Source organism: Engystomops pustulosus, chromosome 3, assembly GCF_040894005.1.
Source record: "Engystomops pustulosus chromosome 3, aEngPut4.maternal, whole genome shotgun sequence".
NCBI lineage: Eukaryota > Metazoa > Chordata > Amphibia > Anura > Leptodactylidae > Engystomops > Engystomops pustulosus.
In genome coordinates this window covers 186,627,302-186,915,659 of record NC_092413.1, presented here as the reverse complement: position 1 = coordinate 186,915,659, position 288,358 = coordinate 186,627,302, and the positions used below count along the sequence as shown (strand labels likewise).

At 41.9% G+C, this 288,358-nt stretch overlaps 3 protein-coding genes and 2 long non-coding RNA genes across 10 annotated transcripts; 4 read left to right on the top strand and 1 right to left on the bottom strand.

Moving 5' to 3' along the window:
* Nucleotides 1-98,725: 98,725 nt before the first annotated feature.
* On the bottom strand, nucleotides 98,726-105,156 carry LOC140120658 (uncharacterized). Its single transcript, XR_011853933.1, has 2 exons — nucleotides 104,866-105,156; nucleotides 98,726-98,950 (listed from the first exon to the last, which is right to left on the bottom strand). It is a non-coding gene; the product is annotated as an uncharacterized lncRNA (long non-coding RNA).
* A 242-nt stretch (nucleotides 105,157-105,398) lies between these two features.
* On the top strand, nucleotides 105,399-107,558 carry FOXL2 (forkhead box L2). Its single transcript, XM_072139616.1, has one exon. It carries the CDS (start codon nucleotides 105,639-105,641, stop codon nucleotides 106,608-106,610), a length of 972 nt encoding a protein of 323 aa, XP_071995717.1. The 5' UTR covers nucleotides 105,399-105,638; the 3' UTR covers nucleotides 106,611-107,558.
* Nucleotides 107,559-130,646: 23,088 nt separating this feature from the next.
* Nucleotides 130,647-134,601, top strand: LOC140120656 (uncharacterized). Its single transcript, XR_011853932.1, has 3 exons — nucleotides 130,647-130,758; nucleotides 130,849-130,875; nucleotides 134,395-134,601. It is a non-coding gene; the product is annotated as an uncharacterized lncRNA (long non-coding RNA).
* A 22,702-nt stretch (nucleotides 134,602-157,303) lies between these two features.
* On the top strand, nucleotides 157,304-255,661 carry PIK3CB (phosphatidylinositol-4,5-bisphosphate 3-kinase catalytic subunit beta). 6 transcript variants are annotated; one of them, XM_072143331.1, is made up of 24 exons: nucleotides 157,304-157,406; nucleotides 186,806-186,923; nucleotides 215,706-215,887; nucleotides 217,326-217,551; nucleotides 224,144-224,367; nucleotides 224,805-224,987; nucleotides 226,551-226,718; nucleotides 227,468-227,551; nucleotides 228,024-228,266; nucleotides 229,462-229,558; nucleotides 229,640-229,770; nucleotides 232,351-232,404; nucleotides 235,310-235,498; nucleotides 239,564-239,685; nucleotides 243,542-243,685; nucleotides 245,264-245,363; nucleotides 246,464-246,642; nucleotides 247,274-247,383; nucleotides 247,669-247,747; nucleotides 248,858-249,025; nucleotides 249,141-249,264; nucleotides 252,497-252,642; nucleotides 252,866-252,998; nucleotides 253,858-255,661. In XM_072143331.1, the coding sequence occupies exons 3-24, from the start codon at nucleotides 215,741-215,743 to the stop codon at nucleotides 253,993-253,995; spliced, it is 3,189 nt and encodes a 1,062-aa protein (XP_071999432.1). In that variant the 5' UTR covers nucleotides 157,304-157,406; nucleotides 186,806-186,923; nucleotides 215,706-215,740; the 3' UTR covers nucleotides 253,996-255,661. The 6 variants fall into 6 exon arrangements, with proteins under 6 accessions (XP_071999432.1, XP_071999437.1, XP_071999434.1 ...); XM_072143333.1 differs by lacking the exon at nucleotides 157,304-157,406 and adding an exon at nucleotides 157,425-157,480; XM_072143332.1 differs by lacking the exon at nucleotides 157,304-157,406 and adding an exon at nucleotides 165,664-165,911.
* A 10,587-nt stretch (nucleotides 255,662-266,248) lies between these two features.
* Nucleotides 266,249-283,774, top strand: LOC140120655 (vesicle-associated membrane protein 3-like). The gene is made up of 5 exons (XM_072139615.1): nucleotides 266,249-266,463; nucleotides 274,208-274,277; nucleotides 280,622-280,780; nucleotides 282,017-282,068; nucleotides 283,242-283,774. Exons 1-5 carry the CDS (start codon nucleotides 266,411-266,413, stop codon nucleotides 283,256-283,258), a joined length of 351 nt encoding a protein of 116 aa, XP_071995716.1. The 5' UTR covers nucleotides 266,249-266,410; the 3' UTR covers nucleotides 283,259-283,774.
* Nucleotides 283,775-288,358: the final 4,584 nt, after the last annotated feature.

The following is a 288,358-nucleotide window of genomic DNA, read 5'->3' as shown; positions in this document are numbered from 1 at the left end:
TCCATGACAGGGATCGCGGGAGCACCCGTGACAATATAATACTAATGGAAATCACAGAGCAGATAATAATGGAGACCACAGAGCATATAATACTAATGGAAATCACAAAGCAAATAATAATGGAGACCACAGAGCAGACAAATAATGCTGAAGAATTAAGAACAGATAATAATAGAGACACTCCCCCCAAAACAGACAATAATAATGCCCCCCTCCTTTCCGATCCCCAGAGCAGAGAGTAATAATGGAGACCGTAGAGCAGATAATAATGTAGGCACCAGTGCACCCCTGCTCTATAACAGAAGTATTCAAGTCAGGGAGGCCAAACTGTGAGTTCTCTTACCCACCCCTCTCCGATCGCCAGAGCAGAAAGTAATAATGGAGACCCCAGAGCAAATAATAATGGGGATCATAGAGCTGCTGATAATAATGAAAATCACAGATCAGATTATAATAAAGTAGACCACAGAGCCTATAATACTAATGGAAATCACAGAACAGATAATAATAATGGAGACCACAGAGAATATAATACTAATGGAAATCACAGAACAGATAATAATAATGGAGACCACAGAGAATATAATACTAATGGAAATCACAGAACAGATAATAATAATGGAGACCACAGAGCATATAATACAAAAGGAAATCACAGAGCAGATAATAATGGAGACCACAGAGCATATAATACTAATGGAAATCACAAAGCAGATAATAATGGAGACCACAGAGCAGACAAATAATGCTGAAGAATTAAGAACAGATAATAATAGAGACACTCCCCCCAAAACAGACAATAACAGCCCCCCTCCTTTCCGATCCCCAGAGCAGAGAGTAATAATGGAGACCGCAGAGCAGATAATAATAATGTAGGCACCAGTGCACCCCTGCTCTATAACAGAAGTATTCAAGTCAGGGAGGCCAAACTGTGAGTTCTCTATAACTGTGTGACAGTATCCTAATTATTTTTCGTGTCTGTGAGATGATGGTCTTCCTCGTGTGCATTAAAGTCTATCATACAAGAAATTCTGGTGTCTGTGATGAATGACACATCTGCATTGTGACAAGTAAGTGACACTGCTGCTAAGAAACCAGATTATATAAAGCTAGAAACAACCAGAAAAAAGAGCAAAGGAGAGACTGACACATGTAGTCCTGTAATGGAGCGCCGGGAGTCCCTAAACAGGTGTAAAGTAGCTCTAAAACTGAGCTTCATTTTGGGGCCATTTTTTGATTAGACTCAATGCTCAGAAACAATGTAACTCATCTATCACTTGTCATTCTATCACCTAATGATGTGGAGGAGGCTGACTCTTCCCATGTAGTTATATCTTGATACAGGATATACACGGTAAATCCTGTGATAATTAATGTCTAGTTTCATGTTATACAAACAGATCCGGAAGTGGAAGTGCGGGGAATAATATTTGCAGAGGTAGTGACAAGTCTTGTCAATATTGATGACAGCTCCCTCAAAACAATGGACTCTCACTTCACACCACATAGACGGCCGTCACTTTAAGAGGGTCACACTGATTTCAAGAACACTTCCAGGACAATGTGTAGTTGTGGCTGGATGTAGTCAGCATCCCTCAGTAAACACAGCATTAGGGGTCATTAGGCAACTCCGCAAAGAACACACATGACTATATTAGCTACTTCACATTGAGATCTGGGGGACAGGGGTAGACTAGCCCACCACAATGCAACAGTATCTTGCAGCTGTATTCATTAGAAAAAGTATATTTACACACAGCAGATTTCATTGCACAAATATATAATGACTACCAGCATGGTGGCTCAATGTTAGCACTACAGCCTTACAGCGCTGGGGTCCTGGGTTCAAGTCCCCTCCAGGTCAACATCTGCAAAGAGTTTGTATGTTCTCTCTGTGTTTGCATGGGTTTCCTCCGGGTCCTCCCGTTTCCACCCACACTCCAAAACTTACTGGTAGGTTGATTAGATTGTGAGCCCTATTGGGGACAGGGACTGATTTGGCAAGTTCTGTGCAGCGAATTATACGTCTACTTTATTCTTTTGGATCGGTACGATCTGCTGTCACGGTAATACCAAATTTATGCAGGTTTTATTGCTTTAATACATTCAAAATAAAACATAGTTAACATAAAAAATAAAATGTAACGCCATCTTCTGACACTTTTCATACTTCAGTATACAGAGCTGTGAAATGTCATTTTTTGCAAGATGATCTGACGTTTCATTGCTGCCATTTTGAGGACTGTGCGACCTTTTGCTCATTTTCATTACATTTTTAATTTGATGTGAAATGGCATAAATGCGCCGTTATGTGGCTCACCATCGGGTATAACCATTTTAAAATTTTGATAGATCGGGCATTTTGGGATGCGGCGATACCTAATATGTTTGTGTCACTGGCACATTGTAAGAAATCTGCAGAAGACATACAGCTTTGGGTCTGACAAAGACCCGAGGCTGTCATGGCAATAGATCCTCAATGACGTCACGGGGAGAGACTATCATAAACAAGATAGCGGCGCCCACATGATCAAAAGGTTAACACCCACGATCAGTGCAAAACGTGGCGTAGAAGCACTGATAATATAATAATAATATATAAAATGGGTACGGAAAGTATGAAAAATTTTAACTTGTTGTTTTATTGCAGTCAATTGGTAATTAACGTAGTACTACGTCACATGCTGGGTGCGGGTGCATGGAGAGGGCTCACGGGCTGAGCCCTCTCCATAGCCGGTAAGTCTTTGCTGCATATTGCAGAAAGGCTTACCGGTGTTTACCCGCTGATTGCCGAAGACCCGAGGCTACTTCGTGTTAACCCATGCATTACAATGGGTTTAAGTAGTCTAGGTAGTCTGAAAAATAGTAAAAATAAAATTTAAAAAAAGTTTTTTAAAAAATTATAATTAAAAGTCCTAAAAACTCAAATCGCCCCCAAATTACATGTCTACTCAAATTAAAGTAAAGTAAAGAAAACAACTAAAATGTAGATATTTTTGATAATGTATTAATGGTCTTAAGTATTCAGACCCTTTGCTGTGACACTCGTATTTAACTCACGTGCTGTCCATTTCCTTCTGATCCTCCTTGAGATTGTTCTACTCCTTTATTGGAGTCCAGTTGTGTTTGATTAAAACTAATTGGACTTGATTAGGAAAGGCACAAACCTGTCTTTAAAGAGCTCACAGTGCATGTCAGAGCTCATGAGAATCATGAGGTCTAGGGAACTGCTCAGAAACAGAATTGTGGTAAGGCACAGACAAGAATTTCTACAGAACTCAAGGTTCCAAAGAACACAGTGGCCTCCATAATCCTTAAGCGGAAGAGGTTTGGGATAACCACAACTATTTCTTGACCAGGCCATCCAGCCAAACGTGGGAGAAGAGCCTTGGTGAGAGAGGTAAAGAAGATCCTGAAGCCTTCACCAGCTGGGGCCTTATGGCAGAGTGTGGAAGCCTCTCCTCTGTGCAAGACATATGAAAGCTGCATACAGGCACTGCTCATCACCTGCCAAATACAATCCCAGCTGTGACACATGGTGGTGGCAGCATCATGCTAGGGGGGGAGGGACAGGACGACTGATTGTAATTGAAAGAAAGATTAATTTTTTGCCAAGTACAGAGATCTCCTGGATGAAGACCCCAGACTGGGCCAAAGGTTCATCTTCCAACAAGACAATGACCCTAAGTACACAGCTAAATTAAAGCAGAGGCTTCAGAACAACTCTGTGACCATTCCTGACTGGTCCAGCCAGAGCCCAGACCCAAACCCAATTAAGCATCTCTTGAGATACTAGAAAATGGCTTCCACCAACATTCACCATACAACCTGAGGGAACTGGAGAGGATCTGCAAGGAAGAGGCAGAGGATCCCCAAATCCAGGGGTGAGAAACTTGTTGCATCTTCCCAAGAAGACTCCTGGCTGCACCAGTTCTAAAGCTGCTTCTGCTCAATACTGAGCAAAGGGGCTGAATACTTATGACCATGTGATATTTCAGTTTTTCTTATTTCTAAATTAGCAAAAATATCTACATTTCTGTTTTTTCTGTCAAGATGGGGGCAGAGTGTAAAAAAAGAACTTTTTTGATCTTACCAATTGGCTACAATTAAACAAAGAGCGATAAATTAAAAGGAGTCAGAACATTTTCTGTACCCACTGTAGATCAGCATCATATAGACTGTACATGAAATCTCGCAGTACACCTAGGTGGAATTCCTTGTATGAAAGGATCTCGGACTCTACACAACACCCAAAACACATTGCTCATTGCCATCATCCGAAATCTTTGGATTACAAAAAAAAAAGCTCTGTAAAATACACATCGGAAGGCAGAATTATGTGGATCTTGTCGTCATTTACCTCAGTATTATATGAACATATGGAAATAGAAGCATTGAAATTATACAGATAAAAAGTGCTCAGGAAAACAACAAAGATAATAGAAGGGAAAAAACTCAGAGTGAAACTTACTGCCAAGGAAATGTCTAACAAAGTGAACACAAGAGCCAAGATTCCCAAGCCCAGGTACAGGATTGTTTCTTTTCATGGTCTTTCCTCTAGATTAGGAAATCCATCAGATATAGGGTGACATTTATCAAGATTGGTAGAAAGGGAAAGCATATGTTTGCTTTCATTTGTTCTGAGCAAATAATAGAATCTGACTGGATAATCCGGGCCAGACCAGCAATGAAGCTTTCCAACTGGAAGACAATAAATGTCCCAATTGCAATGGAAATGCTTATTAACAATGCATGGGCACCTCAGCTCAGTGATAGGACGTCCACTCCAATGAAGATAGTTTTTACTTTATTTCTGTGCACACAGATGTGCCAAAAGCAATCTTATGTCCTCTTGCTGCTCCCCTCTGCCCATTGATACCAATGCTTTCTTCTCTGCTTCTTGAAGGGCCTCTAAGGGTGCCCACTATTCTTCCTCCAGCCAACCCTGACCTGTACTGCAAATAAATTTAGCTTCTACACCAAGTCATATAGGTTCTGAGCATGCTTGTTCCTGCAAGGACTTCAACCTGATTCTTGATTTGTTATTCAGTTTAACCTAACTTGCCTCAAGGATCTGTTATGCCTGACCCAAACTTCAATGTCATCAAATCGGGTGAAGCTGTCACCTCCACCAGAACCATTTCAAGAGGTAGCAATAGGTCAAAACCTATTGATAAGCCGAGTGTGGGAAATGCATTGGTCACAGCCTCCCAGTATATAGTCACCCAGCATCCTTTAGTATATAGTCAGCCCCCTGTAGTATATAGGCAGCCAGCCCCCTGTAGTATATAGCCAACCCTGTGTAGTATATAGCCAGCCATCCCCCTTTAGTATATAGCCTGCCATCCCCCTTTAGAATATAGCTAGCCAGCCCCATGTAGTATATAGCCAGCCCCGAGTAGTATATAACCAGCCACCCCCCTTCAGTATATAGCTATTAAGCCCCATGTAGTATATAGCCAGCCCCATGTAGTATATAACCAGCCATCCCCTTTAGTATATAGCTAGCCAGCCCCGTGTAGTATATAGCCTGCCAGCCCCCAGTTTGCCCAGCACAAAAAAAGAATAAATGTAGTACTCACCTTTCCGTTGCACCAGGCAGGTCTTCTTACTTCAGCTCCAGGTCAGCGCACAAGGCCCGGCTGGCGCATGCTATAATGTCAGCGGCGGCTGATGTCATAGCTGTGCGGCTGCTGTGCACCGACCTGCCACTTCTGACGGAAGAAGAGAAGACCTGCGGGGGGCATCGGAAAGGTGAGTTTTGATTTATTTTTTTTATTGACTTAAGTATCAGCTGAGTTTGAGTTTTTCACCACATCTTTTGTGCTTATACTTGAGTATATACAATATCTATCCGGCGTCACCTACTGAGCAGAGTAGGTACCTAGTAGTACAAAGCAGCAGCAGTATATCTGTATGATATGCGGTTCTTGACCACATTGATCAGATGTGCAGCAGTCTAAAAGTAGGATTTGACAGTCTTATACTCACAATGATGAATCTGGGGCAGCACAAGACTAGTGGTCACCAGCTCTGCACTGTCAGAGCCTGAGGCACATTAATGAATTCCCCCCAATAATTGACTTTTATCCGCACTAGAGAAAGTTTTACCCACATTGAATAATCTCTACCTGTATCCACTATAAACACGTGACAATTCCCCAGTAATGACAATTTACTATCAAAGGTCCTATACAACACAGAGAAGCCTGGCAATGTCTCTGCTTGCCCCTCAATACATGAAGTCCGGGGGTCGTCCAGTGCTATGACAAGTAGCATAGACATTTTCATGCCGGCAGACACACTATAAAGGTGTGTAGCCCCTTTGAAGTTCTGCACTCTCTCTTCTTGCCTGTGTCCCACAGACCATGAAAGGTTTACATACCATTGGCTGGGTCATGGCAGGGACGGGTGCCCGCAGAGAGAGGAGATACCTCCACACAAGGCATGCATGAGATCTGCGAGTCCCAGCACCCTCCGTGTCACCGTCTGCATTTCCATGATTTACACTAATTTGTTTTCAGTTCCTTGTTCCATGTCTGAAGAAGGTGTTACTCTTGTGTTTGATGTGTCTATAAGGTTACAACACTTTAACTTCAATTTCCTAAATACTAAAAAACATCTCTATTGAATACACGTGACCTGGTTGTGTGTCCTTTGCATTGCCGATATACATAGTACATAGGAATATAACACTAATTTATAGTATTCTCTAATCCTAGTATCTACTCTGAGAACAATGGATCGGACATGTTGTAATCCATCAGCCTGATCCTTCTTTGATGTCAAGGAAGAGGCAACACAAATGACCATACACTTTAAATGCTTAGCCAGTACCTAATTAGGTTCAGATATTTTTCTTATGTGTAGGACATACTTAAAGCAAAGCGATCACCAAAAATCTATCATGATAAACCAGGGGCAGTTACTCATAGATCCAGGCACCGTGACTTTGGTAAACTTCTAACATTTGTTATCCATGGCCTGCTGACTTCGAAAACCAACTTTTAAAATTATGCTAATGAACCTGAAATGCTCCTGTGGTTGTTAGCGAAGCCCTCCTGTGCTGCAGCTTAACAGCTTTATTAGACTGACTCCCCCTTAAGACACATTGCCATAATTTTAAAAGTTGATTTTAGAATGAAAGAGGCTATGAACAACACATATAAGTAGATTACCAGAGTTGCAGTGCCTGGGTCTAGGAGTAAGGTTGATGTCAGACGTGGCGCTTTGTCTGCGCTTGCAAACGCAGACAAAGCGCCACGTCTGACATCACCCTTAGGGTCCCTGGTTTATCATGCTGGAATTTGATGGTAGATTTCCTTTAAAGCTTGGCTTCTTATTCTATTTCTTGGAAAACTGTAACGGAGAGAAAAAAAGGCTGCACTCCAAGATTCCATCCTAAATTGTGTACTGCAATGGTCACTTGAATAAAAATACACAATCTTGGATGGAATCTTGGAGTGCAGCCATTTTGCTTTTTGTTATTCATTGGATGGGTCCTAGTCATTGCACTTTTTTGCTATTTATATATATCATCTTTACATTATGGGCCAGCATGGTGGCTCAGTGGTTAGCACTACAACTCTGGGTTTAAGTCCCATCCAGGTCAAGGATGTAAGTAATGTAGCAGACACATTGATAATCGGGACTGTCATATCAATAGAATGTTACATTTCTGGTTTTATTTTAAAGGAGCCAGGAACTCTATCCCAGATTAAGATACATTTGATAATCACTGACAGTGGTACCTAAAGCAAAGATTTGGTAATTTGACCCCCACCCCCAGTTCATGAAGTATGACCCCCAAAAAACTGCAAATCGCAGAACTTATATATGTACAACCTGCACATTGAGATTATCGGGCAGCATGGTGGCTCAGTGGGTAGCACTGCAGCCTTGCAGCGGTGGGGTCCTGGGTTCAAGTCCCATCCAGGTCAACATCTGCAATGAGTTTGTATGTTCTCTCCGTGTTTGTGTGAGTTTCCTCCAGGTCCTCAGTTTTCCTCCCACAGTTCAAAACATACTGGTAGGTTGATTAGTTTGTGAGCCCACCGGGGACAGGGACTGATTTGGCAAGCTCTGTGCAGTGCTGCGTAATCTGTGTGCGCCATATAAATAATTATTGTCAATTGAGCCCTAGACAGCTGCCTAACACTTGCCATGATCTAAAGATTGTATAATATCATCAAGTAAGCGACAACCAAAAACCTGCAGAACTACCCCCTTTCAAAATAAACTTTTTTTTTTTTTTTTTTTTTTGTAATTGTATTTTTATTAAAATTTACTACATGGATCATCCACAAATTATGTACATGCATAATATATATATATATAGTGGGGGGGTTCAGCTCACTGGTGAGAGCCAAGACAATTCACAGAGACGCTGAGTCCGACTTTTAGTTCCAAACACTGGTTTGACTTCCAGTCTTTATTGTCAGTTGTATTCACAAGTCCAACTTGTACAGGCTCATAACTGACAAATAAAATACAAAAAAAAAAGACCTGCCCGTCTAGGCGCTAGCTAATACAGTAGCTTTTTCCCTCTCTAGCTAAGGATACAAAATAAACGCATTGGCAGTCTTTACCTCCAGGCTTGTATCACACACAGCAGCACCTCTAGCTCTGGTCAGAGAGACACCTCTCATGGTGCAGCTCGGGTTTCTAAAGCCCTGGACCAGGTGCGGGCTAACGAGCTCCATTAACAAAGCCCCAGAACCTGGATTAATTATCAATGGCCATCCCTTTACCAAGCATAGGAGAAAAACCTAGATGGAATATAGACGCCATTGATGACCTTTCCAGCCACTGCCTTACAATACATATATATATGGTCCCCTACTTAAGGACACCCGACTTACAGATAAACCATAGTTACAGACAGACCCCTCTGACCTCTGGTGAAGCTTTCTGAATGTTTTACTATAGTCCCAGACTGCAATGATCAGCTGTAAGGTGTCTGTAATGAAGATTTATTGATAATCCCTGGTCCCATTACAGCAAAACATGTTTAAACTCCAATTGTCACTTGGGCCAAAAAAATTTTTGTCTGGAGCTACGATTATAAAGTATACAGTTTTGACTTACATACAAATTCAGCTTAAGAACAAACCTCCGGACCCTATCTTGTACGTAACCCGGGGACTGCCTGTATATATATATATATATATATATATATATATATATATATGAGACAAAATATGCACAGATACAATGGAAGAACACATAACATCTAAAATGAACATTTTTTAACAGGGTTCCTTTGCTAATTTCACAGGATCCTAATCCAAAATCTTCCCTATTAGCAGCTGCTGGCAAGGTGACCAAGAATCCAGACAACCCTCTGGACTAGTCAAGAATAGAGATATTAATGTATGGACCTGTAATGATTTATCACTTGACAGCTGATCTTTGAGGAGGAAGATAAGTTAGCAGTCAGGCATAGGCAGGGGCGACACGGGGTGCAGAAATGTTACCAGCGATGCCTTTGAAATCACCAGCATGAGGGCCTATAGGAATGTACTTCATCATTTCTCTGCTGTGAGATGTACAGGAATGGTGCAGAGCACTGCTGGTATACACACCTCGGGGCACACAGAGTTTATGCCGTACATCTATCAGATACTAAATGATTGAGAATTATCAGCGGGCTCACCCAGCATGGGGAATAGCAGGTGCCCAGAAATGCCAGTCTACAAGTCATTGCCTCTAGTCTGCTGCCTCCATATCACAGGGGTCTCTTTATGATATTTTATATTGTGTATAATGTCACTACATGAAATGATGAATATAAATATAATTCTGTGTTGTGTCCTATTCTCTTTGGGGGACATGAATCTTTATTTCTGCTAGTTAAATTGTCCTATTTTTGCGACTTTTCACTGACTTGCGCTGTCGTTTTTCAAGTGCACCTTTTCCAGATGTTCCGTGCAAATTTCACTTATGTATCACTTTTTTTGCAACTTTTTAGGCACAAATCTGCACCTGATCCGGGTGCAGGTGCAAAGGCGGGAATTTTTTTGTGGACCCTGGTTTAACATTTTTGAATTTATAGATTTTTTTAAATCTATTGGGCACACATGGAATTTTGTACACAGTACAACAGCTGAGGAGAAGGGATTTGCCTAATTATAGTACTGTTAACATTTGTGTTTACAAAATGCAAGGTAAACGTGATGTTAACACTTGTATTACCACTGTGTTAATGTATGTGTTAACAATGTATTTACATGTGCGTTACAACAGCTGTTGTAATGTGTTTCAAAACGTAACCAAAACACAACCAAACATCTCAAAGTGACCTCACCCCTTTCAGCAAATATTTGAAATTGTATTGTAATGAAAAGTTATACAAATTTCCAATATACTATCTGTATCAATTCCTCACAGTTATCTAGATCTCTGCTTGCTGTCATTCTATAGAAGCTTCTCTATTTACAGAGGATATTATCTGTCCATGTGATGTGATGGACATGCAGGTGCACAAGCTATTATTATTATTACTCTCAGTTTTAATAACAGCTTCTGTACCTGCATGTCCATCACATCAGCATGGACAGCTTTCTATTCACTTAAGTAAACATAGAAGCTTCCTCTAGAAGGACAGCAAGCAGAGATCTGGAAAAACTTGAGGAATTGATGCAGAAAGTATATTGGCAAAATGAATAACTTTTTTTCCTTAAACAAACAATATCAATTATTTTCTAAAAGTGGATATAACCCCTTTTACACCACGTGTCATTGCAGCCTCATATGTTGTCATCTCCCTGGGGTGTAACTAGGGTGCTTAATGCCTCAAATCGCAAATTTACATCAGTGTTCACTGCATATATCCTCCTCACATGGCTTGTATCCTCTCCTGTATATATCCCCTCACATGGCTTGTATCCTCTCCTGTATATAACCCCCTCACATGGCTTGTATCCTCTCCTGTATATATCCCCTCACATGGCTTGTGTCCTCTCCTGTATATAACCCCCTCACATGGCTTGTATCCTCTCCTGTATATAACCCCTCACATGGCTTGTATCCTCTCCTGTATATAACCCCCTCACATGGCTTGTATCCTCTCCTGTATATAACTCCCTCACATGGCTTGTATCCTCTCCTGTATATAACTCCCTCACATGGCTTGTATCCTCTCCTGTATATAACCTTCTCACATGGCTTGTATCCTCTCCTGTATATAACCCCCTCACATGGCTTGTATCCTCTCCTGTATATAACTCCCTCACATGGCTTGTATCCTCTCCTGTATATAACTCCCTCACATGGCTTGTATCCTCTCCTGTATATAACCCTCTCACATGGCTTGTGTCCTCTCCTGTATATAACCCCCTCACATGACTTGTATCCTCTCCTGTATATAACCCCCTCACATGGCTTGTATCCTCTCCTGTATATAACCACTCACATGACTTGTATCCTCTCCTGTATATAACCCCCTCACATGGCTTGTGTCCTCTCCTGTATATAACCCCTCACATGGCTTGTGTCCTTTCCTGTATATAACCCCTCACATGACTTGTATCCTCTCCTGTATATAACCCCCTCACATGGCTTGTATCCTCTCCTGTATATAACCTCTCACATGACTTGTATCCTCTCCTGTATATAACCCCCTCACATGGCTTGTATCCTCTCCTGTATATAACCACTCACATGACTTGTATCCTCTCCTGTATATAACCCCCTCACATGGCTTGTGTCCTCTCCTGTATATAACCCCTCACATGGCTTGTGTCCTTTCCTGTATATAACCCCTCACATGACTTGTATCCTCTCCTGTATATAACCCCCTCACATGGCTTGTATCCTCTCCTGTATATAACCCCTCACATGACTTGTATCCTCTCCTGTATATAACCCCCTCACATGGCTTGTATCCTCTCCTGTATATAACCACTCACATGACTTGTATCCTCTCCTGTATATAACCCCCTCACATGGCTTGTGTCCTCTCCTGTATATAACCCCTCACATGGCTTGTGTCCTTTCCTGTATATAACCCCTCACATGACTTGTATCCTCTCCTGTATATAACCCCCTCACATAGCTTGTGTCCTCTCCTGTATATAACCCCTCACATGGCTTGTATCCACTCCTGTATATAACCCCCTCACATGGCTTGTATCCTCTCCTGTATATAACGCCCTCACATGGCTTGTATCCACTCCTGTATATAACCCCCTCACATGGCTTGGATCCTTTCCTGTATATAACCCCCTCACATGGCTTGTGTCCTCTCCTGTATATAACCCCTCACATGGCTTGTGTCCCCTCCTGTATATAACCCCCTAACATGGCTTGTATCCTCTCCTGTATATAACGCCCTCACATAGCTTGTGTCCTCTCCTGTATATAACCCCTCACATGGCTTGTATCCACTCCTGTATATAACCCCCTCACATGGCTTGGATCCTTTCCTGTATATAACCCCCTCACATGGCTTGTGTCCTCTCCTGTATATAACCCCTCACATGGCTTGTGTCCTCTCCTGTATATAACCCCTCACATGGCTTGTATCCCCTCCTGTATATAACCCCCTCACATGGCTTGTATCCTCTCCTGTATATAACCCCCTCACATGGCTTGGATCCACTCCTGTATATAACCCACTCACATGGCTTGGATCCTCTCCTGTATATAACCCCCTCACATGGCTTGGATCCTCTCCAGTATATAACCCCTCATATGGCTTGTATCCTCTCCTGCATAAAACCCCTTCACATAGCTTGTGTCCTCTCCTGTATATAACCCCTCAAATGGCTTGTGTCCACTCCTGTATATAACCCCCTCACATGGCTTGTGTCCTCTCCTGTATATAACCCCTCACATGGCTTGTGTGCTCTCCTGTATATAACCCCCTCACATGGCTTGTGTCCTCTCCTGTATATAATCCCCTCACATGGCTTGTGTCCTCTCCTGTATATAACCCCCTCACGTGGCCTGTGTCCACTCCTGCATATAATCCCCTCACGTGTCTTGTGTCCTCTCCTGCATATAACCCCCTCATGTGGCTTATGTCCTCTCCTGTATATAACCCCCTCACATGGCTTGTATCCTCTCCTGTGTATAACCCCTCACATGGCTTGTATCCTCTCCTGTATATAACCCCCTCACGTGGCTTGTGTCCACTCCTGTATATAACCCCCTCACATGGCTTGTATCCTCTCCTCTATATAACCCCCTCACATGGCTTGTATCCTCTCCTGTATATAACCCCTCACATGGCTTGTGTCCTCTCCTGTATATAACCACTCACATGACTTGTATCCTCTCCTGTATATAACCCCCTCACATGGCTTGTGTCCTCTCCTGTATATAACCCCTCACATGGCTTGTGTCCTTTCCTGTATATAACCCCTCACATGACTTGTATCCTCTCCTGTATATAACCCCCTCACATAGCTTGTGTCCTCTCCTGTATATAACCCCTCACATGGCTTGTATCCACTCCTGTATATAACCCCCTCACATGGCTTGTATCCTCTCCTGTATATAACGCCCTCACATGGCTTGTATCCACTCCTGTATATAACCCCCTCACATGGCTTGGATCCTTTCCTGTATATAACCCCCTCACATGGCTTGTGTCCTCTCCTGTATATAACCCCTCACATGGCTTGTGTCCCCTCCTGTATATAACCCCCTAATATGGCTTGTATCCTCTCCTGTATATAACGCCCTCACATAGCTTGTGTCCTCTCCTGTATATAACCCCTCACATGGCTTGTATCCACTCCTGTATATAACCCCCTCACATGGCTTGGATCCTTTCCTGTATATAACCCCCTCACATGGCTTGTGTCCTCTCCTGTATATAACCCCTCACATGGCTTGTGTCCTCTCCTGTATATAACCCCTCACATGGCTTGTATCCCCTCCTGTATATAACCCCCTCACATGGCTTGTGTGCTCTCCTGTATATAACCCCCTCACATGGCTTGGATCCACTCCTGTATATAACCCACTCACATGGCTTGGATCCTCTCCTGTATATAACCCCCTCACATGGCTTGGATCCTCTCCTGTATATAACCCCTCACATGGCTTGTGTCCTCTCCTGTATATAACCCCCTCACATGGCTTGTGTCCTCTCCTGTATATAACCCCTCACATGGCTTGTATCCTCTCCTGTATATAACCCCCTCACATGGCTTGTGTCCTCTCCTGTATATAACCCCCTCACATGGCTTGTATCCTCTCCTGTATATAACCCCCTCACATGGCTTGTATCCTCTCCTGTATATAACCCCCTCACGTGGCTTGTGTCCACTCCTGCATATAACCCCCTCACATGGCTTGTGTCCTCTCCTGTATATAACCCCCTCACATGGCTTGTATCCCCTCCTGTATATAACCCCCTCACATGGCTTGTATCCTCTCCTGTATATAACCCTCACATGGCTTGTATCCTCTCCTGTATATATCCCCCTCACATGGCTTGTATCCTCTCCTGTATATAAACCCCTCACATGGCTTGTATCCACTCCTGTATATAACCCACTCACATGGCTTGGATCCTCTCCTGTATATAACCCCCTCACATGGCTTGGATCCTCTCCTGTATATAACCCCTCATATGGCTTGTATCCTCTCCTGCATAAAACCCCTTCACATAGCTTGTGTCCTCTCCTGTATATAACCCCTCAAATGGCTTGTGTCCACTCCTGTATATAACCCCCTCACATGGCTTGTGTCCTCTCCTGTATATAACCCCTCACATGGCTTGTGTGCTCTCCTGTATATAACCCCCTCACATGGCTTGTGTCCTCTCCTGTATATAATCCCCTCACATGGCTTGTGTCCTCTCCTGTATATAACCCCCTCACGTGGCCTGTGTCCACTCCTGTATATAATCCCTTCACGTGTCTTGTGTCCTCTCCTGCATATAACCCCCTCATGTGGCTTATGTCCTCTCCTGTATATAACCCCCTCACATGGCTTGTATCCTCTCCTGTGTATAACCCCTCACATGGCTTGTATCCTCTCCTGTATATAACCCCTCACATGGCTTGTATCCTCTCCTGTATATAACCCCCTCACATGGCTTGTATCCTCTCCTGTATATAACCCCCTCACGTGGCTTGTGTCCACTCCTGCATATAACCCCCTCACATGGCTTGTGTCCTCTCCTGTATATAACCCCCTCACATGGCTTGTATCCTCTCCTCTATATAACCCCCTCACATGGCTTGTATCCTCTCCTGTATATAACCCCTCACATGGCTTGTGTCCTCTCCTGTATATAACCCCCTCACATGGCTTGTGTGCTCTCCTGTATATAACCCCTCACATGGCTTGTATCCTCTCCTGTATATAACCCCCTCACATGGCTTATGTCCACTCCTGTATATAACCCCCTCACATGGCTTGTGTCCTCTCCTGTATATAACCCCCTCACATGGCTTGTATCCTCTCCTGTATATAACCCCCTCACATGGCTTGTATCCTCTCCTGTATATAACCCCCTCACATGGCTTGTATCCTCTCCTGTATATAACCCCTCAAATGGCTTGTATCCCCTCCTGTATATAACCCCCTCACATGGCTGGTATCCCCTCCTGTATATAACCCTCACATGGCTTGTATCCTCTCCTGTATATATCCCCCTCACATGGCTTGTATCCTCTCCTGTATATAAACCCCTCACATGGCTTGTATCCACTCCTGTATATAACCCACTCACATGGCTTGTGTCCTCTCCTGTATATATCCCCCTCACATGGCTTGTATCCTCTCCTGTATATAAACCCCTCACATGGCTTGTATCCACTCCTGTATATAACCCACTCACATGGCTTGTATCCTCTCCTGTATATATCCCCCTCACATGGCTTGTGTCCACTCCTGTATATAAACCCCTCACATGGCTTGTGTCCTCTCCTGCATATAACCCCCTCACATGGCTTGTATCCTCTCCTGTATATAACCCCCTCACATGGCTTGTATCCACTCCTGCATATAACCCCCTCACATGGCTTGTGTCCTCTCCTGTATATAACCCCTCACATGGCTTGTATCCTCTTCTGTATATAACCCCCTCACGTGGCTTGAGTCCATGGAGATTTGAGACATTTGCAATAAACAGACTCAAAAAGAAGCCAAAATTTGCACCTGCCAGGACACGAAAAACTAAACATGTATCACAAGAAAAAAGACATGATCATACATATGGCGCAAAAAAGACCTTCCAGATGTCTCGATAATACACCAAAAGGAAAAACCTTTATACGGTGTACGGTGTTGAGACGGTAGAGTATCTTGAGAAATACACATGGGATTGAAAACCTAAAAATATACGTGTCAAATATTTTTAAAAAATCTATCCAATGATAACAAACTCGGGCCCTTGACGCCACCGCCTGAGGGTGGGGCAGGTGCAATATAAAAATTTTAAATGGGAACCATTACTGATTACCACCATTGCCGATGGTATATGTGTCCTACTAACCAGTTCCTGAGGAACAATGTTCCTGAGGACTTCTTTAATTATAACTTTTATTATATCTCTATACGCCATAATTTCAGCAATATTTATTTTTAAAAATTATGCTAATTTGAATAGTCATACGACACACCCCTAAATTGTGTTGCATGGAAGCCTGCACAGCAGCACCATAAAAGGGTTGCATGCGACACAATCCCAGCGCAGACACTTCCTAAATACCTGTGCAAGCCGTGTAATCCCCAAAAACGGTGCACAGTCCGAGAAAAGTGTGTGCGACCACAATACCTCAGGAACCAGTTAGTAGGACTACTCTACCATCAGTAAAACTGATGGTAGATGTCCTTTAGTGGGCGTCCTCGACCTCTCACACTTGGGAGAGTTTGATTAACTTAAAGGGGTTGCCCCACTCTTAGCAAATTGATATGGTTTGTGTAAGGAAAATTTCTACAATTTTCTAATATACTTTCTTTATTAATTCCTATAGAAGGGTATCGGAAAAGAAATGGGTTGGTGAAAAACGCGCTTCCCGAAGTTTCGGTTGGTACAACACAAGTTACATTTTGTTGAAAATGTATTCATAAATAGATAGTGGACAACGCGTTTTGGGGGGGGGGGGGTTAATGATTCCTCACAGTTTTCTAGATCTCTGCTTGCTGTCCTGCTATAGAAGTCTGACCATGGTCACACATGTGCAGGGCCTGTTATATCACAGAGACTAATCGAAGCTGGGATATAGCAAGCCTTTCACCTGTGGTCAGGTTTGACACATATTCCCTGTATATCTTAGATAAAATGCACATATCATGCGTGGTGGTGATGTTTTAGTCCTCTATGTTGCCGTCCAGGATTGCAGTGTTGATATTGGACTCTGTGAACTGCAGACAGAAACACCTGCTCCCTCCTACAAAAATAATAATACCAAGGCTTCCTGAGAAAGTTTTCCACCCGCAGTAAAAAAACACAAAAGTTGTGAAAAAGGAATCTTCTGGCATCAACAAACTCAGTAGAGTAATTTTTTATTATTTTTGTACCAGCTGTAGCAGCCAGCGTTACCCAGGATAGTAAATAACTGCTCTTAGCTATAACAAAATAGAATGGGTTAACAAAAAATATTTTATTTGTATCTATCTATCTTTCTGACTATCTCTCTCTGTGTCACTGACCATCTCTGTGTCTCTGTCTCCGACTGTCTCTGGCACTGACCATCTCTGGCAATGACTGTCTCTGTCTCCAAGTGTCTCTGACTGTGTCTGTTTCTGAGTGTCGCTGACTGTCTCTGACTATCTCTCTCTATGACTCTATGTTTCTATGACTGTCTCAGTCTCTGACTGTCTCTGATTGTCTTTGAATTTCTCAGCCTTTCTGTTTCTGACAGATACTGTCTGTCTCTGACATTGTCTGCGATTGTCTCTGACCATCTCTGTATTTGTGCCTGTCAACAACCAATCACGGCTCAGCTTCTAACTGCCACAGCAGCAGCAGACAATGGGGCAGATTTACTTACCCAGTCCATTCGCGATCCAGCGGCGTGTTCTCTGCGGTGGATTCAGGTCCGGCCGGGATTCACTAAGGCAGTTCCTCCGACGTCCACCAGGTGTCGCTGCTGCGCTGAAGAGCATCGGAACGCACTGGAGTTCACCGAGCCATCGTGGGTGAAGGTAAGCGCAAGTCCAGAAACCCTTTTTTTTAAATGCGGCGGTTTTTCCGAATCCGTCGGGTTTTCGTAAGTCCACGCCCCCGATTTCCATCGCGTGCATGCCAGCGCAAATGCGCAACAATCCGATCACGTGCGCCAAAATTCTGGGGCAATACAGGGAAAATCGTCACAAATCGGAAATATTCGGATAACACGTCGGGAAACCGCAAATCGGGCCCTTAGTAAATGACCCCCAGTGTCTTCTGTATATGGTGGTTAATAAGTGGATTTTGGAAAGCGTGGGGTTGACCTTGGCGTGTAAGGAGTTAAAGGGGTTGTCCACTTTCAGCAAATTTTTTTTATGGTTTGTGTAAGGAAAAGTTATGCAATTCTCCAATATACTTTCTGTATAAATTCCTCACTGTTTTCTAGTTCTCTGCTTGCTGTCATGCTATAGAAAGCTTCTTTGTTTACTTCCAGTGGATAGAAATCTGTCCATGGTCATGTGATGGACACGTAGGTGCATGAGCTGTTATTATCACAGAGCGTAATAGGAGTTGTGTGATAAAAACGGCTCATGCACCTGCTTGTGTTTTACATCACCTTGGCCAGATTTATCCACTGGAAGCAAACAAAGAAGCTTTCTCTAGCATGACAACAAGCAGAGATCTAGTAAACCATGAGAAATTAATACAGAAAGTATATTGGAAAATTGTATAACTTTTCCTTACACAAACCATATCAAATGTTTGCTGAAAGTGGACAACCCCTTTAACACTCACAACCGGAGTCGGCTCGGTTGGTGTTAACATACTACATGCTGACAACATTCTGCTCTGTATCAACATCATATCACCAAGTGACATCTAACACCTGAAGAATAGAGAAGTGTATAATTTTTATTGTAGGTACAATTCAGCTGGGAGAGAGAATTAAAGTATAATCCAGAAAATCACATTGTATGATGTTTAAATAATGAATTTGCATTTTATTCCATGAAATTTGTATTTTATAGAAAAATAGATAAACAGAACTTAATATTTGGTAGAGAAAACTTTGTTTGCAGATACGGAGGTCTGACATTTCCTGTAGTTCAAAGTTTGCACACACACAGCAGGGATTTTGGCGCACTCCGCCATACAGATCTTTCAGGTTTCAGGGCGGTGGCTTGGAGCAGAGTTTGACTAGACCGGTCATTGACAAGGTCCTCCCATGTAGTTCTGGGATGATTCCTCGCCTTACTCAGGATCATCCTTAGGGTGGTGTCATACGTGGCATTTTGAACCCATTGTTAGTAATGCGTTTTCAGTCCATTAACCCCTTCCCGACATTTGACGTAATAGTACTGCATCGCGAGAGGTGCGTTCCCGCAAAATGCAGTACTATTACGTCATGCTTCTGGCACCGGCTCCTGAACGGAGCCGGCGCCAGAAGCTGCAGGTGTCAGCTATATATTATAGCCGACACCTGCCTCTAACACCCGCGATCGGAGATTTCTCCGATCGCGGGTGTTAACCCCTGACACGCTGCGGTCGCGCTGACCACGGCGTGCAAGGGGCATTTCAGAAGAATCGGACCCCCCGCGGCGCTTACCGGGGGGGTCCGCTGCTCCGATCGCAGCCCCGGGACTGCCGGTGCCCGGGGCTGCGCGATCCTCCTTCCTGTAGCCGGGTCCCTGCCTTCTGACAGGACCCAGCTGTAACACACTGAGCATGCGCAGCATGCTCAGTGTGTTACATTACACAGTGTAATACATCTGTATTACACTGTGTAATGTGAAGAATAGCTTGAACAAGTGATCAGTAGATCACTTGTTCAAGCTAACCTGTAAAGGTTAATAAAAATGTTAAAAACATTACATAAAATAATTTTTTAATAAAAATAATTAATTAAATAAAGTTAGAGTCCCCTAAACACAAATATTCCCTATACACATGCAATAAAGTGAAAAAAACACAAAATCGCCAAAAAAACCCACATATTTGGTATCGCCGCGTCCGTAACAATCCTTACAATAACTCAGAAACATTATTGGACCCGCTCGGTGAACGCCGTAAAAACAAAACCCGAAAAACACGCCAAAAATGTACATTTTTCATAAAATCTCTACACAAAAATGTTCTAAACAGTGATCAAAAAAAGTTATGTGCACAAAAATGGTACCACTAAAAAGAACAACTCAACACGTAAAAAATAAGCACTAAACTAGCTCTGTCAACCAAAAAATATTAAAGTTACGTCTCCGAAAAGATGGCGATGCAAAAACAAATGAGATTTCCTCTATATTAGTTTTTATCCAGTAAAATTGTAAAAATAAATGAAAAACTATATAAATGAGGTATCACAGTAATCGTAGTGACCTATAGAATGAAGATAATATAATATTTTTAGTGTACGGTGTACGACCCCCAAAAAATACGAAAAGAAAGTAAACCAAAATTGACAATTTTCTTTTCACCCATACATTCAAGAGTTAATAAAATCTCATCAATAAACTAATGACCCACTAAAATGAAGTATTTGTAAAGTGCATCTCATGTCGCAGAAAATAAGCCCTTATATGTCCAAATTGCCAAAAAAATAAAGATTGTATAGCCAATAAAAATTGACAATGCATAATCTGCTCTGAATGGCGCAGCTCCCTTCGATGCCCTGGCGTGTGCCCATACAGCAGGTTACCACCACATATGGGGTATTGTTATGCACGGGAGAGATTGGGTATCAAATTTTGTGGAGCGTTTTGGTATTTTATCCACTGAGAATTTGTACACTTTTTGAAAAACATATTAATTTAGCCAAAAAAATTTTACTTTCAAAATTGCATCCGATTTTGTTTTAACCCCTGTAAAACAATTAAAGGGTTAACAAATTTCATAAAAGTTGTTTCACATACGTTGAGGGGCGTAGTTTCGATAATGGGGTAATTTATGGGGTTTACTTTTATTTAGGTCTCTCAAAGTGATTTGAAACCTGAGCAGGTCCTTCAATAGCAGGATTTTGCGTTTTTTATGAAAATGTGAAAAATCGCACCTAACGTTCAAAGGCCCATAACATCCTACAAAAATAAGAGTGTGCATAAAAAACCATGTCCACATAAATTAGACATTTAGTGAATGTTAGTTATTACGTTTTTTTGCGGTTATGACTATGTATGGAAAAAGTAGAACATTTTGAAGTTCAAAAATCTAAATTTTTTCCAAATTTTCACCAAATATCTGATTTTCTCATAAATAAATGCAAAACATACCACCAAAATTTTTCAAATAACCTGAAGTACGATGTGTCACAAGAAAACAATTTTAAAATCACTTGGATATGTTAAAGCGTTCCGAAGTTCTAACCACTTGTAGTGACACAGGGCAGATTTGAAAAAATGGGCCGTGTCAGGAAGGTGAAAAGTGGCTTCAGCGTTAAGGGGTTAAAAAACGAATGCATATTTTGAAAACGCATCCGTTTTTTACAGTTTTTGTCCGTTTTTCCCAATTATTTTAATTAGGATAATTAGGGAAAACAGACAAAACGGACTAAAACCACCCTTACCCCATGAGGTGAGATTGTGCATGGAGCCCCAAACCAAAGAAGATTGACGGTCATCTTGTATTTATCCATGGTAGACCTTGATAAAGACACTGTCGTGACGAAACGCGTGGGTCTGTGACGCAAAATAACAGTATAATACTGCACCATATGATCCCCTGTGAATGAGGCTGCTGTAATAATTGTGGTGTAATGATGAGATATATCTTGCTTTGATTTTGTGACCTTCTTAGCAGTAAATAAACATGAACAGGGGTATGAAATATTTCCTAAAACTTTGCTGTCCCCAAGTTGTACTGGTTGTGGTGGGGGGGGGAGCTGTGTAGAATGAATTATTACATGTTCCAGCAGTTATAAAAGAACATAATCTTAATTAACAAACACAAAACAAGCAGATTTTGTCCTTCCATCCTTCTATCCTGGGTAAACAGTGTAACCCTAGAACTGTCATATTCTTGGATCAGGATTTGCCACAGATCAGCAGAGATTAGAGGGGAGCTGTCTTCTGTAATCGGCGGCTCGCTGATGGACACGGGACCACATCTCTGTGGACTCGGCGCAGCTGTTAAAGTTACACTTGTCATTTTATTAACAAGACATGCCGCAGTGAAGCCCACCATAGACACAGAGGTGTTCCCCAGTGCTGAGGAGGTAGACATCTGCTATGATGGCAAAGAGCAGGTTTAGTTTTACAATATTATTGAAACTTTTTTTTTTTTTTAATTTCATTTCACTATTTTTTCACCCTGACCACTAAGGAGGCACTTGGGGGGGTCACTTTTCATCTAGTGCTGTGTACACTCGGGGAGTCAGCAATCCAACCATCTCTTTATCCAAAGTCCCACAGGTTTTTATGTAAATTAGCTCATATTATCCAAGAGGGGTGAAAAACATTTTTTTATACAGCACACAGAAAAAGAAAGCTGAGCTCTGATTGTTTGCCATGGGCAACTAGAACAGGTCTGCTCTCAGCACTTCTGATAAATCTCCCCATAGACCAGTGGTGGCGAACCTATGGCACGGGTGCCAGAGGCGGCACTCAGAGCTCTTTCTGTGGGCACCCGGGCCATCGCCCCAGCACACCAGACAGGACGCAAAGAATCTTCCTGCAGTTCCAGGCAACTTAAAAGATGCTGCTTTCAGTCATCTTTTGATACTTACTTCGCTACTTGGGACTGTAGGAAGAGGGAGAATAAGTAGACAGGGCCGAATTATCTTTGGAGGATCTTCTGCTGGCCCCACAATTTTCTCTGTACAGAGGAAAACTGGAAAGAAGCTAAAATGATGAACATTTTCCATCTTTCTACTGTGTTGCTGTCCTCAGGAGGCCAATCTGATTGAAAGTTGTTGAACAAGAAGCAATAAGCTACTGCATTAATTTTAGGTTGGCACCTCGCGATAAATAAGGGGGGTTTTGGGTTGCAGTTTGGGCACTCGGCCGCTAATAGGTTCGCCATCACTGCCCTAGACTACTGGGGGGCAATGAAGGAAATGTATCAATGTCTGATCATAAGAGCAGAGTAGAACTAGACCAGTCTTGTGCCAGATCCAGCCCTGTGTAAGACGCTGGAGGTTTATATGTTAAATGGCCTGCGTGCCAGTCACTTGAAGGAGCCAATAGTCAGTAGAGTCAATAATCTGGTAGAGTGTTAGACTAGTGAGTCACACTATGCGTCTCCTATTTGTTGGTCTAGTTTTAAGCGCAACAATAATGACATTTTTGGCACCTCAGCTAAATTTTTTGGTGCTCTGACTTTTTACCTGCAAGGCTAAGCCCCCTTTGTTCTTCAGTGCATTTAGGCATGTAGACATGGTCAAGACAATCTCCTGCAGTTCAAACCGAGCATCAGTATGGGGAAGAAAGGTGATTTGATGCCTTTGAACGTGGCATGGTTGTTGGTGCCAGAAGGGCTGGTCTGAGTTTTTCAGAAACTGCTGATCTACTGGGATTTTCACGCACAACCATCTCTAGGGTTTACAGAGAATGGTCCGAAAAAGAAAAAACATCCAGTGAGCGGCAGTTCTGTGGGCGGAAATGCCTTGTTGATGCCAGAGGTCAGAGGAGAATGGGCAGACTGGTTCGAGCTGATAGAAAGGCAACAGTGATTCAAATCGCCACCCGTTACAACCAAGGTAGGCAGAAGAGCATCTCTGAACGCACAGTACGTCGAACTTTGAGGCAGATGGGCTACAGCAGCAGAACACCACACCGGGTGCCACTCCTTTCAGCTAAGAACAGGAAACTGAGGCTATAATTTGCACAAGCTGATCGAAATTGGACAGTAGAAGATTGGAAAAACGTTGCCTGGTCTGATGAGTCTCGATTTCTGCTGCGACATGCGGATGGTAGGGTCAGAATTTGGCGTCAACAACATGAAAGCATAGATCCATCGGTTCAGGCTGGTGGTGGTGGTGTCATGGTGTGGGGAATATTTTCTTGGCACTCTTTGGGCCCCTTGGTACCAATTGAGCATCGTTGCTGACCATGTCCATCCCTTTATGACCACAATGTACCCAACATATGATGGCTACTTTCAGCAGGATAATGCGCCATGTCATAAAGCTGGAATCATCTCAGACTGGTTTGTTGAACATGACAATGAGTTCACTGGACTCAAATGGCCTCCACAGTCACCAGATCTCAATCCAATAGAGCATCTTTGGGATGTGGTGGAACAGAAGATTCGCATCATGGATGTGCAGCCGACAAATCTGCGGCAACTGTGTGATGCCATCATGTCAATATGGACCAAAATCTCTGAGGAATGCTTCCAGCACCTTGTTGAATCTATGCCACGAAGAATTGAGGCAGTTCTGAAGGCAAAAGGAGGTCCAACCCGTTACTACCATGGTGTACCTAATAAAGTGGCCGGTGAGTGTATGTGGCACAAGGCATTTGACACTGGTCTTTATTCCAGAATTTTGGCACAAATAGTTCCATCTCCCTCATTATCTTTTGAATGAATGGTCAAATTTTTCACTCCCCACCTTCAAAAATCTATAACTTTTTTATTTTTCCAAATAGAGAGCTCATTGATGCCTTATTTTCTGCGTAACAAATTAGACTTAATAGTGATGGTATTTAATATTCCATGCCGTGTACTGGGAAGTAGGAAAAAAATTCCAAATACAGTGGAAAAAACGCATTTTGCGCCATTTTCTTGTGGGCTTGGATATTACGTCTTTCACTGTGCACACCAAATGACATGTCTACTTTATTCTTTGGGTCGGTACGATTAAGGGGATACCAAATTTGTATAGGTTTTATAATGTTTTCATACATTTACAAAAATTAAAACCTCCTGTACAAAATTTTTTATTTTTTATTTTGCCACCAATAACTTTTCATACTTTGGTGCATGGAGCTGTGGGTGGTGTCATTTTTTGCGACTTTTGATGGCGTTTTCATTGCTATAATTTTTAGGACTGTGCTACCTTTTGATCACTTTGTATGGATTTTTGACTTTGGGCGCTATTTTTCGTTAAGGGGTTTAACACAGTGAAAAAACGTTATTATATTTTGATAGATCGGGCATTTTCAGATGCGGCAATACCTAATGTGTTTATGATTTTTACTGTTTATTAATATTTATATCAGTTCTAGGGAAAGGGGGGTCATTTGAATTTTTATGTTTTCTTATTATAATTTACTTTTACTATTTTTCAGACTACCTAAGGTACTTTAACCCTAGGTTGTCTGATCGATCCTATCATATACTGCCATACTAGTACGGCATGGGGAAGGGGTTAAATGCAGACCTGCATGGTGACAAATGGTGAGCGGCCATACATCAAGTGAGTACAATACACAGTACACAGCATCAACGGCACGTCCATAAAATGGCCGCAGATGGAGGGACATGTGATCTCTGTCCATGAACAGTCGCCCTCCCAGGACCTTATGATAGTATTCATGAATATAAGATCAAGGTCCTGACAGGTCCATTATTCAGGAATGGCTGGTGAGGTAAAAGAACAGGAGGCTTAACTTAACATATAAAAAAAAGCAGTGCAGAACTTTTAATCAATGTAAATTGGCAAATTACCTGATATCCTGCCCCCAACACATTACAAAAAAACATGTGGTAAAGTGGCCAATCCCTTTAAACCTTATCTCTGCATAGTAACTGGAAAGGCTTTCACTTGATCTGTGTTTGTTCAACCACTTCTGTCTGTATCCCCTCCCCCAGGAGCCCCTCCTCACTGCACTGTGTCTAGTTGTAAAACAACTGGTTGGAGCAGCAGTTGCCTCTCTCTTTTTAGAACACACCTCTTATTTAGGCCAAACCCATTTTCGGTTTTTCCATAAATTGCTTGTAATAAAACCTTACTCCAACTATCATTTGCAGACCACAATGCTAATAAAATGGCTGATAAGAGGCAAGTATTCAGAATCAGTGTTGGACAGCGTTGTCTTCTGCTGGGCTTCATCCTGATCCCTGTTACATCTGGCCTCATAATAAATAGATGATAACTGGATGATCCTCTGGCATTCTGGTCACAGATCTTCACAGTGAACTAAGTTTTAAAAAAAAACTTGGTATAAATTGATAGTATGAATAATACTAGGTGAATATGTGTTGCTTTATGATGCTTTGTGTCAGGTATGTGCTGCTTTCTCCACTTATTTTGGCTCATCTCATGCCCGCTCCAGTCCTGATAAGATGGTTCTCTCTTTGAAATCTTTGCTGAATTGATAAAAGAAGGACAGAAACTGATATAACAGAGTAGGTGACCACTAAATATCTATATTGTACAGTTTGGCTTAGTACACTGTAACCTAAAGTCATCCAAACTGCAGAAAAATCTGCCCTGACTGTTCTGGGTTATGTCTCCATTAACAGTTTTGACACTTTGTAAACCTGCAATATGAGGTGAAAAGTATCTATACAGTAGAGCGATTTCCAATGACAGACACTCACCATATATCTCCAGGCTGAAGTGCCGAGCCTAATCTGTTTAGGTATTTCTTAATCCAAAATAAAAGGACCTAAAACCAGTTCAGTGTCTGCAGCCTCAGCTATGTAATGTGTGGAAAGCGAGTGCAAGCTCAAAGATACGTCCAAGAAATATTGTAAAATTAAGCTACGTTACCAATTGGACTGAAGCAACAAATAAAAATACAAAAAAAGCCCAACAAAAACAGTTTTATTAAATAACATTTTAAAAATACACTGTCACCAGTTTTACGTCACAAACTAACAGCACATAATTCACCCAATAATCTATAAAAACATCTGCAAAGAGTTTGTATGTTCTCGCTGTGTTTGTGTGGGTTTCCTCCAGGTCCTCCGGTTTCCTCCCACACTCCAAAACAAACTGGTAGGTTGATTAGATTGTGAGCCCCATTGGGGACAGGGACTGATCTAACAAGCTCTGTGCAGCGCTACATAATCTGTGTGCGCTATATAAATAAAGAATTATTATTATAAAAAAATCTAATTATCTCCAAAGTCAGATGCAAGTGAGGTGAGAAGAGTCTCATTTTGCCTGAAATGAGGCTATAAGATGAGAGGTAAATTCGGACACCCATATTTTGGGACCTGTAGCACATAGAACCATGCTTTTAGTTTCATATTCAATGATAGGCTTTTGCTTCTGTGAGATACAGTCAGTTAACAGTTGGGATTATGATCTGCAGAAAATAAATTACTGCTTATATTATTTTTAATGTCTGTTTTACTGATTGTGTCTCTGATCTAACATCCTCCATGTATGACCCCAGATTACTCCTGTTTATTCTTCCGTGCTACCTACCTTGACTCTCTGCCTGTTTGCTGACCTTACTAGTTGCTGTCTGACCTTAGCCAGTACGTGATGGTTCATTGCCTGTTCCTTTGGTATCTCTCAGCAGTGTCTCCTGGTCAGATGTGCCGGCTGGACCACCACTAGAGGCAACCGCCTGCAATTCTTTGACAGCAAAAGCTCCCTTAGTGGTGGCACAGGTCATTTCATGTGGCTTACAGGGGTGTTCCCATTTCAGCAAATAATTGTTACTGTTTGTATAATGAAAAGTTATGAAATTTTCCAATATACTTTCTGTATCAATTCATCATGGTTTCCTGGATCTCAATCTGCTGTCCTTCTATATAAAGCTTTATTGTTCACTTCCTGTGGACAGAAATCTGACCATGGTCACACAGGTGCATGGCTCGTTATATCACACAGCTCTGATTACTCTCTGTGTGATATAACGAGCCGTGTCCCTGTGTGACCATGGTCAGATTTCTGTCCACTAGTAATAAACGTAGAAGCGTTCTATAGAAGGACAGCAAGCAGAGATCTAGAAAAACATTATGCTATTTTCCATTACACTTTCTGTGTCAAATCCTAACTTTCGATCGTACAAACAGTAATATTTATTTGCTGAAATTGTAATACCCCTTTAAGATGTGCTAATGTGCGCACCATAGTTTTGGTGCAAACTAAATCATCTAACAGGAAAGCCCTGATGGTGTAACACCGTTGTATATACCAAGGTATATGGCAAGGTAATTACAACAGCAGAAATAAAGGGTTATTCCGTATTGTATTCTTTTTTTTCTTTTTGGTGGCCCCCAAATGCCGGATGTCACTAGTCATGGTTTGCAGGAGAAAACCAAAGTAAGGGCTTATTCACATGGGCGTCTGCGTGGACGTACGTGTGGCCGCATGTACGTCCCCATAGACGGCAATCGCGGCACGGCAGGGATACGGTGCCACACATGTGTGGAACTGATCCGGGCCGCACACTGCAAAAAGATAGAGCATGCTTTCTATGGAGGGAGGAGGGGCCACCACCTCCTCCTCTCCAGCACACGGCGGTATGCCCACACGGCGGGCATACCGTGTGTGTATGTACCTTGAGTACGGCCTGATATGTTTGGTTTTTTAATGCATTTCCAAAATAAACTTGGACAACCTCTTTAACCTCTTAACGCTCAGCGTCCGATATATCGGACGCTGAGCTCAGTGAGTTAGCGCTCAGCGTCCGATATATCGGACGCTGAGCTGATGCCGGTTTGGCTCAAGATCTGAGCCGAACCGGCATCGGGAAACACGGGGTGCCGGCTGTAACTAATAGCCGGCACCCCAGTGTAACACCCGCGATCGGAGTTGACTCCGATCGCGGGTGCTTAACTCGTTAAATGCCGCGGTCAGCGCGACCGCGGCATCTAACATGCCTCTGGGGGGTCTTTCCCCCACGATCGGCCCCCCCGAACCGTTTTCGGGGGGCGCCGATCGTTGCTATAGTAACTCTGGGGTCCGATCTGGACCCCAGAGTTACCTGCAAGAATTGCCAGTAAGATGGCGTCTGTGACGTCATCTTACTGGCACAGTGCCAGCCTATGCAAGTGCATAGGCTGACACTGATAATACTCTGCAATACATGAGTATTGCAGAATATTATCATGAAGAAGCAATCAGAAGATTGCTTCTTCATGTCCCATGGTATAAAAGTGAAAAAGTAAAAAAAAAAATGTTATTCAATAAAAAAATAAAGTAATAAATCACTAAAAATGCCCAAAACCCCCAAAACATATAAAGAGACATAGAACTCAAAAAAAAGTCTAAATCATAACACAAACCCCACATATATAGTATCACCGCGTCCGTAACAACCCGTAGAATAAAAGTAAATCATTATTGAACCCCCACGATAAACGCCGTAAAAAAAAACTGCTATAAACCTTCCAAAAATTATGATTTTTAGCTATTCAATCCCACAAAAAATGCTATAAAATGCGATCAAAAAACCATGTGTACTCCGACATGATACTGGTGCAAAGTACAACATGTCCCGCAAAAAACAAGCCATCAACCAGCTCCGTAGCCAAAAAAGTAACAATGTTATGCCACTTGGAAGACGGCAATACATAAATGATAGATTTTTCCCCACATTAGGGTTTTGTTTGACAAATTTAGTAAAACGTAAGAAAATATATTCAAGTCTGGTATCCCCGTAATCGTATCAACCCATAGAATAAAGATAACATGATTATTAGTCTATACGGTGAACACCAAAAAAAAAAGAGTAAAAAATCCAGTACAGAATTGATGCTTTTCTACTCCTGTCCTCAAAAAAAGTTCCTAAATTTTCAACAATAGGTGATACCAACCCCAAAATGGTAACAATGGAAAAAGCATCTCATCCCGCAAAAAAAATGGCATCACATGGCCCCAATAACGCAAAAGCGAAAATTTTATAGCCTTCAAAAGGGGCCAATGAGGAAACTAAAATCCTGGCAGCTGCAGGGCGCTCCTTCCCTTCTGCGTCTCGCTGTGCGCCCATAAAACAAGTAACGGCCACATGTGGGGGGTCTTTGTACTCAGGAGAAATTGCAGAACAAATTGTATGGTGGGTTTTCTCTTTTTATATTTTGGAAATGTGTAAATTTTAGTGCTAAATGAACGTATAAGGGAACAATTTGACCATTCTAAATTTCACCTCCATTTTGATTCAATTACTATGAAGATCTCAAGGGGTTAACAATCTTCGTAAAAGCGGTTTCTGATAGCTTGAGGGGTGCAGATTTGAAAATGGGTTGGTTATATAGGGGGTTTTGATGCTAAATATGTAAAATTTCATTCCAAACTGTATTTATCCCCAAAATAGTCAATTCTGAAAATCCGGAAAAGCGATATTCTTTTTGTAAGCCGCGTGACATCAAAATAAATTATCCAGACATATCAAAAATTATGAAAATGTAAAGTAGACAAATGGGAAATGTTATTCAGCAACTTATTTAGGTGGTAAATCTATCTGCCTGGAAACGCAATGATTTTGAATTTCGAAAATGGCAAATTTTTCAAAAAATTTATCATATTTTCTTTTTTTTTGTAAATAAACGCAAAACTTATCAGCCAAAATTTACCACGAAAATGAAGTACAACATGTGGGGAAAAAACAATCTCAGAATCGTTTTGATAAGTAACAGTGTTCAAAAGTTATAACCATATAAAGCGACGCAGGTCAGAATCCAAAAAATCGGGCTGAGCCTTAACCTGCAAAATGGCTGTGTCCTTAAGGGGTTAACAAAACATTTTTTTTTTAATTTACATAAATATCTGTGGTCTATCTGTTTTTATGTCCAAAATCACATTTGTCAAATCAGGTTTATCCTTGCTATAGAATCTTGTATGACATTAAATTGTAGTATGACTTGAATGATGATAGCTGGTATTTCACAAAGTAGGAAAGTGAGAGTTTCCATCCTTCTGCAAACCAGGTGTGTAGTTTTACGAGTGATAAGATGCAGTTAGAGGCAGAACTAGTGACTTAGAGGTAACATCTTTTGTGAGAAGAAGCTTTTACTTTCCATTTTTTCTCCATTCAGTCCAGGCCCCTATGACGACTTCTTCTTTAATTTGTGACTCAGTTCTGAGTCTGAGTTTTCTTCCCTTATGACTAGGGCGTCTTAAATGCTGCCACACTCTCGGCTCATTACTAATAATAATTATTATTATTTATTTTATATAGCGCACATAGATTACGCAGCGCTGCACAAAGCATGTCAAATTGGTCCCTGTCCTCATGGGGCTCACAATCTAATCAACCTACCAGTATGTTTTGGAGTGTGGGAGGAAATCGGAGGACCCAGAGGAAACCCACACAAACACGGAGAGAACATACAAACTCTTTGCAGATGTTGACCTGGGTGGGATTCAAACCCGGGACCCCAGCGCTGCAAGGCAGAAATGCTACCTACTCAGCCACCATGCATTTACAGTTATTACCACATTCTGTGCCGTGAAATCTTCACCAAGGAAGCATCCAATGGTGGGTCATGGAGCCAAGGGCTACCACATACTGGCCAACAGCTGATTATTCAATGGTATCATTATCTCAAGGAATTCAGTTAAATCCAAAGACAATGGATCCAAGATCTTTCTCACTGGTAAATGAACCGGTTATTATCGCAGCCAGCGGATCTCTGTGTAATGTTCTCCAGTTTGTGGTGTGAAAGGCGTGACGCACCATGGCGCACACACCAGATTTTGCCTGGGTGAGGAAGGAAGCAAAGTGGGAAACCGGACAAATTTACTGTAGCTGAAATCTACACCTCCTGTCCTGGCATAGATTTTAATTCCAGTGCATGAGTATTAAACCGGAATTAGCAAGAGGTCCGAATTAGATATGAGTGGGGCCGATGTTTCCTGTCCGACTCAGTTATATTGGAGGATTGGTGGCCAAACAGTCAATTCGGCAAATTGACATCTGTAGTTACTAGCCATGACTAGTCCCCCTGGCTAATCATAGCCATGGCTACTCGCTAGGGGTATCATTTTGTCATGGCTAGTAATAATAATAATAATCCTTTATAGTCCCTGTCCCTAATGGGGCTCACAATATAAACAACCTAATAGTATGGTTTTGGAGTGTGGGAGGAAACCGGAGTACCCAGAGAAGACCCACGCAAACATGGAGAGAACATACAAACTCTTTGCAGATGTTGACCTGGGTGAGAATTGAACCCAGGACCCCAGCGCTGCAAGGTAGAAGCGCTACTCATGCTTTGCGTGGTATCTCTAGTTCTGACCTAATTCTGGTGTGTCGCACGTCTGATGCACAATGCGCCAGTCGTAATAAATCCGCCTGATTGTGCAGACCGTATTTAACTAAAAAGGTCCATTAGTCTTGTGCATGATAAAAGTGCATATATCTAAAGTAAGATCCTTTGACAATTGAAGGAGACTGGAATTTCCGTGTACATTTACACCAAAATCTCAGCTGGGAATTGTGAGGTTGAAAGGCTTATTCTCGTGTAACCTAGATAGGCCCCAGCTGCTCTGTGTTAGGGAAGAAAATCCTCCCTGTCAGAAGTACAGGTTGCATTAAGAGAGGCATTGAGGGATGCAGAGAGGGAGCACACTGTCATTTTTAGTGATGGACACATTAGAAAGCAATATGAATACTAGTGGGTGGCGTACCAGAGATTAACCCTTTTTACATTCATTGACTCAAATGCAGTATCCACTTTCATAATACAACAGGGGAAACTAATACATTAGGCTAAGTATAAAATATTATACTCAATGCAATCATTGAGGGGGCTGTAATCATCCATGGTCAAGCAGGAGATTTCATTAGACACCCGAATAATCAGCTGTTATATCAAAAGCAAACACCATTTAATGTCATAAATGGGGTCTTACCCACTATGACCCACTTGTAGGACCAGCAAGAATGAAAGAGGGGCTATAACATGCTCATGTCCTAATGGAGTATATGGCTTGAGGGTAAACAAACCATACAAACACTCCATTGACATCAATAGGCTCCTAATGAAATTGGAAATTGAAAGGAACCTGTCACTAGATTTTACCCCCTAAACTACTATCCCCCTCAGGTAGGTCATGAAATGTCCTTTCTAGTATTCCTTGTGCTAATAATGCCCCTCTTTCATATAGGCATTTACTGATCATGTCCCTCTTTCTTTAAGTTCCCCTTTAGTAGCCCCACACCTACTAATTATGCCCCTTCTATAGCCCTCCCGACTAGTAGCACTCACTTTTCTGTTGCTTTCTCCTTATAATGCCTCTCTTAGTAGTCTGCCCAACTTACTTTGACTTTCCTACCCCGCTTCCTCCTTTTTCAAATTTGTAAAAAGAAAGAAATGGATACTTACCTTTCCCTTTTATCTCTTGCAGCAGCCTGCTTTCTGTTTAGCCGCTGCCCTGTGTGGCTCTCAAACCAGCAGGCCCAATGATGAACAATCCCGCTGAATCCTTAATGATGGGAAGGTATTGTACAAATACTGGATTATGCTTCAGGGAGTTAATTCCCAACATAGGTCAAAATCAATTAGATTCACATTATTTTTAAAGAAATAAGTAGTAGGTGCTTTGCAGTGTAGCGCCAGAGCTCAAAATCCAGCATCCAAAATCACACACCCCCTACAGAACTTTTACCATGCCTTCTGCCTCCTGCAGCATTGCACCCTCTCAATGGCTTCATCTTGCGCTTGAGCATACACATGCGCACTGGGCTCTTCAATAAACTGTCCTCTACTACAGTGAGTAGCAGTCAGCAGGAGGGGGTGCTGGAGGAGGCAGAAGGTGTAGTACAAGTGCTGCTGGGGTTGTGATCCCAAAGCAGGAAGGTTTTCTAGCAACGCCATCCAAAGCACTTCTGCCACATTTACATAAATATAGAGTTCATTTTTTTATTGATAATAAAAGTATGTCTACAGTAAGGAACCCAACGGGTGATGCTTTGTAGGGAGCCCCTCCATGCTGTAACTTCACAGGCTGTTACATTGTCCTCCCTACCCTCTGTTCCCTCAGCACTTTCCCCTCCCTCTGCCTACTCCCACAGTGGGAGGGGGGAAGTGCTCCTTGCACACTGTAACAGCCTGTAAAGCTAGAGCATGGAGGAAGTCTCATTAATTTCCCCTAGAGCCCTTCCTGCTCTTTAGCATAATTTTAAACATTAATTTTAGAAGGAAGAGGACATGGATAACCACAGTAGCAGTGCCTGGATCTATGAGAGAGTGTCCATAGTTTATCATCATGCATTCTGATGGTAGATTTCCTTTCAAGCTTACAGGAAGGATGCAGATAGAATCCCACTGCTCCCTGAATCCTCTTACTATGCCTCTCTTGATATATCCCTTACATACATAAGTAGTTACAAAGTTAGTACAGTTGAAAAAAACTGAAGTTCATCGAAGGCACCCAGGGTGCAAAAGTCATAACTGGTGACTGAATCATTATTGTAATGTAGTGCAAACTTAATAGTTTTTTGGGGTCCTCCTATAGGGCTGCACTGAAATGTGTACAGTGAAGTAATAACATATTGGGGGTCATTTACTAAGGGCCCGATTCGCGTTTTCTCGACGTGTTACCCGAATATTTCCGATTTGCGCCGATTTTTCCTGAATTGCCCCGAGATTTTGGCGCACGCGATTGGATTGTGGGGCATCGGCGCTGGCATGTACGCAACGGAAATTGGGGGTCATGGCCGAACGAAAACCGCCGCATTTTTTTAAAAAAATTGAGCGCACGCGCCATACTTAAATGCGCCAGGAAGAGATCATTGAACTCCGACGCAACTCGGCGGACCTCGGTGCAGCAGTGACACCTGGTGGACATCTGGCGCAGGACCTTCATGAATCGCCGGAAGACCCGAACGCTCGTCGGAGAAGCCGCCGCTGGAACGCGAATGAACCGGGTAAGTAAATGTGCCCCATTGTTACAAATGTTGCCCATGTGACTACATTCTTCATAATTATTGTTTATTCTTTACATATACTGACTGATATAATGTGTATATGATAGTCACGACATAAGTATCGGGTATTAGCATAATTACATTTTTGGTCGGTGATATAATTATGATGGAATGTATGTTTTGCATGGAGCTCTAGTGCGGGTTCTAGGAGGTCTTGCTGCTCATTATCTGCAGGTATAGTGTTAATTGCAGCGCAGTGTGGTAGGTTCTCATTAGTGCTAGAGATTGATGCATGTTCTGCTGATAGGGATTAGTGCTGGGAGACTGGCTAGTGGCATTAGGGTAGTGTAACAATTAGCCTGGAGAGGTGCTACACTGACACATTCCAGCAGATCTCCCCCCGCTCTCCCTCCCTAGTGGCCCGTCAGATCTCAAGGCCTCGCCCGCCTGGTCACACAGCTAAGTGCTGCTGCTGAGTCCCACTTTCCATCTGGGTGGGGGGGTGATGGAGGCCAGGTGGCTGCGATTGGGAGCTGTCTGTCACTGACTCCTGTAATGGGATGGGGGTTGGGGGTGCAGCTGTGAGACCCCCTCATACAATAGCTCCGGACAGCTGTGAGGGGCAGCTAGGATTCTTCTCATACCGGCCAGCCGGCTCCTGTGACAGCTCAACAACACCTGGGGACAGCCAGTAACAGCCCTTTAGGCCTAGAGGGTGACACCAGCTCACTCCAGGGATTAGCATTCAGCAGACCAATAATATCACTTAACATGTCCTGGCCCGAGAGTCCAGAAATGATGTGCAAAGCAAACAAGAGCCCTGAGCGTCAGGCATATGCTCACAAGTGCCACTGAAATCATTACAGGTAGAAAGGGTCTAATGTCTGTAAAACAAACAGACATACGCAAGAAATGACCCAAACAGTGCTCCATTACCAACACAACCCCTCTGCACGTTACAACTGATAGGGGGTAAGTGCTGGAGACGGTCAGGTAGAGGCAGGACACCTTCAGACTATACATTAAAATTATAAAATTACATCAATTATAACATGTAATCATGTTAAGTATTTTTACTGTATTGTGCAATTATTGTACATTTTTTTTAGATTCTAGATTACCAAACCCATCCGTTGAGTCAGTCGTCGATCCATTATCCAGATATGACCTCTCTATGTATCTGTGTTACTGTGAATCTTCCATAAAACAATTGTGAATACTATTTACCTGCTCACTTTCACCCTGCAGGTTGAGGGCATGACCTCTTCTTGTAATACTTACTTCCTACTAGCACATACTGTATGTTTCAGTGGTTATTTGTTGTATTGGACGTGTCTTCTTGTCCACCATTGCTCCTAGTTGTAGGATACAAATATAAGGTGGTAATTTCACCTCTCTCCAAAACCCTTTGATCTCGAGCTGTGAAGAGTTGTCTGACACTTTAGTATAGTGAAGGTCATTGTGCACATCCTCTCTCAGACGAGACTCTTACCTAAACAATGAATGTATCTCTAAGTTCGGAGGCCATCAATAACCTGTGGGATAGTCTTCTGTCAGACAACAAGCTTCCAGTCAGACAGGATAGGGGTACATCTCCACTCCTTTCTTCTCTGACAGTGACGGATGACCTAGTCAAAAACTCGCCTCTAAGGAACTGTCAAGTGTCGCAAGGTCTTTTTTTTTGTCAGGAAGTGGACACTAAATATAACAAACGCTATAGGGGTAAGAAGGCGCTAAAGGCTGCATACACCTGCGTGCTACGGCGTGTGAACTTATCTCTCTGGATATTAGAAGACCAGAAAGTTATAGCAATTTGGTGCTAAAAGACATTTATTGGATGACACATTAAATATTAATTGAAAATGCAGCCAATTTTCTTCTGCAGATCACATCATTGAAATGAAGTGAATATTGTGCTCACAATTTGGAATATTTTAACACAGAAATTGACACAAGCTACAGATCTGCATCTGATTTATTGTCCGATATCCAAAAAAATGCAATGAGGCAGCACTCCAGTAAGTATAAAGGTGATCTTTATTCACCCATGGCAAAATAAGGTGCAACATTTCAGCTCATCCATAGAGCCATTATCAAGCATAATGGCAAAATAAGGTGCAATGTTTCAGCTCATCCATAGAGCCAATATCAAGCATAATGGCTCTATGGATGAGCTGAAACGTTGCACCTTATTTTGCCATGGGTGAATAAAGATCACCTTTATACTTACTGGAGTGCTGCCTCATTGCATTTTTTTGGATATGTGACCATACAAACCGGTGGATTGGGTTTGTTGGAGGCGCACACCCACCATTGGACTGCTCCACAATCGGACTGTTTGATTTATTGTCCATCACTGTAATAAATGTGGATTTACCACAATTTCCATTAAAATTTAGATACATTAGGATGCACCTACACCAAATCCTGGTACACCAAAATAGAGATATAACATCTGTGTACAGTAGATAGTCTGCTTGTTCATGGTTTCCCACCTGTATCAGGCATTTGGTCAACACACTAGGTGGAGCAGAGAACAGACAGACAACAAAAATGTAATAAAACATTGTAGTAAATTTGTTTTTAATGATTTTATTGAATTTTTTATTGTATAAATATTGTACAATATACATTATACACGTGATCATGAACTTTATTCTTTCTAGGTTACATTGTACCAAATTTGATGGTTATCCCTAATCCACAAGATAGGGGATAACACAAGATCTGTGGGTGTCCAACGACTAGACCTCCATTGATCACGTTAACAGGGTCCCTTTCTTACATATTGAATGTCTAGCATTTGTTCTGCCACCCTATTCAATACTATAAGTGTGTCAGAGGATGCAGAGCACAACGCTCGGCTATTTCAGGTACTCCTACAGACAGCGAATGTGATAGCCAGATATAGAGAAAGGGTCTTTTCTGCAATATCTGATGCACCCATAGTATTGAATGGAGCAGCAAGAGCCATGTCCAACCTGCTGCTTTATTCAGTTAGTGAGAACAGGATCCGATCTTGTGATCGTGAAGGTCTGATCTGGTGATCAGTGGTTTTCCCAGGTTCAGATCCCACTTATATTATTGTTATCCCTATCCTGTGGATAGGGTATAACAATCAAACTTGGTACAACCCCTTTAAGAGATGTTAGAACTTACAGTATCTGTTTTATAATCCATGTGACCCAATGGAATACATCTGGATTTTCCTGGACCAACAATGGGCTGATTTCCCAGAAGCTGTATATTTGATGAAAAAAACATTGAGAGGCAAAATTGTTAGAATTCATCTAATTGTAGAGCCACATATCTGTATGATGAGTATCCATCAGTATTAGCAAACTTATCTGTAACACTCCGCTCTATAGGACTGTCCTGGTGAAAGACTTATACAATAATTGCTGTTACAGATCACTCCTATTATACTCTGCATTACTCCTCATCTTTACTTACTTTACCTTTGATGTCATGGTTTTCTGTCATTTAGAGTTGTGTGGGCTTCCAGAAATATTTAAAGGGGTATTCCAGGAATAAGCATATTTCATATACAAATGGGTACTCAAAATATAAGCTAATATGTAATTAGTTGTTTGCTCCCCTTAGCAGAGAAATGCTGGTGACATACAATGTAATGAAGAATTAAAATGTTACTGGCCCTTTAATCAGTCCGTTAATTTCCTCCGCGTGGTCCGTTGCAGAGCAGACACAGGAGAGAAGATGGCCGCTGGTCACATGTCCACATCACATGTCCTGCTCCTGCCTGGGCAGGTCATGTGGTCACCACTGGCTGTAGTCGGTTGGTTGAACTGCATCCAGTATGGCCTGTGGTAACAGACCAAGAAAACCTGTTAGATCATCACTGGGAGCAGAGCATAAGAGAGAGGAGGAGTTACTGAGAACTTAAGGATTATGGGACTTGTGGTTTCCAGTGGCGGCCATCTTAGTGATAACTCCACCTACTTTAGAGAGGCCATAAATTTTGTAAATCATAAAATTAAACTATTTAAGCTCAGTTTTGTGACTAATGACCTAGAGTATTGTTGTATTCATTTATTTATATCATCATGGGTTTTTGTGTCAGACATTCATATTCCCGGAATACAAGGGGTTTCTTTACTTTTGTACCAATAAGTCCTGGAAAGTGACACCCTGACCAACTACTATCCACTTTTCCCAACAAAATTTGAAATCTTTATTAAAGGATATCCACCAGGATTAAATATTGTATGCAAATGAGCCTGAGGGGCTCCATTAACACCTAAGGAGCCTGGAGTCCCCAAGGCTCATTTGCCTACAGTCCTTCATCCTGGTGGTAGATGTCCTTTAAGTGCTGCTGAATGAAAGAGGTAGACTCTATAACCGATTGATCTGACCTTTATGACATTACATCTTCCGCCATGGATTTTGGCAGAGATTTGCCACTGCTGGGATATGCTGTGTATGGGCACACTTAGGCTGCAGACATGTATCAATGTGCATTCATCCTGTGAGGCCCAACCACAACTTTGCTATGGGGCCTATTCTTTCCTAGTTACACCCCTGAGTAAGGCCAACTAGCAAACTATAGAATAAATTGAATCTTCGCCCCGGGTGAAGGAAAGTCTAGCTAAAACTGATGAGATAATAGCCGCGATTCAGGGACCTCACTTGTATCTTTAGCCCACATCGTTTATGGTAGTTAACCCGTAACCGTATCAGTTCACTAATCCTCTTGTAGCTATTGCCGCCTCAGGGACTTGGCTTGTAAAACCTGTTTCTGCTGCTCTATCAGAAGCTGTTTCCTCCAGTCTCAGAATCTTTCAGGTATCTCAGTGTTTGGATGGTCATAGCCCCAGTGTCACCACTATCTCCATCTACATGTCTGAAGAATTGAGACAATGCAGTCAGGTTATAATCACAGTGTGAAGAATGCTGGAGGTAGACAGATATCGTAATGCCCTGAAATAATGGCAATGCGATTATTAGCCCATTTACGTCTCCTCCATGACAAGGGAGTGTGGCAGGCAGTGAAGTGGGCTGCTTGGTGGAGTCCCTGCCTGTAAAATGTTACCCCATCAGGGCCTGGCCTGTGTGGGGGCAGCTGGATTCCCAGGGACCAGAGTTGCTGGCTGTAGTATGACCTAGCGCCATAATGTGTCACGGTGGCTGGGTCCACAGGAACAGGCCTCATCCACGCCCATAAGGGCCAGCAAGGAGATGCAAGTAGAGGGGGAGTCCGCAATAAAATAAAGGATCCCCCTGGAGCACTCCTCGTGTGTACGTAGTAAAGGATCAATGGACAGATCGAGAAGGGGAAGCCCGGGATATTGGCAGCAGGCCAGGGATCACACCGGACAATGGAAATTGTGAAATTACTCACAAGAGGAGAATCCAATATGGCTTCTCCTCCAGTTCTCTGCCAGATAAACCCGATGAATCTTCCCATCCCCGCCAGTTTTGCTCATTTTATGACCTGCACGCCACTATGGTCATGTCAGTGTGAAGAGAGGGCAGGGAGTGGGGTGGGCCTGACTGGGAATGCCTGCCCTGCCACATGTACTATAGTCTTTGTATGGAGGACTGGGCCAAAATCCCTGCTGGAGTGCAAACTTGGTCATGAAATACAATTTGTTTATGTACCAAATATTAAGTTCTGCTTTTCTTTGCTATCAAATACTTATTTCATCCAATAAAATGCTATGCCATTATTTATTATTATTTTATTTTAGATTCTATCTATCACCTACAATACAACAACCATACAACCTCTCCATTGTAGGTGGCAAAATCGGCCTGGGGTCAAATACTATATTCCTCCTCTGTATAGGAAGGGTCTGCAGAGCCAACTAAACTAAACTAAACTGTAAAATTGTATTTATTGAAAAGCTGCTCAGTGTGAACAACCAGCCAATGACAACCCATAGATTGTCAGACGATTCATATTTGTTTTATTTACTAATATTATCTACATGTCAAATGCATACTTTGCATTGGCATTAACTTAATATGTGTGCACTTACCATGCCACAAAACTGGGGTGTCTTGGGGCTAATCACGGTGGGTTTGCCTTATTCTGTACTTACCCACTAACCCTTATACAGAGATGTGGACTTTGGTGCAAGGAACCACTAGGCTTATCTACACAGGCCAGGAGGCAATGGTATGTGCCATTACAAGAACAGAGGCATAGTCCAAAAACAAGTCATACTTCAATCACATACATGAAGCCAGGACTAGGTCAGGAAAGGTGAAACCAGTGTCTGTATGGTACAACAGGCTGAGAACTTCAATTGGCCTCATGGGCAAGCAAAATATAACTCCCAGCAGGAATGTTGGGTAACTAGGAACCTTGTGCTCAGAGAACTTCCCATGGAAGGAGAGCCTTAAAAACCCCTGAATACAATGGATTCTTAGGACAATGCCCATAGTGACAAGACCCAGCTGCAGCCAAGCAGTATTGGACTCTGAATCAGTGGCCGGCTGTAAATCGGCTTCAAATATTTCTTATAGTCAAGTATTCAAAGTATAAATTCATGATATCCATGTGTCCTAGCATTACCACCATTTTTCTTAATGAATTTATTTTGTGAATATGTATTTTGTAATAAGTATTACTATATATTTTACTATATTCATTGGTCACTAAGCAGTAAGAGATACACATGGTACTTATAGTATAAGTCGTGTCCCACTTATTGGCTCCTTTTCTGCCTAACTTCTTTAGCGCTGTTATCTGAGATATTTGCTAGGGACCTTTTATCTGACAAACTAACAGCCCATAATGTCAAACAGTGTGTCCGTAGCAATGAGATTGTCAAACATTATAAACAAGGAATCTGCCAGGATTAATGCTGTAGCTTCTTCATCCAGACATAGTGATCGGATTTTCTAAAAATAAATGAGTTGAAAAATAAACGATTTAAAAATAAGAGTTGGAAAACTTGTTAAAATATAAATACAAATAGAAGAAGTCATCTGCTACATAAAGAAAAGCAAAACGCTCATTTATATATTTATTAATACATCGATTTTTCACCGCTTGACCCGTTTGTTTATTTTCCATATACGTTAAGCCGCATTCTCTACGGTGCTGACATTCCCTTGTCTGTAATCTGCTATAACATACCATAAGATGATGTCACCACAAACCACAAGAAAAACATTACAACCTCCAGCAGGTGATAATGAGGCCGGTGTGACACGGTTTTCTTACCTCTGTTGTGGTTTGCGTCTATGGACTGGGTTGTACAATTAGCATTTTTTAATGTTGTACAGTTGCCATTTGGAGAATTATTACAAGAATACAAAACTGCGATTGTACAATCAATCACTCAGCGGCCATAAAAGAAGAAGCACAATTAACTATTTTCCACACGCTGCCGGATAATCCCCTTTTATCTTTATGAGCTTCTAAATTAAGACAGCTATTCCATATAACAGGAGGCAGTCTATGGAGGCGGCCGTGAGAGGACTCCAGGAAAGAATGATCCCTCTTCTGGAATATGAAGAGACTGGGCAAGGCCAATGTATACAGCCACATGGGATTATTGGTATGTTGCCAAGTGGATACATATTATGCAATCAGTCCATCATAAAGTGGTTATATTGATTTTTTGCACTCATTTGGCCATATTTATCAATAACAGTGCAAACTATGTGCAGTTTGCCTGTGTAGTGTGCAGGGGGCGCCAGATTCAGGATTTCTGGCGCCCGTTCCTTGAGCCCTCTGCACTGCAACTTTTATAACATAGGGCATGCAACACATTTCTGTAGGACTCTGCATATTAGAAATGATAAAAATACAGTAATAGTCACAAATGATTAATGTCTAAAACGTTTAATAAATATTCCCCATTATTTTTAGTATATATTTGTTAAGGGGGCAGAGCTTGTTCTGTTTTTTGTTTTTTAATAATCTCCCAAAATTTTCTTTACTCAGATTAATAGGTTGTAAGAAATGTAAAAAAAAAACTGTGGGGATGTTTATAATAATAATTAGGGTTAGACTTTTTGGGTAACATATACACTCACCAGCCACTTTATTAGGTACACCATGCTAGTAACGGGTTGGACCGCCTTTTGCCTTCAGAACTGCCTCAATTCTTCGTGGCATAGATTCAATAAGGTGCTGGGAGCATTCCTCAGAGATTTTGGTCCATATGGACATGATGGCATCACACAGTTGCCGCAGATTTGTCGGCTGCACATCCATGATGCGAATCTCCCGTTCCACCACATCCCAAAGATGCTCTATTGGATTGAGATCTGGTGACTGTGGAGGCCATTTGAGTACAGTGACCTCATTGTCATGTTCAAGAAACCAGTCTGAGATGATTCCAGCTTTATGACATGGTGCATTATCCTGCTGAAAGTAGCCATCAGATGTTGGGTACATTGTGGTCATAAAGGGATGGACATGGTCACCAACAATACTAAGGTAGGCTGTGGCGTTGCAACGATGCTCAATTGGTACCAGGGGGCCCAAAGAGTGCCAAGAAAATATTCCCCACACCATGACACCACCACCACCAGCCTGAACCGTTGATACAAGGCAGGATGGATCCATGCTTTCATGTTGTTGACGCCAAATTCTGACCCTACCATCCGAATGTCGCAGCAGAAATCGAGACTCATCAGACCAGGCAACGTTTTTCCAATCTTCTACTGTCCAATTTCGATGGGTTTGTGCAAATTGTAGCCTCAGTTTCCTGTTCTTAGCTGAAAGGAGTGGCACCCGGTGTGGTCTTCTGCTGCTGTAGCCCATCTGCCTCAAAGTTCGACGTACTGTGCGCTCAGAGATGCTCTTCTACCTACCTTGGTTGGCGATTTGAGTCACTGTTGCCTTTCTATCAGCTCGAACCAGTCTGCCCATTCTCCTCTGACCTCTGGCATCAACAAGGCATTTCCGCCCACAGAACTGCCGCTCACTGGATGTTTTTTCTTTTTCGGACCATTCTCTGTAAACCCTAGAGATGGTTGTGCATGAAAATCCCAGTAGATCAGCAGTTTCTGAAAAACTCAGACCAGCCCTTCTGGCACCAACAACCATGCCACGTTCAAAGGCATCAAATCACCTTTCTTCCCCATACTGATGCTCGGTTTGAACTGCAGGAGATTGTCTTGACCATGTCTACATGCCTAAATGCACTGAGTTGCCACCATGTGATTGGCTGATTAGAAATTAAGTGTTAACGAGCAGTTGGACAGGTGTACCTAATAAAGTGGCCGGTGAGTGTATATTCAACATATAAGATTGTAGGTAAAGTGTCCTGATTATAGATGAGTTGGTAATATATATATACAATTTGAATATATATAAAAGTCAAAAGAGGGTCCAAATGCAAGAATACATTTATCTTCTTCTTTTGCTACTAATGTATCAGAATTTACCATTTAGGGATAGTTTTATAAAAAGATCTATCCTAGAGATGAGTGGTCCCGAACTTCCCATTCGGGATCGGGGTTTGGGTGCACCGCCCCGTGACCTGGACATTTTGCCAAATTGGCTGCCAAATTACTAATCAGTCATATTAACTTCCCAGCAACTAGCCACGGCTTTGATTGGCCAGGGGTATATAGATATTTGTGTTTTTGAGTTGTTGGAAGATACAATTTTTGAATGACTTGTTCTGGTAGCGGCCATGGCCCCTCTCAATGTAAGGCTCCTATTAGAATTCCCTAAATGTAGTACGTACCCTACAGAATGTAAGAGTGAAATCACAGACATCTCTGACAGTTTACATACAGGCAAATCACTGTGTCACTAGTTGTATTGATCACAATAGGAAGCAATGGATTGACCTGTTCCCTCGGACAGGTGCTGTTGTTCTTTTGAAGCGTACATACTGTGAATTACGCCTTGATGTTTGGAGTGTTTGGGGCCAGTGAAATGAGGCGTGCAGGTTAATCCCCACGCAGGATGGGCTCCGGAAGAATCTGTCATGGCTGGATGTGTATAAAGGGGTTACAGGCTGGGGCAGGCCTGGCTTTCCTTGTAGGCGCAGCTATCCAGGTGCAGAGGCAATATGGTAACACTAATAGGACCATTATCAAAATGTAGATCCGACTAACTAGCTCTATAATGAGATGCACTCGGCTTCTCCTCTCTGCCGCCTGAGGCTTTCTTATATATATATAGACACATTAGTCATTTTCTATCAAAACACTTATTTTCTCGTAAACAATTATCCAATAAAGTCATGAAATTGAGTACAATTATAAAAGTGTCTAAAATTATAAAATAAAACTATAATATATGAAAAAGCTGTGAACTTACCCTGCTGGGGAGATGTAGTAGTAGCCATACTGATGGTCAACCTTTATTCTTTGATAGATAAACCAAAAAGTAACGTAATACATTTTATTTATAGCAAATGAAGAGATAAGTGCAGTATATATATATAAAAACATTTTAAAGGGGTTTTCCAACTCCACCTTTTGTTAACAGGTTGAGAACTAACTTATTAAGCGTTACTTAAGTTACTATTTACTCCATGTGTTATTTGATATTGTTATACACTGTCTGTCAAAATTTTCCATTTCATTCCGATGAATAATTGCTGTGAATAGGAAATCACTGGACTTTTGGACTCTGCAAAAAGGAGGTTTGACATGGATTGTGGATTGCATAGTTTAAAGGGGTTGGCCATTTTATAAGCAACATTTCAAAACGAGTTCCAAGTTTTTGTAATAAGGCCCCCTAATGTCCCAGTGCCATAAATAATAATTTTATGCTTACCATCATTGGTTCTATATCCCGCTGAAATCTAGCTATCAGCAATGCAGAATCTGGTGCTCTGTCCCTGCGCTGCCAAGAATATAAAGTCTGCAGGGGGAATCATGGACATGCACAGCGCCGGACAAGAGCGTCATGTGACTCCCCAGCAGACGCCATTTACGGACGGAGTACCAGATTTTGCAATGCTGACAGCTAGATTTCAGTTTGCATCTATATGCTATTATTAAGGCTGGCTACACACTAATGTGTGCAAACTGATCCATATGGTCGGAGTCCATGGTGTTAACACCTTACACATACAAGTCCATGTATTATGCATAAATATGATGCAAGGACTCCCTGTCTGCAGGCCAAACTGCAGCGCTGGTGCTGTAACTGTATTGTATTATGCAAGGTCCCGTCCTGTGCAATTTGTTCAGTCCATTAGATTGGACCACCACACGGGTCTGTTTCCAGGGGTTGCACACGTTAATTCACAGCCAGCTTTAGTCTGCGACCATATATTACATCTTACATTATGTTGTTACAAGGATTATTGGAGAAAAATGTTGTTCCATATGCGATTATTGGGTTTCTTGTCGTCTCTATCCCAAGGCTCCTCTCCTGCTGAGCCAACCAATTTTTTTCGGGCCTTGCTTTGGCAGCAGCCATGACAGACAGCGGACAGTCTTTATCAGCTTTGATAAGGAAACTTCTGTCTCAAAGCTTTGGGGTTCTTTGAAGTTCCTTTTTATTCCACTATCTTTTTATTTCCAACATATTTTCCAAAGATTTATGTTATTATTTAAATAAACAAACTTGTACTGAAATCTGAGTAAATTTGTAAAATGTTCTACATTTTTTTACTCCAATTATTAAACCAACTTAGGAATTGATAAAGCAATCAGTTATCTATGGCAGTGGAGCAGGATGTCTATAACCCCGCTGTACAGTATATCAATGACAGCTCTGCTAATTGCTCCGGTGCTCTAGGCGGCAGATCCTGGGTCTTCTCCGTAATGGTGCAGATTGTCGGGATAAGAGAGGGTTTAAGTGATTAGCCCAGGTGTAACATTACAGGGAAGTGCAAAGTCAACTTCAAACACCCATCAAGTGAAGGAAGAGCCCTCCACTCCCCCCTCCACTATACCTGACAGCCAGTGACAATACAGGTACGCACCTGTGTGCAGGTAACAGGCCAAGCTGGGTTACTTTAATGACCCCTGCCCTGTATACAGCCAGGGGGCAGACGTGTGAGCTGGAGAGAAAGAAGGGGTTGTGACACTTAACCCCTTACCACCCACGCATAGTTTTAGTTCTTGCTGATTATTGTAGCTAGCCAACAGGAGCTATCATGACTCTGATCCGTAGAATATGCAGAAGTTTTGGTACTTCCACTTTTTCTCTCCAAACTTTAGAATTAAGGGTAATATTTTAAAAGATTAAAAAAAACTCATTTATACTATTCCCTTTCCTTTGGTCCTACTAAGGCATATGATAAACATTATAGACAATTCCCCTGTATCAGCCTAAGCAGGGATCCCTCTAAGGAAATAGGTAACAAAGTATTTTACCTTCATAGAATTGAAGTATTAAAGTTCAGTTGTTAGGAATTCCAGGACACTTGTCTGACCCCTGTGAGATGTGTTATATAAATTTGTAAAATATAATGAATGTCCTGCCTCCTCCACATCTGATCTCCAGGGTTTTATAGACCAGAGCTCGGACCACCACGTAAAATGGCTTTATATGTAACCCATGTATGAAGTTTCCAGTACCATATGTATGGTGTAAGGAAAGCTTTCCCACTGGATCCAGCTCTATTTTAGGCTCTGTCCATAAGCCTTCTATTTAGAATCATAGGTTCCCATTTGGACACCAAGTCAGCGAACATCAAAACTATTTTTATATATTTTGTTTTAGAATGGTAAAATCAGTGTTAACCTTAACCCTATTGAGATGGTGTGGGGAACCTGAATAGGTCTGTGAACATCCCAAAATACTAATGAACTAAAATATTTGCATGGAGGAGTCCTAAATTCCTTCTCCCTGTTGTGTGAATCTTCCAGAGTAAGATTGTCACGGCCGTACCCACAATCCTCGGAACGGATTGGGGGCACACCCATGCCCCTCGGTGCCGGGGCGGCAACCCCCTGGCCCGGACTCACCTCTCCAAAGCTCCTGCCGCTCTCTAGGGTGCGCGAGCATCGGCTCTCCTAGCCTTAAAGGGCCAGCGTCCTTCTCATTGGAGCTCGTTAATCCGGCCTCACCCTTATAATCTGGCACCTCCCTTCCTGCCTTGCCGGGATCTTCAGTTCAGCATTGTTCCTGTAAGTAAAAGCCCTATCTCCTATGCCTAAAGGAACTTCCGTGGTTTCCGTAGAAAGCTTCCCTAAGCTGTTCCTGTCCTGGCGTGAGATAGTTTCTAGCGTTTCCATGCGCTCCTGAGTGTCTTCAGCATATCCAGACACCTCCGTGTCTTCAGTGTGTCTTCAGTGTTTCCAAGCGCTTCCCTGTTTTCAGTGTGTTTCTTCAAAGACGTGACCGCTGCTGTTCGCCTGGGTCCTGTGCCAGCTCCTGCCTGCTTGCCTGCCGTGAGTTCCAGCTCATCCTTCCAAGCCGTACTCCTGCTGTCACCCCAGGCTCGGACTGTGTTCTGCTAGCCCTGTTTCCCTGGCTGCCACCACCGGCCTAGTCGCACCCATGGGACAACCTGGTGGCCATCCTGCTTTGCCACTTAGACTTCTGTCCCGGGTGTCGGCTAGTACCATCTACATCCTCCGCGGTGGTCCACAGACTCCTCCTTCTCGACTCTTCCCATAGAGACTTTAGTTCTGTTGTCTGTGAACCATTACAAAGATTACATGTGGGACTCTTTCTCTGCATGTGCACATTTCTGGTGTTTGTAGCTTCTAGGACATCTTTGTGCAAACTTTTATGACTTTTTACATTTTTGCATCTCTAACTTCCCTTTTAAAAAGTAGAAGGGAGATTGTGCAAACTGATGAATACCAATCAAATGTCAATTTTAAAAACAAGTTAAATAATTTCTAACATTTACATTATTTCCCTATTTATAACATAAAAAGCACACATGACTTGTGACATCACATACTATACTATTTCCTAGATCACTGTGGTTGCCTCTTTACAGGTCGAGGATGTAACTTTTGTTTCTTAGAAAACTGCATAACCCCTAATTGCAAGGTTTTAAAAGGCTCTAGTAGAACGACAACAACTGTTAAAGGATTTTTTTTTTGTTTTATTTGGGGTTAAAGTTACAAAGAGAAGACTTTTTAGCAGAATAGTTTTAAATAAATGGGGCCACTATTGCAATGTTTTTCATAGTTTACTGTGGGATTTTTTACTAATTATTGAGAAATATGAATATGTGAATATGAATATTTCTCAATGTAATTCTCTATATATTTATATATTGTCCCACATTTACAAAGATGCTTGCGCCAGTTTCCTGTCGGACTTGGCACAATCTTTTCTAATGCAAACTGATTGCCCAGATATTTAAAAAAAGTGCGTACCACATTTGTGACTTTCAGACAGCTTGAAAAATCTGCCCCTCTGTGTTATGTAGTGAGAAAAGGAGAAGGTAGAAGCGGTAATACGCCATTTCTGTCTTCACCCCAGGGTCTCTAGGTGTCTCTGACAGCCGGAGACTCCTACCTGTTTCTGCAATCTATTCAATACAAAAAATCATTGCAAACTGAACTAAAAAAGATTAATTCCAATTCCCATTGTAATGACACTGTAGAAAATTGAACACTTATTATCAGATTGATTACCTGGGGTTCCAGCAGGGGGAAAAATTATGATTTGCTCATCTTTAGGTATCCCTTCTAACATGTAAAGATTGCCCATAGGAGAGACAATGCAGAATTGGTTGATTTTTGCTGCAGCTTCTCGGGCATTACCACATCTCCTAGAGCTTTCAAACTTAGGGAAGCTGCAGCCATTTTGTGCTGTCTTGTTTTTAAATTCTTTATGCCATCTGGAACAACCGTCCTTTAAAATGGTGTTCCCATGAAAGAAAACTCAGTTCATTTGCTATTTTAGCTCCTATCTCTTAGTGATGGTCAGTGTAAAATTCAACAGTGTGGGCGGGAACTCTCCAACCAGGCACTTCATGATCCCTCTGTGATATGAGATGCTGTGTGCTGACAATGTGCTTAGATTACATGGTACAGGGTTAAGCTACACTTTCATTTGGCTTCTGAAGATTCTACTAGTACTAGCAAAAGAGAGATGAGACAGATCAGGAGATGGATATAAGACACAATGTTGCGCTCAGCTCTGCTGCCCCACCTAATCAATAAAACACACAGTCAGTCCTGCTATGCTTCCCCCTCCCCTCGGATCCAGAGCTTATCTTGTCTGTAGATCTGCTGCAGGACAGAAAGAAGTGCTTCTGTCTGTAGTTCTCTCCGCCTCCTGTCCCTCCCCCTGCAGTACAAATGAAGCTATTAATTCCAGAGGAATCTGCCGACCAGGAGTTTATGGTCGTATCCAGGGACAACCACCCGGACTGATAGAGACAGGTAGGAATTAAAAAGTGAAATGCTGTATTTCGTAAAGAACCAGGGGCAGATTGAGAATGAGCCCTGGGCTATCTGGAATTTACTTCTTACATATGGTACTAATGCACCTTCCGTCTGCTTTCAATCTGAGGTTTCGGGACCTTAGGAGGCCCTTCAAAGGTTCTGAAATCACGCTTGTGTACATGTGTATTGAGAGCAGGAACAGATGTTTACGGATGTTATGGGTAAAGGCCCTTCTCAGTCAAAATGTTGGTGTGATTTGGGTGGCCATGGGACACCTAGAAGGGCTGGGCCCTGGGCTACTGCCCAAACAACCTATATTATAATTCACTACTATATGGGACACTTTTTGTTTCCTGGATTCCTAACAGAAGAGGGTCCCAGCAGTTGGAACCCTAGCAATCAGACATGTTTCTTACATATTATGGATAGGATATAGTTCTCATTTTGGGGAAGCCCCTAGTGATGCACCTGTAGATAGAATACAGTATTTGTACTGATTTATCTGTAGGGACTGTTGCTTACAGCAGCCTGCACTTGGACGATGAACTATACTTCGGTATGCAGCTCCAATATTATCACAGTTTTGCTTGTTGTGATGGAAGCATTGAAGGACTGATTTGTCTTTCTGAGGGTCTGGTAATGAAGGAGTGCTGTGCTGCCATACTAGACTGGCAGTCACGGAGTGCTGTGCTGCAGATTCCTCCCTAATCTCTCTAGAGATTCTTAGGATTTGAATGTTCTGCCTCAGTTCCATCTCTGAAATGTCATCTTGATTGCAGAGCAGCGCAGGGTCTGAGGATTAGCAAAACATCCCCTGGCCCAGCTTAGTGATGATCCCTGCAATATGCCGCTTGCCATACCTGACACCAGCACTGAATGCGGCTGGAGTGTTTACTAACACAGGGTGTTCCTTGAGTTTTACATCGCCAGCACTGATTGGACTATTTCACATGGGGCTGATAAATCTCTATTAAGAAATAGAATGGTTGTTCATTTATTTTTACATTTTGGCCCCAAAACACGGCCCATATGTCAGTCAAATTTCCCATATGAACACGGTTCAAAGAGAAGGAATCAGGACTCGCACCATCATTGTGATCACAAGAGTCTAATTAATCCTCTAATTATCTTATTCACTGCCTCCCTGCTGGACCATTGTCCTGTAATGTGAACACGATCACAAAACAGGACTCCAAGGTTAAACTGACTGTCCACGGGACATAGTGTAAGCATGTTTTCAGTAGAGGAGAGTGTGTATGTAGACAGTAACTTTCATCATTATAAAACAGTCCAATTGTGGAGCGAGTAATGTCAATGTCAGCCCACACTCTTACAATGCTGTGAGTATATTTCCCCAGCAAATAGAGTCAGAATACACTGATGTGAAGCCTGTTTAGTACAGAAAATACAGCTGTATATGTATGTGAAGCTGATCTAATGGAGACAAGTTCTCTTTTAAAAATCAGCCATTTACTCAAATATTAAAATGGAGTAAGGTCCCCACCTGCATTGGACACTAAAATGTGACCCTTCTTCTGATACGTGGTTGTATGCATGGACATTGGAACTTCACCATAAATCCAAGATGTGGGTATATTGCCATCACCTTTTCTTTTTGTCCATGTGTTGAGGGGGATGTCTTTGGGATAAGAACCCCTGATTTACCTACATGTACTGACAGGGGACTCCTCACAAGTCCTGAAAAACATGTCAGCACATTCCATGGCAGAACAGGATTGGGATGCATTAGAAGTGTTACAGTGAGGGCTTTAAAGTTCACAACCTCTTCAGACATTCAATGGAGAAACATATTAATATGTACTGAGAGACCAATACAATCTTGTAAAGGTTGTCATCAACAGGGAAGGTCTTGGAAAATATCAATGCTGGTCAACTAATGGTTAACTAATGTTAAAAGTTACTACAAATTGTAAAGTTGCTCAAACTTGGTAATTTTGGTATATTCACACTACATATAGCATTCTTTATGTATATGTATACACACCGGAGATCAAAATTAGAGAACAACACACAATTTCCTAAATGTCAAGGTCATTGGGGCACATTTACTAAGGCACGGTGCATTACAGTCGGACAATGCACTCTGTGAACTCTGGTGACCGGGTAAGTAAATGTGCCCCATTGGGTAGTCCTATGTAAATATATCCTAACATGAGTAAAATAACAGTATTTAAGCAGATTTCATAAATTATATACATTCTAAAGCACCGCATAAAAATGTTAATTAGATTTTTGTAAAAGACACCGTTAAAAATAATGTAATAATGAGTGCAAGCTATCAGTGTTAATCTAGCACCTGGTGCCAAAGCCTATTGGACTGGTGTCTAACTTTTCAGTTTTCACTGACTTACCAAAAATGTTGTTCCTTTCCAAAGTAACTGAAACTCCCCAGAACCAGATGAAGATACAAAGGGGTACAGATGAAGGCCAAAGGGGTGAACCCTCTCAGCCATAGAAGGAGAAGTTGGTCATTCCCAGTCTGCGATTTCTAGAATATTGTATCTTTACAACATAACAAGCTAATTCAAGTTTACCAAGAAAGATAGTGGTCCCCAAAAGACAAATGCAAAGGTTAAAGGTTAATGAAGAGAATCTACATGGGTAATCTTGTCACCACTTCAGTTGGAATCATTCACCAGTACAGCACTGAATTGAGTAAGGATCCTTTCATTAGCAGAAACAATCAAAAGGTTAGACTCTCCTTTACTGGGAGGTTGTTGAATGGACAGAGGAGAAGTGGTCCACAGTTAATTTTAGTCATGAAAACAAGTTTAAAGGGGTTATCCGGGTTTAAAAAATTTCTTATGGCCGGGCTGGGGAGGGCTAGTTAAACATAATAAACATGGACTTACCTCCTCCAGCGCCGCTGATGTCCCGCGCCGCGGTCACTTCGATCCGTGCCCCTGTTTGTTTACAGGGGCACGGAAACCGCGCACAGGGAGCTTCCGGTCCGCGATGTGGACGGCTCCTCCCATCCTTCCCTATCTCTCAGCGTTGTAAGTGCTGGGAGATGGTGCGCATGGGAGCTTCCGGCCGGCCGGAAGCTCCGTGTGCGCACTTGTAATGAAACCGGCGCACAGAGGAGACCGGCCGCGGTGCGGGAAATCAGCAGCACCGGAGGAGGTAAGTACATGTTTATTGTGTTTAAATAGCCCTCCCCAGCCCGGCCATAAGAACTTTTTTAAACCCGGATAACCCCTTTAATTTATTTGGACCTGATGGGAAACATTGCAGCACATTTACTTACCCGGTCCCTCGGAGTTCCCGAAAGTGCATTGTCTGTCAGGAATGCACTCTGCCGCGATTCACTTAGATTGTGCGCCCGATATCCTGCATGTGTCGCTTCCCCGCTCAGGTCTGCCGTTAAATCCCGCGGTTTGTCCGAATCCATCGGACCGTCCGATGGCCCGCCCCCCGATTTCTGTCGCATGAAAGCCGGCGCGTGTGCCAAAAACCCCTTTTAAACCCGGCAGCGCAAAATGGAAATCGTTGGGATGTCCGACAAAAGTGCGGTCCGCGGGGCCCTTGTTAAATGAGCCCCATTATGTCCTCTCATACAGCCACATAGCATAGTGAATGGAAGTGTGTATCAGAACCTTCTTCAACCACATTTTGTTCTTTTCTTGCGTTCTTCACACAATCGTGCAGCAAGTTGCATGGAGGACAATACCTGCACACAACAGTAAAACAGTTACTATAAACAGAGAACATTGAAACAATGTCATGACCACTCACAGTCCTGATCCAAACCCAACACAAAAACCTCTGAAAAATCCTAGGTTATGGCTAACAAACCCACAAGAGCCACAGGACTGTGGAAGAGACTAGAAGAAGAGTGGACTCAAATCATAGCAGAGGAATGTGAAAGACTACACTCCAAAATTTCATAGACAAATTTCTCTTCCATTTTTCCACTGTGTGTAACTACAAACTATGGCTACCTGTGCATGGATGTTGCCTTTCCACGGCCACAAACAATGGACACATGGTCCATTGTTTGTGGTCCGTACGCAAACTTTGTCCGCAAAAATTGTCCGCAAATTTATTAAGGAGCAGGACCTGCTCCAAAACGTGTGGCTTGGTCATTTGGCTCACACACGGGTCAGCAGTGTGCATGATCACATAGCGTTGAGTGCTAGCTGTAGAATCAGGGGTCAGAATGTGCCATTACTTTACTTTACATCCATTTCTTCAATGCCAAGTTAGTAAATGGGACAATCACAAATATTTCCTTGTAAATATTTCCTGTTATTTCAGTAAATGTAAGTAAGTCCATATAGTAACCATATCCTGGTCCATGTAGTGTCTGGCCCCAGCTGCTCCCCTCGGATACAGTGTGAGGGATTACCTGGCAGGGAAAGTTTCATGGGACTGCGGGCTGGCAGATCATCTTGAGAGCTGGGGCGGATTTCCAGAAAGCTGTTTAATTGCTTTGTGATACAGATAAACACGAAGAAGCTTGTGTTGCATACACTGGCAACAAGCTTCTAATTAAACAAATGGATGTTGGGAAACCTGACTCTGGTGAGCAAATAGAAAGTGATTAACCACAGGTTATTCCTAATACTGCATCCCACTTCCATGGTGCCGCGAAAATGGCTAATCTTCAGAGAATGGCTTATAGATATATAGTAGTCACCAGCTGAACTGCCTCTATCTGCCGTTCATCATCTAACGAGCAAAGTCTATTGCTTAGAAGTGTAATTACAGTACGGAAATTAATAGTCACTTATTCAGCAGACATCTTAAAATACTAAGATTTTCCCTGCATATATTATAGCTCAAAAGTATGTGAACCCTAATCAGAACATCTATATATTCCTGTCTTTTATCTCATCAGCCAAACATTCCTGTCCATAAAATGGCTGCGGATGGAGGGTCATGTGATCCGTACCTGTCCATTAACATTCGCCAGATAGAGATCACATGACCCTCCATCTGCAGCCATTTTATGGACAGGAATGTCCGGCTGATAAGGTGAAAGACAGGAGGATCCACTTTACATATCAAGAAAGCAGAGCAGAACAATTCATAGATGTATATTGGAAAATTACCAAATATCTTGCCCCCCCCACACACACACACACGCTCACTCATATATTACAAAACATAAGGAAAAGTGGCCAACCCCTTAAAATTATTAGACCCGTATGACTCATTCCACAAACTGAACACATTACACAGAATGGGAGTCCATGCATTTGACAGATAAATGATGCAAGGACTCCCTGACATCCAGCCTAACTACAGTATTGACACTGTAGTTGTTCTTACAGTACCGGCGCTGCAGTTCGGCAGACTGGGAGTCCTTGCATCATAATTCAATGTCTGTTTCCACAGGCTGAACACATTCGTCCAGCCTAAGGGCTCATTCCCATGAACGCAATGGTATCCCGATATTCGGCCACCATTTGTGGCCACATATCAGTTCCCATTGACATCTATAGCACACGTTGTCTCACCGCACTGTGATCATGCACGGCAAAACATAGGACATGTTCTATATTTTGCCATTTTATGGCTCTGGCCCTCCGTTGCTCTATGGAGAGGGGAGGGGTGAGCAGTGCTCCTCCATCCTCTTCTCCAGCGCGGTCACTTGTGCATGTACCCTAAGGATGGTGCCAATTATCCCATAGTGGGCCTGACTATAATAATTCCTTGATTTTTTCCTTAAAGAAAAATGTAAAAAATCTACCCTAATATTTGTGGAAGGGAATTTCATTCTAGTCTATGGCTACATCCCGGGACACGCATACAGATAAGTGCATTTTCTCCTCACAAATGCATAAAATGTGCAAAATTAGGGAATGATCAGATAAAAGGAGCACAAGCATAAATACTGAATACAAAGCCTTGAAAGTTGTGGTTTGTCATGGCAACCGGAATGAAAACACTGTCTGTTTACATTGCTTCCCTGCATTTAGTGAAGTGGAAGATGATAGGGTTCAGATTGCACAGGTATTTCTATTCTCAGATGCTAGTTCTTCTACCTGTATGACATATCCTTATTAACTTCTAATAGATCACAAAGACAGGAAGGAAGAGGACCTGCCATATCTATTTGCGGTGGGGTCCATCTGCACGTTCCTGGTGAGGTGAGGCCCGTATTAGTCGGGGTGCATGGACCACACCAAGACTGTGCCCAATAGAAGGTAGCCACAGTTTGTTCCAAAGCACAGTTCAATGCCCATGATGCCTATGTATGCTAATGTTACTTATAATAAATAACTGCATATCATTAGAGGTTTGATTTACTGTGCAGATTGTAGAAAGAATAAAGAGAAATGTTCCTAGGGAAGGACTTCAAAATTCCAGGCCGCATTGTTGCTGTTTTGACTAAGGTAAATTTTCTCCATGTTCCCTAATATGAATATCTATGACGCTATGTAATTACATCCTATAATAATTCCTATAAGAAGACCACATTGGAAGTATTTATAGGATCCTCATCTGAAGCCGCCCCTTAGATATATGTATATACAGCGGTGATCTGCCTCGGCGTGACACACACATACAATATAATCAGCCGCTCGCAGCCGTCTCCCCTCCCTGCTGCACTGCTCTGTGTATATCACATTTCATTTTAATAAAATCTATTTAGCCTTCCAAGTCACATCTGGAGTTCTAGGTTTGTGGGTTTATAGTGAGGTGAAAACTGCAGATAACCCTTCGGTGACACCACTTCAGGACATTAACCCTTTCTATATAAGGACTGGTTAAATCTTGGAAGGGGCCGGAGGAAGTTTGATGAGATAGAGTTGGATTGGGCATCACTTGTTCTGAATCGTAGCTGACATGGAAACACATTCCAATACATTATCTAATGTAAAGGAAAAACTCTTAAAGGGAACCTGTCAGCACGATTTCACCCCTGAAACCTATCATAGTGGTGTCTTTGTTCAATTTCATCTATGAGAATGAGGTGCAGAAAAGTAACACAGAGGGGCTGAGAGCTTTCCATGCCCTGATGTGTCCCCTCCACTATACTTCATATAGTCCCTTCCACTAGTTAAAGTGGCTCCTATTCCTTGTGATATCTATTGTAATCAAGTTCTGGCACATGCACAATGCAATTTAGAAACAGGTACCTGGCTTCAACAAAAGTTACCATCAAAATTCATCATTATAAACCAAACCAGTGACACTTACTTTTAGATCCAGGCACCATGATGGTAATCTTCTTATATTTCATATCCATGGCCGCCTACCTTATAAAATCAACATTTAAAATTATACTAATGAGCCAGAAGGGCTCTGGGGGATTGGTGTTACCATAGTTAGTCTGCGCAGGAGCACTTCCCCCTTCCTACTGTTCGCTTAAACTTTATTTGTTGCATATTCTAAAAGTTGATAATGAAAGGAAGGAGCCATGGATGACAAATATAAGAAGATTATCACAGTCACGGGGCCTGGATCTATGAGTAAGTGTCCCTGGTTTATCATGATGGATTTTGATAGTAGATTCCTTTAATTTCTATATTGTATGCTCTGTAACTTCATTGACAATGAAGTAATAAAGCTGGGGACTGTCTCTCAGCTACATTACGCATGCGCAGCTGCTTAAATACAACAGTACTGTGCCAGATTTGCTAGGAATGATACAGCATTGTAAAAAGGACCATAATGCTCTTCTTCCACTAAGAGATGGCTTAATACAATTTTCACATAATATTTGGGGGAATTTATTTAGATAAGCATATTGTACGCCAGTCTTTATACCCACTTATTCCACTGGATTAAACAATAGGCTCCGGCCTCTAAGTAAATCTGGAATTGTGCTCTGCCGCAGGAAGGGAACCTCCGCCAGGTCTATGGCAGAGACTATGAGGGGCATTTATGAATTTGGGTGCTGGGTGGTGCTGTCACCATACTATATTTTTCAGTGGGATGTAAGTTTGTGACGCAAGGGATTAATGAATTGGTGCATGGACTAAAAGGTTTAGAACTCCCTAGACTTACTTTTAGCTGCTCTCTGTTTTTGCGCCACAAAACTAGTTGTAGAAAAAGAAGCACCAAAAAATTTTGGATTCACATGCGGCACGATAATTTTGCTGCCAAAAATAGAAAAGTCGAGAGTGACGGAAAACACCAACATTGTGGTGCCGACCCAGTTTTCCATTTGAAAGGCCACAATAAATGAACATATATCCAGAACGTTGATGTCCCCACCCTTTCAGAAAAAGTGGCATGCTTGGTGGAAAACTGACAAAAATATTAAATGCCCCCCATTGAATCTGAACCTGCCCCTTGACTGCAACCTTGACCCAAAAGGATCTGTCACATCTCTTGAAATGTCTGTTTTGGTAAATAGTTGTCATATTTGTGAAATAACAATTCCAAGGTATCTTTTCCTAGAGTTCTGTGTTATACCGTTTTACCATAGTTCCTTATGGACATACATGAGTACATTAATAGCAGACATTACCACTCCAGCTGTCAATGGGGCAGCTTAAAGGGGTTATACAGGCGGTCCCCTACTTAAGAACACCCGACTTACAGATGACCCCTAGTTACAAAGGGACCTCTGGATGTTGGTAATTTACTGTACTTTAGCCTTAGGCTACAATCATCAGCTGTAAAAGTTATAAATGATGAAACTTCATTGTTAATCCTGGTTCTTATAACAACCCAACATTTTTTTTTTTAAACTTCTTTATTGTAAAACACAATAACATAAAACCAGAACATCAGACTTTCGAACAAATCATGCTTACAATATTATACGGTGTTACATAAGGTTTCATTGCCTGAGGTTCAAAATGACAAGAAAATCGTAATAAACATCAAGTATATACCATTGACCAGTTGAGTTGTCTTATCTTGGTGTGTCACACCAGTCCCCCCAAATTGTCTGTGTTAGTAAATTATTTTCTCATATGGTAAAATTTGGTTCACCTGTAGCTTCCACATACTTAGGGTAGGAGTATTGGGGGAGTACCACCTCAGTGCTATGCATTTCCAGGCCATAAACAATGTTTCTTGTAGGAATATTATTTGGTAATGAGTCCATTCTACTTCAGGAATTAGGCCCAATAAGCATATCTCTGGGGAATGTGATAGTGGCACAGGTAAAATAGTTGTAAGGAAATCTGTTACGTCCTTCCAAAATTTTTGGATTGGATCGCAGCTCCAGCTCATGTCCCAAAAGTCTGCGTTAAGATCTCCGCACCTGGGGCACGCTGTGGTTGGTACTCGACCCATATGCCTCAGTGGCACAGGAGTCAGGTATGCTTGGTGTATGAAGTATAGTTGGATAAGTCTATTGTTTATCGAAGGGGAGACTTTGAGGTGTGATGGGAGAATGTCTCGGATAGATTCTTCCTCTAACGAGGGAATACTTGTTTTCCATTTATCTATGGCGGGGATTGGAGATTTTAGGGTCTTTTCCCGGATTAGATGGGTGTAGAGTGCTGATACCAACCCTCTAGGTCCCTGTGTCCTAAAGATGCCGATTAATGGATAGGAGGATATGGGTGGGCGGGGAGATGGGAACTGAGCATCCAGTGCGTGTCTGAGCTGCAAATACTTGTAGAAGTTGGTTCTGTCTAACTCATATTTAGTTTGTATTTCTTGAAAGGAGCAAAGAATGTTTGTTGTGTAAATGTCTCCTAGTGTTACTATGTCTTTCTGTTCCCATTGTATCTGTCCCTCCAGTGTGTGCAGTTGGGAGAGTGTAGGGTTATGCCATTGTGGAGTCTCAGCTACAACCCAACATTTTTAAAATCCATTTGTCACAAAGACCAAAAAACATTTGTCTGGATTTACAATTATAAAATATACAGTTCCGACTTACATACAAATTCAACTTAAGAACAAACCTACAGAACCAATCTTGAATGTAACCCGGGGACTGCCTGTATACCTTTTGAAAGTGCAGTAAAACTTTATACACTAGGGTTTCAGAGTTATGTTTCTCTCTCTACTAGAAGCCACTCTGAAGTCCGGATCCATCATTGTATGAATACTGACAGGTTCTGTTTTCATGATGGATCCGCAGAAGGGATCAGAACATTACCAGGCCTTTTCTTCAGCCTCTTTTCAGACTCTGATGTGGATGAACTGTGTAGAAAGGTTCAGATTTGGGTGGATTTGCACATTATGAAGTGTGTAAGCTGCATTCCATGGAATGTGTCTCTGGAGACATGAGTTATGTACCTATGGCCTCATATCTGATCATATCACATTTGATATAGATCACTCATGACTGCTAGAATAGTCCTCTGCACCTTTTAGTATTCCCAGATAAAAAAGTATCTGTAGATGAGTAGATTTCTTCCACTAGAAAGTATTTAATGGAGCGCACACCAGTGCCTGAATCTTAAACATGCAGATGCATTAAGGCAGACAGAGATTGGTAAAAACACATCTAGATTATAATTAACATGACATTGTTGTAACAAGAGCTAGCACTCTTTGTGTGCAATGGCAAGTGAATGCCGGGGGTCTACATTACAGGGGAGCTCCCCAGTCACATGCTGATCTTGTTAGGAGCCCTGCCTTTCCCAACATGTGCAGGAATTCCTGGCTCTGCAAACAAACATTCCCAGGTCTTCCTGTCCTGCAGACCCCGTGTGATCAGACCCGGCTTCCTGCAGAGATCTTAGAACGGACCCTCACTTTAATCCAGCTCATACTGCCCTTCAAAGGTCCGCGCAAGGATGCACATACAATACTGCATCCTGCATCGCTGTGTAATGCATCTGCTCATATCAGATGCATCGCTTTAAAGGAAAAGGTAACATTTGAGAAGTGTGTTTTTATTTCCTATGGAAAATATATGGAATAATATCATAAAAAAATGTACACAGGGCAATGAAACCAAATCAAACACAAAGCTATAGCATAAACATGTCTGCCTCCAGTCTTCCCTCCAGTATCGGCAGCATGTCCAATCATTCACTGTTAGGACAGAGGTAGCTGAGCTCAGCAGTGAGGCCTACAGTGATCAGACGTCTATTGCTTATCCGATAAGCAGGGTCAAAATTCCTGATAATTCATCCCACTTGAAGCAAACCTGTTAACAAATTTTACCTGGTGACAGGTTCAAATAGCTCGTGCTATGCTGATTTTTAAAATACATTTGTCAGCATTTTGATACTGGCACTTCTTTATAAAACTTTATTTCACATTACCTGGCTGCCTGCCAGCAGCGCATGGTGAGTCCAGGGGAAGGGGGGGGGCAGCTATAGTAGCCATTGTGTCTTAGTCTCCTCCACACTCATCCAGCCCCCCTCCTCTTCCTGTCATGTGCATTGAGCAGGAAGGGGGAGAATGCATGAGGAGACGGAGACACAGGCACACAGGGTGTTGCAGCTGCTCCACGAAACTCACCACATGCTGCTGGCAGGGAGTGAGGTAATGTGAAATAAAGTTTAAAAAAGTAGTGGCAGTATTCAGAATTCTGCCAAAGTCATTTTAAAAATGTTAACAATAACATTCCTGGTGAAGACAGGGGGGCCTCGAAGGCGGGGGGCACACAATGGTGGCAGTGGCACTTTAGTTATAAGAGTAGAATGACGGCAGTTAGCAAAACCACACCATGGGGTAGTAACTTTGCTAAAAAATGCCAAATATACCAAACCTGTATGTAGGAGATATATGGAACTATAGGAGTATTAAGGGGTGGCAATAGGTGTACATAGTCCAGCCATTCTTATAGGGGTTGAGAATAAATAATTAAAAAAATCAATAAATAAGTAATGTTCTGTGACAGATCTTCTGTATAACACCGCTATGGACCTAAGGATGCTACCAATATGAACTTGGTATACTTACTCTCTGCTGGGTTGGGGGAGGGTCGAGGTAGGGCTGAGGGGGGGTTATGTGCACCTTTTATTCTGTTTGTTTTGAAGAGTAGCCTGTATCTGGTATCTTGTGCTTGCAGGATCACAGTGGGTTTCTAGACCACATTTTAAGCTTTGGTGGTTGGGTATTAGTATGAAAGCCCAGGGTAGGGCATTCCAGAGAACCGGTGTAGCTCAGGAGAAGTCCTGGAGACGTGAGAGGGAGGTTTGAATTAAAGAAGAAAATATTCTTAGATCACTGGCGGATTGAAGAGCACGGGTTAGGAGATAGACTGAGATAAGGGAGGAGAGGTAGGGAGCCGCATTGGTGAGAGCACTTGGTGGATGAGACAGATGGATACCCAAGTTCTTAGTTCATAGACTTTTCTTTGTGAAAAATATGTTCAAAATATACTAAACACCAAAAAACACGTTAAAAACAGTATTTAAAAATACTTACAAAGCACATTTTAAAATGCAGATATTAACTAGTGCATTACTACACTACAACAAAAATCTTCATGTGTGAATCCAACCTAATGGACTCTACATAGATTGTCCTGTATGGAGCTGAGGTACCAGCAGTGGTTCCACCAGGTGGATCCTGATTATACTTGTGTTATCTGCATTACCTTATCGTATGTGACGTATATATATACGTAGGTGCAGAGCACATTTATGCACTTGCTTAGGTTTCTACTAGACATAGAAGGCGCTGTATACATACACGCACATTTACTCATATCTCCTGCCCTCAGCTTCAGACTTTTGTTCATCTGCTATGTGACATGGTTGAATTACAAGATAGATACTAATGCTTACTTATCTTTTTATGTATACAAGCTGTGACTAGGATCTGTTCTGTAGCCCATATCATTTAACGCTGTTTAGTGTAAGATATGCATGTTCCCAAATTCAGAGGGTACATATAATACTGCTGTTTTAGAGATATCTGTCTGTACTAAACTTCATATGTGCTGCATGTAAAGAGATTGGTCCTCATCTTTAAAGACTAACTTATATTAACATCACATTTTGTGGGACATTTTAATCACAATTGTATGGTCAGGGACACTTATGAATTCTGAGAAATACTGTTATTAACATAAATTTAGTGTGGGAGTCACAAGACTCTGCCAGAAAGTGAATAAGTGGATAGATTTACTGTTGCTAAATATCAGGCACTTATATACAGGATTCCTCCTAAAGTCTGGGGTATAGCTAAAGTCCCTGGGGTTCAGCTAATACCCTCACTGACCACCTAACCAATGATCCCCTCACTATATACCCTATGTCTACCAAAATCACTAAACCAATCACAAAAATGCACCCACATGTTGATGCCCAAGGGACTATGAGGGCTTGCACCCCCTATTGGTGCCATCACGGAGGCTGCATGGGGCATATCATCACTGGGTGAGACTACATGGGGCATATAATAATAATAATTCCTTTATTTATTTAGTGCACACAGATTACACAGCGCTGCACAGAGCTTGCCAAATCGGTCCCTATCCCCAATGTGGCTGACAATCTGTCGGAGGAAACCGAAGGACCTGGAGGAAACCCATGCAAATGCGGAAAAAACTATTTGCAGATGTTTCCCATCCTAGGCTTGTACTCGATTCAATAGGTTTTTCCAGTATTGTGTGGTAAAATTACCAACACCATAGACAGGGGGCATCCTCTACACAAAGAGGAGAGGCAGTTCTATTATCGCCATAGACAGGGGGCATCCTCTACACCTAGAGCATAGGTGGTTCTACCATCACCATAGACAGGGGGCATCCTCTACACCTAGAGGAGAGGTGGTTCTACCATCACCATAGACAGGGGGCATCCTCTACACCTAGAGCATAGGTGGTTCTACCATCACCATAGACAGGGAGCTTCCTCTACACCTGGAGGAGAGGAGGTTCTACCATTGCCATAGACAGGGGGCATCCTCTACATCTAGAGCATAGGTGGTTCTACCATCACCATAGACAGGGGGCATCCTCTACACCTAGAGGAGAGGAGCTTCTACCATCCCCATAGACAGGGGGCATCCTCTACGCCTAGAGGAGTGGTGGTTCTACCATCACCATAGACAGGGGACATCCTCTACACCTAGAGGAGAGGTGGTTCTACCATCACCAAGGATAGGGGGCATCCTCTACACCTAGAGGAGAGGTGGTTCTACTATCGCCATAGACAGGGGGCATCCTCTACACCTAGAGGAGAGGTGGTTCTACCATCACCATAGACAGGGGGCATCCTTTACACTTAGAGGAGAGGTGGTTCTACCATCACCATAGACAGGGAGCATCCTCTACACCTAGAGGAGAGGTGGTTCTACTATCTCCATAGACAGGGGGCATCCTCTACACCTAGAAGAGAGGCTATTCTACCATCACCATAGACAGGGGGCATCCTCTACTCCTAGAGCAGAGGTAGTTCTACCATCACCATAGACAGGGGGCATCCTTTACACTTAGAGGAAAGGTGGTTCTACCATCACCATAGACAGGGAGCATCCTCTACACCTAGAGGAGAGGTGGTTCTACTATCTCCATAGACAGGGGGCATCCTCTACACCTAGAAGAGAGGCTATTCTACCATCACCATAGACAGGGGGCATCCTCTACTCCTAGAGCAGAGGTAGTTCTACCATCACTATAGACAGGGGGCATCCTCTACACCTAGAGGAGAGGTGGTTCTACCATCACTATAGGCAGGGGGCATCCTCTACACCTAGAGGAGAGGAGGTTCTACCATCACCATAGAAAGAGGGAATCCTCTACACCTAGAGGAGAGGTGGTTCTTCCATCCCCATAGACAGGACTAATCCTCTACACCTAGAAGAGAGGAGGTTCTACCATCACCATAGAAAGGGGGCATCCTCTACACCTAGAGGTGAGGCGGTTCTACCATCACCATAGACAGGGGCATCCTCTACACTTAGAGGTGAGGCGGTTCTACCATTACCATAGACAGGGGACATCCTCTACACCTAGAGGAGAGGTGGTTCTACCATCACCATAGAAAGGGGGCATCCTCTACACCTAGAGGTGAGGCGGTTCTACCATCACCATAGACAGGGGCATCCTCTACACCTAGAGGAGAGGAGGATCTACCATCACCATAGACAGGGGACATCCTCTACACCTAGAGGAGAGGTGGTTCTTCCATCCCCATAGACAGGGGGCATCCTCTACACCAGGGGTAGGGAACCTATGGCTCGGGAGCCAGATATGGCTCTTTTGTTGGCTGCATCTGGCTCTCAGACAGATCTTTAATAAATAGTGATGGCTGCTGTGTGTGTCTTAGACTGATCACTGGACACAGGCAGCGATGTCGCTGCCATCGTCTAAGACTGGGTCAAAGAGAAGAGAGGAGCGATGAGGAGCTGACTGCAGGGAGCGCTGATAAGTGAATACTTTTTTTTTTTGCTGTGGCTACCTATATACTGGGGGTATGTGCTGGGGCTACCTATCTTTTGGGAGGCATGTGCTGGGACTACCTATCTAAACCTACAACTGGGACCAGAATGTAAGTGGCACCCGGTCTTCACCAGGGCCCACCGCGTGGTACCAGGTACTACAGGGGTGACTTGTTCACGGTGGCAGCAAAGGTCGAGGTACAGGATCACTAGGCAGTCTCGTGGTAAGGAACAGGCAGACGGTCAAGGCAAGTGGCAATGATGCGAGGTCGGGGACGGAGCAAGAGGTCAGGGCTGGCAGCGAAGAAGCAGAACAGGTCCGTGGTCACAACGGGAGGTCAACACTTGGGAAGGAAACACTGTAGAAAGCTTCCTCATAGGCATGATGAACTAAGATCCAGCGGGGAATGCTGGGAGCTGCCGGTCTTTATAGGAACCCAGGAAGTGGGTAGCGCCAATCAGCGGCACGCTGGCCCTTTAAATCTGCGAGTGTCGGCGTGCGCTGGCCAGCCGGGACAGGAGCAGGAACATGGAGAGGTGAGTGAGCTCAGAAAGGGGCGCCGCCACGGAGAGGAGCACGGGTGTACCTCCAATCTGAGACGTAGATCGCAGGGGCACCCGTGACACTGGGACTACCTATCTACTGGGGGGCATGTGCATATTGTACGGCTCTTACTGAATAACATTTTAAAATATGTGGCGTTCATGGCTCTCCCAGCGAAAAAGGTTCCTGACCCCTGCTCTACACCTAGAGGAGATGAGGTTCTTCCATCTATATTCAGCACCCTCCCTCCTTCCTGAAAAGATTTTATATGCAATGGCTCCTATATTAATGTATAATCCACTGGTGCTGGTGCTCAGTTATGAATAAAGTACAAATATACGGATCCAGAAGAAAAAACCTGAAGCGGCACTCACCAGCAAGAAAATTCTTTTTTGGAAAATACAGCACATCGTGAAGTACAGAGCGAGGTGATGGGCCGTTTTCTCTGGTTTGAGAAAGCGTTGTTGGGCGTGAAGTGGCCCGTCACCTCACTCTGTACTTCACGATGTGCTGTATTTTCCAAAAAAGAAAATGCTTGCTATATATAGCGTCCCCATCCGCAAATTACAGGCAGTCCCCGAGTTACGTACAAATCTGTAGATTTGTTCTTAAGTTGAATGAATATGTTTGTAAGCTAGAACTGTATACAGGCGGTCCCCTACTTAAGGACACCCGACTTACAGACAACCCATAGTTACAGACGGACCCCTCTGCCCACTGTGACCTCTGGTGAAGCTCTCTGGATGCTTTACTATAGTCCCAGACTGCAATGATCAGCTATAAGGTGTCTGTAATGAAGCTTTATTGATAATTCTTGGTCCAATTACACCAAAAATTTTGAAACTCCAATTGTCACTGGGGCAAAAGAAAAAAATTGTCTAGAACTTCCATTATAAAATATACAGTTTCGACTTACATACAAATTCAACTTAAGAACAAACCTCCAGACCCTATCTTGTATGTAACCCGGGGACTGCCTGTATTTTATAATTGTAACTCCAGGCAAATTTTTTGGGTCTCTGTGACAATTGGATTTTAAAATTGTTGGATTGTCATAATAACCAGGAGTAACAATAAAGCTTCATTACAGACACCTTTAACCCCTTCCTGCACCTTGACGTAGTACCACGTCATGGCGATCGCCCGGGCCCAGAAGCTGAGCCCAGGCATTCGCCGCGGGATCCCAGCGGTACGCGGTAGCCGGGATCCCACAGTAACAGCCGGGATCGCAACTATCGCAATCCCGGCTGTTTAACCCTATAGACGCCGCGGTCATTGTGACCGCAGCGTCTATGGTGAATCGATCGTTGCCATGGCAACCCTGAAGCCCGATAAGGACCCCAGGGTTGCCTTCACTAGAAGCCTGTTAGGATCGTGCTGACTGTGTAATATACTGCAATACATTATTATTGCAGTATATTACAATGAACAAGTGATCAAATGATCACTTGTTCATGTCCCACCCTGGGACAAAATAAAACAGTAAAAAAACAGTTTTTAAAAAAGCAGCTATAAAGCAGCTCTGTAAACAAAAAAATATAAATGTTCCGCCCATTGTTACCTGGCGATACAAAAACAATCAAATTTCTCACAAAATGAGTTGTATATTCTGCAAAACAAGTTAACCATAAAAAAAGCCATATAAATGGGGTATCAACGTAATCGTGATGACCCATAGAATAAAGATAACACATAAATTTTTATGGTATGGTGAACAACCGGCGAAAAAAATGCTGAAAACCATAAACAAGAATTAATGATTTTTTAATCACCACCAAGAAAGAGTTAATAAAATCTGATTATTAGCTATTGAGACCCCCTGTAAATGATGTACCTGAAAAGTGGATCTCATCCACAGAAAAAATAATCTCCCATATGTCCAAATTACAAAAAAATAAACATTTTATAGCCTGTAAGATGTGACGTTGCAGATCTGCTCTGAATGACCCAGCTTCCCTTCTATGCCCGGCCGTGCGCCCATACAGCAGACACCACCACATATGGGGCATCCTTATACTCGGGAGAAATTAGGTATCAAACTTTGTGGAGTTTTTTGTCATTTAATACTTTGTAACGGTTTAATTTTTGGCCAAAATTAATATATTGTCTAAAAAAATTACAGCTTGTAAATTACACCTCCATATTGTTTTAACCCATGTGAAGCATCTGATTTTTTACACATTGAGGGGTGTAGTTTCTAAAATGGCATGATATATGGGGTTTTACTGTTGTTTAGGCCTCTCAAAGTCAGTTAAAGCTGAGCATGTGCCTCTAAATAAGGGTTTTGGCGATTTTCATAAAAATGAGAAAAATTGCACCCGAAATTCTGAACCTCCTAACAACCTAGAAAAGAGAGAAGATGCATAAAACCCTACGCCAATATAAAGCAGACATTCGGGAAATGTTAGTTATAAAGTTACTTGGGTGCTATGACTATCTGCCTGAAAAGTAGAAAATTTTGAACTTTGAAAATGAATAATTTTAAGAAATTTTTGCCAAATTTAAATTTTTTTCATAACTAAACACAAAAGATATCATCAAAATGTTTCTATTACTTTGAAGTACAATGTGTGACGGTAAAACAATCTCAAAATACCCTGTTTAAGTTAAAGCGCCATGAAGTTATAACCTCCTATAATGACACAGGGCAAATTTTAAAAATCAGGCCTGGTCCTAAAGGTCTAAAATGGCATAGACACGAAGGGGTTAATAACTGTTATAGCTGTTTATTTTAGCCTGGGCCTTAAGTACAGTAAATTACCAACATCCAGTGGTCCGTTTGTAACTAGGGGTCGTTTGTAAGTCGGGTGTTCTTAAGTAGGGGACAACCTGTATATTGTTTGCAGTTCCTTCTAGATGAATTCATAAGCAGCGCCGTGCACCCATTTATATTATTTGCGGTAGCCCCAATAATTTCTATAAGTTCCCCCATGACCTTTTATTACATGCAAAAGCCTTACTGACCTTACTGAGCCTTAAAATTGCTGACCTTAATGTTAATGCAGAAGTCAAACAGTCCAGATAGTAACAATAATTATATATATATATATATCTTTAATATATGCCAGTTCTTCTACCACCAGTTTATCGGTGGTAGATTGTCCTATAACTGTCCTATATTGTTTGCTCAATACCTTCAGGGGATGATGGACCCGTTTACAGCCATCGCCGGAGCCTTCATATTAGCCAGAAAAAAGCTTATAAAATATGCAAATGAGCTTGAGACCTCATGGCTCCTCCGCTAGTTAATTTATGCACGTCCGCGCATCATTGTTATTCACCCCTCCTGTCGTTCACTCTGACCACACAGTCATTGCCTTCATCCGGGTCCATCAATGGCCTTTAAGAGTCAATAAATTGTAATAATCTAATGAACTAAATCAAACTATTACCCGGCCGATGGAGTTCCCGCAATATGGGGTGTCCAACGAGGATGCAGTCTGGCACGATTCACTAAGATCGTGTGCCCGATTTCCTGCATGTGTCGCTTCCCTGCTGAGGTCCGACAGAGTTCACCATCTTCTTCCCGATGCATGTAAGTGCATGGCTTCTGACACAATTTTAAACTTAAATCCTGCGCTCTGTTCGAATCAGTTGGATTGTTTCCCCCCCCCCCCCCCGATTTCTTTCACACGAAAGCATGCACCGATGTGCCAAAGTCCAATCACGTGCAACACAATCCCCTTTTAAATCCCTGACCAGCGGCGCATTCCCCGAAAACGTCGGAAAACCCAACGGGAATGCGGCTGCGGGACCCTTAGTAGATAAGCACCAATGTATAAGAACTAAATGTACCAAAATGGAATGGAATTTTTTAATATATTGTTATGTTTAATAGCCATCTATGTTCTGTTTGTAACATATCAGTAGAGAGAACACGAGGGTTAATGTAGAGATCTGAAGAAGGGAACGGGTCCAGCTGGCAGGTGGCGGGCAGATCTCGCTATGTATAATCCATATCAGTTCTGAGCTTGAAGCAATCCTTACGTCAGCGCCAGGCTGAGAGAGGTTTTCAGCTCCTCAGATAAAAGAGTTTGTTGCTCAAGAAGCAGGGACTAGAAATCCTCCTTGTGACAGCTCTGCCTCGGAGTGCAAGGAAATGCTTTGACCTGGATGACAGGACCCTTCTTTTTTATTTTTATCAATGACCTTTTCCTGAGCTTTCAAAGGAACTGTCTTCACATTGGCCTCAACTGGCTGAAAATCCAGGCCCCTGAGAATTTGGGTGCTCTGGGCTATGAAACCCCAGAGATCAATACAGTATGGGGATAGATATGAGGTCATGATGGACTAAGCCAAGTCATATTCTTCTGATGGTGTTTTACACCAAGAGGATTCTGTTCTATTGTTCTATAACGCAAAAATCTAATAATGCCACATAAACATCAATAGGAACTTCCCTTTTGAAACAATTGCCCATATGAGATTAGAAAAAAATGACAAGACTCTTACCCACGGGCTTGGTATAGGATTGCAGCTGAAACCACAATCTGATACAGCTGTGAATCCTAAACCACCACCATGGTGGTGTTATACCCCTGGGGAGTGGCTTATAAAGACGTCCTTACTATATACACTCTCCATTTCAGTATGATGTTTGCAATGAACTTAATGTGGTCCCAAAATACATTAATTATGGATGAAGAGTCATGGAGGGGGTGTCTTATTTATAAAGAGTCATGCAGACTGGTCATGAAACACTACCTTCCAGCCTGATTGGCATTCCCCTAACTCCCTCAAGTCTCTTAGATGAGTAGTTACCTGAGCAAATCTGAGCAGACCTGAACTTTGCGTTTGTGTTCGGGGTTCAGGAGTCCCCATGCGATCCGGACATATTGCCGGACTGTCTGCCAAACAGCCAATCCACCATATTAACACCCTTATCAACTAGCCATGGCTTTGTTTGGCCAGAGGTGTCCTCTTGGCCAATCACAGCCATGTCTATTAGCTTGGGGTGTTAATTTGCCAGATAGGCTGCTCAGAAGCCAATCCAGGAATGTCCAGGGTGCACCCGGACCCTGAAGCCAAGCGGAAAGTTCAGGTCCACTCATCTTCACTATCAAGCTGAATTGTGGGCAGCTGAATTCAAAACAGCATGGTTCTTCATGAAAATCAAAGAAAAAAAGTTTGATACAGTTAGCTATGATTTCTCTCACTTCTGCATGACCCTGGAGGAAGATAACTTCTTACCTGACCTCTTAGAGAAAACCGGGCTAGAAGAGTCTATTGAACGTTTCATACAATTAGAAATATGGATACACATACAACCTTTTATTTATATGGTTTATTGACAGATAATTATTGGTAGATAATGGCAGCCATCCACCTCTAAATCAGTCAGATATCCTTCAGGATTATTCTTTTTCCATGTTTCATATTCTCCGACCAGTATTAGCAATTTGAATTATTGTTGCATTCTGGCAGTAAAAAAAAATGTATCTTAAAGGGATTTTCCATGTAGTACTGTTGACAGGACAAGCTAAGTTTTGCTGATGCTCCAAAAAAGAGCCCAAAATGCCAACTTTCAAGTAAATATTCTCATGCCCTGATCACTTTGGGAACTATGCCGCTGGATTATCAGTTAAAAAATGGAACATTATTAAAGAATACTTTTTTTTTTACCGCTTTTAGTGCTGTACTGGGCCGTCCTAACTAGTTTACAGGATTGTTTTGTGTTTTTTATTCATTAAAGACATTTATCCCCTATCCATAAGAGGATAAATATCAGAACATGGTCTAACTTCTGGGACCACAGGTTTTCTTTGCCATATACTACTTAGGGTACGGTCTCATGTACCAATTTGATTCCATTTAGAAGCGGAATCAAAGTTCACGGGGGAGGGCCACGGCTCAATCGCTTATGTTTTTCAATGGAAACGCATGTGATCAGTAACCAGCACCCGGTGTCTTGCGTTTAAACAATAAAAGACAGCGGGTGCTGGTTACCAATCCAATTCCATAAAAACACATATGCCATCAGGCGTTGGCGCGCCCCCGTGCACTTTGATTCCCCTTGTAAATGGAATCAAAGCGATACATGTGAACACACTCTAAGAGAAATATCATCTCAAATGAAATGAATGGAGCATTTATTTATATGGGATTACAGGATGAGCCAATCACTGAAGTTCTAAATGGTATAGGGGAACTCTAGGAAACTTGTGATCTCAGTAGTTGGTATATTTGCTATTAGACATTTACCCCCTATTTTCCAGAAGAGGCTAAAAGTTTTTAAAAGGGTTGTCCCTAACTATTCTACATCTACCTGCAATCTAACTAACTTTCTAATATACTTACCTTTTCAAAAGTGTCTTTTTTGTGTCTCCGGAGTGGATCAGGTGACGCCGCATCTTCTGCTTTCTCCACTTCCACTGACGTCACAGCCACGTTGCTCTCAATTCCTGCGGGGAAGAAAATAACTTTAATATCTGGTAGATCATACAGTTCTGTCAATATGGATGACCAATTGTATATTTTCACACCACTGAGACTTGACCTAAGACTTATTGATGATTATGCCCAACAAGAGAGATTATAGCTTTGTCCATGTCTCCATATTATCTAGAGACACATAAATCCATGTCCTTGTATGTCATGTAGGTTTTTCGGTTTGGGGCCCTCCTTTTGGCAGCTCTGCATAACCTGGACATGTTACTTTATAGGCTGCGGAGCAGCCAATCAGGCGCCTTTTCACTTCTAGCAACTAGGTATGTCTGTGATTGGCCAGGTGTATCCACCTGGTATCCACCTAGCCAATCACAGTTATGCATTTTTGCAAGGGGCATAAAGCTGCCTGATTGGTTGCTCTTCAGTTCATCAAGCAACATGTCCGAGTGAGGTGGAGCTGCTGAAAAGAGGAGCATCCTTCAGGTCCGCTCATCACTAGTAGTGATCAGTATAGACATGTTTCCAAATCTGTGTATAGATTTAGTTTGATTATGATTCATGTTTTCTGTTGTGTTGCTCCATTTGTATGGAACTCCAAATAAAATTATTTCTGGAAATGTAGTGTATGTCAGTAGGTCATGCACAATCCATGAACGATAGCAATAATCTGGCGTTACTCAAGGAGGATGAATTCCTTCATAATCGAGGAGTCAAGTCAAATTACAGAGATTCCCCTTGGCTTGAGAAAGTATGTTTTGGAGGAGTATACAGTTTAATAGACCATTCCTCATGGACCTGGATATAAATTGTATAACACAAAGGAAGACCATTTATAGTAGGAATAAAAATTAATAAAAAATGTTGAATACAAACTACAAAGAAATTTTTATCGTAAACAAATTCCCCCCAAAAAATAATTAATTTTCAAAAGTCCCAAAAACTTTTTTACACAAACAACAGTCACATTTGTCTGGTTATGTAATTATTTCTTGTGTCGTAAACTATTAACTTCTTATGCTTCTTATGTTTCCCAGTTTTTGAGGACATTAGTTAGGAATTTCTCCAGAATCTGGACTAATTGGCATCAACCTTGTTGTTTTTTTGGGGTTCCTCTGGATGAACACAAGGTTGAACTTGATGGATCAATGTCTTTTTTCAACCTTATCTATTATGAGATTGATCTCCAGAAGTGGTGGCTATTTCCCCTTATACCTCTTGGCCCCCCATATATATTGTTTCTTCTTTGTTTTGTCACTTTGTATTTCCTCTAAGTTCTCCTACCCATGAAGCTAATTAAAACCATTAATAGAATTAAAAGTCTTGGCCTAATCCCCTATCCTAGGATGAGTTACAGGAACTACTCAAGATGTCACAGAATAGAAAGGTCCTGCTGGGAATTCTGCACTGACAAAGGGAGGTCCAGGGGAAAGCATAACAGTCATGGAGCCAGGGTTAATTGGATGATGGCTTTAACGAGCAAGTATTCCTACATGGATAATGTGGCTGTTAGAATCCAGAATGTATTCCATAAGATTCCATAAGTAGACCAGACGAGGAGGATGAGCACGGAAAATTATCTAGAGACAAAAGGTTGTCCATCAGACGAGGAGAGTGATTGTTCAGGTGTGACGCAAAGAAGTCATAATGTGGCGGTGATGGAAGTAAAGATTTAGGATTTATTACTGTACAAGTTTCTACAGAAAAAAGTTCATGATAAAATAAAACTAAAAAAAAAAAAGTTTAACAGTAATAAAAGTTTTTTTATATTTAAAAACACATGGGAATCCAAAAACATGCAATTCTAAACTGGGCAGAGTTGCTCTGTCATGACCAAGCTATCATGCCTGGAGAGATAGGCATATTTCAACATCGTGCCCTTGAATTCCAGTGCGCTGTCTCACGAGTGATTAAATAAATTCCTTATTTAGCATTATAAAATATCCACTAGATTGTGGCATCGGCAAGAGTTATCCTAGAAAATATTTCAGCAGAAAGCTCAAGGCCCAAATGCTGTTTTACTTTACGGCACCTGCCGCGGTAAACATTGTCGGATGGTTGTGTAAGGTTCACGACGGATATTCTACAGCCGCAGAAGAAACAAAAAATTTGTTTTTTCTACATGTGGTGGATTTTTTTGCTGGCACTGTAAATTTCTACAAGTTAGTTGCCTGTGATCTTATACTGTGTGTGCTTGGCCATAAAGAGGTTTCCCAGGAGTTTGATATTGATGCCCTCTCTCATTGGTGCTGGTCAATCATAAGCCCTAAATATCATTAGGAGGTGCCATCAATCTGGAACTACACAGTGGCAGAAGCATATATGTAATGATTAAGGGGGGTAATTGCAGCTCTAATCCTTTTCACTTTACCGGAATATACGAGTGGCTGGTTGGCCTTACCACTACACATATACAATGTATGGGGCAATCTGCTTCTGTCTTCCTTCCAATGCATAGTTCTGGTACTGGCAAAGTCAAGAACAGTTGTTCATTTGGGGTTATAGGTCATCAAATCAGGCCCTGCACCAACCATAAATTGATGCTGTATTTAGTGAGTAATGAATGACCAATGTTTGGCAAAACCATCTGATTTTTTTGGCTGGTTCTCAACCAAAATACATGAAGTGATGACTTATTTCCCATAGGAAAGAAAAACTATTGGGTTTGATACAATCCAACATGCTGACAAGTCAATCAATTGGCCTTCAAAGACACTTGATTCTACATTTCTACTGATTTAGTATAATCCTGCATATGAACTCCTATGTTCCTATTTTTCAGTATAAGATTTTAAAAAGTTTCTGATGGATTTTAGTATACTGTATATACACGAGTATAAGCCAACCAAGTATAATCCAAGGCACCTAATTTTAACAATAAAACTTGGAAAACCTATTGACTCGAGTATAAGCTAAAGGTGAGAAATGCATTAGTCACATGGCCACCAGTAGATAGCCAGCCCTGCCCCCTAGTATATAGCCAGTGCCTGACCCCCGGTATATAGCCAGCACTTGTCCCCTAGTATATAGCCAGTGCCTGCCTCCTAGTATAAAGCCAGTAGCCCCTTGCCCCAGTATATAGCCAGCAGCCTATGTCCTCCATTATAAAGTCAGCAGCCCCCAAGTATATAGCCAGCTGCTCCATAGTATATAGCCAGCCGCCCCTTCTATATAGTCATTGCCTGCCCCCCGTATATAGCCAGCAGCCCCCTGACCCCAGTATGTAGCCAGCACCCCCCCTTGTATATAGTCAACCAGTGTCCCCTGGTATATAGCCAGTGCCTGCCCCCCAGTATATGGTCAGTGCCTGCCCTAGTATATTGCCAGCGCCTGCTCCCCAGGATATAGCCAGCAGCCCAATTTTATATAGCCAGTGCCTGCCCCCCACGTATATAGCCAGTGCCTGCCCCCCCTGTATATAGCCAGTGCTTGCAACCCCTGTATATAGCTAGCAGCCCCCTGCCAAGCCTAAAAAACAAAAATACTCTGTACTCACCTTTCTGCCGCCCCACACAGGTCTTCTGTCTTCAGCTCCATCTTCGACTCCCTGCACGGTCCCGTCACATACACCATGATGTCAGCTGCCTTCTGATATCATAGTGTGTGCCGATGGCGGCACACAAACTATGATGTTGGCAAGCGGCTGACGTCATGGTGTGTGCGACACAGCCGCGGGGACCTGAAGATGGAGCTGGAGCTGAAGACAGAAGAGAACCGGGGGGGGGGGGGGGGGGGGGGCGTTGAAAAGGTGAGTAAAGAGGTTTTTTTAATTGATAGCACTGGATCTGAACATTGGGTCACTCAAACTATGAGAAAACCCATTGCTGGTTGCAACCTCAGGTATGGAAGACACTGTAAAGTAGAAAAGAAGAATAAGGTTGGTTACTGAGTGGAAATGACTTAAACTAACTCATGAAAAAAACTAGCTACTTTGTTCTACTCTCAAAACTGAAGACCGTTGAGGTCCAACTTAGCTTGCACTGTAATGGAGAAGCACAGTGCAGCACATTGTTTGTTCTTCGGGAGGCAGCCGCCCAGCACCAGCTGCTGGCACCTATTAGCTGTTGCTGGGTGGCTGACCTATTCCCTAGAACAAATGCAGTTTGCAGCTCATAGATTCCTGTAAACTGAGCTTTATGATAATAAAATGAAGTTTGAAGTACAAAATTAACCCCTACGGGACTCAGCCTCTTTTGGCCTTAAGGACGCGGCCCCATTCTTCAAATCTGACCTGTGTCACTATAAGTGGTTATAGCTTTGGAACGCTATGCGATATCCAGGGGATTTTGAGATTGTTTTCTCGTGACACATTGTACTTCAAATTAGTTTAAAAATTTGGATGAAATCTTTTGCGTTTAGTTATGAAAAAAAACGAAATTTGGCAAACATTTGGAAAAATTCTTTATTTTCAACGTTCTAAATTCTCTACTTTTGATGCAGATAGTCATAGCTCCCAAATAAATTCATAACTTACATTTCCCAAATGTCTGCTTTATGCTGGCATGGTTTTTTAAAATTCCACATATTTTACTAGAATGTTATGAGGCTCAGAATTTAGGTATCATTTTTCACATTTTTTTGTAAAATCACCAAAACCCGTATTTAGATGGACCTGCTCAACTTCTAATTGACACTGAGAGGCCTAAATAATAGTGAGACTCGTAAATTACCCCATTATGGAAACTACACCCCTCAACGTATGAAAAACCACTTTTAAGAAGTTTGTTAACTCTTTAGGTGTTTTATAGGGGTTAAAACAAAATGGAGGTGCAGTCTGCAAATTGTAATATTTTTTCACAATACACTCAATTTGGGTGGAAAATTAAACATTTACAATGGATTAAATGAATAAAGGCTCCACAAAGTTTGTTACCCAATCTCTCCCGAGTACACGGATACTCTATGTGTGGTGGTGACCTGCTGTATGGGCGCACGGCCGGGCATAGAAGGGAAGGAGGCGCCATCCAGATCAGATTTGCTATGTCACATTGTACAGGCTATAATTTTTTTCTTTTTTTTTTATGTGGACCTATAGGGGCTTATTTCTTTTGCCACATGAGATGCACTTTTCTGGTACGTAATTTGGGGGAATCTATAGGCTAATTGGTGAGATTTTATTAACTCTTTGTTGGTGGAGGAAATGAAAATCATCACTTTTCAGGAAGATTTTTATGGGGTTTTTTTTGGCTGTTTACCATACCATAAAAATAGTATATTATTTTTATTCTATGGGTCGCCACGATTACGAAAAGACCTCATTTATATAGATTTTTTATTTTTTCCCATTTTTACTGAATAAAAAGTAATTTGGCAAAAATGTTGTTAATTTTAGCATCACCGTCTTTCATATACATAACTTTTTTATTTTTCGCCTCACAAATCTGTTTAAGGGCTTATTTTTTGCGAGAAGGATTGTTCTTTTTAGTGGTCTTATTTTAGAGTGCCTAACATTTTTTAAATCCCTTTTTAGAGCATTTTTATAGGGTATTAATTGAAAATGATCTTTTTTCTGGAGCTTTTTTTTGTTTTGTTTTTTACGGGGTTCACTTCTAATCTAATCTAATCTGATCTAATAACGATTCTGTTTTATTATGCAGATTGTTACGGACGCAGGGATACCAAATATGTGGGGGTTTTGTGTATTTTATTCAATTGTACTGAATAGAAACCAATTTGGAGAAAATCTTGTTCATTTTAGCATCACCATCTTTTCATATGCATAACTTTTTTATTTTTCGGCTGACAAATCTGTTTAGGGGCTTATTTTTTGCGAGAAGAGTTGTTCTTTTTAGTGGGCTTATTTTGGAGTGCATAACATTTTTTAAATTACTTTTTAGAGCATTTTTTTATAGGGTATTAATTAAAAATGATCTTTTTTCGGAACGTTTTTGCGTTTTTTTTCTACGGCGTGTACCGTGCGGGTCCAGTAACAATTCTGTTTTATTATACAGATTGTTACGGACGCGGCAATACCAAATATGCGGGGGGTCTTTGTGTTTTTGTGTTTTTTATACTTTATTAAGTGTTTTTATAGGAAAGTGACATTTTAGGGGCTTATATTTTAATGCATTTATTTTTTATTCTAATGTGTTAACTTTAGAGTTTTTGACTTTTTTTTAATTATACATACTTGAACTTGAACCAGTGATGCTCTGATCACTGGTTTAAGTTCAATACACTGCTCTACAATACTATTTTATTGTAGAGCAGTGTAAACTGTCTGAGCAAGCTTGCGCATGCTCAGACAGTTTACAGTCAGACCCGGAAGGGGTCTGACTGCCATGGAGACCGGGCAGCTCCGGGGCACATGCCAGTCCTCGGAGCTGCCCAGAAGTGGATCGGATCCCCCGGTAAGCGGCACGGGGGATCCGATCCACAGCGCAAACACCCTTACACGCCGTGGTCATGTTTGACCGCGGCGTGTAAGGGGTTAACACCCGCGATCGGAGCCGGCTCCAATCGCGGGTGTTAGCGCAGGCTGTCAGCTGTACTAGACAGCTGACAGCCGCTGCTTCTGGTACCGGCTCCGTTCGTGAGCCGGTGCCAGAAGCAGGACGTTATAGAACGTCCCCGTGCGCTAAGCATCTAGCCCCGGGGACGTACTATAACGTCCTGGTGCGCCTAGGGGTTAAAGGATTATAGATTAAAGGCAAGGGTACTGAATTTGGAGTACTGAACCCCACTGATCATGAGAATGAGATTCCCTCTAGCAATGAATAAAGTACAGGCGGTCCCCTACTTAAGAACACTCGACTTACATACGACCCCTTGTTACAAACGGACCTCTGGATATTGGTAATTTATTGTACTTTAGTCCTAGGCCACAATCATCAGCTATAACAGGTATCACAGGTGTCTGTAATGAAGCTTTATTGTTAATCCTTATTCTAATGAAAACCCAACATTTTTAAAATCAAATTGTCACAGAGACCAAAAAAGTTCTGTCTGGGATTACAATGATAAAATATACAGTTCCGACTTACATACAAATTCAACTTAAGAACAAACCTACAGACCCTATCTTGTATGTAACCCGGGGACTGCCTGTAGTAGCCTACCCCGATGGGGATTCAAGAACTGTTCTTGAGGGAGGCTCCAACTGTCGGACCCCATAGATTTACACATCAACTCCTATCCTTTACATAGATTATAAGTTGTTTTCATTAATGAAATAAGACAATTCCCCAAAACAGGGCTATACATCCAATTCTGAGGACATCCATTAAAGAACTGAGAACTGACTTAGGGGATTTATTTTATTTACATGTTTATTTTATGAGCTCTTTGGTTAAGGACTGATTATTCTTATTATCTGCCTAGGTTTGCTTTCATGGGTTGTGGTCAGCTCTTGTAGTAATAATCCCAGTAGACTGTAGGTGTAACTGACTGGTGTCTCTCCGGGCTGAATTCCAGTGCAGAGAGCTTCATTAGTTCCCTTTCGGTTTAGGGGGGATGTCTAAAATTTCAGCCCTGCTAATTAGCGTCTGTGTACGGCTCCTGTTGACAGAAGCTAATGATATCCCTTGGCCCTTTTTATCACTTTGATCCCAATTTGGGTTCTTATTAATTAACTATTTTGTTGCTGTGCAAAGTTTAGATGAGCCAAATGAAGTCATACATTTAAAATGTAAGATTAGATTGTAGCTCTTACACTTTATTATGATTTATTTTTGGTGTATATAAAAAAGCTCTATAATAAGCCAAACCAAAGAGAAAAATAAGTAATCTCTAGCACATTTCTAATAAAGCAGGGGTCACAGTTTTTGTGACTGCCTGATTTATAGTTGTGTTGTCTTTCAATTAGACAGCATTCGTTCATTTAAGTCATCCTTGTTATGACATACACAACATGAAAATGGTAACTATTGCTATAGTGGTATGAGACAGAAGTAATTGTGTACTTGACCCTGTTGAGTGCAATTAATTTACAATTCCAGCGTATGCTATATACTTGTATTGGGGGCTTTACTGTAGCAAAATAATGGAGGGAATTTATCTGTGCCGTAGGACAGGACCTTGGTGTTTCCAACTAGCTGTCGGCTTCTACATTGTAAAAGATTAATGTGGTGGAGAGCCGCTATATATTTGGTGCACAGTTGTACAATATGTGAACCAAAAATATGGCAGAATCAGGAAGATAAACCATGTTAAATTTCCCTAATTTGTCATTCAAATTGACACTCTGGGGCAGATTTACTTAACTGATCCATTCGCGATCCAGCAGCGCGTTCTCTGTGGAGGATTCGGGTCTTCCGGCGATTCACTAAGGCAGTGCGTCCGATGTCAACTAGGTGTCGCTGCTGCGCTGAATTCCGTCGGAGTTCACTGGAGTTCACCAAGCTATCGTGGGTGCAGGTAAGCACGTGTCAAGCGACACTTTTAAAAAAAAAAAAATACAGCGGTTTTTGTGAATCCGTCGTTTTTTTTAAAAGGCCACGCCCCCGATTTCCGTCGTGTGCATATCGATGCGCTACAATCCGATCGCGTGCGCCAAAATCCCGGAGGCAATTCAGGGAAAATCGTCACAAAATGGTTAAATTTGGGTAACCTGGTGGAAAAAAGCAATTTGGGCCCTTAGTAAATGACCCCCTCTGTGCGTTATCCCTATATTATCTCACTATTATTATCAAAATTACCCTATATACTGGAGCATAAGTCGAGATTTTTAGCACAATTTTTGTGCTGAAAAAGCCCCACTCGGCTTACACTTTAGTATATAAAAAATAAAGTTAGTACTCACCCTACAGCTCTGACTCCTGGTGTCTCCCCACAGCTGATCTGCCAGCACAGAAACTATGCCGAGCAGTGTCGCCGCCTGCTGACGTAATAGTTTCTTTGCCGGCAGATCGCATAAACGTGCATCTGCCGGCTTGGCTGGGAACCCGATGACGTGCTGTGGGGAAGAGGACGCCGGGAGTCAGAGCTGGAGTGTGAGATTATTTTTTTAAGGGGGCTCTCTGCTGGACATTATATTAAGTCTGCTGGAGATTTCATCAATGGGGGCACTCTGCTTTACATTTTATTAAATGGAGGGGCGACTGTGAACATTTTATTGATGAGGGGAGACTACTGGACATTTTATTGATAAGGGGAGACTACAAGACATTTTATTAGAGAGTAGCGGCTGCATATCATACCCTAGGCTTATACTCGCGCCAAAACGTTTTCCGAGTTTTTCGTGGTAAAATTAGGTCCCTCAGCTTATACTCAGGTTGGCTTATACTTGAGTATATACGGTAACTTGGTTCCCAAACTGTTAAGCAAATTATCTCTAGTGCTATAACATCAGTGTTTGCAGGCGTACAAGGCATGTAAAAAGCCCCATTGCTGACATTTTCGTAGGTTTTCCACCCCGCACGTCACTTTGGGTGTAACAGGGCGGAGAGCGGCAGGATGTTCCACCTTGCCATATTTGCTATATTCTACATTGGAAAAACAGTGGAGACTACTTCTGAGATTTAATTCCAGTGGTGGAGCACATCTCTGGACATACTAACAATCTGAGCCTCTTAGTATATCTAGCATGCAGTACACTGGCACGGGGAAAATTGAGACTGTCTTTCAATATGCCTATTTTAATAAAATCCCCACACTGGGGCTTATTTACTAAGGGTCCCGCGGCCGCATTTCCATCGGGTTTTCCGACTTTTCGGAGATCGCGCCGCTGGATTTAGAAGAGGATTGTGTGGAATGCAATCGAATTTTGGCGCAAACACATATCCTGCATGTGTCGCTTCCTCGCTCAGATCCGACAGAGTTCAACACCTTCTTACTGGTGAATGTAAGGCCCCTTCTACACTCGCAAGTGTGATGTGATAAACTCGCATCACACTCGCAAGGCGTGCTGCCCGGATCTCCCAGCCCGAATGCTGCAAACCGGAACTGAACTGACATGCTGAGTTCAGTTCCGTTTTGCAGCGTTCGGGCCGGGAGATCGGGGCAGCACTTGCTGCGAGTGTGATGCGAGTTCATAGAAGGGGCCTAAGTGCGACACAATTTGAAAGTTAAATCCTGCACTCAGTCTGAATCAGTCGGATAGTCCAACGGCCCGCCCACTAATTTGCATCGCATGGAAGCCAGCCCAGCTGCGACACAATCCGATCGCGTGCGATACAATCCCAGCGAAGACATCTTTTAAATACCTGCCCAAGCCTTGCAAACCCCTTAGTAAATGAGCCCCAATTAATTAAAACTGTGTTATTCCTCTTGCACACACACTGGACTGATTTCTACAAAAGTTTTTTTTTTTTCGTAAGGTGAGATAGACTTAGTTTTTGGGACCAGTGTGGATACAAGGATAATGAAACATGTCCTTTTGGTATGCCATTCTTTGTTTTTAGGTCTAGGAATATTCATTTGATGTCTATGATTGCTTAGTGATTGCAGATCCAACGGATGTTACTATATGGTTTTTATGTAGAGTAGTTTGTTTTAGTACAATTACAGCACTTACTCATAGATACAGGCACTGCAACAGTGGTAATCATTATATGTGTTATCCATGGCCTCTCTTCTTCTATAGTCAACTTTTGAAAATTATGCTAATGAGTCAGAAGTGCTCTGTGGGCATTACCATAGCACCTTCATGCTGTAGCTTCACAGGCTGTTGCCCTCTTCTCACTCCATCTCCCCTGGCAATTACCCTCTCCCTGCTGTAATCCTACAGTGGGGTGGTAACAGTGGTAACACCTCCAAAGCACTTCGGTCTCATTGGCATAATTATAAAAATTGATTTTAGAAAGAAGGCAGCCATGGATAACAAATATGAGATTACAACAGTTATGGTGCCTGGATTTATGATTAAGTGTCCCTGGTTTACCCTGCTTGATTTTGAGTAGTTGTCTTTTAAGACGCTTTGTGAAAATAGTTTACTAGAAGTTTATATTTTGCTCCTCTTAATAGTAGGCAGTGTATGTCACTGAGAAATGCAGCCCTCAAGTCAATGTTGTGACTAATAATAGTAACAATTCAGAGTCTGGCTAGAGCCCACTATCTGAAAACTATGATAATAATGCAAAAAATTATCAACATAAGTTGCTGACTTCAGACAAGTACACTCAAGATTTTCAGAATTTTCTCAAAATAGGAGAAGTTCTGACACATTTACCATGTAACAGAAATCTCAATGCCCATATAATGCCCCAAGAGCGGGATGATGGCCTCCTAGTTTAAACAAAACCTCTGCTTGTTGTGTTTATTTTAAAGGATATCTACAATTTGTTGCGTGCTGGATGAACCTGAGCTGGATACATAGCAGCTGGGGGATTAGTGCAGCGATTGTTTAGTTCTGCCTGTCAGGGACAACACTGAGGTTACATCATCTCTGGAGCAGTGCATAATTAGGGTAAGAGGAGAAACACCAGAGCAGCAACAGAAGCAATAGAGCCTCATTAGCATAATTTCATAATTGTTTTTTTCAGCATAACCACTCAATTCAGGGATCAAACAAGATATGTTTCTGCATCTTTGTAGCTACAGCATTCTCAAGGTTTGGTTCACAATGCATGAAAACAAATGGTAGGTTTCCTTTAAAGGAAATCTACAGTCTGATTCATACCTTATAAACCAATGTCACTGACTGAATCCTCTTTGCACCCCGATCCTGGATTTGCTGGATCTAGCCTTGCTAATGTTAATGTCTAATGTCTTATGGTCTCCTTTATAAAAAAAAAAAAAAAAATTAAAATATTCTAATAAGCTGTACGCTACGGGGTGTGTTATTGCCTGTGCAAGAGCAGTAAGGAGGGGCTCTGATGACGCTCCCTCGAGCACTTGCAGCTCATAAGCATATTTTTAAAACATTGATTTTTAGGAAAAGGAGACGATAAATAACTAATACAAGGCCAGATCCTGCATCAGGGTGCGAAGAGGATTTTTCTTTATAAGTTATGAATCAGATGGTAGATTTCCTTTAAAATATACACAATGGGGCAGATTTATCAAGTAGTCTGAAAGTCAGAATATTTCTAGTTGCCCACGGCAACCAATCACAGCTCAGCTTTCATTTTACCAGTGCTCATGAATATTTTAAAGGAGTGCTGTGATTGGTTGCAATCGGCAACTAGAAATATTCTGACTTTCAGACACCTTGATAAATCTGCCCCAAAGAGTAGAGGTTTTGCTTAGCTTCACCTTGCTCTGGGGGCATTTTTATGAGCATTGAGGTATATGTTACAGACAAATCTGATGAGTCGGATGGTAGAGATCCTTTAATATAATTGGTTACATCACCTTTATTAATAGAAAGTCTTAATAAAGCCTTAAGTCCTCCAAATCCCAAAAAATCCTGTATTAAGTAGAGGCCCCCGCCATGTACTCACTATAGTTCACAGTATTCTTAGAGGGTGGGCAAGCATCCAAGACACTTCTAATATTTACTTTTCTTGTATTGAAAGCTGATTTCCTCTATTCTATCGGTTCTCTTTCCTTGTTGTTGTCCCCTTATGACCCCGCAACAATCAGTCAGGTAAACACTTGTAATGGGCATGTAATTCTTCACACGTCTAAACTACACAAAAACGAATACATACTAATACATATTATACAGTCACTGGGGCCTTGTCTTGATGTTTGCTCGATTTTTAAGATTATTTTTATAATGGTTGTTTATTATTTTTATATTATTATTATTGTTACACTTTTAGAATGTTTTATAACATCCTTTTTCATTTTTGCCTTCCATTTTTACTTCCCATCTTTCCAAAGCCAGAACTTTTTATTTCTCTGATCACACAGATGTATGAGATTTCTACAAAACAAATTGTACTTTCTAGCGGCACCATTTAATATTCTGTGCATTGTACTGGAAAGTTAGAAAGAAATGCTGTGAAATCAATGAAAAAATTTAGTTTTGCCACTTTCATACGATCTTTATGGTTTTCATTTTGCGGTCCAAATAGTACATTTGTTTACAGTTAGTAAACAAATGTCAGTACAATTATAGAAATACCAAATTTATGTAGCTTTGCTATGTTTTGATTACTTAAAAATTCAATTGTTTTATAAACAAAATTCCCCATATCACAATATTCTAGTTCTTATTGTTGGCAAAATGGCAAAAAGTAGTTATTTACACCTTCTAATGTTTGCATGGGATAAACATTGTTATACAGTATTTTGATAGATTGGGCATTTTGGAATTCAGGGATATGTAACATCCTTCATAATTTTGCTTTGATTGCTCTCATTGCGCTCATACAGTAATATTAATGTAGTAACCTATGTGGGTGCTAGAAGAAGAGTTGAAATGAGGCTCACCACATTGAGTTGTGCTATATTAGGGACAACTTTATTTTGGTCGCATAGTCAAAGGTGCCTACAGGTGCAGCTTTTAAACAGAGGTCATCAAGACACGGTTGCCAAATCAGTCTTGATTAGGCTTGGATAGAAATAGTAGAACTGTCACGGCAGGCGCAGATGGGTATTAACGTAGTTTGCAGAAGTAAAATAGTTTATTTGATATCTCAGGGACACAACGCGTTTCAGAGACATCCACAACTTCTTTATAAATTGAGAAGAAACGGCAACGTGGGTGAAGAGGTGATAACCCAGTGCTGCTACAGTCTCTTTTTTTCTTGATAAAGGAGTCGTGGATGACTCCGAAACGTGTTGTATGCCAGAGATATCAATAAACGATTTTACTATTCCCTGACAGTTCTACTAAACATATATACCAAGAAGGTGGCCCGCACCATTGAAGAACTGCATTTGGACTTAAAAAGTTCATCAACCGCAGATAGTGTCAACTTGGATCACGGGGGTTAACAGCAGGTGCCTGCTGTATAAGGCTAAGTTCCTATAACCATTTAACCTCCGTAACTTATCTCAGTTAAATCAATGTAAATTTTATGTCATCCGTTATGGTCAGTTTGACAGGTATCCGTTATCATGCGTTTTGTTTTTTTAGAACAAAGAAAAAGTACTGCAGCCACCGTCATTTTTACAATCCAAAAAACTTTCATGCATAATGGATACTTGCCTAAATGGAACAAAGCGGATAACATAAAATTTACATCGATGTCAACAGCATTTTTAAATAATAGGTTAAACCTCCGTTCTTTACTTTTTTTAAATGGAGGTAAGAAACAGAGGTTTGAACAGAGGTAGCGTGAACTTAGCCTAATACAGCAGACACTCACCTTGGATCGAGAGTGGTCAGCCCTCTCCATAACAATGGTGTTCTGAAAGTTAATACTATGGACTATGAAAAAACAACAAACCTCAGCCTATACTCAGCTTAGTCACTTATTATTCCAATAATACAACATTTTAAAAAAAAAAACAATTTCATTGGCTCTTTATACTGATTAAGATTGAGAAAAAAAAGCCCAAAATTTACAGAAATAGATGAAGAAGAAAAATGGATGGTTTCAGCGGTGGAATTGTTACTGAAACCAACATGGTTGGATGCTTATCTATTATATGAGGATAATATATGTGTAAAAAGTGTAAAAAAGGAACGCAAATCCTACAGTCCGCCCTGGCTTTGTGGAATGAATGCACAGGGGTCTTATGTAAGAAGAATTTGACATAGAGGACCAACAAAAAATCAATTTCTGTATTGCCGTGTGCCCCCTCCCTCCCCCTCCACAGAGAAACCAAATCCTTGCACCATATCTAGATGTATCAGACTAATAATAGCCAAAAGCAGTTTGGCGGTCAGAGCCGTGTTACAAACATGAACGTGACATCCATAACAGCTCATGGTAATTGTATAGTATTGTCATTTCATAATATTTTAATAAGTTGTTAGAAAAACAAGATTCATCAGTAAATCTGACGACTACCTAGATGTGATGTGATGTAGCCGTATGTATGGAATTATACAGAGTGCCTGTAAAATGAGTCATTGGTCAGCCAATGAAGGGTTAATTGGTTAAACGGTCCCATTTTCTTCAAACAATGATCTGTGATGTTAGGGAATTGTGTACTGGGAGTGAGGAAGCCCCCGTGTGGATGGGCCACCCTTTGGCTTCCTGAGCCCCCCTTATGCTCCTTTGCATGTTTGTTTTTGCAGGGACAGGGGACACATCCTTCATGCGGGAGCATAGACATTCCTTTCCAAAATGTGCTATATATTGGGCTCAGCTGGACTCTCTGCACACTCGCTGTACGTACATTGTACCAATATATATATTGTCTACTGGCAGGTGAGAATTCAAGACCTATATACGTGGTCCCCACCATTTGATGGTGAAGGTGGCCTATCATACGTAGACATGGGCGTCATGTCAGAGCTGGTGGGAAGTTGTGACCTGGCAAAAAAAAAATCCTCAGCATCTTTTGTGATAACTTCAAGGTCAGTTTTTCTCCGAGATCACATCCCACTAAATTCTTAGAAGGAGAATGTTTTTCTGTCTGTAGAACAGACTGTGTTTCCTGATATCTGGGAAATGTACCTTATTCACTACCCAATATTCCACGCTGAGGAAAAACCAAGGTCTATCACACAGGGCCCATAGAAAGTCATTATATGTCAGGGATGTGGTATAACCACGTTTTATGAACAGGAGCCATGATTTGCAAAGGTGAACGTCTAGACAACTTACGTTTGGAGATATTGGCAATAACATTGTACATTGAGCAATAAATTGTCCTTGAACTGCATCCATTGGGGCACATTTACTGACCCCATCACCGGAGTCCACAGACTCCAATGCACTGTGCCGCGATTCACTAAGATCGTGCTCCCGCTATCCTGCATGTGTCGCTTCCCCGCTCAGGTCCGACAGAGTCCACCATCTTTTTAGTGGTGCATGTAAGTGCGTTGCTTGTGAGACAATTTGAAAGTTAAATCACATGCTCAGTCCAAGTAAGTCAGATCCTCCGACAGAACGCCCCCTAAATTGTGTCGAATGGAAGCCAACGCAGCTGCGCCATAAAAAGGGTTGCGTGCAAAACAATCGCAACATGCCCGCTACATAAATACCTGTGCAAGGCATTTTAACATTGGAGAATGGGCACAGTCAAAATGTGCCCCATTTTGTTTACTGAAAAGAGTGCCCATCTATGTTACCTCTTTACACTCAGTTTTCGGTTGGTGATATCATAAACCTGTATCAGGTGGTAGTCCCTATTTTTATGTTGCAATTAGATAAGACCAACTCTATTCTTGGGTATGAAAATTGTTCATCCCATATGGATTCTACATATGAATAGTATCAATGTTACAATGTACTTCTTATCCACGGATGAAGCTGGCCCACATTGCCCACATGGTCCTAGAGGCCAAAATAGCATCAAATGACAATTTCTGATCATATTGTATTTTATAATATGATCATATAAAAGGGAAACAGATCTAGTGCATGACTGCCATATGCCTGGTCGGATAGGATTAACTAATGATCAGAACTTGATCCAACTCTAAATAATGAGTCTTCACGCGAAGAACAGTGAAACATTTACACCGAGGTCAGACGGGTCAGGCCCAATGCTTAATGTTTGTTTTTTATGGTTGATCCAGACAATGTGAAGCTCCCCTCACCGGATCTAGTTTCCAATGTTTGTGAGGTCCTCTGCCCTGGTCTTGCTGTTTGCTCAGAGATTTCCCTGTGGTCTTTGAGTAGCTCATAACAATTTCCAATCTGTAGGAAGCTTCACACAGAGGACGTATTGTCACATATGGCATCAAGGTCTCTCGGAGCTGAATGAGTGACTGGTTAAAGAGCATCCATAGCTACTGCAATAGGAATCCACACTTTCCTACCAAAGAGTTAATGCGGAATTCATTCCCGTTGCATCGTTAGGTGTTGCAATAGACATTGAATTGTTTGATACTGTTCTGTGGTGTCTATTGCATTTACCCCATGGAGCTTACCCTGTGCTGTATCTTCTCCAGCTCATGACATCAGGGATGTGTTCCTGGATCCTGCAGGTGGAGATGTTAATGGGACCATTATTTGTTGGATGTTGTGTCACAGTTATAGGACATATCAAGTCTATAACTGCTTCTCCCTTAATTTCAACTTATAATGGACCCCCAATGGTTAAACTTCTTTTGACATGTGAGATGCAGAGATTTTAGCACGGAGTATAAACTACAGATACACAGTGCAGAGGTGATAGCTTAGATAATGCAGAGGTGATAGCTTAGATACACACTGCCGAGGTGATAGCTTAGATACACACTGCAGAGGTGATAGCTTAGATACAGAATGCAGAGGTGATAGCTTAGATACACACTGCAGAGGTGATAGCTTAGATAATGCAGAGGTGATAGCTTAGATACACACTGCAGAGGTGATAGCTTAGATAATGCAGAGGTGATAGCTTAGATACAGAATGCAGAGGTGATAGCTTAGATACACACTGCAGAGGTGATAGCTTAGATACACACTGCAGAGGTGATATCTTAGATAATGCAGAGGTGATAGCTTAGATAATGCAGAGGTGATAGCTTAGATACAGAATGCAGAGGTGATAGCTTGGATACACACTGCAGAGGTGATAGCTTAGATACACACTGCCGAGGTGATATCTTAGATACAGAATGCAGAGGTGATAGCTTACATACACACTGCACAGGTGATAGCTTAGATACACACTGCACAGGTGATAGCTTAGATACACACTGCACAGGTGATAGCTTAGATACACACTGCACAGGTGATAGCTTAGATACACACTGCACAGGTGATAGCTTAGATACACACTGCACAGGTGATAGCTTAGATACACACTGCAGAGGTGATAGCTTAGATACACACTGCAGAGGTGATAGCTTAGATACAGAATGCAGAGGTGATAGCTTACATACACACTGCACAGGTGATAGCTTAGATACACACTGCAGAGGTGATAGCTTAGATACACACTGCAGAGGTGATAGCTTAGCTACATAATGCAGAGGTGATAGCTTAGATACACACTGCACAGGTGATAGCTTAGATACACACTGCAGAGGTGATAGCTTAGCTACATAATGCAGAGGTGATAGCTTAGCTACATAATGCAGAGGTGATAGCTTAGATACACACTGCACAGGTGATAGCTTAGATACACACTGCAGAGGTGATAGCTTAGCTACATAATGCAGAGGTGATAGCTTAGCTACATAATGCAGAGGTGATAGCTTAGATACACACTGCACAGGTGATAGCTTAGATACACACTGCAGAGGTGATAGCTTAGCTACATAATGCAGAGGTGATAGCTTAGATACACACTGCACAGGTGATAGCTTAGATACACACTGCAGAGGTGATAGCTTAGCTACATAATGCAGAGGTGATAGCTTAGATACACACTGCACAGGTGATAGCTTAGATACACACTGCAGAGGTGATAGCTTAGGTACATAATGCAGAGGTGATAGCTTAGATACACACTGCAGAGGTGATAGCTTAGATACACACTGCAGAGGTGATAGCTTAGATACACACTGCAGAGGTGATAGCTTAGATACACACTGCAGAGGTGGTAGCTTAGAAGACACTTTATGCCATGTTCTGACTCTTGTTGTGAATGCCTTTGCTGTTGGTCAGCAAATATATTTTCAGTGTTTTTCTAGATCAACATATGGACATGTGCAATTTGTTGTATAAAGGCTAAGACCAATCTATATGGGAGAATTATTAAAGGGGTTCACCCACAAACACAACTAACTTGCTGATCAGTAGGGGTCTCACGAAAACAAGGGATCCTATGGTGTCCTACGTACCTCCGTCAGACCCCTCGTCGCTCCGTCAGAGTAATGGAGCAGACGGCCGAGCATGACTGTTCTGCTCCATTTATCTCTAGCTGACGGAGATCACCAAGCGCGCTCATGGGAAAACCCCTTTAAGACTGGTGTTGTGCACCTCCCCGCATGCTGAATCTACTACGTGGCTCTGGCCTCTCAGTAGATCCGGAAGCCTTCTCTGCCAGATCGGACCTGTTTAGAATAGGTCTGACTTGGCGGAGATTTTAGCTATAGTTTTCTGGCAGAGACTATAGTAAATGTGATGGACTGTGGTGTTCGTGGCCCCGCATGTCTTCTGCACCCCCTCTCCCCACCCCATCACGTCCAAAGTGTCATGTGGAGCAGAAAAGTTCAAAAACTGGCACTTTATGGGCTTAACATCACATGGCAAATAACAGACGCAGAAGGCATAGTAAAAGCGTCCAATAGAATCTTCTAGAATAGTAGCTCCATAATGTGCCATATTTGTGACAGTGATAAATGCTGTTCAATACATTTCTTGATTCTCAGTATTTTTATTGTTTTTATCTTTTACACCAAATGTATTCTGTAGCAGGACAACAACAGAACAGAACAGAAAATACAGCCAATGCAAATAAAGTCTATCATAAATAAGAACAAGAAGCCATGAAGGTGGATATGTCCCTCACAAGAGCCATCATCCAGTCTCTACAGAACAGAAGGATTTGTGCAAGGCAAGATGTGAGGAACAACCTCCCTGCTGAGTTTCTTCAGAAAATGTATGGAGCTGTAACTAGAAGTTATGATGCTGTTGTAAAGAGAAAACCTTGTTCCACTAAATATTTATATTGTTTAGATTTCTGTTTTGTTCATTTACTTTGCATTTTGTTCATTGATAAAACACTATTAACGCTTCTATTTTGACTCTATTCTTTAACTTTGCAGCGACTTTTACACAACTTTTGCACACTACATGATGGCAGCATCTTGGACCAGTAGTGAATTTGGTGCATTATACTGCTCCACTTACCCAGATATAGTAATACATATGGGGGGTTATTTATCTTAGTCTGATGCGCCTTTTTTGGTTGTATTTTAGTGATTTTTTGAGCGCATTGTGGTATTTGTGCAATATTTTGCGCCTTTTTCCAGCAGTTTGACACAGATGCTGTGTAGCAGTGATCCTGGTTTGCCCCTAATTTGTCTTTGTATTTCTCCCGCTTCCAGGTGTTTACGCCTTATTTAACATTGATTTGCACCTATATGGCCACAAACAATTTGCGCAACAAAATAATAAGGCGCAAAAAAAACTTTATTCGACAAAGACAAATCAGATGCAAAAAATAGACTCGCAAAAAGAGCTCAGAGAAGAGGGAAATAAGATAAATGACCTCCATGGTTTTGTGGTCCATGTGTTATCACTGAGTCATCCAAATATTGTGCTTATCATATAATTAGCAGCACAGACACTTTAATGATTACATAGACAGCTCTGCTGCATATCGGGGAGGAAGGAACACCGCACATAGGGGCACATTTACTAAGGGCTTTGCGTCGCACTTTAGTCGGACTGTGCACCTTATCCATGGATAAAATGGCTTGCAGAGATATTTAAGATGTGTCTGCGCTGCAATTTTGTTGCACGCGACCCTTTTGTGCTGCAGTTGCGCTGACTTGCATGCGACACAAATTATGGGGCGTGACGTGGGTTCGAATCAACCATGCGTTTATTTAACTTGCAAATTGTGTCGCACGCCGTATGTTAAAGGTGCACCACAACAAAGATGGTGAACCTTGTCGGGCCAGTGCAGAGAAGCGCCAAATTAATGATTAGTGAATTGCCGCATACAGCATTATACACAAATAATGCACTTTTAGTGAACTCTAGTGACTTTATAAGTAAATGTGCCCCATAATGTATCAATATAGCAGCTAGCAGCATATTGATGTAGTCTCGTCCCTAGTAATGGGTTCGGTCCTTGAAGCAGGGCCCTGCATGGTCCACGGTTCACGTACCTAACACGACAAGTGAGATGTTGTGCCTTTTGACTATGGTAAAATCTGAGTCATATAAATCTGGGAGCTGTCATCATTGGTAGACAGGAGCGTGTAACATGAGAGCGGGTACAGTCTGCTGTTTTTATATAGGAAGAAAGTAAAACTGCAATGGTTTGGGCTTAATGCTTTTGAAGGTGTGGTTACTATACACGCTGACATCCTGAGCAATGTGGTACTTTGATCTGAATATTATAAAGATCACTTGACAGCTGCCCCATGACTCACATCAACATCTTGAACAGATTTCCATTGGTGACAAAGAACTGGGTTCTCTGATTTTCCTGAGACTACTTGTTTTTTCATGGGACAGTTTCTTATTGTTTCCACTCCTTTTTTCTTTAATTATTCTTTAGAAACCTTACAAAGCATCACTCCTGTGTTACTACTGCTAGAGCAGGCACCATGTCCCTACTATGGGTATAGCCAACACATACACAGTCACTATAGGCTGTAAAATCCCAAGCCTTCTAATTTTGAATGGAACATGAAGGTATTATACATCCATAGTTACACACAGTGGGGCTCATTTACTTACCCTTCTATGACGCGATCCCTGTTCCGGAATGTCCGACGATCATGCATTGTGCCGCAATTCACTAAGATCGTGCGCCCAATATCCTACATGTGTCACTTCCCTGCTCAGGTCCACCGGAGTTCACAATCTGCTTCCCGGTGTATGTAAGTGCATTGTCTTGCAACAAAATTTTAAAGTTAAATCCCATGCTTAGTCCGAATCATTTGGATCGCCCAACGGCCCGCCCCAAAATTTGTGTTGCATGAAAATCCGATCACGTGTGACACAATTCGGAAAACGTCAGAATATCTGATGTTTGTGCTGTCCGCAGACCCTTAGTAAATGAGCCCCAGTGAGTACAGAAAGTATTCATACCCCTTTAAAATTTTTCACTCTTTGTTTCATTGCTGCCAAGATCAAAAACTTTCTTTTACTTGCTCATTAATGTACCCTCTGAGCCCATATAGATATTTTTGATAATTTATTAAACAAGAAAAACTGAAATATCACCTGGTCATAAGTATTCAGCCCCTTTGCTTTGAGTAGAAGCTTTGGCGCTGGTGCAGCCAGGAGTCTTTTTGGAAAAGAAGCAACAAGTTTTTCAGACCTGGATTTGGGGATCCTCTGCCTCTTCCATGCAGATCCTCTCCAGTTCTCTCAGGTTGGATGGTGAAAGTTGGTGGAAGCCATTTTCAAGTCTCTCCAGTGAGGCTCCATTGGGTTTAGGTCTGGGCTCTGGCCGGACTAGTCAGGAATGGTCACATAGATGTTCTGAAGCCTCTGCTTTGTTATTTTAGCTGTGTACTAAGGGTCATTGTCCTGTTGGAAGGTGAAGCTTCGTCCCAGTCCAGAGCTCTGTACTTGGCCGCATTTATCTTTCCTTCAATTACAACCAGTGGTCCTGTCTCTGCCCCCATAGTATGATGCTTCCCCCACCATGTGTTACTGTTGGGATTGTATTTGGCAGGTGATGAGCAGCGCCTAGTTTTTTATTTGCACACTTTATGCAGCTTTCACGTGTCTTGCACTGAGGAATGGCTTCCATTGGCAGACTCTGCCATGAATCCCGGACTGGTGGAGGGCTGCAGTGATAGGTGACTTTGTGGAACTTTTCCCCCATATCCCTATTGCATCTCTGGAGCTCAGCCACAGTGATCTTAGGGTTCTTATTTACCTCTCCCAACCAGGATTGTCACACACAATTGCTTAGTTGGTTGCTGCAAAAACTGTTTTGTAACCTTGGCCAGATCTGTGGCTTCACAAAATTTTGTCTCTGAGCTCCTTAGGCAGTTCCTAAGAACTCATGATTCTAATGTGCGTTGACATATACTGTAAGCTGTGAGGTCTTATATAGACAGGTGTGTTCCTTTCCTAATCAATTCCAATCAGTTTAAATAAACACATGTGGACACCAATAAAGAAGTAGAACAATCTCAAGGACGATCAGAAGGAAATGGACAGCATGTGAGTGTCACAGCAAAGGATCTGAATACGTTTTTCTTGTTTAATAAATTAGCAAAAATATCTACATTTCTGGTTTTCTTCTGTCAAGATTCTGAGCAGAGTGTACATTAATGAGGAAAGAAAGAACTTTGATCTTACAATTTAACAAAAAGTGAAAATTTAAAGGGGTCTGAATAATACCCACTGTAGAAAGGTTATAAAAAGTCCATCAAGTAGTGTGATTCCACAGTGGAAGGCAAAATCTCCTATAGGACAGTCAACAAATATCCTATATTTACGGATACATTCCTTCCTAATTCCAATGTAACAATATATATAATGTCATTTGACAAAATTGAGATTGTTGTCTAGTGATACGTGACTTTGCAAAGTGTCATTTAGGATGAATTCACACTGCAATATGTGCTGTGTGTACGTTGCACATCTGTTGTGTGTGTTTTTGGTGTTTTGTGTCTGCATCCGTTTTTTTCACGTCAGTAATGCTTCTGTTGTTTTTTTGTTTTTTTTTTACATCTGCTAAAAGACCTGATGGTTTAACATTGGTTAGAAAACATAACACCTAGTTCCCCAGTCTCATCAGTGAAAGAAAAAGGAAATTACCATCAGTTTTGCAAACCCATAGACTTTTTTTTGTGGTAATGCCCCCAAAGCCCTTTCGGTTCATTAACATAATTGTAAAAGTTAATTTTAGAAGGAAGGAGGCCATGGATAATATATATAAGAAGATTACCACAGTCACAGTGCCTGGATCTATGAGTAAGTGTCCCTGGTCCCCATGTAAGGGGTTTGGTTGGTTGGATCGGTAGGTAGGCATAGCATAAGAGGAGGTGTGGTGATGTTATGCCTGGATAATAGGTAATAATTTGCATATTTCTGATTTCTTTTAGACCATTAGGCAATTGGTTCACTGCTATTTGTCCTTATCAGGGAAGATTTCTTGTCGGGATCCCGGTGAATTGAGCAACATCAAAGATCACAGGAAAACAAAAAAATAGCAGCTGTAAAGGAAATCTGCATAGTAGTTGTACAAGGCTTGGTGTTACCTGCCATGAAATGCTTCCGGTTACATTTGGTTTCATGTTTTTTAAAGCTGAATAAAAATAAGTTCTGTGAGTTAAAGAGAATCTGTATACAGTCCATCAGCAATCTTCCAGAATCTTATAGTATGTCACCAATATGATTTCAGAATTGGACTTTCTTCACCATCAATGTGTTTTATCTTCACATAGAGACTATTATATTTAATATCATTTTACAGCTCATCCTCCCCCTGTCATTGTCACTGCTGACCATGCAATCTATGGTATTACATGTTACATGTATGATTGGAGTTATTGCCATCCCTGACAGCTGCAATAGGAGCAATGATGCTAAGTTCACCAACCTCTTTAAGGAGTAAATAGTGAATAGAATTATTTTTAAAATCCAGGCAGTCATGGTTATATGGAGAACAGGGGTTCCCTTTATACTGCGTGCTATCATATGTACTCACTCCCATCCACCTGCCTGAGAGATGGTGACATCACCCAGCTCCCGGGAAGTCTTGTGAGCATGAGCCGGCTGCTTAAAAGGAGATGTACAATTTGTTCAGCTCCTCCTGCTCTATAACATTCTGTCTGCAGATAGGGCACTATGTACAATCTGCTCAGCTCCTCCTTCTCTATAACATGCTACCTGCAGATAGGACACTGACCCACATTTACTACAGTCCTTGCACCAGTTTTCTGTCGGATTTTCTTTGCAATGCAAACCGCTTGCACATATATTTAAGAAGTGCACAAGACACATCTGTGTTGCACACGACTGTTTTGTGGTGCGGCTGCTCTATTCTTCATGCGACACAAATTTCTGCACTGAAAGGGGTGTTCCGATGCTCAGTCGGACAGTGCCCTACATTTGTCATGAGGTGTCTGACAGAATTGTGTCACGCGCCCCATGTTAAAGGTGCACCCACCAGAAAAAGATTGGTGCAGGGGGCGCCAGATTCATTAGGAACGTGCGACGGAATTCCTGAATCTGGCGCCCCCTACACACTACACAGGCAAACTGCACCTAGTACGGGCTGCACTGTTCTTAGTAAATGTTGGCCACTAAGTACAATCTGTTGAGCTCTGTCAGTTCTGTAACAGGCTGCATACAAATAGAACACTTTGTACAATCAGTTCAGCTCCTCCTGCTCTATAACATGCCGCTTGCTGATAGGAAACTGTACAATCTGTTCAGCTCCTTCAGCTCTGTGACAGGCTGCATACAGAAAGGACACTATGTACAACTAGTTCATCTCCACCTGCTCTGTAACATGCTACCTACAGATAGGACACTACCTACAACTTACTTTACCCCTTTAATAAACTGATAGGTTCTCAGCAGTTTAGTTTTCATCAAAGTTGTATGGTACATTTTGTTTGCTATGGCTGCTGGCTACCACGTACCAAATATTCCCTCTTAAATAATCCCAATTGACCTATTTCCTAGGGAGTCTTTTCAATTATGAACCAATTTGCTGCAGAGAAGTAATGGTTGTAAGGTATTTTCCGGTTCTCCCAGCAGTTGAGGAGGTAAATCTTGTGTTTATGGGCTAAGCACTTATTGTGGATCAGGAGGTGAATATACTAGAGAGAGAAAAATCCACCTGACAATCAATGTGTTATTTTCTTGTACCTGGAGTGGATGAGACAACTCTGTATCCTCCGCCTGGCTAAGATTAACCTTTAATATCCCTGACATAGCTGTAATTCTTCCTTGTCAAGACAGAGCTTTGAGAAGTTTCTGATTCTCATTGTCTACATGGTCTGAGAACTGTCCTGGGAACGTACAGCCCTTCTATTCTGAGGTTGTAGAATATAGTAAAGCGTCACCCATTCTTGTTATAGCTTGTACAGTATCCTATCTCCCATGTCGATCGACCCATCCATGTGTTAATAAAATGCTTTAAAAAAATTATTAAAATTTTCTACAAGTAAATTTTTAATAGCAGTGCAGAGTTTTCTGTTAGGCACCCTCATCTATTAGCCAGCACATCTATACAAAGATAGTCTATGGGATTGAATGAGGGCTGTAAAGTGCTTTGTTTCCCCTGTGGTGGCGCTCCGGGGGAATCGGATTCCACAAAGGATCTAAGTGTCAGAAAACCTGGAGTATTATAAGAGATCCTTTTAACGTGAAGGGGTTTCCTAAGTATATGACCTATAGGAGTTTCATAGGAACAATGGATATGCTCTATTTTTTGGTAGTATAATATTTGGCCCCTCAGACATGGATTTTGACGATAGCTGTTGTAGAGGGGGCAAATCTATGTGTCACACCTACAAATGCTTGTTATAGCAAACAGATATTCTTCCCTCCTCCTCACACTCCTATTGTTTCATATGTATAATAATATGTATATAATATAATTATATAGCGCACACAGATTACGCAGCGCTGCATAAAGCATGACAAATCAGTCCCTGTCCCCATGGGGCTCACAATCTAAAAAACCTACCAGTATGTTTTTTGGAGTGTGGGAGGAAACCGGAGGACCTGAAGGAAACCCACCCAAACATGGAGAGAACATACAAACTCTTTGCAGATGTTGACCTGGGTGGGATAAGAACCCAGGACTTCAGCGCTGCAAGGCAGAAGTGCTACTCACTCAGCCACTGTGCCACCCTAATGTATGTTATTACTCTGTTATGTTTCAATTTACTTATCTATGTACCCCATGATCTGTACAGTCATGTGAAATATGAAGGTGCTGTATAGATAAAGATTTGTAATCACTTTTAGAACCTGCATCAATTTACATTAACAACATAATGGAGGCAAGTTTTTACACATCTCATCTACATGCTGCAAAAAAATCGCTTACAATGAAATAGTCTGTGGATTTAAAATCTACAGAATGTTTATTACCACTGCCAACTCTTATTACAGAACTTCAACATTTGAAAAGCAAAGGATATAAAGTGTCAGCACCATAATATTGGTATTTTCCCAACACACTCGACTTGTTCTATTTTTGCACAAAAAAATTTGGCGCAGCTGTTGTGAATCCACCAGTTTCAGGGACTATTCTTCAGAATCCATTAATCCCTTGTGCCACAAACTGAAAAATACAGAAAAATATAAATTTAAAAAAAAAAGGAAAAAAATAAATAAATAAATAAATAAATAAATAAATATATATATATACAGGCAGTCCCCAGGTTACATACAAGATAGGGTCTGTAGGTTTGTTCTTAAGTTGAATTTGTATGTAAGTCGGAACTGTATATTTTATCATTGTAACCCCAGCCAGAACTTTTTTGGTCTCTGTGACAATTGGATTTAAAAAATGTTGGGATGTCATAAGAATCAGGATTAACAATAAATCTTCATTACAGACACCTGTGATAACTGTTATAGCTGATTATTGCAGCCTAAGGCTAAAGTACAATAAATTACCAGAGGTCCGTTTGTAACTAGGGGTCGTATGTAAGTCGAGTGTTCTTAAGTAGGGGACCGCCTGTATATATATAAATAAATAATATATATATATATATATATATATATATATATATATATATATATATATATATGTGTATGTATATATATATATATTTCCACTGAAAAATATAAAACGGGACTGTAGGGGGCTTGCAGCCAAAAACGAATCGGCAGAAACCAGCTTTACACTGTGATTACAAAATGTGTGTCCCCAGTTTTCCATCTACTAAAAAATATTTTTCACAAGGGTTAAAAGGGGTGTCCTATCCTAGTATCAAAATTGTGTTCCACCACTACTTGGATGCTGGGCTTCAATAACTGGTGCCTATTGATACACAATAAATTTGTGGTGATGTCTGCTGGGCACAACGGTGACGCAACTGGTATCCCTGGAAAAACGCTAGGTGTTCGGAGCGTGGACAAGAAATGAAAAAAAAATTAAGGTACTTCCCTTTTTCCCTGTTCCTATATATTGATTGTTTCCACCCCCTGGGCTGAGGGGTTGTCCGCAGTCACATGGCGGCTATGGCCAATGACCAAACATACGTCATTCCACCACCTGCAATTTTATTGTCCACAGCGGTCACTAAACTCATGAAACTTCTGGCCTATGTTGAAGTGTATACAACACAACGGAGGGCTCTGGTCACTGTTTGAATGTCCTTTTGATTTCGATTGGGGAGCATAAATTCTCCTTACGGAGACTTTATCAATTGAGGCCGCCTTGCAGGCATGTGGTGACTTACAGCCATTGATGCTCCACTGCGGGATTCTGGGAAATACATTTTCCAGGATGCATGACAGTATTCTGATTCTATAATCAACTTGTCCTGTTTCTGCCAAAGTAACAACTTGCAGTCTATTTCTGGCATGGTTTTAAAGGCTGTGTTGGAAATCTTTGTGGATCTGAACTTTATATGGCAGCAATTTTCAGCCAAACAGAAACAATCACACAAACATAATTTTTTTTTTTCTATTTCTTTTATTAGAGGAAGATTTTATTTTAAAAAATAACAAATATGATTAGTTAGAGGAAGATTTTAATTTAAAAAATAACAAATATGATTAATTTCTATCTCAAATAGTCCCTGGGGGTTGTTTATCTTAGTCTGACGTGCCTTTTGGTTGTATTTTAGTTACTTTATGAGCGCATTGGGGTATTTCCGGAATTTTTGCACCTTTTTCCAAAAATTCGCTGCAGTTCGCCATGTAGCAGTAATCCTGGTGTGTGCCTAATTTGTCTTTGTATTTCACCTGTATCCAGATCTTTGAGCCTTATTTAACATTGATTTGTGCCTATATGGCGACACTAATAAGGGGGAAAAAAACTTTATTTGACAAAGACAAATCAGGTACAAAAAATCGACTCACAAAAGGGGCAAAAAGAGCTCAGGGAAGGGGGAAATAAGATAAATGACCCCCTCCTGTTTCCTGAATCACGGTTTATATTTATATAGAGATGAATTATGATGTTTTACATAGATTGTGGCATAGGTAATAATACTTTCATAAAATACATAAGATAAATAAAATAAATACATATGAAAAAATAAATGCATACATTAACTATAGAGAGACATGAATTGATTTATAAAAATAGCCAATTCTGTAATGATGAAAATGAAGTAGCCTTTTGAGTTCCCTATCACAATCTTCATAATGTAAAAGAAATGTTAATGTGTTTTCCTTGCAGTGTAAACTGATCTTCAATTCTTAAATATCCATGTGGAGACACTGGGCATGGAAAATGTAGCATATACTCACTTTACAGTTCTCGAAATATAATTACAGACTATGCTATATCCTTCGAAATGTTACAGAAATGAAAAAATCTAGAATTGTTTCCTATCTATCAATTATTTATATATCTATTTTTCATCTACTATCTAGTGCATCTGTATATATCCCTATTTGGTACAAAAAAAATTGGAGTATTATAAACCCTCATCTCTCTACTCTCTTTAGTTCCTATAATATATATATAAATATATATATATAAGTAGAAATTACTCAAAATAGAAATGTACGCAAATATATATTCTTATAAATGTTATGCTTTCCCTTGAGTCGTAGAACTTTAGAAGTGTAGGTTGAACTTCTGTGAATATGTATGGTACTGCTCTTATGAGATTATATATATATATATATATATATATATATATATATATATATATATATAGTGGGAATAAGAGAGCTGTGTCCTAGACTATTATTTATTCTTTATTCTTTGTCCCTTTGAATTAAAGGGTGCAGCAGTAACTTGGAATAACATGGTTTACCAATGAATATGCAGTTATTTCAGGACAGTAAGGGGTCAAGACATCACCTATGCATACAATATACATACCATGGTGCATGGGACTGTCTTCTATTTCCAAGCGTAGGTCTGAGCCTAAGAAGCAGTAGTAATATAATGAGAGCTGTGCCAGGCAGGCCTCCTGCAGTTATTAGTAGCACAGGGTGGCAGCATATGGATGCAGCTGGACCTATGCTCAGCACCAGGCTGGGGTGTGTGTGTGGCACATGAGCTTCCTTATATTTGTATCCAGCGTGTTATCGTGCAGCAGCACTGCATTGCTCCACAGATCTAGGATAGCCCTGCTGACAGTTTCCAGGGAACTTCAGCTGTTCATAAGAATATAACAGCATGCTAACTAGTACATGACTACAAGCATCTGCTTTATTACCAGCTCATTACAGCTCAATTCACCAGGATTTTCTATTTCTTACATGGGACATCTAGAGACATTGCATAATGTATTTGTGTGTGTTCTGTACTATAAGTGTATTTACTATACCCTGTGTATGTACTGCACTGTATGTGTGTATGTATAGTCCTATATGTGTATGGACTGCATAATATGTGTATGTACTGTACTGTGTGCATGTGTGTAATCTACTATATGTGTATGCATTGTACTGTACGTATGTATGTAGTGTCCTATATGTGTATGGACTGTACAGTATGTGTGTGTGTAATCTACTGTATGTGTATGCACTGTACTGTATGTGGGTATGTAATGTCCTAAATGTGCATGTACTGTATAGTGTGTGTATGTAGTGTACTGTATGTATGTGTTTATGTAATGTATTATATGTGTAGGTACTGTACTGTATGTAATGTCCTATATGTCTATGTACTGTATAATATGTGTATGCATTTTACTATGTGTGTGTGTGTACTGTGTGTATTTACCGTACTGTTCCTATATGTACTGGGTTTTATGTGTGTATGTACTGTATGTATGTGCATTTACTGTACTGTATGTGTTTGCACTGTTTTATATTTGTAAGTACTGTACTGTATTGTGTTTATTACACTGTATTTTTTGTTGATGTTTGTAAGAAGTGGGTTTTGATATAAACATTTGAGTGTTAACACGATGGAATGATTGATATACAGATAGAATTGTATAAATGCGTAATAAATGTGTGTAAATACTTACAAAAGAGATTACAAGATAGACTTACAAAAATAGATGTATATATAGTTATTATTATTGTTTATTAATATAGATAGATTTTGTTAAAAAAAATAATTTTTAAAGAATTTCTAAAGGCTTCACAAAAACATCTGACATTACTATGTAACACCCCCATTTCAATTTACAATATAAACAAACAAACAATAAAAATATAACCATGATGTTAATATTTATTTTTGTAGTTCTTCATAAAATATATAAATTAAAAAATATTTTTTTCCTTAATTAATCTCTGGCTCACTGGCCATGTATCTACTTCTATGATTTGAATTCTTCTTATTTTTCTTCTTCATATTATTATATTTGTAATATTATATTATTGTCAATTTTATATTATTATTCACGGTATATTTCTCAATATATGTTTAGATTTTTCCCAAGTTATATATGTATATATAAATTATATTTGTTAAAACGAGTACTATGCTACAGCAATCTTTTCTGTTCTTTCATTTTTCAAATATCCATATGAACATTATTTGGTAGTTCAATATCTATTCTTTGCAGGTGATTGTACTAGGAAATATTATGATGACTTTTGTTAGGACTACATAAACTGGGGATCTGTCCATTACTATTCATTACTCTCCATACATCTCTGTATAGTATGAAATAAGCACCTCCGATGTAACAATAAGGGCTCTGATAGATCATATCTAAGGAACACTAGGGTAAGCAATGGAATCGGTGATACATGGGGAGGTCATATCATATGTACGCTATAACAGATTCAATAATCTGGACTGAGAATTTTTTAGTGCATATGATAGATAGATAGATAGATAGATAGGTATTTTACGTTAGATAACTGTACATATACACTGCGACTTGCAATGTCAGCTGCAAAAATATGACTTAAATGTAATTTATAGTTCTCTCCCCAAAATAAAGTGCTAAGGATAAAATCATTAAAGTCACCATCAATCATCATCACACAATCCATAAATACAGATACAGATGATAATCCTAATTTCTCAACTGATCCAGTCTCTGTATGTAGTGTAATAGAATTTGTGTGACTTGCCATTGGCTACAAAGATATTATCTCCAAACAGCAATAACAAATCTCCATTCATAATAAACACTACATGACTGCACTGCTACTTTTTTTTGTATGTAGCTTTCAATGAAGTAAATGGAGGTTTTAGCAAAACATGCAAATATTTTCTTGGATACTGAGAAAAAGTTTTCAAGGTGTCTTGTGTCTGCAACCAAGTGAATGTAAGCGAAAAACTTATTCTAAATATGACATGAAGCTACATACACAGAGATGGCTGGCTGCTAGGATCACTCAATTCTACATTGCTAGAGTAAGTCATAGCTAAACGACGTCAATAGCATAATACATTTACATAGATAGAGAAAGATTATATATATATATATATATATATATATATATATATATATATTATTATATTAATAGATAGAGATAGAGAAAGAGGCAGACAGAAAGATAGAGAGAAAGATAGATTGATTGTGAGAGATAGAATAGAGAGACTGAAAGATAGATAGATAGTTAGATAGATAGATAGATAGATAGATAGAGGCAGACAGACAGATAGAATGATAGGTAAATAGATATAGAGAGATTGAGATTGAAAGTAGATAGAGACCGACATTAAGATGGATAGATAGATAGATATAAAGACATAGACAAAGAGACTGAAAGATAGATGATAGATAGATGAAAGATAATAGATAGATAGATAGATAGATAGATAGATAGATAGATAGATGGATAGTTGTTGTAGAAAGGAGCAGCACAGTTATGACCGAATAATAGAAAGAGAAGTCGCAGCAAACTAGATGCAAATGTAAATTATGTTTTATGCGTATTCAATTTTTATTATTTAGTGCATATAAATACATACCTTAAATAAAAATGTTTTCTCTATCTAAATTAACTTATATATTGCTAGTTGGGTACGTAGGGGGAATAATTCAATTTATTTGCAATAAATCTAAATATATATATATATATATATATATATATGGCACTTACATCTATCTGTATGAATATGTATGAATGCTACAATGTGTAGATATTTACCGTATGATATGTGTAGAGATATGTGCAATATCAGGGATGCAGAGCAGATGCAGTGTAATGTCGGGGTAGATCTGATGATGTCTCTTGTACGAGCAGATCGTTTTGCAGTTGAGTTGGCCGATAAATGTAGCGTGCAGGCTCTATAAGCTGCACACTGTTGTCTCTTCTTCCTCTGGCAGATCCAGTCTACTGAGTGTGACAAGTCGTTTCTTCTGTATCCTGACCGAGCAAGTCAAGGCACATGCAGCACTGAGCTGCCAACACAAAACTCATGGGGGAAAAGAACCTTTTTTTTTAACTGTGTAAATTGCAGTCTATAAATGGTTAAAGGGAATGGGCTCTGCAATGGGTGAGAGGTCTCTGCTCCCCCAAGCTGTGTTGTGCCTGGCTGATAGGTGTCAGGTTGGGTGTCTGTGACTTGGAGGTGAACCCTTCCCTCTCTGGACTGGGGTGTAGAGGAGGGGGGTGCTGCTGACGGAAGCGGAACTTCTCTCAGCTCTAATACAATGAAAGCAGAGGAAGGATCCTCACAGGTCTCAGCCTCCTGCAGAGAGAGGGACAGGACAGGGGAGGGAACTCCACGCCAGAAACTTTGGCACAACTTGCCTGCCAGTGCCTGCTCTGCTCAGTGCATCTGCCACAGACACATGGTGGGAGCCTCTGCCCATGCCCAGCCTGCTATATAACTCCTGAGGACTGCTGACTGCTGGAGGACACATCACCTGCAAAGTCTGGACTATTGCAACACCTTATGGACCACCCTATCTGATCATATGAGTGCCACCTCCGACTACAGCAGCGCTAACAACTACCTGAGCCAGAACTGTGCCACCATGGCTACCTACCAAGCTCCTGATGAGAACACTGTGGCACTCATGGCTCACAACACCAACAGCGGCAAAGAAGTGGAGAGGGACAAGGAGGACCTGGGCCAGGAGAAGGGGCAGGATAAGCCTGATCCATCACAGAAGCCCCCTTATTCCTATGTGGCCCTCATTGCCATGGCCATCAGGGAGAGCCCGGAGAAGAGGCTGACCCTCTCTGCCATCTACCAGTATATCATCAGCAAGTTCCCATTTTATGAGAAGAACAAGAAGGGATGGCAGAACAGCATACGCCACAACCTGAGCCTAAACGAGTGCTTTATCAAGGTGCCCAGGGAGGGTGGAGGGGAAAGGAAGGGCAACTACTGGACCTTGGACCCTGCCTGTGAGGATATGTTCGAAAAGGGCAACTACAGGAGGAGAAGACGGATGAAGAGGCCATTCAGGCCTCCTCCTAGCCACTTCCAAGCAGGGAAGAGCCTATTCAGCAGTGACTCCTATGGCTACCTGTCTCCACCCAAGTACCTACAATCTACCTTCATGAACAACTCCTGGTCCCTAGGTCAAGCTCCAAACCCTATGTCCTACACCTCCTGCCAAATGGCTGGTGGCAATGTCAGCCCAGTTAATGTCAAGGGACTGTCTGCATCGTCCTCTTACAGTCCATATTCCAGGGTCCAGAGCATGACATTACCCAGTATGGTCAACTCCTATAATGGGATGAGCCACCACCACCACCATCCTCATGCCCATCACCCCCAGCAGCTGAGCCCCGCCAGCCCTGCTCCCCCACCTTCAGCCACCTCCAATGGAGTGCAGTTTACCTGTGCCAGGCAGCCCTCAGAGCTGTCCATGATGCACTGCTCATACTGGGACCATGACACCAAGCACAGTGCCTTGCACCCTAGAATAGACCTTTGAGAGAGGACCTTGCCTGGAGGACCTGCCAGTGGAGCTACATCCATGATACTACACCTGTGTGGCTATAAACATTGCTGCCTGAGAAGATGCACCCATAAACCCACAGTCTCTTGTTATAGTTGAGGATTATTGTAGGCATTGGTGCCATAGATACACTGGGGGCCCTCTGCTGAATGAAGGCAGTGTAAGTGTATCATTGTATATTAGTGTGTTTTACCTGTCTCACCTGTGACATGTTTACACTTATTACATACATGAAGTCATACCAAGTACATAGATCTATGGTACATGCAAAGCACACATAGATATGCAGTGATGCACTGAGCTTAGGTAGAAGATATTTATGGGGAACTACAAATCCCAGATTTATTGCAGGCTGCACAGCATAGCCATTGCTCCTGGAATATTTTAATATGTATTGGGGGGTCACCAGTGTGGTTTTCCCTCCCAATCCACTGCCCAGTGTTCTAGAGCTGTTTTATTGGGATCCTTCTGCTGCTGTCCACATGTAATTTCACTTGTACATTGTTGTCTCATATAGAGAATATACCCTTCATTTTGTATACATTATTTCATTGTAGGTCCATGTAGTCTGATATAGTCTGAACAGCAACTCTTAGTCCTGGTAACTTATAGACAGTACTGAACATTAATACAATGACCCCCACAGTAGAGATGAATCCAGTGAGCCATATCCACCTGTGATGAATAACCAAGTACTATGTATGAATGGGAATGAGGAGATTTAGTGTCCAGATCCTAAGTTAATTTGTCTAAGTGTTTTGTACTGTAAGGTTGAGGCATCACAACACAGGATACAGTGTATGGCCACAATACATGGGACCAACTTCCTCAGACTAAAGTCAATGAGCACTTTTTTTGGATTTGTTGTTTTGGTTGTATGTTTAGCCTTGTAAATTCCCCAATAAAAATATCCATTTCTTGTAACCTCGGCTCCCAGCATTGTATGTTCTTGTGGAAAGTGACAGTCAACTGCTTTAGATAGAGGATGGGGATACAAGTCTTATATACCTAAGGTTTATAACATTTTATATTGTGGTTTTGTATTTAAAGTTCGAATTTATTTTTATTTGAATATAATTATTTATTTCTTTGTAATATATATATATATATATATATATATATATATATATATATATATATATATATATATATATATTTAGAATACCAAAGAAAATACATTAATTGCAGATGAAGTGAGAAATGTCACAATGTCTTGTATTCAAGTAACCTAACCAAACTAACTATAAATAGACAGATATTATAAACACAAACACATAAAACCCCGATGAATTGTAAATTATACTGGTAAAATTGCTAATATCAGTATTCATAAAAAAAATTACTGTATTTTACTGATAATTATTTTGCTATTAATTTTAATATATAGTGTATACAATATATATATATATATATATATATATATATATATATATATATATATATACATATTACAAACATTGCAATTTATAATAAATAGATTATTACAATTCATACGGTTAATATTTATTTTCTAGTTTTCCATGCGATTGTATCATTAATTTACTTTAGGTATGTATTAATTTACTTTAGGTATGTATGCTATATTCTACCATAAGGAATTAATTAGTTTTCACTTTTCACAGTACATGTAACATAAAGCCTTATTTTGCGCATTGAATTCGGTCCGAAAATAATCTAAATACGTATTGTTCTGTGTATATGAATATGCCGCCTGTGATACATATTATATGGAGTAAGAAGGACTATACATACACATTATTATTTACATTCATTCTTAGGCCTGTTCCACGATAATGAATATTCTATCAATATGGTCTATTTCCTGGGATTACACTACACAAATTGTATTCTTTTATGTTCCTGTCTTGCCTTTTGTATGTTCAGTCTTGTAGAAAGGTATTTGCTGTAAATACAAGCGAGTGGGTGCGGGGGATACAGCTAGGAAAAGTAAATTATATTAATGGTGAGAGAAGGTGCAAAAAAGTCTTATAGATTGTGATGTGGGGTGCAGGTGAATCACAACACAGGATATGGCCCGTGTGAATTGTATAGATTAATGTATTAATTGTATTTATAGCTATATACATGTATATTCATTGTACCCATAGCTATATACATTTATATGCATTGCACACAGTTACATACACGTGTATTAATTGTTTACATAGTTATCATTCTCTAGATATATATTATCTGTACACGTAGTTATATGCATGTATATTCATTACATACATAGATACTGACAGGTATTTTAATTGTACACAGTATATGCATGTAATTTGTTGTACACTCATACATGTAAATTCACAGCAAAACAGATATTGTTATAGATACAGGTATATAAATTGCACATATACAGTAAAAGTGTATGTTCATTGTACACAGTTATACGTCTATATTAATTGCACACATTGTTCTATACATTTATACATAATTGTACATAAATATATATACATATATATATATATATATATATATATATATATATATATATATATATATATACATTGTACATAGAGCTATACATGTATATCTATTGCAAACATAGATACTTGGTATATGTATTGTAAGCATATCTATTCATGTTTATTCATTGTATATATAGGGCTCAGAGATGTATATTGTATACATAGATAAATAAATACAATGTAAATTACTAGTAAACATAGGAATTGAAATGTATATTTAACTCTGTAAATAGCTATAGACACGTATATTACATATATACATAGCTACTGTTTATACACGTTTATTAATTATAGACACATCAAGAGATTGTTACATTATTCTAACACATGGCTATAGATTTATACATAATTGTACACATGCCTACAGTTATTGTGCACATAGTGTAACCATAGACATGTACTGTATATGACTTGCACATATAGCTATAAACACCATGCTGAATTTACACATAATTAGATTCACTATAGCATGTATTGATAGACTCTCCTTACTCCTTGTAAACTTCACAGATTTAGGGGCACTTGTGGCAAGAAGTTTTACTTTTAACATCTTGTCACGAGTGCCTCCATTAAAGTCAGAGAAGTTTATACATAGCAAGACACATATCACTGTTATATATAGAACTACACAAAGATGTATTTATATCGATAAATATAAACTCCAATATTTATATGGTTAGAGACATGTATATTTATATTCATAAGACATGTAGCTACAGCAAATTCTACATACTATTATTGAAGCTTTAGTACATCTATATACACAATAGTAATCATCATATTATAGCCACACTACATTTATTGTACTTCTTTTCTATAGATACATTTATTTATTTTACAAATAGCTTTAGAAAGGTTCATTTATTCTATATAAAGCTTATTAATGGCACACCTATGTATATACATATATTTAAGAGATATTTCATAAATTTACAAAAATCTACATGCTATAAGCACAGACATTTATGCAATATCTATCTATCTATCTATCTATCTATCTATCTATCTATCTATCTAACTAGAACAGAATATGCATTGCATTGTAGACAAAATTATAATTATATATTATAGGCATAGCCTAGGCTACATTTATTTATAAATGTTGCCGATTATATACATAATTTATATCAAATAGCAAATACATCATTATACACAGAGTTCTAAACCACTACAATGTATTCTATATTCTAGTGTACCACTATCTGGCTTATATGCCTTGCACCTTTAGACATTCTTTTAATTACAGACACGTTCATTTTTAATGCACACACAGTCCTTTCATACTATATTGATGATTATTCACCTATAGCGTGCTATAAGTATATTTACTGCAGACCTATGCATTTACGGTTAAGCTAGTAAATGTATTACTTCTACATTCATTCTACACATCCTCCTCCTGTCTGGGCTCAGTGCATCAGTTTCCAGCAATTATTGCTATGTTACTGCAGGTGAATACAGGTGTAACTGCTTGTCAGGTGTGCTATAATATCCCTAGTAACTCAGAATATTGGTGAATTGATTGCTTCCATTCTAGATAGCTAGGATCCAATACCAGTGGAGGAATTCATGTACATCATATACTCCTGATACTGCACATAGACATGTAGATCCCATGTGTATATGGGGCCCCTGCCGCCTCCATACACCCAGGAGATAATGAGACATCATGTGCTGACATGTCCATCATCCTCACACTACTACTAGACAGCACGACATGAGTCTTCTAGGAATGGCCCTGTATATGGGGAGCACACAGCATGTACAGTACATGTCAGTCATATGGATAGTCCTGGCATGAATGACATTACTGGATGCAGGAAGGAAATCAGAAAAGTGTGCAGCCCATAATTCTTTACAGATCACTGCACACACAGGCGGATGGACCCTATAGAGATCCTGCCTATGATTAGGAGCAGATTACTTCATTGTAGGTTACTAGTTCATGGAGCTGAAGATATGTCTCCTCTGCTGGGTTCTGTGGTTCCACATCAACTGCTGCACAGGCCCTGTGTTACATAGTGTTACATAAGGAAATATACCCCCTCCCTCCTTACCACTTACAATGGATGCGGGGCAGGCAGGATATGCACAGAGCTAGCAATCATCTTAATGTGACATAGAATAGAGAAGGAGCAGCAATCAGGAAACAGCACATCCATCAGCACCTCAATTACTGCCCTGCTAATGTAGGGTGGACCATGCTACATATATACTACATGTATACTGAGTCCTATATGTCCTACTAAATAAGATGGACCATGCTACATACATACTACATGTATACAGAGTCCTATATGTCCTTCTAAAGTAGGGTAGACCATGCTATTTATATACTACATGTATACATAGTCCTATATGTCCTACAAAAGTAAGATGGACTATGTTACATATATTCTCCATGTATACAGAGGCCAATATGTCCTACTAAAGTAAGGATTATGCTACATATATACTACATGTATACAGAATCCTATATGTCCTACTAAATAAGATGCTCTACGCTACATATATACTACATGTATACAGAGTCCTATATGTGCTAATAAACTAAGATGGACTATGCTACATACGTACTAGATGTATACAGAGTCCTATATGTACTTATAAAGTAAGATGGATTCTGCTACATATGTCCTGCATGTGTGCACAGTCCTATATGTCCTGCTACGTAGGGTGGGTTCTGTATATATATATTCATGCATGCTCTAACAATTATTGAAACGTGGGGCTCAGCTACAAATATTTATATATATATACTTCTATTGTGGAATCTGCTTTATGTTCTTCTGTGCTGTACAAAGATTGGGGGATAAATTATTATAGGATTTTCAGCACTTTTTTGTGCTGCACCATGTTCCGGCACTTTTTTTTTGTCGCTCAATTTGGCAGCATCTTGTGAAACTGTCACTAGTGTTCTCCTACACTTTTTGTGGCGCAATTTGTGTCGCACACACGTAGACCGACAAAAAGCAAGTTTACCTAATTTTATTTCTCCTTCATGAATGTGGAGTCACTTCAGACACTTTCGGATGTCTGGAAATGTATTAAGCCGTTGCAACACAGTAAAAATCATAGTCTATTACAGCACATAGATCTTGTATATGTCCTGTAATGGAATATTCTATTATTTTGAGGAGAATATCTCTGCATGCCTCTGTATAGAAGGAGAGGTATACAGAGGTCAATCCCTGCACATTGTATACAGCATGGCAGGCTATGGCTACGAGTGTCTAAGGTTAAACTTACACACAAAGCACATTCGTTGGAGAATATCATTGCTGTTACCTCTGAATGGGGTTGTGTGAGTGGAAGAGATGAGCAAATCTATTTGTCAATGCGTAGATTTGTTACACGTCTGATTATTTCCAGGCACCAAATCAAATTGGATTATTTTTGGAAACACTGAGGATGAATCTTGCGTATATAGCACCATAATGATAAAAGATTAATAGATATTAATAGACATTTAATTGATGTTTTCCATTATTTTCCTTATGCACCACGTCCGTTAGGCCACTATCATTTTAGGGGCGATTGAAAATTTAACATTTGTAAAAAATTAACAAAACAGATTTTATACAGAACTTTTGTTTTAGAGAACTAGAGGAGAATCAAAGCAGTGAAGCGTCAGTGAATCAAATGTGGAAAGATTTGCTCCTCTCCTTGGTGGCAAATACGAAGACTTCTGTAGCCACTATTACTATCAGTGGTTTATTTGCAGAAATTCAGTGAAAAAAAATTTAGGCTCTGTGTGTGAATTCACCCTAGAAAGATACAGCAGTGCTAGAGCGGCTTCACGGACAGTTATGTTATTTATGTTGACATATTTTGTGGCGCAGACACCATTTCCATCCGACCAGAAGGGATCTGTTTTTTTAGCAGATCAATATAACTAAAAAAAACTGACACAGGAGAAAAACATACAGTAAATAAACACCAGTGTGAACACAGTGCAGTTTTGATGCATTGCTTCACACATTGTAAACTGTGGGATGAGATCCAAAAAAAAAAAATGGGGGTGGATGTTGTTTTAATAAACTTTTTCCTTCTGTCATTCTTTTATGACCGATATGTTATGGCATGAGAAGCGACAGGATTATTAAGAATCTCTTGCTTCTCAATAATTCAGGTATGTACCCCTGTGTCAGAATGGAAATCTGCACTAACCAGGGATTGACATAGGTTCCAGCTATAACCTGCACCAGGGACGTAAGTAGTAGAGACAGAGCCCCATAGCAGACTTCTGAATGGGGCCCCTTTCCCCATCACACATGCAAGTTACAATCACACACCATATACCGTATTTTTCGGACTATAAGGCGCACAAAAAATTCTTTGATTTTCTCTGAAATCAAAGGTGCGCCTTATAGTCCAGTGCGCCCTATGTATGAACCATACTTACAGACAACAGCTGCCTTGAACTGTGCACAGGTCTGCCACCTGCTGGTCATTCACCATTATAATCAGATGCGCCTTATATTACGGTGCGCCTTATATATAAACCTAGCAGGTATTTATTGAAGGTGCACCTTATAGTCCGGAAAAAAAAAACTGTATACACAACATATATACATACATACATACAGTATTATATACACCCATGTATTATATACACAGACATATATCACATACACATCACATATACACACACATATATATCATATACACCTCACAAGGTACAAGGGCCCCCTGACACTAGCAGGCCCCATAGCAGCTGCTATTGCTGCTACCGCTGTAGTTACGCCCCTGACTTGCACCAGTTTACAAGTGCTAGTTCTAGTAAATCTACTCCGGTTTTACCCTCCACTCCACCCACATCTAATGATAAGAAGTTGCAATTAAGTTGCACAATCATGGTGTTTGCCAATATGTTATTTGCTATTTTCATGTTTTATATGCCGGAGAACCACTAAATTGGTAAATTGGAGAGAGCAGAGCATGACAAATGGACTCGATTGGGGAAGGCAGTTATTATTTTTGGCTCTGGGTGTTTTTTGTTGTTGCCCAATTTTAGCATTGTGGAGGAGATTTATCTGAAATGTCTGAGGTAAAACTGGAAACCAATCAGAGCTCATCTTTACTTTTATAAACAGCTGTGGGAAAATGAAAGCTGAGCTCTGATTGGTTGCCCTGGGCAACTAGACCAGTTCTGCTCTCAGACTCAGTATTTGGTGCACTGTAAGATAATATAATGAGTGTCAGAAATGTCAAACACAGTCATGAAGGGTTTTAGAAGTTGGTAGACTAGTGTTTTGTTTAATTATACACCAAAAATTGCACCCAAAAATTGTCGGGAAACTAGAAGTGCAGGGGAAAGTGTAGAGATTGAAGAGCCACGTCCAAATTGAGAGACAAAGAAGGTTATCAGTGTCAGAACAGAAGCTAAACTGTGGCACCGACACATAATAAATATGGCGCACAAGGTGCAGCAACAAAAAGAAAAAAGTGTAGGCCAAAAAACTGGCACAAAGCCAATAATACATGCTTGTCCAAAATCAAGTGTTTCTTATTTTCATTCTACAGCTCAATATTTCTTTTTTTTTTTTTTCAACTTTCCTGTCAGCTTGAAGATTATGGAAGTTTTCTCTGAAGCCTGAGAACTGCAAACTTTATGGGTTTGGTTTATTTGGTTCTAGATTTTCATTTCTCGTACTGTATTAATGGAGCATTCCCAAAGTTCCCTGCAGTGAGATCTTTCCTCAGTGAGGAGTAATGACAGGTTAAATTTCCTCGCTTAAAATTAGTAAGGAATTGCAATGCTGAAGCTGTCCACAGGCCGCTCTACATCTTAAAGGGCTACTGCATGTTAGAAAGTTGTATCACATCACATAGGTTATGATCACTGGGGCCTTCGTCATTCCTGAGAATGAAGCAGCTGCAGGGACGACTGAGAACTATATCACCTTCTAAATTTTCTCTGCTTCAGGTTACTATCTGTATTAAAAGGAGCAAGTAAGGAAATACCATGGGGGGGAGGATTTATAAAACCAGAGTTTCATATTCTGGGCTTACTCCAGAGCACGATAATAAACTAAAATGTAGCACATTTATTAAGATTGTGTTTATTTTTTATATGTAAGTCAGAACTGTTTGACCAGTGACGATTGGATTTTCAAAACTTTTTGCTGTTATGGGAACAAGAATTAACAATAAAACTTTATTACAGACACCTTACAGCTGATCATTGCAGCCTGGGACTAAATTAAAGCATCCAGAGAGCTTCACCAGAGGTCACAGTGGGCAGATAGGTCCATCTGTAACTAGGGGTTGTCTGTAAGTTGGGTGTCCTTAAGTAGGGGACCGCCTGTTTAGTGAAAAATTTGGTTAACTTATAAAAATTAGTCATTTCTGCTGGGATTTGTAGCATATTATAGTAAATCTGTTGAGCCTACATGTACCGAATAGATGTTTGATGTATTATAGAGAAACCTATAGGAAATATATTGGGAACATAACCATCCCTGGTCCCTGTAGGACTTTGGAATAAACAAACTTTGTTCTTAAACAGTTTTCTGGGATGTGAGACAAGTAAAATAATTGCAATTTTTAGTTTACCCCGTGAAAATATGTAACTTTTTACTATTTTGTGCCCTCTAATAATGGTAGTTTGGTGGTAATCCGGAGAGTTGCTATAACTGGTACATGTTATTCCTAAACAGGGGAGGATACAGATTGCTGTTCTTTACATAGTGGGGGTTATATTATTATATTACTTGTAAATTAAGCTCTCAAGGTCATGAACTAAATGGCGAGTATAGCTAAAATCTCCACCAGTTCAGACCTGGTCTAAGCAGATCCAACCTAGCAAAGATCCCTCCTGGATCTACCAGAAGCACGGACCCTCTTAGTAGAACCATCACACTGTGCGCTGGCAGAGGGCTATTAAGGCTGGCAGGCAAAACACCAATAAATTCCCCCATTATCTCCTGTTTTCTGTGCATAAACTAACCTATGCAAGTCAAGGGGTTATTAGTCGTATAGAAAATCTTTACCAATAGAGTAAAATACCCAGACTATTCAATGATTTTGCAAGTAATGCTTTGCTTGTATTATCAGTATATAATAGGTGACATCGCATTGTGATATCTTAAGTTTTTTAACCTGTGAAGGGTTAAACCTAAGCAAACAAACAAAAACCTGCAGCTTTGTACGTATTTCCTCGGGAAAAGAGCAAAGGATTTTAAGTTCTACTACATGTCTACCCCATCTGAACCCAACCCACCTCCCCCTTTCATAGTAAAAACAGGAAACCCCCATGTTTAAACATTCTTACACCGCACAAGATTCATCCCAAATCCAATTACTAATTGTAGCAGTTGTGAATGAGTTCATAAAGTTATACGTAACAGGGTCGAGGTGTGGTACGCTATTAAAGTAAGAAATGTTGCCTATAAATAAATGTCAACTTTTGTCCTTAAATCCTCTGTGGAATAAGCAATAATGTTTCCATGGCTTGTAGAAAATTACATTTTTATCAAGTTATGCAACTTCCTAATACACTGTGTATATAAATTACAAATTGCCTTTAAGATCTCTACTTGCTGATACTGAATGGAAACATTCTTCCTTAAGAATGCAAAGAACCCAAATCATGCTACCAAATGCTGGTTATTCACCAACTTATTGGTTTGTAATACTGCATCCTCAAAAAGAGGAGAACAACAGTCTATATCAGAGCCAAGAAGACTTTTATAACTGCTGCTGAGGTTCTGTCAGGAGCCTCCCGCACAGATCTGGCAAAACTGCTTGATAAAAGCGGGCTCTAAGCTCCTGCATTACTAAAACCCAATGCACCCCAATACAGTCATTTAGAACTGGGGGAGCCTATGAGAGAGGAGAGAACAGGACTGGCCAATGTATCCTGCCTTGTGCGTCAGCTTTTTGGCTTACAAGGCATGAAAAGTCATGATACTACAAAATCCCCACTTAAAGGACATCTACCACTAGGATGAAGGATTGTCAACCAAGTACACTTACATGCCTGTGTGTGCCCACTCTGGTAGGATCTGCTCTTCTTTAAGCTTCTAATGTCATGGTTTTTACAAAAAAAGGCTTTTAAAATTATGCAAATGAGCACAAGGGGCTCCGGGTTCCATTAAGATCTATTTTCTTTTTTTCTTAAAAACAATGGCAAAGGAAGCTTAAAGAAGAGGCTAGAGGGGGCACACATCACCATGTTAGTGTGCTGGGTGTACAATTCTTCATCCTGGTGGTAAATGTCCTTTAAACCCACAAAACTTAATCCCCAATAGGGTCAGTAATATGGTACCTACACATATCTATGGGTCCATACACTTCATGCAGAGGTCTCTCTAGAGTAGACTGTGTACCTAACTCTACTGTGTGCATGATGGTCTTTGCTATATTTGTACATATGTTGTTAAAAAAGCCTATTATTATTAATAATCAACCTACCAGTATGTTTTGGAGTGTGGGAGGAAACTGGAGGAAATCCATGCAAACACGGAGAGAACATACAAACTCTTTGCAGATGTTGACCAGGATGGAATGTGAACCCAGGGCCCCAACGTTGCAAGGTTGTAGTGCTAACCACTGATCCATCGTGCTACCCCTACCCTAACAAGCCAATAATCTATTGTCTATGGTTGCCAAAGTTCCTCATCTATAGTTGTTTGACATCAGGCACAGGCAGCAGCAGCTAATCCACTGCATTGTACAGAAGCCTCCTGGTAGATAAGAAGTTACTAAATCTCTTTCATTTGCTGCAACTACAACTGGAAGCACAAAATGATAAAGTTGTAAACCTGCAGCATGTTGGTAACTACATAGAGGTAGCATTAGCAGCTTTCAACATCTGTAATACTGAAAGCCGCAGGAAACCCACAGCAATACCTGCAGCAAAAATACCCACTTTCAAGTTATTATCCACACTGAAATTCAGTGGTATTTTCACTACAACTGCAAGTAATATATCTGGGTGTATGAGCTATGTCAAGGAGAATAATATTTCTATATCAGGCTAAGAAAACACAAATAGGAGCATTTATTAATTTGGCAGGGAACCACACTATATTTGTCAGTGGGATGTAAGTTTCTGGCGCAAGGGATTAATGAATAGGCGCACAGACAAAAAAGTTTAGAACTATCTAGACTTACTTTTATCTGCTCTATTATTGAGCCACAAATTGCGCCACAAAACGAGTAAAAAAAATAGAAGTGCCATTAAACTGTTTTGTGAGGGTGTCTGAAAACACCAATATTGTGTCACCGACAATTCATAAATTAAGGCGCAGAAAGGAAGAAAAAAACATCACCAGTTTTCTGCTTGAAAGGCCATAATAAATGACCCCTAAAGAGAAGCAATGTTTGAAAGCGGATCTGTGGTCCGACCAGAGGAAATAATTGCAAGGGCCACCATTCTCTGTATACGGGATACGTGCATGTTATCATACAGCTAGTCACTGGCCATACAGCTACCTCTGCCAGTTATGGGCTAAGAGCTATTTCCTTTGTGTCTAGTGGGAATCAGAGATTGGGGGCAGGGGCGTAACTACGTAACTACAGCATTAGCAGCCATAGCAGCCGCTATGGGGCCCACAGTGTCAGGGGGCCCCGTCATCCGACCTGACACAATAAAGAATGGAGGATGTGCACCATTATATCTATATTGTACTGCACATTGTCCAGCATAATATGTATATAACATATACTGTGATGTATTTCTGCAGTATCTGTGATGTGTATATGGTGTCTGTATACACTGTATGTGAGTATGTTGCATATGGCACTGTATGTATGTGTATATGCACATGAGTGTATTTATATGTGTGAGTATACTAATATGTATATTTTTTAAGTGGGAAGGGGGCCCCATGCAGTAGCCTACTAGGGGGCCCCGTCTCTCCTAGTTATGCCACTGATTGGGGGAATTATGAGGCACCTGAATATTTGGTGAGGGATTGGTGGGATGTCTACTACTAACGTAAAAAAATGTCCCTCTTGGAAAACTTGACAAACAGGGACACAAACCAAAACAGGCATTTCTTATTAATGTATTGAAAATGAGAACTTATATAGTTCAGCCATTACTGTGACCCTTCTCAACCGGTAGCAGATCTCCCATGTGTGTACCAAATACAGTACCGCTCCTTATTACAAGGAATATGTGAATATAACTCATTGTAGATTCTGAAATTGAGGTATCCTGCATTCATGAAGCTTTTTGTTGGCTTTAGAGACCAGTAAGAGTAGTAAAGCGTGGATAACAGGACTCCTGGTTTGGGGACAACTCCACTGCGGAATAGTCTATATATGAGATTTTTGCAGCAATTTTCTTATAACATTAATAAGTTTAGACTTACAACGATCTGCAACCCTATAGCAAGACATTAAAGGGGTTTACCCATGAAGAGAAGTTAGGCCCTATCCACGGGATAGGGCCTAACTTGCTGATCAGTGGGGGTCTCAGTGCTGAGACCCCCATGGATCACAAAAACGAGGTGTCCGTCGTACCCCTTGTTGCTCCGTCAGATTAATGGAGCAGGCGGCCGTGCATGACCATTCTGCTCCATTAATCTCTATGGAGCTGATGGAGATCTCATTATTTGTGAACTCCTACAACAAGTTATCCCACTGTTAAAAAGGGTTGTATACACAAGGTGGATGTCTTGGTTGAACTTAATTTAAAATAACTTTTTTAGCTAGGAAACTATGTAAGGGAACTATCAAAAGAGGCATAGTAAGTGGAATCTGGGAGAAGTTGGATTCTATCTGCATCATTCCTGTAAGCTTTAAAGGGAACTTGTCATCAGATATTGGCCTAATAATCGATTACCAGTTTGTTGTCAAGCAGCTGAATACCTTCCAGATCATGTTTCTTTCATTGCCTAGCATAGTGACATCATCCAGAAAATAAACTCTTAAAATAGATGTAAGTTGGTAGTAAAAAAGTCTAGGAGGTGGAGAGTTAAACATTGAAGTCAAGCTCTCCCTGCATCAGAACACCTCCTACAGTTTGATTGCACTGGACTTCATTGGTTAGTGGTGTCTCTGGGTGCAAGACCATCAATTACAGTGAAGGGAATAGGGGGCATTCTAAGGCAGGGAGAGCTTGACTTCAGTGCTAAACTCTCCGCCTACATAACTTTATACAACAAATTTACCTCAAAATCTCACCTCAAAACTTATTTTCCTAGATGATGCCAAAACACTGCGCTATAAAAGAAACATGATCTGGAAGGTGTTCAGCTACTTGACAACATACTGGTAGTGGTTTATTAGGCCAACTTCTCCTGACAGGTTCCCATTAAAGGAAATCTACCATCAAAATCCAGCATGGTAAACCAGGGACACCTTACTTATAGATGCAGGCACTGTGACTGTGGTAATCGTCTGATATTTGTTATCCATGGCCTCCTTCCTTCTGAAATCAACTTGTAAAATTATGCTAATGAGCCTGAGGGGCTACCCTAGCTCCTCTGTGATCTTGCTTTACAGGCTGCTACACTGTCTCGCTCTCCCCTATGCTTCCTCAGCACTTGTGCAGTCAGCAGCAACTGCATTTTATGGGGAGTATGTCCTGCAGTGTTTCTAGGAAACTTTTAAGGCTACCATTGTGTAAAATCGGCATGACTGGAAGACTGAAGCCACACAGTCAGAAGATGATGCTTTTGTTTTACTGACTGTGCAGTTTGATTACAACACACTTTATTGAATGTAATTTTTTTTACAGTTTCCTAGTTATTACATGTCTGCTTGATTCTGTTTGAATGAAAATACCAAATACATTCTATGTCGTCGTCCCCCACCAAAAAAAAACATGTGTGTACTAATTTCAGCCTACTCCTGTTACCATCCCTGTCACTCTCCATTATCATAGGTTGAATTCACACCATACTTTACAAGCACAGTTGTATTTTAGTGCTGTTGACTATGCATTTCAATAAAGTTGAGGCTCCAGGATCTTGACATATTCCAGCCAAACGTATCGAGAGGGGAAGCCATTCTGATATCTTTACAACATCTGCTCTTTACTAACAACTCTGTGTGTAACATCTTGCTGAAATATTTACATATTTCAATGAATTACTATGGTAGAATAGCTTCTCCTGATTTATAGTATGAATATTAGCACATACAAGTTTTACTGTCCTTTGCTCATTTTGTATAAAAAACTACAGAAAAACACAAATATAAAAATGCATAGAAAATGCATCAAATCCTAAAGTAAACTTGCACCTACAAGTACAAACTGAATGTTCTAATTTGCGATTTGTTTACTTGTCCTTTTTTACTCTTTTAAAATATGAAATGTTCAGTTTTTTTTATAGAATGCATATATTTATTATTATTTTTATTATCTCAAAATGTAATATTTTACTTTGTTGGCTTTCTCCTCATATCCATCATGATCTACTATCCATACAATACATATCATGAGCACCAGTCTGCAGCCTAATTCAGGTGCATAGGAGTGGTCTGCAATACCAGACACAACCACAACACAGTTTATGATGCTTTACCTGGTGTACAATCAAAGTACTAAGTACAGCACTCCCTTTAACCAGGTGCCTGCACTGTCCATCATATACAATACTGATGACCTATGTCACCCTACCCTCTCAGCTAAAAAAATACTTTACAAAATAGTATTTTTCATTATTATTTTTTATTATCTACCATCAAAATCTAGCATGATAAACCAGGGACACTTACTCAAAGATCCCACCTGGCACCGTGACTGCGTTTAACATCTTATATTTATTAGCCAGGCCTCCTTTCTTCTAAAATAAACGTTTATAATTATACTAATGAGCCTTTGTTACCAGAGACCCTCCGTGCTGCAGCTTCACATACTGTTACAGCCTCCCCCTGCTCCCTTCAGCATTTCCCCTGCTGTAATCTCACACAGTGGGAGGAGTTACTACTCCTGAAAAGTGTAACAGCCTTTGAAATTGCAGCACGAAGGGACAACCCCTAACTTTTTGTTAATTTTAAAAAGTTGATTTTAGAAGGATCATAAGGAAACATAAGAATATTACCACAGTCCCTGTGCCTGCAGTACCAGGGGATGCACAGCTGGTAGTCACATGTGTGCCCCTGTGCCCGGGGGCCTTGAAAACTCAGAAGAAGACACTAATATTATAAGTGGTACTAGTATTAGAAATGGTAGATGGGAGGCCGTGGTTGGGTCAATTTGCACTTTCAGGTTTTCACATGCAGTAACCAAAACCAGGTGTGGATAATAAGAGAAGTATAAATAGGAGTAAGATAATAAGAGAAAGTATAAATGACAGGTGCTGATCCTTCTCTGTATTAAAAAAAATCAACTGCCCCCTTCCAGAGTTTACACTGGACCCCAGGACCTTCATCTTTTGTCTGTAAAATATGATTTTGCATGATAACAAGGCATATTGTATATAGAACATATTGAGCAGCCATGTGATAAGCATAAATTAACTTATAATAGGAAGAATGATCAAAATTAGTACAACAAAATACTAAAGTAAAATTAAAAAAATATATTGGTAAAAATAACCAACTGTGTTTCTTTTCATTCCCAAAAGCTCAGCATAAAAAAAGGAATTTAAAATCCAACTCCTCCATTTTCCCCTAGTTTTATGTGTGATAAATGCCCCTTATTATATACCATATATGCTCGAGTATAAGCCTAGTTTTTCAGCACAAAAAAATGTGCTGAAAACCCAAACTCGGCTTATACTCCAGTAAAAAAATATAGGTTTTACCAGATTTTTGTGGTAAAATTAGGGGCCTCGGCTTATACTTGGGTCAGCTTATACTCGAGTATATACGGGTACAATTTAAGGGGAGGGGGAGGTGTAAGAGAAAGTTGCAGCCTTCCCTCTATAGGCCCAAGCACATTTCTCCAGCTATGTATTTGCAGAACATTACATGGACTATTATCACTGTATATATCATCAGGATGAATACAATCATTTATTTCTATCACGTGTAATATGGCTGGGGAAGAAGAAAGTAAATGTGTAATAACACTGTGTAAAGATCTGGCTGACGTACAGAGAGCCGCCAGCTGTGCTTCTTATTAGCGTATCAGTTATGCTCCATCATCATTTCCTTCTGAATGTAGAAAAAAAAATGGGATATTAATGGTAACATAGCAAACCCAAGGCAAACATTTATCTACCATATTCTACGGGATCATCGGATGGAACTACAAAATAGCCAATCCTAGAAGTAGTACGGAGGGAGGGATACACAATCACAAGTCAGCATAGAGCAAATTTACTTAGGTTATGTTCACACATTGGGGATTATATCAAGTGTCCTGACAAAACCCTTTAGCGCTCCAATAGTAATGTATTTTTATAAGAGATAAAAACTTTGTAAAGGATCAAAAACTTAAATAAACAAAACACAAGCAAATCAAAATGCAAAGCTGACTTGCCCAAGGCAAGCACTGTGTGAGCATAGTCTATCTCTATCCAAACTTTACACACTATTTTTTAATTCATTGTTCTGTTTTATTATTATTACATACTTCATTATTTCCCCAAATTAGGTGTTTTACTATTAATAATCAAAATAATAATTTTTGATTTTTTTGCAACTACTATTAATCATATATTATTATTATTAATTATTATCATATAATATATTTTTGTAATTATTATAATTCATAATAATATAGAATATCGTCACTAGTGGTGGCAGTCTCATGTTATTTTTTTATATAATAATGTAATATTAGAATTATATTATTATCAGCAATCAGCTATTTAGTCATAGGAAAATCTAATCAGGCTTTACTAATATCACAATTTAATATTTATTTCTAACCAAAAGTTTTAATATTGCATTTATTTAGAATTTTGGTTTGTTAACTTATTTTTTTTAATAAGAAAATATTCTTCTTATTATAATCATTATTAATAATTATTTATTAGATTTGGAATTTCAATAATTTTGATAATTATTTATTAGATTTGGAATTTCAAAGCAAATAAATATATGGTAAAATGAAAATGACATTAATATCAAACTCCAAAAAAATATACCTATAAAGAAAAATACATGTGTACACAAAAGTTTCCAGAGATTGAAGTATCAGCTGGTAGTTGTGTTGTGGTAGTGAACCAGCGGAGTTAGAGACCACATGTTCTTGATACCTCACAGCCATTTATGATCTACAGTTGTCATAAGAGATAGACAACCTGTGGTTTTCCATCTGTTTGAACTACAAATCCCAGGCGTTCACCTCCACCAGCTATGGTGACAAATCTGTAATTCTGTTTGTCATTGCTTGGTCATACGGTGATCACCTACTTCTATTTTGTAAGAGGCTTTGGGGGATCAACCTTCCATTGGCAATGATTACACTATGGAGAAAACTGCAGAATAGGACAGGAAATAATTCAAAATGTAAGGTGTATTATAACGCAGATAGATTATAATGAATCTCAACTCATGGGGGGTTATTTATCTTATTTCCCCCTTCTCTGCCTCTTCTTTGCACCTTTTGTGAGTCTATTTTTTGCACCTCATTTGTCTTCTTTGTTTTGGCTCTTTGTCAAATTCAGAGATTTTTTTGCGCCTTATTTTAAAAAAGGTACAATTTGTTACGCACATCATATTATTGCCTTTTGCTAAGCATGGTCAACACTGGCGTGTTATTGCGCAAATTATTTGTGCCCATATAGGCGCATTAGTATAATAAATCGGGCGTAAACATCTGTATAGAGACGCAATATAATGAGAAATAAGGCGCAAAAGAACATGGCGAATTGAGGCATAACATTCCAAATAAACGTGAAATAAAGGGCGCAAAAACAAGGAAAAAAGAAAAGATAAATGACCCCCATAATCTATCTATCTTGATATCTATTCTATCTATCTTTCCTGATGTATCATCTATATTTCCACATATCCATCTATCTTTTATGATATCTGGCTATCTCTCATCTATATTTCCTCATATCTGTAAATTATCTATATATTCTGATATCTATCTACAGAATATATATATATACATACATATTATATCCATCTTGCTTAGGAAAGGCTGCCCAGGAAACATTGCGTGGAATAAAAAACATAAAAAACACAGTTTTTTCCACTCGATCCTTTGCTTGGAGCTATTTTTCTGCATATACCTATCTATATTCTATATGACACATGTAAATTAAGTTCAATACTACAAATGCTGAGTGCTGTGGCTGTAACTCCCTGAATGTGAGCATATCATGGCTGGATACAACTAGGTTCACATAATTTTTTGTACATTTTTTACACTGTATTTGATAAAATGTGATGAGTTACTGTAATACTGTATCAGTCCATTCAGGCTCTTGTCTACTCTACAGATCAGATAAGACACATAGAGCATTGCTAGATAAATCTATCTGTATATGACCCTGGCCTGTAGGATTCTGTGTAGCTTGTTGATCAGGATTTGGAGACTGCAAAGGGTTAAGAGAATTGCGTACTTTAGATTTCAGGGATTATTGGGGAATGAAAAGCAGCTTTTTACCAAAATCCTGTTAATGGTTTGGCAGTGCTGTGTGTTTGGACAAGGTGTTTACCTCCTGCTATACGCTTCTCTGAAAGTCCCAGTCATTAACCCTTATACTGCCCTATACTGAGAACAGTTTTGAAATATTTGATTGAAAGCTCTACAAGTAAGATAACTGCTAAAAATTCATGAATTCTCGTCTTGCAGTTGTAAAATTCTACTTTAAAGGTTCTGCAGTTTACACCATTACTGGTCACACAAACCCAAGGCCTCATTCAGACCATCTGATTTTAGTGAGCATGTGCCATCCTCATGTGGACATGTGCCATCCTTGTGTGGGCATGTGCCATATTTGGTGAGGACATGTGCCATCCTTATGTGGACATGTGCCATCCTTGTGTGGACATGTGCCATACTGGTGTGGACATGTTCCATCCTTGGTGAGGACATGTGCCATCCTTGGTGAGGACATGTGCCATCCTTATGTGGACATGTGCCATTCTTGTGTGGCCATGTGCCATCCTTGGTGAGGACATGTGTGGCCATGTGCCATCCTTGGTGAGGACATGTGTGGACATGTGCCATCCTTGGTGAGGACGTGTGCCATCTTTGGTGAGGACATGTGCCATCTTTGGTGAGGACATGTGTCGTCCTTGTGTGGACATGTGCCATCCTTGGTGAGGGCATGTGTCATCCTTGTGTGGACATGTGCCATCCTTGGTGAGGGCATGTGCCATCCTTGTGTGGACATGTGCCATCCTTGGCGAGGGCATGTGCCATCCTTGTGTGGACATGTGCCATTCTTAGTGAGGAAACGCATTTATTATCTTTATGGTCGTATTCAGTCTATTTAAGGCCTCATTCACACGCCCGTCTGTGGGGATGTATATGCGCCCGTACCCTTAGTCTGTTGTGTACTATAGATCACAAATTTCCTTAAAGGAAATTGGTCTGTGAAAATCATGGAAAAACATGTCCATAGTATCGGCATAATCATGTGCCGTCTGTGGATATGTAAGATCCCATTGCCTATTAGCTACTTACGATACACTGGAATGAATCAAATAAATCATCCAAAAATAGAAGTGTTACTGGATGGCCTAAAGGCCCCACATAGCCTATTACCTGTGGATTTGCCATATGGCATTTCCGCGAGCTAAATCCAACCGCAATATAGAAGTAGTGTACTTTATGGGATTTATCAAAATCCCATACATACATACATTTAAAAAAATTTCATGCTGTGGAATGGCTGCGTAAAATAACCGCTAGGATAAAATTCCACAGCCATGTGTGCCTCAGGGTGCATTCACACGTGGCGCTAACGCATGCGTTTTGAACCTCCTTACAACAACTGAGAAGAGGAGATTTGCCCAATTACATTGCTGTTAACATTTTGTAGACAAAATGGTTGCGTTCACATAAACTCAAAGTTAACAGCAATGTAATCAGACAAATCTCCTGTTATCAGCTTTTGTAATGTATTTAAAAACGCATGCGTTACTGCCACATGTAAAAGCACCCGCAACCTGCGCCAGGGGGGACAGACTTTAACTTTTACATTGCAAACACTGAAAGTCTGCAATACAATGGGGCAGATGCATTATCGTCTCTGCGCCTAAAAAATGCCGGGATCTTTTGTTTTTTGGGCGCAGAATTGTTGTGGATCATTATAATGAGTTTACACCAAAAAGAACAGATGTTTCCGACTATCTCCGCAATCTTCCGTCATTTTTTTGGCGCAAGTGGGTGTGGCCTAACTTTTCCACATTATCCGTCACATTTGTCTGCATTTTTAGGTGCAATTTTTGGCGCACAATAGACCAGGAAAAAAATGGTCACAGCACCAAGGGGGCAGTCCATGTAAGCTTTTGGCGCACATCTCATTGATGTCGGCATTTTTATGGCGCCATTTTATTACATTGGGCTGTGCTTTCAGGAGACTGATCTCCGATGCCGACAGTCGTGCTTGCACCAGAATTAGTAAATCCCCCTTATGATTCTAAACCTGAAACATAAGGGATCGTAACGGAAGGGATTTGTATAAATCCCATCCATTATGCTGTCACTGGAAAATGGTGCAAGTTAGGTGTCTGAGATCCCGCTGTGGCTCCCCTGAGATTATGCCAGGTGTGTCCCCGGTTTGAGACTTGCCTCGCACAGTGGGGGGCATTCATTGTATTTGGTGCTAGGTGTTGTTTTTTTGCACCCAATTTTAGTGGTGTTTTGCACATGTATTGTGGCACACGGCCTTAACGTATCTCTCACAATGTAATTTAAACATATCAGCGGAAGAAATAATAAACCACATTCATGAAATATGTTTAGAAGTTGGCAGACTTACTTTTTTTGGTGTAATTAAGCACCAAAAACGTGTAAGGGTGATGCCACACATGGTGTTTTGAACCCGTTTTTAAGCAAAATACATCCGTAGGAAACTAGAGGTGCAGGAGTAGTGTGAGAATTAAAGAGCTGACAAAATTGAAATCCAAAAAGTGAGTGAAAGAAAAGAAGCTACACTGTTGCGGCGACATATAATAAATTTGCCACACATGTTGCAGCAACAAAAATTTTTAAAAAAACCTGTCTGCGGAAAAACTGGTGCAATAAGCCAACAATAAATGCCTCCCAGAGTGTTTTAATACAAAAACCCACATCATTTTGAGTTTTGTTAAAGAACAATACAAAAAAAGGGTTTGTGGCATTTTGGGTGGGGTATTTGTTTTCTACTGAAACAGGCCTTCATTCTCTTGGGTTTTGATGAAGGACTTAAAAAATTGTAAACAAAATATTATTGTTTTTCGACTAGATGCTGAAAAAACGTAGGCCAGCTGTATACATTGGCATCAGACTAGCTGCCTGTCATCCCAATTTGTAACCTTCTGTGTTATACAGTATCTGCATAGTAAATGGGATTTTAGTAAATTATACTCATAGGCTACATATATAACTTGCAGATGCTACAGCTATCTCACAGCTCCAGGTATTGCTAGGAGCTCATGCTCACTGCTGTGGATTCCTCAGGAGGGCGCATTCACATGATGCGTTGCATTGCATTTTTTGATGCGTTTTTGACGCATTCCAAAGGATTCAGCCTTGATCACATGCTGAGGTTACACTGCTTTTTAGCAGATTCAGTAGAAACCCAATGTACCCTCAGCATGCGATCAAGGTTGAAGCCTTTGGAATGCGTCAAAAACGCATCAAAAATGCGATGCAATGTGTGAACCTGCCCTCATCCCCTGTGTCTGAGCCTTGTGCCCATGAGGAAAAACGCATGTCCATTTCTATCCCATGTTTGTGGCTCGGAGAGAGCCTTAGCAGTCAATGGGGCTGCAAAAAAACGGATTGCACAAAGTTAGGCCCGTTTCACACATGCTGCCGGGATCGCATGGCCCAAACGCTGCACACCGGGACTGAACTCATCATGTCAGTTCACTCCCGGTGTGCAGCTTTCGGGCCGTGTGATCCCGGCAGCATGCGTTGCGAGTGTGATGCGAGTTGAGTGTCAGCGCCACAATAAGCTTGGTTTGCTGGGCCTCAAGCCTTGTAATTTTTTGTCCTTAATGTGGCGGTGGCTTTTGGTTCCCACAGGTTCATTGCACTTATTTATATTATAGCCATGATTTTGGTGCTAATTTAGACCTGGCAAAAACAGGTCTAGAAATTGCCTGGATTTTTGACGGTCATTTGTTTTATTTGTGGTATGAATGGCCGAGCACCACAATATAAAATCACACTGGAAAACCACAACTGTGCACTAAAAACAGAAATTGCGCCAAACATTAATACATTCCCTTTATAGAGTCCAGGACTAGTGAGATATTTCAAAACTTTCCTCTTCATAGTTTCTAGGTAAGGGCGCAGCATGTCAGTAAGGAAAGATATTCACGGTTGCCTAGAGAAACCCTGAATTACAGCATTTATAACTTTGGAATAAATCGGTGTTTCCTATCTGATAAAAAGTAAAACAATAACATGCGAGTTACTTACACTATTGCCACTTGTTTGGACTTGAAGCACAACAATATAATTGTGAAATGCAAAACATCAATAAACTCTTAGTAACAATTGTATTGTGGCGAGACATTCCTGTGATGGAGAGCGCTGTGTGTAACTATACACAGGAAGACACAGTCCCCTAGTGGTGGAAACTGAGAACTACCGACAAGAACTTTTTTTTTTTTAACTTTTGTTATCATTCCATAAAATAACAAACACAAACAGATGATTGTGTCAAGATGAATGGTGAAATAAAAGCAAGCAGCCGACTAACCTCTCACTATCCTTCAATAGACTCTATAGGACTGTATAAAAGCATGCTATTATCTAAATGCAAACACATGCAGGGAATTTAAATAGCACCTATCATCATCATCTTAACATACAAAATGAATAAATATGTGTTAAAAAATAACAATAAGGCATGTATTCAGTATGCAAATTACTCAACTCCCTGCAGAAATATCCACTGTTTTCCCATAACGCCAAATCTAAGCAATTTCTAAAAATTTTGTGTCAGGCTATGGTGGCTGATGAATGAATCAATGATGATTGATCCTGATGAACATGGCATGATGGAATAGGCAGCAAAAAGGTTATCAATATCAGAGCACAACAAAACGCTGACCTTGATAAATTTTACTATTGTGTAGCTGTAGCTTGCAGGTGTCCATACTAAGATACCAAAACTTCCCCAAACAATCACCCTACAACCAGGACCGACGCCAGTACAAGGCATACCTGGGCAAGTAACGGGGCCCATTAGTACTGAGGGGCTCACACTAGGAAATATTTTAGGGAAGAGGAGACCGTTTTAGTTTCTGAATTTTTAATACCCCCATGTCAGTTCACAGCAAAGGGGCCCACTGAGGCTCTGTCGCCCAGGGGCCTACTGAAACCGCCCCTGCCTAAGACTATGCTTCCGGATTCCTCTATACAAAAGCATGCTCAACTGCCAAGCAGACGGCGTTGTCTGGGCAGATGTGCCTTGCCCCTTTAAACAAACAGGGGCACTGCTGTGACTGACGGCGACATGGAGTACTGAAGGAGGTAAGTATGCATATTTTTTTTCACAGCCCGCCCCCCAGCCCACCAGTAAAGCTTATACTAATGTCGGACATCCCCTTTCACAGCTACATCTAAAGTTCCTGAATTGTATTACATTGAAAACATCCTAAAAAGTGTTAAACATAAGCAAAAGGTAAGAGATATAAATTTATAAGAAATAGTAATGTGGGAATAGCGTTTCATAGCATTGCCTCATGTGAATGAAGTATGTTCTATCTTACAGAATGCACAGTATCTGGGTGGTCCACAGGTAAGTCATTAGCACAAGTATTGCCACTTAAAATGAATCCAGTGTGTGTATGACTAGTGTATGACGATTGGATCTTTGTTCGCCTGTCTTAAAGGGGTTGTCCAAAGTTAAGCTATCCCTTATCTACATGATAGAGAAGAAAAATGTGATTGGTGTGGTTAGGACTACTACGACTCCAATCTAATCACAAGACTGGGTGCCACGCAATCTGGAGAACAGGGGTCCTGTCCGAATTAATGGGTGGTGCAGCCAATCACCTTGATATCCCCTATGGTGGGGATAACTTCTAGACTTGGGACAACCAATTTAATAGCGCAGATGGTATTACATGCCAGAATTATTAAAATATTATGACTGTTTCTTGTGTTTTGTCGCTGTATGCATGCACCAGAATAGCAATCAGTGCCATTCCTGACTTGCCTAAATTTCCATTATAATCTGTGCCAGTTTCCTTTCTAGTAAATTTGCCACATTATAAATGACTAAGCCACTGCCATAGCAATATAAAACAAATACTAAAACCCAAGTTCGTTATTAGAATAAATTAGTAGAGGGGCAATGAGATAATCAATGTCTAAACATTTCTGTTCTGATTAAAATACATATGAAAGTCTAGTATATAAAAATGAAGAACTCCGAATTCCTACATATTCAGGAGAAGTTTTCACTAATCTGACCCCCTTTCTGGTTTATTTCCCCTCTCTACATGTATTTAGTTGTTAAAGCTTCTCTGTAATATTCCTCTTTAATTTTTGACCATGATTAGCAAATCTATTGGTGCAAACGCTTATAAACAAATGCTTATGTCACAGGTGTTCCTGCAATCATTACCTTGGATTCCAGGGACACCCCTGCCCCTCTCCGTGGCCCCGTCCTCTGGCCCGCACTCACCTCTCCACGCTCCCGCCCCGGCTAGGGCGCGTGCGTACCTGCTCCCTTAGGTTTAAAGGGTCAGCACAGCTCTGGCACTGGCACTTTCGGGTTTCCCATAAAAGCGGCTCCCATCAAGCCCCGCCGGATCTTGGAGCCTAAAACAATAGAGAAATGTTCCTTGCATTGGTCCTTGTTCCTTTCCTTGTCTCTTCGTTGAACTCCTGTTGTGACCCTGGGCCTGACCTCTGACTTCTGCATCTCTGCCACCTGTCCTGACTGCCTGCGTGTACCCGACTCTGAGACTGCCTGCTGAATCAGTACCTCAACCTTGCCACCGCGGACAAGTCGCACCTGTGGCCTGCTCTGCGGCGGGCTCTGGTGAATACCGGGTGCCATTTAGATTCTGGCCCCAGGTGTCAGCTAGTACCATTTCCCGCGTCCTGAAAGCTTACAGGAAACTCACTTGGTCAATAATAGTGTATGGGTAAATAAGAAATACACATCAGTGTAATTTTAAGGTGTGCCCCCCCCCCCTTGTAGTGTGACCCTTACCCCTAACCTTTGTTACCTCATTAACTTTTTCTGAATGTAAAAAAGTGTATCTGATTTCTGTTCTCTTCTCAATAACGCCAATCAATTTACAGTATAGATAAGGTGTCACAGAATGTTTTAGTGGGTTAACACATTCGGGAACATTTACTGATGACATATTTACATGATACTGGCAGGAAAAAGATTCTGGTTTTGACAAAGGTACAGGTTCTATATTTGGTGCATCATAAGAGGAACAAATGAGCATCAGAAATGACACACCACATTGATGAAGGGGTTTAGAAGTTAGTAGACATATGCACCAAATATCTCACAAAGCAGCATTTAAAAGCATACAAGCAAAGAGTGTATGACTTATTTTAGGACACTTCAGTCAACATCAGTGTCATTAATTGGCAATCAGCATCATGAGATTATTTTTACCTAGTTCACTTTGTGCCTCAGCATCACATAATCTAATGATAAGAAGTTAGATGGGATGGCGGTGATTGACCTTTAGGTACTCTGATGGCAATGGAAGAACTTTAGGGTTGGTACATGTTTGTTTGACGTAAAAGTTGCTGAGTGAAATTCAGGCCACATCTGATGAACTTTCCAAGAATCTTTTGTTCTTAGAAACTTGTGGAAGTTCCTTAAAATTAACTTCCTGCTTCCGGAAAGAACAGGAGTAAATGGACAAGAGAGAAAGAAGAGAGGATGTGGGGATGCAAAGGGGGGTGGAGAAAAGACAATGACGAAGAAAGAACACATGCAAAGATAACATTTTACAGCAAAGAGTAATTATTGCTAGCGGAGAGTCTAAAATAGAGTCTGACACAGTGTGGCTAATGCTCCGGCACCGAGTAATGCAATGAAGGCTGCGGTGTCCTCTCCACAAATATTTACATTTTACATCCCAGCTAAGAACCATAAATGGTTGTCAGTATAAGAATAGCTCCTGCCACAGAAAAGCACAAGACACATTGTTGTGGAGAGCTGTTCATAGTAAAGATTAAACATCTGAATATTGGGATCATGGAGAAAAGTGTCTAAAAAGCTAAAATTTAAAGCAGGTAAAAGAAGCAGAAGTCTCTTCACCATAGAACAAAGATCTCTCAACGGGGAAATAGCTGCACATTTTTAGGGAGATAAGATTTTTCCTTCTTTTAGAGCATAGGGCTAAGTCAGAGAAAACTGAATGTCAAAGAGCATTCGGCTAAAAATTGTGGCCAGATTAAGCCCCCCCTAACACAATAAGAAACATAGTGAAATATTCTAAGGGACCATGTTACAGAATTTGTATAGGGGATCAAGAGGTACAGATCAAGGCTATCTGCACACAAACAAGTGCTGTTTTGGGGATGCAAACAAGGGATTTGTGCTTGATTTTTTTCCCATGTGGTTTTCCCATGTCCATGTGGTTTAGGCTACATGCAAAAAATCATGTTTCTGTCCACGTGCCATATCAATGGACCCATGCACATAACCGTTTTTTTTCACGGATCCGTGAGGAATCTGTAGTAGACTTAGAGCAGCTCCTATTCCGGCACTTGTTTGCATCTCAAGCATCTATGACAGTGGTGGTGAATCTATGGCACGGTTGCCAGAGGTGGCACTCAGAGTCCTTTCTGTGGCCACTCAGGCCTTCACCCCTGCACAGAATTTTCTAGACATGACTCAAGGCTTCCTCCTGCAGTCCAAGACAGCCCTGGACATGCCAAGCTCAGTTCTATTTTAAAGCGAAACTTCCTTGGCCGCAAGGACTACAAGAGAAGCAAGAAGGTGTGGACAGAGATGGATTATTGTTTGAGCTCCTGCTCTGGGTCCCCTGATTCTTCCTCTTCTGGGGACCCTGGAAGGAAGCTACAATCGAAATTTCTCCATCTTATTTCTATTGTATTGGTGTCCTCAGGACACCAATACGATTGAAACTTATGATACAGCTGGGATAAATAGGTTACTGCTTAAATTGTCATGTTGGCACTTTGCGTCATAAAAGTAGGTTTTGGGCACTCTATAAAAGGTTCGCCATCGCTGATCTATGAGTGGTATCACGTCATGTTTAGTTTTATTTGTTTTATTACATTATAAGTTTTTTTGTGTTTATCTTTCTAGTGCACCTTCCCTCTCCCCACCTTGAATACCATAAAACTGAACTATAGCACCACAAGGAATCTGCCGCACTATGCCGCTAAATGTCCTGGATCTCGACTGGAAATTAGGATCCACATGGATTTTGCTGTAACTCTTTATGCAGAACGGTGTTAAACGGAATTTAACAAACGCCTTTTTTCTTCCTTTCCATTCCTTGCCCTTACCCCCTAGGTCTTTCGCCCTAATGTTTGCAGTGACCCTAATATGGGGTCCTATTTTTAATCTAAAATTTCAATAGACACAGTTTGAAAATCTATAGGCACCTCATTTGCCAGCCTTCCTTTTTTTGCACATCTGGAAAAACGGATGACATACAGACCGCTTGTTGTGGACATAGAGCACAGCAACTGATTACACACTGATGATACAATTCAAGATATTTTTGAAGCCGCCTTGCTGTGCCTGTGGCGCCTAATTTATGAAATGTCGGCATCACAATATTGTCATTTTCTGACACATCTTTTTTTTGGGCACACAATTTGGACGCAGCTTTGTCCTGACAAATCCTGTCAATTTTCCTGCACTTCTAGTTTCCCTTATCAGCTTGAAGGGTTCTGGGGGATGTTAACAGAGCCCCTCCAAGCTGCAGCTTCACAGGCTGTTACACTGTCTCACCCACTCCCCTGATCTCCCAGTACTCTCCCTCCCTCTGGCTGATGTAATCTCACTACAGCAGAGGAAGTTTGGAGAGGGGAAAGTGTAACAGTCTGTAAAGCTGCAGCACGGAGGGGCTCTGAAAACACCACTCAGAGCACTTCTGGCTCATTGGCATCATTTTAAAAGTTGATATTAGAATGAAGGAGACCATGGATAACAACTATAAGAAGATTACCACAGTCACCGTGCTTGCATCTATAAGTGAGAGTCTCTGGTTTATCATGATGGTTTGTTAATGGTATATTTGCTTTAAGCAAAAATTATATATACAGTAATGTTAATAGATTTCCTTGATGACACAAGAGAGGTAGCAATTTACTTTAGCTTAAAGTTACAAATCAGTACTGTTATATTATTGGTCACTAGATGGCAGCAGGCACCACACACTCCTTTAGACATACTTATCACTTAGGCAAGTGCCACCTTGTGGACCCAGATGGTAAAATACAGTACAGGGCAAGGTACCAGTAAGAAATAAACAAGACTCAATGAAGGAAAAAAATGTATATCTTCCAAATGATACAAAAACCAGAGCTGTGTGTATATGCTGTATGTGCAAACACTACAAACAATACACTTTCCAGTATAAAAACAGTATTGTGGTATGTCAGTGCACTTTTTGATAGTAATAATAATATAATAAATCTTTATATAGTGCAAAGATATTCTACAGTGCTTCACAGCATATACAGTATATATACAGAAAAAATCAGACATTACTGATACTGATTACATAAACATAAGGAATGATAGCGTTGCTCGCAAGAGCTCGCGATCTCTTAGATGCTTTTTTTTAATGAACATAATGAGCAAACATTGACATACAACTTTAAAAGAAACCTGTTAGCAGGTATTTACAGAACCTATTAAAGTAAATTTTATGGTAGATTGCCAACTACATTCTAAACCCTAATCTATGTTTAGGTAATACCAGACTACTATCTACACAAAACTGCAGCTTTTCTAACTGATTGTCACGGGTGCTCCTGCAATCCATCTCCCGGGTCGTAGGCGCACCCGTGCTCCGCTGCTCCGGGTCCCCGGCGATTCACTCAACTCCCCACGATCCAGCGATGACTCCAGCAGTGCAGTGTGGCAGCTTCAAGAAATTTAAAGGGCCAGCGCGCCGATAATTGGCGCTGGCCAGCCATTTTGCTTGGCCATATTCCAGCCCCTTCCTGTGTCCCCTGCCGGATCTTTGTGCCTCACAGCTCTAGAAAAAGCTCCCTAGCGATTATCCTGCGTTTCTGTGTGCCCTGCGTTCCTGTGTGTCCTGCGTTTCTGTGTCTTCCTGTGTCTCCTGTGTTCCTGCTCCCGTGTGTTTCTGCTCCTGAGTTCCTGTGCCCTGCGTTCCTGTGTGTTCCTGTGTATCCTGCGTTAGTGCTCCCGTGTGTTCCTGCTCTTGAGTTCCTGTGTCCTGTGTCCTGTGTGCCTGTGTTTCTGTTTCCGTTGCTGACCCCGGATTAGACTTGACGTTGCATCTCTGCCGCCTGCCCTGACCTGTTGCCTGAACCTGACCCCGAGACTGTCTCCTGCTAAGGTACCTCGACCTCGGCTGCCACCGCGGGATAGTCGCACCTGTGGAGCGACCTGGTGGTACCCTGCCGCAGCAAGTCCAACCCGCTTTGCGGTGGGCTCTGGTGTAGGTGCCACTTAGACTCCGGTCCCAGGTGTCGGCTAGTACCCCCTCCCGCGGTGGCCCAGTGGATTCACGCATCCCGAATCCTGACAGTAAGATCCGGCCATGGATCCCGCCGAGGTTCCGCTACCTGAAATGGCTGACCTTAGCACCTTCGTGGAACAGCAGTCGCAAAAGATTGTCGCGCAAGGACAGCAACTAGCACAACTCACCGCCACCTTGCAGCAGTTGGTGGCTACGCAGCACCTGCGTCCAGTACCTGCAGTAACTCCAGTTTCTACGGCTGCATCATCTACTGCTGAGCCCAGGCTGCGTCTAACCATGCCCTCCAAATATGACGGTGAGGCCAAGTCGTGCAGGGGCTTTGTTACTCAATGCTCCCTGCATATCGAGCTGATGCCTTCACAGTTTGCCACAGAACGGGCTAAGGTGGCGTTCGTGATCTGCCTTCTCTCCGGGAAAGCCCTGGCATGGGCTACTCCCCTCTGGGACAGAAAGGACCTGGTAACAGCTGACATCACCTTCTTCTTTGCTGAGTTCCACTATGTCTTTGAGGAACCTGCTCGAGCATCTTCAGCTGAGACTCCACTCCTAACCTATGTTAAGGAGACTCATCTGTGGAAGACTACGCAGTCCAGTTCGGTACCTTAGCCTTCGAGCTGGATTGGAATGAGGCGGCCTTGCTTGCGACTTTTATAAAGGGACTGTCGGGTCAGATCAAAGACACCCTGTCTGCACGAGATCTTCTGTCTAAACTGAGTGATCTAATCTCTCTGGCCACTCAGATTAACAACTAGTTTATTGAGCGCTCTGAGGAGCAACGTCTGGAACTACCGCAAGTCAGGACCCGTCGTCTGTCCAGTCTTCCAAAGACCCCTTCAGCCACCTGCCGTGACAGTTTCATAGGAACCGATGCAAGTGGACAGAGCTCGGCTGTCTCTCCAGGAATGTTCCAGGCGACTTCAGGAGAACTTCTGTCTCTATTGTGCCAGGCCGGAACACTTCCCTCAGTCCTGTCCACTCCGTTCTCAGCGTCCGGGAAAACGCACGCCCCTAGGGTTCTTGGGAGAAGCGTCCCTAGGTGAGAACAAAGCTTCTCCAAGTCTGAACATTCCTGTCTTACTCAGCTCCAGGATGGGTAAACCGTTTCCAGCCTCTGCCTTCCATGGTTGCAGCGCCATGCACCTGTGCTTGACTGGCAAACGGGTGAAGTTCTCCGCTGGGGACCAGAATGCCAGTCACATTGTCTGGAACTGCCTTGTCCCGTTTCTGCCATCTCGATTCCGATGTCGCCCAATCCTCTGGTGGGTCTCTCTGCTCAATATGTGGACTTTGCTGGACCTTGGCAGGGGCATATAACCTCAACCGCATACGAGAAGGTGATGAATGGAAGACTGCCTTCAATAGTCGAGATGGCCACTTCGAGTACCTTGTTATGCCCTTTGGACTCTGTAATGCACCGGCTGTGTTTCAGGAGTTTGTCAACAACATATTCAGGGATTTGCTTTATACCCGTGTCGTGGTCTATCTGGACGATATCCTGGTGTTCTCCACAGAATTTGAGTCCCATGGAGTCCATGTACAGCAAGTTTTCAGGCACCTCAGGGCCAATTGCTTGTGTGCCAAGCTCAAGAAGTGCCAGTTCCATCAGAGGAGTCTCCTATTCCTAGGCTATATTATCTCGGACATGGGACTACAGATGGATCCTGCAAAGTTGTCTGCAGTAGTTTAGTGGCCGCGTCCAGTGGGGCTTCAAGCTATCCAGAGATTCCTGGGCTTCGCCAATTACTACCGGTGGTTTGTTCCACATTTATCCTCTCTGGTGTCTCCCATTGTGGCGCTGACCAAGAAAAACGCCAATCCTAAGCTATGGCCTCCGGCGGCTGAAGAAACTTTCATTAAGCTGAAGTCTGCCTTTTCGTCTGTTCCCGTTTTCACCCGGCCTGATACTGAGAAACCGTTCCTGCTAGAGGTTGATGCCTCATCCATTGGTGTGGGAGCTGTTCTCACCCAGAAGGGGCCCAAAGGCCGAACTCTCAAGACCTTTTCTGCCGCTGAAAGGAACTACTCTATTGGTGATTGGGAGCTTCTGGGTATTAAACTTGCTTTGGAGGAATGGCATCACCTTCTGGAGGGAGCTTGTCATCCAGTCAGTATCTATACTGATCACAAAAACCTCCTATACCTGCAGATTGCCCAGCGTCTCAATCCAAGACAGGCTCGTTGGCTTCTCTTCTCCTGATTCGATTTCCTGATACATTTCCATCCTGCATAGAAGAATGTTAAGGCCAACGATCTCTCATGTGCCTCGGATGTTGTTGGGGAGGATCCTGTTCCTAGACATATCATTCCTCCTGAACGGCTGGTTCTTGCTGCTCCAGTGGACCTTTGGCAACTTCCTCATGGTAAGACATTGTTCTCGTGTTGCTGGGCATCCTGGGCTGTAACACTCTGTCGCCCTCATTTCCCGTTTCTACTGGTGGCCGGATCTGGTCAAGGATGTGTGGGATTTTGTGGGCTCCTACACTTCCTCCGCCGAAAACAAGCCATCTCATCTTAAACATGTTGGTCTTCTTCTGCCGTTACTGATACCCAGCTGCCTGCTGCCCACGGACTCATGTGGCAATGGACTTTATCACCGATCTCCCATCTTCCTCGGGTAATACTGTAATCTGGGTGGCGACCGACTGGTTCTCAAAGATGTCTCACTTTGTCTGCAAGGTCTACCATCAGCTCCATGCTTTGCCAGCCTTGTTCTTCCTGCACATCTTCCGGCTTCATGGAATCCCCTTGCACATTGTCTCAGGCCATGGGGTCCAGTTTGTTTCCTGTTTCTGGCAATCCTTGTGCAGTCAGCTACAAGTGAAGCTTGGCTTCTCATCTGCGTATCATCCACAGTCCAATGGACAAGTTGAGAGGGTTAATCAGACCCTGGGCTGCATCACCGCCATTTTGTCTCCGCCTGACAAGACGACTGGTCCACCCTTCTACCTTGGGCGGAATTCTCTTACAACTCGCTGGACTCCGCTGGCTCCGCTCCAATTTTTATTGTATATGGACTACATCGTTGTCCTCCTCTCCCACTTGAGAGGTCTGATGTTGTTGCCGTGGAGGAATTGGTCCAAGATCTCAGATCCATCTGGGACCAAACTCCTCCAGTCTCCTCCAGTCTTCTCTCCAGGGGACAAAGTATGGCTGTCTTCCATGTACGTCCTTTATTTCCTGGGTCCATTTGAGGTACTGAAGCGCCTCAATCCTGTGGCATATAAGCTGCACCTTCCTCCCTCCATGGGCCTCCCGAATTCCTTCCACGTCTCTCTCTTGAAACCAGTCATCCTGAACCGCTTCTCTCGGCAAGTGCCTCTTCCTGCTCCTGAGGCTGATTCCACCAATGTCTTCGAGGTAAAGGAGGTGCTGGATAGGAAGACAGTTAGAGGGAAACGGTTCTTCCTTGTCGACTGGAAGGGGCTCGGGCCAGAGGAAAGATCCTGGGAGCCAGAGGACTGTGGTCTTCTTAAAAATTCCCCCCAGTCCAAGAGGAGGGGGAGGCCGAAGGAGGGGGGGCACTGTCACAGGTGCTCCTGCGACCCATCTCCCGGGTCGCAGGCACACCCGTGCCCCTCTCCGCTGCTCCAGGTCCCGGGCGATCCACTCACCTCTCCACAATCCAGCGATGACTCCGACAGTGCGGTGCGCACGTCCCCGCCTCCTAGGGTGCGCGCGCGGCAGCTTCAAGAAATTTAAAGGGCCAGCTCTCCGATAATTGTCGCTTGCCGGCCAGCCATATTGCTTAAATTTCCAGCCCCTTCCTGTGTCCCCTGCCAGATCTTTGTGCCTCACAGCTTTAGAAAAAGCTCCCTAGCGATTATCCTGCGTTCCTGTGTCTTCCTGTGTATCCTGCGTTCCTGCTCCCGTGTGTTCCTGCTCCTGAGTTCCCATGTCCTGTGTGCCTGTGTACTTGCCTGCCCTGACTTTGTGCCTGGACCTGACCCCGAGACTGTCTCCTGCTAAGGTACCTCGACTACCTCGGCTAATTTCTGGAGAGGCTACAGGGGCGTGGGGTAGCCCTCCGTGGAGCAGAGCAAAGGCTACTCCATGCTACTGGAGCAATACGGTGCCACACACGTGTGCAATTCCATGTCCTATCTTTACCCATATTATCTCCTCTCACATGTGCTGATGTGTGCCCTCTGTGCTATGGAGTGACGGGCAAACGTTCATGTGAATTTAGCCTTAGGGAGGCAGCGGCTGGGGGACAAGCAGGTAGACATGGACAGATTCTACTAGGGCATGGAGTAGCTCCTGCTCCACAGAGGGGCTACTCCGCGCCCCAGTAGTCTCTCCACTAGATAAGCTGTGGTTTAGTGTAGATAGTAAATCTAAAGATAGATAAGGGTTTAGAATGCAGATGGCCACCTACCATGACCTACCCTACCTCAATAGGTATGAATAGAAAGTTCAAGCAGTACAACTTAATATGGAATATATACTCGGTATAAGCCAAGTTTTTCAGCACAAAAAAATGTGCTGAAAACCCCAAATTCGGCTTATACTCGAATCCAAAAAAAAATTCAAAACTCCACCCTTCTGGCGGCCATCTTGGGTCTTCTGTGCGTTCCACCTTCTGCCCTTCTTTCAGAGGCAGGTCCGTGTGACATCAGAGGCTCTGACGTCAGCTTCCGCCGCTGCAATTGTGTTATGTGTGCTGGCACTGTATAATGGGGCAGAGGGGACGGCGCATAACGGGGTGGGGGGGACGGCTGTATAACAGGGTGGGGGGGCGGCCACATAACGGGGTAGAGGGGCTGCTGGCTATTTACTCAGGCACAGTGGCTGGCAGGATATATACTCGGGAACAGGGGCTGGCAGACTATATACTAAGGGCAGGGGCTGGCAGGCTATATACTGGGGCAAGGGCTGGCAAGCTATTTACTGGGGCAGCGACTGGCTGGCTAGATACTGGGGATCAGGGGCTGGCTGGCTATAACAGGGTGGGGGGGCGGCCACATAACGGCTGGTATATATCCTGCCAGCCACTGTGCACGAGTATATATCCTGCCAGCCCCTGTGCCCGAGTATATAGCCTGCCAGCCCCCTGTAGTATATAGCCTGCCCCCTGTAGTATATAGCCTGCCAGCTCCCAGTGGTATATAGCCTGCCAGCTGCCAGTAGTATATAGCCTGCCAGCCCCTGTAGTATATAGCCAGCCCCTGATCCCCAGTATCTAGCCAGCCAGTCGCTGCCCCAGTAAATAGCCTGCCAGCCCTTGCCCCAGTATATAGCCTGCCAGCCCGTGCCCCAGTATATAGCCTGCCAGCCCCTGCCCTTAGTATATAGCCTGCCAGCCCCTGTGCCCAAGTATATATCCTGCCAGCCACTGTGCACGAGTATATATCCTTCCAGCCCCTGTGCCCGAGTATATAGCCTGCCAGCCCCCTCTAGTATATAGCCTGCAGGCTATATACTAGAGGGGGCTGGCAGGCTATATACTGGGGGGGGATCTGTGACCAATGCATTTCCCACCCTTGGCTTATATTCGAGTCAATAGGTTTTCCCAATTTTTGTGGTAAAATTAGGGGGTCGGCTTATACTCGAGTATATATGGTATATGGCTGTTTTACCATAGTCCTCCATAGACAGCAATGTAAAGAAAAAAGCAGCACACCAACGAAATATAGTGTCAAAAAAGTGGTGGTGGATTTATTCCAAATTGAAGAGCAACGTTTCCGCTCAACACAGTGAGCCTTTTTTGACACTATTTTTTGTTGGTGTGCTGCTTGTTTCTTTACATTGCTACGTTTCTAGGAAGATATCCGATGGTAGGTTTCCTTTAAGAATCTGTCTGTATAGAGAAACCAAGTGTTCTGTTTATACAGAGCAGCCTGCATGATATAGGAACAAGATTGCCAGGTTGTCTAAATGTCTCCTAAAATATCCCTGGCACACGCCAGGCAGAGCAGGCATGAGCTATTGGCACTTGCAGGCCGGAAGACTCTTTTTTGGATTCTTTGAGCCTGTTGGCAGTCTTTGTGCATGGGGTCACTATGTTCAGGGAAGGACTCTAGTTACTAAACAGAGGCCAGGGCCGGTTTTAGGCAATGTGGGGCAACTACCATTACCACCATTTAATTTGTGTATATATATATATATAATTTTTGCTTAACCGGTTAAGGACCGGGCCCTTTCCTGTTTTTTCATGTCCATTTTTCACTCCCCACCTTCAAAAATCTATAACTTTTTTATTTTTACACTTAAAGAGCTGTGTGACGGCTTGTTTTCTGCGTAACAAATTGCACTTCATAATGATGGTATTAAATATTCCATGCCATGTACTCGGAAGCAGGGAAAAAATTCCAAATGCAATGAAAATGGTGGGCTTGGATATTACGTCTTTCACTGAGCGCCCCAAATGACATGTCTACTTTATTCTTTGGGTCGGTACGATTAAGGGGATACCAAATTTGTATCGGTTTTATAATGTTTTCATACATTTACAAAAATTAAAACCTCCTGTACAAAAATAATTTTTTTGATTTTGCCAACTTCTGGCGCTAATAACTTTTTTATACTATGGTGTACGGAGCTGTGGGTGGTGTCATTTTTTGCGAAATTTGATAATATGTTCAATGATATCATTTTTAGGACTGTACGACCTTTTGATCACTTTTTATAGATTTTTTTAGATTTTTCAAAATGGCAAAAACGTGCCATTTTCGACTTTGGGCGCTATTTTCCGTTACGGGGTTAAACGCATTGAAAAACCGTTATCATATTTTAATAGATCGGGCATTTTTGGACGCGTTGATACCTGATGTGTTTATGATTTTTACTGTTTATTTATATTTATGTCAGTTCTAGGGAAAGGGGGGTGATTTGAAATTTTAGGTTTTTTAATTATAATTTTTTTTTTTTAAACTTTTTTTTTATTTTTATTTATACTATTTTTCAGACTCCCTAGGGTTTGCCGGCAGCCCATGCTGTGAATGGGCTGCAATATGCAGCAAAGACTTACCGGCTATGGAGAGGGCTCAGCCCGTGAGCCCTCTCCATGCAGCGCGACGCGACCGCCGCCGTGAAAACACGGCGGGCGGTCGCGAACCGGTTAAAGAGGACCTGTCACCTATAAAGTAAGCAGCTCCTAGCGCTAGCCAACTCTGGAATGAGAGTCGCTGGCATTCTCATTTCAGTGACTGTCTGTCGCTGGCATTCTCATTTCAGTGACTGTCTGTCGCTGGCATTCTCATTTCAGTGACTGTCTGTCGCTGGCATTCTCATTTCAGTGACTGTCTGTCGCTGGCATTCTCATTTCAGTGACTGTCTGTCGCTGGCATTCTCATTTCAGTGACTGTCTGTCGCTGGCATTCTCATTTCAGTGACTGTCTGTCGCTGGCATTCTCATTTCAGTGACTGTCTGTCGCTGGCATTCTCATTTCAGTGACTGTCTGTCGCTGGCATTCTCATTTCAGTGACTGTCTGTCGCTGGCATTCTCATTTCAGTGACTGTCTGTCGCTGGCATTCTCATTTCAGTGACTGTCTGTCGCTGGCATTCTCATTTCAGTGACTGTCTGTCGCTGGCATTCTCATTTCAGTGACTGTCTGTCGCTGGCATTCTCATTTCAGTGACTGTCTGTCGCTGGCATTCTCATTTCAGTGACTGTCTGTCGCTGGCATTCTCATTTCAGTGACTGTCTGTCGCTGGCATTCTCATTTCAGTGACTGTCTGTCGCTGGCATTCTCATTTCAGTGACTGTCTGTCGCTGGCATTCTCATTTCAGTGACTGTCTGTCGCTGGCATTCTCATTTCAGTGACTGTCTGTCGCTGGCATTCTCATTTCAGTGACTGTCTGTCGCTGGCATTCTCATTTCAGTGACTGTCTGTCGCTGGCATTCTCATTTCAGTGACTGTCTGTCGCTGGCATTCTCATTTCAGTGACTGTCTGTCGCTGGCATTCTCATTTCAGTGACTGTCTGTCGCTGGCATTCTCATTTCAGTGACTGTCTGTCGCTGGCATTCTCATTTCAGTGACTGTCTGTCGCTGGCATTCTCATTTCAGTGACTGTCTGTCGCTGGCATTCTCATTTCAGTGACTGTCTGTCGCTGGCATTCTCATTTCAGTGACTGTCTGTCGCTGGCATTCTCATTTCAGTGACTGTCTGTCGCTGGCATTCTCATTTCAGTGACTGTCTGTCGCTGGCATTCTCATTTCAGTGACTGTCTGTCGCTGGCATTCTCATTTCAGTGACTGTCTGTCGCTGGCATTCTCATTTCAGTGACTGTCTGTCGCTGGCATTCTCATTTCAGTGACTGTCTGTCGCTGGCATTCTCATTTCAGTGACTGTCTGTCGCTGGCATTCTCATTTCAGTGACTGTCTGTCGCTGGCATTCTCATTTCAGTGACTGTCTGTCGCTGGCATTCTCATTTCAGTGACTGTCTGTCGCTGGCATTCTCATTTCAGTGACTGTCTGTCGCTGGCATTCTCATTTCAGTGACTGTCTGTCGCTGGCATTCTCATTTCAGTGACTGTCTGTCGCTGGCATTCTCATTTCAGTGACTGTCTGTCGCTGGCATTCTCATTTCAGTGACTGTCTGTCGCTGGCATTCTCATTTCAGTGACTGTCTGTCGCTGGCATTCTCATTTCAGTGACTGTCTGTCGCTGGCATTCTCATTTCAGTGACTGTCTGTCGCTGGCATTCTCATTTCAGTGACTGTCTGTCGCTGGCATTCTCATTTCAGTGACTGTCTGTCGCTGGCATTCTCATTTCAGTGACTGTCTGTCGCTGGCATTCTCATTTCAGTGACTGTCTGTCGCTGGCATTCTCATTTCAGTGACTGTCTGTCGCTGGCATTCTCATTTCAGTGACTGTCTGTCGCTGGCATTCTCATTTCAGTGACTGTCTGTCGCTGGCATTCTCATTTCAGTGACTGTCTGTCGCTGGCATTCTCATTTCAGTGACTGTCTGTCGCTGGCATTCTCATTTCAGTGACTGTCTGTCGCTGGCATTCTCATTTCAGTGACTGTCTGTCGCTGGCATTCTCATTTCAGTGACTGTCTGTCGCTGGCATTCTCATTTCAGTGACTGTCTGTCGCTGGCATTCTCATTTCAGTGACTGTCTGTCGCTGGCATTCTCATTTCAGTGACTGTCTGTCGCTGGCATTCTCATTTCAGTGACTGTCTGTCGCTGGCATTCTCATTTCAGTGACTGTCTGTCGCTGGCATTCTCATTTCAGTGACTGTCTGTCGCTGGCATTCTCATTTCAGTGACTGTCTGTCGCTGGCATTCTCATTTCAGTGACTGTCTGTCGCTGGCATTCTCATTTCAGTGACTGTCTGTCGCTGGCATTCTCATTTCAGTGACTGTCTGTCGCTGGCATTCTCATTTCAGTGACTGTCTGTCGCTGGCATTCTCATTTCAGTGACTGTCTGTCGCTGGCATTCTCATTTCAGTGACTGTCTGTCGCTGGCATTCTCATTTCAGTGACTGTCTGTCGCTGGCATTCTCATTTCAGTGACTGTCTGTCGCTGGCATTCTCATTTCAGTGACTGTCTGTCGCTGGCATTCTCATTTCAGTGACTGTCTGTCGCTGGCATTCTCATTTCAGTGACTGTCTGTCGCTGGCATTCTCATTTCAGTGACTGTCTGTCGCTGGCATTCTCATTTCAGTGACTGTCTGTCGCTGGCATTCTCATTTCAGTGACTGTCTGTCGCTGCCAGTCTCTTTTAGTGACTGTCTGTCGCTGGCAGTCTCTTTCAGTGACTGTCGCTGGCAGTCTCTTTCAGTGACTGTCTGTCGCTGGAAGTCTCTTTCAGTGACTGTTTGTCGCTGGCAGTCTTTTTCAGTGACTGTCTGTCGCTGGAAGTCTCTTCCAGTGACTGTCTGTCGCTGGAAGACTCTTTCAGTGACTGTCTGTCGACGGCAGTCTCTTTCAGTGACTGTCTGTCGACGGCAGTCTCTTTCAGTGACTGTCTGTCGACGGCAGTCTCTTTCAGTAATTGTCTGTCGTCGGCAGTCTCTTTCAATGAATGTCTGTTGCCGGCAGTCTATTTCAGTGACTGTCTGTTCCTGGCACTCTCATTCCAGAGACTGTCACTGTTACTTTGTCTTTGGTGGGATTTATCAGAAGTGTCAGAGAGCAGAACTGGTCTAGTTGCCCATGGCAACCAATCAGAGCTCAAGTTTCCTTTTTGCACAGCTGTTACAGCTGATCTCTCATTGGTTTCCATGGGCAACTCTTACAGTTTTACCTCAGACATTTCTGATAAATCTCCCCTTATCTCTGTATCCCTATCCATCTTACCTCACACATAAGGGTGAAGACACACATGGCGTTTTTACTAAGTGCGTTTTCAGATCGTTAAAAACGCATGCGTTAAAAAACGCATCTGTTTTTTAAAAACGCATGCGTTTTTTGAAAACGCATGCGTTTTTGTCCGTTTTTCATTGCGCAATTTCAGAAAAACGGACAAAAACGGATGCGTTTTCAAAAAGTGCATGCGTTTTTAAAAAACGGATGCGTTTTTAACGATCTGAAAACGCACTTAGTAAAAACGGCCCCAAAACGGCCCAAAAACGCCATGTGTGTCTTCACCCTAAGTTGTCTTCTACTCAATGCCTGTAGTAGCCAATCACAGCTTAAAGGGGTATTCCCACCTTAGGTACTACAGTTAATTTAATCCCATACCCCCCAAAAAACATTTCTTTAATGCATTGTTATTTTGAAAAAATTACCTTTATTTCCATAGCAGTGTAAATGGGGCATATCCCTAGTAACGGCCCTCTGTTTTCACTAGATGCGACCACTGTCGCTCTTCAGCAGTGGTGGCTGTGCAGGCGCTTAGAATGAGGCTTCTCTGAACCTGCCGGGAGTGCGTTAACGCGCAAAGCTACGCGCAGTAGCTTCATAGCAGTCCTGGTCGATCAAGCCTTACCGTGGGACAGCTGTGTACTGCAGCAAACCAGCACTACTAGATGAAGAGGATACAGGGTGCAGTCACACGTTGAAGTTAAAACTGCATCGCATTTAGTTTTGAGGTGGTTTTAGGTGCAGTTTTGTCAATTTCCCAGGTGAAAGACATGAACTGAATGGGTGAATGTGATTTTGAAGGAGAAACCTGCTCCACAAATGTCATTCACCTGTTGATTTGATGTCTTTCACTTGTTAAAATAAGTAATACCACCTAAAACCAACCCAAAACTAATTGCGATGCAGTTTTAACTGCAACGTGTGACTGCACCCTGAGGGCGCGTTCACACGTTGCGTTTTGGTTGCGTTTTCATTGCGTTTGGAACGCATATACAACAGCTGATGTGAGGTAATTTGCCTAATTACATTACCGTTTACGTTTGTAAACGCAATGTTAACGCATGCGTTAACAAAACGCATGCGTTAACGCTTTGTTAACGCATGCGTTAACATCGCGTTTACGATGCGTTTTGATAACGCATGCGTTAACAGTGATGAAATTAGGCAAATCACCTCTCCTCAGCTGTTGTATATGCGTTTCAAACGCAATGAAAACGCGACCAAAACGCAACGTGTGAACGCGCCCTGAGGGTGCGGTCACACGTTGCGTTTACTGCATGCGTTTAAAAACGCATTGCTACAGCTGAAGGGAGATTTGCCTAATTAAACAGCTGTTAACACCTGCGTTTACAAAACGCATGCGTTAACCGCAATGTTAACGCATGCGTTAACACTTGCGTTTTGTAAACGCAAGCGTTAACAGCTGTTTAATTAGGCAAATCTCCCTTCAGCTGTAGCAATGCGTTTTTAAACGCATGCAGTAAAAGCGACGTGTGACCGCACTGTCACACGTTGCGTTTGCAAACGCAGATGCAGACCAAACCGCGCCCACCGGGGCGGTCCGCGGTCCAATCGCATCAGCGTTTCTCTATGTTTCTATGGAAATCGCCGATGCGATCGGACCGCGGACCGCCCCAGTGGGCGTGGTTTGGTCTGCGTCTGCGTCTGCAAACGCAACGTGGGACAGCGCCCTAAGGCTTGATCGACCAGGACTGCTGTGAAGCTACTGCGCATGCCCAGCAGCCGTCCTGATCTAGTGAGCGAGACATATGTGAACTGCGCCCGTGCTAGCTGTGAAGCTACTGCGCATGCCCGGCAGCCATCCTGATTGAGCGAGGTATATGTTAACTGCGCATACGCTAGCTTTAGTGATAACAGAGGGCCATTACTAGGGGGCAGGTAAGCCCCATTTACACTGTTAAAGGTAATTTTTTAAAATTTAATTACATTTTTTTATTAAATTACATTTTTTAAATAATTTTTTAAAATAACAATGCATTGAAGAAATGTTATTTGGGGGGTAGCTACACCTTGAAATTTATATAAGGCACCTTTCACACTGTTCAGGGTGCAATCAGGGTTTGGTCAGTGAAAAAAACTTACATTTTGCATCAGCGTTCAATCAGTTCTCAGTCAGAGTTTGTTCAGTGTCTCAGTTTTTCACATGCGTTTCCAATGCATTTTCAATGCGTTTTTCACATGCAGATAATGCACGTGAAATGGACTGAGGGCTGAGCTCTATCTTTTCTATGGCAATTGATGCGTGAAAAACGCATTGCACTTGCAAGTGTCTCAGACTGCGTTTTTGATGCGTCTCCATAGACTTGTATGGTGCGTTTTTCACGCGTGTGACTTGCAAAAGTAGAGCATGCTGAGATTTAAATGCGCGTGTGTGCGTGAAAAAGAATGCTTTTTCTGAAAAAAGCCATTGATTACAATGGGTCACGGCTCAGGGTGTAATGCAGATTCTGTGCATCAAAAGCAAACACAGAACATGCGCGTGAAAAACGCAAGCGTGAAAGGGTGAAGACACACATGGCGTTTTAAGGCCGTTTTTAGTGCGTTTTCAGATTGTAAAAAACGGTTTTTGAAAACGCATGCGTTTTTGACCAGTTTGAATTAAGATAATTGGTCAAACCTGTCAAAAACGCATGCGTTTTTTACGATCTGAAAACGCAGTAACTAAAAACGGCCCAAAAACGGCCTAAAAACGCCATGTGTGTCTTCACCCTAAGACTGTTTGACTTATAGACAGGATCATATAGAAAATCCTGCAGACGGACAAATGGTGGGGCGAAATTATTTCTTTTTGACTTTTATCGTGTATTTTTAGGTTTTGTGTTCCCTTAAGCTTTAGGTTTGATAAAAATCGGTGAATTAGATCTACAACCATGTTGCTTTTGTGAATGACCCCCGCCACCTTCTTTACTGGTAACTGATATATCTTCCTCCCTGACCACAGTCTTTATTCTGTGCTGCTGTATATTTGTGGAAGCAGCTTGGTTTGTTTATACTGGTGGATTTTTCCAGCCGGTAATCGCGATCATTTAGAAACCAAGTCAAAAAACAATCCCAAAATAAACACAACACTGTGTGACGTACTGTGTTTTTTTTGCACAAACAACCGCAATTTTTGGGTGAAAACACACAAAATATTGATGGATACATGTTTGCCATTTCTTCTTTCTTTAAACAGAAGTGACAGGAACAACTATTTCCTAGCCAAAGCAGACGAGGCCCCCAGGCTGAATGATGTCTGAATTACAGATGGATGGGTTGGATTCATATTAAAGGGATATTGCAACAAATTGGCCATTACAGTCATTCACACATATTCAGTGACACCGTGCAATGATGATCTGTATCAGAACATTCTGGGAACGTTATATCGAAAGTTCAATGATGAAGAAAGATCCAATGAATCTTATCAATGAAAATTAAAAAAAAAAAAACTCTCCAATTTGCCTCTTTTTTTCTTCAATGGGAGGCAGGGAAGGATGAGTCTTGTTTTAGCGCTCTGTTTGTCACAATTTCAGTGGTGGAATAATCACAAAAACAGTGGTAGGTGCCTACCCACATTGCATAGGGCTATGTGTAAACACATTTCAGAAAAGCTTAGCATTGGCTTTGTGGATCCATGTGGACATTTTAGGAACATTATTGAAGATTAAGGCCTGTTGCCCATGAACAGATTATCAAATCTGGTCAGATATCAGTCCTAGTGCTATGTTACTATCCATTTTTGTAGTCCTATTGGGGCACATTTACTTATCCCTGTGCGATCCCCCATCCGGAATGTCCGACGAGGATGAAGTCTGCGAGATACGAGTGTTCACTTTCTTCTTCCTGGTGCATGTAAGTGCTTGGCTTGCGACACAATTTTAAATGTTAAATCCCGCGCGTTGTCCGAATCCGTTGGATCGTCCGACGGCACACACCACCGGCACGATTGCAACACAATCCGATCGCGTACGACAAAGTCCCCGGCGTGATCCCCGAAAAGTAGGGAAACTCAACGAAAATGCGGCCGCGGGACCCTTAGTAAATAAGCCCCATTGTCTTCAGTTGGGGCAGAATTTCACAGCTCTGAGCTGCTTCCCTGAAACATGTCCATAGAAAAGTGACCAATAGACTATCCATGAGCCGGGCTCTATCCAACTGCTGTCTGATGAAGGCTTGTATGTTGCTCAAACAAGAAAATTGCTTGTTGGCAAGAGACCTAAGACTACCTCAAAACTTGCTACAGAAGTTGCATGAACAAAGCTTTAAAGGAAATCTACCATCAAAATCCAGGAACCAGGAACACCTACTCATAGATTCAGGCCCCGTGACTGTGCGAATCTTCGTATATTTGTTATCAGTGGCCTCCTTCCGTCTAAAATCAATGTTTACAATTGGGCTCTGGGGGGCATTACCAGAGCCCATCCGGGCTCTAGCTTCACAGGCTGTTACACTGTCTCACCGACCTTTCTGCTCCCACAGCACTTCTGCCCTCTTTGCAGTTTTGGGAGATCAATGCTTATAAAAGGTGTGGTTACGAAGATATGAAAAAAGCCAGAAGGTCTCGGGGGTACACTTCAGTTTCATCGGATGTTACACTGTTTCAACCTCCCCTCACAGTACTTCCCCTATCCTTCTTCCTGCTGTAGTCTCACAGCAACAGGGGAAGTTTCCGCACACATTGGGAGGGGAAAGAGCTCCTGCACAGTGTAACATCCTGTAAAACAAGGGCACAGGCCGGTGCCACACGCACCGCTTTGTCTGCGTTTAATTAACGCAAAACACCGGCGGCTTGTTCCCGGCCCGCCCCGGTAGACAAAGCGGTGCATGTGGCACCGGCCACAGAGGGGATATGGTAACACCATCATTAGCATAATTGTAAAGGAAGAAGGCTTTTAGAAGGAAGCAGGCCATGCATAACAAATATAAAATGATTACCACGGCCACGGTGGCTGAATTTATGATTATGTGCCCCTGGTTTATCACACTTGTTTTTGATGGTACATTTCCTTTAACTACTCAGTTAAAAAATGTTGTGAGGGAAGAATTCAAAACAGTAAAACAATTGTATCACCTTAAAATGTTCTATTCCATAATATTAGTAAATATTTGATAAGCAGAGCCGCTGGGCAGCCAACATTTAGTCTTGTAAGGGGCATTCCTGGTGAATACTGTCACTTTTCATTCCCCGCTCCTGTTTATACAGCTGTTACTACATTAAACTAGACTTGTGTCATCATCCTCAAGGAGACAAGCTCATGTCAGTGAGGGGCAGTACATGGTAAAATAATAGGAAATTAACTGTCCAGTGTCCAGTGTGTGAGCTCAGACCGACATAAATATACACTACACACATGTGGTGAAGGTTTTTACCTTTGTAGACTGCAGACCTATTCTGTTTTTTTACCTTCCAAAAGCCTTCATTTATTTACTTTTTGCAGGGCTCAATGAGGCTTCTTTTCTGCAGAAAAAAAATCTGCTTCTTAGAAGCACCATTGAATATATTGGGGGAGATTTATGAAGCTGCCTAAGAGTAAGAATGTGCTTAGCTGCCCATGGCAACCAATTACAGCTCGGCTTTAAAATATTCATGAGCACTGGTAAAATGAAAGCTGAGCCGTAATTGGTTGCCACGGGCAGCTTATCACATTCTTACTCTTAGGCAGCTTGATAAATCTGCCCTATTGTATGCCATGGGAATGTGCTGAAATGAAAAAAACCCAGTTGTGCCATATTCTTGTGGGCTCTGTTTTTATGGCCTTGTTCAGTCTTAAAGACACTTCTGCTTTATTATTTGGGTGAGTATGATCATGGAGATACCAAATTTATATAGGTTTTGGTATGTTTGAATACCTTTTAAAAAAAAAATGAAAATCATTTAGGACAAACAAAAAATCCTGAATTGCCATTTTTGTAACTTTTGTTTTATACTTTGATGTACAGAACCAGCTGACGCTCTCACTAAAGCCATTTGGCTGTATGACCTTTTTACGGTAAAAAAAAACAATTGGACATTTGCCTTTGTTTTCGATACAGCATCTACCTAATAGGATCATTTTTTAAATATTTTGATAGAAAAATATATTTTTGGAAGCAGGATAGCTAACATGTTAATGATCTTATTTGTTTATTGGTAGGTGTGTGCAAGGGAAAGGTGGGAACTATTGATTGATCTGAATTGTTAGGATTTATTTTACATGTTTTAGTTTTTTTGAGGTCCATTAGGATGCTTAAAGGGGTTGGCCACTTTTCAGGAAATGTATTTTATTAGAAATGTGTCTGCACGTATAGACTGGAGATCAATATTAGAGAACGGTGTATGATCACTTAATTTTGTTAGTATCTTCAACATTTTAAAGATTTTTTGTTAGAGGTTCACCATGCCGGTAGAACAGAGGCTGGGCCCCATAGCAGTTTCCTGAATTGGGCCCCCCTTCCGATTAAAAAAAAATACATATACTACACTCATACAGTATAAACAGACAGTTTATTAATATACTTATATATACAGTATATAGGCATACAGAATAACCATACATACAGTATACATACACCACATATACATACAGTACCATATACACCCATGCAGGCAGCATATACACATCACATATTACACACACATACAAATATACATACATACAAACAATACCAAAGCCACTTTATTGAATCTGATGAGCAGCAGAGATCCAAATACAGACATAGAAATGCCCCAAGGAGCCAGTTTAATGATAAAGCTCCCCCATTATATACACATCACACACACATACAGCATACACCCAATACCCCAGATGCCGGGGCCCTCTCACACTGCGGGCCCCATAGCAGCTGCTTTGGCTGCTACCAGTGTAATTTCACCTCTGTCTCTGGCGTCATCAGCAATTCCCCCTCCCTTATACAATATTATTATAGCAGAGAAAGTTTCAGCAAACAGTTGGAGGGAGAAATGCTCCTGTACTCTGTAACATCCTGTGAAACTACAGGATGGAGCGGCTCTGGTAAACCTCCCAAAGTAGCTTCTCTGGCTAATTAGCATAATTTTACAAAGAATGAGGCCATGGACACCAAATATAAGTTTACCACAGTCACGGTGCCTGGATCTATGAGTGCCTGGTTTATCATGATGGATTTTGATGGTAGATTTCCTGTCGGACCCCATATTATCTGATACTCATGGCCTTTCATGTTTTTTCTCACAAGACGCTGGGAAGCCACCAAGTTTTAAAAAAGTAAAGAACGGAGGTTTAACATATCAGTTAAAAATCCCATTGACATCAATGTAAATTTTATATAAACCGTTATAGTCAGTTTGTCAGGAATCTGTTATCCATACATTTTTTTAAAAACGGAGGAAAAGTACTGCAGCCGTCATTTTTTCTGTGCAAAAAAAACGCATGAATAACTGATCCCTGCCTAAAGGAAACATAACGGATGACATAATATTTCAAGATGGCACCGTGGTAGGCGGCTGCTTGTACTCCTGCTCTGGCTTTTTCCCCTTCTACCCCTGTTTCCCTCCTGTTTCCCCCCCTATGGCTCCACTGTTTTCCCTGTTTGCTTGCCTGCACCCATTCCATTAGAGTGAACACAAGGCAAGACAGGTCCACATCGCTCACAGCTCTGTCCTGAAACAGTGCTAAGCCTGCAGAGCCCTGCACCTCCACCCACAGGAGAGGCATTGTCCACAAGGACCAAAGGTACCTAGGGGCTCGGAGGCCCGGCTCGCGGCAGTGTCTGGTTCCCCTGCATGGACCCTGGATCACCCTCAGTCATGGCGTTCTCCCCCGATGTCCACCAACGGCGCACAGGAGACCAAGCCATAGCACATGGCCTGTCCCTCCACTCCACGGGATGAAGAAGCACCCACGCGGCCCCCGTTGCAGCAAGCATAGATCGTGTGCTGTGCTGCACACCTAGGCAGCACCTGTACTGGGAAGCTACTGCCCGGGGGACTCCCGTGCAGGCCGCAGCATACCGACCGACACCCTCCCTGCGTGTCACCACCCCTGCCGACTCTTCACTACCCACTAGGCCACTGCCATGGAAGGGACCGACCAGGCCTCATCACCATTAGCCAAGACAGCCTCAGCATGCCACTGCTTAGGTGGCAGTTCGGTGTTGTCCACTGCCTACCCTACTCAATCATAATCCACCACCCATGTGGCACAGCTACCCTGGTCACTGCCATTAAGAGGGCCACAATCAACTAAAGGCCTATACAGTCCCCCTGGACAGACAGCTGATGAGGAAATGGACGACAAGTGTCCATGTGGGCAACACCAGGTAATATCAGGGTGCCGGTCAGGTGCGATAGAGCGCCGGAACCTGGCAGCACACGACACGTCCAGTCACTGAGATGTAGGACCTCCTGCATTGCCCCTGGCCCCCCAACATGGCCCTGATTTGAATTGAGCCACGCACCAGTGCCAGCCCATGCGCTATGTCTCCACAAGTTACTTAAAATCAGCACCCCCCTTCCCTAGCCATGTCATTACTAGCCGGGTCACCAATACTAGGCGGCTCTAGGTCACCAGACTGAGCACAACAGAGCCCAGCCAAGAGTGCCACCTCAACTGGAGACTCCGAAATGATGAAGTGCGGGAGATCCAACTGTTGTCTTAGGCCCCTCCCACACTTGCGTTGCAGATCACGTCAGAGTTTGATCAGGGTGCGATCAGAGTTTGGTCAGTGAAAAACGTACATTTTGCATCAGAGTGCAATCAGTTTGTTCAGTGTCTCAGTTTTTCACGCGCGTTTTTGATGCAATTTCAATGCGTTTTACACGCGCAGAAAAGGTGTGTGAAATGGACTCAGGACTGAGCTCTATCTTTTCTATGGCAATTGATGCGTGAAAAACGCATTGCACTTGCATATGTGTCTCAGAGTGTGATGCTTTTTTGATGCATCTCCATAGACTTGTATGGTGCGTTTTTCACGCGCGTGACATGCAAAAGTAGAGCATGTCGAGATTTAAACGCGTTAAAAAAAACGTGCGTGTGGGGCGTGAAAAAAAAATGCAAGTCTGAAAAGACCCATTGATTACAATGGGTCAGAGTGCAATGCAAGTTCTGCACGTCAAAAGCACGCGCAGAAAAACGCAAATGTGAAAGGGGCCTTAGCCCTGTCGGTCTTATGTATCTCTCTGCAGGTAATCGCATGCATCCAAAGCAGCCGTGTTTGTAAACTGTGTCGTGTTAACCCGTTACACTAACCCCAGTAGTTGTCGTAATGTTAAGTATTACATGTGTTAAGTATCTATTTTTCGTATTTGTATGTATCAAGTAACTAGTAACATGTCAGTGAGCGCACAAGAGTAACCAAGTATAGTAACGCTAATTATGTTGATAAATATCTTTATGTTTTTTTGTAGAATATGTGTAATATATGTGTTGTAACCGTATGCTGGAGACTATGTACACAATCATTTCCCCTAGCGGATCAATAAAGTATTATCTTATCTCTTAATATTTACATTTACGTCAATGGGATTACATTTTTTTTCTAGACAATATTTATTTAGAGCCAATAGCATACATTGAAAATCCAGTGCACATACACATGTACAAAAATAGTACAATTCCAGGCTCTAAGTTTTTGGCTAAATTCACACTACCGTTAACACTCCATTAAAAAAGTAAAGATGGCGGATAAACGGTGGTTTAGCGTATCAGTTAAAAATCCCATTGACATCAATGTAAATTTTATATCATCCTTTATGGTAGGTTTAGGAAGGGATCCCGTTATTCGTGCGTTTTTTCAAACAGAGGAAAAGTACTGCATCCTGTGACGTTTTTTCCGTCTTAAAAAAACGCATAACTTAAACAGACCATAACGCATGATCTAAAATTTACATTCATGTCAATGGGATTTTTACATTAAACCTCCATTAATCCTCCGTTCCTTTTTAGTGGAGGGAAGGTAAGATGAGTGTGAATTGAGCCAAAGGCTGCAGGCGGTATCCCAGCTTCCCTAGACAGAATATCTATGCACTGAACTATGAGCAGGGGACAGGTGTCACGGAATAACTCCATTCAGGAACCTGGAAAAGCTGAGTGAGCCATGAGGAAGAAGTCATCGCTACTTTCCCTCAAAATGAAGTGATTTCTTTGGGCTTCGTGCGATTTTTTTGGGGTTAGCATTTATGCGACAAGCTATGTCGCGACTATAGGAGAGGAGGAGAAATGCTGTCACGACAGGAAGAGGAACAATGGTGGAGCAGGAAGAAGCCTGACGAGACCGGAGCGAAGGAGCAACAAGGCTCAGAGAGAGGCGGGAGGGGCGGGAGCGCGCACCTCCGAGTGTGGGCGGGGGCGCGCGCGGCGGGCGGGAGCGCGCGGGACAGGCACTTGAGCTCCGGTCTCCGCAGCTGCCGGTAAGTACACACAGCCGGGGACACCGCAGTCTGTATCACGTCCGTGGCTCGGGATTGTGTTGAAGCGTGTTGTGGTGTGTGTCATGTGGGTCAGTGCACGCCCGGCACCCTCGTCTATCAGCACCTCTGCCGGCGATTGTATTGGAAAGTGCTGTGCCCGGGCATTGGCATGGCTCCTGCGTGCCCTGCTGGGACTTGTAGTGCCTTGCCAATGCGGGTGATGGCATCTGTACACACTACCTGCCTTGTTATATGTAGTTTTCTCCTACCTGGAAGCTGTAGATGTGTTTCCACATGTCCTGTACATTCCTGATGGTGTCCGGGGATCACTCCCAACATTGTAGCAAGGGATGACAGGGAGAGTAGTACTCATTGATGACTTCAGGTTATGCCTGGAATTGTAGTTATACAACTCCAGGCGCCTCAAGCTTCATATGTGATTGTAGATTATGGATCCTGTTATTGGTTTTTGTGAACTGATCAAGTGATTGACTTGTTTACCATGCGAAGGGTTAATAATATACACAATATTTCAGGTCTCCCCCCATAGATTTTTAGCTTATTATGCCCTACATATAGGATGGGGTTCGCATATATCTGGAGATAACAAACCACCATCAGACTCAGCAGCGCCCTCCCCATAACCTGGTGAAATATGGGCACTGCACAGTTTATCCTAGCTGTCTCTTACACCTTGATTTATACTTGTTAAATGTATATTTTTACTGATGGGAAAACATATCTATATCTGCCTCTGTTCACATACTGTTTTATAACTCCCTCGCGGGTATTACTGCATATTCCACATCCTGTGCATCCAATATATAACATAAACTGCTCCATTTTTGGCATTGTATAGATAAGATTGGGCTACATGGTTGCTGGTTGCATTTTTCGGCCATCTGTTTCCAGCTCTGGGCTAGGGGATCAGTGGGGGGTCTTGGGTGTTGGACGCCCCCCACTGATCAGATACTGATTCTGTGAATAGGTCATTAGTATTAAAATCCCATCAGGGGTCAGAAAGCCCCTTTAATGTAAAGATTTCCACCTCTTTTGTGCTTTCTTGGTTTTGGCTTACAAAATAGTGATAGTGTATTGCTGTGTGAACATAGCCTAAGGCTAGATCCATGTGGGATGTGCTAACAGCTGATAATCATGTGCCCCAGGGGGTCAGGGGGTGGGGGTCATAAACAAGCCATATTCCTTGGATATTTCTATACAGGGTGAACCTAGATGAATGAAAGACTGTACAGAACTGTGGACTTCACAAACTTTGTTAAATTCTACTTAGTTTTGTTGTTTTGAGTAGCTCCTCCCTGAATAGTGTTTCTAAACACAGTTTGGCTCCAATGTGTGAACATCGCCGAAGAGACCTGAATGGCACAATAGTGTAGTTACAGAGTAGTAGTGGGCATTGAATGGGTTATATCTCTAGAGCCGAGGCAGAGGATTATCTGGATGTTTTTACCCAGAGAATAGTTTATTTCTAATTATTGTAGGTGGAAATAGTCTTTTAGTCTAGAAAGCGCAGGATTTTTGGGAGTTAAAGTGCCGGCTGTTCAATCTCGGCTCTCCCCCGCCTGCTGGGAGAAGAATGGTCAGTCATTGTTCTGTGCCTACCCCAGTCCTGGCAGTGTTGTTTGTCAGTAATAAATCCTGTGTCACACAGGATAAGGTGGTGTTACCCTGCGCTTATCATCTTCCTCTGCTCGCTCCTGCACTTATACTTCCTCTTCACACTTCTTCTTTTCAATAAACATAAGTCTTGGTGTAATCACCGGAAATATCACTGCATGGATCAGAACAAAAACTTCACATTCACTTCTCCCACTGCAAACTGCATCATTATTTCCAGAAATAAACCAAACATACCTGGATAAAGGTGGTGACCACAGCTAAAAAAAGCTTCATGGTTTCATCTCTGTTATAGGTCATTCATATAAGAATGGTGGGGTCTGACACCTGGCACCCCTCATTGATCAGTTGGTTTCACGGGAAGCAGACGGCTATTTTTTCTGTATAGTGGCCAGACCAGATCTGCATTCGATCTACTTGATAAATAAACCTACATGTTCCCCCCCTTTGTATCATATTGCGCTGTCCTCTGTACTGTGATTGGTCTATGAAATGTGTCCGGTGTTCTGTCCATTTCTCAGAGACTGACCAGTCACCTGCCCATGGCCATAGAGATAAACTTTATGAGCACCAGTATATTCTTCCATTCTCATGATACCACTAGTATCCAGCAACGTTGTAACTATTTTCTAAAGTGCAAGGTGATGGAATTGGTAGAGGTCTGTTAGATGAGATGGATATGTTTACTTCATTCATTTTTCAGTGAGTGGCAGATCAGAGACAATGTCCGTGCAGAGTGCTAATGTATACTCTCATTTTGTGGTTGGATCTTTTGCTCTGAGTCTCGGTTCACTCTACTGCTCCAACCTGTGTTACTTACCTCTGTTAAACAAAAATAGAAAAGAACAGAGGTGTAATCAATTGATGGATCTTTAATTGATACGTTAAACCTCTGTTCTTTACTATTTTTTTTACAGAGGGAAGGAACGCAGGTTTGAACAGTAGCGTGGACTGAGCCTTATTGGAATTAAAAGCATAATTGTTTGTAACAACAAACTAAAGTAACAAACTAAACACTTCAACAATGAAGGGCTATTCATGTATCACACTGCCATCCAAAGTCACTGAGAGTTCAAAACAGTCTTGTCTGCTCTTCTAACGTTACGGTATAATATTAAAGGAAAGCTACCATTTGTTTTTATGCATTGTGAACCAAACATTCCTTGAGAATGCTGTAGCTACTCTGATGCACAAACATCTTAAAATCTTTTGTTTAATCCCTGATCCCAGCAGTTTTGCTCAAAAAACAATTATAAAATTCAGGACCTTGGGAAAGCTGGGTGCCATACATAAACACAAAACACACAAAGCTTCCTGAATTGCCCAGACAGGACTAATCAACCTGAGATGGATGACTCATACACAGCAGCTGGGGGATGGTGCAGCGTTTGATTACTTCTGCCTATCAGGGACAACAACGTGAATACAGCATTCTCTGGAGCAGTGCATAATTGGGGTAAGAGGAGAAGCGCCAGAACAGCCACAGGAGCGACAGAGACATTATCATAATTTTATAATTGTTTTTTCAGCAAAACCTCTCAGTTTAGGGATTAAACAAGATATGTTTCTGCTTCGTTGTAGCTACAGCATTCTCAAGGTATGTTTGGCTCATAATGCATAAAAACAAATGGTAGATTTCCTTTAAGGAGAGATCTTGGGCAAAACAGTCTCAAAAAATGATCCCCTATCCACAGGATAAATGTTATGCTGCGGGTTTTGAATCTCCATGTTGAAATCTGCTGTGGATTTGGCTGTGGCCAGTCTTTGCACCACTGCACCCACAGATAATTTGTTGCTGAAAAATGGAGCAGCGTCCAAATTCCCACATGGATATTATGCAGCACCACATCCCTTGCGTTTCAAGTCTAAAACAGACCTGTCCCATTACAAGTCCTTCCCTTGCATTGGCTCCTTGTGACACTCTCTGGTGTTACTGTTACATAGTAGCGCTGCCACTGCTGTGGTTATACAACATGTTGCACTTGTATACACAGCATAGTAAATAATTGCTGGTGGCCCCGATACGTCTCAGCAGCGGGCACAAGTCCGGGCTGAGGAGATTAATGGCTGCTTATCTTTGCTCCACTTGTGCGGATGATTGTTTGCTTCCTAGACAATGGCAGAGTTTTGTGTAGAGTGCCAGGTTGTAATATAATTCGGGCAGGTGGTAGGTATCCGTCACGGCTTAAATTGGTTGTTTATTGTCCCCATTTTACATCCTATCTATTGTGTTTATCAGGCCTCTTCATAGCATGGGAAATGCCTACATAGAATCACCACGTGGGGTCCGTGACTTTTTCATACATAACTTTTTGGGTCTACTTATATGCATTCACCTGCTTTAGGTGGGTACCTCTGTATTAGGTGTAGCTGTATGACATCTGTGTACTGCTGTATAGGTGGGCACCTCTGTATTAGGTGTAGCTGTATGACATCTGTGTACTGCTGTATAGGTGGGCACCTCTGTATTAGGTGTAGCTGTATGACATCTGTGTACTGCTGTATAGGTGGGCACCTCTGTATTAGGTGTAGCTGTATGACATCTGTGTACTGCTGTATAGGTGGCCACCTCTGTATTAGGTGTAGCTGTATGACATCTGTGTACTGCTGTATAGGTGGCCACCTCTGTATTAGGTGTAGCTGTATGACATCTGTGTACTGCTGTATAGGTGGGCACCTCTGTATTAGGTGTAGCTGTATGACATCTGTGTACTGCTGTATAGGTGGGCACCTCTGTATTAGGTGTAGCTGTATGACATCTGTGTACTACTGTATAGGTGGCCACCTCTGTATTAGGTGTAGCTGTATGACATCTGTGTACTGCTGTATAGGTGGCCACCTCTGTATTAGGTGTAGCTGTATGACATCTGTGTACTGCTGTATGGTCCGTGTATGAACCCTAAGGAAACACAATTTTGTATTCTGCTGAATGCTTGAGGCTGGAGGACACATTTAATGACTCACATTCTCATATAATGCACAATAAATATCTGTTTAGGATGTTCCAGAATACAGATGTGGAGATTTCTGGATTATTTCGGTTACTTCCAGCAGATGATTGACAACTATGAAAATGAGCAAAAAGTCTTGCCTGAAGATAGAAAAAATCTTCATTTTTATTCACATGTAGATGTGGCTTTGCAGTATTTGTAGCTATACAAATGCATCAAGATGCTTTAGATGTGGAACTTTAGATCAGTTTTGCGGCATGATTTTTCCAACCACTGATAAACAATGTTTTTATAAAATCTGATAGTGAGATGTTTGGAAGCTGTAGAAGTACATTGATGAAATTTATGGATTTAGTAACCCGGAGCTTGTATTGCACTACTATCTACATGGCTGTCAGCTTACATTCCAACCACGACACAGAGGGGGAGAAAGCGTGTGTGAACAAGTCCTAACAGCATGCGCTGCTTCTTAAACGTCACACATATTCACTAGATATCTGGAGCTGACAAGGTGCAAAAAAATCGGACGAGATATTCTGGATCTACGTAGTGATGGGAATTCCGGCTCTTCTTAGTGAGCTGGGTCATAAGAAGAGTCGGCCCTTCTGGCTCCTGAATGGCTCCCTATTAAATATATAGGGAGCCGCAGGCAAGTCAGCCACCCCACAACACACCACTTTTAACCCAATTTTGTCGGCTTAAAGGGGGCGTGGTGAGTCGTTTAGGGGCGGGGTTTAGTGACCCATCACTAGTAGGACGATGTATCTAAACTGTGATACCTGGTTGAGGTTTCCCTTACAGTTTGTTAATATGACTTTATATTACACAAATGAAGGCTATTGGGTGCCCAGTGACGTCATTGGATGCCCAGTGATAAGATGTTGGATTCCCATCTATATTGGTGGCATAGCCGTGCTATGTCTGTGTATTCTTTAAGGCTAGGGTCATATAGGGCAAACACAATGGGGGGGAGCCACTGGCAAGGTTGACCTGCTATGTTGTACCATAAAATCTCATTGGCTGAGATTTTTACTAAAGGTCCTTCAGGGTGCGGTCACGCGCGGCGTTTAACACATACATTTCAAAACGCACTGCAACAGCTGAAAAGAGTTTTGCCTAATTAAAATTGACGTTATTGTTTGCGTTTAGCATAACGTTTTGTAAAAAAGTATTTAATACTTTTTTAAAAAAATGTAAAAATATTTAGTTACTGCATGCATTTGTTAATACATTACATTAATACATATGTCAACAAATGCGTTAACAGTTGCATTTTGTAAACGCCATTTAGTTGGGCACATCTCTCTTCAGCTGACCCATTGGGGCACATTTGCTGAGGGCCATGCGCCAGTTTTCTGTCGGACTTTTCACGTTCTTTTAGGTGCAATCTGCTTGCACATGTATTTAAGAATTGTCTGAGACCCAGAGTACTGGGGTATAAGAACCCACAGCTAAATTGAACACCCTGACCCTGAACTTGCTGGGTGAAAATTGTATGAATCAAATTATTTTGGGTGAATCACGTGTCCACTTTCTGTATAAAGTGGCCTCCAAATGCTACCCTGATACCAGCTATTGGGGGAGTTAAGGATGGAGCATGTGGAATTCACCATCCCAATCCCTTTTATTCCCTGGATACTAGCTGTTGGCATATGCCTTCTCCATTCATTACACATGCACCCTCAGCCGAGCATTCAGCTATATAATGCCTAGTGGTGGAGCTTCAGTATTTGCTGATATAATATTTCACACTTTTTCTGAATACTGATGCGTTTATATAAGCGCAATGTAAACGCAGCAATATTAAGACTTCCGTATAGAAGAGTAATGCTGAATACATCCGGACCTATTACTAGGATGGATAACCTGGCATTTACCTGGGCTTGGGTACTATTTAGGTGCATTCTGTGCATCTTTCTCAGGAATGAAGGATAGTCTACCTACTAGTTTAGCTGTCTGTGTTTCTGGTCAGCAGATCCGCGTAGGTGTGGAGACATCTTTGTACATAATTCATTCACTTTCGGATTAGATTTAACCCCTTTCTTTTCGAGATGATGAGCCCTAATGATTTCCGGCGTGAGTAACCTGTGTGTAACTGAAGCTTCCTGTGTGTGGCAATGCCCGCTGGTTTCATCGGCAGGAAGCTGGTAAAGGGATTTGGCAAACAATATCGATGACAACATGGAAACCGCGGGGGATATTTCTGGTTTCAGCTTCCCACCTTAGATCTGTTGGTAGCACTGCAGTCAGATTGTTATTTTACCTGGAGCAGCCTCCTACTTCGACATGATGTTATCTGGGAACATTGCGAAAAGCTGCAAATTCCCCACATTCCAGTGTCCTCTGCCAGGTCCTGTGGAAAGAAATCACAGCAAAGCGTCTTCTCCACCCAGTGCCCAGACCGGCATGGAGCTGACTGAAATAGCAAGATAATTGTTTCCCTGCAGACATGTGTCCTAGAGTGGGAATTGTCATTGTAAAGCTGCTGGACTTGTGTTCTGACATATACTGTAGTGCTGTACTGTTTTGGGGATGATTATTATAGTGGGGGTAACAACAGGGTCTGATCAGTTATGAGGATGGGGTGCAAATGGAGAAGCAGGTTGTGCTTGGATACTGCTACTCCATCCCTATGGTCTGAAGAGACTAGAGTGTATTCTATTCAGTCCCCAAAATATGGTCTGCGTTTCAGCCATATCGCTGGGACTAAAGATGGCTCTCTGATCCATGTGCACATTTTCGTTTTTGTGTTTTTCCATTTTTCACTACCCATCTTTAAAAATCCTTTTTTTTTTTTCATTTGTTTTAATTTACAGAGCTGTAGTAAGGCTTTTTTTTGCTGAACAGATTGTAGTGAAAGTGTTTCATATTTCATGCTGCTTTCTAGGAAGCTGGAATAAAATACCAAATGCGATGGAATTGTAGAAAATCCGCATTAATAATAATAATAATAAAAATTCTTTATTTATATAGCGCACACAGATTACGCAGCGCTGCACAGAAATTGCCAAATCAGTCCCTGTCCCCAATGGGGCTCACAATCTAATCATCTCACCAGTATTTTTTTTTTTTTTTGAGTGTGGAAGGAAACCGGAGGATCCGGAGGAAACCCCCGCAAACAGGGAGAGAACATACAAACTCTTTGCAGATGTTGACGCATTTGCACCTTGTGAACACAATTTTTACGTCTTTCACTGTGTGAAAACGGCACCTCTACTTTATTCTTTGGGTTGGTACGATCACAGGGATACCAAATTTATACAGGTTTAATTATATATTAATAGATTTAAAAATATCAAAACTATTTTTACCCCCAAAATTTCTTCATATTGCCCTATTCTATTGCTAATAATTTTTTGCATATTTCCGGCTGTGAAAATACCCTGAACCTATTAATCAAAAATGATATGTACGCGCCATTTTCTACTTTTAGATGGTGGATTTTTTCATTGACTCTGGGTAATTTCAAAACAGACTTGAGAATACTTAAGAATTCTGATGACTTAACATCAAATATTATTTTCCTGTAAATCCCAGAAGTTTGATTAGGGAAATACTTTAACACATCTCCATACATTATGATGCAGATGCCACCTCACTAAGGGGGGGGGGGGGTCCGATGGCTGCAGACCTGGGTATTGTTGCTGTTGTACAATTTTCTGTCTCAGCAGCTGAGAAGACGAGGACGGAGGATTTAAATAGCTTCTGCCTCCATTGACCTCTGTCAGTGCTGCCACCTGCTCCGCCGGCTGCTTCCAGCGCAGTCACACTGACCCAGTGACTTCTGTGCTACTGATCCGTCTGCCTGTCATACTGTATCTGCTGTAAAGATAAGCCCTGAACGCTGTCATAATACCACTAGATCAAAGGTGATCTCTCATAGGGCTGAGTGACAAAGTACAAGGCTGTGCCCATTCAGGTAAAGATGGCTGAGATGTTATATAAAATATATTTTTAGTATTTATCTCCCAATATACTGTAATCGTTACCAGAGTTGTACATTGTTTCCTGTTTTTAGCACATATTCTAGTAAAACCACATGTGCAGGACAATTAGCATTAAAAATTGGGCCTATAAAATAAAAACAAATAAAAAATCTAAATAGTCAGGCCAGAAAACGTCAGTCCATTGGTCTTAAGGGACATTAGTCAAGCCTGGATGTGGTTAGTCCAATGGTCCTTTGGGACATTATTCAAGTCAGGACAGGGTCAGCCCAGTGGTCCCATGGGACATTAGTCTAGCCTGGAGGGGTCAGGCCAGTGGTGCCATGGGACATTTGTCTAGCCATGAGGGGTTAGGCCAGTGGTCCTACGGGACATTAGTCTAACCCGGAGGGGTTAGGCCAGTGGTCCCATGGGACATTAGTCACACCTGGAGGGGTTAGGCCAGTGGTCCTATGGGACATTTGTCTAGCCTGGAGGGATCAGCCCAGTGGTCCCATGGGACGTTAGTCTAGCCTGGAGGGATCAGCCCAGTGGTCCCATGGGACGTTAGTCTAGCCTGGAGGGCTCAGCCCAGTGGTCCCATGGGACGTTAGTCTAGCCTGGAGGGATCAGGCCAGTGGTTCCATGGGACGTTAGTCTAGCCTGGAGGGGTCAGGCCAGTGGTCCCATGGGACATTAGTCACACCTGGAGGGGTTAGGCCAGTGGTCCTATGGGACATTTGTCTAGCCTGGAGGGATCAGCCCAGTGGTCCCATGGGACGTTAGTCTAGCCTGGAGGGATCAGGCCAGTGGTTCCATGGGACGTTAGTCTAGCCTGGAGGGATCAGCCCAGTGGTCCCATGGGACGTTAGTCTAGCCTGGAGGGATCAGCCCAGTGGTCCCATGGGACGTTAGTCTAGCCTGGAGGGATCAGCCCAGTGGTCCCATGGGACGTTAGTCTAGCCTGGAGGGATCAGGCCAGTGGTTCCATGGGACGTTAGTCTAGCCTGGAGGGGTCAGGCCAGTGGTCCCATGGGACATTAGTCACACCTGGAGGGGTTAGGCCAGTGGTCCTATGGGACATTTGTCTAGCCTGGAGGGATCAGCCCAGTGGTCCCATGGGACGTTAGTCTAGCCTGGAGGGATCAGGCCAGTGGTTCCATGGGACGTTAGTCTAGCCTGGAGGGATCAGCCCAGTGGTCCCATGGGACGTTAGTCTAGCCTGGAGGGATCAGGCCAGTGGTTCCATGGGACGTTAGTCTAGCCTGGAGGGGTCAGGCCAGTGGTCCCATGGGACGTTAGTCTAGCCTGGAGGGGTCAGGCCAGTGGTCCCATGGGACATTAGTCTAGCCTGGAGGGGTTAGGCCAGTGGTCCTATGGGAGATTAGTAAAGCCTGGAGGAGTCGGGCATTAGTCCCATGGGACATTAGTCAAGAATGGAAGGATCAAGCCAGTGGTCCTATGGGGCATTAGTCAAGCCAGAAGGGGTCAGGCCACATGTCGTAAGGGACAATAGTCAAGTAAGAAGGGGTCCGGCCAGTGTGACTCTTCTCACTAGTGTGAATCCAATTTCTTTTGTTCAGCTATAGGCTGTATCTCCCAGAAAATAGAAGGACATCATTGTGATCCTGTGTCTGTCCTGGATAACAGGTTGCGGAGGGCTTGGTGGGCCTAAATCCTCATGACCAATTGCTTTATAAATTGTCTGAAATGTAGGGTAGTGTTTCTGAGCTCTGGGACCACTACTGGCCTGACTTTTATGACACGGTAGATTGACAGATTATATGGAAGCCTCTTTGGAATCCATATGAATTGGTGTATATCCTCTGTATTGTGCGGATCAAGAGATGCCTAGTACTTGCCCACCACACTGAATATACTTGTCTTATTCACAAAATCCCTTACACGTTCCATACAGTGTTTGGGCCATTATCTATCCACCCATCCTTTTTTCGGATTTCACTTATCATTTTTATACATTTGGTCTTTTCTTATGTTTTGAGATGTGACAGTCCCGGGGGTAGGAGGGCAGGAAATTAAGATTTTGATTGTTTTATACTTTAGATTTTTAGTCTCGACTACATGCAATATATTTCACAATGGAATTCTAAGAAATTCAGGAATTTCCCTATTGGTTTCTAACCACATCATTTTTTCCGGTGACCTACTCCAGCTGCTGTATGTGGGAAAAGGATTTGTGTAGGTTGTATAAATGGATTCTCTCCACATTCTATATTACAGAATCCCGGAGCTGTGATTGGTTAATATCTTCACTTTTATAAATCCTATGAATATGAAGTCTAAAGTATTGATGGATATGTTCTGACTTCTAGCTGGTAATACAAGTCATGCTGCAGTTGTGATCAGTATGCTTGGTCTGTATAGGACTATACTGATAAGTGACTACTATATATTGGTGGCTCCTATAGTCAGCAGATGACCTTCCATTGTCAGAGGCTTTGTTTGCATATGAAAAGAGAGGAATGAAGTTATCTCAGAAGTGTCCTCAGGCCACACCATGTGAAATGTTCCATTGACATCACTCCTCTCCTCCACCTACTTCATAGATGATCCAGATGGAGGATGCAGAATAGGCTCACATGGATGCTTCCCTGGCTCCATATTGTTCACATTCCTTGAAAACAATGCAGATTACTGTGCCTTGGTTATATTATTCCTTATGTTATATAAATGGATAAAAAAATTGTACACGCAGAGGAGGGGGGGCTATGTACGTAGAGATCTTATTAGAGGATGTGAGCTCAATCAAGTTCTGGGACCAAGGCTTCAGATTGAGTCGCATGACAAATACCATGTCAACCAGCAGCCCAGGTTATAAATTATTGATATTTGTTGGGGGCTCTTCACCATTGTATTGGAAGGTAACCTTACAGTCATTGAAGTCTATGGGGAGCGGAAGGTGAAAATTGAAAGTCTAACTAAAAGCCACAACATAGGCCGAATCCTAATGTATCATCAAAATCAAGCATGGATAAATTAGAGGCACTTACTTATAGCTTCAGGCAACATGACCGTGGTAATCTTCTTATATTTGTTATTCATGGGCTCCTTCCTTCTAAAAGCAACTTTTATAATTATGTTAATGAGCCTGAAGGGCTCCTAGAGCCCCTTCTTACTGCACAGGGAGTTTCAGCAAAAGTGAAAGGGTTAAGTGCTCCTTGCACACTGTAACAGCCTGTTCATGGAGGGACTCTGGGAACTTCCCCAGTAGCCCATACCATAATGTTCAAAGTTGATTTTAGAAGGAATGAAGGCAATGGATAACAAGTATAAGAAGATAACCACAGTTACAGTGCCTGGATCTATGAGTAAGGGGGCATTTACATGGCCATGTGCTCGCCCATTCCATATCTTAGGCGAGCACAGGGCCGGGAGGAGGAGGGGTGAGTGCCCTTCACTTCTCCTCCCTCCAGAGGTAGACAATTGGCCCCGCCATGTCCTATATTTTGTGGTGCTTCTGCCCGATACGGTGACTGTGCATTGACCAGGAGCCATAGAAGTCCATGGGGGCCATGATCTGCCCCCAGATCACTGCCCCCATAATGGCCATGTGAATGAGCCCTAAGTGCCCCTGGTTTATCATGCTTGGTTTTCATGGTAGATTTCCTTTAAAGTCAATGGAGCTATTTACACACCGGTTATTTTCACAGACCAGTGGTCCCCCAGAATAAAAGGTTCGCAAGCGTTACTTTTCTATTCGCTATTTCACTTAAACCCTTTTATCAGCCATATCGGTCTATGAGCTGTAAAAACAATGGACTTCATAGTTATGACTGTAATAATTGATGGAAAATATGACAGCAGGAGATAACTCTATGGGGAACGGATGATCTTCCATATTTAGTTTTCATCATCCTCTTTAATAAAGCAAAAGTGTAACTGAAAAAATAGCAGAAGTGTGAAGTGTGAGCCCCTGAGGAACAAAACCTGGATTACAGGTTTCATGGTCCGCAGTACGGAGGATTCAGTGGGCGAATCCGCTCTAGGAGACCAGGCCTCCTGCCGGTCAGATCTTATCAGACTACTGACATTGTAGAAGAGCACTAGTGCGAATATCTGCTGACAGCTCCTGCTCTAACAGGCTGCCGTGACTTGATCATTTCCCCTTGACAGTCAGGGTGTAATCATCCCTTAAACTATGACAGGTTTTTGCTTTGTCTCTATTTCATGTCAACATAAACTTTATACCATTGAAGATACCAATAAATTGAGAATCTCACCTTGAGAGACAACTGTGTGTGTTCTGAGTGTGCCTAATAAAGAGTCCTTCATTGTTTCCTCCTGTTATGAAAATTAAGTTGTAAGGTCACGGAAATCTACTATTAAAATCCATGATAAACCAACACATACTCATAGGTCCAGGCACTGTGACTGTGGTAATCTTCTTATATGTGGACTATATATGGACTCCTTCCTTCTAAAATCAACTTTTAAAATTATGCTCATATGCTAGAAGGGCAATACCAGAGCCCCTCTGTGCTGTAGCTACATACGCTTTTAGACTGTCTCACTCCCGCCCCCCCCCCCCTGATCCCTCAGCAGTTTCCTCCTCCCTATGACATGATGTCATCTTACACAGTGGGAAGGATAAGTGCTCCTGCACAGTGTAACAGTGTAAAGCTGCAGCACAAAGAAGCTCTAGAGCTCTTCATGCTAATTAGCATAATTTTTAAAGTTGATTTTAAAAGGAAGGAGACCATGGATAACAAATATAAGAAGATTACCACAGTCACAGCATCTACGAGTAACTGGTTTATCATTCTTGATTTTGATGGTAAATTTTCTTTGAACTATTTGTTTTTGTTCTAAATACGTTTCCAAGTGATCTGTTCAGTCTAACACTAGACCTATCCTGCAGCGATTTATTTTTGATCCCCATGGGTCTACATCCCGACCTGCCTTACTGTTTCTCATGGTCGCTAACCGGAAACAACATTGTGGCCTTTCAATGTTAACATCTGTATTCCTTATTTTCGAGCTCAGTGTCTTGCAGCTGAATGCCCTGTGTTATTATTGTGGTCTTGGACAAACAACAACTTGGATTTGGTTTATTTAATTTCACATCAGTCTGTAGAAAATATTCTGCCATGTATTTTTATTTCCGGTTTTGCATTTTGGATGTAGCATTAGAAATTGTTGTGACCGTGATGGAACTTAATCTTTGCTACATCTGTATTTCTATGGGTCCGTTCACATGATGGGATTTTCCGTTGGAAAAAAAGTTTTTCCACTGAAATCAATGGGAGGCGGCGGTGCCTTATAGCTGCTTGCGACATTTCTTGCCAAAAAAGAAGCAACATTTTCAATACTCTAAGCAGGATCTGGGAAGAATCCGCTTGGAGTATAAGGAATGTCGGTCAAAATCCATTATGTTAAGCCCTACAGTGGGTTTTTATCTGGTATTTGATACCAAATTTCCAAATACCTCTATGTGAATGAACTCTTACAGATTGGGTTACTTTATGACAAGAGAACCGCAAGGGGCGATCATTTATCTCTGCTGACTCCCCAGACCCCCAGTACAAAGCTGTTATCACTAAGCAAATTGCATGGTCAGATGATGGGGGCGATTTTAATTCTGCTAATAAAATCTGCCAGACTTAAAGGGAACCTGTCAGCAGAAATTGACCTAATAAACCACTGCCAATATGTCGGCAAGCAGCTAAACCACTTCCAGATTGTTTCTCTTTCATGGCCCAGTGTGGAGGCATCATCCACAAAATCAACTTTGAAGTGTGATGTAAATTTGTATTATAAAGTCAAGGAGGCAGAGATTTTAACACTGAAGTTAAGCTCGCTCTTCCTCAGAAAGCCCCCTACACTGTGGTCTGTGGTCCAACGTCCAGAGACATCACCAAACTGATCTCCTGACGTCCGATGCATGATGTCAATCACAGAGGAGGAGGCGTTCAGAGTTTCCCCTCCTTGACTTCAGAGTTAAACTCTCCTCCTCCTTGACTTTACACAACCAATTTACAGCTTACTTCAAAGTTGATTTTCACATTGATGCCACCACACTGGGCCATGAAAGAAACCATAACTAGAAGGTGTTACGCTGCTTGACAATATTCTAGTAATGTTGATGACAGGTTCCCTTTAAATGCAAAATTTGGATGATTGTTTGTGAAAGACTTCTAGCATTATAGTCCCCTTCTTCCTGCCGAAAACGTACAGTAGAGTGATGCACGGGCTCATAGCATTGTAGCCCCTTTGCACTTGTTGAATACATAATCATCACACAGGACAGTGATGCAGGGACTCCTAGTATTATAGCCATCTTTCTCATGCTGAAAAAATGATCAATGTACAGGACAGAGACTCATTGCATTGTAGTCGTCTTTCTCATGCTAAAAACATGATCAACTTACAGAAGAGTGATGCAGGGACTCCTAGCATTATGGTCATATTTCTCCCTCTAAAAACTTGCTCACTGTAGAAGACAATGATGCAAGGACTCCTAGCATTCTAGATGAGTCTGAGTGCATGCACACTGTTCGGTTGAGGAAAAATGACTGACATGTGATCCAAACAAGAGGCCTTCAAGGTTCATCTTTTTAATGCAGTTATTGAAGACAAATCCAAGTATAAGCCACAATGGGAGAGTGGTTTATAACATATAATTGTTTCTCTTCCTTTTCTTCAACCTACTGGCTTTGGGTTCAAAATTTGTATGGGGAAAAAAACCCTAAATTTGTTCGTGATCTGTTGTATTTGAGGATATCCTGACTTTGTTTTTACTAAGCTAAGCAATGCCGCAGGTACCTATCCACTGCTAATCTTTCAAGTTCTACAGAGATCTCATGCCAATTGTCAAACGTTTTAAGTCTGCCAGCTCTCTGCCCACTAATAGTAGAGAAATTTGGGAGCAACGCTCAGACCTTCTTCAGGTCATTGTACATAGTCTATAGATATTTATAGCTGTAATGGGTCAGTGGGCCAGAACTAGGCATGTCACCTCTTTTTATGTACAGTAAAAAATAATTTCCATCTGACTGTACGGTTTTATTATCCCCAGCATTACACATGGCCCAGGAATCTCATCTATTCCTTGCAGGAATTCATGGGTCAGATACCCTGCACGAGAGAAGCATGTAAAGAGAAGTTATCTATTCACCGCATTGTCTATGACTGCAGCGTGCTGGCAGGAGGACAGGGTGGCACAGATTCAGCACCATGCAAAAAGCCTGGCACCTGCCATGAAATTTTGTTATAAACCCTTTCAACTCCAAGCAGATGTTTCATAATGATGTGTGATAAATGGTGCATATGTCTTGACACACGCTATATATCTATGTACTGTGTGTGTGTATATTATTAGATCTGTATAGTGTCAACATCTATCTATCTAATCTCCTGTAATCTCACATTGTTCAGAACCATTAATAAGTGCCTATATCCTGCTATGGACCTATACTATACCTTGCGGGGTCTCCAGTTTTGAAGCATATACAAAGATTTCAGCCCAATATTGAGCCATTTAGACCAATATTAAATTGATGTATTCAGTAGGACCTGACAGGAGCCTAAGGGTGGGGTGTTGCCTCGCCATACATCCTGAAGCAATGTGCACTTGTATTCTACACGGATGTTTACTCTTTGTATAGTATTAAGTGTTCTTGCCAGTGGGGGGAAATTCTTTCATTCTTTTCCTGCTATTTATTAATGAATACCTCCCAGAATTACCTGGCGTTGCCCATATATTGCTGTGTACAGCTCAGGGAAGAGCCGTCTTTCAGCATGGAGTATCTATATGGTTATAAATTATGGATCCAATTTCTATAGGTTGAAAGTGACGGAAACTAATAGTTTTCTATTTCAGGATCCATTAGCACTGATGTCCATGTACAGAGGCCACCCTCTCGCATGCCTCCTATAACAGAAAAGCTTCTGCCGCAGCCTGTAAATTACATTAAAGTACAGGCAGTCTAAGGTTTGTTCTTATGTTGAATTTGTATGAAAGTCGGAACTATATATATATTATTGTTCTAAATTATAGTTCCAGACAAAGAGGGAGACTTATCATTAGTCCTATGTAGCTTCTTGGCGTATAATTGTCGCAAATTTTTGCGCAAACATCGTTTTCGCGTTTATTTTAGCCAGAGAAAAACCAAACTCTAAAGTCACGCAATGGCGGAAAAAATACACCATAGAGTATGCAAAACCACATTTATCTGAGAATTTTCAAAAGAACGCAAATTTAATCGCAAAACTACACCAGGAGGTTGTGTATGTGGGTCCATTGCTACTACAGGGGGGAGATTTATCTCAAACTTGCACAATTTTGAAGTTTTTGCTCAATTTTATGTTTGAGGTATCTGAGAATTTCCTGTGCCAAAACATCGCAAAAAGGCAGAAATTGGGCAGATGTTATACGTGTGACTGGTGCAGTATATTTGCATAGAGCACACACTTCGGAAGGCATTTAACACTGCACATACACCGGGCTATAGATCCGACTGGTGAAAACCTGCCACACATAGACAACTGCACAAAATCCTGTCTAGGGAAAAATGTTTTTTTATGCCCCAATGACAATTGGAGTTTCAAGATTTTTAGCTGTAATTGGACCAAGGATTATCAATTAAACTTCATTACAGACACTTTACAGCTTGAGACTATAGTAACATCCAGAGAGCCTCACCAGAGGTCACAGAGGGAGAGGCGTCCCTCTTTATTTAGGGGTCGTCTGTAAGTTGGGTGTCCGTAAGTAGGGGACTGCCTGTAATATAACCATGCATAGACTATAAAACTAAATGGGGAATCCATTAAGTAAAAGTTCTCCATTTCTGTTTTCTCCTGTAATGGAGAATGACAGAAAGGAAATCAAAAGTGTAGGCCCAGCATTTTGATTCAAAGTTTTAGAAAACGGTGGGGTGGACTTCCAGTGTAGATTGCATAATAAAAATATGTCGTTCTTGCCCTGTAGCACATTGAAAGGAGGCCGTTTTGGCCATTCACAGTCTTGGGTATTGGACCTGGAGATATGTGTAACCATAGCTTTGTGTGTATTGTTAGTAGCAAAAGGACTGTGAAAAATGTATTTATATTCCAGGATTGCAGCTGGATTCAGTTCACTTTGGAACACCACCCCTCTCACTGGAGTCACTGCTGTAGTATACAAACAGAAGCAGCTAAAGGCATCTCATGCAGCATATATCACTGGCAAAGTTAGTGCATTTTTAGAAAGTCTTAAAATTGGGTAGAATGACGATGTGTTCCAATGCTTTTTCGGTTGGAAATTTTACCCAAATTTTGTCATTGGTGCCAGTATTTACTTTGCTAGTTTTCTTTCTACATGTTTTTTCAGCTACATTTATAGTAGGGTCCTTATTTCCTTGCTGTACATTATGATGTGATCTATGTATGATGTAACACATTCATGTCTGGACAGCATGAGATCACTTATCCCTTGCAGGCTTGTTTATGCGATAGAACAGACGGTAATGTACCGGCCATACACGATTACTCATACGTTGTCATACAAACCCTCATGATTTGTGAGTCTTGTTTTGAAGCAATGTTGTGCCAGCAGCTGGCACCGGGCCTGTGAATTGCTTGTAGTCAGCCCTCTAATATGCCACGGCTTATTTCTAATTAGAATGTCCATGACTTGTTTTCTCCTCAAAATGAAAATAGGGAAATGACAGATGAAAACATTGCAGAGATTGCTTCGTGCTTAGTGTTTTTCTGTGATGGCTGATAACACAATCTGTGCTTTCATTTCCTTGATGGTTTTTGCACATTACAGATGGCGGCCACTTGCTCATTCCCACCACCATTGCAAATAAAACCTTATGCACACAGGTGAATTTTGGCAAGGAAAGTGAATAAATATAGAAGCTGATGTTGTGCCTAATTCGCACCTAATCTGGCAAGAGAAAGCTTGAAGTGTGTTTTGCTTTCATCCTTAGTTTTTGGGGTTGTTTTGTATTAGATACTAGATCACTTTACGCTCAGTTTGTATATTTTTCCAGGTTTTGGTCTGAGTGTATGGTGTGAACTTGCACATTGTTTTCTGTCCCGTTTTGACCATTGTGGGGTGAAACATCTTGGCCGGTGCCCATAAATCCCTTACAAGGATGATTTCAAGTTCAGAGGAGTGGTGTGAACCTATGAAATGGTTGCCAGGGGTGGCACTCGGAGCCCTCTCTGTGGGCACCCAGGCCATCATTCCTGCAGAGAGTTCACCAGACAAGGAATCTACCTGCAACTTTGGCTCCCTGGGACTACAGGAGGAGGGAGAAGCTGTGGACAGAGCTGGACATCCTTGGCTGCCTGAGACTAAAGGAGGAGGGAGAAGCTATGAACAGAGCTGGACATCCTTGGCTGCCTGAGACTAAAGGAGGAGGGAGAAGCTGTGGACAGAGCTGGACGTCCTTGGCTGCCTGAGACTAAAGGAGGAGGGAGAAGCTGTGGACAGAGCTGGACATCCTTGGCTGCCTGAGACTACAGGAGGAGGGAGAAGCTGTGGACAGAGCTGGACATCCTTGTCTTCCTGGGACTACAGGAGGAGGGAGAAGCTGTGGACAGAGCTGGACATCCTTGTCTTCCTGGGACTACAGGAGGAGGGAGAAGCTGTGGACAGAGCTGGACATCCTTGGCTGCCTGAGACTACAGGAGGAGGGAGAAGCTGTGGACAGAGCTGGACATCCTTGCCTGCCTGAGACTACAGGAGGAGGGAGAAGCTGTGGACAGAGCTGGAGATCCTTGGCTCCCTGGGGCTACAGGAGGAGGGAGAAGCTGTGGACAGAACTGGAGATCCTTGGCTCCCTGGGACTACAGGAGGAGGGAGATGCTGTGGACAGAACTGGAGATCCTTGGCTCCCTGGGACTACAGGAGGAGGGAGATGCTGTGGACAGAGCTGGACATCCTTGGCTGGGGGGGGGGGGGCAAGAAATTGCGGACATTGTAGGATTATCAGTGGAGCTCCGGAGATTGTTCCTGTTCTAGAGAACCTGGTGTTCTGGAGAACGTGAATGGAAGCTACAATTATAATCAGAATTTTCCCAGCTTTTTTTTATCACCATTGCTGATATAGAGGTTAACGATTTGATTATCAACAATTAATTAACAGCCAATTCGAGCTTATTCCCTGCTGCTCCATTCATTACTGTGGGAGCATTGGTATTGTGATCTGTGGGAAGCCCCACCTATCGTGTGAATACACCCCCTCTTGTGGATAATGGATAACAATGAAACTTGGCACAACCCCTTTTACATCAAATTATGAATACAGGTGGTCCCCTACTTAAGAACACTCGACTTACATACGACCCCTAGTTACAAACAGACCTCTGGATATTGGTAATTTATTGTACTTTAGTCCTAGTCTACAATAAACAACTATAACAGTTATTAGTGGTGTCTGTAATGAAGCTTTATTGTTAATCCTGATTCTTATGACAACCCAACATTTTTAAAATCCAATTGTCACAGAGACCAAAAAAGTTCTGGCTGGGATTACAATGATAAAATATACAGTTCCGACTTACATACAAATTCAACTTAAGAACAAACCTACAGACCCTATCTTGTATGTAACCCGGGGACTGCCTGTATACATGTCGTTACATGGATGGTAACCTTTTCCGGTGGTTAGGAGACGACCCATTTAAACCCATATTTGGTGTAATTAGAAGCTGTGTCTGAGGTAATAAGAGTGCAGGGTGCCTCTATATTTTTCGCCATGACAGCCGGCAGCCTACTAAAGGCTATTAGAAGCGTTCAGGCCTAAGCGCAGTAGAGCCGTGCCTGTAGTTACATTGTCTAATGGCTTATCTAGAGGATAGGTCGTCAATCCCTGGACAACCCCAAAAGTGATGTAATCGGTATTCTGTATCATCTTCCATAAATGATATTGCCGGGGATTGTGAGGCGTGAAATTCTCCGCAGAATATCTCCATTAGCTTTCATGGATGATGGCTTGTTTACTGCTGAGTGACTATGTGGGGACGATGCATCCTCTACAGGACTATGACTAATAATATTGTCACTGTTTATGTCTGTCCTTGGAATATGACCAGAGCATAAGGTGCTGTATACTGATAAGTCGGCTCCTTTCTTTCTGCTCCTGTGTCATGTTGAGAATCATTTGAGCTCTAATGTGACATATTCTCAGCTGACAGAGGCGGGAGGGAGGTGCTGTGTTCAGTGAAGGGATCTCCCACAACAGTGCACCTCAGTAGACCGAGTCCAGCTACAATCCTGGTATATAAATGTATTTTTCCACAGTTCTTACCACTCTTAACAAACATGGCTCAGCCTCACAGCGTGTGCAGCTTTATGTGGTTAAATCTACTGACGGATTCCCTTTAACCTTTAGGCACTTCTTCCTTATCTGCTTACATCCTGCTTGGTTCACATAGTCAAAATAATCTTTATTTATATAAATTATATTTATTATAGGGAACATATACAAATATAATATTACATTGCAGAGTACAAACAGTCATATGAACCAATAGCAGTGAGGTCCGTGCTCACAGGAGCTTACAGTCTATGAGGATGAGGGGGTGACACAAGAGCTTACAGTCTATGAGGATGAGGGGGTGATACAAGAGCTTACAGTCTATGAGGATGAGGGGGACACAAGAGCTTACAGACTATGAGGATGAGGGGGACACAAGAGCTTACAGTCTATGAGGAGGTGACACAAGAGCTTACAGTCTATGAGGATGAGGGGGTGACACAAGAGCTTACAGTCTATGAGGATGAGGGGGTGATACAAGAGCTTACAGTCTTTGAGGATGAGGGGTGACACAAGCTTACAGTCTATGAGGATGAGGGGGTGACACAAGAGCTTACAGTCTATGAGGATGAGGGAAACACAAGAGCTTACAGTCTATGAGGATGAGGGGGTGACACAAGAGCTTACAGTCTATGAGGATGAGGGGGTGACACAAGAGCTTATAGTCTATGAGGATGAGGGGTGACACAAGCTTACAGTCTATGAGGATGAGGGGGGACACAAGAGCTTACAGTCTATGAGGATGAGGGGGTGACACAAGAGCTTACAGTCTATGAGGATGAGGTGGTGACACACGAGCTTACAGTCTATGAGGATGAGGGGGTGACACAAGAGCTTACAGTCTATGAGGATGATGGGTACACAAGAGCTTAAAGTCTATGAGCATGAGGGGGTGACACAAGAGCTTACAGTCTGTGAGGATGAGGGGTGACACAGGCTTACAGTCTATGACGATGAGGGGTGACACAAGCTTACAGTCTATGAGGATGAGGGGGTGACACAAGAGCTTACAGTCTATGAGGATGAGGGGTGACACAGGCTTACAGTCTATGACGATGAGGGGTGACACAAGCTTACAGTCTATGAGGATGAGGGGGGGACACAAGAGCTTACAGTCTATAAGGATGAGGGGGTGACACAAGCTTACAGTCTATGAGGATGAAATGTTACTTGTCTCTCTCTACATATGGTGCCTTGTCTTTGGTGTATTCCAGGATCTCTCACAACATTTTTCCTTCAGGACCACAAATGAACCACCCCTAGGCTCCACTCAGTGCCAGGGACTTCTCCTCTGCTATGTGGTTACACCACATTCTGCCTAATGTTTCATGTTGCAGCTGTGACTTCTAGCGTAACCAGAGACCACTAAAAAACACCAACACTTTACAGTCAAAGCAAGTCATCATATTCGTCAGTATACATGTATACAAGTCACCAAAATGGAAACGAATTTCTGGACCTGACAGATTTAAATTGGACCCAACCCATAGAGCAATGTTGAAGGGTGCTACTATTTTTATTTTAGTGCAGCTTCAACATCTCCTCATTCTTGGTGCTGATGGTGCTTCCTAAACTGTAAATGTGAGCACTGAGCCGTGTCCTCTGAGATTGCCGGATTTCCATGCCATTATAAGTACTTGACATTGTCTAGTGGCGGTACCTGCCCGATATTTCCATCTTCTATAATCTCAATGGCAGGAAGCGCTTTGCCTCTATTGTGTATTTTCCAGGACAATCATCATTTAGATTCCCTTCATTTAGATATTTTACATTACTCATTTAGCAGTTTTGTATCGAAATAGTATTTTTTTTTATTCCCTGCAATTATTGATGTATTCAGAGGTGGTGAAATCACTGAAGTCATTGAGGGGATGCAAATGACAAACGTGCTGTAGTGATGTGATTATTCATGATACTCAGCACTTGTTTTCCCTGTAAGACCTCAGAACAGGTGGTGATGTCATAGATGTAGCGATATTACATCACAAGAGGTGGAAACTGTATGTATTTATTGAACACCATTAACCGTAGTTGTCCGGACGGCTCCAGTGCATACATATAGGTTGCATATTGGGTCATCTCAGGGCATGACATTGCTTGACTTGTTCCCTGGCAATAATTTAGCATTTTCTTCCTGGCTATGTAATGATTAATGATGGCACTCAGGCCCATATCCATGTCATCACTGCTATTTCACATAGGCATCTATAAAAAGAGACCTGCTTTGTAAATCATACCTTTGTATCTTACAAATAACATAAAACATGATCACCTGTTGGTGAAAAGACCAGCTCACTCAAACTCCTTGTTCATGGAACCGACTAAGTAGCGCGGTGCATGAAAATTGTAATCCACAGCCAACGGACATATACTTGTAAGAGTAAAAGAACTCGGCACTCGCTGCACACTTCCGGATATCTTTAAATTTACCGGTAATGCTTTATTTCCAGTATAGAACATGTGCAAACAACACAGCATAAGAATGACCAACGCGTTTTGACGCTCCAGAATCCTGACTAAAACGAGGAGCGTTGAAACACATTGATCATTCTTATGCTGTGTTGTTTGGACGTGTTTTATACTGGAAATAAAGTATCCACATATACTTGTAAGAGAAAAAGAACTCGCCATTCTCTGGACACATCTTCAAATGCAATGGTTTATATCCAGACGCGTCAGGATTCTGGAGCGTCGAAACGCATTGATCATTCTTATTTTGTGTTGTTTGCACTTGTTTTCTGCTGGAACTAAAGCTTCGAATTTGAAGATATCCCAAAGTGTGCGACAAGTGTCAAGTTCTTTTACTCTTACATGTATCATGCAGGACTGCAACCTTATTGCAGTTCATAATAACCTGTTTGGTCTCTCTTAGCACTCACTTACCAGTCAACGATAGTCCCACTAATTTTGTAGGAAAGGATTGTAGCTGATCACCCAGGGCTGGTCTACCTCTAGCCTTGAATACCTAACACATTTATGTAAGTTTTTTAAGTATCTAATATTATAAAAATATTCTAGGAGTTCCTTTAAAGATTATACATTGTAATAGGAAATAGAAGCCTGTGTGTCACATTCCCCTGTCTGTGGATCTCTGTACAGAAATATATATTACACATATATGTTGTAAATATTACAATTCCAACCTTCCCCGACATACCATAATTATTAATAATTCCTTTATTTATATAGTGCACACAGATTATAGATGGTAAATATAGCAACAGCGTGAATATTTGGCTTGCTTGTTTTGAAGGTGGAACAAGACCTATTTCAATTGTGCTTCATATTAAGAATTGGACCAGCCACTTTATTTTCTTGCTGATCTTCTCCATCTTCATCGTGAGACTGGCCGAGGGGTCACTGAGTCAGTGAGCAGGGCTTCTAATAATCGTTTTGTCCTAGATATTACACCTATTTCCCTGCTTAGGCCTGTCCATGTCATGTGGATCTGCACAGGGTGTTCCCGTCCGGCGTCTACCTAAAAGCTGTAGCTTGCACCCGTTCAAGGCCAGACCTGCTGTAGAACTTGGCACTTAGCTCCAGCATATGATAAATGTGATGACCCATAAACTGTCGAGCTAGTAGCTCCTGCCAGTTGTCTTGCGAAGGAGGCACCGTTACTTGGGGCACAGCGTTTTCCCCCCTGGCCGAGGGGTCACTGAGTCAGTGAGCAGGGCTTCTAATAATCGTTTTGTCCTAGATATTACACCTATTTCCCTGCTTAGGCCTGTCCATGTCATGTGGATCTGCACAGGGTGTTCCCGTCCGGCGTCTACCTAAAAGCTGTAGCTTGCACCCGTTCAAGGCCAGACCTGCTGTAGAACTTGGCACTTAGCTCCAGCATATGATAAATGTGATGACCCATAAACTGTCGAGCTAGTAGCTCCTGCCAGTTGTCTTGCGAAGGAGGCACCGTTACTTGGGGCACAGCGTTTTCATAGCTTCAACAGTAAAGTAAAGGAGGTTCTGAAGGAAAGGAATATTTTGTTATTTTCTTTTGTGCTATATCTGTTCATTTAGAGAAAACATCCGCTGCATAACATGCATATCATTTTATGGCCTTTTTTATGTACATTTTATAGAAAGTCAAGTCTTTTCCATTACGTATGTACAGTACTGTGTAACAGACCGCGCGTCACTCCCTGAATGTAAAGAACAGGCCTATTTATTGACCATTGGTCACACTTTAACATTTTACAGCAATGTGTAGAATATTTGCACATGATAAACTTTCCTGGAATTCTATGTATCCGCACAGTTATGGTGTGTGTGTACGCACAGCTTATATATGGACGACTAGTAAATACTGAATAATGTACAGTGAAACCTCTGAAATACTGGCCCAGGTAGGGAAAGAGGTGGCCTTTTGCAGAAGGTTCTTTATTTTGGTGAATTGGTGCAGTAAATTCCCTTTAAAGTAATGTAAACTTCCCTTTAAAATAAAGTATGATGGAAGCCGCTCTTTCCTAAAGACACATTCTAATGGAAAAGATTCCATGGGCTGCTGTACTGACACATGGACATGACCGAATATTGATAATTTAGGGGGTGACACTAGAAAATGATGCATAAACCTCTTGAGTCTACTCCTTCTTCAGCCTATGTGTTTGCAGATTGTCTGCAGAGCAGATCAGCTCCTATAAAATGACGGCTTTATTATGCAGAATGTGACCATTTGTTTCTGGATCTTTACAGTAGAAAGTAGGTCAGCAAGACGAGTCCCGACAGCCAGTAGACTGTAAAGCTGCAGAGTCTTGGCCTGGTCACGACCATCCAAACAAGATTGGCCGCTCAATGCTAATTGAATGATCAGTACAAGCCGTGGATCGCTCAGAAAGCCGGAGCAGCTGGCAGCGCCGCACGACATGTGGGAAAATATGATAGGGACATAAGCTGCACTTTGTAAATATTTGCCTTAGAAAGCCGCCTAAAAAATATATACTGTTTACAAGGCTGGCACAGCGCACGGAAAAGGAGACAGCCGGGATTGTGACCTTAGGGTGATGCCACACGTGGCGTTTTCAGTCCGTTTTAAAACACATCCGTTTTTTGACCATTTCCCCAATTATCTTAATAGATAAACAGGTTCTAAGCAGCCAAACGCATGGTAAACTGTAAGGGTGCGGTCACATGTCGCGTTTAACTAATGCGTTTAAAAACGCATTGCAATAGCTGGAGAGTGATTTGCCTAATTAAACACCTCTTAACACTTGTGTTTACAAAATGCATGCGTTAACCGTGATGTTAACGCATGCGTTGCCAATGCGTTAACAACCGCATGCGTTAACCGCGGTGTTAACGTGTGCGTTAACAATGCGTTAACGGTTGCGTTTTGTAAACACAGGTGTTAGCAGCTGTTTAATTAGGCAAATCACTCTCCAGCTATTGCAATGCGTTTTTAAACGCATGCGTTAAACGCGACGTGTGACCGCACCCTAAAAAAACAGATGTGTTTTTTAAAAAAAGGACGTGTTTTTAAACGGACTGAAAACGCTATGTGTGGCATCACCGTTAGTAGAAACACTTGTCATTTTTGGGTCACAAGATTCAAGGATTATTTCCTCTCATTTGCTCCATTAAGAACGCTTCTTAGACCTTATTTTAGAGTTCACATTATTAGCTGAATGAAGGTAACTATTCTAGGGGCTTTTACTTAAAGGGGTTGGCCAATCTTTTACATAGGTTGCCCATGTGCTTAACTGCCTTTAATAATGATCTTGTCTGCTTTTTGTGTCTCTTATATACTTTTAGTATAGCTCAGACATCAGTCGCTATTAGAGACTGGGCTGGACGGTAGTTGAGTGTCTTTGCCCACTCGGGACGTAGATCCAGTTGAGCCGCACTTAGTATATTGATCATTTCACAAGTCTGTTGGGATCTGCGGGATGTACGAGATCCCAATCAATGTTGTATGTCCTAATAGGAAGTCATTCGAGCTCTTCAATAAAACAAGCCGCCGTGTTCACATTGCGAGTAATGGAGCGGAAACATTTCTACGAGGAGATATTCCGCAGATCAGCTGTTTATTAGACAGCGAGATGCTCTGCGGAGCCCCAGGAAAGATTTGCTCATTAGAGAAACCCTCTGCCTTGTCGATGTCGGAGTTACAGAGCCATTAAGAAACAATTAGGGATATTTCGGTTAATGCTGGGCCATAAACCTGCTTCGTGTTGACTCATTGAATGTCACATTGCGAATCATATGATCTGTGTGCGTTTTGCTTCTGGATTGTGCGCCATTGTATATACAGGTAAAGGGGTGAAAGTGGTGCAATTCCTAAACATTATGATCTACTTGTATGTGGACAGGCAAGATTCACACGCTGCAGATCTGCTGGCATTTGTTTTACACACAGTACATCTCAATGGGGATCTTTTGGTGGGAAACACATGGATTCAGATAAATTGTACCAAGGTTAAAATTCGGACAGATCTGCCATGTGTGAATACATCTTATTGGAAACATAAACCATGTGTGATACTCTGTATCACCTTGATAATTCTATATAGGACCCATCAGGGTCAATAGTAATCAGAGAATGATCAATGGGGTCTTTTCTCTCCAATTAGGCCTCAGGGGGATGTCAATCCATTCACACAGTGCAGTTAAAGTCCATGGTCTTTTTGTAATGCAATCTGATTTTAAACCAGCTAAATAGTGTTATTTTTACACTTTAAAGTCTTAAAGTATCTGTGATTGCGGTTTATCGTTTCCAAGAACTACTATTTTAACAAAAATACACACCTGACCATAGACAATCATGTGGTTAAATGTGTTGTATCACGGTAGTATTCCCCAAATGTAATAATATAATGATATTTTCTCGTTCACTTTCTTTGCATGTTTCCTTTCCTCCTCTTCTTTCTCCGTATAGATACATTTTCCTTTAGCTGTTTAAGGTGTAAAACCACAGCCATCTGGTCAGCTGCACAGCTTTATTACTATATGGAGTTTTTTTTTTTTTTTAGGAAATAAGGGAAAAGCATAGAAAAACTATTTCATGTCTTTAATTTAACGCAAACTTGTCATGAGGGATGTCACTTTTAGCTGGTGACAGGTTCCAATAGCTCAGGCTATGCTGATTTTAAAAATGCCTTTACCAGCATTCTGAAGTTTAATACACATTACCTGGCTCCCTGACAGCTGCCTGTGGTGAGTCCCAGGGGAGGGGCAGCTGCAGCCTGTGTGTTCTCATGCATTCTTCCTCTCCTCCACACCATCCCCCCCCCTTGACTGCTATATGCACATGACAGGAATTAGGGAAGGAGAGGAGACTGACACATGCCGCAGCAGATGCCCCCGGCCAGGACTCGTCACACACTGCTGTCAGGTAGACACGTAATGTGAATAAAACTTATATAAACTACTGAAATGATTCAGAATTATGACAAAGGCATTTTTTTTTAAATCCACATAACATAGGCCATTGGAACCTGCCACCAGCTAAAGAATGACATTCCTGGTAGTGGGTTTGCTATAAAGGGTTTAGACACTATAGAAAGGGTTGTTTCTGATAGGGATAACCCTTTTAATTGGCTAAAAAGTAGCTGATCACATAAAGTCACACTAAGGTGAAACAGTATGACAACCACACACAGCCAAAGTCCTGTCTACATGGGGCACCCAATAGCTGAATTATTTTACTAATAAGACAGAGTTACTCCTATTTGTTATCTTTCTTTACTACAACTTCACACGTGGACAGTCTCTAACTGCACAGACACACAACCCCAGTCAGTGTCTAGCTGCCATGTAGGTGAGTGGAGTCTTATAGCCATGGATGCTCCACTAGTTGGATGCTGGGAAAATATGCAAAGTTTTCCAGGATGGGATAAGGAAAACCACACCCCTTTTAGCAATTTCCCTATGATGTACTGAGGAGCCTATCACAGTCTCTAGCTGCACAGACATACTATTACAGTCTCTACCTCCAAAATCACACATCCACAGTCAGTGTATCACAGGTCACCCCTGATCCTAATTCCAAACTTATTGTACATTTTTAATTTTAGCGAGGACATGACTAATTCATGTTATGATTTTGTAAATTGATGTTTTATTATCCTGAAGGTGATTTATGTAGTGTTTATTGATATAAAGGTGACATATTGTATGTTCTCTATGGAACAGTCCAGGGTCTCAGACTACAACTGAGTTGTCTGTAATGAGGGAACCCATCAGTATTTCATTCTGCTTGCCTTACATTTACATTTTACAGGTTCCCTTTAAATCCTTCTCTATTCTCATGACTATTTGCCACTATTACTACTCCCTTTAATAGTCTTTTTTTTGGCTTGTGCTGATCCTGTTCCAGGGCAGATTATATCCGTTGCTCAGCGAATATTTTTTTTTTCTTATTATTGTTTCTTTGTTGCCACGAGATCGCTGGAATAATGAGCGGTCAGAAAAACAATAATTATTTTTGGACTTGTTCACCCTGTGCTGTTACGGGAAAGTAGAATGATGCCATTACCAGCTCCTGGAAAAAAGTCTGGATGCCTTATCAATTAATACTCTGGGAAATAGTGGAGGTGGCACAGATTTGACTATGTATATAAAACATACACCCTGTTGTGGGCATGACACTCAAGTATTTGCATGTATGTTTTCCTTCATTACAGAGCCCATTTATTTACCTGCCGAATCCCCGTATCTGGAGCAGGACTCGCTGCTATGCTCAGCTGACCTCAGGAATGGAGACCAGGAGCTATATGTCCTGAATAGAAGCCACAAACTAATGTAAGTCCTAATGCTTTTATGTGATATTTAGATGTTTAAAGGGAACCTGTCATCAGAAATTGGCCTAATAAACTACTACCGTTATGTTGTCAAGCAGTTGAACAGCTTCTAGAGCATGTTTCTTACATGACTCAGTGTGGTGGCATCACCCAGAAAATCATCTTGGAAGTTAGATGTAAGTTGGATGTATAAAGTCAGGGGGTGGAGAGTTTAACATTTAACTCCTGTCTCTGAACACCTCCTCCAATGTGATTGACATAATGCGCCTGACTTCAGGCGATCTGGTCAATAATGTCCCAGGATGCAGAACCGTCAATTACAGTGAAGGGGGTGTTTTGAGGCAGGGAAAGCATGACTTCAGTGTTAAACTCTCCGCCTCCTTGACTTCATAAAACCAATTTACATCTCACTTCAAAGTTGATTTTCTGGATGATGCCACAATACTGGGCCATTAGAGAAAGATCATCTAGAAGCTGCTCAGCTTGTGAACATATTGCTTGTGATTTATAAGGCCAGGTTCCCATTTAAACCCTCTTCTGTTAGCTAGTGCAATACGTCATGTTCTGTTCTCAACTTTTAAGAAGTGCGGGTGTAAATGACTTCTGTCCTTAAGAGGTGGTCAGCCGGCTATTTCTTGTAAATAGGGATTGTGTATTTTCAGGGTGCGAAACAAAGTTATATCTGGAGAGTGGTGCTCCTTGTACGTAGCTCCTTCCAAGATGGCAGTGGAGGGAGTCTATTGCTTTAAATTAAATTGTATTGGCATCCTCTGGATGCCAATACAGGCTAAAGTGTGAAGGTAAGATCTGGATAAGAAATTGCATTGAAAACAACAACATGGCTGGTGAGGGGGTGGAAAAAACTAAGAAAATGTATTTCCCCTGCTCTGGCTTTCAGATCCTGCTTCTCTCTGGTACTTCAGGGTTTTGGCATGTGTCTGACTAAAACTTCTGGGTGGGGGAATGAGTCATGGAACCCATTTCATCCTCATTGTAGCTGGAGAAAACAAAGAAAGTGACCTTCCATGGTCAATGGAAGTGATGAACTGTGGTCCAAGGGGGACATTTATTGGCAAAAATGGGTCCCATTAGTTATCCTTAGGACAGATCTTCAATATTTGGGTAGTGAGGTCTTAACACATACCGTATATATTTTTTAACATGAGTAAAAAAAGATGGATTTTATATGACATTGTCGCCTCACATTCACCAAGACAGTGCTGGAGCCCCTCCGGTTTTTCGGGCTGCAAACTAGCATCTCTGGAGCCGGAGCAGCTGAGCTGCACCAGCCTGGCCACTTCAATTAATGAACACAGAAGGTTTAACATAGAAGGTGAGCTGGATTACAAAGTTTAGTATTTTTGTCTCATGTTCATCACTCTCTACTGGTTGTGATTGTAGAGGAGCTGCCATGGCTTTAATTCGGACCACTTAATTTGGTTAAAGCCATTGTTAAGATTCGTCTGGGGCTTGATATACGTTTTACACCATTTGTGAACATTCATGGCAAGCGGCAGCAAAGACCTTTCCAGACCTTACCCACTCATCCATCCCAGGCTGCCTAGTGTTCCTTTATTGGAATGTGCTTAAGAGTAAAGAACATTTTGTTACAGGGTGCCAGGGTAAGTAATGTTCTAAAAAGCCATGTGATTCTTGGTTGTAGTCCCGGCGTATAAATTAGGTGTAAAGTTTCGATACCTGTTCTTGTTTTGTTGGTGATGATACTTGTTTTTAATGGCAAATAACAAAATAAGAAAAACATTTCTCAGCCGCACATTGTAGATACATGCAGCCCATTCAGAAGACATTGGCAGTCCAACGGAGTTCACTGAAAGTGCAATGTCCGACAATAATGCAGTGTGCCGCGATTCACTAAGATTGTTAGAATATTCGGCATGTGTCGCTTCCTCGCTCAGGTCCGATGGAGTTCACCTTCTTCTTCCTGGTGCATGTAAGTCTCTTGCGACACAATTTGAACATTGAATCCCGTGCTCAGTCCGAATCACCTGTTAAATACCTGTTTAGGCCATCCAAATCCCGAAAAAGACGAACAGCCCGACAAAAGTTCAATCCGCGACCCTAAGTAAATGAACCCCATTGATTAATTGAAAAAAAGAATGCAGAGACCACTTCCCTCCCAGTAGCCACAGAAACGTCTTCTCTAGCCTATTCTCTATGGCACTGGGGGTAGTTGCTGAATACTATTTATGGCTGTCCCTTTGCAGACAGATGCATGTGTGACCAGCTTTGCTATTTGGGGTACAAGGACCCCCATCCGCATGGTCTGTGGGAGTCACACCACTGAAGAGGAAGTTATCCCCTATTCTGTAGATTGGGGATAATTTGTTGTGACTGGACATCCCCTGTCACCACGTATTACCCTTTTAAACTTCCAGCACCCTCATGTAGGGGATGAAATGTCATTTTTAGAATTTATAATCTCTTTAATGTGAAATCTCACCCATTTACTTTTAAACCATCCTCCCCAACGTCAGGCAAATATGACTCTTCTCATCCCCCCAATCTTTAGTTCTATAGTATCTATATACATGCTGCTAGTGTCATATTAAAGATAAGAATCTCATCTTTCAGATCCCAAGCTTACGGTTCTGTGAGCTACAGAACTGGACCAAAAAATAGACGGGAACTGGATCTTTATCTGCAACTTGCATTTCCCACTCTGTATTTAGCTGACTGTTCTGCAGCTCACAAAGCCATAAGCCTGATGATCTAAAAGATGAGATATATATCTTTAATATGACACACATTTCACATTCTAGAAAGGACATTTCATACCTGACCTGAGTAGACTATTCGTTTAGTGGTGTAAAACTTGGTGACGGGTTCCCTTTTGCACAAGGCTACTCCACCAATTATCACATTATCACAGAGGAACCTCTTTATCCTTACTTCAGAATAGTCACCACTTTCCCCTCAGTGGTCACAATTCAGCACCATCTCTTTTATTTTAATAGTAAAAATTATTTTGACTTTACCGACATAAACAGTTGCCTAGTAATGTAGCTTCTTGCATCGATCTCTACTAAGGGACACTTCTGCAGAGCATCGCACAGTGCCATCATATTAAATACTGGATCGTCTCTGACCGCTGCTACAAGGTGATGGAAGTGGATGACGCTTTTAGTAACCACATCCTTTTTATGTATTTACCACCAGCCTCTTAATACACAAAGTACTGGGAGGAAATCACCATAGACCCAAGCATAGAATACTCTCACTGATACATTACATTCTCGGGTTTTCCATAGGGCTGAGGTAGTATCAGATCAGCTTGTGGGGGTCCAACTTCTCATGTCATAGAAGGAGACTCTATGTAATTACCTTTATTGTATTCACAGAAGCTACTGGGAAATTAAAGGGCTTCTCCACTTTCCAGTATATGAGCATTACATTATTAACGTTATGCTAAGTAAAGGAGCCCTCAGATCCAATCACTTCCATAGGCAGCAATAATTCTCGATGTTCTTCTTATAGTACGGTATTTTTGCTTTATTTCATTATATTCCATAAAGTATGTTTAACCAATGTGAACCTCTGCATTTAGTCAGTGGTATAATGGTTTACATTATCATGTTACTGTGTCCCGGTTTTATTACAGGCTCGCTCATGACTTGGTTAAAGATTTGCAGAAATTCACCTTTTTAGTTGAATCAGGCATTTTAAAATAGGTCATCCAGGGTCACGAAAAGGCAAAAATTGTATTATTTGGGATTTTTTTTAATAGAGTCATTATATGTGGGATTCATGTGCACAGCAGATATGTAACATGTGTTGAGGATTGTGTGTAGAGTTCATGCCCCACTCGGTCTCTGTTCACACTGCAATGTTTGTGTATTGACTTATGTATAAGGAAGAACCAAACAAAATGCTTACTTTTATTGGGGGTTCTTGTCCAAGATTATATACTATACATAATATAATAGGTATCTGTTGCAGGAATCTGTTAACTACCATAATCTTCTTCACAATGTAGCTCAAGTAGCTGCTGTAGGGGGGGGGGCTGGGGGTATTTTAGAGTACAACAGCAGGGGGCTTCATTTTGACTTCATAATCCAATTAAATACCCATTGATGTTTTATATGATGACGGTATAATTCTGCATCCGTGACTAAGTATATTGTCATGAAGTGACTAAGAAATGTCTGGCATGCTTGTCCCTGTTATATAAGATTATGGGGTATTCCACAGATATTATTTATGTCTGTTTGGTTCCTGGTTACTCTGTAAGGTCAGCCTCTCATTCCTGTTTGTCCTGTTACAGCATTACAGGTCGTAGGTATTTATGTTATAAGATTATATCTGTAGACTTGGTCTATGGAAATGGCCGTATGGCTTCTTGTTGTTTATGGCCTTCCCTATAAATGGTTAAAGGAAATCTGTCAATCAGTAACGGCAGAGAAAGTGAGTGAGACTGAATCTATATTCCTTCAGTGTGACCATTTAGAAGATCATAAAGCCACTTGTGCAGCTCGTAAAAGTGATGGCGAGGGAAGAGCGTGTAGCAAGCGCCGGACCACTGCCAAATCTGATAGCTATGGCTGGAAGCATGTTACCTCATGTCTTATCCGAGCACATCTAAAAAAAACTTTCTACAGTCTCCCTAATGCCTCCGGGAACCTACAAGCAAAACCTTTACATTCTAAAACTATACACTCTAAAACTATACATTCTTACACTGCTTAATTTCTATTGTTTCGTCATTTTCTGAAATCCTGTTCGCAAGAGCTTACAATCTATATGTAGCTTTATGGACATAGGGCTGAGCTTATTCTATGTACATTCTGTGATATCGTGTATTAGAGAAGTTTGTCCTTTAAAGCGGTAGTAAAGGCGCCTGTTTGGTATGGAGAATATACGTGGATATATATATTACTGACGAAGAGTAGAAGAAATCTAAAGGCTGATCGTAGATTTTTTTGGGAAAAAGAGCCAACTATTCTAAGGCCACATTCATTTGTAAAGTTACATTAATGGTATATTGCGTTGAGTTGACTTTTACGTAAATGCAGTGTTAACATACTGTTAATATAAAAATAATAATAATGTTTGCACAATGCTAGGCCCCTTGCTCACAAACATATGATCATGGGCAAGCATACAGCCAGGTGCTGGAGGGAAGGGGAAGTAAAGCCGGGCCCATTGCGTTACATTGAGACAGTACGTGTTTACTGTGCCATAGATGCCACCGTGACCTGTGACCATATAGTTGGCCCCCATACGTTCGTGTGCACGAGGCCTTAATGTAATGCGATTTATTTATTTTTTTCCTATAGGAGTTTTAGAAATACCTGAACATCCCTTTAAGGACATGAAGGTACCTGAATAGAGCAGCCCACTACATTAATAACTGCTATGTACAGCCAAGCTCACACCCCTGGGTTTTTATGACCATGCCAGATACCATTGTCTTATGATGAGTTATTTTTCAGTATTTGCGTACATGTGGTTTACTATTAACATTTTAATATTTTTATGTGTTTTGTAAATATTTCTTACCACTGTCCTCTCGCTTTCAGCCGGACCTATGTCATACCAGCGGGTGCAGTTCTGCTGGGACCGCATCTGTGTGTTATGTTACGTGACACACGTGGCTAGGAAATTAATCATTAGCTCAAGTGATTTCAACTTAAGATGTATACAGCTCTTCCCAGCTCCTTACTTGCAGTGTCAGAGCCATTATTGTATCCCAGGGAGGCACGTGCAACATCGGCTATTCATGGTCATATGCTGGAACATATTCAGACCATATAGATATCACTTAGAATTAGATAGAGAAAATTTAGGACCAGGTCTTGTAAAAATGTGATATTTGATATTTCTGAATAAATGTATGACTGGACAGATATGCTACAGTTTCAGGCCACATTCGCATAGACATACGATTTCTCCAGTCCCATATTTCCGTGCCATATGAGACCTTATACGTTGTATATATGTCCCTTATAGACGGCAAAGGGCGCACAGCGCCAAACGGGAGTGGTACATGAGTCGGAGGGGGTGTATCCTGCTTGGCTGAGTCCAGGGGTTCCGCAATATATTCCATGCCTCTTCACCATTCAGCATGCCTGCATGGAGCATGGGGAGGAGTAGAATTCCATGGAGGCATGCTCTGATTTCATGTGATCAGATGCATACATGAAGTAGATTTTTTTCAAATGTTAGTGGGTAAAGGACATTAGATGACATCACCCTGGTCACATGACATAAAGTGCTGAATGGTGAGAAGGAGGCTTGGAACATGGGAAGTAGCCACAGGACTCACACCCTCCGACTTGCTGTTTGGCTGACTGCCAGGTAAGATAAAAAAAAGTTAATTTTATGGGGATGTGAGGAAAACTATTTTAGCTAGTAGAACGGTGTCATTCAGTTATTAATGTTCTATGGATCATCCCACTAAAGCTTAATGTTCCTAAACAAAATTACTTCCTCACTAATGTTATTTCATAGTATTTAATTTCCCAGCACCCTGCTGATATATTTGGCTTCCTCTTGAAATACTTTCATATATTTTGACTTCTTAAGTCCTGGATTGACCATTGCACATTCGGTTTCATTGTTTTTATTGCAGTGAATCAGCAAAATCCTTCAGGAATAACATTCAGCCTCTCCCGAGCCTGGGATGGTATATAACAGGGAAGGGTAGATTGTATTCGACAGCACAGCACATGAGGATTAGGCCGGTTGTACACAAGCAAGTTTGTTCCAATGAACTCAGTCCTCATGTCTGTGGGATTCATTGTGGGACATAGAACTGCTGAACTAAGCGTGACGTGATGTTTGGGTCGGTAAGTCCTTTTGCGCGAGTTTGTCGGAACAAACTCACTCTTGCACAAACATGTGGCTGAGAACATCATACACAAGGCCGAACTACAGCCCCTCTCCACTGCTTGTCTGTGCTAGCCAATGTCTGCGTGCTGTCCCAGCGGGCTGTACTCAAGTAATGGCAGGGCTTTGAAGGTGGCGGCTGATGCATAACTTTCCATGTCTGCCTTGGAATAAAGCAGGACTAGCTCCAGAAAAATTTGGGCCATAGCCAATTAGACCACCTCTCATTTACAGGGTTTGTCCATAGATTGTAGCGTTCACCTTATCATAGTTTGTGCCATGCAACTCTGCTCCATTCATCTCTACGCAATACGGGCGCAAACCATGGTGACACTGTTTTGGGAGAAAGTAGCCATGTTTTTCAACCTCCAAACCCCTTTTAGATGCAGTGGGGCAGATTTATCAAGCTGTCTGAAAGTCTGAATATTTCTAGTTGCCCGCGGCAACCAATCACAGCTCCCCTTTAAAATATTCATGAGCACTGGTAAAATGAAAGCTGAGCTGTGATTGGTTTCCATGGGCAACTAGAAATATTCTGACTTTCAGACAGCTTGATAAATCTGCCCCAATGTGTTTACCACATTTCCATTAACTCTAAGGATCTTCATTGTTTGTTTGTTAGTGCCAATCATTTTTACAGAGAAAAAAAATATATAAACTGCTTCGGCCCCTTCCCTTTATTAAGAGCATATCCTGGATTTACTTGGGACTGACCGCAGGAGTGCTGTTTTGTTTTTCATGGTTTGACTATATTAAGAGTCAAAGTGAAATTTTATCCAAAGTGGTGCTGTACACTATTCCTGCCACTGCCTAGTCTCTTGGCGCTCTGCTCTTCCTAGACCAGTGGTTTTGTCCTAACCCTGCTTCAGCCAATCGCTGGTTGAGTTGTGCGTCATCCGTGATTGGGTGCATGCTATCATCATCAATGTAAATGTGCTGAGCAGAAGTATCCACATAATACAGAAGACGGGGATGAAGTGATGCAGAATTTCCCGCTGGAGAAGCACATCCTCATCTGCTGCCAGACCACATGTCATGAAACATTAATGCGGCTCTCATAGCCGTCTCCAGAAAAGCGTTTCCTCTGTTAGTCTCTGCACAGTGTCCTGCTGCTAATCCCTCCGCTGTGTTTGTGTGTACAGCAGGTCCCCGCGGAGGTCCTCACTCTGTACATTGTGCTGCGCTCATACATACCCCACAGCGGGGGCTGCAGCTCACACTGAGCCATATCTGTCATGTCTCTGTATAACTACACTGTTATGGAAGAAACACATTATTTCTAGGGTGTTTGTCTTAACCTCTTGACTGCCACGTGACCCCTCCACAGTAAGAAGAACACACTTGTAAGTTACACAACCCTTGAAGCGTCCATTCAGTTGTAGCCGGTGCACACACTGTCTCTTTGTTTCCGCTACTCTGTAATTGCCCGTAGATGTGCTGTTATTGTACGTTCAGCCGGTCGGGTCCTCTCCGACGCCGTCCACGCCACGCTGAGATAATTACCAATCTCATGGTACAAAACCGAGTTTCCAGTTAGGGAAATGGGGGGAAAACATCTGAGAAAGAAATTACAGCTTTCCACTAAGTGCTATGGAAACTGCTGGAGCAGAAGCCGCTGCGGCACCAGACACAGCCCAGAAATGGGCTATTGATCGGTTTTGAAGTCATTTTCCTCTTGTTTGTTTTCTGCTCTGTGGCTCACTGCATTAATAATAGATGAATAACTCGCACATCGCTCCTATGCCGGTTGTTACTCGGATTCCGATTTTTTTTTTTTTTTATCTTACCCTTTTTTTTAATAAGTAGTTTTATAACATTACCCAGAAGATGGGAAAATTTGACTATGGTTTAAACTAATTCAAAAACTTTCTTTTTTGTATATGTATTGTATTTTATAATAGAAGACGACTAAGCATAATTCTCACACGGATCTAAAAGTTGCCTCAGTGGGAAAGGACAATCACAACATAAATATGTACCGTATATACTCGAGTATAAGCCGAGACCCCTAATTTTGACACAAACTGGAAAAACCTATTGACTCAAGTATAACCCGAGGGTGGGAAATGCATTGGTCACAACCCCCCCCCCCTGGTATATAGCCTGCCAGTCCCCTGTAGTATATAGCCTGCCAGTCCCCTGTAGTATATTGCTAGCCAGCCCCCTAGAGCAGTGATGGCGAACCTTTAAGAGATCGAGTGCCCAAACTATAACCAAAATCCACTTATTTACCGCAAAGTGCCAACATAGCATCTTAAGCAGTAACTTATTGCTACCTGCTCTTCAACATCTATCAATCGTATCGGCCCCTTGAGGCCACCAATACAGTTGAAAGAAGGAGGGCACATTCAGACTATCATTGTAGCTACTCACCAGGGTCTCTCTTTACAGTAAGAATGAAGGGTCCAGTAGGATGTCCTACAAAGATACTGCAGATCTATCAACATTTTATCACTTTTACCGCAGTTCCAAACTGAAGTGTAGTTTTAAAACAGTGCTGATTGAAGCATCTCTTATATTGCCTGGGTCTGCGGGAAGATTTGGTGAATTTGGTCCTGTTTATGTGCTCTGTCTTGGGATTAATGGCCTGAGTGCCCACAGAAAGGGCTCCCGAGTGCCACCTCCAGTATATAGCCTGCCAGCCCCTCCCGGTCCATCGCAGGCACCATGAAATCAGCCGCAAGCTGACATCATAGTGTGTGCCGATGCGGCTGACGTCACGAAGACTGTGACAGACCAGGGCCCGATGTTGGAGCCGCAACGGATGCGGGGGAGCGTCAGAAGGTGAGTTCACTTTTTATTTTTCCCCTTGACTCGAGTATTAGCCGAGTTAGGGGTTTTCAGCACATTTTTTTTTGTGCTGAAAAACTAGGCTTATACTCGAGTACATATCTAATAATAAGTAAAGGAACAGTAAACACGGGAAAATCTCCATCGATTTATTCTGCAGTAAAAATAACTAAAGAATTAAAGGGGTTTTCCAGGAATCCTTGTGGTGTATTTACCCCAGTTCCTGCTTAGCACTTGCAGTCTGGGTTGACAGGAAGTGCCAGGAGTCACAGGACCATTTTCAGCCAATATGTGGCCTCCTCCGACCTCAAGGTGTCACTTGTGACGTCCCACGATACATGGATGCGGGCAACCCCCAGAACGTCTAGCCGAGCTTTCGGTGATGGGGGCCAGAAGACAGGAACAGGAACTGGAGCAGGATAGTTCTTTAGATAGGTTTTTATTAGCCCCCCCCCCCCCAACAGGGTTTTCAAGGATTCCTGGGTAACCCTTTTATTCCCCCCGCCTTAGGCTATTTCCAGGTTTTCCCATTAACCAGATAAGGAATACATCACATTGCAAAAAAGATCATCTTTTTCTCATTGCCAGATTAATCTGCTCCTACTTCCTCTACTGTTCAGTAATAATTTCTCATCTCTGACGATAGATTTTAACATCAATGGAGACCCAGTTGGAAAATGGAGGAAAATGTCGGTGCTCAGGAACGTCCTTGACAAGAGTAATCGAATTGTCATCCAGTGCCACTAGATATTTATTAAAACAATGGTTAAAATATTACAGAAACACGTTTTGGCCCAGTACTTGAGCCTTCATCAGGCGTAAAATTAATTACATGGTATCACATTTATATAAAATGCTAAACAAATGAAAAGCCTGGGAAATTTGAGTAGGATGATGTCATCCATCCGCTCTAAGATAGATATATAACATTAAGTCCAAAGGGCATAATAATATAATATGTTCTTAAGGTATTTACCGTATATACTCGAGTATAAGCCGACCCGAGTATAAGCCGAGACCCCTAATTTTACCACAAAAAAATGGGAAAACCTATTGACTCGAGTATAAGCCGAGGGTGTAGTATACAGCCAGCTAGCCCCCTGTAGTATACAACCAGCAAGCCCCTGTAGTATACAGCCTGTCCCAAGTAGTATACAATCAGCCTGCCCCCATGAAGTATACAGCCTGCCCCCATGAAGTATACAGCCTGCCCCCATGAAGTATACAGCCTGTCCCCAAAAAGTATACAGCCTGCCAGTATTCCTAGTGAATAATAAAAAAATAAACTTAATACTCACCCTCCGACGATACTCACCTTTGATGCTAAGTGGCGGCTCCCGGTCCTCGGCACGGGCTCCCGGTCCTCGGCGGCGGCTCCTGGTCCTCGGCGGCAGCTTCCGATCCATTGCGGCGGCTTCTCTCTTCTATCTTCACGTGCCGGCAGTCACGTCCATGCGACTTGCCGGCGGGCGCACAGTGCGATGCGGCGGTGTCGCCGCTGATGACGTCATCAGCGGCGACACCGCTACATCATATTGTGCGCCCGCCGGCAAGTCACATAGACGCGACTGCCGGCACGTGAAGATATAGGGGAGAAGCCGAGGACCAGGAGCCGCCGCCGAGGACTGGGAGCCGGAGGGTGAGTATTAATTTTTTTTTTATTAACTTGTGTATTTTTTTTTTTAATTAACACGTGTATAAGCCGAGATTAGGTTTTTCAGCACATTTTTTGTGCTGAAAAACTCGGCTTATACACGAGTATATACGGTAAGTAAAAAGAATCTTTAATACTTAACTATGGGACAGAGGCTGGAAATAGATTATTTGGCATTCCGTCACTTGGATATAGTTACTGAAGCCTGGAAGGAACAAAATAAGTTCTGTCATGACCGCACTTTTTTGTTCCTTCCAGGCTTCCGTAGCTATATCCAAGTTACGGAACGCCAAATTGTTGATGGTAAAAATTCTCACTGAAGTGAAGTGATTTTGTACCATGTCTTATAAACATCCAAGTTGACTCCTGTAAGGTCTTTTTGTTAAAATTAGTTGCAACGCTTTTAAACTCCCCACCCTTCTGGGTCCTGATAGTGTCGATATATTTCATTGTAGTCCCACCCATGATGCAAAAAAGGTAACTGCTGAAAAGTGATCAGGATAGTGATCAAGATATTGTGCGGAGCATGATTTACTTAAAAAAAAAGTCAATGGGAAACCCCTTTTGAGCTTTTTTTTTAATAGTTGAAGGTGACATCCCAGCCAATCATTGACTCTCTGTCCAGTGATTGAATGAACAAATATCTCTTAGTATTTCCTGTACTTTGGAATACACCAGGAAGTAGAAAGCAGTTTGGAGACTGGTGGCACATGGACTGGAGCAGGGGATTTCAGCATAAGTTTTATTGGGTCGCCATTTTTATTAGTATAATTTAACCTTACACACTCATTAAAATAAACAAAGTTTTGTTTTTTGGTTAATAAAATAGTTTCCATACATTTTTCTAATTTGTATTTTGTAACAGGTTTTTTTTTTTATATATATAATCCGGACTAGATCTTTTTGGTCGTATTATCTAGTTTGTTTTTTGCACTTAAGCTCCATTTTAGCCTTTGTTATGGAAGCGATAAATGTGTTTTCAGACTGTTGTCAGATTGAGAAGGTCACAAGTAGGCTCTGTGATAGCTGACTGAGCAGACAGAGGAGATTATATGTTCATGCTTTGCACATACCATTCCATTGGGAAACGGCATGACTTGCTGTGAGTACAGCGACCTGTTATCACTCGGGCTCCTGCTAGCATACAAAGGTATTTTCTTAGGCATGGGCAGAGACAGACAAAGGTTACTAACAGGCCTTGGTGTCTGCCTGCAACAGTTTAGTAAAAGGTTAACCCCTTCAGGTTTTCCACTGGTTTTTTCAAGACATGTTATATATACACTTTCCTGTTAAATATTTTAAGGGGTTGTCCACTTTCCACAAGTTTATCTTTATCTTTATCCACAGATAAAATCTTTCAATTTCCCCAGTCATTTCTGTGTTAATTCAGCATGTTTTCTAGATCTCTGCTTGCTGTCATTCTCTTTATGTGTGTGTAAATATAAATAAGCTTAATTGTTTAGTTCCTGCGGATAAACGCCGCCAAAGTTTAGAGGCTGTGCAACATTTCACGCCTCAAAGTGGGGTTAATATTTTCATGCATCTCAGTAATTAATTTTATACCTGTTATACATCCTATGAATTGTAGAATAGCAGCTCCCCCATCCTTATGGGGATAGAGCTCAGTATGGAGCGATGTGCTCTGCAGCATCCTCTAGTGGTGGACATGTAGCTGTGCTTTATTATAGTATTTATAATGTTTTTCTCTTATTAGCATGACATGATCTTGTTACTTCCCTTATTAATCAGAAGTGCTATCCCTAGTTACATAGGCCATAGTATAACTTCCCCATGTGTATCTATTTACATCCTAAGTTGATCGTTATATTTATTTTATTTTGTACAGAACACACCCATATGTTGGCTCAGCCCCAGCAATCTGTGGCCATATCTGTATTGTGTTGTGAGCAGTACTGCCGGGAAATGCAGGCACAGATTATAGCTGTAAGCCCCAGTCTATGGTTAAACACTTAGCAGTGGCTTCTTTCCAGAAATAGCATTATGCAAAGTCCGTTCTGCAGTTCTATGGAGATGTTCTGCAGATTTGTGGTTACATATAGTGATGTTGTAGGTGGATATAGTGATTACAGAATAGCTTTAGTTAATGTGAATCTACCACCTCTACCAAGCATTATAATCTGCTGGCAGCACTGTAATTCCCAATATACTTTTTATTATTTCTGTCGATTTCCAAGATATACCCAGTTTAATCCATATGCGAACGAGGCAGTTGGTGCACCCGGATGTGTCCTCAGCACCCAGGGCAATGCTATTCATACCTTATACCTGTTGCCCCATTCATCTCACAAGAAACATTTCCTTCATATCTGATCGAGTAGATAGTGGTTCAGGCAGGGATAGCAGTGCTCTAAGTACTGAGGACATGTCCCAGGTGCACCAACTGCCTCATTAGCATACTGATTACTTTGGGAATTTCTTAGAAAAGGCATACTGTACAGAAAATAATAAAGGTTATTGTAAAAACAAAGTGCATTTTTTCTACAAGAAGCTGCCAGCAGACTATCACTCTTGGTGGAGGTGGTAGACTCCCTCTTAAAGGGATTTTTTAAAATCAATATCTATTAATATCTTATTTACATACAAGGTGATAGGTGATCAGCGGTAAAGCACACAACAACACCACCAGCACCAATCAGCTATGTCACAGTATAACCAGATATGGAAGCATACAGCGCCGTCTGCAGTAAGCTAGGATGGCCACTAAACTACAGACAGCGCTGTTGTAGTATAGCAGGGAGCCATGTGTCGTACCCCTACCACTCACCTACCCTATGAACAGGTCTGTAACAGATTCTGGCCATAAAACCTTGCAGAATCTTTCTTAATAATTGTTTTGTGCTGCTCTTCTGTTATTCCTCCTGGAAATATTTATAAGCTTTTAGTTGGGATAACAGGAACCGCATGACCCACATCAGGAATAACAGCATTCACTAAGAGATATGTCCGCTCCTCTGCGCTGACCCCTAGCACACATGACCTCCTGCCCAGGCTGGCTGAGGTCTCCTGGCTTCCTCTCCTCCTGTGAGTCAGTTTCACACCCGCGGCTCGTGACTGCCCTCATTCTAAAAAAAGGTTAGAGCTGTGTCACTGGTGCGCGCCTGTGACTAGACCCTCTGTTATCCGCTTTCATATTCAGCTTTTCTTCTCCCTAAAAAACATCCCCCGTGAGTCACGTCTATTTTTGGTTCATGGAAATCTTATTCCACAAAATTAAATGACAGCTTTAGCGCTAAGGTCGCTGTGCACCCCCTTCACGCCCATAGGCTCTCATTATAGCACCGGTCTCATAATATGTATATAAAATGTATATTGTGTGTGAATTGAGTCCTATAAAGAGTTCGCTGCAGATTAACCCATTAGTTTCCCCTTCCGTGTACATATTGATTGCAGCCTAACCCTAGAGACTACACATTTTCTTTATCATGAAGTTTATTCAGTATTGATCGCAGTAGTACAGCTGCGGGGAAGACATTTGACAAGATGCCAAGCGTTGCTGGACTAAAGCTATCCCGTCAATGAGGACTTTGTGGCGTCTGTGTTTGCTTATCCTGTTTGATCATCATTTATCTCTTGTCTATAATAATAAAGTGCAAGATTTCTCTTCAAGGGGGAGTGGGAGGGTGTATAAAAGTCGTTTTCCTTCTATGTGTTACACATTACATGGACATCATTTTATTCTCTGTTAGGTTTAAAGCTGCGTTTACATTGCGCTAAGGTCTCACGGTGCGGTGAGAAATATGGTTATCCTATAAATCACAGTATTTCCCATTAAAGTTAATGGGGTCTTATTTTAGATGTAAAAAAAAATTAAAATTTTTGGTGGCCATCATTGTGTCTGATGAAAACGGTTGTGTGCAAGGACCCATGGCTTTTCCATGGAAAGGAAGCTTCATAAATGATCAAGGGCAGGTTCTCTTTAGTAGAAAGATGGACTATTCACACAGCGGACATGGGGGATTCCCAATCTTTGGCTGTCCAGTAATCAGACATAACAGGTGTGTTTATTCCCCTTTTAAATGAAATGTTTAAGACATCTTGCATTTAGTAGTTCTACCTACAAATTTATTAAAAGGATTGGCAAATAATTAGCCAATAATTGATATTGTTTGTGTAATGAAAAGTTAACAGTGTAGTTGAAAAGACATTTTCAAATATACTTTCTGTATCTATACTTACCATCACTCTATAACAGGGGTCGGGAACCTATGGCTCGCGAGCCAGATATGGCTCTTTTGATGGCCGCATCTGGCTCGCAGCCGGGGCTCCTATCCAGGGGCTTAACTACAGCCGCAGCAACTGCTACGCTGCCTGTCAAGACCAGGCTGTTGTGCCCCCAGCTGTAGTTATGCCCCTGGATGTATTCTGCAGAGCAGCGCAGGGTCCGCGGGGTTAATTTAGGGGCGGCGCCTCCCTCTCCTTCCCTGCAGCAGTCTCCTCCGTGTGTGAGAGAGGGAGGGGAGGAGACTGTCTGCCTGCAGCAGCCAATCCCGGGGCTGGATGTAGCAGCGCGGGAGATTCAGACAGAGGACCAGAGACCAGAGAGCTGCATACTCCGGAGACATGAAGGAGAAGGAGTCCAAGGAGAAGGAGTCAGCAGCCGGGGATCAGCCAGAGATAAGTGCTCCCTCCCCCCAGTGTCTCCTCACACTCTGCCTTAACCCCTTAGTGTCCTGTGTGCAGCTATGAAGCTCTCCTGAGAGCTTCATAACTGCATCATCCTCACATATCTTCCCCCACCACTGCATTTCTACATTAATGTGAGGTTATGCAGCAGCTTAGATACATGTTGGCATCTGTATGGGGATGTTCTGCAGCGGTTGGCGTCTGTATGGGGATGTTCTGCAGCGGTTGGCGTCTGTATAAGGATGTTCTGCATTGGTTGGCATCTGTATAGGGATGTTCTGCAGCGGTTGGCGTCTGTGTAAGGATGTTCTGCATTGGTTGGCGTCCGTATGGGGATGTTCTGCAGCGGTTGGCATCTGTATAAGGATGTTCTGCATTGGTTGGCGTCTGTATAGGGATGTTCTGCTGCAGTTGGCGTCTGTATAGGGATGTTCTGCAGCGGTTGGCGTCTGTATAGGGATGTTCTGCATTGGTTGGCGTCTGTATAAGGATGTTCTGCAGCGGTTGGCGTCTGTATAGCGATGTTCTGCAGCGGTTGGCGTCTGTATAGGGATGTTCTGCAGCGGTTGGCGTCTGTATAGGGATGTTCTGCAGCGGTTGGCGTCTGTATAAGGATGTTCTGCATTGGTTGGCGTCTGTATAGGGATGTTCTGCATTGGTTGGCGTCTGTATAGGGATGTTCTGCAGCGGTTGGCGTCTGTATAGGGATGTTCTGCATTGGTTGGCATCTGTATAGGGATGTTCTGCATTGGTTGGCGTCTGTATAAGGATGTTCTGCTGCAGTTGGCGTCTGTATAAGGATGTTCTGCATTGGTTGGCATCTGTATAGGGATGTTCTGCAGAGGTTGGCGTCTGTATAAGGATGTTCTGCTGCAGTTGGCGTCTGTATAAGGATGTTCTGCATTGGTTGGCGTCTGTATAAGGATGTTCTGCATTGGTTGGCGTCTGTGTAGGGATGTTCTGCAGAGGTTGGCTCGTGTATAGGGAAGTTCTGCATTGGTTGGCTCGTGTATAGGGAAGTTCTGCATTGGTTGGCTCGTGTATAGGGAAGTTCTGCATTGGTTGGCGTCTGTATAAGGATGTTCTGCATTGGTTGGCGTCTGTATAAGTATGTTCTGCAGCAGTTGCCGTCTGTATAGGGATGTTCTGCAGCGGTTGGCGTCTGTATAGGGATGTTCTGCAGCGGTTGGCGTCTGTATAGGGATGTTCTGCAGCGGTTGGCGTCTGTATAGGGATGTTCTGCATTGGTTGGCGTCTGTATAAGGATGTTCTGCAGCGGTTGGCGTCTGTATAGGGATGTTCTGCATTGGTTGGCGTCTGTATAGGGATCTTCTGCAGCGGTTGGCGTCTGTATAAGGATGTTCTGCAGCGGTTGGCGTCTGTATAGCGATGTTCTGCAGCGGTTGGCGTCTGTATAGGGATGTTCTGCAGCGGTTGGCGTCTGTATAGGGATGTTCTGCAGCGGTTGGCGTCTGTATAAGGATGTTCTGCATTGGTTGGCGTCTGTATAGGGATGTTCTGCATTGGTTGGCGTCTGTATAGGGATGTTCTGCAGCGGTTGGCGTCTGTATAGGGATGTTCTGCAGCGGTTGGCGTCTGTATAGGGATGTTCTGCAGCGGTTGGCGTCTGTATAGGGATGTTCTGCAGCGGTTGGCGTCTGTATAAGGATGTTCTGCATTGGTTGGCGTCTGTATAGGGATGTTCTGCATTGGTTGGCGTCTGTATAGGGATGTTCTGCAGCGGTTGGCGTCTGTATAGGGATGTTCTGCATTGGTTGGCGTCTGTATAGGGATGTTCTGCAGCGGTTGTCGTCTGTATAGGGATGTTCTGCATTGGTTGGCGTCTGTATAAGGATGTTCTGCATTGGTTGGCGTCTGTATAGGGATGTTCTGCAGCGGTTGGCGTCTGTATAGGGATGTTCTGCAGCGGTTGGCGTCTGTATAGGGATGTTCTGCAGCGGTTGGCGTCTGTATAGGGATGTTCTGCATTGGTTGGCGTCTGTATAAGGATGTTCTGCAGCGGTTGGCGTCTGTATAGGGATGTTCTGCAGCGGTTGGCGTCTGTATAGGGATGTTCTGCATTGGTTGGCGTCTGTATAAGGATGTTCTGCTGCAGTTGGCGTCTGTATAGGGATGTTCTGCAGCGGTTGGCGTCTGTATAAGGATGTTCTGCATTGGTTGGCGTCTGTATAGGGATGTTCTGCATTGGTTGGCGTCTGTATAGGGATGTTCTGCAGCGGTTGGCGTCTGTATAGGGATGTTCTGCATTGGTTGGCGTCTGTATAGGGATGTTCTGCAGCGGTTGGCGTCTGTATAGGGATGTTCTGCAGCGGTTGGCGTCTGTATAGGGATGTTCTGCAGAGGTTGGCTCGTGTATAGGGAAGTTCTGCATTGGTTGGCGTCTGTATAAGGATGTTCTGCATTGGTTGGCGTCTGTATAGGGATGTTCTGCAGAGGTTGGCGTCTGTATAAGGATGTTCTGCAGCGGTTGGCGTCTGTATAGGGATGTTCTGTAGCGGTTGGCGTCTGTATAAGGATGTTCTGCATTGGTTGGCTAATGTATAGGGATGTTCTGCATTGGTTGGCTAATGTATAGGGATGTTCTGCATTGGTTGGCGTCTGTATAGGGATGTTCTGCATTGGTTGGCGTCTGTATAGGGATGTTCTGCATTGGTTGGCTAATGTATGGGGATGTTCTGCAGCGGTTGGCGTCTGTATAGGGATGTTCTGCATTGGTTGGCGTCTGTATAATGATGTTCTGCATTGGTTGGCGTCTCTATAGGGATGTTCTGCATTGGTTGGCGTCTGTATAGGGATGTTCTGCATTGGTTGGCGTCTGTATAGGGATGTTCTGCATTGGTTGGCTAATGTATGGGGATGTTCTGCAGCGGTTGGCGTCTGTATAGGGATGTTCTGCATTGGTTGGCGTCTGTATTGGAACAAGCTCGAATGTAAATTATCTATTTTTTATTTTACAGGGAATTACAATTGTTTTGGTCCAGTGGAAGCTTAGTACAGGGGGGGGAACACTCCTTGCTGTACTAATGACTGCTGGAGCCATTGTTCTGTCAGTGTCCCTTTAAGCATATTGTACGGCTCTTGCAGAATTATATTTTAAAATATATGGCGCTTATGGCTCTCTCAGCCAAAAAGGTTCCTGACCCCTGCTCTATAAGCTTCATTGTTTACTTCATAGTTTGTACAGTGGAAAAATGACACCATGTCCATCAAGTTCAACCAAGGGAAGGGATTGGATAAGGAAGGGATTTAGGGGAACAATTCCATATAACATAACCGCCAATGTTAGTTAGATTTAAAAAGGCATCTAGACCCTACCTGAAGCTCTCTGCTGTCCCTGCTGTGACCAGCGCCTGAGGCAGGCTATTCCACAGATTCACAGTTCTCACAGTACTTCCTGTGGATAAAAACCGTTCCCTGGTCATGTGATGTCACACAGGTGCATGACTCGTTATATCACACAGCACTGATGACTGTATGTGATACTAACGAGCTGTGCACCTGGGAGACATCACATGACCAGGGACAGATTTCTATTCACTTGAAGAAAACCTTAGCTGTGGGGATGGGAAATTGGATGAATTTTAATTAGACAAACAATATCAATTCATTATTTGTTGAACATTGACAACCGATTTAATAGAGGAGTGGCCTATTCACACAGTGCACTTGGGGATCGAAAATTGTCAGACATCCAGTCGTCAGACGTTTAAGGTCTGTTTTATTCTCTTTTATATGAAATGCATCAGATGTCGTGCTTTGAGTAGTTCTTACTACAAATGTATTAATAAATCGATAACTGGGTGTTACTAATTTGGGGAGGAGGGTGTTGGAGCTGTCGGTATTCTATCAGTGCCGGCAGTATCAGACTGTACAAGAACACTTACTCAGGGATTATAACATGCCTACTTGTCAGTTTATTCAGGAGGAATAACAGAGGGACACTACTGGTTATGAGAAAAGATGCTCATGTATGTTGTTATGACACAGACCTGACGGGCTCCTCTTTTGGGTACAGTAAATACAAGTGCGATGTCCTCGTTCTGCTGACGTGCATAATATTTCCATTGTGTATTTGGTGCGTACACATCCCAGGCCCGCAGCTGCCCACAGTGTCTTGGCTTGTCATACATGGTTTTCGGAGTCATTAAACATTGTGTGCTGACAGCTTACAACCCCTCTCCACTTCTCCTTTCTGCCATTGACAAGCTGTCATCATGAGCAATGATTGCTGGAATGTATAGACACCGCGCCGTGCGCTGGGACACAGCCGCTACTTGTTACAGGCAAGTGTTTGGTTTGTGGTCTGTCTTATACTTGGTTCTGAATGATGTGCTCCGCAGGACTCAAGTGTTTGTTTTACCTTGTGTATCCCACATCTCCTTCCTTTTAATTTTCCAATACCAGGAGGAATAGTCCCATTTCCTAGAAATCAGTCACCTTGTCTTCTAAATGGACGTACAAAGGGCCTGATGACATCTCCCTCTCCATAGATATAACTGTATGGGTAGTTTCTACTACAATTTGCTTCTTAAAATCTGCTAAATGTTCCGTCCTCACTTGCTGTAAGTAAGTCTTGAAGTCTTGTGTAATAATAGCAGCACCTTCCTCAGACATGTCTTTTGGGGGTACACCTAAACTGGAACTATACTCTGCAGATTTTCTAGGCAATGTCAATATACCTTGCGTCTTCTTCCCATGTACGATCGGCGCCAAATTTTGCATTCATTCATTTCTGCTGCAGGAAAACCCAGTAGGGTGTGTGATCACACCTGTATTCTGTATTTAAAGTGTAACCCAACTTTTACCAAAATTGTATAAATCACTAGTGAAAATTATAATAATAAACCCTGTCATATACTTATACATATTATCCACTGACAGCTGAAAAATAAAGGACTCTGATAAAGGGTCTAATGTCTTAAAGGGGTGTTCCCACAAAGACAACATTCTTAAATGCAATCAGGATAACAAATTACTACATTCTCTAATTCAATATCATTAACAAAAATACTGCATTTCACAAATATAATTACACCCTGTCTCTATTTAGTTTTTCAGGTGTTTTGGTTTTTGGTTTTGGTTGTCCCTGGATACGACCATAAACTCCAGACTATGGTGGACAGATTCCTCTGACATGAGTAGCTTCTACAGACAGAAACACTTCCTGTCCAGCAGTAGCGTGCTGATGAGACAGCAGCAGCTCTATACACAAGATCTATAGATCTATCTATAGATAAGCTCTGGATCTGAGCAGGGGGTGGAGCATAGGAGTTGTGATGGTGTGTTTTATAGGTGAGGTAGCAGATCTGAGTATTGTGTTTTGTATCCATCTCATGACTCTCATCTGTCTCCTCTCTCTTTTTATGTGTCAGATACTAGTAAAAAAATTCTGAACGCTAAATGAAAGTGTAACTAAACCCTGTACCCTGATAATCTAAGCACGTTGTTGGCACACAGTATCTCATAGCACAGAGGAATCGTAAAGTAGCTGCTCAGCTAGTGCTCGCCTCCTAGTGCTGAATGTAACACTGACCTACAGAGTGATAGGAGAAAAAAACTGAGTAAAATTGCAAAATTTCTGAATTATCAAGAAATTATTCTCAAGATATGCAAAGGGCTAATCATTAGCCAGCTTATCTGTCTGAAAGCTTTCAGATACACTGCTCACTACAGGAGAAAGAGCAGAAAAATGCACAGACAAACTGCTTTAAGGGGTATTACCACGAAGACAAGATTTTTAAATATACTCAGGATATCAAAATACATTCTCTAGTTCATTATTATGAACAAAAACACAGCACAGATCTAATTCCAACCTGTCTCTATCAGTCCTGATGTAATTTTGGATGTCCCTGGATATGACCGTAAATCTTCTGTCTATCGTCAGATTCTTCTCATGAATAGCTTCTCTTGTCTGCACACTGCAGTTCTCTCTGCTTCCTACAGCTCCCCCCTGCATCACAACAGCAGCTCAGACACAGGCACTTCCTGTCGGGAAGCAGCAGTGTTCAGAGACTTACTCTACAAGCTACAGACAGGTCTTTTTACGGAAGGTAGGAATATAGCAGAGCTGAATCTGTGTGTGTTATAGGTGAGTAAGCATAGCTGAGAGTGTCATTGTGTCCTATATTCATCTAATCATCTCTCATCTCTGTTCTGTCTCATCTCTTTTTCTATGTGCCAGATACCAGTAGAATGTTCAGAAGCTAAATAAAAGTGTAAACAATCCAAGTGTCCTGATAATCTAAGCACATTGTCAGCACACAGCATCTCATAGCACAGAGGAATCATGAAGTGTCTGCTTAGAGAGTCCCCGCCCACACTCTAGAATCTTACCCTGACCATCACTGAGTGATAGGAGCTAAAACGGCAATAAAACTGAGTAAAAAGGGGGTTAAAAATGATCTTTATTGTGTAAACCTCACTAGGGGATTCAAATTTGAGAAGTTTATTTACTCTTTCATCTAGTGCACAGATCAAATATACAGTACATATATATTGTACTTGAAGGATGTGGAAATTAAGAGTTTCTCTAAGGCTTCTTACGCCTCATTGAATTCCTGTTAGTTTATCATATGCACATTGGATGTGTTAAACTGAAATGGGTGCCATCTGTCACCCATAGGTTCCTGTGTTAAAAATATGCATACCAAGCTGTATATGTTGTGTTTTTAATTTCAACTGGGTGGAATTCTGTAAGTTAGTTTTTACAATTGGAAAAGAAGCCCAAACTAGAACCCTACTGTGTTCATCCAGAAGAAGGGGGGAAAAGTGTAAAAGAGGCAGACATCAATTACAGAATATTAGAGGAAAAATAACAAGGAGAATAAATCCCTTTAAAATAATATGTTAGGTTTAGTGCATCCTATGAAAGCTCTGTGGTCTCTCTGCTCTTACAGTAAAGAATCCCCACCTGTGATAATGGGGAATCAGTAGGCTAGAGCTATAGGATGCCCCTTGTCATGGTTGCAGGCCTAGATGAAACAAGGTACTTTTTATTGCTCATTTGCATAACTTCTTCTTAAAGTGGGTTTTTTCAGTATTAACATTCCATTTAAAGCAATTTTGCAGAAATTTTGGAAAACGTTAAGGGAGCTGGGGTGAAAATAAAAATTAAAGCGTGCTTGTTCTGCTCCAACATGTCTCTCTGGTACTTCTGGGTTTCAGTGCTTGGGCCTGCCTGAAGTCCACAGTGTCACCGGACCGGCTACGCCAATAGTTCAGAAGTGACATCCTGTGGTTTGAGGAGGCCACTCTTTGGCCGAATCGCATCTCATGACCTTTTGAGATTTCCGGCTTGGTATAAGGAAGACCGGTAACTGTGTGCGGAAACATGTGGTATAACTTAATAATAATAATCTTTATTTATATGGCTCCAACAAATTCTGTAGCACTTTAAAAATCATAGGGAACGTATACAAATATAATATTACATTACAGAGAACAAACAGTCATATGAACAATAGTATTGAGAGTCCTGATCACAGGAGCTTACATTCTATGAGGATGAGGGGTTGACACAAGAGCTTACAGTCTATGAGGATGAGGGGTTGACACAAGAGCTTACAGTCTATGAGGATGAGGGGTTGACACAAGAGCTTACAGTCTATGAGGATGAGGGGTTGACACAAGAGCTTACAGTCTATGAGGATGAGGGGTTGACACAAGAGCTTACAGTCTATGAGGATGAGGGGGTGACACAAGAGCTTACATTCTATGAGGATGAGGGGTTGACACAAGAGCTTACAGACTATGAGGATGAGGGGGGGACACAAGAGCTTACAGTATGAGGATGAGGGGGTGACACAAGAGCTTACAGTCTATGAGGATGAGGGGGTGACGCAAGAGCTTACAGTCTATGAGGATGAGGGGTTACACAAGAGCTTACAGTCTATGAGGATGAGGGGGTGACACAAGAGCTTACAGTCTATGAGGATGAGGAACTTTAGTCTATCAGTCCATATAATCTAATAGGGGATCTGAACATGGGTTTCAGTTTCGGGGTTCTTCAGGCCACGTTAACACATTACACTTTAATTGAGTAGTGAAATACAATTTAAACGTATTGGGGAGAAGTATCTCCAGAACACAGATGAGTTTAGACCTAAACGTTTGCATTCGGGAACTAGCAATAAGTTACCTAATTACAAGTTGCCTAATTAACCGGTTGCTAGTCCTTGAATGGAAGCATTTAGGTTACTCCGCCGAAATTCAAACGCAGCGTGTGAACGTCTCCTGAAAGAACCGAGCCAGATAAAGTTGGATAACTCCATTTTTCTTATATTTTTAGACCTGACACCCACCTGACGTACATTTTTTTGTTTCTTTTAATCAGGCTGGTAATTAGTCAGATAATGAAATGTCACAGTCTGGATGTGGAGGAACACTAAAAATATCTGCTAGACAATGGAGAGGAAATGGGCAGTCACAGCGTCACATTATATATCTCATCTAATCATCATTTGCCGCATTCTCCTGCAACCAATTAGCTCTGCTGACAAGCCGCGTCCACATTGAGAAATCAGGGCGCTGTTTGATGTTTGCGCTTTGATGCTGCAACAAAGGACCTGGATCTTGTGGTTAGAGTGGTTTTCCCTTCTCTGCCGGCTGGGCTGAGAAATGCACAAAGAAATCTCCAGAGTTCAACTAGATGGAAGCGAAGCTTTGTACTTGTGAGAGGCAGAAAATCAGCTCAGGGCCACGTACAACGGCAAGCGCAATACCACCGCCTCATTGCAATGAGAGAAAGGTCTAAGGTGAATACAAGGTGGATAATTTGTGGCACGTACATGTGATATCTCTGCCCAATGTTGGCATCCTACGCATAAAGGGGTTGGCCACTTACGGTAAACGTAAACTGGGTAAGGATAAGACCGCTATCGGGTCCCTCTTATACTGGCCCTGTTAAAGGAACCATGGATCACGTGACCCCTGGGCTGCACGACCCTGGACTTTTCTGTGACCTAATGTGACCTACCTCTCCTGACTGCACAAAGCTAACTTTAACACAACCCCCATGTTATACTAATCCTATACGTCGTGTGCAGCTGGAAGCCGTGGGGCACGCTATGTCCAGAGTCCATAAACTCAGGGGACATGGGTCCTGGTGGAGAACCCTGTTAAAGTTTGCTATGAGTGGCCAACCCCTTTGACCGAATCTTTCCTATGTTAGAAATGACCAGTGGACCCCCTAGAGCAGCGGTGGCGAACCTATGGCACTGGTGCCAGAGGTGGCACTCAGAGCCCTTTCAGTGGGCACCCAGCACAGAATTTACCAGAGAGAACTCAAGGCTTCCTCCTGCAGTCAAAGACAGCCCAGGACGTGCCACGCTCAGTGCTATTTTAAAGTAACACCTACTTGGCTGCCAGGACTACAGGAGGAGTGAAAAGGTGGGCAGAGATGGATTATCGATGGAGTTCTTGCTTTTTGTGACCTCAGGGCGCCAATACGATTGAGACTTTTTGGCATATTGGCACTTTGCGACATAAAAGTGGGTTTTGGTTGTAGTTCTGGCACTCTGTATCTAAAAGGTTCGCCATCACTGCCCTAGAGCAGTGATGGTGAACCTTTGAGGGACTGAGTGCCCAAACTGCAACCCCAATGCCCCCTCATTTATTGCAAGGTGCCAACAAAAAATAAAGCAGTAACTTATTGCAACAACGTTCTATCATACTGGCCTCCTGAGGACACCAACATAGTAGAAAAAAAGATGGAAAATTTGCATGATTGTAGCTTCTTTCCAGTGTCCCTCTGTAAACAGAGAATCGTGGGGCCAGCATGAGGTCCTCCAATGCACAATTTACATGCGGATTTGTGTTGTGTGACCAATTTGGCTAGCTTTGTGCAGCGCTGCATAAACTGTAGGCACTATATAAATTAAAAAAATATTATTTATGTGTAGCGTGTTTCTGATTTACATACAGTTTCTCTGCATCTTGTTTTTTACCTCCTTTTTTAAAAATTTTCTTTTTTTTCTTTATTTATACCCATGATCTGATTTCCGGGAAAAGTGGATTTCATGCAGATTTTCACAGGCCAGTAGACTTCAATGTAAACAAAATGCGCACAAAAATCAGAAAGCAGTGACAGAGAAGTGACATTATTAGTAATATTTTCTCCTCATCACAGAACAGTTTCTGTACAGAAGAAAAACTCTATGTCAGCATTACTTCGCATTCACTTTATTTCTACTGTAGTGGGGAAAAATTGCAAAAGACGCTATGTGTGCAGATCACTTGAGGTGTATGATTTTTTTTTTTTTAATATCTGACTGTGATTAGATAAGCAAAGTGGCAATGTACCTGGTATACCGCCATACAGCGTAATGTGGCTGTGCTTTGTATTGCAACTCGGCCCTATTTACTGGTATAGCATATTAAACCAGCAGCACTCATAAATCCAGGCACCATGACTGTGGTAATATTCTTATATTTGTTACCCATGGCCTCCTTCCTTCTAAAATCAAGCACATCTACCACTAAGATCAAAGATTGTAAACCAAGCACTCTTACATGCCGGTGTGTGCCCCTTTTGGTAGGATCTTCTATTCAGGCTCCATAGGTGTTAATGGAGCCTGAAGCCCTTCATGCTCATTTGCAGAAGCCAGAAGAGCTAGAAGTGTGGTTTCCAGATCTCCTCCATTCTGTTGATTCACTGGCTGTTACACTGTGCAGGAACACTTCCCCTTGCCCACTGTATATTGAAACTTCTCTGCTGCAGTCAGATTACATCAGTTAGAGGGAGAAGGGGGGTGCTGAGGGAGTGGGAGATAGTGTAACAGCCTGTGAAGCTACAGCATGGAACTTTGGGAATGTCCCCAGTAGCCCTTCAAGATCATTAGCATAATTGTAAAAGTTGATTTTAGAAGGAAGGAGGCCATGTATAATAAATATTAGGAGATTATCACAGCCTGGATCTATGAGTAAGTGTCCCTGGTTTATCATACCTGATTGTGATGGTAGATTTCCTTTTAACTTTTATTAACTTTTACTAATGTAATAATATATCCAGTGTATGTGTTTCCACTTCTGATACTGAGGACAATGCAGCAGCTCTGCTTTTGCTCTGAAGTTACTAGCAGCGGGCACTCTTGCCTTGGCAGGCTGGTATGAGCCTGGTACGCTGCTGGATGATGTGACTGCCAACACTTGGCTGTTATGTAACAGGCGGCAGGTTACGTGGGTAGGAGGGCACTGTGCCTGCCCAAGCCTGATGCGAGGCAGGGAATAACACGGAGCACTCTGCACGGTGTTCCCATAGAAATGTCAGCTACTTACTCATTGATCATTGGATGACTGGAATGATGATTGTCCGGAATAAGAGCTGTGGATTGTAAGCTGTCACATACATCGGATACTACGAGTTTTATTGGATTGGGATTTGGAGGGGTTCTTATTTTTTATAGTGGACGCTATCTTCTTGCATCTTTCCTGCGCGGCAGTAACACTCCCATGGTCCTTACTTCTAACCTCACGTATTCGCTCACCAGCCTTTGTGGGATCTTGGCTCCGGACCAGGATCACTCCTCGTCTTCCAGTCTGGGACAATGCCGGTTGTGTTCAGCTGACATGATCTTGTTTGTTGTTGTACACAATTAAGGGAAGTGATATTATTAGTATTGCCTCATGACTGTGTGACGCATTAACCCTTGCCACCGCAGAGTCCACTTATTCTCTCCATCTACGGTAATGGAATAGTCAGCTGTGCCTCGTTTTATTATCTGAAGCCCAATATCAGATTGGATTTCCTTGTAGGGCTTGTCCCAGAGTAAAAGTAAATGTAATAAAATAATAAAAAACATTCACCTCCGCACGGATGCCAGTAGGTGTATGGCACGTGATCAGCGGCTGCAGCCAGGATGGGGATTTAAAGGGTGAGTCCTTTTTTGTGTTATTCTTATTTTATTACAATAGCTGCAAATTTGTTGTTTTAACGTTCATCAAGCCAGAATACAGTGATGTGTAAGCCTGAGCGTAGGGATGTCCAGTTGTAAGTCATGAGGAATAAGCACATTACATAAGTTTACAACCATTTTGAATTAAAGCACATTGGATCCTTTGACAATACCAAAGCCGGCAGATCTACAGCACCCCATGTCTGTGTAAAGGGAAAATCTCCATTAAAATTGATGCGGGTTGTGCATTTGGGGGTGTTTTTATGTCCCCTAAAAATTGACAATTTTTCTTATTTTTTGGAAAGTAGTTTATAAGACTTGACATGTATGGGCGAAGCGAGCTGCGCAGGGGCAGGGAGACAGGAGCAGAGCTATACCCAGAATCATTTCAATTACTGTGCATCCTTATAAAAGTATTGATTTCTAAGCAAGGGAGCCCTGCAGTGTGTTACGGTAAGATTACTAACCATGATGAGTTCATGTAACATGAATTGTGACTTGCGTTCTTTAACTCATTTCATGTATCTGACCTTCTTTGTTTACCATTATTTATGGGTAACAGAAAAAAAATTAGACATAATTCTGCCTATGGAACAAAGAATACAAAAGGGGACTTTTTCACAGGGCCAGAATTTGACAGTCTTGGTCTTCTATTGTAATCTCAGAAGTGGGGGAGGCTAGTCCTGCAGCTAGTCACATTAGGGCAAATAACAGGACATGGGTGAATTTTTGGGACACACATAGAAGATTTAGTATACTAACATGTCAGACACATGGTAAAGACCACGAACCTATATTGGTGCCTTATTACAGCTGAGCACGTAAAAGAGATGTAATATGACATTATGTTGGGGACAGCTGTTGAATTTCATAGTTCATCATTGCCCTTAGTTATCCTCAAATTTGGATACTTACATTGTGACTCTCCTTCCAGGGCCATGTTTCACAGGTAGTAACTTATTCTACAAAATGCCTCCCACTCTGTCGGATCCCATGGACATCTGGGCAGACGACACACAACATTCTCCGAAAGTGTCTGTGGATGTCCTCCTTCCCACTGGAATCTATGTGCAGATGAAAGTGCCCCGGGATGCATCCATATCGCAGATCAAACAGGTAATAGCAAAACTCCACCGACTTGCCATACTGGCCATATACACAGATGTTTCATTGTTTACTGTACATAAAGCAGAACTGATTATTACCTAGTGGTGATGTTCATCAGAACCTACCGTACTGTTGTGGCCGTTAATGGTACTGCATTCAATTCCTCTCTGATGAATTGCAATGAACTGTAGTACCAGACATCCACAGCCGTATGTAAGGCGCTTTGTCTGGTTTTGAAATAGGTTATCCCTAGAGTTTACCTTATCTTTGTTGAAGCCACGAGAAGCCCTTTATATAGGAAGTGCTTCTAGGGGTTAAAAAAAGGGGCAAGTTATACTCACCTCTATCCAACATCCTGAATGAGCGCAGTTGGTTCCAGTCACCTCCGGCCGCTGTTTGCATACAGAGGATTAGCAGTCATGTGGTGTCATTGTGACATCACCTGTAAGAGGTGACTATATGGTGTTTGTTATTTTTATAACCCTCTTGGCCTATATCTAAAAAGTCCCGATCTTGAACAACCCCTTTAACTTATATTCCAAAAATAGTTTGGAGGATTTTTTTTTTGCATTAAGAGGAGAAAAAAATCTATTTGAAGTTGCCTTTGATTGAAATGTTGCATGGTTTGTCCTCTTTATTCTACATGTATAATAATACATTGCAGGCTGCTCAGTCCTGTCACTGTGATATCTCAGTCTGTAGTCCTGAGTGGTAACAAAGCTGCTATCCTATTTTATTTGCTGTATATTTGATAATTATTTACCGTATTTTTCGGACTATAAGGCGCACAATCAATAAATGCCTGCTAAAACGTCTAGGTTCATATATAAGGCGCACCAGATTATAAGGCGCACCTGATTATAAGGATGAATGGCCAGCAGGAGGCAGACCTGTACACAGTTCAAGGCAGCTGTTGTCTGTAAGTACAGTTGATATATAAGACGCACCTTTGATTTCTGCGAAAATCAAAGGATTTTTTTGTCTTATATTCTGAAAAATACGGTAATAATATTTTTATTGCGTAAAGCAAACAAACTCTCAGATGGATTTCACAATAAACAGGACTGAGCAGCCTGCAATGTATAGGTACTCATGCTGACTGCACAAGCAAACATTTTATTATAAATATACATTTATATTTTTTATGAAAATGCTGCATAATCATTAAGGCGTTAGTAATGCCTGCAGATACCCCCTGTTTTGTAATAACTTTTGTTCCATTAGCTACATCTCCTAATAATTTTGTTATGCCTGTGTGTGCTCACATACGCGCCCACTATTCACAAATATCTTCTTAAAAAAAAAAATCCTTAGTTTTAGGCCATGTTTTTTCATCTATTTTTTAAAATCTGCATTGGCTTTTGTGTATTTATTAAAGTGTACGGCCGTGTAAGATGGAGGTTTCTTCTATACTGTTGTCCTTATTTGTGTTGTGTTCTCTTCACAGTTGGTGTGGAAGGATGCACAAGATTACCCTCTCTTCCATCTTCTCCTGGAAATCGACTCCTATATGTTCCAATGTGTCACCCAGACGGCTGTCCATGAGGAACTGGAAGACGAGAGCCGGCGGCTCTGCGATGTACGACCCTTCCTGCCTGTCCTGAAGCTGGTGACCAGGAGCTGCAATCCTGCGGAGAAGTTAGATTCCAAGATAGGAGTCTTGATAGGAAAAGGTAACGTGTGACTTGGCATCCACCTCCTCACCATTGTATAATGGGTAGGGTGAGGTCATGCCATAGGAACAATAGCCCTCATTGTGTTCTACTGGTGAAACGGGTCCAGACAACCCCTTGAGTGCTGGATCTTGTGATATTGTCAGCTTCTCTATATATAGCATCTATAGATCTCTATAAAGGTATAATGAAAGCTTTAAACTTCAAGTTTTAGATCTGGAGGCATCTGTGTCATGCAACGACTCCATATTTTTTTTTCTTCTCTCTTCCTGGATTAGGGCAGGGAAAAACCCAGCAGGAAAGGCCCGACTTCTGCTAATAATTTCCCTTAATTTTCTGAATCCCTTTTGCTACTAAGGTGTCACCCACAAGTATGTGAAGACATTTCCACTCAGTTTCCTTTTGTCTCGGTATAGCTGTATTCTTTAGTTTCTTAGAGTGTGACAGTGACGAATCTGATACACTATGTTACTAAATTGGTCAATCTTGGTGAGTCCAACTGGTTTTCCATAGTCTCACTCACCCATTAGGGCCTAGGAGATGCATATGTTGTATGTGTCCCTACAGTAAAAGTTATACATAATAATGTGTGTATATATTCCTAGAAACAAGTTGTGGTTGTAGGAATGAGTGTTTGAACTGTTAGAGTAGTTTTATGGTTGGCCTCTGACTATAACAGGACAACCAAAGGGAGTTGGGCTAAAGCTGATCTGTGAAACATTTGAGGTGGGCTCTTTTTTTAGTTTTTGACCCCTCAGAGCCACTGTTCTCTTTTTGAAAGAAAGTACAAAAGTACACAATGGTCAGATAAAGTATCTCTTCGATTTGAGGACCCACACAAAGGATTCCCAATATCTTCCTGTAAATAAGACGTAGGGGAAATGTGATAGCAAAGTTTACTAAAGTTACAACTCAGTTAAAAGGGGCCAGGATTGGGGTAAGGAAATCAAAAGCACATATTTACCCTGCTACAGGTTTCCGGTTCGTGTCACTGTGATACAGGTCAATGGAGCAGCTTCGTTCAATCATTGAGCCAGAGTAGGTTAAAGGGGTTGTCCACTACTTTCCACAAATAATTGATATGGTTTGTATAATGAAAAGTTATATCATTTTCCATTATATGTTCTGTATCAATCCCTGTTTGGTTTTTTAGATCTCTGCTTGCTGTCCTGCTATAACAGCTTCTATGTTTACTTCCTGTGGATAGAAATCTGTCCATGGTCTTGTCATGGACACGCAGGTGCACGGCTCTGATTACTCTCTGTGATAATAATGGCTCTTGCACCTGTTTGACGTCACATGACCACGGAAGTAAACAATAAAGCTTCCTATATAATGCCAGCAAGCAGAGATCTAGAAACTCGTTTTGAATTGATACAGAAAGTATATGAGAATATTGTATAAACTTTCATGACACAGACAATATCAACTATTTGTTGAAACTGGACACTCCCTTTATGTATAATTCTAAGCCCCATGGGACACTCCCATTAGCCATATACAGCAGATGAATGTTGGCTGAACTTAAAAACTTTTGAAAGTCAGGTTGGCTGGCTATTTAATCTGCATGGGGATCTATTGACTTTCTCCCAACATCAGATGTTGGCTGGAAGAGGGCTTGGGTGTGTTGGATTTAACATTCTGATCCTGTTCTCCCTTAGAAGCTAAACCCCCAACAAAGATGTTCGCCAGGAGTTGAGAACACATGCACGCTCAGTTGAGTGATGCATGCATGTATATTGGGTGAATGAATGGAGTAAATTCTGCGTGAGCAACCTTAGTTTTTTTTTTCTTTTAAAGTAAATCCCCATACAGATTAAATATCTGCATTTTTTCCCCTATGAATGAAGATAATTCTTGGGGGGGTTTTTTATCCGTCAACCCTAAAACAATAACCTCTTTCTCTAGAGGATCTGGCACTTCATTATCGGGAGTCATTACAGTGCCTTCCCATGGAGATGAGATTTGAAGACCTGTTGGCAGGTGCCCTGCAGATTATGCTATTAGGACCTTTGTTTTATTTTGTGTTTTGGCTTATTTTGTGCTTTTGATGGGGGCTGTTTTTAACGAAAGGAGACAGTCCTGATCAGACGAGATGCTCCTCGAGTGCCTGAGAGAGGTCTCTGCTGTATAAATAGTCATTGATGAAGAGATAATATGTGACTGAAGCACGATTCCCGTAGACTGCAACCCTGTCTACTGCGTCAGCGAGTTCTCAGGTTAGTGGAACAGTGTAATAACTCTGGCACTTTTCCCAAAATCTCCCGGCTCTGCCCTGAATGACAAGCTTTGACTTGACTTTGGCAGATGAAGAAGAGAACGTTTGACTCTCCAAGCCTCAGCATGATCCTCTCCGAAACTTCTTTTCCCTATAGATGGCCTCTTTTTTTCCCCCCATTTCCACTCAAATCTGGAATCCACTGCTAAACCTGGCTCAGCTCTGTGTACAATGAGTGACATGTGGGCTTATATATAAACCATAATAAGTGTGATCTAATAGACTTTCCAACCATGGGCCCTATGAGAGAGATTATCTTCATTATTATCTTCATCGGTGAGCTGCTTCCAATACATTGCCATCTCATTACATCTCATATTGTTGTCGCCTATGTGGACAACACATAGTTAGGTTATTATTCCTGCGAGGATAGAAAATTGGATAGGTTGTGTTTTTCCTAACCTTTTCAACATGGCATGACAGCACCCAGGGCCCTAATGGCTTAATGACTCTGTTCTGTGTCCCTAAAGATAATATTGCAATTGTGGAAATATGGCTTGAGATAGTGTTTTGCTATAATCCATAGGAACACTTAAAAGGAACCTGTCATCAGGGTTCTGTCATCACCATTAAACCCAATGACTGGTCCCCACAAAAGTTGTGCTTTTTTTTGTATAACAATGCGTTGCTCGGATGATAATCTGGCTAAAATGTAATTTTAAAAAAAGTAATCGGCACCTTGCCACAAGGGAGTCAGAAGGGTCGTGTTTTCTCTTCAGCAACGTTGCTCAGCTGCTTCATTCTCCCCTCTTCAGGAATTAGAGACACATTGGGGCAGATTTATCAAGCAGTCTGAAAGTCAGAATATTTCCAGTTGCCCATGGCAACCAATCACAGCTCAGCTTTCATTTCACCAGTGCTCATGAATATTTTAAAGGGGAGCTGTGATTGGTTGCCATGGGCAATTGGAAATATTCTGATTTTCAGACTGCTTGATAAATCTGCCCCATTGGCTCTATGTAACTCACTGAAGAGAATTCCTGATGAAGGGTGTGAGGGAGCGGAGAGAGACGTTTGCTGTGTGTGACTTGCAGAAGAGAACTCCTGGGGGAGAGCCGAATGAGGGGACTTAGAGAAACATTGGATGTGTGTGAATCCCTAAAGATAAATCTACTCCCTCATTCCCCTTTCCCTCATGCTGTAGGTGTGACTGTGGAGGAGATTTATGAATGTGCCAGACTCTGCACTTAGCAAGACGCAGATTAGACTCACAGCGATTTGCATACACAATGAGAACTTTTGTAACGGAGTCTATAGTCATAAGGAGGAACACTTTAAGGGTGATTGCACTGATTTCTAATAGCAGTTTTTAAAAATATGCTTACATAAGGGGATTAAAGTTACTGACAGGTCCCCTTTAAGTACATAGCAGCAGTCTCTTGCTTTGAAACATTGAAGGACCTTTGATGACATCATCCAAGGTCCCCAGCCCATGACAGACAATTAATATATGGACTTCCTTTGATGTTGATGATAAGTGTCGGACTGGGGTTCCTTGGGTCCACCAGATACAATTATTCTGGGGGCCTATCCTTCATTGTCCCACAGAAATTAAGAGCTGAAAGCGAGATGCTCCTTACATTCTATAGTGGCCATGCTGAGTTACTGCAGCTCAACTCCTAGTATGGCCCAGTATAAATGTGAATGGAACCATAGCTATGGAGAGAATGCAGCTGTCAGTTGTATTAGCTGTCCTTAGGTCATGTACAGACATAATGGATATTTGGTGTATATTCTGTACTGCAAAAAGGTTACGGACACTGCACTATGAAAAATGTCTGTGTTTGGTTGTGGTTTAAGATTTGGGGTAGGTAGTCTGTGCAGAGACTGTGAAAGTGAAGCTTAGTTGCTTTGGACAGTGCAGCAGCACCTATCCATAGGCCCAGATTAACATATGACAATTCTCTTGGAGATGTTATAGATTAGCAGAGCGGAGCGTCATCCCCCAGCACACAATGCACTCATTTGTTTTTAATAAATGCCTATTTCCTCCGTCCAGCCCCCCCACCCTCCTCTACCTTCAGGGTGCTGTCAGATGTTTGAAATCACTTAAAACGCGTTTCATGGAAATGAGCTCGTGATCTCTCAGAGAGAGATGGTGCTGGTTATCCACAGCTCTGGGTTTGGTTTAATTCAGAGTCTTGCCACAGAGCTGTCAGGACTTGGGGGAGAGAGATCACATGCGAGAATGCATAGATCAGGTCCCCAGATGCTCCAAAGACTGGAAATCCACGGGCTGGAACCACTAGGAACCTGCACCTGCAATTTTAACCCTGTCGTGCCCTAAAGGGGCACTTTCACCAGGTTTTACCCCACTTACCACTAGCCCCCTCAAGCAGGGTGTGAAATGTCCTTTCTAGAATTTCCTATTTTATAGGACATCTCATCCGTTTACCTATAAAAAAAAATCTTGAGTTGAGTCAAGTTTAGTGGTTACAGGGGCAATATTACTCCAAAAGCCCCTATCTTTGGTTCTTTAGGAACTAAAATTATCTATTGTATGATGGTTTTGGCAGAGTGTCATGGTTTTTTTTTTTTCATTGGGCTTGTACACCATAGTTTATCAGGGCAATCTTCTATAATATAGATAGGCATCCAGGAGCCTATGGGCAGTGTATATCACAGGGAACATATAAGGTGACATCAGGGAAATTGGAGATAGACGTCTGGAAATGCTATATATGTATTGACTGACATTTACGGTGTAGACGTAATGAAGCCTTAGACAATTCTACAGGAAAACGTCTTGTAACATGTAATATCTCCATTACAGACCTCTGCGGTATAGAATATCTCACACATCTCCACAGTGTCGCCCCATCTCATATCTCCGGTGGTGGATTGTAAACATATGGATGAAATCGTCCATGAAACCTCTTTGAAGTTTGGGACCCACAGCACAATGCCCTTTCTATCTAACCCTTTAAACCATCACAGACCGGCTATTACTCATAGGATATGTCAGTAATATTCACATCGTTCTTACACAATGCTCTGTAGTAGGGTTTTAGGTCTATAAAGGAATGACTTAGGCTTCATTCAAAATCAGTGTGACTAGTACATCTATGTTTCTCTGGGGATATCTGTTTTTGCTTGATATTATTCTATCTACACTGTAATGATGAAACATATAACCTGTAGAGGTCAGTTGGGTTTAGGTACAAGTAGTGTTTTTGTTGTTATTTTTGGTTACTGTAGGGCTTTGTACAGACAGTGTTTGAGCCTCTAATTAAAGTTGGAATTGTTCATTTGTATTACTGAAAATTTCATACTCCTCTTTGCCTAAAAATACTAATCAAAAGTTTTGAGAGGAGTATTATTACCCTTTGGGAAAAATACTAGTGTGACTTCTGGTCCTGTGCATGTAATATAGAGTCACCTACATTGTACTTACCTTAGTAAAATCACTCGAGCTGTGAGTCACATGACCCATCGGCAGCTGTCTTCAGGACTTTCTGTGACGTCCCATGTCCTGCCGACATATGGAGGATCAGTCCACACTCATTACTGTGTGCACAACACTCTGGGTAAACCAACTATAACGTTCTTCACGAAGGGGGAGTGTATACAGTAATGAGCGCACTGGATCAATGTGGGAAGTCCACAGGACATGGGACGTCAAAGTAAGTCCAGAAAACAGCTGCCGGTGGATCACATGGACTTTTTAATTTTTGCCCAATACCTTTAAGGTTAAGTTCACACCACCATTATCGCCTTTCCAGCCTGCTCTTCTGTTACATGCAGTCCCTGGGTTACATACAAGATAGGGTCTGTAGGTTTGTTTTTAAGTTGAATTTGTATGTAAGTCGGAGCTGTATATTTTATCATTGTAATCGCAGCCAGAACTTCTTTGGTCTCTGTGACAATTGGATTTTATAAATGTTGGGCTGTCATAAGAATCAATATTAACACTAAAGCTTCATTACAGACACCTGTGATAACTGTTCTAGCTGTTTATTGTAGCCTAAGGCCAAAGTACAATAAATTACCATCCAGAGGTCCGTTTGTAACTAGGGGTCGTATGTAAGTCGAGTGTTCTTTAGTAGGGGACCGCCTGTATTTATATAAGCAAAAATAAAGCTACAGCACACATCATACCATATTATATATAAGATTAGGACTGGACTTTGTAAGTGTTTACAACCTTCCTCCAGCAGTTTGACATAAAGTATGGAAAACGTCATAAAGTTGCCCACTTGAAATACTAAGGAATTGGCATCATTAACTTGACGGGTTATGGTTAATAATTGTGGTCGTAATACAGATTTGATCATGAAATGAACCTGATCATCTGTTCTTTTATATTATTTATAGGTCTCCATGAATTTGATGCTCTCCAGGATAATGAGGTCAAGGAATTTCGGAGTAAAATGAGAAAAATCAGTGAAGACAAGATCCAGTCCATGCTTAGTTTGAACTGGGTGGAATGGCTGAAATGCACTTTTCCTCCTGAACTCGAGCCTTCCATACCGGACAACATTCAGGACAAGTTGTGTGCTAGAAACCTGGTGGTGGCCATACACTTTGAGAACTGTCAGGTACAGCGAGGCTTTCTGCATTTCCTTCTAGGAAAACAAATAATTGATAAATTCCACATTCAAAAAGTCTGTGGAAATTGTTAAATTTGCCAAATGTTGGAAGTCGCTACTTCAAGTATCATTTGGCCGACGTATTCACCAGCCGGCTGCTATTTTTCCCAGTCACTTGCTTAAGTTATAGTTCATTTGTCCTATACTATTATTATATCATATACTACACTTTTTGGAGTTGGTTGAGGTGGTGTAAGATCCTTTTTAGTTGAGGGTTTCCAGCCTTCTAAATTATTCATTTTTAGTAAAAGTCTATCTCATGTCGCTGGTGGTTGTACCTCATTTTATTGTTGATTAGAATTACATTATTTTTTCAACCATAGTTCATTTTTGTAAAGAAAAATTCAATTTACCTGCTAACAATATGTTTATTTTTATCTACCCAGGATGTATTCAGCTTCCAGGTATCCCCAAACCTAACCCCCATAAAGTTAATAAAATTAGCTACTCGCAAGCGGTTGACCATTCATGGAAGAGAAGACGATGATGTGGATCCAGAAGATTATGTGCTCCAGGTTATCGGGAGACTTGAATATGTATTTGGGGAATATCCATTAATACAGTTTCAGGTGAGTGCTGAGGCTTTTGGTCTATTTGTGGTCTAGAGACTTCTGGACATGAGATTTGTGGTCTATTATTTGTGGTCTAGAGACTTCTGGACATGAGATTTGTGGTCTTTTTTTTTTCTTGTTTTCACATGTGGTGGGGTGAATTTCACCAGATACATTCCATATAAATTGTCCTGTTTGTGTATGTGACTGGAGTATTAAACATTTATAGATTAGCTCCACCAAATTACACCTGGGCTAATCCATGTATGGATGCCAATCCAGAGATTTATAGTGGGATGTGTCTAGAAATAGTGGGCACATGTCTAGAAATCAGAGCTGTGGAGTAAGCCAAACCTCGATTCCCACTCCAGTTCCACCAAAATGGTCTTGACTCCGACTCCACATTCCCCTTTTCTTTGTCCTCTAGCAGTGCTTGAGATAAATATTGGCATTCCTTCCTAGTGCGGAATGTGTAGTCCTTGGGGCACATGTCTATAAATTAGGGCTGTAAAGTTTGTAAGCCAAACCTCCAACTCCAATTCTGACATCTTAATTACCCAAACTTTGATACCGACTCCAGCTCTACCAAAATGGTCATGACTCTGACTCCACAGTCCCGTGCTTGAGATAACTGTGGGCATTCCTTCCCAGTTTCTTATTCCTCAGATCTGTAGCAGAGGAGCTTCACTACTGAGCATGTACATAAAGTGCTGCCACATTAATCTCAACGAAAAGGGGGATCAGGGGTGTAGAAGGCGCGCCGACAGGACACATGTAGCCTGTCATGCCATGAGTCCACACCCTGTTGACAGTCAGAGTCCAATAAACAATTCCATAACTGACATAAGTGATGTAAATGTTTATTGGTGCAGGAGGCTGGATAGTGATTAGTACAGATGAGAAGTTCTCACTGCTCCTGGGCCCATTCCTGCTGCTCCAATCTGTTTCCTGACTCCTGACACTGGTTGTAGGCGTCAAGGTCAGGACTCCTGCAGGAGAGGACCCCATAGTGGTAAGTACTTGTCTACTGTACTGCTCCTGGGTCCTCTCCTGCTCCTGGTGCAGTTATGCTATGGCTCCTGATGCCACTACATACATCCAGCAGTGCGGCACTTGGAAGAGAGAAGAAGCTGAAGTGGGGTGCAGGGAGGAGAAGAAGAGCCAGGAAAGGAGATGTTTATTATTTTTTTGTCTGCCCTGGGGTATCGTTTTGTATCTCTCTGCTCTGGGGTCTGCACTTTTGTCTGCTCTGAATGTAGTATTTGGTTGCTGGGATGGTATTTATTGCTGTACTGTGGTATTTATCACTCCTGGGGTGGCATTGTGTGCTGTACTGTGGTTGTTGGTGCATCTAGGGTGCTGGTTACTGAGAAGTTGAGAAGTATGACAATGTGGCCAGTGGACCAGTATATGTTGTTCAACCCTGGAAATTTTTATAATTATTATAGGTTTGTGGAGTCGGCCCATATTATCATGGCTCGGCCCTTCTAGAAATAAATGCAATAATACTTTGCACTTGTATTTTCTCTCATTTTTTACCTCAATAGAAGTTTCACTAATACGCCTCCATCTCCTTTCCAGTATATCGCAAACTGCATAGTGAATAAAACACTCCCGCGGCTCACGTTAGTTGAATGCTGTAACATTAAGAAGATGTTCGATCAGGAGATGAGTGCCATGGAGCTAGCAGTGAAGAGGAAAGCATCTGTGCCGCCTTTGCCATTGCCCCCCAAAACCCGTGGTGCCTCTGTGAGTAAACCCAATGATTGCAATGTTAACTGGATGGTTCGACCTTGACACGTGCCATCTACGTGTGACCAAGTGCCACGTGGCATATTAAAAAAAAACAACTGGATGAAAACTGTAGAAGGAAGTCACTTATCAAAGTCAGAAGTAATTTATTCTGCTTCGTTTATAAAGGGAAGTGTTGTGTAGATTGGGTTCGTTATCACATCACTGTCTATAATTAAGCTGGAATTACCCAAAATACTGCATCCGAAAAATGTGAATTAGAATAAACACAGTACAGAAGATTGTATCTGATCTAAAATCCCCAAGAACTGAATAATGATTTTAGCCAATTAAGGCTAAGGTGCGCTGAGGTGCCCGCCATGCTATGGTACAGCGGGCAAACGTTTGTGTGAATGTAGCCTAACAGTTCAGCTCACAAACAAAAGACCTTCATTCCAGCGATGTCATTCTTTTTACTGTACCATAACCAATATTTCCATTCTCTAAGGTTTTTGGTTTTATTTACAAAAAATTGGGGAATTTTTTTTTTGTTCTGCTATAACGGAGATACATTTTTGCTAAAAGAGAAGCAGATCCAACTGGAGGGTGCACACCAGCATGTTAGTGTGCTTGGTTTACAATTCTTGATCTTGGTGGTAGATTTCCTTTAAGATCATAGCGAATCTTGCATTGCTCATATAACGGTCATGTCTCCAGTAATAAATTATTGCAGAGCTAAAATTTCCTTGGTCCGGTTTCTCTTGTAGATGGTGTCGAGGAGTGTGTGGGATTTGAATGAAACGTACAAGATTACCCTGATAAAAGGGAGCAAACTGAACACAGAAGACGCGGTAAGACTTATTCTACATTTGTTACTACACCAAATCTGCCTATATACGTGAGATAGTGGACAGCTGGGCGCTTGTACTGCAGACTATCTCTAGACAGCCACATACACATGCACGCTCAGCTATATCACCGTGAGTCAAGAGCACGGAGAAACTGCTGGAAGACATGTCTCCCCAAGAACAAAATTATCAGGCAATTGAAATTCAGCCGCTCAATGCACAACCCCCTAATATCTGATGTAAGGGGAGAGTCATGTCACATACAAATTTAGAAGGTTGATAGATTTATTCATACAAATGTGATGCAATTGGCTAGCTTGATACATCTGCCAATATGTATTGTTGTGAGCCAAGTAGTCCAGTGGGCGGTCCTCCTTAGCCTTCCTTGTACGAGCGTGTTATCTGTCAATGACTAGGACTATACACTAAACTATGTAATGATGACAGCTGTTCTGGTTTATGCCTCTGTCCATAGGTTGTGGTGCGGGCAGGGTTATTCCATGGCACCGAACTGTTGTGCAAACCCATAATGAGCTCTGAGGTGCCAGGGAAGAATGACCATCTGTGGAACGAGACACTTGAATTTGACATTTATGTATGTGACCTACCACGAATGGCCCGTCTCTGTTTGGCTATCTATACCGTACTGACCAAGACAAAGAAGAGCAACAAAGCTTCCAATCCCAAATACCAGACCATCAAGAAAGCCGGGAAAATGGTAAGGACTCCGCTCCAACTTGTACACATATAACTGATCAATCATTCTAATAACCCAAGAATATTTGTCACTATAAAGATTTATGGCAACCTATCAGAGCTCATCTCTGTTTTTCTGTTCTGTCAAAACTGTTTCTTACTTTATTTACCAAATTTCTAGTGTACAAGGCAGAAAAATATATATGTATACATTTTTTTTTTGTCATGTTGCACCCAACTTAAAAAATTTTTTTTGTACAGTGTGGATCAAAACCTGGTTGGAGATCCCTATCACTTTACTATAACATGTGGCAAAAATGTATGTAAGTTATAACTAGACTCATGACTGGTGTAAGTTCCACAGAGGTCCTGAGATGCACCAGAAATATAGAATTATCAAGACAGGTGCATAATATTATATAAAAATACATGGCTTCGTTGACAAATCCATTACATGGACCTGTTATGATGCCCAAATTCTACACAATTTTTTGGCACAAATGTGATTTAGTCTTTGATGGAGGATAACAATCGGATCGGTGAGAGTCTGACTAGTAAGACCCCTACTGATCATAATGCGCATGGATCCTTCTCTCCCCCCCCCCCCATACAATACTATAGCAGTGTTGGAAATTGCTGAGCATGTCGACCAGGTATCTCCAACACTTCTATTCATAGTCTCAGAATACCTGTGGTACGCTGTGCTATGCAATTTCTGACACTTCCATTCTAATGAATGGAGCTTCAGGACACGTGTTCAACCTGGTGATTCATTCAGTTATTTAGTAGATACAAACACTTTAAAGTAACTCGTCCGACATGCTGGCGTTCTGCGTGCCCGGCGACTCCACGCCCCAGTAGCCGCATAACAGAATTTACATATTAGTGAAATAAAGTTTCCCAAAAGTTAGCGGGGACGTGAGGATTAGCTCTACAAAGGGCTATCCTCACGTCCCTTACATCCACCTACCACCCGATCTACCTTTATAGGTAGAATCATGGTGGTAAGTGCCCTTTAAGGCCTTAATCAGCTGACATGTATGAGCTCACGTCATTTTACAGTTTTGAAATCTTCATTTGTTACCCTTATCTGACCACATCTTCATTACTGGCATTGCTGTATGATATGTGTTATACGTTACCTACCTTGCCAGTCCTGATATTAAGTGTTTGGAATTTGGTAATTTTTATGTTCTCATTGACTTCCCTTCCTGCAGCATTCCCCGGTGGCCTGGGTGAACACTATGGTGTTTGACTATAAGGGGCAGCTGAAGACGAGTGATCATGTGCTGCACGGCTGGGCATCATTTCCTGGTGAGTACCATGTTTCCCGGGAATATCGTCATGTCCTAGATTGCACAGCTAATTAACCTTCATGTGTCGTTTTCCTCTCAGATGAACTTGAAGAAATGCTGAACCCAATGGGAACCGTCCGGACCAATCCCTTCACGGAGAACGCCACAGCGCTGCATATTCAATTCACAGAGTACTCGAAAGTCGGCATTTATTACCCTCCATTTGACAAGGTAATCATTTGGGCCTTACGTTTCTAGATGTGAGAAATTATCTGTAAGAAAAGATAATTGGAGTCACTGCAGAGTTTTCATGTCCAGGATATTAATCTATATGGTATATTCCCATTGTAATGAGTAATTAGCCTGTATATAGAAATCCTGGGGTTGTCGTCTTCTCTGAAGCGGATCGGAGAAGCTGGTTGACAAATCGTAACTTCCTCTGCATTTAGAGGGAAGGTGGTTTCTACACGGATATAGAACAGAGCTATTTACTGGAAGAGCCGTGATACAGTAAAAAACCTCCGCTGAGGAAGTGGTTTTGGGGCATTTGCTTAAAAGGAGCTGCTACAGGATGGACCCCTGCAAGTTAGCAAGTGATGACAAAACCCAGTGATATTTTATCACTCGTTATGGTGTGAAAGAAATCTACCACCAGAAACAAGGATTGTAAGCTAAGCACACTTACCTGCTGGTGTGTGCCCCCTCTGGCAGCATCTGCTCTTCTTTTAGCTAATTATGCTCTTGTTTTTAAGAAAAAAATGCTTTAACAATTATGCAAATGACCCTGAGGGGCTCCAGGCTCTATCAACACCTATGGAGCCCCTCAGTGTAATTTGCATAATTTTATTTTTTTAAATAGGTCATAAGATGCTAAAAGAGAGTGGATCCTGCTAGAGGGGGCACACACCAGTATGTCATTGTGATTGGTTTACAATCCTTCATCCTGGTGGGGATTCCTAGGAATTCTGGAAAACTCTTGGGGGCCAGGGCAGAGGTGCCAAATAAAATAAGAAAATGTATTTATCCTGCTCCAGCACCCAGTTCTTCTTTGTGTTGGTACTTCCGGTTTTCACCACATGTGGCTGGGGGATCACATGACCAACTTTGGTCACTCCATTGCATCCTTGGACCATGGGAAGTCAATTTCTTTGTTATCAGGTGATGTCCAGTGGTTCGAGGAGCCCAGTTTTTGGCAAAAGTGGGTCTTCTGACCTTTGTGCTTCCCACTGGGTGCAGGTGCCGAAGAATGGGACTACCAACATGATGCGCTGTAATAGGAGGTGTCTGGCGGTGGCTGATAAAGAACTCATGTATACTTGTATGGTTATTGGGGGTATTCGCGGGAATATCTGTTATCCACAAGAGTTCTTTCTATTGTGTATGATCAGTTGCCCTCCTTTCCTATGCTTTCTTTGTTCCATAGATCAGTACAGGAAAGGGCTTGGCTAGATTTAAAGAGAACCCGTCATGGAAAATAACCCCCCTAAACTAAATATATTTTCATAAACTGCCATTAGAGAGCATTGCCTCTATCCCTTCCTTGTCCCTCTACATGCTTGTAAACCTAAGCAATGAGGTCCTAAAGCTGTATGCAAATGACCTGTGAAATGTCCAATGAGACATTAGCATATTCAAGCTGTCCAGCTTATTCATGAGTGGGAGGTACAGCCACACCCCCAGTGCATGACTGACGGCCTGTATAATGATGTGAGGCTGTATAATGATGTGCTTCCTGGTGCTGGCGCCCCCTGCAGCCTGTGTGTGTGTATGGGAGAGATACAACAGCTCCAGGCAGCCATGTTATAGCACAGTGATGGCAAACCTTTTAGACGCCAAGTGCTTAAACTACAACCAAAACCCACATATTTTTCGCAAAGTGCCGATGCGACAACTTAAGCAGTTACTCCTTACTCTGTCACATGTTTAAATTGTATAGGCAACTGAAGACACAAATACAGTAGAAAGAAGGAGAAGAAGTTTTGATTATCATTGTAGCTTCCTTCTAGGGTCCTGGGCTGCCTGGGACTGCAAGAGGCCTTAAGTCCTGTCTGGCGAACTCTGTGCTGGGGTGATCGCACAGGTGCCCATAGAGAGGGCTCTGAGTGCCACCTCTGGCACCCGTGCCATAGGTTCGCCACCACTGTTATAGCAGAACATGTCAGGTACTTGTGTAGCTGATGTCTGTGTCTCTGTGTATTAGGAGGAAGCAGCATGTCAGCAGATAAAGCACAGACACTAGCAATGCTTTACTATACATTACACACAGACATGAGCAGGGGGAGGAGACGGGAGGTGTAACAGGGGTGACATCACTGCCTCTGACCATGTGACCAGCCTGATTTACATAATAAAGAGTAGATAATTTTATAATGATTAATGCATGAAATGACTAGATAAAGGCTGTGATGGGATCCTTGTGAGCTGCTCCAACAGGTAATAGTGACAGGACAAGTCACAGAGACCTGATGGCAGGTGTCCTTTAAAGGAGGTTGTTCACTTTAAGAAAATAATTGATATGATTTGTGTAATGAAAAGTTATACAATTTACCAATATACTTTCTGCTCAATTCCTCACAATTTTCAAGATCTCTGCTTGCTTTCCTTCTATTGCAAGCTTCTATGTTTACTTACAGTAGATAGAAATCTGTCCATATAACTTTACCTTACATAAACCATATCAATTATTTGCTGAAAGTGGACAGCCCCTTTAAGGTTCCGTCACCTATACAAATCGGAGGACATGTTTATGGGCTTTGCTAAACTACTCACTTCTATCGACCTAATATCTAACATTAACATTTCTTTAAACAGATCCTTGAAAAAGCTGCGGAGATTGCCCGGCAGAGTGACAGCCACAATATGTCGGTGAGTTCTCTGGTGTAGACAAATAGTGACATTCCTAGTGTCCAATCTGATGTTATACAGTGGAAGGATGGCCATACAAAGTACAAGTCTCCTCTAGTGCGCTCTACAGATTATTTTTAGAAATCTAAGCATCCGAGTTAATAATTGTGCCAGCAGAATGCAGCTTAATGTCTGAAGGGGCAATAAAATATCTTATGAATACATAGTAATAGAGAAGTAAAGCGAAGCCTTTGCTGTGGAATGTAAATCTGTGCAAAAGTGAAATTGTCTTGTAAAGTCTCATGTCCCCTTTGACAGCCTTATTACTGTGTGTATATAAACAGTCCAGATATATCTTTCAGAACTGTGTAGAAACATTGCTTCACTGCGTTTTCTCATGTCCACAACTTCAGTAATTTAGGCAATTCCAGGGGAAAGCGGTAGTTACCATTCAAGTCAATTGCCAGTCCCTAAACCAGAACTGGAGGTAAATATGGTCAGGCTCACGTGGTAGCTATGGAGAGGTGGCACTAGAGAAACCGCGTTCCTCACACAAAATATTAAGAAAACAAGTCACATTAGGCCTCACACTGTGACGTTGGATTTAGTGGACTTGGAGGAATGTGTAAGAGTCTCCTGATTACAAATAAGTCTGTAGTTTAATGATACACCACAAAGTTAATTAATAACACGGCCCGGGGACGGATTTATCCGTGCAGGAAACTTCTGACCCCTGCCGAGCTGTTCAGGCTAAGGTTACCATTGTGACATTTACAATGCCAAAGGGGAATTCTTTTTGAAAAATAAGTAAAGAATAATAATGGTGAGCCAGTTGTGATAAAAAAGAAAAAATGGCACTAAATCCCGCAGACTAGCTTTCATCCTTCAAAGGAAATCTACCATCAACACCACGTCTGATAAGCCAGGGACACTTACGCATAGATCCAGACACTGTGACTGTGGTAATCTCCTTATATTTGTTATCCAGAGCCCCTCCGTGCTGCAGATTCACAGGCACTGTGTGCTGGAACTTCTGCCGCAGTTAGATTACATCAAGCACAGAGAGAGAGGGGGAGACCGTGTAACAGCCTGTGAAGCTGCAGCTCTGGGATTCGCCCCCAGTAGCCTTCCAGGCTCGTTAGCATAATTTTAAAGGTTGATTTTAGAAGGAAGGAGGCCATAGATAACAAATACAAGAGTATTACCACAGTCACGGGGCCTGAATCTATGAGTAAGTATCCCTGCTTTATCATGCTTGATAGATAGATAGATACATAGCTAGATAGCTGCTTTTGTTAAATTAAAGTGGAAGCCAAAACAGAGGGCAGATTTAAAAAAAAATATAAAATAAAATTTATATATTTACCTTGCTGTGTCTCCCTGTTCCTGAAAGTGAAGGCGTTCACATGACTGCATGAAGCCAATCACTGGCAGTCAAAGGGGCTACAATGGTGACTGGTGAATGGTCATCGTTTCAGCTCCTTTGGTGGCCCTAATTGGTTGCAGCCTTCACATGACTGCCTAACAATTCATTATTTACTACCAAAAGTATTTCATTAGTTTGTCTCGTGTTTAGCCAGGTGTTTGTGTAAGCATCACATGACAAAAACATATATATATTTTTTTCACCTGTATTTTATTCGCTTCTCATTCAAAGGTTAGTCCTCCATTGGGCGGTCCTACTCAGTGATTGACAGTTACCACAGTGTTCTGTCACCATTGATTGAGACTGCCCTCCGAACTCCTACAGTCCAAACTTTACAAGCCTATATATCCGTAAAATTCTACTGCCCCGTATGGGAAAACTAGCAATATCGCAGATATTTGAGGAGGGCTATACAGATTCTGCACTGGGGACTGAAGCCTGAATCTTGAAGTTGCACTTCTGTTACATGTCACCCACAAGTATTAGTGTTACAATCTGATTGGGTCTGCTACCAATGACAAGAGTGGGAGTCCGGTTCTAACTTGAGAGAACAGGACTCCTGCTCACCTAATTGTTGGGAGTCCGTTCTCTTGATGACCGGGAATCCCAATTGTTAGAACAAAACTCTCATTGTGGTCCGAGAAGTCAGAGCCACAATGATAATATTTGGTACAACTCCTTCAATGTGGTTTCCATAATGGTACACACATCCTAATTACATTTTCTTTTACATCTCCACATGTTAAAACTTACAGATAATTCTTATGGTTATTGTATTTTACCTTTTTGTTTTTCTTTATTGCAGGATATTTGAAATCTTCCATTTTATTTCATGCACTATGAGACAAACATACCTTGTATGTTGCTACACTGATGCAGAAGCATATCTTGTTTAATCCCTGAGTGGTTTTGCTAAAAAAAAACTGCTCCAGCACTTATCCTCTTACAATAAGTATGCACTGTTCCAGAGAATGATGTCATCGCTGTGTTGTCTCTGACAGCCAGAAGTAATCAATCGCTGCACCATCTCCCCGGTGTTGTATATGAGTGACCCAGCTCAGGTTATTAAGTCCTGTCTAGACAGTCCAGAAAACTCAGTGTAATGGGTTTATCAATGGCAGACTGAAACAATCCAGCTTTCCCAAGGTCCTGAGTGTTATTTCAGCAAAACCACTCAGCTCAAGGATTAAACAAGATATGTTTCTGCATGAGTATAGCTACAGCATTCTCAATGTATGTTTGCTTCATAATGCATCAAATCAAATTGTAGGTTTCCTTTAATTCCAATATCAGGTTTATAGGAGGAATCCTACAATATAATGTGCTTCAGGTCCTGCAGATCTAATGTTACACTGACACCTAGTGGTACATCTCATAAAGGCAGATTTCAGACTATGATGCATTGATGTTGCCTAGAGGCAGTGATTTCTTGTTTTTGTTTTTATCTTGATGTTTTATCATTATCTCATTTTAAACTAAAAACTCATGTTAACATTACAGGGGCGCGGAGGAAAGAAATTTAATATAGAGCTAAAGGAGATCATGGAGAGGGACCCGCTGTGCCAACTGTGTGAAAACGAGAAGGATCTAATTTGGACATTGCGGTACGACTGCCGGGAGAATTTTCCTTGTTCACTCCCAAAATTATTACTGTCTGTCAAGTGGAACAAGTTGGAAGATGTAGCCCAGGTGAGTGAGCGCCTTGTAACTATAAGGTTGAGGGTCCTTTAGAAAGTTTGGGGTCTTCTCTGCTTCATGTGGTTACGTTTATCCAGCTTTTCTTTTGTCGTCTCCTTTCTTCTAAGTCTTCACAGCATAATCACTAACAAAAAAATAAATTTTCCCCCTTATTCCAGTATAAACATTCTACAAAGTGTTGATTAGAATCCGCGCTTGTTACAAACACTTGCTGCAGCAGTGTCGAGATTCATTAGCTACATTTTAGTTTCCCTGTGTTCAGGAGTGAATTTAGGTCTTGGTTTTGCTTATGAGTGTTTTCGAGGAGAGGAGAAGTTGCTCAATGCTTTTCTGTGAACAATGGTTTCACCTTGTATTGAGTAATAGATTCTTGGTGCAACACTAAGCAACTTATGTAACACCTTATACTACAGCAAATGGTATTACAGCAACCTGCTTCAATATTTGGGATTTGTGAGGATGTTTCAGAATGACCCTTCGTAGCCATGGTATATTTCAGGGGGTTGGCGGCTCACGCTGTCATTCTCCATTCAGGTTTGGGTGCATTTGGACAGCTGTGTGCTCGTCCAGACTGGATCCTGGGGGAGCTCACGGCTGGGAGGAGGTGGAGGGGGGTTATGGGCGGTCATGCTGCAAATTTGCCAAAATACATGTCCTATATCTTGTAGTGCTGCTCCCCGGCCGGAAGCCGTGGCCGTGATTATGGTCACAATTGCGGGCGTGTGAATCGGCCCTAAGACTCAAACGATGGGGCCTGTCCACATGTGGCCATGCGATTCCTCCACTGAAATCGTGGCAAAAGAACATGGCATGACATGGGGAATAACCACCCATCTGTTCTTCCTTTTAAAATCACTGGGGCCATAACCCTTGTTTCTCTCTCCTTTATGGTTCTCCTTGTTATGACATAAAAAATAACATAAAAAATGTTCACATTTTATTCTACATGTGCACAAACGTTGTTTTTGTCCATGTGTTATGAATTTTTTTGGATTCATTTCAGTGGATCCCATCACATGTGGTTTTCACTTTTCCATGTGGAGACTGTAGAACACTCCGAGCGGGTCCTATTCCTGCCTGTGCTTGGTAGACTGGAAACACCCCCAAGAGCCCTTCTGTCATTAGAATCATTTTAAAAGTTGATTTTGGAAGAAAAGAGGCCATGGATAGCAAACATAATAAGATTACCCCAGTCACAGTGCCTGGGTCTATGCTTCATTTTGTTGGTAGGTTTCCATCATGTTCTTCAGATGATTTGGGAAACAAAGAAATTGGCATTTTACATTCAAAGAAAACACAGCTGGAATAGACTTTAATAAGAGGGTTTCCTGTCTGTGTGCAATGATTGGAGGTCGTATGGGTGCAGAGCTGTTTTTAGACATCCTTTGGTCTCTGGGCGTCCTCCGGCCTCGCGTTTTGATGGCTGATTATCTCTTCTGGTCACAGAGCTCCTCTGTAGCCCTCCACTTCCCTTCCAGATTTGCAGCAGTGGAATGTAAACACGTTACAAGCTGTATTTTTGGAATTTCCTTGCGCCTGTCAGGTCACTTAGACCTCGGCTTCCTTCTAAACCACGACCTGCAGACTTGCTTTTATATCCGCCAATCGTAGTTGTACTGAGGGATATAGAACATGACTATAGATATTTGATCTTTCTTTCCTTTTATGACCATGAAAAGCGATGTCTATATCATATGTGGTTGTGCTTCGTAGCTCTTTTTGGATTGCTAGGCCATGTATTTGCCCTTGTGTTGTACGGATTAGGTGACTTTGATGCGACATTGGCAGGTAGTTTTTAGTTGGAATAGCATTGAACTGAGTCCAGAATATTGTGCCCTATTTTAGATGCAATGCGCTTCTATATCTAGATGTCCAGGTGCAACAAAAGGAAAGTGCGGCCAATTTTTCTACACAACAACTTCCTGACCTGTCTGCGATAAGACATCCAGACAATGAACCGATAAACAGGGAAGTGAAAAGACGTGCTCCGGGGTCAATAAACTTTTCTCTGGAAAATTCCCTTGGCTTCGTAGAAGGACTGGTCGTAGTACAGGGCAGACAGTCCCAGAGCGGTGCATGTAGTTTAGGACATAGCGCATGAATATGATCAGGTTAATTTGTCTGTAGGGTGAGGATATCTTACATACAAAAAGAGGAGACAAATGTAATGTTACAGTATAGGTAAACAAATCCTGAAAATTAAATCATAAACTATACAATAGCAGATGTGTATAGAAGAATATTGTATTTATTATATACATAAAATGCTTAGGATTAAAAACAATCTAAAAATAAGAACACTCCAAACCAGCCCTATAGAGCATAGACACTTATGAATCCAATTGATATCTACAGGGCAGTAGTCAATACCGTATGGCGGCAGAAAATATATGTACCGTAAATAAAATATAAGTATATACGCTACGTAAATAAAATATGAATGACCTTAAAGGGGTATTCCCATTTCGGCAAATTAATGTTATTGTTTTTATGATAAAAAGTTATACAATTTTCCAATATACTTTCTGTATCAATTCTTCATGGTTGTCTAGATCTCTGCTTGCTGTCATTCCATCGAAATCTTCTGCGTTTGCTTCCAGTGAAGAGAAATCTGACCATGGTGCACGGCTCGTTATATCACAGAGTAATCAGAGCCGTGCACCTGTGTGACCATGGTCAGATTTCTGTCGACTGGAAGTAAACGCTGAAGCTTTCTATAGCAGGACAGCAAGCAGAGGTCTAGAAAACAATGTGGAATTGATACAGAAAGTATTGCTTTTTATAATCCATACAATAACATTAATTTGCTGTAATGGGAATAGCCCTTAAATAGCCAGAGTCATGCTGAAAATAATAATGGTCAGATCCAACAAATCACTACTAATATATAGTGATATATGTTTTGCCACTGATCTGTATAAATAAAGCCCTAAAGATAATTACATTACTGGATTCAAAGTGCCAAAAGGTGGAGAGAGGATAGATCCCCACGGGTATCGCCTGTCTAGCAGGCCCCTCAGGGAATAACGTAGTGATAGAGGTTCATACCTTATATTTACCTATATTTACTGTCGCCTTACGGTATTGACTACTGCCCTAAAGATATCAATATCATTAATAAGTGTGCTATGCTCCATCGGGCTGGTTGGGAGTCTTCGGTTCATAACCTTTCTTATTCTTAGATGTTTTTAATCCTGTACATATTTTGTATGAAATAAATAAAATATTTGTCTATTCAAATCTGCTTGTGTATAGTTTAGGGTGAGGATATCTACTACAAGGGTTGAGGTTGTAAGAGTCTCCTAGTATCTCATACATATATTTTTAAGGATTTTCATGCACACAAGTTGACAGTCATTGTAAAAATCTGGAGAAAAGATGGTGAATATTATGTTGGTAAGACGTTAGTCACCGGGGTAGACACAGTTTTGTGGAGAAGCCATAGATTATACACCGCATTTCATAACAACAGCCGAGAAGAGGAAGCATTAGTCTTGCAGACCTACATAACCACCGTGGTGAAATACTGACGAGTAGGAGGGTGACTGACTAGGTAAGACAACCTCAAACCAAAGTACATAACTCCCCCCTTGGAATCTATTATTTATAGGCAACACTTAAAGGGGTTGTCAATTTTCAGTAAATAATTGACATTGTTTGTGTGATGAAAAGTCATACAAGTTTCCAATAAATTATTTGTATCAATTCCTCATGGTTCTCTAGATCTCTGCTTGCTGTCATTCTATAGAAAGCTTCTATGTTTACTTCTAGTGGATAAACACAAGTCCCTGGTCATGTGATGTTACACAGGTGCATGGCTTAACACACAACTCTGATTACTCTCTGATATAACGAGCCGTGCACCTGTGTGACATCACATGACCAGGGACCGTTTTTTTATCCACAGGAAGTGAACATAGAAGTTTCCTAGAAAATGACAGCAAGCCAAGATCTAGAAAAGTGTGATAATTTGTTACAGAAAAGTATATTGGAACATTGTATAGCTCATTATTCCTAGATTTTTCTAGACATATTTTTAATCTTTTCTCCATACAGCTGCAGGCGTTGCTACAGATTTGGTCCAAGCTTCCCCCCAGAGATGCTTTAGAGCTGCTGGACTTCAACTATCCCGACCAGTATGTGAGGGAATATGCGGTCAACTGTCTCAGGTCCATGAGGTAGGTCACTATATATTCCCAGTGATAATAGACTTTAGTAGTGTAAGCTTACATTTCCATACTGAGTGATCAATCCTCTGTATATATAAACGCCATAATGTGGGGAGATTTATCAGAAGTGTCTGAGAGCAAAACTGTTCTGGTTTCCCATGCCAACCAATTAGATCTCAGCTTTCATTTTATCACAGCTGTTTATAAAATTACAGCTGAGCTCTGATTGGTTTCCATGGGCAATTAAAACAGTTTTACCTCAGACACTTCTGATAAATCCCCCCCCATGTCTGTGATATCAACTAGTCTATAATATGATAGAAATCCCTGCTTTGCCTTATATACTATCATTCTGGGTATTTCCAGTGGTAATAGAATTATTAGGGACTTCCCTTATACCTGCCTGCATAGCAGATCTGTATCAGTCACATACTTGTCACTACTCATATACACACAAAATAAAGGGAACCAGAATCTTTGCTACATGTTATCACAAGTGAAGGTTTGGGAATAAGCAAAAGTCTAAACAGTCTTTTTAGATAACTTTACTTTTTTCTCTATATTACCGTATATGCCGGCGTATAAGACGACTGGGCGTATAAGACGACCCCCAACTTCTGCCCTAAAAATATAGAATTTGGTATATACTCACTGTATAAGACTACCCCTCTCCCAAATGAAAAAAAGTCTGCTTAAAACTTTGCAAAACAAACAAGAGAGCAAGTGCCTGGTGATCATAACTGTAAGCTGCGATATTAATGAAGATCCGACATGCTTCTGTAAGTGCTGCCTGTGACCCCCAGCTCTGTGACGCCGACCGCTGTGACAGGGCGGCTGCATTAGCATACAGCGCGCCGCCCCGTCTGCGCGTACTAAGCCTCTTCTAATGACTGTGAGAGGCGGCGGTCCCAGGAAGCGGCTCTCTGCGCGCTGACGGGGAAAAAAAACACCTCACACAGTGCGGCCCGTATATCCGGCGTATAAGACGACCCCCCACTGTAGCCATTATTTTAAGGGGTTAAAAAGTAGTCTTATACGCCAGTATATACAGTAGTTTTCAGTAGCCATCAAACAAAAAAAACTACCATTAACCCCTAGGCGCACCAGGACGTTATAGTACGTCCCCGGGGCTAGAGACTTAGCGCACGGGGACGTTCTATAACGTCCTGCTTCTGGCACCGGCTCACGAACGGAGCCGGTACCAGAAGCAGCGGCTGTCAGCTGTCTAGTACAGCTGACAGCCTGCGCTAACACCCGCGATCGGTGCCGGCTCCGATCGTGGGTGTTAACCCCTTACATGCCGCGGTCAAGCATGACCGCGGCGTGTAAGGGTGTTTGCGCTGTGGATCAGATCCCCCGTGCCGCTTACCGGGGGATCCAATCCTCTTCTGGGCAGCTCCGAGGACTGGCATGTGCCCCGGAGCTGCCCGGTCTCCCTGGCAGTCAGACCCCTTCCGGGTGTGACTGCAAACTGTCTGAGCATGCGCAAGCATGCCAGACAGATTACACTGCTCTACAATAAAATAGTCTTGTAGAGCAGTGTATTGAACTTGAACCAGTGATTAGAGCATCACTGGTTCAAGTTCAAGTATGTATAATTAAAAAAAAGTCAAAAACACTAAAGTTAATACATTAGAATAAATAAAAAATAAATGCATTAAAATATAAGCCCCTAAAATGTCACTTTCCTATAAAATAAAGTATAAAAAACACAAAAAAACCCCCGCATATTTGGTATTGCCACGTCCGTAACAATCCGTATAATAAAACAGAATCGTTACTGGACCCACACGGTACACGCCGTAGAAAAAAACCCGCAAAAACGTTCCGAAAAAAGATCATTTTTAATTAATACCCTATAAAAAAAAAATGCTCTAAAAAGTGATTTAAAAATGTTATGCACTCTAAAAGAAGACCACTAAAAAGAACAATCCTTCTCGCAAAAAATAAACCATTAAACAGATTTGTGAGGCGAAAAATAATAAAGTTATGCATATGAAAGACGGTGATGCTAAAATTAACAACATTTTTGCCATTACTTTTACATTACTTTTTATTCAGTAAAAATGGGAAAAAATTTAAAAAAACTATATAAATAAGGTCTTTTTGTAATCGTGGCAACCCAAAGAATAAAAATAATATACTATTTTTATGGTATGGTAAACGGCCCAAAAAACCCCCATAAAAATCTTCCTGAAAAGTGATGATTTTCATTTCCTCCACCAACAAAGAGTTAATAAAATCTCACCAATTAGCCTATAGATTCCCCCAAATTACGTACCAGAAAAGTGCATCTCATGTGGCAAAAGAAATAAGCCCCTATAGGTCCACATTAAAAAAAAAGAAAAAAATTATAGCCTGTACAATGTGACATAGCAAATCTGCTCTGGATGGCGCCTCCTTCCCTTCTATGCCCGGCCGTGCGCCCATACAGCAGGTTACCACCACATATAGAGTATCCGTGTACTCGGGAGAGATTGGGTAACAAACTTTGTGGAGCCTTTATTCATTTTATCCATTGTAAATGTTTAATTTTCCACCCAAAATGAGTGTATTGTGAAAAAATATTACAATTTGCAGACTGCACCTCCATTTTGTTTTAACCCCTATAAAACACGTAAAGGGTTAACAAACGTGAAGTGGTTTTTCATACGTTGAGGGGTGTAGTTTCCATAATGGGGTAATTTTACGAGTCTCACTATTATTTAGGCCCCTCAGTGTCAATTAGAAGTTGAGCAGGTCCATCTAAATACGGGTTTTGGTGATTTTACAAAAAATGTGAAAAATGATACCTAAATTCTGAGCCTCATAACATTCTAGTAAAATATGTGGAATCTTAAAAAACCATGCCAACATAAAGCAGACATTTGGGAAATGTAAGTTATGAATTTATTTGGGAGCTATGACTATCTGCATCAAAAGTAGAGAATTTAGAACGTTGAAAATAAAGAATTTTTCCAAATTTTTGCCAAATTTAGTTTTTTTCATAACTAAACGCAAAAGATTTCATCCAAATTTTTAAACTAATTTGTAGTACAATGTGTCACGAGAAAACAATCTCAAAATCCCCTGGATATCTCATAGCGTTCCAAAGCTATAACCACTTATAGTGACACAGGGCAGATTTGAAGAATGGGGCCGCGTCCTTAAGGCCAAAAGAGGCTGAGTCCCGTAGGGGTTAAAAGCCATCATGATAAACCAGGGGCTCTTATAGATCCAGGCATCGGGACTGTGGTAATGTTCTTTTATTTGTTATCAGTGGCCTCCTTCCTTCTAAATCAACTTTTAAAACGTTGGTTATAAGCCTGAGTGTTACCAGAGCCCCTCTGTGCTGCAGATTAACAGACTGTTACACTTTCCCCTGCTCCCGCAGCACTACCCCCCCCCCCCTCCCACTGTGTGATGAAACTTACTCTCCTGTACATAAGGCAGACGGAGGGGGAAGTGCTGAGGGAGCAGATGGGGAGGCTGAGACAGTGTAACAGGCTATGAAGCTAGAACACAGAGGGGATCTAGTAATGCCCCCAGGGCCATTCTGACTCATTAGCATAATTAACATTTGATTTTAAAAAGAAGGAAGCCATGACTAACAAATATGAGAAGTGTCCATGGTTTATCATGCTGGATTTTGATGGTAGATTTCCTTTAAGTATTAACCCCCTTAATGCAATCCTGGAGATCCCCTTTAAGTTGCTCCTCAGCTGCTCTTTAGTAATAAACTGCAAACTATCGTTATTCACTGAAGCGAAAAAAATAATTTGTCTGTGAGGAGGAAGGAATGACCCAGATCTAGGCGAGACTGAACGCTACGTGTTATGTGAAGGAATTGGTGCTCCGTGTTTTACACTTTCCTCTGTGTTATCAGTGACGAGGAGTTATCGCAGTACTTGCTGCAGCTGGTCCAAGTTCTCAAGTACGAGCCTTTTCTGGATTGTGCTCTCTCACGTTTCCTGCTGGAGCGAGCCCTGGCTAATCGCAGAATAGGACAGTTCCTCTTCTGGCATCTCAGGTTGGTTTAGATCTTTAGTATAATAACATTTTACCTTTAACCCCTCAAGCTATTTTAAATAATTAAAGATTGGTTGGGTCATCACACAGCGCAGCATAGTCACTATTTGTGAAAGTTCTGATACATGGAACTATTGGGTCCTCAAGAGAGAAATGTATGCTCTGTAACTGCTTAGGCTTACCCAGAAGGGTCCAGAATAGAGTATATCTATTGCCTAAAAATATTCTGTTAAAGCCCAACTCTTATTTTTTTACAATAAGTAGATCTTGTTATATAGAACAACTTTGGCTATTGCTGCTTATGTCTTTGATACCGTAGTTTATTTACACAAGAAACTAGATGGAATCTAACTGCTGGGGGGGAAGGACTGCTGCTCACTGTGGAGGGAGAAGAGATTATGTGATGCAGCTCTGTGTAGCCAGCAGATGAACCTTGTGTCTGTAGCTCTGTTCCCTATCCGACCCTCCATCCCAGTATTTAATTCTACTAAACTTTCTGTCTCTCTCGCTGCACCTCAAGCTTTATCATAAACTCTTCTGGAACACCCTTCCCCCAACCTTTGCTTTTTGACACTATCGACAAAGCAGGGATGCTGTTAAACTGTTGTTCACATAGCACAGACTATATGCTTCATGTAACTGTTTCACTGCTGATTTCTGCTACTTATTAAGTATTGCACGCTCCTTTCAGTTATGAAAGCTGTCAGGCGAGTCATTGTAAAGATGCACTATGCAGTGGATTTACTTATAGGAATCACAATGAAATGACTACTTCATGAGAGAACAATGCAGCATGGGAAGCGAGGGCAGCTTATAATTGGCTCAGCTTTAGGACAAAGACAGGAGTAGGTTAGACTCTGCCTGCTTCACTGCTGCCGAGGGAAATCTCTGACAAGTAGCTTCAGAAAAACAATGCTATAACTGTGGAAAGTAAAGGTTCAGCAGCATAATATGGGCATCTTTTTGTTTGTTTTAAAAGGGGGAATCACATATGGCAACATGTTAAAAACAATTCTGAAATTAGATTTACACTTTCAAATATTAAAAAAAAAACTTTGAAGCCTTTTAGACTTTACGCCGTCACATCTTGCGATTTGTGCAAATAGGAATATTTTTACACCCCCCAAAAAACGTATAACCAGAAGTATTTTAAGTGTTACGAATATCTTGAATATCTTCTTTCTTTTCCCTTAAAAGGTGAAATAGAAATGATCTGTCGTGCACACGTTCCAATGCGTTTTTCATATGTAATGGCTGATAAATCCTGCAGATTATTGCAGTAGCCCTCATGTAACCAGAGTGTGCCCATCACCATGTAGGCTCCACTTTCTTCCTCTGACTTTGATGGATAGACCCCTATGTGTTATAGTGAAGCCCACATCATCATTGTACGAGGAATTTAAGAAATGTGTCTTGGTGCTTGACTTGGCAAGACATGGAAGCGTCCTAGCACATGTATACATGACCTGGGGTTAGATAGTATGAGGCTTTATATTATATTACTCTATGGGCATGATACTATTACTTTTGAACATCTGGTCCTGTAATGGCTCATCTAATACTTTTCATGATGCTCCAGGGCCGAAATTCACATCCCATCTGTGTCGGTGCAGTTTGGTTTGCTGCTAGAAGCTTATTGTCGGGGCAGTGTGGCGCATATGAAGGTTCTGTCCAAACAGGTAAGAACTATGGGGGAGATTTATCATCAAGTTTCACAGATAAAACTGTTCTAGGTGATCATGGAAACCAATCAGAGGTCAGCTTTAGTTTTATAAACAGCTGTGGGAAAATGTAAGCTGAACTCTGATTGGTTGCTGTGGGCAACTAGGACAGTTCTGCCCTAAGAGACCTATGATAAATCTCCCCCTGTCAGTGTATCACCTGCTTGTAATGCATGGATTCCAAGGCTGCATCTTATTACTACACCTACCATTGCTTATCATGTATTTTCTGTTCAGTTGTCATAGTTGTTCTTTCTTTTCTCACTATTCTGGCTATTTTTTTTTTTTTTGCTCCTATTCCAATGGTTGTACAAAATTGGAGAGTTTTTTTTTTCTGTGTCAGGGTTGCCCTTCCTATCTTCTATGCCAGCATAACCTTGGCATTAGGAGGTTTCTTTAGAAAGGTGCAAAAAAAAAAAGGTGCAAATTGCGAATTTTGGATCAGAGGACTAGCGCCTTTTACATTAAAAATAAAACGAAACATGAGATTGAACACATTAAAACCCCTTATGATAAAATAGGCGCCAAAATAAAAACACTGCCCAAAAAAAGAAACAACAACAAAGAGACTTCTCTATGATAATTAACCCCCCCCCCCCATATTGTCCCTGGGGATCTGTGTTCTTAGTAGCAGCAGGACTGTAAAAAAACTAATTTATTCCAGGATTGTAGCTGGATTTGAGATCTCTTCAGTGTACTGCTGTATAACCCCTCCCCTGCTGTAGCAGCTTCTGTTTTAATACTACAGCAGTTACTCAGAGGGGAGGAGTTGGGCAGCAGTACATCGAAGAGATCTCACACACCAGAGTGCTTCGAAACCTGCGATAATCCTGCAATATCAATGCTTTTTTCACAGTCCTGCTTCTACTAACAACACACAAAGATTACACAGATCTTCATGTCCAATTCCTAACACTGTCTGCAACTTTAGATGGTCAAAACTGCTGACAGGTTCCCTTTAGGCAGAAAAACTACTTTAATCCACACCCCCTTCACAGATAGCATTGCTAAATAATTTCTTGATGATATATGATGGATGTTTTTGCTCTTGATCTTAGGTGGAGGCTCTAAACAAGCTGCGTACATTAAACGGTCTGATCAAGCTGAATGCCATGAAGCAGAGCAAGGTGAAAAGCAAGGAAAATATGCATGCCTGCTTGAAGCAAAATGCATACAGGGAAGCCCTCAGTGATATCCAGTCACCCCTCAACCCCAGCGTCACCCTCTCCGAACTTGTGTGAGTGCCCACTTTCTTCTAGCATAGATGGGTTCACATCTTAGCACCCCTGCAGGATAAGGGAATATTTTACTGTTATCCTGTAATCCTGCCAAGAAATATGGCCTGTGCTGTGCCTTCCCATGCGCAGCTCTTATTGTAAGTTATAAGAGCCATAATAGAGTCGTGAAATAGCACCAACACATGGGCCATATTTCTTGATAGGAGCAGATGAGCATCCTGCTTTAGTGGTGATCATAGAAAGTCACTACTCTTTAAAAGACGTCTTAACCAGGTATTGAAAAACTACAACTCTCATCATTTGTTGGCCATGATAGGCCCATGAATGCCCATGCGCTGGCTGGATTTCATGGACAACCAAAGAGGACGTGACTCTGAGCATCATATTAACAGGTAATAATTTGGTGCTATTATTCTGCAGGGAAGCAGGGATTCCTTGTAACCTATTTTACTATGATGCTCTGAGTTGCTACTTCTGCACTATGTGTCTGTCTCCGAAATCTGGCCAGCGTACGGTACACGGACCGACCTCGGCTACATGTTTTAGCCTTTACAGAGATCATTGTGCTGGGGTCAGCAAAAAAATCGATCCTAATACTATGATCACGTCTCTTCTCTCTTCAATTGACAGTATAGACAAGTGCAAGTACATGGACTCCAAGATGAAACCTCTTTGGATCGTATACAACAATAAAGGCTTTGGAGGAGACTATACAGGAATCATCTTCAAAAATGGAGATGGTGAGCCAAGGAGAGTGCATGCGCGTGCGTGTGTGTGCGTGCGTGCGTGCGTGTGCGTACGCGTGCATGAGTGTGTGTATATATATATATATATATATTGTATGTGCATAGCAGCATATCCAGCAGTTCCGTATAAGTAAGAATGCATTAGGCTGCCTACATGTGAGCTGATCGGTACATTCCCTATGATATTTTGGATCAGCATTCCCTCAGATGTGACTATGTGTATGACGCGGTTATTCTAGTGCACGATGAAGATTTTCACACATTTGTTTTTCGGCACAGATTTACGCCAGGATATGCTCACTCTCCAGTTGCTGCGTCTGATGGACATGCTGTGGAAGGAGTCTGGGCTGGATCTTCGGTAAGCCACGAGCCAGCTGTTAGTAACGCACAGATGTCATAGTCCAGGAGTGTAACATAAAGGGAGTAGGGTGCTAAAAAAATCCAAGTACCTGTGAACATTGTGCCGCAGGTTTTTACTGTCGATCTTCATGCGCAGTCGCTGATAACTAGGGGGCGCTATATGAACTTTTGTGTATTTTCATGTCATTGTTTTGATGAGATTTTAGTTAGTTTCATTTTTATTAGTTCATTGGCCTCTTAGGCTTCCCCACACGAATGTGGGTCTCAGCTTCTGCTTTTCGCAGCAGATTTTTTTTTTTTTTTACAGAATACTTGTCCTTCTTTGCAATAGGTATAACCTGAACACACGAACATTGCTTAGTATTAGATCCCACACATCAAAGTTTCTCTGCAGATATTATGTTGCTGTCCAATCACACAAAGCGATTTGCCAATCTCTAATAAGCTGACAGGTGAGAAGGGCTCCGGCGACCCCCACATGTAGGACTTGTCCTCCCGCTGACTCCTGTCAGAGCCGCTCCTGACAAGGATGTTTTTATACTCCCCCCTCCTGCTGCTTCTCTTGGGAGTTCGGCTGTCAGCGCTTGGCCTCTGCAAGGGAAGTAACTGGCCGTACGCCCACAACCTCCATAGTATGGGTGTGACAAATGACTGTGGAGTAAGGCCAAGTGACCCAATGACCCTGGCACCAGTAAGCACTGGGTTGTCGCCTCTACGGAGCTGTGCCAACACCCCGACTCAGAACATTAGTCCTTTCTCTTCCTTAAAGAGCCATATTGTCACGTATGTACATGGGAAATTCTGTCAATATGCCATAAAACTCCAAGGTGTGAATAACCCTTTATTAGGTAGTCAGGAATGATTCTTGTTTGCACTACTTTACAATTCACCTCCATTTCCCCCATTAGGTCTTATACCCCAATTCAGACTTTATTCTTCCCTCCAGTATATGAGCACAGTGACCATATCTATCCACCATACAGCTGCTCAGATAATCAGTCAGACAGCGCCCTCTGCTGGTGTCAGATAGATGCCTCAGTTATTTGCTTTTAAATTCATAACTTTTCCGATGTTTTGAAACCAGTGCTCATACACCTTTGTGTTTCAGGATAATACCTTATGGATGCTTGGCTACCGGAGATCGATGCGGCATGATAGAAGTGGTGTCCGCAGCAGAGACTATTGCCGATATTCAGCTGGACTCCAGCAGCCTGGCTGCAGCAGCCGCCTTCAACAAAGACGCTTTGCTAAACTGGATCAAGGAGTACAACGCTGGGTAAGTTGGACTTTTTTTTTTTTTTTACACTGAATTTCTTTCTTTCATTTATTACTATTATTATCATTTTTACTTTTGTTAAAACGAATCCTACGCATCTTGTTTTTCTGTGCAGGGATGACCTGGAGCGTGCTATCGAGGAGTTCACCCTATCCTGTGCTGGCTACTGTGTAGCTACTTATGTGCTTGGGATTGGGGACAGGCATAATGACAACATAATGGTCAAAAAAACAGGACAGGTAAGAAATTGAATAAGCTTCAACATGGAGGTGCAGTCCCAAGGCATATAAGGAAAGAATTAAAAAAAAAAAAAAAAAATTTCACCCACCAACAGCCCCCGCTATTGCAAAGTAGTCAATGTCATTATTTTTACATCTTTAATGTCAGAAGGGTGGAGCCAGGCTCCCATCCAGGACCCCCCATTTTACTCTTGATGGCTTAATTAACATATTTGTTATTGAAACTTGCTTAAACGGGGCTAATTATGATCTCTGCAGTCAGATGGGGGGTTCTAGGCTGGAGTAGACAACATGACAATTGTGAGACAAAAAATATTTGCATGTATTTCTTGGGAAAGTATGGTACAGATACACTCGCCGGCCACTTTATTAGGTACACCATTCTAGTAACGGGTTGGACCCCATTTTGCCTTCAGAACTGCCTCAATTCTTCGTGTCATATATTTAACAAGGTGCTGGAAGCATTCCTCAGAGATTTTGGTCCATATTGACATGATGGCATCACACAGTTGCCGCAGATTTGTCGGCTGCACATCCATGATGCGAATCTCCCGTTCCACCACATCCCTAAGATGCTCTATTGGATTGAGATCTGGTGACTGTGGAGGCCATTTGAGTACAGTGACCTCATTGTCATGTTCAAGAAACCAGTCTGAGATGATTCCAGCTTTATGACATGGTGCATTATCCTGCTGAAAGTAGCCATCAGATGTTGGGTACATTGTGGTCATAAAGGGATGGACATGGTCAGCAACAATACTCAGGTAGGCTGTGGCGTTGCAAAGATGCTCAATTGGTACCAAGGGGCACAAATAGTGCCAAGAAAATATTCCCCACACCATGACACCACAACCACCAGCCTGAACCGTCGATACAAGGCAGGATGGATCCATGCTTTCATGTTGTTGACGCCAAATTCTGACCCTACCATCCGAATGTCGCAGCAGAAATCGAGACTCATCAGACCAGGCAACGTTTTTCCAATCTTCTACTGTCCAATTTCGATGAGCTTGTGCAAATTGTAGCCTCAGTTTCCTGTTCTTAGCTGAAAGGAGTGGCACCCGGTGTGGTCTTCTGCTGCTGTAGCCCATCTGCCTCAAAGTTCGACGTACTGTGCGTTCAGAGATGCTCTTCTGCCTACCTTGGTTGTAACGGTTGGCGATTTGAGTCACTGTTGCCTTTCTATCAGCTCGAACCAGTCTGCCCATTCTCCTCTGACCTATGGCATCAACAAGGCATTTCCGCCCACAGAACTGCCGCTCACTGGTTGTTTTTTCTTTTTCCGACCATTCTCTGTAAACCCTAGAGATGGTTGTGCGTGAAAATCCCAGTAGATCAGCAGTTTCTGAAATACTCAGACCAGCCCTTCTGGCACCAACAACCATGCCACGTTCAAAGGCCTCAAATCACCTTTCTTCCCCATACTGATGCTCGGTTTGAGATTGTCTTGACCATGTCTACATGCCTTAATGCACCGAGTTGCCGCCATGTGATTGGCTGATTAGAAATTAAGTGTTAACGAGCAGTTGCACAGGTGTACCTAATAAAGTGGCCGGTGAGTGTATATTTGTGTGTATATGTGTGTGCTAGAATCAGTGGAAAAATGCCTTAAAGGGAACCTGTCACCAGGGACCTCATTTTCACTAAAGACACAAAAAATAGAGAAAAATATTTTCACTATGACCGGAGCTCCAAGGATTCTTCTTCTCCCTCTTATTTTATCTTAAAACTTCGATGAACAGCACTAATCTTCAATTTCTCCTGCTGAAAGTATGTCACCATTCAGACTAGCACCATCGCACTCTCATTCTCCTCTTTTAATTATATTGTAACTGGAAGAAAATATGCAGGCAGATGGTGTGGTACATTCCAATAAGGTTAACATTTATTCCAATTCATCATACTCACAAAAATCCATAAAAAATGCGCATATCACAAATTCACATAACGGGACGCTAGCTTTCTATCCGCCCGACCCAGGGTTTCGCCGGCAAGGCTTCTGTTTTTTGAAATGCATCCAATCCAAAGCCCAAACCCTGGGACTACTCCAGGATTTTTTCAAAATGCAAGTCAAGTTATAACACACAATTATTTTGTAATGCAAATGCTCATAAAAGGCAGAAAGGCAGATTTGCACTGCTGGTGTCATAGGCTTCTGCAACCTGTCTTTAGCGAAAATGAAGTCCCTGGTGACAAGTTCCCTTTAAAGGAAATCTACCATCATTATCAGGCGTGATAAACCAGAGACTCTTACTCATAGATCCAGGCACTGTGTGTGGTCATCTTCTCATATTTCTTATTCATGGCCTTCTTCCTTCCAAAATCAACTTTAAAATTATGAAGGCGAGACAGCCCAGGCTTTTACACTGTGCAGGAGGACTTCCGCTTACCACTATGTGATTTTACAGCAGGTCGAGAGAGGGGTAAAGTGGTGAGGGGGAAGGGTGAGACAGTGTAACAGTATGTGAAGTAGCAAGAAAAGTCTTTGGTACTACCCCCAGAGCCCTTCTGGCTACTTAGCATAATTGTAAAAGTTGTTTTTGAAAGGAAGGCCATGGATAACAGATACAGTATAAGAAGATTACCACAGTCACGGTGCCTGTATCTATGAGTAAGTGTCCCTGGTTGATGATAGAATTCCATTTTAAAGCAGCAGTACTGACTGAATCCAATTTGCACCCTGTTGCAGTTATTCTTGATGTCGTTTTTTGTCTCCTTTCCCTATAATAGATAAGCTGCAAGTGCTTAAGGGGGCATCATCAGAGCCTCCCCTCAGGCTGCTCCTGCACAGGCAATAACACGCCCCCTAAAGCACTTGCAGCTAATTAGCATATTTTAAAAACATCTTTATTAGGAAAAGGAGACCATAAAAAACTGTTACAAGGCCAGATCCTGCATCAAGGTGCAAAGAGGAATTAGTCAGCAACGCTGCTTTATAAGGTATGAATCAGACCGGGGATGATTTATAATAAAAATAAATTAAAATAATCAGAAACATGTTGGGTCCTAAAAATAAAAATGATTATTCCTTTTTGTGAACCCTGTGGGGAAAACACATCCAAATGTCTGTATCCACGTTTCCACTTGGGGGCGTAAAAACAGAAAAGGACATCAGCTTCAAGATGGTGAAAGATGGTGAAAGGACCTCTTTAATATTACTGACGGATGCAGGGAAGGAGACTAAAATAAAGTTAGGAATTTTTTTACCTAAAAACGTTCTTTATATTTCCAGCTGTTCCACATTGACTTTGGTCACATTTTGGGGAACTTCAAGTCCAAGTTTAAGATTAAGCGGGAGCGCGGCCCTTTTATCCTCACCTATGACTTCATCCACGTCATCCAACAAGGGAAACAAGAGAACACAGAAAAATTTGGCAGGTAAATTCCTGAAATGAAATACAATCCAGATCAGGATCTCTCATCTCCTATAAACCTGTAGGTTTCATGTTGTGGAGAATTAACTGAATTGTTCAATTTGACAAATTGTACCTGCAAATGGCTTAGAAGTACATGGCCACTCGTAGAGCAGGAATGGGCCTCACTATATAATGAGAAGCCGGTAGCGCATTACAAGGCTTCCTCTAATGTCTTTGGTTTGCAGGTTTCGGCAGTGTTGTGAGGACGCTTACTTGATTCTGCGGAGGAATGGAAACCTCATCATCACACTCTTTGCACTCATGCTGACAGCTGGACTCCCAGAACTTACCTCTGTTAAAGACATTCAGTATGTCAAGGTAATATAAACTGAGGTATCAATCCACACACTACATAGACAAATCATGAGCACTAAAATTAGGGTAGATATTGTAGAACCTCTCCAAAAGATCAGCAATTTTTGTGAAGACCACCCGTTATCTCAAACAGAATGCTATATATGGATTGTAGTGGCTTGTAGATGACCTCCCATAGAAGGCCTCTGATCACTGTATGTTTGGTGAATATAATTTGGCAGAACCATTGGCCATTTGGCACATTATAAACCTTGATCTGATGTCTACGATCCGCTAGTTATTGGTTTTGTTGAATTTTATCGGCAGATCACGTAAAGATTACATTATATTTCATATGGAGACACATGAGAAGCCACGTGCTCAATGTCTATGTGACTAGCATGTCATCAAGAGCTTAGGTGCAGAATCTCAACACTTCTACCAAACTGTATTAAAGTGATTTCCCATGAAGCAACCTGCTGATTGGTGGGGTCGCGGTAATGGGACCCCTACGGATCACGAGAACAGGGGTTCGATTTACCCCTGTCACAGCCCTTGTGGCACCATTGAGTTGGCTGGAGCAGCTGGTAGCGCATTTGTGGGTTGCCCGTTCATCTCTATGGAGCTGACAAAGATTGCCGAGCACCCATGGACTCCCGTTCTAGTGATCTGTGGGGGTCCCTTCACTGAAATTCCATAGATCAGCAAGTTAGGTCCAATCCGGTGGATAGGGCCTAACTTGCTTCAAGGGTAAACCCTTTAAACAAGATGGCTGCCATATTTGGCACACGGGCCTTGAGTTTGACAACCATGCGGTATACGATCAGTAAACACTCCCTCGGCTTATATGGTTATCAATTTGATTCTTCTCTTGCCTCTTCAGGACTCCTTGGCTCTGGGGAAGACAGAGGAAGAAGCACTTAAGCAGTTCCGACAGAAGTTTGATGAGGCGTTGAAGGAGAGTTGGTCAACCAAAGTCAACTGGATGGCGCACACAGTGCGGAAAGATTACAAGTCCTAGCGGCAGATTGAGGACCTGATGTTTGTATGTAATGGCCGGGCTTCACATTTTTATGGTGGTCCTGGAAAGATGCAATAGATGGATGTATGGCCAGCAGATGCCATAGTGGAATGGTGCCCGTATGTGTAAGGTCAGCGCTGGTTGTTGCAGCTCCCTGTGGCACCGCAGAAGACCAATGGTCGGAAAGGACTGAATGTGCTCAATACAAAGACATTAATGCCAATAATTGTACAGTGAGGTCGGTGCAGTCACTTCTGATGGACATAAAAGGGATATGACAACTACTGCCTGGTTGAGGCCTAGTATCTCCATGCGCCGGAGCAAGGCTATAGTTTGCACACTTTCAGTTTTGATATCCTACTTGAGCCCTTTGTTTCATAATCTATTTTTTTAATCGTCTTTTTTTTAAACGAGATTGGCTCATCTCTTACAAATGGCCTCAGATTATTGTTATTTTAGGTCTTCCCGAGGACTTGGTAACCGCGTCAGCTCTGCACTGCCGTGTCTTTATAACATGGGATCATAGAGTCAGGTGCTTATTACTATGAGTGACGGTGAATGTCTTCCATTCATTATTCCATTTCCCAGTATTTTGGGATCACTACATAATCACTGCATAGGTTTCTGTCCTACATAAAAATCCATACCCTGTGTATCATGGGTAAAGACCCCTTAGTGGATGGGCTAGCACTAACCACCAGTGTTGGCTCTTACATTTAGCTGATACCTGAACCGATGAACCAGTGTTAACTTAGCGACTACTGTATACAGAAGACACAGACCTGCTTTGCCAAAGCATTGCCCACCATGATGGTAAGAACGGTGCCACGTTTATACAGTTGAGAAGGTCATTGGAAAGCAGACTACAATGCTGATATGATTTCTTCCAACCAGAGCTACATTTTTGCACTGTCTCATCTCTGATATTCACATTTTGCAGCATTGGGTTTGCACAGTGTTGCAACGCCACCATAAACCAATGTGCAGGGCATCGCTTTGCAGCAGTGCTGTGCTATCTCATCATTCATACCCAAAGCAGCGTTACGTCCCCCTGATAAAACTTGCTTCATAGTCCCAGACTTGAATTACGCCCTTTTTTTTTATTAATATATGAGCCTAAGTGAATGTTCTTGAAAGTCTGAGAAGATCAAGTGATTCTTGATACGAATATGCAATGTAAAAGACTTGTGTCATATCTGCTGCCAATAGTTCAGCGTGTACTGAATGTGCAATGTGTCTGATAATTTACACAAGGCTGAATACAGTGGAAGAGATTTATTTATTCCAACTTTTTAGTGTTTTTTTTTTTTTTTTATTAAGGAGAAGAGACTATTTTATTATGATTCGGCGGTTGTCGCATGACTCCTATATTTATTTAAAGTGGGGGAATTGCTGTGACTTTCCCCCTCGGTGGTAGAATGTCCTATTTTGTACAGAATTTGTACCTGGCAGCAGCCTCTTTCATACCGTTCCCGGTACACGAGGCTCCGGGGCTGCTGTCTGCTTCTGTTGCACACGTCTTACACTGGAAAACAAGTCTGTGTACATAGGATGGAATATCCCACTGTTTTAATGAGAATGTATCCGTGTTGATTTTACACTGTAAGCAGGACAGAAATCTGATTCAGATGCTGAATAAACGTAACCCATGTTCTGTAACCTTTCACTGATGTGTCGCATCTATATGTGGGATCTGTGAAAATCTGGTAAATAGTCAATAAATGTTTCAGTTTCCGACTAGGGATCAGTAATGTGGGGTTTTTTGGGACCTTAAGGGAAATCTACCAACAAAAATCTACTTGTGGTGCTTATATTCTTATTTACCCCTTCCTTTGTCAATAAAAAACACTTTTAAAAAGATACAAATTAACTGCAAGTGCTCTGGGGGCGTCACCAGAGCCCCTGTGGTCTCTGGAGGGCTCACACTATTACACACCCCCAAGAGCACTTATTATACACCCTCCTCAGTGTTGACACTTCATCCTGCCCCCAATATCACAGCACTCCAGCTTTGAGATCCCGGGCAGGCACTTAAGCTCCCGTTGGCTGCTCTCTGCAATGGGAGCTACTGTGCAGGAATTCTGAGTCGGAGGTGTAAATGTATATACATGGGGTGGCCTAGGGAATATGCCAGTGCAGCTACTTTGGCAAGTAGATTCCCAATGATAGATTTACTTAAGTCAACAATAGATTAATAGAAAAACATGCATGGTATGAAACAGCTATTTTGTGTATACAACTACTTTCATGACTGTCTATACCAAGTGGTAAAGAAGGTAAAGAAAGGTAATATCTACAGAGGACTTCTCTTATGAGACACTTGATGGAGGAACTGTATCAATGAAGACCCTAGCAATGCAAATGATAACTTGCACACCATTCCCCCATAATTCTGTCATGGCAAGGTACCAGTTAAAATACAGAATCCCCCTCCCTCTCCTCAGATTAAAACAGTGAATCCCCCTCCCTCTGTGGTTGTCTACTCTTCGTTTAGTAACCTACATTTCCCATCAATCTGAAAATCCACTTGGTTTAGTTTGTAGTGTTTCAGGTTTCCTAGGAATTACCCACATCCTCGATGAGTGACCACCACATGTGTCCGTGTAGCTACGGGCACTGATCCTGGAGTCTCTCTAGTAGACCACTCTGTGTGTGTTTACTGATCCTACTGCAAGTTCAGTAGATTCACAGGGAGTTTGCCTTAGATACAACTATATGTATTTATATACAACTGGCACACAATGCCACTGCTCTTGATGATGCCTACTAAACCCCCTCTTAGGATGCCACAACTTAAAGTAGTAAATGAATGTGGTGCAAGACGTTTTATATGTTGGTGCAAATTATGACTCATTGGGGCAGATTTACTTACCCGGCCCATTCGCGATCCAGCGGCGCGTTCTCTGCAGTGGATTCGGGTCCAGCCGGGATTCACTAAGGCAGTTCCCCCGCCGTCCACCAGGTGGCGCTGCTGCGCTGAAAAGCATCGGAACGCGCTGGAGTTCACCGGCTCGGGCTGAGTGAAGGTAAGTGCAAGCTCTGCGACACATTTTCCGTTTTTAAATGCAGCTGTTTTTCCGAATACATTGGGTTTTCGTTCGGCCACGCCCCCCAATTTCCGTCGCACGCATGCCGGCGCCGATGCGCCACAATCCGATTGCGTGTGCCAAAATCCCGGGGCAATACAGGGAAAATCGGCGCAAATCGGAAATATCCGGGTAACACGTCGGGAAACCACGAATCGGGCCCTTAGTAAATGACCCCCATTGTTGTAAATAGATTGATAAATGACCATATGTGCAGGATTCGCAAAATATCTTCTACATTTATCAGCTACTGTATCCTGAATTGTACAGTATATTACATATCGATAATCAAAGACTTTACTTCCTTCACAATGTGCATTTAGGTTAGGACTAACGCACTTCCATTCCCCTAATTACGCTATGGGAACATATTCCTTCACTGGAATTTCTATATTTTGTAGGACGTATAAAGCATTTCAGCCACTTTGTAAAACAAATGAAGTGACTTAAAGGGAACCTGTCACCACTTTTTTCACAAAACCAGGTAATGGCTGGTTCCCATACAGCCCTAGTAACTACCTGACCCCCTTCTTTTAGCTAAAAATTGTTTCCATCAGATTCCCATATAATCAACTTTATAATTTTACCTGGTGTCCAAGGATGTCTATAACGAGTTGAGGTGGGCGTGGTCTCCTCAGGCTGAATCTAGCAGCTCCTCCCCATGCTTTCTCTGCATGCAGCTGTAATGTCATGTGACCAAGGTGACATCATTACAGGTCCTTTAGCCATTGAACATTAGCAAACTGTACACCATGCATATATGTCATGAAATGACAGCATATCATATCACAAGAAATCACAGTATGCCTTAATGGACTTCTACTACTCCTCTCCATCCTCCCATGCAGGCAGGCTATGATTTAATTGATCAGATATATGCATTGTGTTCATTTTGCTAATGATAGGAGGTTAAAGAACCTGTAATGATGTCAGCCCAAGGAGGTCATGCCCACCCTGAACTCACTATAGATAACTGTGGATACCAGGTAAAATCATAAAGATGATTTATGTGGATGCAAGGGAAACCATTTTAGCTAAAAGAAGAGTGTCAGTTAGTTAATAGGGCTCTATGGGAACCTGTCACTGGCTGTATTTTTCAAAATGTGGTGACAGGTTCCCTTTAAAGGAATACTCCAGTCACAATTCAAGAAGGGAGGAGCATGACACATTTTTATTGAATTCCTAGAACTTTTCTACAACCCAGAGTCATGCTCCTCCCATCAGACCCTACAGCAGGTATAATCAGCTGTGACTGGCTTCTTCCTTTAATCATTTCCTTCACCTGACCTATGGTTACTGCAGTCCTACCATAAAATATATTCTACAGAGGATATATCTTTATTTGTACTTTGTACCCCTCCTGCTTCTTTATGATCTACTACTGAAGAGACCGGTATAGTACTAATGTCTTCTTATGTGACAGGTTAGCCTTTGGACCCTTTATGCAGCAGGGCCTTCATAAAGATGCTACATATTCACCCCCTGTAGCTATGCCCCTGGTTTGAGAGCTCTGAGGGGGCATGGATCACAGATAATGCCCACTTAGCCCTGAACTGGTAGCTCTGCAAGCAAAAATATCAGAAAAAGCAACATAACATTAACACTATCAAAATACACAGAAAAATACTTAAAGGAAACCTACCACTTGAAGTGGCAAGTATAAGAAGGACATACCGAGCACCAACTCGGGGTGAGCTGGTGCCGGAGCTTAGTTTTGTTAGTGTTTATAACTTTATGGCCGAAGCTGCTTCGGCGCAGGGAGGTGCTTACCCTGCACGCGGCTAAATAGTAAGTGAAGGAGAGCCGCGCGCATGGTAAGCGCCGAGCACGTATCTCCCTGCGCCGAAGCAGCTTCGGCCATAAAGTTTAAAAAGTGTTTTAAACCGCGATACTGCGGTTTAAAACACTAACAAAAATCAGCCCCGGCACCAGCTCACCCTGAGCTGGTACTCTGTATTTTCTTCTTATACCTGCCTCTTCAAGTGGTAGGTTTCCTTTAACCCCTTAACGCTCTGCGCCGTAGCTCTACGGCGCAGAGGTATAAGGGATGTATGAAGAGGGCTCACGGGCTGAGTCCTCTTCATACAGAGGTGGGGGTTTTTGCATTTTGCACAAAACCCCCACCGCTAATAACCGCGGTCGGTGCTTGCACCGATCGCGGCTATTAACCCTCTAAACGCCGCCCGCAAAGTCGCGGGCGGCGTTTAAAAGACGGCGGCGCGTGGGCGCCGCCATCTTTTTTTCGATCGCCACGCCCCCGAACGTCATCGGGGGGCGGCGATCGGTTACCATGGTAGCCTCGGGTCTTCTCTTGACACGAGGCTACATGGTTTATGCAGGTTCGTTACAATGAGCCAGTGGCTCATTGTAATGTAAGACCTGCAAAAACGCCATATATTGCAATACTGTAGTATTGCAGTATATGGTAGGAGCGATCTGATCATCTAGGGTTATTGTACCCTAGATGGTCTAAAAAATAGTGAAAAAAAAAAGAAAAAAAAAAGTTTAAAAAATAAAAAAAATTAATAAAATATTAAAAGTTCAAATCACCCCCCTTTCCCTAGAACGGATATAAAACATAACAAACAGTAAAAATCACAGACATATTAGGTATCGCCGCGTCCCAAAATGCCCGATCTATCAAAATATAAAAACGGTTACGGCCGGCGGTGACCTCCGAGGCGGGAAATGGCGCCCAAATGTCCGAAATGCGACTTTTACACCTTTTTACATAACATAAAAAATGAAATAAAAAATGATCAAAATGTCGCACAGACCTCAAAATGGTAGCAATGAAAACGTCGCCTCATTTCGCAAAAAATGACCCCTCACACATTTCCGTGCGCCAAAGTATGAAAAAGTTATTAGCGTCAGAAGATGGCAAAAAATTTTTTTTCTTTTTTGTACACATTCGTTTAATTTTTGAAAATGTATTAAAACACAATAAAACCTATATAAATTTGGTATCACCGCGATCGCACCGAACCAAAGAATAAAGTAGCGAAGTAAAGTATTTGGAGCGAAGAGTGAAAGTCGTAAAAACTGAGCCCACAAGAACGTGACGCACGTGCAGTTTTTTTTCAATTTTTCCACATTTGGAATTTTTTTTCAGCTTCGCAGTACACGGCATGTTAAAATAAATAACATTACGGGAAAGTAAAATTTGTTACGCACAAAATAAGCCCTCACACAGGTCTGTACACGTAAAAATGAAAAAGTTATGGATTTTTGAAGTTGGAGAGCGAGAAATGAGCCGGAAAACCCTCCGTCCTTAAGGGGTTAAAGTAGTTGTACAAAATATGATTGGTATCTCCTATCCACAGTGCTAGAACCCGCATCAGGTTGACAGCTCCACAGTGCTAGACTGCTAGAACCCACATTGCTCATGAAGGTCCCACCAAGTGATAGAGAGGCAGGTGGAGCATGTATCCTGTCACTCCATTCAGATTACAGGAGTGACGGACATTGCCAATCACATTACTTTCATATCTCTGTAATAATAATTATTATTCTTTATATAGCGCACACAGATTCCGCCTCGCTGCACAGAATTTGCCAAATTCGGTCCCTGCTGTACTTGGATGCTAAATCAATTAGTGACAACGGGACCCCCTTTTACGTGATCGGTGGAGGTCCCTCATTCATCAGATTGTTGTCTCTTATTGGCAGTATAAGAGATAACAATCAAACTTGGTAAAGGGATTTGCCTTCAAAATACTTTTGAAGGCCAAAGCAGCACATACTGTATAAACCAAATCCCCACATCTATTGTGCTCCCCTCTCAGTAATCGTAGTGATCCAGCAAACTGTGCGCCACAAACAGGGAGTTGGCATGGAGGGTGTCACACTTTCTGCAGGTGACAATCTCACACTTGGAGCACATGGTCTTGGACGGTCCGGACTGGCGGCAGCAGAATTCTTCACGGGAAGATTTTGGTTCCTTGGGTTTAACTCCTCTCATTGGCTTCTTCTTGTTGTCTTCTGGTGCACGTTTCTTCACTCTGAAGGGGGAGACAGGTCGTCATTGTCTTGTAGCCAGAATTTCCTCACAACATAAAATAATTAGAACAATTTATATCTTAAAATCTTATGTCACACATCATCATAGTACAGAATATGGCTGCACATGACAACCTTTGGGACATTTGGAAGGACTAGTAAACCAACCAAAGGGGATCCTCTTCATGTATAGCAATATGAACATGTCTGATCTTACCAGATGAATGGCCAGGATCCGAGTTTTCACCCATATATATTCCTTATGAAGCAGTAATTTGATTAATCTATGGATGCAATGGGTATGTTTCCACTGGCAGTTAAAGGTGTTTTCCCACAACCAAAAGTTAGTCCCCATCCACGGGATATGACCGCTCTGCTCCATTAATCTCTATGGAGCTGACGGAGATCGCCGAGCGCTGCGCTCACCGAAATGTGTAACCTGAAGACGCTGAATAAATAGGCTTGAACACTTCAGGTTGCAGCCACACGTTCAGTTTTTCAGATGCAGTTTTTGATGTCCAAACCAGAAGTGGAATGAAAATAGAGGAGAAGCACTTCTTAATGTTAAAGTCCTCACCCATTATGATTCACACCTGCTTTTAGGTTCAAAAACTGCATCTGAAAAACTGAATATGTGGGTGTACCCTGAGCGCTCATCTTACTAGCACTTATTGGGTGGAGGGGATCAGAATGACTGTGAATAGAGTAAGTTAATAATATTATGATAAATCGGGTATAGAAATAATACTTGTGATTCTTCAATGATCCACAGATTGCAGCGATGGAAGACACTTTCTTGCGGAGGATCCACTCCTGCTTCTTTCTGGCACTTCTGTCCAAGGATGTGTTCTTCTCCTTGTCCCTCCCTAGATGCTTCTTATTCTGACTGCTCATATTCAGGGCAGCTTGTAATATGGAGGGAGGATGATCCTATATGCAGAAGACAGATTGTATTCAGTACAGTATACAAGTGTATATAATACTCAGATTCTGGGGTACAGATTATGGTGTGTGCACCATAAAATGTCATATCCTCCTTATGAGAAGACCAGAACCAGAATAATACTATATAGCCATATCAGAGCCTATAAGCTTTAAAGGGGTATTCCCACAAAGTTTCTTAAAGAGGACCGGTCACCCAGAAATTCAGCACTAGGAACTGCTTACTAAATTGAGAAGCTCCTAGTGGTATAACAAACGCAGCAGTGTTACAATGATAGCATTATCGGAAACCTCCCATGACGCTATCTAACACCGCTGCTGAGTACAATAGAAACGCTGGACCGCTTTGAGAGCGGTTCATGAGGGGGCGGGATTAGGGGCAGTGACTGCCGCATGGTGCGCGGCAGTCACCGACGAGCTATGGAGCGAGCTGGACAGTCCGGGGAAGAGGCAGCACCTCGAACCGCCCCCTTATGAATACGCCGGACCGCTTTCAGAGGGTCCGGCATTTCTATAGTACTCCCAGGGGTGTTAGATAGCGATAATGCTATCATTGTAACACTTCTGCGTTTGTTTTAGCACTAGGAGCCGCTTACTTTAGTAAGCAGCTCCTAGTGCCGAATTTCTAGGTGACAGGTCCTCTTTAAATATACTCAGGATATAAATAACACATTCTCTAATTCACTGTTATTAACAAAAATGCAGCATTTCACAGTTGTCTGTCTCTATCAGTCCTGGTGTACACAATTTCAGTTCCCCCGGAATCTGACCTTAAATTTTCTAATTATGGTCGGGCAGGACAGATACTTCTCCTGAATAGCTTTTGATGTCTGCACACTGCGGTGCTCTCTGCCTCCTGCCTACCCCTTGAATTACAAAACCAGCTCAGACAGAGTCACTTCATGTGCAGAGACTTACTCTACAAGCTACAGATAAGATAAGGTCTTTATCCAGGGGAGGGAGGCACTTTGTGTGTCTTATAGCTGAGATGTAGCAGAGGTGTCAGCAGAAGTGTGTTATTGTATGTAATATCCATATCATGGATCTTATTATCCTATGATCTGTCTCATCTCTCTTTCTATGTCAGATACTTGTGAATGTTCAGAAGCTAAATGAAAGTGTACCTTGCAACCTGATAATCTATGCACAGTGTCAGCACACAGCATCTCACAGCACAGAGGGATCATGAAGTGTATGTTTAGAGAGTCCCTGCTCACGTTCCGCTCAGTCTAGTAGGGTACGACCATAAGTACAAGATCCGTAGGGGGGGAATGTATAAATTTGTGGCACAAGGTCTGTTTTCTGGCTCCCAGATTTAGTGTGGGTATGTAGGGTGATTTTTCATTACTTTACAAGAGCCTAATTTAATAGGCGCAAAGCAAGAATGGCTTCAGAAATAACACTCCACATTTATGGAGAGGTTTAGTAGTTGAACACGTTAATATAGAAATAAAATTGCTCCAGAAATAGGTATCAGGATACTAGAAGTGCAGGAAAATTGTGAGACCAAAAAAAAATTAAAGTTGCAAGTTTTTTGTGGCTCTGACATCTAAATATGTTGCACAAGAATTTCACAAGCTGCCTTAACATCAGCTTTTATTCCTGTGGTCCATTACAGGAAGAGAAGAAAGGAGTGAACCCAGAGGTGTAAAATCTACATATATATTTACATATCTATACAGATGTGACAATCACACACTATATATATAAACTATATAAACTATATATATATAAACTATATACTATAAACCTACAGTTCATACAGTATACACACACCACAAATACATACAGTATATAAAGATAAGATAGATCTTATCATAAAGATAGATCCTAAAGGATCCCTGTTATAAGATGGTCCTTTGATTATCTTTTAATCCACCCCTGTCCTTTTATAACAGTATAATAACGTACTCCAGCCCTACCCTCTACAACAGTATAATAATGTACTCTATCCTTATTCTATTACAGTAAAATAATCTACCGTACATTTATATCATTATAACCCTACAGTAACAATATTACATTACACTAATCTGCTCAGACCAAATCATTTCCCTGAATTATAATAATCTGCCCTAACCATCACCCTCTACTAAAGTATAATAATCTGTTCTATCACAGTATTTTAATATACTCTACCCTATTCTTCTATTACAGAATAATCTGCACCCTCTATTCCAGTATAATAATCTGCTCTAGATTTGTTTTTCTATTAAGTACAATAATCACTCCCCTTCAGAATAATAATCTGCTCTGAATATCTAACTGTATTGCAGTATAATAATCCACTGTAACCTGCCATTCTATAACAGTACAATCAGTACTCCGCCCTATGCAGTAGATATATATCAGCTTTACAGTCTTACAGCCCTATTGACATTCGTTGTGAAGAGACACAGGCCCACATTTATTAAAGTTTTTGTGCCAGTTTTCTGTCTGACGTTGCACTAGAAAGAACGTGCAAACTGCTTGTACATGTATTTATAAAGTGTCCTCCCCAGCCGCACTCACACTCTACAGGCAAACTGCACATAGTGCATAAATGTGGGCCATTATTTTTTAATTTCAGGACCTGCTTTGTACCAGGTGACTGCAACCTTTTTTTGCTGTAGCTGGTGCTGGCCGAGGCAAGAGGCTCCACTTGCCTTATGGCTGGTGCACCCCTGCTATAACAGTATAGTATTCTACTATAATCCTCTCCTATCACAGTGCAATATTCAGGTCTACAACAGTATAATAATCTATTCTAACCTGCTCTTACCCTGTTTTATTACAGTACTATAATTTGCTCCATCTCCTTCTATTGCAGTATAATAATCTGACTTGTCTATCTACCTCTATTACAGAATAATAATCTGACCTGTCTATCTACCTCTATTACAGAATAATAATCTGACCTGTCCATCGCCCTCTATTACAGAATAATAATCTGACCTGTCCTCCTCCTTCTATTACAGTATATTAATCTGACCTGTCCATCCACCTCTATTACAGTATAATAATCTGACTTGTCTATCTACCTCTATTACAGAATAATAATCTGACCTGTCCATCCCCCTCTATTACAGTTTAATAATCTGACTTGTCTATCTACCTCTATTACAGAATAATAATCTGACCTGTCCATCCACCTCTATTACAGTATAATAATCTGACTTGTCTATCTACCTCTATTACAGAATAATAATCTGACCTGTCCATCCCCCTCTATTACAGTTTAATAATCTGACTTGTCTATCTACCTCTATTACAGTATAATAATCTGACCTGTCCACCTCCCTCCATTACAGTATAATAATCTGACCTGTCCATCTCCCTCTATTACAGTATAATAATCTGCCCTGCCCATCTCCCTATATTACAGTATAATAATCTGACCTGTCCACCCCCTCTATTACAGTATACTAATCTACCCTCAGCCTGTCATAGTACAGTGCAATAATCTTCTATACCGTGCTACAATCTACTCTAACTCTGGCTTTCTATTACAGTATAATAATCTGCATCTATTACATTGTCATAATCTGCCCTCACATTCTAGCAATCACTTGTCTGTCAGGGTAATCTGCCCTGGTCCTGATTTTTATTTTCAGTACTACATTCCCCCAGTCCCTCCATCATCATAGTCCTATAGGAATCTTACAATAACGCTTTTGTTTTCTGACCTCGTATATCTCCATTACTAATCTATATTGCCTATTAATCTGCTGCCACTTGCTTCGTGTGCCTCCTTTTCCTGACGATGTCCCCAGTGAAGATGAATGGCGATCTGTCAATAAGGTCATCAGTTCAAGGAAACTACACAAGTCCCTCAGGTCATTCCAGTAAATGTCAGGTCACTTGTAGGGTCTTGGATGTACAAACCTTCCCTGAGGCTCCCGAGGCTGGAGGGGCAGTGGTCAGATGTGACTGGCAGCAGGTTCTCCAGAGCAATGTCCAGAGATCCTCCTGTCCTCCTCACTCATCTCTCCTCATTTCCTTATTTCCATGTTCTTCTTCAGATATAATTGCCCATTCAGTCTTTCTAATAGAATTACCGGTCTAAGTAGGAATGTGTAATTTACTAATTGTATTTTGGCCAGGATGGATTCTCCTCCAAGCCAGGCTCCTGCTACTTGTTGCCTCCTCATTCTGCTGCTGACAGTTCATGGTTTAATGTCATGTTGTGCAGTGTTTTGTTATGACAAGAAGTAAGTGATGTCTCCTGGAGGTCATCAGTCATAGTACCAGGGTTCTCCTATAGGTGCCTATGCCATCCTATAGCCAGGGTTCCTCTAGGCACACCTGCAGATTCTGGAGGAGCTAGTGAGCCCCCATGTCTTCTCCCACCTCCTCTTACTCAGACACTCCCAGGGCTGGGTGCTGCCTGCACCATCACAGACACTTCCATGCCAGCTCCTGATAGAAGAAGACAAGAGATCTGCACATTCCAGGAGACCATGTGAGTAATTGATGTGGGGAGCGGTCTACCACCCAGTGCTGACCCCCCTGTACTATAGCATCTGCTCTGTTACTGTGTGTCAGTGCTGTCCATGTGTGTAAGTCTATATACTGATACTCTCATCATCTCATCTACTACCTGGAACACACACAAAAAACTAATAGGAAAGTCCACAGGGCTGATAGTTTTCTTGTTGTGTCCTACTATAATGTGCCTGCTCCCTGCTTACAGAACCCCCACATCTCCTAATATTTGTAATACATGGACTCTTACATGTAACTCCTATCATTTATCTATTGATCCCTTCATCATTAGTACAGATGACATAGATTTTAGCTATGATAATTGGAAATAATAATACCTCCATCATGCAATTCTTCTCCTTGCCTGTGATAGGGGCCGAACCATCTGGACATTGTATATAGAAATCTATTAATCCAAATAAAATTCCTTTACTTCCTGACAGAAGACACTAAGATGTTCAGCCTCTTCTCTCATATCCAGCCCTTCATAGTCGTCCTATACTCCTACTATAGATAATGACAGCCCCCAGCAATCATTGTCTGGGTCTCTCATATTACTGTATTAATAACAGTTCTGATGATTTTGTTACTTCATACTTGCAGTATGACTATGTACTGTACAACCAGAAAATGTACAGATCAATCAATAATATCCTTTGATTTTGCTAGTACCCTACCACTCAGTGCTAATACTCAACCACTACTCTGATGACCAGTATACTCAGGGCTAATACCCCACCACTACCATTATACTCAGGGCTAATACCCCACCACTACCATCACTACTAGAGTACTCAGAGCTAATACCCCACCACTACCATTACTACTAGAGTACTCAGGGCTAATACCCCACCACTACCATCACTACTAGAGTACTCAGGGCTAATACTCCACCGCTACCATCACTACTAGAGTACTCACTGCTAGTAAAATCAGTGCTCATACGCCATAACTCCTGTCACTACTAGAGTACTCAGTATTAATACCCCACCTATCCTCTCACTAATAGTATACTCTAAGTTAATACTACACCACTACTCTCACTACTAGTTCACTTAGTGATAATACCCTACTACTCCTCTGACTACTAGTACACTCAGTGCTAATACCCTACCACTCCTTAAATACTAGTATACTCAGTGCTAAAACCCTTCCACTCCTGTTACTACTAAATACTAGTTGCTAATAACTAGTTGCTATAACTCATTACTAATACCTTACCATTCCTCTCACTACTTGTAAAATCAGTGCTTGTATTCCACCACTCCCATCACTACTAGAGTACTGAGTATTAATACCCCACCTTTCCTCTCACTATTAGTATACTCTGTGTTAATACTACAGCACTACGCCCATTACCAGTATACTCAGTAGTAATATCCTTCTAGTCCTCTCACTATTAGTGTACTCATTGCTAATAGTCCACAACGACTCTTACTACAACTTCTCTAACTACTAGTATGCTTAATGCTAATACCCCATCAGCCTTCTGACTACTAGTATAGTCATTGCTAATACCCTACTACTCCTCTCAATACTAGTATACTCATTGCTAATACTCCACCACTACTCTAACTTACAGTATACTGAGTGCTAATAATCCACTACAACTCTTACTACTAGTAAATTCAATGCTAATATCCCGACACTACTCTTACTACTAGTATACTCAGTGCTAATATTCCACCACTACTCTAACTTACAGTATACTGAGTGCTAATACTCCACAACTCTTACTACTTCTCTTACTACCCTGTTTCCCCTAAAATAAGACATCCCCAAAAAATAAGACCTAGTACAAGTTTGTTCGGGCTTAGAAATATAAGGCTTCCCCTGAAAATAAGACCTAGCGGCAGTCATTGCAGGAGCTCCCCCCAAGTCATACATTAGTATTAGGAAATCTTTTAGATGCTGCAGAAGGTTGTGACATGGGGAAGAATTCATGGAAGTAAATCACTGAGTGCTGTGCTACAAATGTGATACCAGCAGCTACCAGGATAAGAAGGGTCATTTACGGAAAGTGCTTTTACTAAACATGAGAGATTGGGGCCAATGATTCTAATAAATACAATGATTCTAAGAAATACACCATGAAATTCAGAGTTTGGAGAGTCATGAGGATGGAGGATGTTAGAGAAGTTGATTTTTTTGTTCACCAATAAATGTAAATTCTTGTTAATGGAAAAATAAGACATCCCCTGAAAATAAGACCTAGTTCCTCATTAGGAGCAAAAATTAATATAAGACACTGTCTTATTTTCGGGGAAACAGGGTACTAGTATATTCAGTGCTAATAATTTACTATGTCTCTGACTACTAGTATACTCAATGCTAATACTTTACTACTTCTCTGACTACTATTATACTCAGTGCTAATACTTTACTACTTCTCTGACTACTATTATACTCAGTGCTAATACTTTACTACTTCTCTGACTACTATCGTACTTAGTGCTAATGCCATACTTCACCTTTCACTACTAGAATACTCAGTGCCAATACCCTACTGCTGCTCTCATTACTAGTGTAGTGAGTGCTAATAGCCTACAACAACTAGTATACTCATCGCTAAAACTCCATCTATGATATCATACTTTTTCCATATACAGGTGGTCCCCTACTTAAGAACACTCGACTTACATACGACCCCTAGTTACAAACGGACCTCTGGATATTGGTAATTTATTGTGCTTTGGTCCTGGGCTACAATAAACAGCTGTAACAGTTATCAAATGTGTCTGTAATGAAGCTTTAGTGTTAATCCTGATTCTTATGACAACCCAACATTTTTAAAATCCAATTGTCGTAGAGACCAAAAAAGTTCTGGCTGGGATTACAATGATAAAATATGCAGTTCCGACTTACATACAAATTCAACTTAAGAACAAACCTACAGACCCTATCTTGTATGTAACCCGGGGACTGCCTGTATTTCATTTTTTTTACTTGTAGCTTCACATATGACAAAGCGGACCCCACAAACCCTGATTAATATTACTTCTCTTCTTCTCATGGTTTGCCTCATTGACGCTGTCCTAGTCATCAGATCTGGTGTCACTACATGCATCATTAACCTAAAAATAAATCTTTTACCTAAAATTCACGAACACCGGCGCTGTCCATGTGGCCGGTGCTGAATCCTAGTCTCAAACCCAGTAGTAAGAAATAGAATTTTTTTTTATACAGAACTATCATAGTAAATATGGTTAGAAAAAGATATCAGTCCATCAAGTCCAACCTATTCATTCTACATTTTGCCGTGCTGATCCAAAGCAAAACAATTACCCTACAAAGCTGAGGCCCAAAGCAAGGAAAAATTCCCTCCCGATTCTTAATATTGCGGTCAGAACAATTCCCTGGATCAACTTACACAAAGTTTTATTCCCATACCATGTGATATTATTGCTCTCTGGCAAGGCATCCAGGCCTTCTTAAACATGTTCAAATTATCAGCCATTTATAGTACCAGGGGAGTCAAAAGTTCCAGGAACCACAAGAACTATTGCGCTGTTATATTAATATAAAATATTTTATCAATTAATTTTATGAGATAATGCTGGTCTTCTATGCTACATAATCTGCCTCCCATTGGAAAAACTTACTGTGGATTCAATATGGCGGCTTTCAAGATGGCAGCCACATTCTGGACTGGTTTCCGAAATAAGGGGGTTCTGGGATCGGTATAGTCTTGATTTCCAGGCTGTGTATTAGCATTGGTTATATTTGCATATCAGTGTTGTGCTCAGTATTTTTATGCCACACCGGGAATATTTGAGTGCACTTTGAACCGTAACAAAACTGTATTACAAAAGTTTTTTTTTATAAATTATAATTTTTATTAAAGGTCATTTACATACTATATCAAAATCAATGCATTTTGAAATAATGATAATAATAAAAGAAGAATCTACATAAAATATAACAAAGTAGTATAAAATGACATAGTATACATTTTAATAAAATAAAATAGAATAAAGTAGTCACATTTGGAAGTTTTCTCCATTTAATAAGTAGGACAAAATGTCCCAAATATTAACTAAAAATTATTATTCAGGGTGATAACATAACTAGTGATGAGTAGCCTTGAACCACAAAGTTAGTATCAGCTCCAAAATATTTATTATATGCAGCGCTGGGGTCCTGGGTTCATGTCCCATCCAAGTTAACATTTGCAAAGAGTTTGTATCTTCTCTCTGTGTTTCCTCCGGGGTCTCCAGTTTCCTCCCACAATCGAAAACATACTGGTAGGTTGATTAAATTGTGAGCCCCATTGGCTGCGTAATCTGTAGGCACTATATAAATAAGGAATAATTATTATTATTTTTCGACACTCATACCTTTTTTTTTTTTTTTAAACACAACTTTGAAATCCCGACACCATTCCTGTACTTCTGACATTATTTTTGTGCACACTTATAGTTGCAAAAAGCTTGTCTATGGAGTTCTATTTCAACTTCATGCCTGTCGAGACAGTTCTAATCCTTTTTGGTTCTGCCCCAACTTATTAACCCCTAACGCCAAAATCTAACATCCCAGTGACAATGATAGCACAATTCATGTTCTAAAACCAGAAATTGATAAATGCCCCCATTTGTCTTGTAGACGCAGCCATATATCGTATCTTACATCTGTACGTTCTAACAATCTCTCTCCCTCCTCTTCCTAGGTGCATGATAATATTTTCTCTCCTTAAGTGCCTGATAATTAAAACCTCACACTAAACTCCTCTGGAGGCGACAGATCAGGGATATTTTTAGTGTGTTATCACAGCGTGTTCTAATGTAACAAAAAGACAGGATCATTCTCAGGATCCGGTATTGCTGGTCTCTATGTAGCGCAGGTAGTCTGTGTCCTGCAGCAGCGTGGCCATAATTCTATATCTTTATCGCAAGTTATTCCCTTCCGTAACATCATTACTATTCTCATTTTGTCCAATGGAGTGCATAATGACATATTTGACAATTTAGTAGGTGTTCTGATAAATGGGGATAAGCTGCAATAGCAGGAACTCCCATTCTACAATGAATGGCATAATGTTGGTAAGGAGTCTGTGATCACCTGTATCAAAGCTTTTCTGGTAATTCCACGAGCTTGGCACCAAGGCTGAAACTACAAGGGTATCAGCCATAGCAGCCGCCATGGGGCCCACAGAGTAAGGGGGTCCTGGCAACTGGACCATTGGGTGTGTATTGGGTATGTATATGCTGTATGTATGTGTGTGTATATGTTGTATGTCTGTATATGGCATTGTATGTATGGGTGTATATGTGATGTGTATAGGCTGTACGGATATAAGTATTTAAATGTATGTGTATATGAATGTATAAATGTATGTGATTGTAACTCATATGTGAGTGTATAAATATATATTATTCTTTTAAGGGGGCAGTTACGCAGCAGAAGGCTGCTAGTTACGCCAGTGCTTGGCACCTTCCTCTACTTTAAAGGTGACTGTGATTTTGGTGTAACGGTAAAATGAGGCTCCTCGGTGTTGGTGCTTGGACACAAAAAAATAGTTTTATTCCCCATTATTGTCATTGTGATCTGAGATCCAGTCAAAGAGGTGAGAAAGCTCTTGGATCCAGTCAAGCTCTCCTGCCCCCTCACGACCGTTTTGGGTGGCCCATAATAATAATAATTGCTTTATTTATATAGCGCACACAGATTATGCAGCGCTGCACAAAGCTTGACAAATCAGTCCCTGTCCCCAATGGGCTAATCAGCCTACCAGTATGTTTTGGAGTGTGGGAGAAAACCGTAGTACCAGGAGGAAACCCACGCAAACACGGAGAGAACATACAAACTCTTTGCAGATGTTGACCTGGGTGGGAATCGAACCCAGGACCCCAGCGCTGCAAGGCAGAAGTGCCATCTGATTCCAGCTGTGCACCGTGCATAAGTGTGCGTTGTACAAGTCAGGGCACTGCCAAATATCTCTCTCTCACAGGCGACACCGAAATGTGCAGGATATTCAAACCAACCGGCAGTGATGTTTTGCTGGGGGCTGTGACAAGAGGTGGGGGAAAGGACAGATTTTACCAGCCAGGACGGCCATGAGGAGGCTGGGGAGTTGTAATAGATGCAAGATCTCTCCCGCCTCCTTGATCTGAGAAGACAATGATGGGGAATAAAACTGTTTTTTGTGTCGAAGTACCAACACGGAGGAGACACATTTGTACCAATACACCCAATCACAGTCACCTACTGCATACTATTCAGGGTTTATTGTGAAGAAGCCCCATGTGAATGTTGTCTGTGATGGGGCACTTTCAACAGGGTATTTCACCTCCTATGGTAAGCTCTGGGTACTGGGTAAGATTACCCATAAACCACAGAAGGCGACTAGTACTGGACCCTGGACCATAGTATTACAGGTGGATTCAGTGAAGAAAAGACAAGTCTCCTTTTTCCTCTCCATTCTTGCACACAGACTGTGTTTTCGACAGAAAACCGAAAATAAACATCTCTGCTGACTTCATCATCACCTAGTAAAACCTGTGAATGTGAGTGTGATGGAGGAACCTGAGCACCTCATTGGTGGTGTCAGATTTATTCTTGTGCTGATTATCCAGCTTCATCACCAACATCTTCAATGTATTTATAGGGGAAGAAAAGCAGGAGGGTGAAGGTGCTGGACTATGCTCACACTTCTAGGAACCCCTTAGCTTTTACAGTAGGGTGACACTAAACCAGTGATCTCTATAAATAAAAAGATCAAACAATTAAAAAAACAATAGCAGCAAGTATAGACACACAGAAGAAAGGTTGGGTAGTTATATATTTGGATACAACAAAAAGGTAAAAAAAATTAAATAGCTTTTCCCCCTCTCGGAATGATCAATGGTTAAATAAAGCTGTTAAATAAGTGCCGTTTAAAAATACATCTACCCCTAAAAAACAACCCCTCGTATGGCTTATAAAATGTACAAAACTTTTTTTGGACAGCAGTCAGACCCACTCAAATAAACTTGTTATAACCGGTCCTGGGAAAATGGGAGGACTTAAAAACTTGGTACATCCTCTTTAGAAAGACATTTACTTTTCAGCAGCACAGGTCATCAAAAATCAAATTGTCAGGCATCCGACACGGACCCCACAGCTTATAATTATTACAAATTACTGGTACAGCCGCACAAATAAACCGAATAACCGGCTCTCAGCCAGGGAAAGGGGAGGGCATTATGCACACAGTAGGCGTGCATAATTTTGTTTGGACGGAGGGCTAAGCGTCAAAACACAGCCAGCCCAGGGCGCCAGAGCCTAATTTGAATATTTTTATAAACCATATTTTCTTTAACAGGGCAATGTTTCATGTTAAAAGAAGATAACAGATGTATTTAGAAAGAGGACGCCAGCATGTTAGTGTGCTCAGCTCCAAATGGTACAATGGTGGTGGTTGATTTCCTTTAATCCACCCCTGGTGTGGCTTATATCATATACTGTTGCACAAAGTGCCGGCATATGATAAATGTCCCCCTCTATCCTTCGCAGATGAGTGTAGACCTAGCTGCTGTGACTCACTCCTCCCCTCTCCATAGAACTTCAATGTAATCTAACATCTTGGTGTAAGTGGAGAAAGAAGAACCTTTCTTTGATACGATGAGTTTTACAGTTTCTTGCATTCACTTTTGATTTATACAAAGATTATTACTGATTCCATGACCAATGATTTGCAGTATTTGCAAGAATCTTTGACAATGTTTTCTTCCTCTTGTACACAGGTCAGGCCCAGGCAGTATCCCCCAAACTAGCAATCGCAAACTACTGCAAACACAGGCTCAAGTCGATGAGGTAAGTCATTGGCTGCCCACAGTCATTTAATAGCTGACAGATCAAAGCAATGGCATGTCCATCCCTGCCCAAAACCTCCATACATCCACATGATTGACAGTAAACTAATGACAGAGCATTCATGTGGGGGTTATCTTCAAGAGAGATTGACATGATAAAATCCAACATTTCCAGTGTTTTGTTCCTGTAATAATCAGAGTTTTTTGGCTCAGGCAGTCAGCTCAGACACAGGACCGTGGAAACCACCATGAAGTATATGAGCCTATAGAAATACATGGGGACATGTGCATAACTCCCAGTCTTCATAGCAGAGAAAATGGGACAAAATATACAATTTTTTTGCTCTGCCTCCAACTCAACCCGACACAGTATAATTTTCTCTTATTGATCTTCATCTCCCTCTCTTATATTGTGCCCCCATCTTCACCTCATATTAAAGTCCCCTCTCATTGTGTTCTTTCAGCAGCTTCCTCTTTATTCCCCCCCAGCTGCTCCCTTCTTATTTTTCACCCCCAAACAGCTCCTCCTCTTATTTTTCACCCCTGGCAGCTTACCCTTAAGCATCTCCAAATCTTATTTTGCTCCCAACCAGCTCACCCTCTTATTGTGCCCCCCAGGAGCTCCCCCTCTTATTTTGTCCCCCCCAGCTGCTTCCCATCATATTGTGCCACCACAATAAAATAATAGACGCATATACTCACCATACCCCGTTCCCCCGCAGAAGCTCCTCGCTTTCTACTGTATGTGGCAATACAGCTAATAGGCAGGGTGACATCATCACATGGCGCCTGCCGGCATTGCTACACACAGCAGAAGCACAGGAATAATACAGGGAGCTGCCATCTCTCTGCACTGTCACTGTAATCAGCTCTGTCAGCGTATGGAGGATGCTGGCAGAGTTGATGTCCTGCAACATACCCCCCACCGGGTGGGGCATAGTGGAACAGTTCTGCTGGATCCGGGGCACTTGGGAGGTATGCGTGTGTTAGCCATGGAAACCATGAATAACATATGTCCAAAACACGCTCCTGTGCAGGAGGCCTAGTAGCCTGGAGATATATACCACGGGATCACTGTTTAATACCCTTAGCAGTACCACAGCAATACTGACCACAGCAAAAGCAGCCAAATATGTCTGATTTCTACTGTAATTTTTAGGCTCAATGGCTCAGATTTACCAAAAGTAGTGCAATCTGTACTAAGTGCAGTTTCCTCATGAATGTGCAGAGTGCGCCAGACTATTGAATACTGGCGCACGGTCTTCCATTATCTGGCACCCCCTGCACTGCTTGGCGCACCTTTAACTTAGAGCATTCGACACAATTAGGAGGCAGAGCTTAACTTTTCCATCTTTTCCACTATAAGCTGTGGTGCAGCCGGTGATGATTGCACTGACTGTGACCACTAGATGGCAACAAAGTCCTAATTTGTGAACATCATGAATTGAGATTCCTGCAAACACAAATGTTTCAGTTATTAGATCTATTAGGTCAGCTGCTATAATTGCTTGTGTTTGTATCTGATCAGCAGTAACACTACATATCTCTGCCATGGACCATTGCTCTAAAATGCGCTGCCCATATCTGCAAGACATAGAAAATACTCGCATAGAAAAGGGAAAAGTTGCAAAATGCAAAGAAAAGGAGTCTGGATTCATCAAAGGGATATTCAGCCAAAATTCAAGCCATGATGAGAGTTGTAGTTCCACTCTCATCAGGATATCTCCTGGATTGTCTACAACTTGTTATATTTATTTTTATGTGACTTTTTCTATCTTTAGATTGGGAACACATGGGGAGTAATTGGAGCACTGCAATCTACCATATCAGTATAGTGGAAGAGATTTCAAAGTCTGTGCCAGGCCCCCGTCTATAATGTATGTTTTACATTACAAGTCTTCTCATATTAGAAACTGACACCTTATGGGCCCCTAAGCCTCCTGGGTCCGGTTGCTATCGCACACTCTGCACCTCCTCAAGTTACGCCCCTGATAACCATGTCTTTTTTGGTAAAGTCTGTGACCTTAAAGGGGTTGGCCACTGTACCTTATGTTTTTTGTAATGTGTGTATGTGTGTGTGGGGGGGGGGGGGGGCAGAATACTAGGTAATTTACCAATAATACATCTACTTACCCCTTACTGACATGAACCCTCTGCATATTGCAGCAAACACCTACCGGTAACACCTGCAGTCGGTGCTGGCACTGATTGTGGGTGTTAACCCTCTAAATGCCTGGATGCGATCGCAGCCCCTTGTGAGGTCATCGGGGGGCGGAGATCAGTTGTCATGACATGTCTTGTTTTTTTATTCTTTTCTTTATTCTTTATAAATGATGTGGTAAATCCCCATAAACTGCCATACAGTAGTATGGCAGTATAAGGTAGGATCAGACAACCTAGGGTTAAAGTACCCTAGGGGGGGGGGGGAGTCTGAAAAATAGTAAAAATTAAAATAAGTTATAAAAATATTAAAAATTATATTAAAAAAAACTAAAAATTCAAATCACCCCCCTTTCCCTAAAACTTATATAAATAAACAGTAAAAATCATAAACATTTCCATGTCCCAAAATACCTGATCTATCAAATTATAATAATGGTTATTCCCAGCGTTTAACCCCATAATGGAAAATAGCGCCCAAAGTCAAAAATACAATTTTTTGACATTTTGAAAAAATATTAAAAAAAATTCAATAAAAAAGGAATCAAAAGGTCATACGATCCTAAAAGTGGTAGCATTGAAAACATCATCAAAAGTCACCAAAAATGATGCCACCCACAGCTCCATACACTGAAGTATGAAAAAGTTATTAGCACCAGAAGATGGCAACTGAAAATTTTTTCTTTTGTACCAGAGGTTTTAATATTTGTTAATTTATGAAAACATAAAACCTATACAAATTTGTTATTCCAGTGATCACTTTGACCCAAAGAATAAAGTAGACATGTCATTTGGGGTGCACAGTAAAAGGCGTAAAGTCCGAGCCCACCTATGAAGTGCAATTTGTTACCCAGAAAACAAGCCCTCACACAGTTCTTTACATGGAAAAATTAAAAAGTTATAGATTTTTGAAGGAATAGAAAATAGAAACGCAAAAACGAAAAATGGCCTCGGCATTAAGGGGTTAATAGTTCTGCACCAGTTTCTCAATATGTAACATGAAGCCTCCTGTCTTTTACCAGACATTCCTGATCATAAAATGGCCGCAGATGGAGGGTCATGTGATCTGTCCATGAACAATCGCTCTGCCAGGACCTTATGGTAGTATTCATGAATATAAGATCAAGGTCTTGGCCTCCTCATACTGTGGCCCTTTGTCCTCCAGCAGCTCCTATCCTTCAGCCTCCTCTTGTAGCCTCCTGTCCTCCAGCAGCTCCTGTCCTCCAACCTTCTCTCCTCCAGCAGCTCCTGTCCTCCAGCCTCCTCCTGTGGCCCCGCCCTGCAGCTCCTGTCATCCAGCCTCCTCCTGTCCTCCAGCCTTCTCATGTGGCCCCCTATCCTCCAGCCTCCTACTGTCCTCCAGCCTCCACCTGTAGCTCCTGTCCTCCATCCTTCTCCTTTAGCTCCTGTCCTCCAGTCTCCTTCTGTCCTCCAACCTTCTCGTGTAGCCTCCTGTCCTCCAGCCTGCTCCTGTGGCCCCCTGTCCTCCAGCCTCTTTTTGTGGCCTCCTGTCCTCCAGTCTCCAGAGCAAGAGAGGGGGCACCACACCTCATGGCCACGCCCTTAGTGTACTGAAAGGCTAATTTCCATATATATAAAAATGTAGATTTCCCAGCATCCAGGTCACAGGTTTCCTCAAGTAAACTTATGCTTGTACTGAAGCTCACACATGGTTAAAGGGAGCTGTTTCCACCATTGGCAGCTGTCTCTGCAGTGAAGTCTCGGTGTGACCGCGTCTCTCCAGTCGCAGCAGATGCCTGGGGGTCACTTGCATTGTCGTCACTGTCAGCATGACGCGCTCGCCAGACAGAGTTTCATATTTCCCTTTAACAGTTTATCAATTATTTAGGTCAACCCCATGGTGTGTTGAGTGCTCTTTATGCAAGCAGTGATTGTCCTTCCTCGTGGCACGTGCCTGACACAGAATCCTGCCATTCACTTCTGCACTTCCTCAGTCCTGACAGCACTTACATAACCTCCATTCATTAGAAGGGAGCACAATAGACGCTGCCCATTCTCTGCACCCAGACCCCAACCTCTCAGTACTTTATGACCTATATCAACATGTTTCTATAGAAATGCTGCACATGTAGGGGATCTGTGGAAGGATTTATTCAATGCAATATATCCAGGTCAACATCTGCAAAGAGTTTGTATGTTCTCTCTCTGTTTGTGCGGGTTTCCACCGGGTCCTCCGGTTTCCTCCCACACTCCAAAACATACTGGTAGGTTGATTAGATTGTGAGCCCCATTGGGGACAGGAACTGATTTGTCATTTTTTGTGCAGCGCTGCGTAATCTGTGTGTGCTATATAAATAAAGAATAATTATTATTATTATTATATAACAGTAAGAAGGATCCACAGTTCAGAATGTTCTGTAGTAGAAATCCATCCACTTGTGGTTCTAAGATAATAAAGACAAGTTTCTATCTTTCCTGGAACTTTTTCAGGTTGTTCCTTGTGGATTGAGGATCGGGTATTGAAATGTCTACCGCACCAGGGCCTGAGCACAATATGGGGACACCTGGATTCCCCGAGTCCACGCCTGTCAGATCCAACAGTGAGATACATGAAAAGGGTGGAGGCTATGACATGAATAACGGACCTCCCTGGGGCACTCCTAGTGTGTGTGTGTTATGGAAAAGTGGAGGCCCCTGATGTTAGCGGAAGGCCAGGGATCACACTGGACAACACTTTCTTTATTCGCACACAGGAAAGCAGCAGCAATGGGTTGTAAACTTCCTGCATGCACACACAATGTGGTGGATTGGTTGGCTCTGGTCAAGTAGGAATTTAGCCATACCTAAGACTTGGTAGTCTATGGTAGTCAATAGGCTGAAAATAGGAGCCAGTTTGGCTCTGCTTCTTCTGCAGCAAGCTAGGTGCAGGGATGCATCTCTCTCAAGGAAACTCAAGAGTGAGACTGACCTAGAGCCCTATACAGAACCTAGATTTATAAATTTACTCTGTCTAAACAGTTCTGGAATATTCTGAGCTTTCCAACCATTCACAAGCCTGGGATTCTGCAGAAAGGTTACGTTAACCTCAGACATAACATAAATAGATAGCACATTAACTCCTTAGTGGCATGCATGGTATAATGTTGATGGAAATAATATAGAAGAAGGCAGCAAAGGATCGTTTTTGGATAGCTATAGTAGTTAGATGAATCCCTCTGGGAAATCACAGCAACACTTAAAGGTTCTGAATTTAGTGATGACCCATCTTGCGGGACATTACAGTATGGCCCTTTCTTTTTAATGTTCGCCTAGCCCACCAAAAGGGAGGAACATACCCACCTAATACCTGAGTATCCTGACAATCATATCACTGCCCCCCCCTCCCCCATAAGAAGACCATTCTATACCATTGATGCCATTGGGGCGAGGGGACTTGCTGAATGACTATGATGCTGTGTTCCATGTGCATGGTCCGAACTTTAATAGCTACTATTACTAATGACTATGTTTGTAACCGAGCCTTTGCATAACTATACCCCCTAAAAAACCCCCCATCATTTTCAGGTGTAGATGTACTGCATGTGCAAACAACATGTATCTGTATAGAAAAAGTATTTTCAGGATCGACCGGTCTTTGTTTTCCATTAAGTAAATATATGGCTGTTCATCCAGAGCACTCTAGTGTTCTTTTCACAAGATTTGTAGTATATATTGGGATTTCCCCAGTGACATCACCCACATATACATTTGATGGATACTACTGTATATGCGTACTGTAGTATCTTGTGGCCTGTGTGGGGTAAATGGAGGCATGTGTAGACATGGCTGTAGGAACATTGCATAGATGTATGTGGAAGGCCATCCGTCTGTAATGTGTCATAGCCGCCATTACTCATTGTCATCCTTGGAAATCCTTCCTTTGATTGGCCAAAATACCTTATGGATTTCAGGATGAGGGACACCTCATAGACATACATTCCCTGGTAAGTATGTGATCTATACAGTCTTTTATATTCTATTTCTAGCTGTACTGTTTCTGATGTTTGCCTTGGAGACCACAATGTACAGTTGTCATACTGTATCACGGGGACTGGTGACATCTGGCACACAACAAACACGAACCCCTCCAGGTCACACGGTTCTTGTTATGATTATTTGCGCCACATTAACTTTGTCCACACACTCCTGATTGTTGTTGTGTCTGTGTTTTGATGGTGGCGGCAGGTGGTGGACATCATGCGTGTTAATGTGGACAAGGTCCTGGTCAGGGATCAGATGCTGTCGGAGCTGGACAACAGGGCCGATGCCTTGCAGGCCGGAGCGTCACAGTTTGAGACCAGCGCCGCTAAACTGAAAAGGAAATATTGGTGGAAGAACTGTAAGGTGAGAGCGGCAGGGTTCGCATGTTTGGTTAAAGGGGTTGTCCACTTTCAGCAAAAAATTGACATTGTTTTGTGTACAATTTTCCAATATGCGTTCGGTATCAATTCCTAATAGTTTTCTAGATCTCTGTTTACTGTCAATTTTTAGGAAGATTTATTGTTTACTTCCTGTGGAGAAAACTAGTCCATGTTCCATGGTCACAGGTGAACAAAGCTGGAGTTTCCTTTTTTTTTCTCGTAGTGGCCAGCCAGCTGGGATTGCAGCTCATTTCTTTAATAGGAGGTCAGCTGCAGTTTTAGAGGCCAACAATTACAGAGAGATTGGAGCTGGACTTTTGACTCTGTTCACTAGTGATATTCTGGCACCACAGACTGATGGTGGCTGTCCCGAGTGTTGGGCCCCTACAGGGCCGGAGCCAGCACTGGGCATACCCTGGCAAGTGCCGGGGGCCAAGGGCTCCTGGGGGGGCCCACATTAGACTATACAAAAGAAATCCATGGGGCTGAGGGGGTTGTATATAAAATAACCATGAGGGGGCTGTTTGTTATGATAAACTGGAGAATATTTTATGGAACAGGAGACTCCTTTAATTTCTGAATTTTTTATGCCATTATGTGAGTTCACTGCAAAGTCACCTACTGAGGGTCTGTCGCCCAGGGGTCTACTTAAACCTGGAGCCGACCCTAGACCCCTATACTGACAACCTATACCTTTTAAAGGAATATTAGCATTTGAGACCTTCCTGGTGTTCCCATAGAATTTAAAGGGATAGTCATTGCGACGGCAAGGTTAGAGATGAGTCCCTACTATAGAGAGGACAACTTCAAATGTAGGGATAATAATAATAACACTCTGCCCTATGTCATTGAGAAGAATTCATCAGAACATCCTGACAATAGGTATCTGAGTGTTGGTCCATAATTACACCAGATGTAGAATTATATAGAGAAATATGATGTAATAAGAGTTAAATATATTTTTGGCTATCTGTATAGAGGGCCCGTGGGGGTCCTCAAAGCATTTAAACTTTTTATAAAGTAGATGTAAACCAAGCATATAACGTGCCCTGTTATGAACCCTTCAGCCACCCTTGACGGCCATTCCTTAAATAAAGGAATAAAGAAACTTAAACTGCATTTACTTGACAATAATTATATGGTATGAGTAATTTGGGGCATTGAGTAGTGTGGCAATAAGGCTTAGCACGTGTGACTAGGATGTTTTATGTCTTTACAGATGATGCTAGTTATGGGAGCAGTAGGCGCGCTAATGTTCATCATTCTCATTAGTAAGTAAATATCATACTGCATAATTTCTAAAGACTACTTTGTCGGCCTAGTCAGTGCTCCATTCATTTCTATGGGACTCCAATGATGGCCATCTACAGTAGTCCTATAGATGTGAAAGACCTCTGGTTAAGCATGTATACCAGTAAGACTAAGTTCACACCTGTGCTTGTCAAATTCTGTTATTCCGTAAATATAATGGAATGTGAATTAAATTTTATGGGGAACAGGAGGCCGTTGTTTTTTTTAGTTTCAGTTACTCTCGGAAAGCCCAAGCGCATGTGTGAACTGTGCCTAATCCTTTCACATGGGGAAACAATCATAACAGTGTGATAAGGGAAAAGAAATGCAATTGTGCTATTCTTTTACAAATTTTGCCTTTGCATCCTTAACCATGAGGAAAAATCAAATGGTAACTTTACTCTTTTGGTCACGATGATTACCGGAACACATTTATATAGTTTTTATAGTTTTTTAATATCTCTAAAAAATTACTTTATTTTTCAAAACAAAAATTTCTTTGCATTAACATATTTTAGATTATGGAGTTATATAAGGGGTCATTCTTTAAGTAATGAGCTGTAGTTTATATTGATAGCAATTTTCGAGAATATATTATGGTTTCTTCTCTTGATTTAAATAGAAAGCAAAACAACCATGTGATTAATACATAATGGGGCACATTTACTTACCCGTCCTGTCTCGATCCCCGCTGTGCGTTGTCCGATGAGGATTCGAGTCTGCCGCGCTATTTACTAAGATCGTGCGTCCAATTTCCTGCATGTGTCGCTTCCCCTGCTGAGGTCCGCCGGAGTTCACCTTCTTCTTCCCGGTGCATGTGAGTGCTACTCTTGCGACACAATTTAGTTTTTAAATTCCACAGTCTGTCCGAATCAGTAAGGTTGTCCGACGGCCACGCCCCCGATTTGTGTCACATGCAAGCCGGCGCCGATGCGACACAATCCGATCGTAAATCCGAAGGTAAAAAGTCGGGAAACCCGACGAAAATGTGCTGTTCGGACCCTTAACAAATGTGCCCCAATATGTTTATTTTTTTATGTGTTCTAGCATAAGAATTAAATTTTAGATACACTATTTCTTTAATTTTTTCTGATGATATTTTTAATCTGTATCAGAAACGTTGCATAAATGACTTTCTTTTCCTTCTCTTCCAGTATATTTCTGCACTTGATGCTGTGGACATCTGCCCTCGTATCCCCCTCGCTGTCCTCCTCTTCTAGTTTTTCCTGATCCTCAGCATTCCTCCGTCTGATCATGGTGTCGTCCTTCATGTCTTATACACTTTGTTCTACCAGTGACAGCTTCATGATTTCTTGTTACAGTGACAAACATCTAAACTGGAACAAGCCATATCTGTGATTTTTCAAAAATATGTCATTTTAGAGGCTAGAGATGAGCGTACCCAACATTCCTATTTGGGATTCAGATTCAGCCGTGCAACCTGAACGTATTGCTGGTTTGGCAGCTGAACAGCCAATCTGGCAAATTGATTCCCCTAACAACTAACCATGGCTACGATTGGCCAGGGGTCTCCCGAACCGAAGCCAAGCAGATACGTTGGGTTTGCTCATCTCTATTTGGGGCTAATGAGAGTCAGAATACATGGAAGTTGTAATTATTCCAAAATAAAAGGATGTTATTCTGAGTGACTGCTCTTCTCTTACTATCTAAAAGTAGTTTCAGCATACAAAGCAACTGTAGTATGGTAAACTTCTCCCTCCGAATGTGGCAAATAAGGCAAAACATCCTGTGACCATTTGCCTCACAGAAATAGTTAAGGGTGTGTTCGCATCTATCAGTTGCCATCAGTTTTTAATCGTCAGACCAGCATCTTCGCACCCGTTTTTCCTTTTACGATACTTACAGCTGATACATGTGAACGCACTCTAAGAAGTGTCCACAGGTATCTGATATACATACATAGCTTCTAGTTGGGGTTACATCTTGATATCTTACCTGCAAGTAGTCAAGGCGGGACTATCGTTTTGTAGCAGCAACCTGAATATGAAAATTATGGATAATTAAATAATTAATTCAATAATTGCTCATATTAAAATAAACATAACTGTCAGCCTGACATCTCGCCTGTGGTCAGCTGTTGTGTAAGCTGCCGTCTGCTTTACAATAAATCAGGATCTGCATGGGTTTTTTCGTCCAAGTCTTCTGCTCTCCTCGCACCCTCCTTAGTTGGCGACCTGAATGTATTGCTGGTTTGGCAGCCAAACAGCCACGGCTACAATTGGCCAGGGGTCTCCCGAACCAAAGCCATGCAGGAACGTTGGGTTTGGTCATCTCTATTTGGGGCTAATGAGAGTCAGAATACATGAAAGCTGTAATTATTCCAAAATAAATGGATGTTATTATGTCTGCTCTTATCTTACTATCTAAAAGTAGTTTCAGCATACAAAGCAACTGTAGTATGGTACTTCTCCCTCTGAAGGTGGCAAATAGGGCACAACGTTAAACCCTGTTTAACCTGCAACATCCTGTGACCATTTGCCTCACAGAAATAGTTCCTCTCCTCGCACCCTCCTTAGTTGGCTTCCTGCGGCTTCGATTCCCGGGTGTCAGAAGAGAGACTGTATGTACCACTGTTCATAGAGCTGCTATGTAACCCTAGAAATAATGATATAATACATAGCTGATATTTACAGGCAGCATTGTGTCTCATGAAGATGAAACCTTCAGTATAATTATAAAGAAAGAGTTGTAAATTATTTCAGACTATCCTGACAGTGTTTAACCCCACAGAAAGAGAACTCTACCATCTCCACCTTACAATCCTTCTGATCACTCACTTGGATGTATGGTCGTGGCTGGTTCTGACCTCCACAACCTACTTGTAATTCCTTTCTGCTTTTGCGTCTTGGACTTGTATCTCCCCTGGTTCATACTCTGTTCATTGACTACCTATTTTGCTGATCAGGTTATCTGTTCAGGTTATCTGTCCAACAACTTATTCCTCAAAAGCAACAAAGGTCCTAAACAACCAAATCCAAATTTCCTTGGAAAAGGCTTTTGTCAATATCTTAGGGTAAGAAACAAGCTTCGTCCACTAGATTTAACTTCTGAATTGAACAGACACACTTTGGGGGATTTAACAATGTGTCTCAGGTTCCGCCAGACGACAGCTGGAAAACTCTAGTCGTCTTTATTTATCACTGTGATGATAAATTCTGGAGCAGTATAAGACTGTCGGTTCCTACTTTAGACCTACTTTTAGTTGGTCTATACTGTGCACCAGAATTTTGGGCGCACAACCGATTTCCCACTAGCCATGCCCCTTTCTCGCCCATCTCATGACGACCACGCCCCCTTAATCGGACAAGTCGGGAAACTGCCAAAAAAAAAGGTCTGAAACTGTGATGCAAGGCATTTTAGACATTGTTTTTGGTGGAAAACCACTACAATTGTGGTGCAAGTGTGTAAATAGATCCCCCTCACTGGGCCACATTTATCAAATGATGTGCAGTTTGCAGGGTGCGCCAGATTCATCAAAAGTGGCACATGGTCCTCACTAATATTGTGCAATCTGCACTGCTTGGAAAGTGTGCACCAACTTTTTTTGGTGCAACTTTAACATACAGGGGCAGATTTATAAAAAGTGTCCTAAGATTAGACAATGCAGAGTTGGACTACACAGTTTTAATCATATAAGTGTCTGGTGCTGGGTAATAAATCTGTCCTAGTATAAGACTGTCTAGTCATACTCTGCACCTCCTATTAGTTGGCTTACTTTACACCAAAAAGTTAGGACAAAATTCTGTCAGGTCAGCAGTATTTTTGGCGCACAAACTTTTTGTAGCGAGACCATGCCCCCTTTCACAGGCCACACCTCTTTGTATTGAGCTAGTCGAAAACTGTCTAAAACCCTTTATAGATGTGGTGCAGAGTTTTTAGTGCAAACTATGATAGAATTCTGTCATAGACAGATTTATAAATCTCCCCCAGAGCGTGCAACACAATTCTGTTGAGGTGCTGTAATAATTACGGTGCACGGTCTGACTCTGCACTGGAACGCCCCTTTAGGTGCAGATTTTTGTGGCGGGTTGGCATAGTGCAGATACAACACCAAACTGGAGTAGACACTTTATAGTTACATGTACAAGCAGTTTGCTAGTTCATTTCAGACAGAAAACTGGCACAGACGCTTTCACTGGCACAGTGATTAGAGGTTCAGTTAGGGAAATCCCATAATCGCATGGACTGAGTTATCCGGACCAAACTTGCTCATGGGCACCCGGCCTCAGACTCAGAACACAGCCACAATACAGAGGGGGAGGGTGTGCCTGTAAAGCTGCAACAAAGAGGGGCTTTTCAAAGAGCCCTTGTGGCTCATTAGCATAATTTTAATGGTGGATTTTAGAAGGACGGAACCCATGGATAAAAATTTTTTTTAGAAGATTACCACTGTCATGGTGCCTGGATCAATGAGTAAGGCCCCTTCCACACTAGCGTTGCATTTCACGTCAGAGTGCAATGCGTGAAAAACTGACGTTTTTGGCTGCGTTTTTGTTCCATTTTTCCTTGGAGTAATTAGCGTTTTTGCGTTTTTCATGCGCGTGTTGTTAGCGTTTTTTTTTGCGTTTTCGGCGTGTTTTTCACGCGCGAGTCAATGGGAGACTCGAGCATTTTTCAAAGGGACCATGGTTTGGGATTAAAATGTGTTATTTAATTGAAAAATAATGTCTTCTGATAAGTTGCAAACATCTGCGGTCTATTCTTCACTGTTCCCCGTGTATATTATCTCCCGACAAGTTAGCAGATGTGAAGAACAGTGAAGAATAGAATAAAAACAGTGAACACAGTGAACACAGGATCATTTAAGAGAAAAACACAGTGCAGAACACAGTGCAGAATAGATTACAGATGTTCGGCACATCTGCTTACTTGTCGGGAGATATGCGCGGAACGGTGCGCCCAAAATAGCATGTGAAGAACAATATATATGTGTGTGAAGAACACATTGCAGATGTTTAAATACATCTGCAATGTGTTCTTCACACATCTGCAATGTTCTGCACTGTGTTTTTCTCTTAAATGATCCTGTGTTCACTGTGTTCACTGGTTTTATTCTATTCTTCACTGTTCTTCATTGTGTTTTTTTAATTAAATGATCGTTCGCGAGCAGGGGAAATACTGTTATTCTGGTCACCTAGCAACCCTTACGTTTAAAACGCATTGCACTCGCATTGCACTTGCAATGATTGCGAGTGCAATGCGTTCTTGATGCATCTCCATAGACTTGAATGGGGCGGGAAAAACGCGCGTGAAACGCAAAAGTAGAGCATGCTGCGATTTTGACGCGCGTGAAAACGAACGCAAGCACGCGCGTGAAAACCAATGCTAATGAAGAAAGACCCATTGAATACAATGGGACAGAGTGCAATGCAAGTTCTGCGCGTCAAATGCACGCGCAGAACTCGCGCGTAAAAACGCCAGTGTGGAAGGGGCCTAAGTGTCACTGGTTTATCCTGCTTAATTTTTATGTTTATGATACTTTTATCAGTAATCGGTTGTGTAGTTGCACGTCACTCTCAAGAATGAAAACTTTTTCCAAAAATTGTGAAACATTTCCCTTTAAATTTCCATTTCCCTTTTTTTTTTTTTTTGCATAGAAAAGGTCAAATCTAATGACAGACTCCATTTAGACAACTGCAGTTTATATTGGACTTCAGAGATGGAAGTTTTAATAGAAGTAATTACAGCTGTCGTCATAACTGGAAGGACTGTAATGTACGAGATTTTTTTTATAAATGTTTTCTTGTAGACTCTGATTAAACCAAGGAAAATCTCTTTAACAAATTGATGCACTCGCTGCCCCTCTCTCCCAAGAAATTCATCAATGTGAAAGTAGACAGAAATAAGTTGGAATCAAAACATCGGAGATGTTTAATTGTTTAAAATGGGTACAGAAAGTATTCAGACCCCTTTTTCGCTCTTTGTTTTTTGAGGTTTTTTTGCTCATTAATGTACACTCTGCCCGCATCTTGACAGAAAAAACAGAAATGTAGATATTTTTGCAAATTTATTAAACAAGAAAAATTGTAATATCAAAAGGTTATAAGTGTTCAGTCCCTTTGCTCAGTATTTTCTCCTGCCCCTGAGGCTGAACCCCACCGCCCCCATAGCATGATGCTGCCACCACCATGTGTCACTGTTGGAATTGTATTTGGCAGGTGATGAGCTGTGGCTGGTTGTCTCCACACTAACACCAAAAAGTTCAATCTTCATCTCATCAGAGCAGTGAATCCTATTTCTCATAGTCTGG

Coding starts and splice junctions, on each gene's coding strand:
- FOXL2 (XM_072139616.1), top strand. CDS start 105,639: ATGAGTGCCACCTCCGACTACAGCAGCGCTAACAACTACCTGAGCCAG.
- PIK3CB (XM_072143330.1), top strand. CDS start 214,693: ATGCCAGTAGGTGTATGGCACGTGATCAGCGGCTGCAGCCAGGATGGG. Junction 224,368..224,804: donor TACACTTTGAGAACTGTCAG/GTACAGCGAGGC, acceptor TTATCTACCCAG/GATGTATTCAGCTTCCAGGT. Junction 235,499..239,563: donor AGTTGGAAGATGTAGCCCAG/GTGAGTGAGCGC, acceptor TTCTCCATACAG/CTGCAGGCGTTGCTACAGAT.
- LOC140120655 (XM_072139615.1), top strand. CDS start 266,411: ATGCCAGCTCCTGATAGAAGAAGACAAGAGATCTGCACATTCCAGGAG. Junction 266,464..274,207: donor TGCACATTCCAGGAGACCAT/GTGAGTAATTGA, acceptor TCTTGTACACAG/GTCAGGCCCAGGCAGTATCC. Junction 280,781..282,016: donor ATTGGTGGAAGAACTGTAAG/GTGAGAGCGGCA, acceptor ATGTCTTTACAG/ATGATGCTAGTTATGGGAGC.